The 288,315-nt window shown below is 40.2% G+C and overlaps 9 protein-coding genes and 2 long non-coding RNA genes across 23 annotated transcripts in view; 4 read left to right on the top strand and 7 right to left on the bottom strand.

Annotated features, from left to right (window-relative positions):
- Positions 1–3,451: 3,451 nt before the first annotated feature.
- ANAPC7 (anaphase promoting complex subunit 7) lies at positions 3,452–29,122 on the bottom strand. 3 transcript variants are annotated; one of them, XM_074297616.1, is made up of 11 exons: positions 28,855–29,122; positions 17,903–18,089; positions 16,413–16,532; positions 12,983–13,094; positions 12,434–12,587; positions 11,696–11,838; positions 10,072–10,189; positions 9,014–9,210; positions 5,461–5,685; positions 4,940–5,090; positions 3,452–4,365 (listed from the first exon to the last, which is right to left on the bottom strand). In XM_074297616.1, the coding sequence occupies exons 1-11, from the start codon at positions 28,953–28,955 to the stop codon at positions 4,176–4,178; spliced, it is 1,698 nt and encodes a 565-aa protein (XP_074153717.1). In that variant the 5' UTR covers positions 28,956–29,122; the 3' UTR covers positions 3,452–4,175. The 3 variants fall into 3 exon arrangements, with proteins under 3 accessions (XP_074153717.1, XP_074153705.1, XP_074153713.1); XM_074297604.1 differs by lacking the exon at positions 28,855–29,122 and adding an exon at positions 14,801–14,841; XM_074297612.1 differs by lacking the exons at positions 16,413–16,532; positions 17,903–18,089; positions 28,855–29,122 and adding an exon at positions 14,694–14,809.
- A 9,712-nt stretch (positions 29,123–38,834) lies between these two features.
- LOC141551804 (uncharacterized) lies at positions 38,835–52,195 on the bottom strand. The gene is made up of 3 exons (XR_012484967.1): positions 52,132–52,195; positions 50,875–51,055; positions 38,835–39,881 (listed from the first exon to the last, which is right to left on the bottom strand). It is a non-coding gene; the product is annotated as an uncharacterized LOC141551804 (long non-coding RNA).
- Positions 52,196–57,820: 5,625 nt separating this feature from the next.
- ARPC3 (actin related protein 2/3 complex subunit 3) lies at positions 57,821–66,530 on the bottom strand. The gene is made up of 7 exons (XM_074297595.1): positions 66,387–66,530; positions 64,335–64,434; positions 61,807–61,883; positions 60,427–60,495; positions 59,650–59,776; positions 59,197–59,291; positions 57,821–58,549 (listed from the first exon to the last, which is right to left on the bottom strand). Exons 1-7 carry the CDS (start codon positions 66,390–66,392, stop codon positions 58,487–58,489), a joined length of 537 nt encoding a protein of 178 aa, XP_074153696.1. The 5' UTR covers positions 66,393–66,530; the 3' UTR covers positions 57,821–58,486.
- A 5,241-nt stretch (positions 66,531–71,771) lies between these two features.
- On the bottom strand, positions 71,772–88,974 carry GPN3 (GPN-loop GTPase 3). The gene is made up of 8 exons (XM_074297535.1): positions 88,808–88,974; positions 83,178–83,286; positions 79,446–79,613; positions 77,403–77,527; positions 76,288–76,403; positions 75,923–76,019; positions 74,868–74,996; positions 71,772–72,541 (listed from the first exon to the last, which is right to left on the bottom strand). Exons 1-8 carry the CDS (start codon positions 88,853–88,855, stop codon positions 72,479–72,481), a joined length of 855 nt encoding a protein of 284 aa, XP_074153636.1. The 5' UTR covers positions 88,856–88,974; the 3' UTR covers positions 71,772–72,478.
- A 100-nt stretch (positions 88,975–89,074) lies between these two features.
- FAM216A (family with sequence similarity 216 member A) lies at positions 89,075–107,908 on the top strand. The gene is made up of 7 exons (XM_074297545.1): positions 89,075–89,834; positions 96,595–96,635; positions 97,835–97,953; positions 100,396–100,525; positions 100,622–100,808; positions 101,531–101,613; positions 107,354–107,908. The coding sequence occupies exons 1-7, from the start codon at positions 89,752–89,754 to the stop codon at positions 107,464–107,466; spliced, it is 756 nt and encodes a 251-aa protein (XP_074153646.1). The 5' UTR covers positions 89,075–89,751; the 3' UTR covers positions 107,467–107,908.
- Positions 107,909–108,402: 494 nt separating this feature from the next.
- VPS29 (VPS29 retromer complex component) lies at positions 108,403–119,944 on the bottom strand. 5 transcript variants are annotated; one of them, XM_074297568.1, is made up of 5 exons: positions 119,758–119,805; positions 115,979–115,990; positions 113,353–113,544; positions 110,183–110,418; positions 108,403–108,904 (listed from the first exon to the last, which is right to left on the bottom strand). In XM_074297568.1, exons 1-5 carry the CDS (start codon positions 119,758–119,760, stop codon positions 108,787–108,789), a joined length of 561 nt encoding a protein of 186 aa, XP_074153669.1. In that variant the 5' UTR covers positions 119,761–119,805; the 3' UTR covers positions 108,403–108,786. The 5 variants fall into 5 exon arrangements, with proteins under 5 accessions (XP_074153669.1, XP_074153664.1, XP_074153677.1 ...); XM_074297563.1 differs by lacking the exon at positions 115,979–115,990 and having other exon boundaries at positions 119,737–119,944; XM_074297576.1 differs by lacking the exon at positions 115,979–115,990 and having other exon boundaries at positions 119,758–119,890.
- On the top strand, positions 119,473–165,224 carry RAD9B (RAD9 checkpoint clamp component B). 2 transcript variants are annotated; one of them, XM_074297508.1, is made up of 11 exons: positions 119,473–120,123; positions 123,586–123,656; positions 125,089–125,238; positions 128,860–128,974; positions 132,183–132,282; positions 138,195–138,301; positions 143,487–143,593; positions 143,674–143,738; positions 144,653–144,769; positions 145,401–145,641; positions 164,492–165,224. In XM_074297508.1, exons 1-11 carry the CDS (start codon positions 120,090–120,092, stop codon positions 164,624–164,626), a joined length of 1,242 nt encoding a protein of 413 aa, XP_074153609.1. In that variant the 5' UTR covers positions 119,473–120,089; the 3' UTR covers positions 164,627–165,224. The 2 variants fall into 2 exon arrangements, with proteins under 2 accessions (XP_074153609.1, XP_074153617.1); XM_074297516.1 differs by lacking the exon at positions 144,653–144,769 and having other exon boundaries at positions 119,948–120,123.
- Positions 165,225–166,673: 1,449 nt separating this feature from the next.
- PPTC7 (protein phosphatase targeting COQ7) lies at positions 166,674–205,111 on the bottom strand. Its single transcript, XM_074297525.1, has 6 exons — positions 204,522–205,111; positions 182,060–182,239; positions 178,334–178,532; positions 172,959–173,082; positions 171,597–171,726; positions 166,674–170,661 (listed from the first exon to the last, which is right to left on the bottom strand). The coding sequence occupies exons 1-6, from the start codon at positions 204,751–204,753 to the stop codon at positions 170,603–170,605; spliced, it is 924 nt and encodes a 307-aa protein (XP_074153626.1). The 5' UTR covers positions 204,754–205,111; the 3' UTR covers positions 166,674–170,602.
- A 40,123-nt stretch (positions 205,112–245,234) lies between these two features.
- On the top strand, positions 245,235–274,351 carry LOC141559817 (voltage-gated hydrogen channel 1-like). Its single transcript, XM_074297494.1, has 5 exons — positions 245,235–245,534; positions 253,992–254,090; positions 259,468–259,699; positions 273,754–273,866; positions 273,959–274,351. The coding sequence occupies exons 2-5, from the start codon at positions 254,046–254,048 to the stop codon at positions 274,013–274,015; spliced, it is 447 nt and encodes a 148-aa protein (XP_074153595.1). The 5' UTR covers positions 245,235–245,534; positions 253,992–254,045; the 3' UTR covers positions 274,016–274,351.
- On the bottom strand, positions 247,889–281,173 carry LOC141559831 (uncharacterized). Its single transcript, XR_012487580.1, has 3 exons — positions 281,044–281,173; positions 248,860–251,091; positions 247,889–248,820 (listed from the first exon to the last, which is right to left on the bottom strand). It is a non-coding gene; the product is annotated as an uncharacterized LOC141559831 (long non-coding RNA).
- An 84-nt stretch (positions 281,174–281,257) lies between these two features.
- Positions 281,258–288,315, top strand: part of LOC141559773 (voltage-gated hydrogen channel 1-like) — a 28,639-nt gene continuing 21,581 nt past the window's right edge. For 3 of the 6 annotated variants that reach the window (XR_012487567.1, XM_074297489.1, XM_074297477.1), the window contains exons 1-2: positions 281,258–284,815; positions 287,615–287,802. Coding sequence is in view for 4 of the 6 variants with exons in the window: in XM_074297489.1 (XP_074153590.1) it covers positions 287,674–287,802 (129 nt within the window). In the remaining 2 variants the exon portion in view is untranslated. Of the gene's footprint in view, positions 284,816–284,972; positions 285,066–285,218; positions 285,914–287,614; positions 287,803–288,315 lie in introns of those variants that run through there. The other 3 variants (XR_012487563.1, XM_074297480.1, XM_074297485.1) reach the window with 2 other exon arrangements.

Below are 288,315 nucleotides of genomic sequence, written 5' to 3'. Positions count from 1 at the left end.
CCATTATCCAGAATGTTTATTTATGAAGGCCTCTAGAGCCGGTCCCCTCCCTGGGGCTGAACCGGGGTCAGACCCTCGGACCTCCCGGCCCTTTTGGCCACAGAAGTCGGCAGACCCTGGCAGCTGCCGAGCACACGCCATCGGCCCCAACTTGCCAGAGGCAGCTGCTGTTGGCCCTTGTTGGCTTGGGGGGCAGAAAACTCGGGGGGGGGGGGGGAAGATCCATCCATGGTAGCAGCTGGGAGCCCTCCCCAAGCCAAACTCGGAATTATTCAAGCTGGCTGAAAGAACACCCCAGTGGGAGGCAGAGCGGGGATTTGGGGCGGAGGGAGAGAGGCCTGAAGTCCCAGGCCCGCGTGTTGGCCAAATGGCCGGCTTGGACTGGGCGAGCCTTCAGTCGGGCCAGTCAGACCCGAGGGCCCCCCAGCTCCCCCCACTTCCCCTGCAGAGGCCCCGGGCTCCCACGGTTCCAGATTCTGCCGGACAGTCTGACATCAATGTTTAGCTCCCGGGAAGGCCAGAAAAATATTTATCAGTTGCTCTCTGAGTAGGCTTTGCCTACTATGGAAGTGTTTTTTCAGGCAAATTAAACTGTATAATCCCAAATCCTCACGGGGGACTCCGGCTCCCAGCCTTGCTGGCCAGCTCCGTTCCCAGGCCTCGGTGGCCCTCTGCGGTTTCCCACAAAGCCGGGTCAGTGCCCAGGAGGCCCTTCTGAATCCCCATCCCTGCTGCACGAGCAGGCTCCCAATACCCATTTCCCGGTGTTACTTTCTAATCTTGCGGCAATCCCCAGGACCTCCCCCACCCATTGGGTGCCTTCCCTCTGTCTCCCAAGCATCACCTCCCCCTTGGCATGGGTCCAGATTGGCCCCTGAGCAGAGGGAGCAGACGGAACACCAGCCTCACCCCCAGGTTTCCACGGAGAAATTGTGGGGGCCATGCTCCCGCCCCGAGGAGCCTCTCGTGGGCCTCCTCCCCAGCATGCCGGGGCCTTTGAGGGATCTCGAGCTACATCTCCTTCCCCACTCGCCCACTTCTTGTGGGCCCTTTACCAGCCCAGTGTCCCAGGGCAGCTGCTCCATCACTGCCGTTGCCTCGGGAGCCACAAATCTCCTCCCGTTATTCGAGACTTCTTAGTAAGCGGCACCACTAAGTCCCAGAGTGCTTGGTTCTCGGGCATCCTCCAGCTTCTAGTCTGAGGAAAAGAGCAAGGCGCATCCAAAGGAAGGAGAGCACCTGCCCGTGCAGCAGTCGGGGAAGGGCAGCTCAGTAGATGGAGCACCAAGGAAGGCGGGAGTTCAAATGTAGCCCCAGTCACCGTTTGCCTCAGCTTCCTCAAGTATAAAATGGGGATACCGCCACCAGGATTTTTGTAGACCAAAGATTTGCAAAGCACTTTGCTGAGTGCTTGGCACACAGTAGGTGCTATATAAGTGCCAACTATTAATACTCGAGACATTTCCTGACCTACTTTGCTACATTAGCCCCAGCAGAGTCGGGAGAATTCTCACTCACAAAAAGCAAGATAATCTTTTAAAAGTTACTTTTACTTTTTTCAATGAACAAAAATGTTTTTTCTCCCTCTCCCCTCACCCCAGTCCACCCCAGAAGAGAAACACCCAACCCCTGTAACAAATATGCAGAGTCGAGCAAAACAAACCTACCGTTGGCTGCGTCCCAGTCTCCTGCCTGTCTCGGGGGAAGGGTCCTGCTTCCCCTCAGAGGGTCTGAAATCGGGGCTGGTCACCGGTGACCCCGGCGTGTCTTCAGTCATCACAGCAAGGTGCGCTGCCTGTGCTCGCCACTGCGCACCGGCTCACCCGAGCCTCTCCCCATCTCTGCCCCAGGCTGCGTCCCCATTTTTAACAGCACGAGTCTCCCCCATGACACTCGAGATGTTTTCAAATATTGAATCTTATATTCTTGACCCTTCGGGTGCTTTCCCTCTCCCCTTGATCCGCTTGGGACACAAGCCTAGCACGGGTATGGGGGGGCGCTAGCCGCCAACTGCTTTCCAGTGTGGTGCTTTTTCCCCACAGCCCCCCCCCCCCCTCCCAATCTCCTGCCCTCCGGACTGTTCTTGCTGCCAACCCGTCTGCTTCTTGAACTCGGCTCCAAGGCCGTGCCCATGCCCCATTCGAGGCCACGGGAAGTCCCCATCTCTGGAGTCCCACCCACACCCTATTTTTACCCCTTTGTGTTCACACTGTATCTCCATAGAAAGTGAAGCCCCTTGGGGGTAGCACAGATTGGTCTTCCCAGCAGCCAGCAGAGTGCCAAGTACACAGTAGGTGCCAGTTATGTGCAGTCCTTGCCTTGCCCCACCTAGAGGGGCAGCCCAAGGCCTGTTTTTAGCAGCAACTTTAACATCTCATGTGAGGTGGGTGGGTGTTCCCTGAACGGACACAGAGGAGTTTGCGGCAAGGGGTCCCAGAGCCGGCTCCTACGTAGTCACCTGCCCCTTCCCACATGGCCTGTGATGCCCCAAGAGTTGGAAACCATGAACCACCATCATTTTGTAAATGCCAACAATCTTGGTGGTCCCTGGCTAACAAACAGGTCACTCAGACTTCCCTTTTGTGCTTGCCCACCATTCCCCAGCCGGGCAACTCCCTCGCCCCCTGGGAGCTCCTCCCCGAGCCATTCCCCAGCGGCCAGGAGAGCAGCTGGAGTTACCCAGAGACCCTCTGGGGCCCTGTCCAGGTTTCTGTGGATCCGAGCCATCTCCTTTTGTCAGCTGTGAACAGGTCAAGGCCTGCAGAGCACGGGGGTCCTGGGCACTCTGCCTTGGTGGCAGCAGCCCTCCCCAGGCAGTCTCAAGGTATAATCTTTTCCACTTTCACTGCCCAAGGCAAGAGCACAGGTAGAAGCAGAGCTGCTTCCCCTTGTCCCACCTGAGCTGGTCCTGAGGACATGCTGCCCCCTGGCATGGCACAGCTGGCTTTCCCCACTGAATGCTGGACCACCTGGAAGGGAAGAGCAGGAAGGCCTGCCCCACCAGGAGCCAAGCTCAGAGCCCTAGGCCCATGGCAAGGATGCCTGCCAGCCTCCTGGACAAGTCGGGCAGAGGCTCCCCCCCTCCTGGGGGGGGGGGCCATCACGGCCCGACCTCATGCACTTTTCACAGCTTCAGAGCCGGATGAGGGCAGAGTAAGAGAGCAGTCTCCACCATCCCTCTGAACAAGCACAGATTTGGGGGTTCCAGCCAGCTTGGTCCTGAAAAGCAGCGGGAGCCCGCTTTGGGGGTATCCTTGTACCACATGGGACAGATGAGCCTACGGGCAAGTGAATTAAGCATTCAAATTCAAACCACATCTCGGTCTCTTCTCAGGCTGGGCCAGAGGCAAAAATGGAGATTCTGGGGCCAACATTTCGGGCCCCAAAACCCGAAACGGTGAGTTAGGAAGCTACAGGCACACAATGACACCCACACACAGACGAGGCAGCATAATTTTAAAACTTTTAACAAAAAACTTTTCCTGGAGACCAGACACAACAGGAGAAAAGAAATAACAAAAACTGCAGAGTGGCTTTCACTTCAGCCAGAGGAATTCCATCTCCGTACCCCAGAAGTGGCTCTATCCTCTAATAGCAAATGAAGAGTCATGAATCCTAAGAAAAGGGACTCTCGTTCCCTGCTCGGTAAGAAGCTATAATCCGTAATCAAGATCGTGGCCTGGGCTCTAGAAGCAAATCGCTAGATCTTCGAAGAGGAAAATGTTTGCAAAACATCCAGTCTCAGTTTAAGGCATTACCAACACTGCAGAAAGAAGCAAAATCAACAGGGAGATTTGGAACAGCCTATGGGGGTTGTTAGCAAAGGGGGACTTTTGTTCAAAGGGCCCAGGCGGCCGCCCTCAGAGACTAGCCGGAGCGCAGCGGCCCTGGAGCAGGCTTCCTTTGCCGTTCCCCTGCCACATTCCCCATGAAGCCCGACTCCGGGTCGGGGACTCAGAACCAGAGTGCACGGAGACCGACTTTTGTCCCAGAGCCTCGAGCAAACGTGCATGCTTCCGAGACTCTGCTCACGCCACGAGCAGGAGGGGACAGAGATCTGGAGAGCTCGGAAGGCCCAGTTTCCAAAAATGAAGTGACAACTGAGGACACAGTGGGAAAACCCAATTCCCCATGGCGATAAGGCGGGGCTCTTCTTCCCAGATGCTGGGCCGGGGTCACTGCATGCCAAACCACTGCTCCTGGTCAGCCCACTGGGCCGCCTCGCTGTCGCTGCCCTCCAGGTCCCCTTCTTCCCCGCTCCCTTCCATGTCGTCCACATCTTCCTCCTGAGTGGCGTCAGTGGGACTCTCCTCCTTCTCCATCTTCTGCATCCCCTCTAGAGACTTCTGGTCATTGGGGTCCAAGCTAAGAGACAACAAAACAGAGGAGAGTCCTGGTCACGTCCGGCTCCCCCCCACCACAGGGGGTACTTTTCCCTAAGCCAGCCCCTGAGAGGAGGCAGCACAGAAAGCTTCCTTCTGGAGGCTTCAGTTTCCTCACCTAAAAAATTAAGGGGACCTTCCATTTCAGAGCGGACAACACTGTTGCAGGGAGAATAAGCGATTCATGGGCTCACAGAAGCCACTTGAGGGAACTAAATGACTTGTCTAAGGTCACAAGTCATAAGCAGTAACACCCTTAAACCCAGAAATGTTTGTACCACGTCACATTGGACTAGGAAAATCTCAAAGACCATTCTAGTTCTGACCTCCTCTGGATGACTGAATGACGGATAAAGTCTAATGTTCCTATTTATTTAGAAACACGCTCAGCAGGACCCACAAGACTGGCCCATCTCCGTCCCCAAATGCTGCCCCCTTAGGAGGGCCTCTCCGGCCGTGGAAAGGTGACGGAGGCACATCCCAGGTCTTCCTCACCCTGCACCTGGTAACCTGCAGCCCTGGGCGAGCCTCTCCCGTGGGGGCTGAGGAAGCCTTACCTGAGAGCGATGCTGTACTGGTCCATGGCTTCCTGATACTCATTGACGGCCACCAGGAAGTCGCCCAGTATCCGATGTAACACGCAGTCACTCTGATTGGCCAGCGCGTTCCTCAGCAAAGCGATGCCATCCTCATACTTCTGTTCTCTGCCTGAGGAGAGCAAGATTACCTCATTATCCCACGCATAGGACAGTGCAGCTCAGCCCTGCTACCTTACACAGCCGGCTGGTCACAGCTCAGTGACGACATAAGTGAGAGCTCATTCAAACTCCTGGCCTCTGGGCCAGCGCTCCACTGGGCTGAAACCACAAGTCAAAATGCAATCGAGTGTTCTGACCAAAATGATCTGCTTCCGTCTTGGTCGTCCGTGTGCCCATTCCCACAAAAACAGTCTATTAGACTGGACTGCACAAACACCATTTCTGGCCAACAGCGGCCATTCCTCCTAGTTAACCTGAATGATGATGCTTCAAAGCAGTCAGTGCTGGTTAAACAGCCTCTGGGATCTGTTCTCACTTACTAAGTAACTCTGCTTTCTTCACCACCGCCTTAATGTAGTCTGGCCTCTGGCTCAGGGCTTTGTCCAGCAAGGTCTTGGCTTTCTCCTGGGTGACCGGATCTTCGAGACACACGGTGGCTAAAAGGGTGAGAGTCTGTGCATTTGCCCCGAGGGTTTTATAGACGTTGTTGGCCATTACCATGGCCTCCCGAATACTGTTAGAGGCTAAATAACATTCAATGAGACCTAAGAGAGAAAACAAAGCGGGAGGGGAGGCAAACACATTAGTATTCCAAAGCGTGCTGCTCCACTGACCACTTGAAGGTTTGCGATCTAGAAGCCTGTCAAAAGGCAGACTGGGAAAAGAGCTTCTGGAATGAAATGAGTCAAAAAGGGCTCTTGAGAATATCAAAGAAGGTTCCCCCCCCTCAAGCAGCTAACAGAAAAATCCTCCACGTCTGCACTGTACACCTCAATTGTTGGGCGCCATCTCCATAACTGGAGCCTTAAGGAGCTTCTAAAATAATCACGAGACTCCGCTCGGGAGAGTCAAAGTGAGCAGGAGAACAAGCAGAAGGAAGAATCCTCTTCCTCCTCTCAGGCAACAAGCATCTGATTGTTGCCAGCTTCCAATTATTTTTGACCTATGTTTAAAGGCAAACCCATATTGTCCTCTGTGGTCTAAGGTCGGGCCCAATGTAGACAGTCTGGTAGAGCAGAAGACCTGGCCCAGCAACCCAAGAGAAGTGACATGTCCTGCCCTGAATGCCATGCTAGAGTTCTAGGCCACAAAAACAGTCTATTAGACTGGACAAAGTATTTAATTCCTTAAAGGCCAAAGCAGATTCCAATCATATGACTGGTTCTCCCTCTTCTATACCTTTTTCCTTTTCCTGACCAGTCTCCCAGTTGCCCAGACTGAAAAGGTGGGCTCATACCCACCCTGCCTGGTATGGGAACTCGGCCCTGGGACACTTCCCACCTGGGGCAGTGCCGAGGTCCTCCACTGCCTGGGGAGAAATATCCTGGTGCCGACTGAGTGATTTCAGTTCATCTTCTGTTCAAAGCTCTCAAACGTAACTGATCCAACATCCTTTGCCTGCCCAGCGACAGGGACTCCAGATGTGAGGCACTTACCAGCTACACAGCCTGTTCCCGATACCTTCCTATGATCATTTTAAGAGCAGCCCATCCCTTCAACCATCCTAACAAGGGGGCAATCTTTGGGAAGAACTCTGGCACATATCTCTCTGAATCATGAAGACCAGAACACATCTCAGATCTATAGTTTGCCCAGGACTCAGCAGATCCTCCAGTGTCCTCCCACCTACAACCAACCAGCAGAACAAGACCCGTGATTGATTCCTACCACACACTTACCAAAAACTAATCAAGAGTGAACAGGACGATGTTTTTATTAGCCATGGGGCAATGCTCACTCTTGCTTTTCCACTCACAACCTCTCCTGCTGGCGAGTCACCCTGCCATCTCCATGCTAGTGGAAATTGCAGAGGAGAAAATGTGAAGGAGGGTTTAAAATAAATGGAACCGAAAAGGACCCATCAATTGGAGAACTAATGACGCATGAATGTAATGAAATACAACTGTGCTATAAGAAATATGGAGATGATTTCAGAGACACCTGGGAAGACTTGTAGCAACGAATACAGAGCAAAGTGAGCAAAACCAGGAAAACATCAATAACAAGACTGGAAAGACAGACAACTCTGAAAGAATCAAAGCAAGTTGGCCAGTGATGGAAACCATCTAATAAGATGTATGATTTTGGACAAATTACATGACCTCTTACTACGAAGAATTAAATTTTGAATACATGACCCCGAGATCCCCTACAATGCTATGAAAAAAAGGCCAATAAGTATGGCCAAAGGGCTACCAAATTGGGCACATCCTTTGATCCACAGTGCAACAACTGGGCCTGTGTGCCAAGAAATCATAAAAGAGGGAAAAGGATCCATATGTACAAAAATGTTTGCAGTTCTTTTTGTGGTACAAGGAAGTGGAAATTGAGTGGATGCCCATCAATTGGGGAATGACTGAATAAGTTATGGTGTATGAAAGTAATGAACTATTATTGTTCTATAAAGAATGAGGAACTAATTTCAGGAAGATCTGGAAAGATTTACAAGAACTGATGCTGAGGGAAACAAACAGAACCAAGAAAACATTGTGCACAGCAACAAGACTGATGATCAATCATGAAAGACTTGGTTCTTCTCAGTGGTTCAGTGATCCAAGGTAATCCCAATAAACTGAATGGAAAATGCCATCTGTGTCTAGAGAGAGAACTATGGAAACTGAATGTAAATCAACACATACCATGTTCATTTTTTTTTCTCATGATATTTCCCTTTTCTGATTTTTCTGTCCCAATATGATACATATGGAAATATGTAAAAAATGAACGTAATGTATAACTAAAAAAAATGTTTTACATGTAAAGGGGGGGGAGGAGGAAGGGAGAGAAAGTAACTACAATGAAGCAAGAATAGCAGTAAATACCCTTAGAAATTCATAGGAGACAAAAATCCAAGAGAAGAGCCAATAATATAATTAGACGTGTAGACAGAAATACACAGAATGTGGTTAACAAGGTGTACCGGATAGAGATCCTACGCAAGGAAGCAAATTGGGCTTCAAAGGATCACCAAAACCTGCTGGAATGAAACCCATGACCCGAATCTGCTTCTAGAAAGAGAAGAAGGGATTAAAGACGGAGAAAGCCACGTTGGCTACCAGGAAGGCCTCTTTAAGCAATCAGGAATATGAAAGGGGGAAACATGCCGACCAACACGGTTCTCAATAACAGCAGGAAGAACAGGGAGTCTCTAGTGTTCCCCACCAAAAACAAGGCTTAGTAATAACTCAAAAGCCCTATTTTGTGGGCATTGTTTGTTTGTTTAAACAAGGAGAAAGCAGAAAGGACTGCTTAAAAACAAAAAAAATTTTTTTAAAGAATCTGTAGCTACTGAGCTCTATCACAATAGTTTTGTTTTTGGAATTTTTCTCTTCAAATCTGAACTCATTTTCTGTGAGAGTAAGCTTCTGAGTCTATTTTTACATTTTTATAAAAATCTACTTGGGAGGAAGTACATTTATAAGATCTGTTTTAATTTCTGCGAGGTGAGTCACCAAGTGGTAGTGAAACTGGCATGGCTGATCTGAACTTCTAGAGTCAAGTTCACATGAACCTGAATCCCTCAAAAGAAAGTAAAACTTAAGCCAAACCTTCCTCAGTTTGGGCTCCCAGAAAACTGCCTGGTTCCCACACCCAGCCCTGCCCGAAGTGTCAGGCACTATTCCAATATTCCTTCCATTCTAGGCATGGAGGGAAAAAGCTCTGGGCATTCCTGGCCGTCACAATACAACAACACGACAAAGTGCAAAACTGGGGGGGAAAAGCTAGCCCAAGTAAGAGGAAAGATGAATTCCTAGATATGTGACACAAAACTACTTCCCAGCATCAAGAAGCCAAGGAAACATAGAGCTCAGTAGCAATATTATGGCCTCCTCTCTAGTCCCCAGTGGCCTTCTATGGACTCATTATTCTTACCTTCGTAGCAGTCCAGCCGGCAAGGGGCAAGGCGTATGGCTTCCCGAAAGTGGATTATGGCTTCCTGAACTCTGCCCATATTTCTAAGGGCTGCTCCCTTCAGCAGCAAAGCTTGGACACTGTTACTATTGAGCTGAATAGCCTTGGCTCCTAAATACAAGGCCCGAGAATATCGTTTGCTATAAAAACTATGACATCTAAAGGAAAAAAAAAATAGACAAAGACTAATTAGCAAAAGTACTAGAAGAAATTTCACTATTCAGTCAAAATCAAAGGGAAAGCTCTAAAATCACATACAAATCAGGAAAACAAAGTTCTCTCTCTCTCTCTTTTTTTTAATCTTTATTGATTAGAGAATTCCCCCCCCCCCCCCCCCCGGACTTGCCCAGGGTCACACAGCCAGGACAGGAAGTGTTAAGTGTCTGAGACCAGAATTCAGGGCTGGTGCTCTATCCACTGCGCCACCTAGCTGCCCCCATCTCTTTTCTTTATATAAATTAGCCTCCATAATCTATATTTCTTGATTTGACCCAAGATGCTTACCAAAGAATCAGCTATTTAAAAAGTCTTTTTAAAAATGAGAGCTTTTTAAAGAAAAGAAAATTTTGTTAATTGTCTGGCCTTATGGTATTAAAAGGGTATAATTTAAAGCCATGTCAGTAAAATGTTGTTTTTAAAAGCAGCTAAGTATGCAGAAAGTCATTCTAGAGGAGGATTTGGGACACCTGGAGATAAAAGTAGCCTCACACACTTACAAGATCTGCCAGTGACCCTGAGCAACTCATCTGATCTCTGTCTGCCTTGATTCTCTCATCTGTAAAATAGGGATAATAGCACCTAACTCCCAGGGATTTTGTGAGGATTAAGTGAGGTCATATTTGTGAGGGACTTTGTAAGCGCTATAGAAATGCTAGCTGTTCTTAGCTCATATTCTTTTATACACTTCACTTAGTTGCTTTACCAGGCAATTCCCTCATTACTAAGAATTTAGCTTTATCTAAAACTAAAACTTTTTGGGGTACGGAGGGGAAGGAAAACCAAAAAGCAGGAAGGCATACCCAGACACCACCCATGGCTCGGCATGCTGATCAGAAATATTAAATAAGCGGCAGCCCAGATTCTCGACATCTTCTAAGCGTCCTTCTCGTGCTAGTAAGTATCCATAGACGTCCATTCCTAAAATAAACATTCGGAGTTGTGCAGGGGATTCTCACCTTAAATCATGAATATGAGAAAGACTTCCCTTTGTAAAGGGCCAGAGCCGAACAGCTGGCAGCCCCTGCACTCACGCCCACCCGCCAACACAAATCCAGGCAGACGCTAAGCTCCACGTCCTCCTCTGCTTGTTTGCCCTCACACCTTTTTTTTGCATCACCACAAATGGTCAGACACAATGGCCGCCTGTTACTTTCAGGAATCATTGGCTCCCCCTCCCACAGCATGAGGTGCAGCTAAATGAACCCCCAGCAAAGGCAGCAGACTCCAGAAAGCGCGCCATCCTTTTCTGGGCACGATTCAGGAAGTACACTCACGTGTTAAATATGCCAGTCACACTCAAAGAACAAAAAGTGAAGCTATTACAGGTTCTAGGAAAAGCAAGCTGCGATATAGGCAGTCACTCAAGAGCCCGTCAGCCGTCTCTGGCTCATAGGTCACAGCCAGTTTTCTCCGGTTCCCGTGGCCACGAACCCGCAGCAGCACCCCACTGCAGCTCTGCGCCAGCCTCCCCTCCACCTCTTCAGCTCATGTGTCTGACACCTTAGATTTACCAAACCACTTTGAAAACCACGTGGTGGGAGAGGCACCCCAAGAGGAGGAAAACATAGATGGCAGCACCAGGACTGCACTTGCCATGGGATCTGGGGAAGCCATCTGAGGACTGGCCTCCAAGCTGCCTCATTCTAGGGGAATTTTGGAGACGGAGACTACGACCCCTTAGTGGCAGGATGATCACAAGATGATCTTATCATCACCTAACTCTTTAGGGACCTTCTCTTTCTCATCTGTAAAAGAGGAAGACCACTTGTACTCCCTACCATACAAGACGGTTGGAGGAATTAACTTCACCATCTTAATGGGCTTGTCTTCATTATCCCCTTAAAATTCCAAAATTATGGCTCTGTGACACACCTACTCAGGAACCAGGATTCTGTGGGCTCTCAGAGCCCTCCATCACCCTGACGCACCTCGCGTCCTTCCTTCGGCCTGCGCCCTTGATCCCAGCTCAGAGAGAGTCTGCTCATTCCCCATCCCTCCTTCATCAAAGTTCTACGGGTCCAGTTCGGGCTCTTGGGTGTCCAAAGTCTGTCCTGGCTCCTCTCCCCTCAGCATGCCTCTTCTCCACCATCAGCTTTTCCTCGCGTTAATAGCTCTGCTGCTCCTGGTGTCGGCCCAGTAGCACCTAGTAGACACGCCATCCCTATCTCTGGCTGAGCACGCTTGCTGCCCTCTCCTTGGTTCACTACCTCATCACCGTTGAAAGAGATCATTTTCAACTTCAACAACATATGCGTAAATTGTTTCAATAGCGACAATACTAAAATATCATGTTACCAAAAAGAGAATTCTTACAAAGTGATTCCAGTCTAATTTACAGAAGATTTCTACACAAAATGCTAGCCGGAGTTAAACTCTTCATTTTCCTATGTCTTGATTTTTCTCCCAGAATTATATTGACTTTACCTTTTATCAGATAGGGATCCAACATCTGGGCCTGTTCAAATTTGAGAATGGAGTTTTTGTTATCTCCAGCTCGGAAGTACAGATCTGCTAAGCTCCCCAGTAGGTCCACATTATCTCTCAATAAGGACTTTTTCTCTAGAGAACTTTAAGATATTAGAGATTACATAAAACAAGCACACAGAAGTCATCAAATGTAAGTAGGTTTCCTGATTTCTAATTTAAAATGCAGCTTAAAAAAAAAAAAAAGAATAGGAATTATGTTAAATTAACTATATTGAATAACAGAAAAAATAAAATACTAGGGAAAAACATTTCAATACGTGGAATAAACTTTTGATGTGAGCACCCCATGCTCTCCAGAAGCAGCCCAGGCCAGCTACAACAACAGGTCATGGATCGTCTGAGGATCAAATCTGTTATTCTTGCACAGCTTAAGCACAACAAGCTAAGAAGATCCGCTTTGCCACAGCACAAGCTTGAGGCCTGGCCAGCCTAATTTTACATTTTAACAGATTTCCAATAAAGATGATTACACCTGGGTTCATTCCACATGGAGAGGAATTGAGTGAACTTAATGTGGAGCAGCTGACAGCACCCCAGGGACACACAACTGGCAGCAGGGAAACTGTGTTGAGAGCCCTTCAAGAATCCTCTTGCTGGCTGGGAGAACCAGGCCGGGCACCCTGCAATTCCCACCAGGGAACGGCCTGGAGAATATGAACTGTTGCTGGTTCTTACCAGATGGTATTGATGGCTCTGGTGTTGTCGCCAGTGTGCACAAAGGCATACGCTTTGATCCACACTGAAAGCCAGTCCAAGTTAGGGATGCTCTGAATCACATTCATTGTCATCGATGCCACTTCTGCCCCTTTTACAGAGAGGGACAACAAACCTAATCCAAGAGACAGACGGGAGGTGAGAGACGTCATCCATTTTAACAAATGCAATAAGCAGGTGACTATACTTTTTGCTGTGCTGAGACTACGCGTTCATTATCAAAGTGATGCAAATTCATTGGGCAGCAGAAACATGATATAAAGAGCCCTCTATGTGGAGTCAGGAGACCTGGGTTCAAATCCCACCTACTTACAAGTAGATCCTTGGTGCCTCCATTTTTCCCCTTCCCGTCCTCATCAGATTGTAAAAAGGCACTTTGTAAACCTCAAGGTCCCTCTGTCATTCCTGAGTCTACCTTCGAACTCTTCTCTTAAACAGCAATGAGACGCTTGCCTCCACAGCACCAGACTAGTGATCAGACTGCCAAGTGAGGGAGAAGGGTGCCTCTACCTAGAATGGCGTCCAGAGCCAGCGGGCACTGTCTCAGCACCTCTTTGTAGCTGGTCACCGAAGAGCGCTCCTGCCCCGCCTTCTTGTACAAGTTGGCCAACATCATGTTTATCTGCAATCAACAAGATCATCCAGAAAGAAAGAAAAAGAAAAGTCCAATGAATACCAGGCAATTCGCCACGAAGGAGTTCTAGTCCCCTTTATCAGCTAGAACCCCCGGTTTCCAGGAAAACGCCGTCTCCCTCCCCATCCCCCTGCAGTGACTCTGGCTGTCCACTGGGCCCTCTCGGCTACACTGGAAGCCCAAGGGCTCCCTGGCTGACCAGACCAAGAGCAAACAGTTTAGTCAAGTCTAATACCAAATCTCCTGCTTCTGAAAACTGGAAAATGCTACATTCAAAAAATATTAGTACCATGTCCCTAGTTTAGGCAGACTACTTCTTTCTTGCTCCCAAAACAGCAGGAAAATTCCCCAAGCGGTTTGCCTGGGTTTTTAGACTTAATATCTAATGATGATTAAGGCACAAGAAAGAACTAATGGTGTGACTAGACAAGGAGGGTCAAACCGATATCCCCAGAGAGGGAATGCTTGGCCTCCCTGTGATAATTAGCATTTAAGGGACGATCCCTGGCTACAATCTGCACTTGGGAGAAAAAGGCTGCAAAGGACAGACTTGGCACCTCCCCTCCCAGGTGACAATCACACACAGATCCTCCAGACTCTTTAATGCTAGTGAGGAGAGACTCCCACATTCTGGGCACAACACACAAGTAGGTGACTTAGTAAAGCTTTATTAAAACAAACCTTTCTAGACATGCAAGAGGGTAAAATGAATTCTGAAGAAAAAGAAAAATGTTGAAAGGAAGAGAATGCAAAGGATAGAACAGTGTTGATATTTTCAATGACTGCACTGGGATACCTAATATTAAAAAACACACCTGGACTGCAAAATTATCAAGGACCTAATTATGCAGTCCTGCTAGGGCATGACTGTGTGCATCTTGTAGCGTCCATTTACAGAATGCTTTAGACAAAGCATTTTCACATTCAGTATCCCATCAGGCCTCAAAACAGACCTATGAGAAGGTAGGCAGGGCAAAAGGGAGAGAAGAAAGGCACATCTTCCCCAATTCTCTGGGTCTAGGTTATGGCTTGCTGTGCTACTATCGTGCCATACAATTTAACACCTACAAGTTTATCCAAAAGAGTAAAGGACATCTGCTCTTCACAGAGGCCTACTGTACATGAACTCATCAAGTATGACACGTTCTCAAGCCATGCACTAATGCAAACCACCTCTGGCCTGATTTCAAATTTTCCATTTTAAACTCTTTGAAAATGTAACATTTGATAAAAAGGGAAATGCTTAAAGGAAGACTCCAGTGCTAGTGTGTCCAATAAATGAGGATAAAAGCCACCTCCTTAACTACTGGATCTTGCAAAATGTCGCCTGATAGGCCTGTCCTGGTAGAATATAACAAAATTCAACTCTGTACATTCTTAGCCTATTTCACTGTCACTGCCAATCTAATTTTTAGTATTTTCTAATGGGATGGCCAATCCTTTTTCTTTGAAACAAGCCCTTCCTTGGAAATCTCATTATAATTACAAATCGCACAGTTCCAAACCCAAGCAGTTATAATTTTCTAAGGCAAAATGAAAAACCTTTATGTGACAGGTGTATTCCTACTAAGAGAACTGAATACTTACTAAGTTATTATAACCTATCACTGGAGTTTTCCTTTAAAAGGTGAGGGAATGTGTGGCGATGTTTACCATACATTAACAGAAGTTCATTTAGATGCATTTTGACTCACTTCCTTGTCCTTTACACAGACTGAGAAGCCCAGTTAACTCCCTAACGGACAAGAAAGAAAAAGTATAAATATTATGCTTGATGAATAATCTTTTGTGTTTGCTCCTAGCTATTACAAAATCAAGGACAGGAGGTCCCAACACAATGTAAACTTATTTTACACAGAAAAAATTAAAATGTTCTAGTTTTCTGTGTGTTGCAAGTCAATCATCCCATTAAAAATAAATAAAATTAATAGGATTAGGGAGTTGAAAAGAACCTTACTGATCACCTAATCCACCTAGAATGGAAGGTTAAAAAAACCATAAAGCATTAGGAAGTCTACAAATCTCAACTATTTCACCACTTTTTTTTTCCACGAGATTCCAAGAACCCCATAAGTCATCAAGAAAGAAATGTCATATGTATTTACTGAAAAAGAAACACTATCGTTCAAAATTGGCTGTAAGGAGTCAGAAGTCTTGAATATAACAATATCTCTCAAGCAAAAATAAGAAAAAAAAGTACTATTTTATGTGAAAAAAAGAAAAAACAATCTTCGTCAAGGGTGTGGGTGGGGAATATTTCTGCCAAGTCCAAGTTAGTAGAAGGGGACAGTGATTTCTTTTCTCCTGGGCTAAGAGTATGAAAGAATTATATGCTTTTAAAGGAGGCATCAGCAGTAAATGTGGTTATTTTCTAGGCCAGATATTACGCTGGTTTTAAAAACATCAGACTAGGAATCGATCAAAATCTCTCTCAACTATTGAAATTAGTTTAAACAATTAGTGATCATATTTATCAACCATTTTTTATGCTTAGGTAATGAATAACTCACTTTGTATAAACAGCAGAGGGCAAGTGACAACTTTAAGGGTCCAGATATTATAAATCTGATCTAGACCCAGACTCAGAGGCTCTAAATGAAATATAACTGAACTCTAAAAAAGCCCCCTCTCTTAAAAAGCCAGATGTACTGTTTCTGACCCTAAGATGCAAATCCTCATTAGTGGAATAAGATGTACAAAATGAAACGTGTCTTGGATTTTTGGCGTGATGTGGGGATACTGAATATGAATATAAATTTAATGCTGAGTGCAAAAGGTCCCATTGCTCTTTTAATTACAATTTAGAAATACTCTGATTAATGATGCCTTGTACAATAAAACACATATATGTATCCCACATCTTAAGTGTGTATAAAAGGGCTCAATATTCTCAAATTCTTAGCAAAGGAGGTAACAAACCAATTATCCTGAGGCAAGAATGGATTTTCAAACAAACTACAGGTGGATAAGATGATATTTTTTAGAAATAAAATGATTGCCAAACTTCTACTGGCAATATACTATTTCCTAGGAAAAGAAACTAACCAAACTAACAAACAATCTTTGTGATTCATTCCAGCTGACTCTCCCTTAGCCAAACTTGCCGACTTGGAGAGGAACTTTTCCCCCTGTATTGCTCTAAATTGTATCCCATCAGCAGTGGAGCCAGCAAGAGGATAAATCATGTGTAAACAAGCAGAGGGGGCCCTCTTACTCATGGCATTCATAGGAAACAGGGGCTAGAGAAAGGGTAAACAGGAAAACATCCATCAGAAACAGACCTGAAAATACATCAAACCAACCTACTTTGGGAGTTCTCTGTCTCGAGGGGATCCCATCAAGGACAGCGATTGCATCTTTGTCTTGTTTTAACATTGTGTAACACTCAGCCATTCTGTATTTTACTTCAATTTCAGATGGAAGACACTATTAAAAGACAAAGATAAAAATATTCTAAGTGAGTCAATATACTATTGAAGCAGCAGCTATTTGAAGAAAAAAATTCAAACACTAATCAACTTCACTTTCATTTCAATTCAATGAACAAGTAAAAGCTGCTACAAGCCTTGCCCTCAGAGCACAGTTCAACAGGCAAAAAGACAGAAAGAGCTATTATACAAGGGAGAATTAGATAAATGCAGAAATCACTCTGTTGCAGGAAACTAAAATGAGAAGAGGAAAGGAACTGTATCTCTGGAGGGCTGGGAGGTGAAAGGGCAAAAGACAAAACAAACAATCCCTACCACGTTCTTTCTCAATAAGGACTTATCGGGGCAAATTAACACACAAACTATGAACTAAATACTATCAAAATACAAACCATTTTGGGGACCTAGGCTGTAGACTGATAACCGGGGAGGACAGGAAGGACCTCTCACTGTGGGTAGCCCCTGAGCTTGGCCCAGCGGGGCACAAGGGATTCCACGAGGAAGAAGAGCATTTGTTGCAAACCCAGCAGAACAGAGACCAAGTGAAGGGACTGGCATGCCTGGGTCTGTGTTTCAGGGATATCTATGGAAGTGGTAGGGAAGATGGCTGAGGGAAGTGAAGGGCTAGAGAAAGGGAGGCTGAGTGGGTGGCTGACAGAAGTGGGGAGGCCCCCATCTAGAGCGGCAGCCAGCAGAAAGGGGAGTGAAGACAAGATAGAATCTGCAAGCTGCTAAGAATTGGAAAGACCTCCATATGGCAGGTGAGAGGGAACAGGCTGCTGACCGGCCCAGTGGAAAAGTAAGGCTGTCCTGGATAGAAATAGGTAATTTAGGAGGTGGTTTGGCGGGCTACAAGGGTGGAGGGGAATTTCCCAAGTTTGACATTACTAGGAAACATTTAGGTTTTAAGAACATCCAGGGAAATATCAGGGTTTTGGGGACTATTAAACTGGTACAGAGAGTTGGAAGGAATCTTAGAAACTTAGCATTCAACTCTCCATTCTACCTCTCAGGATAATGAAGCCCAGCACGGGGAAAGGGAATTATCTAAGATCACAGATTCAGCACAGCTAAGAGGTCATGGCTCCTAAACTGCAATTCTGCTTCAGGATTCTATCCTCTCATTAACTTAACTTGCTTTCAGGGGATGCTTCAGGGTGTTTGGCTTTGTGTTAGCAAATATCTCTGTTGTCCAAACAGAATATATCAATAAATATTTTTAGAATTAAAAGGGGAAAAAATGAACTTGCCCACAACAGACAGTTATTTTAAAAGTGCCAGGAAAAGGAAATGACATCAGCTTCACCATTTCTATTTTCCAGGGGCCCATGTTATGCAACAAACCATCCCATCTGTGTTGCCAAATACCTGACTCTGAGGAGTTGAAGCCGCACTGCCAGTGGAAGGTCTCACTTTCGATGTTTTACTTAAGGCCTTTTTCTGCTGTAGGGCCATTGTGTACTTGCTAACGGCATTCCGATATTCTTTATCGTGAAAGAGAGAATCTGCATGGTAGACCAAAAGCTGGTACTTCTGAGATGGAGAGAATAATTCACTGGGGGAATAAAAACAACACATCCCACCAATAAGTTCTTCCTCAGAACTAAAGAAGCAACTCAACACTGCCCACAGGCCCCAGCCCCAGGCCTGTTTCATAGGAAGGAGAATGAATAAAGCACAAAACAAAGCTCCACAGCCAGAGAAATAATAACATAGCCACTAAGAGAGTAATCTTAAATTGGATAAAAGATCCTAAAACCCAACCAAAGCACCAGTCTGATCAAAATTAATTTAAAGGTAATAGAATATTCCAGATGTTCTATCTTTTAATATCTTCAGGAACCAAATGAAATAGCTAACTTAAGATTGGGATGTCTGCTAGTAGGAACTGTAAATCTTATAAATCACATGAGACAAAATGAAATGCTCTAAAACAAACACCAAAGACAGACAAAAACCAGGTCTCCTCACTGTCAACACTAGGCTGACAGCAGGAAAGTGAGCATCAAACTCAAAGATGCTCCAAAGGCACTAATGGGGATGAGGGACTCTGCAATCACTGCATTTTTAATCATTAGTAATCCTTCTGTTTGTGCACAAAATGCTTCAAAAATTGCCACAGTCCCAGAATATTAACTTCACAATGATGGGGGATTTTAAACATAACACCATTTACAGAGCTGTTGCAAATACTCAAAAATTTCATTTGAATCTGTTTAAAAATGGTGTTGATCCCATAACCCTAAAACTAAAATACTGACCAAGTGTTTCTTCTGACTTAATATCAGATGCCTATTCCCAACCCTGGAGAAAGATAATCTGAGTAAGTGCAGGGGGAAAAAACAAGAGAGCTCAACATGTTTTAACTATTATAAGTCAACAGATAAGATTTTTTTAGGGGAGGAGGGGGGAAGAGAGAAGCAAATGGGGATCATGGTAAAAGGAAAATTAAAAGAGAGAAGAGGTGTTTTCAAATTCGGATGAGGACAATCAATACAGACAACAATCCACTTCCAAGTGAAAAAAGTCCTCTCTCAAAAGCTCTCAGAACATTTTTTGATGGTGGATTAGAGGCAGCATCCCAGCTGAATTATCTCAACATTTCCCTCCAAATAACTTTAAAATAACATCTCTTCCAATTTTGGAGCAGCAGAGCTTACAAAAGGTCAGGGTGAGACATTTTTCTAGCCTAAGACAACTTAGGAGGCCGGCAGAAGAAGACTGTGACATTGGAGTAGAAGCCAGTCCAGAACATACAGAGTGCAGTCCAGCAGCAGGCCATGGAAGCAGCTGGCACAGGAACCACAGCAACAGTTTTCTAGGTAAAGACTAGTGGCCACACAAGTCCATAGAAAACACCATTTTGGAAGCATGGAAAACTTGCACACCCCCCAGCACTAACTCTGAAAACAGCACCATAAAAGTCTACTCCCCATCTCCAGGTGGGCAGAGAACAATTCTGACATAAAGTTCAAAGCCAAAAAAAATAAGCTAAAAAAATAAACAAACAAAAAAGAACTTGGATCATTAATTAAAAGCTACTACAGTGACAACATATAACAATATGAAAACAACTACAAAGAAAGTCACAAAGAAAAAAATGCTAATTAGAATACGTTCCACAAGAATTCCTGGAACAGTTAAAGAAAGAGATAAGTGTAGTAGAAGAAAAATTGGGAAAGGAAATGAGTGACCAAAAAAACAAACAAACCAAAAAAAAAAAAAAAAAAAAAAAAAAAAAAAAAAAAAAACCAGCTTGGTAAAAGAGGCAAATAACAGAAAATAACACTTTAAAAAATAGAAAGAGACACAAAAATATATTAAAGACAACAACTTAAAAAACAAAATAGGTCAAAAGGAAAAAGAGGTACAAAAGCTCACTGAAGAATATAATTTCTTAAAAATAATGATTTTATGAGAGATTTTGAGGACAAAATCAAAAGAAGGGGAAAAAAAAGAAAGAAAGAAAAACGAATTAGCTCATCAGAAAAACAAGTCACCTGGAAAATAAATCAGGGAGAAATCATGTAAGAATTATTGTACTATCTAAAAGAATTAAAGAGGGAGACAGAGAAACAGACTAGACATCGTAATTTTTTTTTTCTTTTTGGTGAGGTAATTAGGGCCAAGTAACTGGCTCAAGGTAAGTGTCAAATGTCTGAGGTCAGATATGAACTCAATTTCTCCTGATTCCAGGGCCATGCTCCATCCACTCCATCTTTCTAGCTGCTCCCAGACATCATATTTCAAGAAATTATATAGGAAAACTGGCCTAAGAGCTTAGATCCAGAGGGTAAAATAGAAATTGAAAGAATCCACTAATCACATCCTGAAAGAGATCACAAAATGAAAATTCCCAAGAATATTATAGTTAAATTCCAAAGCTCTCAAGGCAAGGAGCCAGGAAAAAAAAAATACTATGGAATCATACACAATATCAATCACACAATCATACACAAGAATTAACAGCTTCCACATTAATGGAACACAAGGCTTGTAAAATGATATTCCTGAAGGCAAAGGAGATAGGATTATAACCAAGAATCATCTAGCCAGCAAAACTGTGTATAATCCTTTAGGGGGAAAATGGGCATTTAATAAAAATAGAAGGCTTTCAAGCAATCAGAGCTGAATAGAAATTTGACATTCAAACACAAGACTTAAAAGAAACATAAAAAGGCAAATGTGAAAAAATAACCATAAAGAAGTCAATAAAGTTAAACTATTTATATTCCTACATGAGAAGATGATACATATAAGCCCTAAAAACTTTATTATTTTGGGGGCAGTTAAAAGGAGTCTTCCAATTTTGAGGTGGCACTTCAGATCTCTCAGATTGGATAAGATGACAGGAAAGAAAAATGATAAGTTAGAGGAAATGTAAAAAAAACTGGGACACTGATGCATTGTTGGGGAAGTTGTAAATTGATCTAACCATTCTGGGGTAGTTTGGAACTATGCCCAAAGTCTATCAAACTGTGCATATCCTTAGATCCAGCAGTGTCTCTACAGGGTGTGATTCCCACAGAAATCATAAAAGAGGGACGTGCAATATGTGCAGATGTGCAAAAATGTTTGTGGCAGCCTTTTTTGTGGTGGCAAGAAACTGAAAACTGAATGGAGGTCCATCAGTTGATGGATGGCTAATAAGTTATGGTATATGAATGTTATGGAATATTATTGTTCCTTAAGAAATGACCAGCAGAATGATTTCAGAAAGGCCTGGAGAGACTTACATGAATTGATGCTGAGTGAAATGAGCAGAACCAAAAAAATGTTGTATACAGCAACAACAAGATTATGAGATGCCTCTTTTCAACAGTGAGGTGGTTCATGGATATTCCAACAGACTTGCGATGGAGTGTCATTTATACCCAAAGAAAGGACCATGGAGACTTAATATGGATCACGGCATGGTATTTTCATCTTTTTTGTTATTTGTTGCCTTCCCCCCCACACTTTTGATCTATTTTTTCTTCTGCAACATGATAAATGTGGAAATGTTTAGAAGAACTGCACATGTTTAATCTATATTGGATTATTTGCTGTCTAGGAGAGGGGAGAGAAAAATTTGGCACATAAGGTTTTGTAAAGATGAATGTTATATTTAATATGTACGGGAATGCCCGCCATCTAGGGGAGAGGGTGGAGGGAAGGAGGGGAAAAATTCGGAACAGAAGGGAGTACAAGGGATAATGTTGTAAAAAATTACCTATACATATGTACTGTCAAAAAAAAAAAAAAAGTTATAATTATAAAATTAAAAACAAAAAGATGAATGTTAGAAACTATATAGGTATTCTGAAAATAAAAAGGTATTTTTTAAAAAGAGTATGCTTCAAAATGTACTCAAGACACAATCAGTTCTTTCTCTGGATATGGATAGGATTTTTCATCATAAGTTTTTCAGAGTAATGTTGGATCATTAGCAATCACAGTATTGCTGAGAATAGCAGTCATTCACAGATGACCATCCCATAGTGTTGTTAATATTCTAAGCACAGCACATCTCATCTGGCGTGAGTTTATGGAGGATTTTCCAGGTGTTTCTGAGTGCATCCTACTCATCACTTCTCATAGAACAATACTATTCCATCATAATCACATACCACAATTTATTCGACCATTCCCCAATTGAGAGATATTCCTCAATTTCCAATTCTTTGCCCTGAGAAAAGAGCTGCTATAAACTATTAATAAACTACTAATAATCACTATTGATTAGAAAAATGCAAATTAAAATAATTCTGAGGTACTTCATGCCACCTATTACAAATAACAACTGCTGGAGATGTGGGAAAACAGATACAACAGTAAACTGTTGATGGAGTTGTGAATTGATCCATTCTGGAGAACAATTTGGAACTATGCCCAAAGTAAAACTGTGTATACCTCTTGATCTAGGCAAAACCATGACTAGGAAAAAAATCTTATATGTACAAAAATATTTATAGTACTTCCTTTTGAGGTGGCAAAGAATTGAAAATTGAGGGGATGTTCATCAATTGGGAGAAAGCAAAACAAGTTGTAGAACATGATTATGATGGAATATTATTGTGCTATAAGAAACAGGGAAGGGAGAATTTAGAAAAACTTGGCAAGAATTGATTGCAAAGTAAAGTGAGGAGAATCAGGAGATCATTCTGCATAGTAACAGCAACGTAATGATGATCAACTGTGAAAGACTTGGCTCCGCTGATCAATTCAGTGATTTAAGACAATTCCAAAAGACTCATGCTGAAAAAAATGCTATCTGCCTCCAGAGAGAGTTGATGAACTTTTGAGTACAAAGTATAATTTTCTCACATCCTTTATTTTTATTTCACACTTATAATTGATATCATACTGCTTGTCATCTCAGTGGGTGGGAGAGAATTTGGAACTCAAAATTAATTTTAAAAGTTGAAAACGAATAATTTTTTTAAAGTGGAAAAAAAAAAAGACCATTTCCCACACATCTTTTCCCTTTCCCACACAATCTCACCTTCGGCAAAATTTCTTACTAACACAGCTATACTACCTGTCCCCAGGAGGACAGCAAGGTGAAGAGAGAGAGAGTAGCACAATAACTGGCTCTGTCATTTGTTATTCATAATGATAATTTAATTCAACATTTATTGTCTATTCAATATGAAAATCTAAACCAGGCACTGAGGATTTGGGGGAGGGAGAAGGCAGCAGCACAAATCTGTGAGAACAACATAAGAAGTTTCAGTAGGACAACTCCCTTGGCTAATGTATATTAGCCACTCTTCTCCCAATAACAGTCCTGAAGAGCTGCCTGGGCCACTGACGTCACTAGCCATGATCACAGAGCTAGTTTATGTCAGGACTTGAGCTCAGGATGGCCTGCCTTCAAGGCTAGCCCTCAACAGGCACTAGGGACAGACAGACTTTTTTTCTTAATGCAATCACTGTCCTCAAGGTGCTCATCACATTTTATTTGAGTAAAGTTGTGATGTGTATATGAATACATTTAATACAAGTTAGCATGTGATGCTAGGGGCAGGTAGGTGTCAGGTCTGTTCTTAGGAAGACTTAGATCAAAACTAGCTTCAGACACTAGCTGTGTGATTCTATCTGCCTCAGTTTCCTAATTTGTAAAATGAACTGGAGAAAAAAATAGCTAAACAATATCCTAGCCAAGAAAACATCAAATGGAATTACAAAGAATCAGACAAGATTGTACAACAACAACAAAGCATGTGATGAGGACAAAGGAAAGAGATTAAGAATCTATGAAAATGTAAGGAGGAAGATTACACTTTTGCCTGGAAAGCCTCACAGAAAAGGTACCTTCTGAGACAACGTCTAGAAGAGAGACAAGAACTAGGAGCAAGAAATAACCTTTCAGAAATGGGCAGTAATCTTCAAAAATATGCAGAGAGATGAGAATGAGGAACATTGAGTATTTGTCTAGACTCCAATGTACGTAAAAGGGCATCTAATACTGTAAAACCAGACAAGAGAATCACTCGGATTGTTAGAAGTTAGAAGGAAGCTTAAAAATGATGATTTCTAAAGCGCTTAATTTTTTACAAAGCACTTTCCTCACAATAGGTGCAAGAGAGTTCAGGAATAATTATTGGTTGGTGGGTTACTGTCCTTTGTTCTCAAAAAGGACCAAAATGACCTCATTGTAGTAAGAGACAAATTAGCTTGTCAGATTATGGCTGATCAGACCAATACAAACTCAGAATACTCTACCACAGGTCGGACACAAATAATCCATACAAACATTCAGGGTTGCTTCTCTAACTTTGTGCATTTCACATTTCCTTTGAGCTAATCCAATTCTGCTTTGCTCACAGAGCACAGCATTTTCTCTGAAAATGACCCTGTGTAAGTGTCTCTTATATCATATAATCGATTCTAAAATTATTAAGAGAGATCTAAAGAGTGTCCTTGTATTGCTTTTTCTGGCACCCTCTGAGGACTTCCCCTATGCAAGTTCTCCATAAAATAATCTTTTTCGCAAGCATACATTTGACATTTAAACAACATGGCCAACCCAAAGGAGTTGTGCTCTCAGCAGGAGCTGGAATACTTGGTAATTTAGTTTGGGAAAAAACTTCTGTGTCTGATATCTACCTAAAATCTTCCTAAGACAATCCAAATATAATAATTATACCCATTTTATAGATCAGGTCAGATCAAGTGACTTGCCCAAGGTCTGACAACTAGGATCAGGCCAAGAAGCCAGGACTTCTCATTCCAAGACCAAATCTTTTCACAGTGCCACGCCTGCCTTTGTGTGAGGGGCAGTGTAACCTGTCTGGCAAGGCTGTAAAGGCCTCCAAGGCCAGCTCCTTCAGCCTATTACTAGCCATAAATTATCCCTAAGAAGTGGTCCTCAAGCATCCACCTAAAGACCTCTATATTCCTTATTATTGCTCTGTAAGAAATGACCAGCAGGAGGAATACAGAGAGGCCTGGAGAGACTTACATCAACTGATGCTGAGTGAAATGAGCAGAACCAGAAGATCGCTGTACACTTCAATGCTGTATGAAGATGTATTCTGATAGAAGTGGATATCTTCAATATAAAGAAGATCCAACTCACTTCCAGTTGATCAATGATGGACAGAAACAACTACCCCCAGAGAAGGAACACTGGGAAGTGAATGTAAATTGTTAGCACTACTGTCTATCTACCCAGGTTACTTATACCTTCGGAAGCTAATACTTAACGTGCAACAAGAAAATGGTATTTACACACATTTATTGTATCTAGGTTATATTGTAACACATGTAAAATGTATGGGATTACCTGTCATCGGGGGGAGAGAGTGGAGGGAGGGGGGGGATAATTTGGAAAAATGAATACAAGGGATAATATTATTAAAAAAAAAAAAAAAAAAAAAAAAAGACCTCTATATTCCTGAGCCAATCCATTCCACTCTGAGCAACTTTAATTGCTAGGAAATTTTTTTTTAATCAAACCTAAAAAATGGTTCTTCGAAGCCTCTGCTTAATACTCCTAGTTGTGTGCTCTGGAGCCAAGCCGACAGGTCTAATTTTCAAAGACATCTGATGCCAGCTCTCACCTCTCTCTCAAGTCTTTTCTAAGGATCACTACCCTGGCACAGTGTGGCCCCATCCTGACTGCCCTCTCGTCAGGTGCTTTCCACTTCAACGATGTCATTCCTAAAGATCAATGCTGCACAAGGCTCTAGACCAGGTAGATGCGGGGCAGACTAAAGTGGGGCTCACCTCCCTAGCTCTGGGACACTGCACCTCTCTAAAGGCAGGATAAGATGGCACTGGCTGATTTGGCTGCCATATCACATCTGACTCTCAAAGCTGCATTTCATTGAAAATGCCACATCTTTTTCAAACAGACTTCAGTCTAGCCCCAGTTCCTACATCTTATACTTATGCAGTTGATATTTTTAAACAAGAAGACTTTAGATTATCACTATTAGATCTCGAATGGCCCAACTTCTAAGCTGTCAAAATCATTTCTGATTCTATCATGCATCACCTCTGCACATTAACAGGCCCTGGAGAAATGTGTATGTTGGCAGTACCATGCCCTCTGTGCCAAAATTAAATGGGAATTGTTACAATCATCTAAGGTTCCCTCCCAGCCCAAACATTCTTGATCCTACGACATGCTTCACGGTGGTTTAAGTAGGAAAGCGTTGCATCACCTTTAAAGTTCTCCTGAACATGAGCTATTTATTAATTTCAGTCTCACTTTAGTCTTTCTACCTTATATGCTCTGAACCAATCTAGAAAGAGAGCTAAGGTGGAGTCAGAAGATGGGGGTTCAGTTCCTGGCTCTCCTGTTTACTGTTCCTAAGATGCAGGGCAGGAGGCTCTCTCCCTCTGAACTCTACCGTCTGGCTCCCCAATTCACTATTTAACCAGAACTGTGCTCTTCAACAATTTCTAGTAGCCAGATCCAATGGCCTCGTCTCAGTCCTCATCCTCCTTGCCCTTTCTACAGCTTCTGACACTGCTGATGCCTTGATCTCCCAGTTACTCCCTTCTCTCAAGGTCCGCCCTTCCTATGTGATGGCTCCTTTTCTGTCTTCCTTGCTGGCCCCTCATCCAAGTCAAGCACTCTAATAGTAAGTAGGTTCTGTCCTTCTCTTCTCACCTCCTTAGATTCAATGATGATTTTCAAATCTACTTCTTCCCTACCACTCTGCTGACCTACAGTCTTTCATCTCAAACTGCCCAGTATTTCAAACTGGATATCCTGTCGCCATCTTAAACTCAGCATGTCCAAAACTAAACTCATCATCATCTTTATCCCTAGCCTTTCCCCCTCCTCCTTTTACTGTTGTGGGTAGCTCCTCCCAATTACCCAGGCTTGGAATCAAGATTTCATCCTTGAATCCTTACTCTTTCATAAGAAAGAGGGATAACCTCATATTGAATCGCTGGCTAAAGCCTACCAATTTTACCTTCATCTCATCTCTCCAAACTCCCTCCTCCTAACTAAACCAATCAGGCCTGCTGTTACTTCATCCCACATTTTTCCACCTATTCAAAGCAAGGCACCTTCTTGGAAGTTGAATTATAAAGACAAAGAAAACAAGCCTTGCCATTAGGAACCTTACATTCCACTAGAAGACGCAATGTGTACACAAATACAGGCACTAACAAATGGAGAGATAGGAAAAGCCTTGTAAGCCAATATCTGAACTGAACTTTTAAGGAAACGAAAGATTCTGAGAGCTAGAGGAGAGGAGAGAGCCATTCCACATAGAGCAGACTATGCAAGGGCAGGAAAAGGGAGAGGGAAGGCCAGATCTGGGGGAACTGTGACCTAAGACAGTTTTATTGGAACAAAAACTATGCAAAAATGAAGGCAAAAAAAACTGGCTGAGGCCAGATTATAGGGAGCTTTACTAGCTAGGGGGAAGAGTCTGGAATCTACCACTGAGACAAAAGGGAACCAACAGAAAATCCTAGGGGAGGTCATGGGGGAGACACCTTGGAAATAGTTTAGATGGCTGGTAGAGGCCAAAACAAAATGGAGAGTCTAGATTCAGGAAGAATAACTGGAAAGTTATTATAATAACAGGAGCCATAGCATTCTACAAACATCATCTCATTTGAGTCTCACAACAACTGGGATCTAGATGCTATTATTATGTCCATGTTACAGAAGCAGCAAACCAGGGCAAGTAGAATTCTGTCTGAGACACAGAAAGGTCAAGTGAATTATCCAGAATCATAAATGTGTGAGGCTGGATTTGAACTCAGATCTTGATTCCTGGGCCAAGGCTCTTTCCACTTAACCACTTGGCTGCCTCAAAATTATTAAGAAAATATCACATTCAACAACTGCAGATTAAATTGTGGTTTTTCCTTTCTTCTAATTTAGACATCTCCCTGGTAAATTTCAGGATAAGAATGCAGTTTTCAAAAACAATCATCAACTAGGTCAATGAACTTAGACTTCTGCAGGACAGAGGAACAGAAGGGAGGTCATTAGAACATTCTGCACCAGCTGGTAACAATGTTATCTAGGTCACTTCCAGAAAATGCATGAATCTGAACTTTGAGTTAAATTCAGCTTCCCCCCCCCCCCCCTAAGACCACAAAATTATTAGTCACGTAAAGGAAACGGTAGTTGGGCTTTCAGCTTTATTCTGCAGCCAGCCTTGGTGTTGTCTATTTCAGAAAAGGGCCCTGGGGGAACGGGGAGTTGCTTGGCTGAGGGAAGACCAGGAGAAAAAAGGAGGTAAGTGCAATCTACAAGACTTGGAAACCAGACAGATCGGAGAAACAAAAGGCAACATAGCTGGGCCCTGCCCGGCCGCTCTCGATGTTTTCCAGTCCAGACTCAAGCCCAGGAGTCCAAAGTCCAGCTCCTCTCCCCTCCCAAACTCCGGCCCTTACCTCAGATCCGTCCCTGCCCGGAGCCCCACCCACAGCCCCGCCCCGTATTCTGGCCCCATTTCCAGTGCTCCCCCCTTTCTCAACTACCTACGGGAACCCTAACCCCAACGAGCGCTCCAAGTCCAGACCAGCGAGTCCCGCCCCCAATTTTTCCCGCCCACACCTTAAGGCCCCGCCCCCTCCCCTTGGCCAGGTTGCTCATGGCTCCGCCCCTCTTCGACTCGGGGATTCTCTCTGCCCCCTTAATCCCGCCCCTTCAGGCCCCTCAGCCTCTCCCAATTCAGAAGTTCCCAAGTCCCCGCCCCTTCGGGAGCGCGCCTACTAAACCCCGCCCCCATCAGCTCCCCTCGCCTTTTCAGGCCCACGCACACCCCTCGAGTGCGCGCCCTGACCCCGCCTCCAGGGACCCTCCCCCTTCTTCCCCTCCCCCCACCGGACTTTTCACGCTGGGCCGCACTCACGGGTTGTTGTTGCTCATAGTGAGGAGGAGGCTACTGAGGAGCCGCACGTTAGAGTGCAGCCCAGCAGCTGCCATGTCCCGCACGTGGTCGATCACGTTCATCTTTGCTTTCCTGGAGTGGCTACGAGGACCCGGCGGCGGCCGAGGCGGGGACCGGACACCGGCGGGCTCCTGGGGGAGGGGAGGGGAAGGCAGCGGCGACGAGCGCGGCGAGCGGCACCTCAGCGAAGGCGCCAAAATGGCCGCCGGCCCAGGGTCCTCGTCAGGCCCCCTCGCTTAAGCAAGTCTAGGAGTCTTGGTAGTGCCTGCGTGGAAAAAAAAAATTCTCGGTCCTTCAGGGAGGGAGGTCGCAAGCTATTACGTATAAGGAAGAGGAAGAAGCTAGTGCTTGCTGCGGAAGCTAGCTAAGTAAGATGTGTTCGCGCAACTTTCTGCTTACTCAGAGGAACAGAAATCCATCATAAAGCCCCGGCAGCTCCAGAGCAAATTCAATCTTTTCCTCAGGCGCGTCTAAGACAACTCTAACCGTCGGGGCTAACTGCGCTTGCGCGAGTCATTATGCCACATGTGTCCCACCACCACATCCCCCGTCCAGCTCCTCTCCGGAGTCGTGGCCGCAGTTGCGCGTTCCCAGCATCCTAGACGCCGCTGTCCTCCTGACTTTCCACCTTCCCTGGGAAAGTCACTTCATCTATGTCTGCCTCAGTTTCCTCAATTGTAAAATAGGAATAATAATAGTCCCTCTTTTGTAGGGTCTTCGTGAAGATGAAATGAGATTTGTAAAGTCCATAGCACATAGTAGGGGGTTCATAAATGCGTTTCCTCTTCCTTTCAGCCCCAAGCTTTTCGCAGCGGGGTTTTCCGACTTTAAAATAACAAGTAGAGCCATAGCTAAAAAGTGGAGTGTTGTCCTCTCCTGTTCCCACCACCTCTTAATTAGCATTTATGTGCCTTTTTTGAAGGCAATTTATTCTTTATTTCTGGGTTAGAGTTTGGGGATTAGAACGTAAACCTGGACTCCAAACAATGGGAGAAAAGGGGGGAGGGAGACTCTTCGTTCAGGGTTTTTAATCTTGTGTTTTGAAGTTTTTACTGTGTGATCTTTTTACTGGCAAACACCTTGTCAGATTGATGGGGGTTGGGATCCCTTTAAGATTTCCTTTCTGATTCCCCTCCCCCCAAGGCTGACCTTTGATTTACAAATCCTGGTCCCCGGGCTTTCCCCATCCCCCACTGCCTCTGAACTAACTTGAGTTTTTCCCAACCCCCACAGTTTAAACGCATTGAATTCTATTCAAGGCTGACCCTGGCGGAAAGTCCGGAAAGTCCGCCAGGAGCCTGGGACTCCACCCACCAGGAGCCTGGGACTCCACCCACCAGGAGCCTGGGACTGCACCTACCAGGAGCCTGGGACTCCACCCACCAGGAGCCTGGGACTCCACCCACCAGGAGCCTGGGACTCCACCCACCAGGAGCCTGGGACTGCACCCATGAAGGCCTGGGACTCCACCCACCAGGAGCCTGGGACTGCACCCATGAAGGCCTGGGACTCCACCCACCAGGAGCCTGAGACTCCACCCACCAGGAGCCTGGGACTCCACCCACCAGGAGCCTGGGACTCCACCCACCAGGAGCCTGGGACTCCACCCACCAGGAGCCTGGGACTGCACCCACCAGGAGCCTGGGACTCCACCCACCAGGAGCCTGGGACTGCACCCATGAGGGCCTGGGACTCCACCCACCAGGAGCCTGGGACTGCACCCACCAGGAGCCTGGGACTGCACCCATGAGGGCCTGGGACTCCACCCACCAGGAGCCTGGGACTGCACCCACTAGGAGCCTGGGGACTGCACCCACCAGGAGCCTGGGACTGCACCCATGAGGGCCTGGGACTCCACCCACCAGGAGCCTGGGACTGCACCCACTAGGAGCCTGGGACTGCACCCACAAGCCCTTTTAGGTATAGAGCGGGAGCTCTCCGCAGGAGCCCTTCCCCCCAAACATGGCATCCTTCCAGCCATGTAAGGGTTCCTGCCCGCCCGGCAGCCACCCCTGGCCCTGGCTTCTTTCTACCTTTACCCTTACTTCCAAATCCCTACAATAAACCTTTTTATCAATCTAGGTTTTCAGGCCTGTAAATTCATTTACAGGGGGCTCTGCGCCATCACGAGGCTATGTTTGCGCCGACCCAAACGGGGTTCCCCCTTCCCTAACTCTCATCAAGATGGGAGATGCTCTTTCTCGTGAGACTGTAATAAACTCCTTTTTTTGCTTTTTCTTACTCTGAGAGTCTATTTTTGTGATGGATGCCATACTACACACATATAATTTAATCATTTGTTAAAGACAAAAGCAAATCTGCATACAAATGAAATGAATGTGCTTGTTTGTTTTTATGTGAAGATTTACATCTCGGCAGAATATTTGACATCTTTGTATGGGATAAGTTTAGTGAAGACCTTTCATGGGAAATTTGGCCCTGAGACTGCAATGATAAATTGAGTTATAGCTAAAAAGCTGCAGGTATTGGTTGTCATGGATAAACATTTCCCCTCCTGTTCTACACACACATTCACACATACACACACACACACACATACACACTCACACACACACACTCACACACACTCACACACACATACACACTGACAAACATACACACTGACACACACACACACATACACACTGACACACATACACACACATACACACATACACACACACATACATACACTGACACACACATACACACACACTGACACATACACACACTCACACACATACACACTGACACACTCACACACACATACACACACTGACACACGCTCACACACATACACACACACTGACACACATTCACACATACACACACACTCACACACATTCTCTCACACACACCTCTTAATTAGCATTTAAGTATTTCTTTTAAAGGCCATGATGGCTTTAGGAATGTAGGTAACAGAATGGTCTCACCCAATAATATCTACTTGTATAGCGGTTCTCTGGGCAATTTTAAATTGAGTTTAATATTTACAAATATTCTTTTGTTTCTGGGATAGACTTCCACGTTTAAAATGTAAACCAGGACTCCCTCAGACAATGGGAGAAAAGGTGAAGAAGGGAAAGGGGGAGGGGAGTAGAGGGGCCTTCTGGTCTATAAATCTTGTGTTTTGCAGTTTGTGCTTAGCACTTCTCTACTGACACTTCATTGGGAGTTGCCCTTTCTCCCTAGATTGTAATAAATCCCTTTTTTGCTTTTTCTTACCTCAAATATCTCTTGATAATTTTAGGGGTTGCTACTGTCTCACACAGTCTTGAGGGCTCATTCTAGGATATTTCCTGTACCAAATCCTTGGGCAGGTGCCCTCCAGAGAACTCAGGAACTCCCATCTCTATTGGGTAAATTCCCAAAGAGAGACACTCTGAGAAAGCAAAAATGGAAGTAGGCTGGCAAAGATAGAAGATTGCTTTCGCTCAAAGCTTTCTGAGAAAAGTTTGAAGTCAGTCAGGTAAGGAACAGCCCAGATAGGGCAAGCAACTAGTGGGGGGGGGGGGTGAAGGGGGGAGAAAGACCCAAAGTGGTTATGATGCAGTTCTATTGGTAAAGAATTGAGGTGTGAATATCCCCTCTGATCCGCACACAGGTCCAATGTGAAAAAAGTCTGAATGGCAAAAGAGATTTTTTTATTGGCACCAAGAAGCCAGCTTTGCTAGAAGACACACTTCTTAGTGGCAAGACGTCCTGTTAGGGAAATAACGGTTATCACTGAGAAGAGGGTATCTTCACAGCAGGCAAGAGTCCTGGCAGGCAGCTGTGCCAAGAAGAGAGGTCCCTTGGCAAAGCACAATCCTACTTTGGACTTCTGCAGCGATTTGGAGTTTTAAATTGTCTTTTTATAAGAAGTCTGAGGCTGAGGCTTCTGTTCGATACCCCCAGGCCTAGATTTCCAATTGAAAAGAGAGTTGGAATTTCAAGCCACTCAATAACTGGGAGTTTGAGCCATTAGGAGTGGTCCTGGACTAATCTCAGCTCAATAGAGGGTGCAGCTAGTCGCCACCAAGATTTCCAACAGAATGAAACCACTTAACTGCCCTGAAGGGTGGGTCTCTGTCAGAGGAGAGTTTCAGAGTTTACCCGCATTGCTTCTCCCCAAAGTCAAGGGGGACAGTTTCATCCCCATCAGTTAAATGTTTCCCTCTGCCAAGGACTGGTGAGCTGGGATTAGGACTGGGAGAATTTAGACAGCTACAGTCCATAAAAAGCTCCTATTTCCCTTTGATAATGGGGAAATTCTAAGCGGTTTGAGTCCATAAACATTTTCCTATTTTTCTTTGGTAAAATTAGGTGTTTCCTCCAAGAAGATAAAAAATTTGAACCCAGGGAAAGGAACAATCTGGCTCTCCTATCTAGTGTCCCTGGAAGAAGGCTCTTTAGAAAGAATGGGGAAGAAAAAACAAAATGCATAGGGATTAAATAATGTTTTGTTTGGGCAGGCGCCCCTTTCCCTCTGAGGAACTGTCCATCTCTCAAGAACTGAGTGTAAATTCAAAGGAGAACGGGAGCTTGAATGATTGATTTAGAAAAGCTCTCTGTGTGTGTGTGTGTGTGTGTGTGTCTATGTCTGTGTCTGTGTGTGTCTGTGTGAGACAGAGACAGAGGAAGAGAAGGAAAGAAACAGAGAAAGAGAGTGCACCTGTGTTTTGTTTTCTGTTTTTTTCTCAGCTGAATTAAAAAGGAAAGATATTGTTATTTGGGATTTTAAAAATGCTTGTTTTGTACATAATTGGATTTATGAGAGAGGAAAGATTAGTTCTGAAATGGGGAAAGTTTTTAACTGCCACACCAAAGAGAAAAAAACAAAAAAAAACCCTGACCTTTTTGTGGATTTAGAACTGGCCAATTTGGATCTGCAGAAATAAAGTTACAGACTGCAAAAACATTGTAGTAGATTCTGGGGATTTTGAAACTAAGTTTTAAGTTGGTTGGCACTGTGTGGAATTAACTGAGTAAAGACCCTCTCATGAGAATGTAGCCTTAAATTATAGCCTTAATTATGATTTGAGACTTTATAATAACAAATTAGAGCTGTAGCTAAAAGTTTCATATGTTTGTCCCTTCCAGTTTCCCACCACTTCTTAATCAGTATTTGAATACTTCTTTTAAAGGTGATGATGGATTGGAGAATGGTTGGGTAAATTATGGTATATGAAGGTTATGGAATATTATTGTTCTGTAAGAAATGACCAACAGGATGAATACAGAGAGGCTTGGAGAGACTTACATCAACTGATGCTGAGTGAAATGAGCAGAACCAGAAGATCTTCTAAGATGTATTCTGATGGAAGTGGATATCTTCAATATAAAGAAGATCCAACTCACTTCCAGTTGATCAATGATGGACAGAAACAGATACACCCAGAGAAGGAACACTGGGAATTGAATGTAAACTGTTAACACTACTGTCTATCTACCCAGATTACATGTACCTTCGGAATCTAATGCTTATTGTGCAACAAGAAAATGGTATTTACACACATATATTGTATCTAGGTTATATTGTAACTGTATCCCATAAAATGTATGGGATTGCCTGTCTTCTAGGGAAGGGAGTAGAGGGAGGGAGGGGATAATTTGGAAAAATGAATACAAGGGATAATGTTATAAAAAAATTACTCATGCATAAAAAAAATTTAAAAAAAATAAAAGTAAAGGTGATGATGGCTTTGAATCCTTTTATTTTAGAATATCTGCTTGTATAGATCTCTAGGAAAATATAAATTAAGAGTTTATCATTATTGACTTGTATTCTTTTGTTTCTGGTATAGATTTCTGGGTTTACAATATAAGTTTGAACTCCCCCACACAATGGGATAAAAGGTCAAGGGGACTTTTGTTCTATCTAATCTGGTGTTATACAGTTTATGCTTTGCACTCCTGTTGACAAACACTTTGTCAGATGGGAGATGGTGTTTTTTTCTGAGATCATAATAAACCCCTTTTTGCTTTTTCTTATTCTGAGTCTCTGATTGTTATTGTAGTTGATATTGTCCCACACAGATAAACTGAGTATTTTAAGTATGTTTAATTTAAAAGCCTTCTGAGGGCTTGAATTTGAGGTTTACAGAAAATCCTCTCTGTCTCTGGGGTTTTCCTTGAAGAGGTTTGTAGAATCTGTTCTAGGTAAGCTTCTGGGGTTTGTGCTGGTGCTCCAACATCTTCGACAAAACCCTGGCATTTCAGGCATGGAGGGTGGGCTACTTACTGGGCCACAGACCTGCAGCTAGGCCCCTTGATCCAAATTTCTCTGACCCTCTCCTCCAAGATCCTAAAGTCCACCAATTTCTTAAATCCTTGTAGACAGACCTGAAACGGCTGTGTATGTGTTTCAATTGGAATTCTGAAATTGTTTGAGATAATTACTATTAAATAGTATGTATTAAAATTGTGAACTTGTTTATTGTGGTATAAGTAAAAGCAAGAAAATTTAGCATATAGGGATATGAGTAATTACAAAACAAATCTGTATTTGAAAAGTGTGTAATATGTCTAAAGATAAATAAGAAGGTATTGAGAAGGTGTCCTACAGAGGGAGGAAGCCTGGCTCCAAAATATTCAGGTTAGGTTTTAATGAAATGATACTTACTGGTGGGGAAACAGATATAGTAGGGATGGGTGGGAGCTTTCAACTCTGAGTTCCGATGCTTTAAGAGGAATTAGTGGAATAACACTGGAACAAATTGTACCTGAGTTTGGATTGGTAGAGACAATTGATTTTGATAAAGAAACATATTCTACTTCTAAGGTTTTAGAAGAAATAATGGGGAGGGATGGCAAATTGAGTGGCAATTCCATACACCTGGGCAGCTCATCAAAGAAAGTAGAAAAAATGAATCAGAATATTAAGAAACAGATTACTAAATTGATGTTAGAGATTAAATTGCCTTAGAACAAATGTTTACTTATTGCTTTGTTAAAGAATTAGAATTGTTCCCAGAACTAATCTGGGACTTTCCCCATGTCAAATTGCTTTTGTTTTTGTTTTTTTTATAGAAGGAAAAAGGGAAAGAACCTCTTTTGAAACAAAGAATAAGTTTTTAAGAAATCATATACTGGCAGTGTCTTTATCCTTTTTAACCCTTACGAAGCAAGGATTGCTGGCTCAGACAAAACCTTCAGATTTTTCAGTTCCAGGAGTTTGGATACTTACTAAATCCTGGAAGAAGCAGAGTGGAAAGGATTTTAACCAGATGCTATTCAGGACTGAGAATGCAGTCTGAAGTCTGGAAACACCAGGTTTAAAGGACCTATGGAAGAACCTCAAAGAATAGACTGTTAAGATCAATTTAAGGACAATTTATAACCTCTAAAATTGACTTTGCAATTAGGAATGTTTTGGTGAGAAGGGGAATTAATTGTGCTTAGAGGAATTTTAAATATTGGTGTTGTACGTGTTATTTTTATTTCTAGAAAAGTTTCTCCTCGATTGGAGGAAATTGAATTAACATATTTTTTAAGATGAAGAAATTAGTAATATTAATTCTGATAGGTTCTCTAATGTGAAATTAGGACAGTATATTCTATATTCTATGTGAGTTTTAATAGGTTATGCTGAGTTATTTTAAAGTTATTTCCATTTTTTAGGGAGAATTTGAGAACAGTTTATGCCTTTGTCCCTTTGAACATAATTAATACCTGCACATGTTTTGATATAGATTGGTTATTGAGCATCTTAAAGCAAAATGATTTGTGTAATGTTGAACTTAAACCCCAAGTACTTAGATAGGAAGATAAGCTGTGAACTTTCTAGGATGAATCTCTTTCTTATTTACAGTGAATACTTATTTAGGATATGTGATCCTTATTATTGGATAATAGCTCAATTCACCTAAAACTTAGATTAATTAGATTCGCTATTTGAGAGAAAATCTCTTAGGACTGTAGCTTATATTATTTGGAGTTTTGCATTCAGATTGTCTGATGGATCATCAAACCAGTACTCTACCATCTAAAAGAAATATGCCACAAGTTACTCAGAGGAATGTAATCCTGGATTGTTACAGGTGGAGGTTAGTATCTGGGCAAGAGTTTGGAGGACAACCTTGGCCTCTCTTAAGATAGGATCCTTCTGACTTAGTTTCCCAGTAGTGTTCCTTTGAATAAGAACCCACCTGATTATTCCCGGGCCTGGCTATAGGGTGGAATTGTTATTGCATACAATTAACTGAGGATGCTTTATCCTGCCATGTATGTGCTCTCAGGCTGAGGCCTGAAAGATCAGCTTTTAATTATAATCATGTCCCTGTTTTTTCCTCTTATAGAACATTTCTATATCAGGGCAAGGGTTCAGTAGAAGCTATGAGCACAAAGTAGATAAGATCTTGTAGTTTCCCATTTGAAAATACATGATCATTATATCCTAAATAAGTGAGTATTGATTTACTTATCTGTCTGTTGCTAGATGCATATATCTGTCTGTTTCTTTTAGCATTTTTGTTTTTGCTGACTCCTAGTATGCATTTTTATTTGTGAAAGGTTATCTACTCCAATTACTAGGACACAAATGTTTGGGATGATAGATGGCCCCAGATGGCAGATGGGGGTACATAACCCCAATTTGTATGCTGAATAGGCTCATTAGACTCCAGGTCGAAATAATTTTTAACCAGAGGACAAAGACATTGGATTTTTCAGTAGACCAGACCACTCAGATTGGAGAAGCACTACTCTAGCATACATTAGTATTAGACTGCTTGTTGGCTGTGGGGAGAAGTGGGGTTGGGAGACATGGTGGAGTTGGGGGAGTACCATGTGGCATGGGGGAAGGAAAAAAGGGAACACTATGGGTATGTAGTGGGCTGATCCAGGGAAGGTAGCAACCATGGGATGACTCACAAATGGGTTTTATAGGAAAATTTAATATCAGAGATATGACCAGGATTTCCACAGAGGAAAGATTGAATTACCTGCAGGGGGAAGAGCAGTTAAGCTTGGACCTTTGTAAGTAGGACCAGGGAATCAAACTGATAAGTTATTTGGTTCCTGATAAGGATGGATCCCAGTAGAGAGAAAGGACAACTAGACCCAAAGGGATTGGAGATTAAGAACAAGATGACTGAGGAAATGTATCAAGAATGGTGTGAAAGGTTTTCAAATGTTAATAAAATAAAATAAAAATAAAAAGGAGGGATTGAATAGTATAAACTGAGTAAAGCCCTCTCATGGGAATATAGCCTTGAGACTTTGCAATAATAAGTTGCATTATAGCTAAAAAGCTACAGGGGTTGGATTTGTCTTGAATGAACATTACTCCTTTATGTTCTACATATGTTTAGCATTTAAGTACTTCTTTTAAAAGTAATGATGGCTTTGGGAATTCAAGTAACAGAATTCTTTCATCTTAGAATATCGGCTTATATAGCAGTTCTCTAGGGAAATTTAAATTCTTTTGTTTCTGGGATAGACATTCCTGTTTAGAATATAAGCCTGGATTCCCCTAGACAATAGAAAAAAAAGTCAGGAGGTAGGTATGGAGACATCTACATTCAGGGTCTATTTAATCTTGTGTTTTGTACTTTGTGATTTTAATTTGGGTAAGGGTCACTGCATCTTTTACTGTTGCCAAATTTTTCACAATCCCCACATTCAGTTATGTGACCCCATATGGGGTCTGGGACCCACCGTTTAAGAAGTTTTGATTTAATTCAACCTATGGATCAATCATCAAACCTCAGCTAGAATGAAGATGGCAACCCACTGCCTCCCAAATCAGATTCACTTCTGTATTTCTCCAGTTTTTAGTAAGTTTTTTTCTTACTCTTTAATTTATAATCTTAGAGTAGCTTGGGGTAGGGGTCTCTCAGTGACTTGTCAATGGTTACCCTGCGAGGCTTCCTTAGAGACAGAACTTGCACTCAGACACTTCAGATTCTATCCAGTCTACCATACTGCCTCTTCCCTTCCCTCCCTCCCCCTATGCCTGCACATTCTACAAAACTTATCCACCACAGGAGATCCTCCCCACCTGCTGCATTTCTGTTGATATTTTTTGAACGTTAAATGGAGTCCATGAGCTGTCACTAATCATCCTTCAAGTTTCTTCTTTGAATATTTCATCTTTCATCTCATCTTTCCCTTTGCCCACTCCCCAAACCAAACATCAATTTCTTTTGACTTTGAGCAGAAATCTGCTTTTCTGAAATTTCTACCCAATTTCCAAGTCCTGGCCTCTGAGAGTAAACAGAACAAAGCTAAACCTTCTTCCACATGACCATCCTGCAAGTATTCGAGGACAGCTCTCAGGTCCCCACTGAGAAGCGTCTCTTTTCCTTTCCTGCTTCCATCAAACAATCTTTCTATGATATAATATACAATTTTTTTCATTCTTCTCTTTTAGAATCATTCCTGATTATCAATGACCTCTCTAAAATGTGGTACCCTGTGCTTAAAATGAATTGTAGCTCAGTAAGGGCAGCTAGGTAGAACAATGGGTTCTGGACTTGGAATCAGAAAGACCTGAGTTCAAATTCCAACTCAGAACTTAAGGCAAATTAGTCTTTCTCAGAGGCTATACTTACTTCATCTGTGAAATATGGAATAATAATCCCTACTACCCAGGGTTGTTGTGAGGATAAAATGAGATTATTTTGGTAAAGCATTTTTCAAAGCTTAAACAACTATAGAAATACCAGTTATTATTATCATGCCTCTCAATGGTATCCAAATTCAGATTTTCTTTGTTGGCTTCCGTGTCCCACTGCTGACTCATACAGAGTGTGAAGTCCACTAAAAACAGCCATTTTCTTTAAATAAACTGTCATTTAGCCACGTCTCTCTCACCCTGGACTTTTGCTGTTGATTTATTAAACCCAAGATTATGAATTCACATTCATCTCTGATAAGCGCCAACAATTTATGAGATTTAGCCCACGATTCCAGCTGGTTGAGATCTCTTTGTAAACTTGTCATTCTCTTGTTTTCTCAGTCCCAGTTTTATGTTATCTGCAGGTCTGAAGAGCATAGCATCATCCCTAAAACACAAAATCAAATGCTTTCACTCAGATATCAGAACTGAATATTTGGCATTTAAAGCCCTTTCTACCTTTTCAATCTTCTTGTACCTTACACTGATTTCCCTCTCCCCCTCAGCTACTGGCTTCCTTAATCCCTGAGCAAGCTTTTCCAACTCCAAACTCTTGGCAATTTCACCAGCTGTCTCTCATGCTTGGAATCCTCTTTCTCCTCATCCCTACCTTGAAGTTAAAATCTCACCTCCTGCAAGAAGCCTTTTCCAGTCATTTTTTAACTCTAGTGTTTTTGCTCTGAGATTATCTCCTAAGCATATCCTCTCTGTGTGTAGTTATATGTTGTCTCCCCAAGGGGACTGTGAGCTCTTTGAGGATAGGTGACTTTCTGTGTATCCTTGACATTTAGTACAGTATCTGGCACACATGGTTTATGGCCCTTTCTTTTTGAAGAGGGCCAATGATATTATGGGGTAATGTCTTGACTAATAAGTGAATTGAATTTAAGTGAGCCAGGGTTATGCAAAGTCCTTGGTCTCACATTCTCCCCCAGGAGTCATCAAACACTAGTGACATTCAAGATGACTGGTGATGGTTCAGGATGCAGTGAATGACCTTGGCGTCTTTGGCATTTGACCAAGCTCTAAGCTCTCCACGATGTTACCTTCAGCCACCTTCATGGTCTTTGTTCTTATCCACCCATTCCTCTACAGGAAGTCTTCACATGCTTGGGGTAGACACCCACTAATGCACCAACATGTTTAAACCCCTTAATTAATCTCAACCTGGTTTAGCGCATCTGTCCAGTTGGTTTGCCAGAGTGTGGCTACTGTGCATGCTGCAGCTTCTTGGAGCCACAGGTGAGAGTTGGGTGGTGGATGGACCCCAAAGATGGATGAGCAGCCCTGAAAAGGATTTGGCTATCCTCACAAAGGACATGCCAGCCCTCCTTGACCCCACTTGGCATACATTTAGTGCCTAATCAATGCTTGTTGACTAACTGAGAGTCTCAAAATTACCTTTTCAGATTTCCTACTAATGTCCTTATTATTATCTGTGCAGTTCATCTTATAATTCATAATGTCTTTTGACAGCTTTCCCAAGTTGTCTACATAATGGGGATTTACCAACCACAGGATAAATCTGAATCTGATATTCACTTCCTCTATTCCTCTTTAAATTTCTAAAAAATTTGCAACATTTTTTCAAATATATGTAAAGATAGTTTCCAACATTCATTTTTGTAAGCCTTTGTGTTCCAAATTCTCCTCCTTTCCTCCCTTAACTCCCCCCTCTCCAAGAGAACAAGAATCTGATATAGGTTAAATATGTGCAAATCTTTTAAAATATTTCTATATTTATCATATGGCACAAGAAAAACCAGACCAAAAAGAAAAAAAAAAAAACACACACAAGAAAGAAAAACAAACAAAAATGTGAAAATACTATGTTTTGATCCACATTCAGTCTCCACAGCTCTTTCTCTGATGTGGATGGTGCTTTCCATCCCAAGTCTATTGGAATTGCCTTTCTTCACCTCAGAGTTGAGTAGAGCCAAGTCTGTCACAATTGAGCATCACCCAATCTTGCTGTTACTGTGTACAGTGTTCTCCTGGTTCTGCTTTTCCAGGCTTTTCTGAAATCCGCCTGCTCATCATTTCTTAGAGAACAACAACATTCCATTACATTCATAGACCATAACTTATCCGGCAATTTCCCAACTGATGGACAGCCACTCAATTTCCAATTCATTATCACTACAAAAATGGCTGCTACAAACATTTTTGCTTCTGTGAGTCCTTTTCCCCCTTTTCTGATCTCTTTTAGGATACAGACCCAGTAGTGACACAGCTGGATCAAAGCAGCATGGTTACATGGTTTGAAAGCCCTTTGGGCATAGTTCAGAACATTGCTTTTAATAAACAGTTGCTGCAACAACTATTCCTTTGGTTCTAAATGTTGTTCTCTCATGGAATCCCTTCCTGATTTTGTGGGTGTCTCATATGTTCACAACCATTGCTACTAGGACATCTCTTAGCTTTAGCATTGCTAAAAGCTTTTAGCAGTTTCTACATTTATTACTTCAGAGGCTATGCCTCAGAACCATAATAAAAAAAATAGCTAGAATTTATGCAGCCCTTTTTAAGGTTTACAAAGCACTTTACAAATATGATCTTATTTCATTCTCACAAACCCTAAGTTTATTAGGATCATTTTACAGGCTAGGAAACTGAGACTAACAGAAATTATATAATTTGCTTAGCTTTTGAGTGTCTGAGGAAGGACTGGAACTCATATTTTTTTACTTCAGTCCAAAATGTTTTCACTGTACCACCCAACTGGTTCAACCATGGCACAAAATGTTCATCTTAATTCTTGTACATACCAAATGGGTATCTTTCTCCTATCACTGGAACCAAAGGATTATTCCTTAATTTTTGACCATTTATTTTTGCTCTTCCCAGACTATCAGGTCTTCAAGGGAAGGGAACGTATCTTATACATACTTCTCTTTAGCCCCCAAAAGTGCCCAGCATAGGATCTTGGGAATGAGAGGTATTCAGCAAATTCTCACTGACCATCAATTTATTGAGGTTGGGAAGGGGACCCTAAAAGTTTGGGGTCATAGATCAATGTCATGATTAAAAGAATTTGCAGGGACAGCTAGGTAGAGCAGTGTATAGAGCACCAGCCCTGAAGTCAGGAGGACCTGAGTTCAAATCTAGCCTCAGACACTTAAAACTTCCTAGCTGGGTTACCCTGGGCAAGTCACTTAATCCCAATTCCCTCAGAAAAAAAAGAAGAATAATTTTCAGGCTTGAATCCATTTCCTAGTCAAGGGGCAAAGTTTATTGTAATTGTAACACCATTACAAGTGGCTAAGTTCCAAAAGAAAGTAGCAAGGAAACAGAAGCAAAGAGACATTTATCCAGCTTTCTATCATTGACGTGCTAATTCTATGGCCCAGAGGTAGGGCAAGGGAGCAGTCTCCAGAATTTGGTTTCCACTGACCAGATTATCAGTCAGCAATGAATTGGGGGGGGGGGTTGAATAGAACCAGATAGATTGTTGTTCTTAGATTGGGAGTGTGGGAAGTCCCTGGGGCAGACTCCAAAGCCAAAAGCTTTAGGATTACAGACTTATTGATAGAACAGAAGCTCCCTAAAATCAGTGGACCTCAAAATCATTGCTATAGTACATCAGATTCATTTCCATTCCTTCCAATGATTGCTTTGCTTCTGTTTCATTCTGTCTGTCTCTTCTTTGCTCCTATAGTCCTTAGCTCAGTGCAAAGTGGACGTTCCATAAATGTGGTTGAAGAATGAAAGAAAGATTCGACGTGGCCAGGCCCTTCTGGGCACCATGTCTTAGAAAACTCGAGCAGGTTTCGGTTTCAGAGGAAGATGATCAGAATGTCAGGTTCTCCAAAAAGAATACCCAGTTCTTCATGTCATTCCAGAGACTTATTAAGAAAAGAATCAGGACCGATTCTTAGTATAAAATAATCCAGCAAACTCAGGCCTCTCAAAATAGACCATGGATGGCATAAGGATGATGTACATTACATATAATCAATGGTATAGTATCCCTATGTATGACTTAGAAGAAATCAAGTTTCCTCCTCTGTAAAATGAACTAGAGAAGAAAATGGCAAACTGCTCCAGTATCTTTGCCAAGAAAACCCCAAATGGGGTGACGAGGAGTTAGACACGATTGAACAACAAAAAAATTATGGACAAAGTCAAAGCTAGGTACTGGGGATACAAACATGAAACAGGCCTTGTCCTCAAGAAGCTTACATTCTTCTTAGGGGATATTAATTGTACCCAGATAGTTTTATGTACATGATTATTTGAAAAAGAGAGAACATTAAAAAAGTCTAGGAAAGCTTCTTCTAGGAAATGTCAACTGAGCTGAGTCTTAAAGAACTCAGCTGTTGGGGTTCAAAGGAGAGCCCAAAAGGTTGAGGTTTCAGACTGGTGTTGCAAAAAAATTTGCAAGCTCTGACTCATCTCCAAGTCAAGGGCCATTTTATTATAATTGTAAAGCCAATTGGGCTAAATTCCAAAGGAATTGGGAAAGAGCCAGAAGCAAGAAGATAAATTTGTGGGAAAGAGAAACAAAGATCAGGCTCAAGTCACTGACATGCTAAGGAGTGGTAAGGGTGGGATTGCACCCATTACTGAATTCTATGGCTTCTTAAAGAGTATGGAATAGAGGTGGAGCAGCTTTCATCATTGAATTCTATGGCTTACTGACCAACAGATTGTTGTCTGAAAGCCAGCATTGTTTTTGGCACTCCCTAAGCTAGATAGCCTTAGGATTTCTCTGAAATTGCTGCATCCTTCCTAGGAGGTACACCCCATCACAGCAGAGTGTTCCAAAGTATGGGGGACAGCCTATGCAAAGATCTGAAGGTGAAGTGTACCCCTGATGGGGGTTGAGGTCCCTTTAAGATTCCTTTCTAATTGCCCAACCCATGGCTGACCTTGATTCACAAATCCTGGTCAAAGGCACCCTTTGAATAGCCAGGCCCAGTCCCACTATCAGCTCAGCTTCCCCAGCCCTCATCTGATCTGAGCTAACTGAAAAGTCTGCCTAGAACTAAGGGGTACCGCCCATCTCTTCTTAGGTATAAAAAAGGCCATACCGGAGCCCTGTCTTTGCAGGAGCCCTCCCGCCAACACATGGTATCCTTCCAGCTACGAAAGGGTTCCTGCCCACCCAGCAGCCACCTCTGGCTCTAGGTCTTTCTAACTTTACTTCCAAATTCCTACAATAAACCTTTTATTTATCAATCTAGGTTTTCGGGCCTGTAAATTCATTTTACAGGGGACACTGCGCCTCATGGGATTATCTTATTATCTATGTGTGGAGAAATGGGGTTCCCCCTTTCCTTTCCCTCATTACCCCCAGTTTTAGTCCCTTTAAATCTGCCTATAATTAATTTGAGATTTTTCATTTAAGGTGTTTTCCTTACTTTTGAGGGTGTGTTTTCTTTATTTTGGGGGGAGAGGCAGTCAAGGTAAGTGACTTGCCTAGTATCACACAGCTAATAGGTATCAGAGGGCAAATTTGATTTGAAGCTTTTCTGACTCCTGGGCTGGCTCCCTCCATTTAACCACCTGCCCCTTAAGGTGTGTTTTCACAATGTCTCCCAGTATTACCTTTCCAGACCAAGTAGAACAAATCTAATTTCTCTTCTACTAGAGAAGCTTTTAGATACTTGCAAGCAGCTATCATAAATATATGCTGATTTATCAATTACTATTTATAAGGCGCTGGATGGCATACTACTCTTAGAATAATCCTTTAAAAACAACCACAAAGATGAAGTTTTCCCACTGTGAGAAATGGATGGGCATTTATTTAGTTTCCAATTAAACTGGAGAAATGAAACTTAAAGTAGAAAATTGAAACCCACAGGGATATCAAAGAATAATCAAGGTGATCTTCCCCCAAAAGAATGTAAGCTCTTCAGGGACTGGGACTGGCTTTTGTGTTCAGGGATGTAGTTTTGTTCTTTGTCCTTCCCCTTCTAGTATAGAAACTCCTCAGGGACAGGGACTGGCTATGTAATGAGGGGTGAAGATTCATTTAGTATACTTTCTGTAACATCCAATTAATGAGAAATTGGAGAGGGACTTGTGTTTCAGGATAGGAAATAAAGTGCTGTCTTTGGAGTTTCAAAGGTCTACTATAAGTACTCCTTCCTGTAAGAATGTGAAATAAATCTTTTCAGTAAGTCAGTGGGAGTTTTGGGTAAGATATATTGTTTCTTACAAATGGGGGCTTGTCCAGGATCCAGTCATTATGAGTTGGGGTTGGCCCCTATCAAAACACCAGGAGATGTATTCCATTGATAGTTGATCAAATGGCCTTGTAGCTTGGCTCTGGGTCCCCACTCATAGACTGTCCAAGATCCCAGGACCATATGTTTTAGGCCACTGATGAGTCCAGGAATCAGCAACCAGGTAACTCTGTGTACAGACCAAAGGTAAGAATGCAGACTATCTAGTATTGCCTTTGGTGTCTGGGACCATCTTACGAGGTATCAGGTGGGGGATCTCAAGAGGGATGAGGTTGAAAGCCTTTATCAATTTTCCTTCATATATGAAGGTATGCAGCACCCATTTTTTCCCCTTCACAGAGAGGAAGATGGTATCAAAAAGCACAGCCTATGGAAGCTAATAGTTGGGGTGGGCAGCAGCCCATCTGGGCTCTGGGGTTTCTGTCAACTGCCCTTAATTTGTAAGCTTGACAATTTTCTTTAAACCATCAGTGTAGGAAAGTCATCAGCCCTGAGAAATGATAGGGATGAGTACTGTTCCCAAACAAGGAATGTGTTTATTAAGAATCTATATTTGATTTGGAACTATGCCCAAAAAGTTATCAAACTATGCATACCCTTTGATCCAGCAATGCTACTACTGGGTTTATATCCCAAAGAAATACTAAAGAAGGGGAAGAAACCTGTATGTGCCAAAATGTTTGTGGCAGCTCTTTTCGTAGTGGCTAGAAACTGGAAGTTGATGAAGGTTATGGAATATTATTGCTCTGTAAGAAATGACCAGCAGGAGGAATACAGAGAGGCTTGGAGAGACTTACATCAACTGATGCTGAGTGAAATGAGCAGAAACAGGAGATCGCTGTACACTTCAATGCTGTATGAAGAGGTATTCTGATGGAAGTGGAAATCTTCAACATAAAGAAGATCCAACTCACTTCCAGCTGATCAATGATGGACAGAAACAACTACACTCAGAGAAGGAACACTGGGAAGTGAATGTAAACTGTTTGTACTACTGTCTTTCTACCCAGGTTACTTATACCTTTGGAATCCAATTCTTACCATGCAACAAGAAAATTGGATTTACACACATATATTGTATCTAGGTTATACTGTAACACATGTAAAATGTATGGGATTGCCTGTCATCTAGGGGAGGGAGGGGAAAATTTGGAAAAATGAATACAAGGGATAATGTTATAAAAAAAATTACTCATGCATATGTACTGTCAAAATTTTTTTTTTATAATTATAAAATAAAAAAAAAAAAGAATCTATGTTTGTTTATTATGTAGAAATGTTTCCTAATGATTGGTCCTTCTTCCCTCAAAAGAATATAAGCTCTTTGGGGGCAGGGACTGGTTATGTAATGCAGGGTGGAGATTCATGTTGTGTGTCTTCTGGAACATCCAGTTAATGGGGAATTAGGGAAGGGACTTGTACTTGGGGATAGGAAATAAAAAGCTGCCTTTGGAGTTTCAAAGGTGTGTCTAGTAACCTAGGCACCCATTTTTGCAAGAATGTAAAATGAATATTTCCTGTATTCATCAGTGAGTCAGTGTAGTTTTTAGTAAGATATTTTGTTTCTGGGAAAGCTACTTGATGTAGCTGATAGAGCCCCAATCCTGAAGGCAGGAGGACCTGAGTTCAAATCTGGCCTCAGACACTTAACACTTCCTAACTGTGTGACCCTGGGCAAGTTATTTAACCCCAATTTCCTCTGGGAGAAAAATGATATTAAAAAATATATATATATATATATTATAATATATATAAATTATAATATATTACATATTTTATATATACTTTATATTAAATATTATGTAAAATATAATTTATAGAATATATATATGTTGTTTTTACACCCACATTAATGAAATTTCAGATAGAAATTAAAAAAAAAATCCAGAGGAAAAATATCCCTTTATCTGCAGAAAGCCACAGACAAATTCCTGCCTCATTCCTTATCTTGTTTTCATTAAGGATACCTTAAGAGTGTACATAGACCATTCCTTTATAGATATATGAGAAGGTAGTCAAATGTTCTGGTAGTTGCTAGATATCTTTTTGGTAAAAATAAAACATCTGTAATCCATGGGATAATAGTTTCCATTCAAATAGCACTTTTCAGTTTATAAATCTTTGCCATACAGTTTGCAAAGTGCTTACTTTATAAGGTAGAAAGTGTAAATGTCATCTCCCCATTTAATAGATGAAGCTGAGAGTGATCTTACCTTTAATTATAACTACTAAATGTGGAAGGCAGGATTAGAACCCAGAATTCCAGTCTGATGCTTCTTGACTTTCTTTGTATTCCTAGAACTTAGCACAATGCTTGGCACACAGTAGGTACTTAATAAATACTTCTTATCAACTTGATTTCACGCAGAACTTAGCATCCAGTGTTTGACGTTCTATGATATATGATTGCTTACTTACTAATAGCACTTTGGATATTATAGATACTTAGTTATATTCCTGTATATATATATGGAATGTATTCCAAATGGAATATATTTGGATATATTATGATCAAGTCCATTTGATGGACAGCATTTCATAGGGAGAGATCCTGCTCTTCACTCTTCCTCCCACCCTCAGCCCTTAGACTTATTACAGTATGAAAAGAAGGAAGCCTTTCCCAAGCCAGTTTTATGTTTCCCCCAGATCTGTCTTTTGTACAAAGGGGAAAACAAGCCACTTGGAAGTGAAACATTACTCACCATTGGTTAAGTGTCTCCTGGCAGTGATGTTCCTCGCTCTAAGTGGAAAAGTGACTTTAGGGCAAACAGAGTTTGTCTGGATTCCTTGGTGCATTTATTCACTTACCTTCTACAAAATGGTGCTCTCCTTTTGCTTAGGGGAGGCCAAGCCAGTCTGGTGCTGCTCCAACATGGAGCTGAACTAGCCAAAGAGGAACATTGGACAGAGTCAGTGGGGAGAGAGTGGGTGGATGAGGAAGGTGTCAGGCAGCCAAGACTAACACAAGTAATTAATAACTAAGACTTCTATATTTTAAGTCTATCATTGACTCAACTTTTTTTTTTTTTAAGCCTTGGTAAATATATTTACAAAACAGAATCAAGATTTCCCAGGAAATGAGATGTCAAGTCAATATAAAGTTAGCATAAATAACAGTTTTTTTTTGATATCCCAGCATAATTGAAGACAGTTGGCTGCAGCTCCACAACTAGGGAGAGGTGGTAAGAGCCATGTCCCAGGGTAATTAAATTTATAGGTTACTGAAAACACTTGCAGATTGAATTTAGCACCCAGTAATCATCTTAAAAACAGCATAAGGCTTGGACCTGTGATTTCATTAGTGTAATGGGGTTTTGCTCTGAACATGTCCGTGTGAGAGATGCCAGGAGCTTGTTTCTGGAAGAACACATTCTGCATATTCACCTATCATGTGGGGGGAGCTGCCTTTTCCACTGGCTGTGTCTCCTGGAACACTCTCACGCTCTTTTTTTGGGCGGCTTCCCTGTGACCATCACAAAGCACTTCCTGCCCCTTCTGCCTCCTCTTAAGCCCAGTGGTCCTGAGAAATGGGATCGGGGTTTGGTCTGGTGCAGGGCCTGGGCCTGAGCCAGGGCAACTTTAGGAGTCCAGGCTGGTTATCAACAAAGAAGCTTCCCTTTCTCCCCCACAAATGAATTAGTCTTCTATTTTGGGGGAAGCAATTGGGGGGAAGTGACTTGTCCAGGATCACACAGCTAGTACGTATCTGAGGCTGAATTGGAACTCAGGTCCTGTACTCTCTCACCACCTCGCTGCTCCCTGAACTAGCCTTTAAAAAATTGATTAGAGGGTATGTTTTCTAACCTTTGCCAAGGTAAGGAAACTACTCTGCTTTATTAGTTCCCTACACTCTTCTCCCTACATTCTTTCTCCTTGAGGTGGGAATGGTGCATCTTTGTCCCTGTTCTCTCCTTTTTAAAAAAAATTTTTAATAATTTAAAATTTTTAATTTTTAAAAAAGTTAAATAATAATTTTTGAATTTAAAAATATTATTTTGCAGGATTAAAAGACTTGTCTAGGGTCACACAGCTAGTGTTAGGTGTCTAAAGCTTTGTGAACTCAAATCCTCCTGACTTCAGGGCAGGTCCTCTATCCACAGCATCATCTAGCCATCCCTCTCCTTGTATTTCTTGAAGATTTAAAGTGGTCACAATTCAGCTCATTATTTCTGTAACACTAGACCCATCACTTTCCATATCACCAACCTTAGTGTCCGCTAAGCTTCTTAAGATTCCCTGAAGACAGAAACTGAGTGTTTTTTGTCTTTCTGTCCCATGTATATAGTAGGCACCTATTAAATGCTTATTGTTTGATGTACACAAACATTAAGTGCCTACATGTGCCAGGCACTGTAATAAGCACTTTACAAATATTTAACTTGATCTGCTAACCTTGTTGGGCCAGGTAGATAGAGCACCGGGCCTGAAGTCAAGAAGATTTTTTTTTTTTTTTATTAGCTTACAGACATTTATTAGCTGTATAATCCCAAATCGTTTTACCCTGTTTGACTTAGTTTCCTTATCTGTAAAATGAGCTGGAGAAGGAAATGGCAAAGACTCCAGTGTCTTTGCCAAGAAAACCCCAAACAGGGTCAGGAAGAGTTGGACATGACTACATGGAAATGACTACTCAGAGATATCTCAAAGTGAAGAACAATTAGAATCTCGTTTTGTTTTTTTTTTTTTGTTTGTTTTGTTTTTTTCTTTCCTGAGGCTGGGGTTAAGTGACTTGCCCAGGGTCACACAGCCAGGAAGTGTTGTGTCTGAGATCAGATTTGAACTCGGGTCCTTCTGAATTCAAGGATGGTGCTCTATCCACTGCGCCACCTAGCTGCCCCCGAACAATTAGAATCTCTTGAGAAGCATTCAATGCACTCACTAGAGTCTCAGAGAGAGGAGAGCCAATTTTTACAGATGCTGAGAGATAATTTAAATGGGTAAAGAAAAAATTACAGGAACTGTTCGCCCACCCATCTCCTGTTCATCCTTCTAAAATCATTGGCAAACTGGACCTTTATTCCTCTATTTGTCTCTGGAATATACGTGGGTTTTGGTGGCAGTAGGGTCTTGGTTAAGCAAAACCTGTTTCAAAAGAAAGAAAGAGTCTGTTCTGCTTCTCAGGTTAATAATCAAGTAAGTCAGAGGAGTTAGAGGTTTCTAAAATAACTTAATAAGACTTGGTTTTACCTCAGGCTTTTCTCAATCAACAGTTTGTAGACTTCTTGAATGTCTGAAGGCCATTAAACAGTCAGATTCTTCTCTAAGCAGTTCTCCAATGTTTTCTCTTGGAAAGTCCTTGTTCTTCCCAGAGCTTAATGATTAAACCCTTGGTGCTGAGTCTTATTCTTCCGAGAAGTCCTCGGTTTCCCTGTTTCATTCATAGTTAAAGTGTTATAAAGTGTTACAATGTTTGTTACGTTCCAGGCCGTTACAATGCTCACTCAAACCCATGTGGTTGACTTATTACCAATGTTTGCTCAAGCTTCGCTGGTCACAATACAACTATTTTAAGTTCTTTATCATGTTATTTAAACAAAGAATTTCATTTCCCAAACCCATCAATTAATTTCATACATTAAAATCTTAATGGGAAATTTAGTCTACTTTAGTTAGTGATTTTATGAGGAACCACATAATCTCTCACACGACTGAACAGCAAAAACTTTGCTGGGAACCAACGTGGCGCAGGGGATAGAGTTGGAAGTAGCATCAGGTAGAACTAGGGCTCAACTTCTACCTCTGACCCTTCTGAGCCAGTCCCTGATCCAGTCACTCAGTCTTATTTCCCTCAGCTCCAGAATAGATAATATCTATACTCTCCATAGGATTGTTATGAGGAAAGTGTTCAACAAACCTTAAAAAGCTGAACAAATGAAAATTGTTGCCAGAGGTACAGTTTTTGGAAGCTGGATGGCAATTTATGATGTGATTCACAATTCTTTACCTTTTGAGTTCACAAGCTGATGTCAATGACTTTATCCTAAAGATACCAAAAAAAGTGGAATCTCTGTACAAAATTGGCCATAGATATTATTTTTAGTAGCAACAGGTTATGTGTTCAATAATTGGAACATGGCTGAATCAGGGCCCTTTTGTTATCACCTACTTTGGGATGCATTTCCAAGATCTGGTCCTAGCCTCAGAGGACCATTACAGATATCAAGTCATCCATTATCTTCATGGATTGAGAAGGGCAGGAGACCAACTGTGAGTCAATGCCATAAGAAAAAATTGAGAACAGAAGAAAACATTCAGTTTGTCAAAGGTCCACACCCTAGAATTCATCAATTTGTAACCTCAAGCTGAGGTGCAGAGAGTAAGGTTGACTGGTTGGTTGGTCACCTGCTTGTTCTTCAAACTTCTTCCCCCACCAGGAAAGAAGCTGGACCAGAATCTACTCAGACCATGTTTGTCTCCACCCACCAGCTCATGAGAGGGCCTTACCTCCGTGCTGATTCCTCCCCAACTCGTCTGGCCGGAGAGGGAGACTTGTTGCCTCCAGGGCAATACACCTGGCTCTCTCCAGTCCCTTCCCTCTTCCTGGAGCCAGAACGGAGATTTTTTTTTCCAGCCCCACCCAGTTACAACAATCAACAGATTCACTTTTGTCCAAAAATAATGGCCCAGATTCACATAGAATCCTCTTTCTGAACTTTGGGGTGTTTAAATAATTGCTAATAGAATGTCAAATGAATTAATTTGGTTAAAGACGATTTTTTTTCTCATGTTGGTCAGAGATTAAAATTTTTGCTTTAAACTAGGAAGAAAACTTAGTCTCCTTCCATGAATCTAGAAGAGTCAAAGCTTCTGACTACAACTGAAATATGCACAAATAAATGCATATGTAAAGAGAAGACAAGAACCAAATAATAAAATAATTAATTGCAACAGAACAGGGCAGCTAGGTGCAGTGGATAGAGCACTCATCTTAATAAGTTCAAAATCAGCCTCTGATACTAGCTCTGTGACCCTAGGTAATTCACTTAACCTTCTTTGTCTCCCTTTCCCACATATAAAAGGAGTTGGAAAAGGAAATGACAAATCACACTAGTATTTTTGCCAAGAAAATTTGAGATGTGATCACAAAAAGCCAGACTCGACTGAACTGAGTTTAAAACAAAAAAACATGGAGTCCCTATTGGGCAGAGAGAAGGATAGTTTTCCCAGTTGTAAGGAAGGATCATGGGAAGCAGAAGCCACCCAGAACCTCTTTAGTACCCAGGAACTCTTGAGCTTCCTGTAGAGGAAAAGTGCTGGAAGGTGTAAATGTTCACCAAAGGCCACTGGCCAGCCCAGTGCAAGGTGATGGGTGTTGCTACTCCAAACTTAATATAACCACGAGCAGTTGGAGCCCAGTGGTGATGAGATATAACCAAATGATGAGGTCTACATAAGGGATACCTAAATAAAATTAGGGTTAATTGAGGTCTAGTGGCAGGTTTGGGGTACAGGGAGTCAAATGGAGCTCCCCTGCAACTCCTTTAGATTCGGCGCAAGGATACAGAGTTAAATGAGGTCTAGTGGCGGCGCAAGTGTCCCCTATAAATGAATTTACAGGCTCAAAAATCTAGATTGATAAAAAGAGGTTTATTGTAGGGTTTGGAAGTAAGGTTAAAGTCTGGTTAGTAAAAGGTATTAGATAGAGGAAGAAATACACCATAAATGGTAGACAGAGAGTCTGTGATGCAAAGCATGGTGCTTGCATGTTTCGATCCTCTGCAAAGAGATGATTCCATCTTGGCTCTTTTATTTGCTTGAAGGGACCTATGGGTGGAGTTGCAGGTTGATTCCTCGAGGTCCAGAACCCACCAGGTGGGGGTTGGGAAACCTGAGCAGATCATTAGAATGGGGGCTGGGTACAGCCCAAATTAGCTCAGATATGTTTCTCTCCCCTTGGAATACAAAAGGGTGGTTTTGACCAGGTCTTGTAAATCAAAGGTCAGTCCCAATGGGGGTTGAAGATCAGAAAGGAATCTTAAAGGGGCCTATATCAGTGGGGGCTGCTTAAGCAGTCATCTGTCTGGATTAATCTGCCAATTTCCCTGGCTCTATAGTGACTGGGAACTGGTGAATTTACCCTCTGTCCACTTTCTCCCCTTTTCCTGTGTCATCACTGCCTCCATAATTGGCATCTTTTACCCTAATGAATTTCCTTCTCTCTTTAGAGTTTATGTACCATATAAGGGTGACATGAAAGCAAAATGAAATACTGTCAACCTGACAGGTTCACATTCTATCAAGGCTGAGGATGGACTTGACTTTTTTCAACAAAGACGTGATTCAAGGCAATTCCAATAGACTTGGGATGGAAAGTGCCATCCACATCCAGAGAGAGAACTGAATATGGATCAAAGCATAGTATTTTCACTTTTTTTGTTGTTTGCTTTTTTTTTTTTTTCTCATGTTCTTTTCACTTTTGATCTGATTTTTCTTGTGCAGCATGACAAACATAGAAATTTGTTGAGAAGAATTGCACTTGTAAACCCATATCAGATTGCTTGCTATCTTGAGAGGAGGGATAAAAAATTTGGAACATAAGATTTTGGAAAGATGATTGTTGAAAATTATCTTTTTGTGTATTTGGAAAAATAAACTACTATTAAAACAATGAGAAGAAAAAAAAAAAGAATGCAGGCTACTTGAAAGCTAGGACTGTCTTTGTACCCCTGGAGCTTGAATAGTGCCATATCATGACATACAGTAAGTGCTAAATAAATGTTTTCATTCATGTGATAAATTGTGTAAGTAACCAGTAAGTATTTACTACAGATCTACAATGTGCCAGCACTTTGCAAAGCACTGTGGGTATGAGGAAAAAAGACAATCCCTGTTTTCAGAGTTCAATCTAATAATGGGAACCAGCATGGCAAATAACTATGTACTAACCTGCTACCTATTGGGTAAATAGGAAAGAAGCAGCAAAGGGAAGGCACTAAGGGGATTTGGGAAAGGCTTCGTGTAGGAGACAAGGTTTTACCGGGGACTTGAAGGGAGCTGGGGAAGCCAGGAGTGAGAGATGGGGAGGGTGAACCTACTTTGGAATTTGGATTTGGAAAATCACTTTGACCGTATTGATGACTGGAGACCACTGGAAAACTTATTGCAGTTGTCCAAGGGAGAGGTAAAAAGAGTCTGAATTCGAGTTGTGTCGTTGTGAAGGGAGCGTGAGGGACAGACTTGAGAGATTGTGGAAATGAAGCAAGATTTAACTCGATTGGTCATGTGGGGTGAGCCTGGGCGAAGAGAAAAGGGACTCCTAGCCTGGATGACTGGGAAGGTCCTGGCACCATGATGGTAACAGAAGGTTTGGAGGAGCCTTGTTTGGGGCAGGTGGAATCAGAAATGTCTTCAATATATTCAAGGCAATTGGTGAAATGAGGCTGGAACTAAGGAGGGAGCCTAGGGCTGGATCCAGGTAGGTCTAGCAATCATCTGAGAAGAGATGGAAATTGGGCCCAGGGAGCTGATGAAAAATTGACTAATAATGAAGAGCAGGCCTAGGACAGAGATTTGGGGGACATTTGCATTGGTAGTTTCACTCCCATACTTGGAATTAATTTCTTATCTCTGCCTTCTGGGTTCCCTGGATTCTTTCAGCTAAAATTCCACCTCTGCAAGAAGCCTTTTCCATCCCCCTAATCATTAGTGCCTTCTATCTGAGTTTATTTCCAATATAGCCCAGCTAGGATTTATTTGTACAGTTGTTGCATATTATGTGGATTTGAACTCAGATCTTCTTGATTTCAGGATTTAGAAGGAACACTAGGAATCACCACCTAATAATCCATAATCCAGTATTTTTGTATTTTCCTGTATATACATTTATTATTCGTGTATTTTTCTCAATTGGTAGGTATAAGTAGAATTATTGTCCTGATTATTGTAAACAAGGAATATATCCTAAGGTTGTATTAATTGAATTTTTCTTGCCTTTTCCCTTTGGGACCTATTGCCATATTTTACATATAATGATTCTTTTGAACAATGAGAATTAGAATAATGCAATCAAATCAAAGAAAAAAAATTTTTAATGTTAAAAAAAGGAGTCATGATCAAAACAGAGGGGCCATTAATGATCCAACTTAAATCTTATTTATTTATTTTTTTGCTGAGGCAATTGGGGTCCAGTGACTTGCCCAGGGTCACACAGCTAGGAGGAGGTGTGTCTGAGACCAAACTTGAAGTCGGGTCCTCCTGATTTCAGGGCTGGTGCTCTATTCGCTGCACCCAAAATTTTAAGAATGAGAGGACCTAGACCCAGAAAAGTGAAGAGATTTTGCTGTTGTTACATAGTTCATGAAAGGGAGAGATCAAAACTCAGACCTTCTGATGCCAAATTCAGTGTAATTTCTGCAATTCCAACTCCGTTGAGACTCATTATCAATCTGAGTTTCCTCATTTGCAGAATGAGAGACTTGAACTAGTTGAGATCTCTGAAGTCCTGCCCACTACTCTTATAGACCCAACTCTTAGAGAACGAATGCTTTTTTGGAGAATTAGGATTAGTCGAGAATAGCAGAGGAACTATGTACTTCCCGGACTCACTAAAAAGTCTACATTTGAGAACTCTATTTGTTTAATCTGCTTTTTATATAATACAAGGCATTTCTAAAATCCATCCTTGCAGTTGCTTTTGGAAAGTTCTTGCTCCCCCTGGTGGCAACAGACAGCTAGAAATTTTAATTATGGAGATTGCTCAGTTACCTTGACAGAATTCCATTTCCCCAAACCAAACTTTTTGCAGTGGGGGCAGCTGGTCAATAAGACCTAGTCCTTAGAGGGCACGAATCTGTCATTCCTGGGGGTTGTACAGAGAAGGCACAATATTCTTTCTCCGTTTCCAACCGCTTTCCAATCAGGAGGGGCTAATGGGCTCAGGCTACACTGGTGAAGTCTTTTCATTGCTCTAGCAGCTGGAATTGAGGGTGAACCACAAGCTTCAAAGGGAATATCTCAGTTTGCTTCTCTGCTGACGGGAACTAAACCAGCGGCTGTGGAACAGGCAGACTGCCCCCCTACCGTCACATGTCCTTGAACATATAGTACTTGTTTCTCTTGTTCAGTTTTCTAATATTAGGTCAGCGAGCACCAGAGATAGAAGGAGTAATTACAACCTTGTGGGCTTCAGAAGGTCAAGGTTAGTGAGCACAGGAGCCACTTGCCCTGTGCCCAAGAGTGACTTCTACAAGGAGTCAGCCCCGCTGAATGAGGGCACCTCACCCATCGTGGGACCCTCTGAAGGGAGAAAATTAGCATGGCAGGGGGGTTACCGGTTCTCCATGTGCAGATCTAAACTTGACTCCATTCTCCTCCAGGCACGCTGTGTAAGGGAAGAACTAGCCCCTAGTTTGGGAGGTGAATTTTTACTACAATTCAATCTTTATCTTTTTAGCAAATATGGCTTTGTAAAAGCAAACAAGGTCAATTAAAGAACTAACTAGCTGGGGATACAGAAGAGCTGGGATTTCTAATCCTATGTTGTTGGCATGTGCCAATGTGAGCCCAGAAGGGGTCTAATACTTCCCACTTGGAATAGGTTGCTATGGTTGGAGCCATCTCAACTCTCATGAAATCACACCCAGGAAGCCAACATTCAGATCCCACAAAGGCGATTTTGTGCTTGGTAGGTAAATGACCTGTGGGTATTCCCTCCTTTGGAGTCAACAGTAACATATGATTTTCATTCTTTATGAAGTCCTGAGGTGATGTTTTCTTTCTTTCTTTTTTTGCTGAGGCAATTAGGGTTAAATGACTTGCCCAAGGTCACAGTTAGGATGTCTGGTACTCTATCCACTGCGCCACCTAGCTGCCCACCAGGGTGATATTTTCAACAAAAGCCGACACTTTACAGGAGAAAGGCAGATTTGGGAAGTAAGAAGTTGCCTAAGATGATCACAGGATCGTAGATTTAAACTTGGAAGGGACAGGGCCTTTGAAATCATCCAAACCCGCCTATCTTTGCCCAAAGTCTCAAAACAAAGATAGCGAGCAGAAGAGCTGGGATTGGCCTCTTGGTTTTTCAGCTCCAACTCTAATGCACTTTCCACTTTCCTCTGTCCCTTAAATCATAGCAGATGAGGAGATTTACCCCTTCACTCTCGATAGAGAAATGAGGGACTAGGAGAGAAGCATATAGCATATATTCCTAGAGCAAGGTCACTTTATTGGTTACTTTTATATGTCTGTTTTTGTGAAGGTGAGGAGAGCACTCTGTCCTGGAATGACAGATATAAAAACAGAAGGTATCAATAAAGCTTAGCAGTTTCAAAAAAGATGATGCCTGACAACAGAAATCACATGGTCCTGGCTAGATATGAAATATAACTGACAAAGGGTTACAAATTGAATCAAATCGGGGGCAGCTAGGTGGCGCAGTGGATAGAGCACCAGCCCTGAAATCAGAAGGACCCGAGTTCAAACTGGTCTCAGACACTTAACACTTTCTAGCAGTGTGACCCTGGGCCTCAGGAAAACAAAACAAAACAAAACAAAACAAATTGAATTAAATCTCTGTCAAAACAAAGCAGAAGCTATCTGCCTAACAGACAGAATAAGGAAACTATATCTGACGTGGAATGTTATAAACTTTTTTTTTTTATTATAATTAAGCACCAGCTTAACATTGCAAAAAATCTCAGTGATCCTTAAACCCCAACATTTTTAATAAAGGGCTTTTCCAGTAAGGACATGTCTCCTCTTCCTTGGTATAAAATTTTATGAAACAAAGGCCAAGAACTGTGTACATCTTGCTGCCAAATGTTGGATGCTTCTGCAATGGGAATGACTGCACAAGATCCGGTCACTGCCCAGGCCCTGAAAGACTCTTGTTCATGAACTGCCTCTTCACAAAGCAAGTCCACCACTAACAAAGGCAATGGAGAAAAGGAAGGCAGAGTCAGAGCATGACAAGGCAACTCATCAATATAAACAACAATATAAATTATGACTTTATCAAAGCCTATTCTCTCCACCCCTTTTCAGTATTATCTTTAGTAAAAAGTTCTCAATCTCAGCCCCCCCATTGCTTTGGAGAACAAGTCCCTTCCCTCTCCCAGGACAGTGCTTGGCATCCCAAGACCATTTAATTTAAGATGCAGGGACCTGTGTCTTTATGCCAGGTTCCAGGCATCTGCAGTGATGGAGGGGTGGGCCTTCCCTCCCCCAATGCAGCCTGCAGGGCCTCCATAACTCAGTGTTTGGGCTACGGAACCCGTTCCCCCCTCCCCCCGACAGTCTGTTCTGAGTCTCTCCTAGCTTGGCAAGGCTAGGCCTCGTGGTCTTCTCTCTTACGCCAGGCTGACTTTGTATGCAGCCAGACCTAGAAGCACTATGTGTATGTGTATATATGTATGTACGTGACCTCTTCTTCCACTGAGCTCCTCCACCTCACCTACCACTAATGAAAAACCTAAGAAGATCCATAAGGGCCCATAAGGAGTAGAGTGTTTAAGAATTGCCACCAGACAAACCTTGAAGCTGAATTACCAACTGGGCCAGAAAATGTCTCACCTTGCTTGGTTTGTCACTCTGAGGATCAAAGACCTTCTCACAAAGCCTCAGGCCCGTCTCTTGCCGCAGCTGCTGTAAGTAGGCCCTCATCACTTCTGAAAACAAACAGGACGGAGAATACTAGATGAATGTAACTGGGACATGAGCCATGAACACTGAGACCTTGTTTTGGAGGTAACATGTGGTTATCCATTCCCACTGAGATTACAATAAACATCTGTTGGGAAAGGATTTTCACTCTGGCTCATCAAATCTGTTATGCTGAAAATTCCACCACTCTTGTTGCCAAAACTTACGTCTGACTTTTGTGCACATGATTAATAAAACAAGCTGAATACTAATGGATACATGTTCAATCTGTGTGCAAAATGTGTTTTAAGCCAGCTGGAGGATGAACCTTTCCAGCAGGAGCAAGTTCAGGCCTCCTCGGGGAAGGAGACGCCCTGTTCTTACCATCTTCTTGCTTATTTGCAGGTTTGGCATAAATGGCATTAAGAGGAAAACCCGGCTCTCCAGGGATAGGAAAATTAGTGATTCCCAATGTATACATTTCTTTCTCTCCTTGGCTTTTTGAGTTGCACTGGAAAACAAAAATCAAAAGCATGTTTTACAGGACTTATGGTAACGAGATCCACAAAAGGCTATTCAAATCTAAGTAACTAAAAGCTTACCATAAGCATTTACATCAGCAAACACTGATTTATACTCAAAGAAACAGCCTCCCACACAGGGACTTTTCCAATAACTTAAGAGAGACCCTTTCATTTTACACAAGAGCCTAAATGAATTATCTAAGAGACAGACTCCTCAGGATGTTACTTCCTCTGTGTTGTTTGTTTTGATCAGCTCTTCCAGGCTTTCTTTTAAACTCTGGCCTCTTCAAGTCAGGAGATATTTTTTATTTGTCATCTGACTTTGAAGTAGATGCAAGATCTAGCCAAAGAGTTGAGAAAATATACTTCCCTCCTCTGCAGACACGGGGGAAATGGGTATGGGAGGCTGCATATACTCTAAGGATCAGTTTATGTGCTGGTGAGTTGGGCTAAATTGTGACCTTTTTCTTTCTTCTGTTAAAAGAGATGGCTCACTGATTAGAAAATAGGGATTTAGAAAGTAAGGTGCTATAAAAAAATACAGAGAAACAAAAATCACACTTATCAAGGAACATAAAAACTCATTACAGATTCCCATTAATTTCCCCCTGATGCAAAGTCAACTGAGTGTGATTACCTTCTGGAGTTTCTTTAAGCATTCAGAAATGTAAAGAGTTATGTAGATCAATGTCCTATCAGCTTCATTCTACAAAGTAACAGAACAGTAGGTAGTCAGGCATAGACTTAAAATAGGAAAATAAATGAACTTTACTATGAAATGTTTCTAATGCCTAGCTATTAAAAATGAACCTAAAGGCAGTAATGACATCCTTAACTGTATGACAGGATGAGAAAATGAAGGAGGAAAACCTAAGTCGCCAAAATTCATATTCTTCAAATTCAGATACTTTCAAAATCCATGTTCAATTCTGCCACTTCTGGGGAGGGGCTGACAGCTTCCATTCTGAGCCTCGTAGTTTCTCCTTCCATCCCTCTCAGCCCCCTCCTCCTCATTTTAAATTGAGGTTTGTTTTCCCAAGGCTTCTGAGGAATTATGAAAGCAACTTTCATCATCCTGCAGAGGTGGGAGTGATTGCCACTTCTGAGCAACTCAGAGGTTCCCTATGTATTTGGCTAATTCTGAAAATGCCATTTTCTTCAGGAAACCTACTGAGAGCAGGAACATTTCTGATTCTCTATGGAGGAAACATTTATTTCACATGTGACTCATTCTTGAACAGCTAGTCCCACCGCTTTGCCTGACCAGAAGGAAAATGTTGAAAAAGCTAATGGATGCTGACATTGTGCAACAGAATCATTCGGCCAAGTTTTACTTTGACTTTGTTTGAAAAAACAAAGCAGTTCCCACTCCTATTCTGCCTATTTGTAACACATGGGATCTTTAATGAGATCAGGAAGAAGTTCATAATGTTTCAAAAAGTCTGTGATTATTATTAGCATAGCGACTCACTGCACTGCTGCAGTTTGCAAGCCCTCCCCAACCCAGGAGGTGCTTTTAAGTTTCTGGGGCAAAAAAAAAAAGTCAGTTGGAGATTAGTCTTCTGATGTCCATCTCCCCAGTAAGCTGGACTGGTCTTGGGATGTCTGTTCTCAAAGCCCTTCCAATTCATTAGAGCTAAGGAGCAGAGCTTTGGAGAGCCTCATGTCACCTTCACACCAAGATGAGGCATTCAAGCAGGAATTATGTAACACAGGAAGGAATATTAGAATCCATCTGGAGTATAAACATATTACTTAGAATCCGTATTAAACATCTAAAGTGGTGTGATCATATGTTTGAACAAGATTCTGCATCTAAAAATCTGAAAAATTTTAAAATTCTACTTTGCTTAAGCACAGGAAGTATAAAATTTGACTCCAGAAGCTTCTTAAGTCACTGGATGCAATAAACATTTTAATCCCACCTTCAATCTCCCTTCCTATATCATATTCAAAGGACCAGAGATGCAAGGATGTGATTGAAGTATTGCCAATAATATTAAAATCTGTAATTTACCTTAATTTCATAGTTTTTGAAGAAGACATTGGCTTTGAAATAATAGATAGCTTCATCCACAATATCTGTGTCTTTTGCTATGCAAAAAGCAAGAGAAAAAAGAAAAATTAACCAGCTATAAGACAGCATTATTATATGTATGTGTGGGTATGTTGGGAAAGAAGATATTTCAAAAACGTTTTTAAAGAGAAGAAAAGATAACATGACCATGAAAAGCCTTGAAAAACTTACATGCCGAGTGAAGCATGCAGAACAGTGTACACAGTATCAACAAAATTGTGTGATTATCGACTGTCATGCACTTAGCTCTTCTCACCAATGCAGTGATTCAAGACAGTTCCAATAGATTTGGAATGGCAAATGTCATTCACATTAAGAGAGAGAACTATGGAAACTGAATGTGGATTGAAGCATGGTGTTTTCACCTTTTTTAGTTTGTCTGCTCATTTTTAAATTTTTTCTTTCTCATGATTTTTTCCCCCTTTTAGTCTGATTTTTCTTGTACAAGATAAATATGGAAATATGTTTAAAAGAATGCATATATTTAACATATATGAGATTGTGTGCTGTCCTGAGGGAGAGAAGGAATAAAAAAAAGAAAGTCTTATGAAAAATGCAGGCTGAAAACTCTTTTTACATATATTTGGAAAACTAAGATACTACTGAGAAAATAAAACTTTTGAAAAGGATAGCATCTATTTTATGCCTCAGAAAATGAACTTCAGCTATGATCTATAACAATGATGGGATATAGAAACACAACCCTATAAAAAGCATGATTTAAAAAAAATATGTGCACACATACTCTGAAGTAGTCAGAAGTCTTGAGAAAAGCCAAAAATACCATTGCAAAAGAGAGATTTAGGTACAAAATTTCTTTGGCCATTTTGTTCTTTTTAGTTTCTCAGTGTTTTAAAAGCTCAGAATCCTGGAGCCTTGATACCAAGCAGCTGGTTTCAGCAATACCAAGAGAGTCAATCTTTAATATAGAATCTCTTATTTTGTAGAAGAAATGCAAAATGATCCTACAGTCTACATATCCTGGAAAAAAAATTAACTAATTGTATAAACTGCTGCTGGCAAATCTCCCCAATTCTTCCCCCCTTAAAATACAGGCTCCACGTTGATTTCTTCAGAGCACAAGGATGCACCTGGCAACTAAGACTCCCTGGGACTATAATTCAGCAAAGCAAATAAGTGGTCTTCCCACTCCTCATGTCATTCTCCTGTTCCCTAATTATCAAGCTAATTTGATTCTAATCCACTCCCGGGGAATGAACTGTTGGATCACTGTGATCCTGAGGGGCCTCTCCTCCAAATCCTTATTCAATTGCTTGGGCCTCCATGGTGGCAGCTGTGTAGCTGCTGGATGCTCCCAAGAATACTGGAAGGATCTGAGATGTGCTGTAGAGAGCCAGCCCTTCCACAAGCTGCCTGAGGTTGATGATCTTTCCAAGGTCAGATGGTGTGGTCAGAATTTTAATTTGCTTCTTCTTCACTCCAAGCCCAGTGCTATCCCATTCATGTGCCTCTAATTCTGCACCAGTACTGATGACTTATCTCTTATTCAATATACTAAAAAGGAATTTTAGTGGCCCAAGTTTCTCCCTCACAGAATCTGGCTTGATAAAAGTGCTTTGCAAATTTTTTATGTGTTATGTTCTTTTATGTGCTCGCTTCCATCTGTTTCCTTTTCCTGCATCTCAAAATCTATTAAGAGAAATGACTCATTGAAATACATTAAGTTTACAGAGCAGTAAACTGGTGTTGAAACTAAAATTAAACTTAAGAGGAGTTTCAAGCTAAGAAGCCTGACAGAAGAAAGGGTCAGAATAAGATGGACGATTGTAACCATAATCTTGGAAACAAGGAACGGAGTGCAAACCAGCAGACAGCAGGGCACTGCCCTCCATGTTTCATGGGAAACTCAGTGCTTCAGAGTAGGTCAGGACAGCACCGAACACAGCAGGGCCTCTGAGGCACAAAGCTACGGTTCCCAAACTAAAGAGCCAAGAAGAAAGAAAATATTTTAAAAGATGGAAAACCACCATTACAGTGGAGCTCAGCAACATTGACAGGAGGCTGAGCTGCGACGCAGATGCGTGCCTGTGCACGCACATACACACACGCTAACAACGAGGGCTGGACAAGGAAGTGGTTTTGGAGGGTAGAGACGTCCAAGCGCTAAAGGGGAAGAAAGTCTGACATAGCAGCAGTGTACAGAGCAGTCTGGATCCTAAGCTTTTTCTGGAGTCAAGCTGTTACTCTCCTTCCAACTCCCAAAGAAATTTTGAACAAGGAGGTGAAATGAGAATAAAGTCCTTAATGAGGCAGATGGAATCTAAAATCATCTTCACAGGTCTGGGGTACGGAGTCATTCTAAGCAACCAGAAGGTACAAACAGCAGCCCGGCTGAGCTAGGAAGAAGGCAGAAAGTTTCCACGTGCATGACTTTAAGATCGAATGGTTGCCGTGCTACCTCCCTCCACACAAATACCTTTCTGAAAAATGAAAGAATAGAAACTTACTTTCTCTTGGAGCTGGTCCTTTAAATTGACTCCTAATGGGCAAGAGCGCCATGTTTCCAATTAGCTTGGTGTCAGGGTCCATGAGAGAGGAGTGGTACGCCTGCAATTTCAGGGGCAGGGAGACAAACACCAGAGAATTACACTGAGAGGGAGGCTCAGGGACCATGGGGAGAGCTTGCACCTGAAGGAGAACCTCCTCAATAACCCCCCCCCCTTTGATGACGACCTCTATGGGGGAGAAGGGAACAAGCATTTACGTCCCACCTATTGTGCGTCCCACCTGTGCCAAGTGCTGTACAAAGGCCTCATCTGATCCTCAACAATCCTGCTATAATTATCCCCACTGTTGGGGCAGGAAAAGGTTAAGGGACTCGCCCAGGGTCATGCAGTCCCAAGTGCCTGAGGAAGGATTTGAACTCGGGTCTTCCTGACCCTAGGCCTCGAGCTCTGGCTCTCTAGTCAAAGGGAACCATTCAGCTTCAGGAGAGATTTAATTGTTAGGAAATTCTTCTTGACAAAAAGCCTGTCTCTTCACCCTTTCCCGTCTTTGACCAAACAGAATGAATCTCAGACCTCTTCCACAGGACCGCCCGAGGACGCACAAGGGAACCAGCCCCCTCCCCCCTCCCCAAGCTGGACGCTAATAATTCCTGCTGGTGGATCCGAATGACACACAGGTGGTGCTCCTCTGGACGCTCTCCAGGTAGGCAGTTACTGCTAAAAGGCAGCCCCCATTCTCTCGTGTGCGACACAGCCCAGCTGACCCCGACTCTCCTGGGTCAGACGCGCCATGACTCACTAACCGTAGGTAGAGACTAAAAGAACGTTAGCTTTTCGGACTGCTGAGTTACCCCGGCGATTGATAATGACCTTGTGGTTCACTAAAACCCCCAGATCTTCTTCACACAGTGGTTTAGAAGTTTTGTATACAGGCCAATGATGTACGATTGAAGCAAAGGGGACAGCCCATCCAAGGGAAAGATCTGCTGATACTTCCTGGATCAGGCCTGGGAAGAAGTGTCAGTGATCATGGAACCCAAAAGCCCCGGAAGGAGGATTACCAATCGGTCTCCCTGGTATCGGCCCAGTCCCTGGGGCCTCTGGGCACCGTCTGTAAAATAGGTTCCCCGGGATTTGGGCTAAAGGGCCGGACTCATCACCTGACTCGGGCCTGTCATGTAAGTGCACCTCTCTGGTTAGGCTTCTCCGGCCGTGTGTGACCCCAGCGGCAGCACAGGGAAACCTTCAGTCTCTACAAAACCAGGGGGTGTCGCCCCCCCCCACCCCTGAGCCTCGGAGTGAAAGGGGGCTGGGCTCCGGGAGGGGAAGGAGCAGAAGAGGAAATCTGACACAAGAGACAAGGCTCCCCGGGGAGGGGGGGGGCGCCTGGGGCCGGATCTGCACGGCTCCAGGGAAGTTATTTAGCTGCCAGGTGTGATGGTAACAGCTGGCTGAGGGTCTCCGCTCAGGGAGGGGGAAGCCCCTCCTCTGCCCCCCCCCCCCCCCGCGGTCTCCATTGCTTCCTCCAGGATGGGAGTACCCAAAATGAAACCTCTGCCTCGGTTTCCCCGAATGCCCCCAGATCTCAGGGCTCTCTAAGCCCTGCTCTGTGCGGGGGACCCCCCCCCTTTCTGCTATGGCTGGACTAGGGGTCTCCGGGCTCCAGGCCCAGCACCACCGCCCCACGCTGGGCCTCAGCTTCCCCACCTGTCAAAGGGGAGAGCGGGGACTGAGGCTTCTGGGCGTCCATTTCAACCACTGTCCTGGAAGGAAACAGTCGACCTCTACCCTCGGAGGCTTCCGTTTCCCCGAATGTTAAATAAGCTGGCCGAGCCGGCCCCGCATCCGCCACCCTAAGAGGACGGGGCCGCGGCTCCCTCTCCCAGGGCCTCCCCTCCAGACCACACCGACAGGGGTCCGGGTCCTCCGCCTCCGGCCACCTCCTCCCCCATCCGGCCGTGCCACCCCGGACTCCTCCACCGGCCCCCTCGCACTCCCCGGGTCGCTCCCCTTCCGCCCCGGGACTCTCATCGACCCTTCCCCGCGCCTCACCGGCATCTTGGCGGCCGGGCCTGGGCTACTGGCGAGCAGAAGGGACTGGCTCCTGTCAGAGACCCCGGCACTTCCGGTTTGGCGGCCGGGTGGGGTCTAACCGGAAGCAATCCGGAAGAGGCGGGGGCGGGAGGAGGTCGAGCTTCCGGTGTTGGAGCTGGGAACACTAGAGGGAGCCAGAGAGTCAGGGCCGCGATGCCGGACTCTCTTACTCTTGCGCATGCGTAGAGGACTCCACGAGAGCTGGCCGGCTGCGGTGCAGCTCTAAGGCTCAGCGCCGGTTACAGTGTCTTCTGAGGCTGCGCATTGCAAAGTCGTGGGCGTGGCAGGGCGATAGTCGCATCCTTTTTATATCAATCGGCCTTGCGGAGTGCTTGCCCTGCGAAAAGAAACTTCTGGGTTCAAATCATCCCTCTGGGGAATGACCCTGAGTAAAAGTCCCCCTGAACCTCAGTTTTTTTGGGGGTTTTTTCTGAAGCAATTGGGGCTGGGCGACTTGGCCAGGGTCACGCACCTTGGCCAGGGTCACGCACATTGGGCTCAGGCCCTCCTCCCTTCAGGGCTGGTGCTCCCCCTAGCTGTCCCACGGACCTCAGCTTTTTCTGTTGTGAAATGAAAAGAAAACCATCGTTGGAGAATCCAAGTTATTTTGTCCGTGGGGCTTCGTTTCTTAGTGGTTTAGGAAATACAATATATGAAAAATTTTGTAATAAAAATGGATTTTTAAAAAGAGGCTAAGAAAAAATAAAAAAATTTTAAAGAAGAAGGGAAAAAAAAAAAGAGGCCGGGCCACGCTTGGTGGGACTCCAGGGAGGAAGAAACGTGGGCTCCTTTAGAGTCGCCAGGCTCCCCGCCCCTGCCCGGGTCAGGCAACTTCGTCCGGCGTGTGGGCAGCGCTTGTAAGCAAGGGCTTGTGTTGGGTGCTGGGCTGAAGGACAAAAACGACCGCTATGGCTGGACGAGACCCTTAATTTTCCTGAGAATCGTGGGCTTTTTTCATCTTAAAAATGATGGGGGTTAAACTTAGTAACTTCTGAAGCCCCCGTCAGGCCTAAAACCTAGTCCCAGACGGTTGCTGTCTTCAGTCACCTGATACTTTGTGTGTATGTGCGTTCATTTTCCCAAAACTTGCGTTTTTCATCTTAAAAAGGATGGACAAATGGGTAAAGTACAAAATGGGGTGTCGGGCAAATAAGAGGTCGAGCCCAAGCGCTCTGGTAGATGGAGTTAGGCCCCGAGGGAATGAGGTTTGGAAGAGAGGGAGGGAGCCCCTCAGCCATCCCATAATTCATCCCGTCCGCGTCACTTTCCTGATGAGTCCTCAACCACAAGAGCCTGACCACCCCCTCACCCCCCCCCCCCCCCCCCGCATGCGTTTTTCACTGTTTATGTGGAAATGTGCGACGGGTATGAAACGTTTCATATTCATACATGACAAAAAAGCGTTCCATACACACTTAAAAATGAAATGTCATCATCTGTAACCTTTGAATCCAACAGACCAGGAGGTTATTAATCTGGACTCTGTAAACTTCTGTTTTAGTGTTATTGTGTATTTTATGCATTTAAAATAATTATTCTGAAGCGTTTTCATTACACTGCCGAAAGGGTCTATGACACAAACTTGACACAGACCGGCCATTATATTATCTTGGGATAAAGTCACAGAGGATTGTATTTTTTTTTAAAGCTAGTTTGACATCTACAGATTTTTGAATAAGAAAAAAAAATCTAGAACATGAGTCATCATGAAAAAAATCAGTACCTCATTGATTACATCCTTTGATGCCTACTGGGACTCATACTGAGGTTTGAACCTGCCTTGGCCACTTGCTAGCTTGTGGCCATGAGCATTGGGTTTAACCTCCTTCGGCCTCACTACTTCATCTGGAAAATGAGGAAATGGACTCACTGACCTCCAAGGTTCTGGGAAGTGCCCGGCAGGGGACCTCGAGCTCTGGCAGGTTCTTGCCATGCTGGGGTGATTCTGATTACAGTCCTGGAAACGGTCTCTCGCTGTCAGGGCTCCTACCCTGGCCAAAGCTCGACACTGGAGTGGCAGCTCAGTGGTATTTTCTTTTCCTTCTTTCTTTTTTCCCCCCAACAATTCTCAAAAGAAATTTTGAGAAATTTGAGACAAAAAGAAAAAAAAAATTCTTAATTATCAAATCACAGAATGGCTGTTTTTGACATCAGAGGAAGAAGTGCCTGAACTGGCGAGACTATAGATCATTGAAATGTATCGGATAAAATATTTTAGGTAAAATGTGCTTGGGTATTGAAAAAATCTGAGTGACACAAAACACAAGGATATCATCATGTAAGGATATGGAGCAGTGGACAGAGCACCAAACCTGAAGTAGAAAGACTTGAATTCAAATTCAGCCTCAGACACTGTTTGGGTGACCCGAGTGAATCTGGCTTCCTCATCAGTAAAATCATTTGGAGAAAAAAATGGCAAACCTTTAGGGAGTTCCCCATTCTCATTTTCTGCCTCCCCAGGTCCATGAGTGCAATTTTTTGCTTCTTTTTGAGGCTGGAGTGAAGTGACTTGCCCAGGGTCACACAGCTAGGAAGTGCTAAATGTCTGAGACCAGATTTGAACTCAGATCCTCCTGAATTCAGGGCTGGTGCCACCTAGCTGCCCCCCCATGAGTGCAATTTCAAGTGCTCTTATGTATGTTAGCCTCTTTTTAAAAATCTAGTTTTATTATAAAAATTTTGATATATTGTATTTTCTTTTTTTTAAATTAAAGCTTATTATTCACAAAGTATATGCATGGATAATTTTTCCAACATTGACCCCTGCATAACCCCCTGCCACAAATTTTCCCCTTCTTCCCCCCCATTCCCTCCCTCATCTGGCAGGCAGGATATATTGTATTTTCTATACCACTAAAAAATGAAAATCCCAAATGTAGTCACAAAGAACAAGAAACAATCGAAAAATAACACGAAAATGAAAATTATTGTCTAAAAAGAGTGGAGACCCTTTTGGCTATCTAGTGGGTATTCATTTAAAGAACAAAAGCTTTTGAAAAAAGAGAAAAATAATCTTCTGCCACGCAACGGTAACTTGGGCTCAGTTGAGAGTTGTATACCATCTTCTATTTTTCTCCTGTAAACTGCAGATGCTTCCGCTGCTCCCTAATTACACAAATCAAGGGCAAGACACCTTCTGGTTCTAAATCTAGGATCCCAGCATAATTGTAATGTAACGTGGCTGATGTTATTCAGGCATCAGATGTTGGAGTCTGGATGTGAAGAATTCACAATGGCCATTCTCTTTGGCAAAAGGCAGGTTTATTAACAGTACTATGTGATGATCAATTCTGATGGACGTGGCTCTCTTCAACGATGAGATGAACCAAATCAGCTCCAACAGAGCGGTAATGAACTGAACCAGCTGCACCCAGCGAAAGAGCTCTGGGAGACGACTCTGAACCACTACACAGAATTCCCAATACCGCTATTTTTGTCTGCCTGCGTTTCTGATTTCCTTCACAGGTTAATGATACACTATTTCAAAGTCCGATTCTTTTTGTGCAGCAAAATAACTGTTTGGCCGTGTATACATATATTGTATTTAATTTGTACTTTAACATATTTAACATGTACTGGTCAACCTGCCATCTAAGGGGGAAGAGGGGAAAAATTGGAACAAAATGTTTGGCAATTGTCAATGTTGTAAAATTACCCATGCATATATCTGGTAAATAAAAACTATTATTATTAAACAACAACAACAACAACAAAACATAGGTTTATTTAGGAGAAGTTACAGACAAAATGAAGGATACAATAGACACCAGAATTGGTAAGTATGAAATAGGATTGAGCATAGAAAGGGGCTTTAATAATTAATGATGGAAAGGGCAAGTTTCCTGATGGAACTTGTCATTTACTAGGAGAAAGGAAACATCCCACAATGTTGGAGCATGCCCTTAGTGGGCAGGCTAAATCCTAAAAGGGATTTTTTGTCCCCCTAAAAGAACTAGTTATCGATAAGAAGTGGAGCTGAGTAGCATGGTGGGATTAGGAGAGACACTATGTGGCATGGGAGGGACAAGGGGAAAGACACCAGGAGGCAGAGGGCCTAGTGGGACTGACCCAGAGGGTGCAGCCCAGATGACATGGGCCAGAAGCAGATTTATAGGAAAAATTTAGCCTCAGGGACTTGAGATGAGTTGGATTTCTGACCGGATCACCTGCACATCGGGTGAGAACACAGAACTAAACTGATCTCTATCAGGGCCTTCTTTTTCAAAGTTCCAGTTTCTCTCTGCCCAACACACCTATCATTCAGGACCTCATCACCAGGGCAAGGTCAATAGACTACTAAGTCCTGCTCCCAAAGTGAAAATTTTCTATGAAATCACTCCATTATTCTGGACCTGTTTCCTCATTAATAAAAGGAGGCTTCTTAAACTGTGGGTTACAACCCCATAGGGGACCACGTGACAATATGGGGGTTGCAAAATTATGATTTGTCCTCAGTAAATATTTGATTTGTATATTTATTGTGTATACCTGTATACCCTCCTCTGTATGTCTTCTCTTACGGGACCTTCTAACTCCAAAATCGATGTCTCGCTGAGCCTAATGGACATTATGCTGAGCTCAGAAAAAAAAGCTCCAAGGGAATTGTAGGGGGAACCCTTCCAGACTACAGCCCAGGAGAGAGCAGAGCGCCCCACAGAGTGTGGGGTGTGTGGTCAGGGGACCTGGGTGGAATCTCCCACTTGGGAGTCCGTGGGACATGTCTCTCAGGTTCCGTTCCAATGACCTCCCACTTCCATCTGTCTCTAGGTAGCAGCACACCTGAGTGTACCCGGGAGCCTGTAAGATCCTTGTGGCAGGGGTTGGTTTTGACGGTGTTTGTATTTCCAGCTCTAACAGAACACCTGATGCTGACCGGCCAGATGAAGGACATCTCAAAGAGATGAAAGCTTTCCTCTTCACTGAGCAAACAAAAGCACAGGTCAGATGTCTTGCAATGTCTGCCATGTTTTGGTTGGCTCAACCAAAGCTCATGATTCTTTACTGTTTTGGAATGACTAAGTTTCAATTCTCTTCATGCTCCAAGAATTGTACTTAGAATTTTGAGATAGGATGAGCAACGAGGGCAGAGAATTGTGTGGCCGTAAAGTCAGAAAGGCCCGAGTTCCAACACTGCCCCAGTCACTTGCTGGCTGAAAAAGTCACTTAACCAGGAAATTCATTAATATAGGTAAGTTACATACAACTGTTAATTCACATCTGGTACAGATATATTTACAGGGTATTTAAGTATCTGTATTTGGTACAGAGTATTTAAAGTCTAGACCAAAAAAGAAGGGGGGAGGGAGATTTCAAAATATAATTGGAATATAAAAAGGCTATGAATTACTGAGACAAAACATTTTATTTCTTATTACAAAACTAATTTCTGGGCAATCCATTCTGAGGGAAGGGAATGGAATAATTTTTCCACAGCAAAACCACAGGAAAGAATTTGAGTAAAGAGGCCATCTGGTCCAAATTGAATCTGTAAAAAAGGATCCTTTCCACCACATTCATGACCAGCCTTTGATCAAAGTAAGACAGATCATCTCGTCCTGAAGGGCCCCATGAGATTTGGATGTAGCTTACGTTGTCAGGTAATCTTTCTTTCTTGATAGGAAGCTGAAATCTTCTTTGCCACTTCCACACCACAATGCAAACTATCTTTTCCCCCAAAGTGAAAGTAAATTGAACCCTTCCCTACTAGAAATAGCACCAAGGGCTTGTCAGCACATAATTTTCTGTTTTTTACAAACCTAAATTGTTCTAAATGGGAATCCCGAGTTAGATCATATTTAGAGCCCAGGCAGGATATAATATATATCCTAGAGAATTTAGGACTCCATTTGGAAACATTTGTAGATTTTTCCAAATTATCCTTTTTCTTTGGGGGCTGAGGGGAAGGAGGAAGTGACGAAGTTCATACTCTTTTCTGCTATGGAAAGATGAATTCTCCATCCACTTCTCCCTGAGGCTAAAAACTAGTCTTTGTAAGATTCTGCCTGCAAAGTTCTTCATACTTTATTAAACACTGGAAAAATTAAATATATTCATTTATTCCCCAGGTCTTGAAAATATTCATCGAACATAGATGAGCTGTCTTCTTCATTTTCCTTCCGGCAAAGAAACAAAAGAAAGTTATTTTAAAAAATTGTTTTTTTCCTTAAAATGAGCCAATAGTGGCATTTATGGGTGGGTTTCGAATAATGATTAATTGCGGGTTAAATATCTGTCAAACATTCAATATTTTGGGGGTCAAAGTAACTGAGAAAGACAAAAACAGTTTCTTGTTGGGAGGGCCCAGGTACAGATCCTATAAATGCCAAATTATCTGGAAAAGCCTAATCAGTACAGGATTCTAATGTAGACATAAGAGAAAGTGAGAGGGACACAAAGCAAAGACCTTTTAAATTTTCTCTAGTTAGTTTGCTTGTAATTCACATGAAACAGGAGGAGAATAGGAGGAAGTTAAAGACAATTTTGTTTAGCTCCTTTTCCTATCTGGAGGAGTATGGTTTTGAGAACACTTGCCCCAGTCAGGTGGGATATGATAAGAATCAACAAGTGAAAAGAGTCTCTGACCCACGAGTCAGAACTGAAACAAAAGCATCAGTTGAAGCTGCTTAAAGAATAGACGGGCCAGATCCAAGCCTGGGCATTTGCTTCCTTCAGTGACTGTCCTGTCCACCAACCTTCAAGGTCACCTAATACCGTTCATCAACAACTAGGAATGTTGTGGTAGTAAGTTTCCCCAGTGCACAAAGCTCCATTAGCCAGCTCTCTTATAAAATAGTTTTTATCATTGTCTTTTGTTTTCTTTCTTTTTTTGTCGAGATAATCGAGGTTAATTAACTTGTCCTGGTTCACATAGCTAGTAAATGTCAGTGTGTAGGCCAGAGATTTGAACTCAGGTGCTCCTGCCAGGGCCGGTGCTTTATCCACACATAGCACCTCCTAGCTGCCCTGTGTTTTTTTGTTTTCTCATTGTATATGTTTCCACCTACATCGTACATCCTTCCCCTTAACTCCTGGAAGGTAATAAAGAATTTTTTTTTTAAATAATAAGAGAAAGAAATTTCAGTAAAACCAATCAACAAACTGTAAAGAATCTGACATTATAATGTTCAGTTAATGGTTATGCTCACAAAGGTGACAGATATCCAGGATAAGATCTTCACTCTTCTTTTAATTCTCCTTTTACTATCTTCTCTTATTTATGTCAGATTATGCTTCTCTTAATCCTTATCATACCTCAGTGGAGGAAAGTATTCCCAGAGCTCCAGTGAGAAAATAGCTTGTCACCTTTACCCTTCACCCCATCTGCTCTGTGCTACATACTTGACTAGATGGAGAAACCTGAAAAGACTGGTGAATTTTGTCCATTCTCCTATTCTAGCCACAACTCTCTCTGTTCTCTCTATACATCATTACCTTTTCCTTGAGTGATTTGGCAAATTAAGCTGTCATCACCTTTAGAAGGTGGGATTCTCTTCTCCATTTCTACTGACTGTTAGGCAGCTGAGCAGGCTGATACAGGTGTGCACTTCTTGTTGAACACTGCTGCTCTTAACACCCACATACAAAAGCAACAGGGTGACATTCTAGATTTCCGTTCTTTTTTTCTCTAAGTCTGGGATTATAGATACCCTAACTCAAGTATGGCTGGCTACAGGGAACTGACTTCAAAAGCTAAGAAGAAAAGCCAACATTTTCTTTTAGAACTGGAAATCAAAGCTTCAGATGATTTAGAAAGGGATTAAGGAATCATTAAAGACAAGTCCAATATTCATCTTGGGGTTGTAGTCCCAAAGAGCAGATAATGAGACAGGTTCCCTTCTTGTCAAGGAGAACATACCTACACACTGTAAGCCACAGGCCACTTGGTTTTGCTCACCTGTTTTTCTTTGGTACAATGAAGGGGCCAAATATTGAGGAACTAACAGAAAATTACTGGGATAAGGTTTTTTGTTTTTTTTTTTAATTTAGTTTTAATATAGATTGCTTTTATGAATCATGTTGGGAAAGAAAAATCAGGGCAAAAGAGAAAAATCATGGGAGAGATTAAAAAAAAAAACAACAGAAAAAAGAAGTGAACATAGCATGTATTGATTTACATTGTTTCCTTAGATCTTTTTCTGGATGGAGATGGCATTTTCTGTTCAAAGTCTATTGGGATTGTTTGGATCACTGAACTACCAAGTCTTTCACAGTTGATCATCGCACAATCTTACTGTTATTGTGTACAAGGTATCCCTGGTTCTGCTTGTTTTGCTCAACTTCAGTTCATGTAAATCTTTCCAGGTCTTTCTAAAATCAGCTTGTTCATCATTTTTTATAGAATGATAATATTCTGTTACCTTCATGTATCAGCGGTGAGGTTGGTTTATTTTTCAATCAATTGAACATTTTTGCAAAATATCACCCAAGCTCCCAAATTACCTTTGGTTCTTTAAATTCCAAGTCTTCTCCATACTGAATGGTGAAGTCAATATGCTGTAGGACAATGTTCATGCTTTCTTCATCTGACTGGTCATAGGGCAAAAACCGGACCATACTGTAGTCGTCGATCTGCAGAGCAGAGACCCATCTTTGAAAAGAACAATGGCTGACCTTTATAGGGGACTTTAGAATTACAATCTCATTTAAGTCAATGCTTACCACTGATTCTGGCATACTTATTAGGAGCTTAATAAATGCTGACTGATGGGAATCTATGGTCCCCTTTTCAGAATAATATTTTTGAATTAATAAAATGTAAATATATAGGATCACAGAGGAAATCAATTACACTAAAGTATAGTTGTCAAAATACAAAAAAAATCCAAGTTCAATGATCCCACGTTAAGAACCCCTGCCTGAGGGAGATTCCCTGGGCAGTACCTATCTGAGGTTTGCCTCTGAAGTAACCCTAAATTCATGAGTTTCAGGACCATTCAACAAGTATTTATTAAATTTGCTATCAAGCACAGTATACTGGATAGAGCACTGAGCTTGGGAGTCAAAATTGTCCAAATCTTATCTTAAAAGTTTATTATTATGTGATCCTGGTTAAGGAACTTAGGTTCCTCATGCATCAGATGAGTTAGTTAGAACTGACTTCTCCCAGATCTAACTGGAGGAACCCAAGTTCATTACAAAACTCTAGGCATAAAGGAGAAATCAATGAAATTGTAATAGTCCTGGTTCCCAAAGGGCCTCAGTCCTATTGATGGAAACAACATGTACCTAAATAGGCAAAGACAAATTTACACTAAGTAATATTACTGTAATATTGGGGGGGGTGGAGAGAAAGGGATGAGTGGAGAAGCCTCGAGCAGGAATGGCTCCTGAGCCCTAGTCACTAGGCCCTACAGGACAGCAAACAGAGCAGCAACGAAGATACCCATGATGCCTTACAAATGCAAGGAAAACTGCCTGTCTGCTTTCATTGCATTACAACATGTGTTACAAATTACATTTCCAGGTGAATGTATAAAAATAATTTGAAATCTTACCAATCCACAGATGGCATTAGTCAACTTTTGGAATTTTTTGCTTCTTAATATACCTGTAGAATCTTCTATTAAAGAATACATGTCAGGATCAAGGAACCTTAAAAAGAGGAGAGCTCCATGAATAATTCAGATATCACCTGGTTTTCCAAGGTTCATGGATTCTGAGCTGGAAAGGAATTCAGAGGGGAAACTAAGGACCATGAGGGGAAGCGATTTAGATTTGTAGATATGGAGCAGGATGATGATGTCTGGAGACCATCTGTCTAACATCTCACTTAGGAGATGAGGAAACTGCAGCCCTCACATGGGCAGATGGATTTTAGCATTCCTGACCCTGAGGACAAAAGCGTCATGGAAGAACTCACTTTTCTATTTCTTTCTTTGCATTCTTACTCAGCAGGTCCATCTTGGTCATAATGTTAATCTGTGGGATTTCCAGAGACACCATTGCGCTGAGGGCTGCCATGACCCCGGAGATAAACTGTAGGAGGAACGACAAGGAGAGGGTGAATGCGGAGCTTTCTCTGGTTGATTCAGTGGTAACTGCAGAGCACGAGGGCCTTCAGCTCCCGAATGGCTAAAGCTGAAAAGAATCACCTGGTCGGTCACTACTTGGTCACCAGGAAAGTCTGAAAGTCTATACACCTAGGTACCTGGAATTGCATAAGAATTTCTGCAGCAAAAAGGGGTTGATGGGAAAAGTTTAAGAAGCCCCACCACAATGTAAAGCTGCATTTGTATCAGCCCCATTTCCCTGCTCACTGGGTTTCCATCGGCTTTCATCACAAACCTGTCAGTCAACAAGCATTTATCAAGCACTTACTATAGTAAGTGGGTACTTCGATGGTACAATGCTTAGAGCTCTGGGCCCAGAATCAGGAAGACAGCTTCCCAAGTTTAAATCTGGCCTCAGACACTCACTGGCTGGGTGACCCTGGACAAGTCACTCACTCTGTGTGCCTCAGTTTCCTCATCTGTAAAATGACCTGGAAAAGGAAATGGACCAACCACTGCAGAATCTCGCTAAGAAAACCCCAAGATCCTGAGAATCAGATGCAATACTCACAAGTGAACAACAAAAATACACCACGCATTGTGCTGAAGGGGGATACAATGAGTGGCAAACGCCCATAGGAGTTTTGAACCATGCCGGGGGGAAGCGTGTGCATTTGTGGACTGAGAGCCTGACACGCCAGGACACCCACACCCAACATGGTGACTGAGGAGCCTATGATTTCGCCTGTTTGGCTCCTGCGACATAATGTTCCTTCCCTGGGGCGGATTTTGCCCCATCCACAAGTTACCGCCTTGGACAGTGGTCTGCTCCTCAGAGGCTGAAGGTTTGCAGCTGATTAAGGGCCACAGGTAGGATTTGGACCCAGGTGCCTCTGGCTCCAAGTCCGACATTCCACCCATCTTGCTGGCTGCCTCTGGCCTGCACCCACATTTGCAAGAAACTCCAGCCGGCCGGCCGGCCTACCTTGAACGACTCCACCATAAACTGAGAGTCCACCAGAAACACCCCACAGACGCGGAACTCCCACTGCTGCAGGCGCTCCACCAGCTGCTTCATCACGGGCAGGTGAGTGTAGAGCTCGATCTGGCCTGCATGGAGAACACGACAGACATGAGCGCCCCAGGAAGAAACCGGAGAACTGGGAAATCGGCTCAGGGCACGGCGTGTGTACGGTAGGAAGGTGACCCAGGGTGACAGGCCACAGACAGAGGCCTGCCCTCCAAGAGCTTTCCTTCTACTGGGATTAAAGGCAAAAACATTCTAGAAGGTGAGAGATGGAGAGATGTTCTAAGACGGTCCCTCTGTGCCTCCTCAACTCCTGTGTTTGGTCTTAAGATCAGACCTTTAAAAATACCGGTCTACGCACCTCTAGATTAGTCGATCAGCATTTCTAAAGTCCCTGCTAGGGACTGGCACACAAAGACAAAAAAGTAAGGTCCATTTTGCCTCAGGTTTGCAATCTAAAAAGATCAGAGGCTCTGGAGCCAGAGGGAGTAACCGTGGGTCACTTAACCCACCTGCACCTCAACTTCCTCACCAATAAGACTTGGCTAAATGACCTCCGAGGGCCTTCCAGCTTTAACTGTGACCCTATGATTTAGCCAGGGGCATATAAGAAATATCTTATATATATTTACATACGTAGGTATGTGTATGTCTGTCAATATATACACACATATATATACGTTATATCTATATTTCTCTAGCTAGCTATCTATTTGTTGTTGCTCGGTTGTTACAGTTATGGCTGACCGTGACCTCAGTTAAGGTTTTCTTGGCAAGGATACAGGGCTGGATTGCCATTTCCTTCTTCACCTTATTTTACAGATGAGGAAACTGAGGCAAAGAGGATAAAGTGATTTGTCACAAAGCTAGGAAGTATCTGAGGCCAGATTTGAATCCAGGACCTCGAGTCTCCCTGACTCCAATCTCACTGCTCTATCTACTGCAGATGTGATCCAATCCCACAAAGGCCCAAGGCCCCAGATGACTATGCCCAAATTCAAAAGTTATGAATGATGAACAAGCTCAAATAAAGGTGTTAAAATGCAGACAAATCTGACCTCAGTGGGCTTCCTGCGACTTAGCAGAATGAAAGCCATTCATGGAACGAGCACATTCTGCCATTTAATAAACAGCAAGCCACTCCTCCCCACAACCTGTAGCCCCATCCTGAGGATGTTCTCCCCTGAACTCCCCAAGACGTTGGCTGTGCTCCTACCCTAAGACTTTCCTTCCTTCAGGCCATTTTCCACTCAGCTCTCCTAAAGCACCAATCTAACCCCATCATGACCTAATCCTGAATCAACTCCATGGCTCCTGGTTACCTCTAGGATCAGGTATAAAATCCTTGGCTTGACTTTTAAAGCCCTTTCCTTCCCCTCAAATCCCACCTTTTCCCAAAAGCCTTTCCTGCCACCTCTTCCTCTTCACTCTGAGATCGCCTCCCGTTTACCATGAATTTATCTTGTCCATATGTAGCCATGTGTGCACTCTCTCTCTTGTCTGAATGGGAGAACCTTGAGAACCTTGAGAACAGAATCTGACCTTGGGTTTCCTTGTATGCCTTGGGCTCAGAGTCGGGGATGGGAATGGGCCGCCTTGGAAGGGACCCCTTAGCCAAAATGTAACCATGGTACTCTTTTGGTAAGAGTTGGACTGAGCCGCTTCTCAAATCCCCTCCAACTGAGGTTCTAGGAAAATCCAGGAGGAGGAAAAGAGTGAGCTAATGCTACATCCCAGGATGCTGGAGGACACAGAGAAAATTCTTCTTTTTTAGTGACTGGTCCCTATTTGCGCCCCCTGTTGTGGACTGACTGATAGGACATAGATCTAGTGCAGGAAGGGTAGCCTGAGGCAATAAGCACCAGAAGCACGGTCTGGGCCAGGACCTGCCGATTCCCAGGCCAGTGTCCATCCTCCATGCACCTGTGGCCCATGGCCTTCAGGCTGGCAGAGTCCAGGCCCTTTCCCGCCTCCCCAACAACTACCGAAGGATGCACTTGCCTGGACAGTCAAAGAGAATGTAGTCGTCTTCCACGTGCCCGAGACAGCTCTCCAGCCAGTCAAAGTTGTTGGCAAAGTACTCCATGCAGAAGACCAAGCCGCCGTTGGGGCCAAACCTCAGGGAGTCATCCTCCATGACGTCATCCACCTCAATCAGCTCCCGGATGTCTGAAAGGACAAAGCCCAGAGTGCTCAGGGCAAAGGCCGCCCCGCTGGAGGGAGGCCATGGCTGCTGCTGACCCGCAGGGAGCCTTCTCATCATCCACAGCAAGGTGGGCCCCTCGTCCGCAATCACGTCCGGGGCTTCCCCGGATTGGAGTCGGAGGCCCCATTTTACAAGTTATAACTGAACCCGCCACCACATCACAGAGGCATTCTCTGGCCTTGGGTCAGTCAGTCACAGACCAGAGCCACGGGACTCCTCTCTGTACTAGGGATTCTGCTCCGCTCTGGACCACAAGGGCAGAGAGACAAAGAGCAGTCCCTGCCCCCAAGCAGCTCAGGTTCTATTGAGGACTACTGGCCTGAGAGCATCCGAACAGACTCAAAAAAGCGAAGGTGTGGCAGGATGAGCAGCTGGCGGCTCCCGCAGGGATGGGCTGTGAAGAGAATCAGGGAGGCTGCGGGCATGAAAGGGGAAGGGTCTTTAATGGGCATTCCCACAGCAAAGAGGCAGGAGACAGAAACTAAAGGACAGGAAAGGGCTGCTTTGGCTCATGTACAGAGAGTGTGTGAAGTGGGGTCACGTGTGGGCCCAGAAGGGTTCTAACTGCCAGGGAGAGGATTCACGTTTGGTCCCACAGACAATAGGGAGCCAATGGAGTTTCTTGAGCTGGAGAGAGTCAAGGTCAGATTTCAGGATGGAATACTACTATCTTCCAACTAATAAAAGAAATGCTAATTCTGCTCCTCTTGTGCCCAAGAGAGACAAAGACAAAAACTTATCAATCCCTGCTCTCAAGGAGGTTATATCCTATCTGAGTATATACACAAATTGGTATTTTATGGGTGAGCTGGGAGGATGGAGATGGTCCAAACTTGGGATTCCCCTGATAAGAATCCTTCCCCCAGGAAGTTCTGCAATACATCTGTCAAGTCACATCATTCAAATTCATTAGGAATCAAGGAAAGTGGTCACATTATACAGATTCATACTCGATAGCTCCACTGGGCTGGAATTAGTGACCACTTCTACGTAACTAGCTTTGACTGGTGCAAATTTGAATGAAAGGTAATTAGGGGCTGGGGGCTATGGTCAGAGAACCGGTGGCTGCCATTCCTGGTGTGCTTGCCCCCTGGGCTGGTTCTCCAGCCATCTGCCAGACCAACTTTATACAATACAAGGACTCTGAGGATCGGATGTGGTAGCTCAGGCTCCACAAGGAGCAGCATGATGAGCTGAGAGGTAAAGAGGGGGTGGAAGAGCATCCCCATGTGAGGAACATCTCGTGCAGAGGCACGGAGGCGGGAGAAGTCATACCAAATGGTGGGCTAGACCAGTCTGGCTGGAACACTGCTTGTGAAGGGGAGCTGAGCAACTTAACATGAACTAAAGGGTTTACAGAGCAAGGGAGAAACACGGCCAGGCCGGCTGTGGGAAGGCTGCTCTGTGGAGGACCAGCGCAAGGGGGATGGGATGGGAGGGGCTGCCAACAGGGAGCCCGGGTAGGAGATGTTGGGCAGGACTGAGATGGCGACATCGTAAGTGGAGGAAGGGGATTATTTCAGAGGATACTGGGCAGGAGGAGCAGAGGAAGAATGAAAAACTGCAGGATACCTTATGGGGAGGATGAAGAGGGTCCCGAACTGCTAATTAATTTATGAAACCTGCAAATGGGGCAGGTGGGCATGGATCTTTGAGCAAAAGCCAAGAAAGACCACAATGGCAGCAGGGCGAGGCACAGAGAGTGGAGGCGACCAGACACAGAGGGGCAGAGATGAGTGGCAAGAGGGAGTAGAGAGGCAGAGGGATGAGGGAGAGGAGGGAAACGATGAGGAAGGGCAGAGGGCATTCAGGGCCCTGGGCAGCAGGGACCCGTGCAGATGGATAGGCATTCCACGCTGGAACGGAGCTTCACTTTCCCAGGGTTTGGAGGGTACAGACTAACTCTTGTTTGCACCACCATGGAGCTGGCCCAAGAGGAAATCCAGGTGATATCCAGATAGAACGGCAGCACCTGGGAGTCAGCAGCATCCAGGCCCATAGGAGGGTCTGGAGTTTGCATTTTGCAGCCCCTGAAGGCAGAGAGCCTGCCATGGCTGAGTCAGCCAGTACCCACCATACTACGGATGTGGCTTTTGGCAGATTGTAAATGCCGCTGCTTTGTGCTTTGGGACGTCTGTATGTGAGATTTCCCTCTGTGGTCTCACTTCCTGCCATTGCCCTTTCATACTGGCTACTTTTAACCTTAGCGTATGACCAGAGGCGTGGCGATGGAGGACCAGAACAAGCTACAATTTTAATATGACAGAAAGAGGGAAGTTAGAAAGAATGGTGGGTGAGAAGGTCGTGTCAGAGATAAAGGGGAAGCCACGGGGAAAAAAAAATCAGGATTGCGAGTCCCAGCAATGATAGGAGGATAAAGTCCAGCTCAGCCAGACCCTGGTGACCGGTACACTGGCCACAATTACTCCAGCTGCCTTGGGTCTGGGTTTCCTGGAAAGCTTAAAAGCTGGAGGATCCCCCGAAGGTCTGCTTGACCCTTGAGTAAAGGGAACTCCCAGAATGAGGTGGCTGGTCCACTGAGTTTTGAATCTAGGTTTTTAGCCTCTAAATCTGGGCTTCCTTCCAAAAGCCACTTTTATTGATCATATTAAAAAACAACTCTTCTATACTCAGCTTTGTTGGCTAGCATTTGTTTTAGTATAAAATATAAATAAATGGTGGACTTTGTCAATGGCCTTTCCTGCATAACGCCCTTTGCTTGGGGTGGTTTTTTTTCTTAACAGGATTAATTACATTAGTTGTTTTCTTATGGCTAAACTATCCTTACACCCCTGGTATAAATCCAACTTGGTCAAAGTAGATGCATTTTGGGGGTTCCCTTGATATACGACTCATCCCTCGATGCCCTGGCCACCTTAGGAAGCTCTTAGTATGTATGACCAGAACAGGGGGTGGTCAGAGAAGCAGCACGGACTAGGGGACCATTGTAGTCCTGACACTTTCAAAGACCCCTCCCTCCCCCAGGAGGATGATGGAAGAACAAGGTTTGACATCCCCCAGAAGAGGAAACCGTGGAAGGGCTGGGACATGTGCCCACAAATCCGAACCAGGTGCAAAGGTAATGGGAGGCAGGGCAAGAAGACCCCAGGGGCACAGACACTCATCTACACTCTGACTATCTTGTATCTACTTTTCTCCCTCTGTCTGGAGGTCAGGAACCACTCAGTTTTTGTCTTTTATCCCCAGCATCAGCAGTGGCTAGCACATAATAGGCACTTACTAAATGCCTGTCCAATTGAAGGGAACCAGTTATTATCTGCACATAGTAGGGGCCTAATAAATGGTTCCTGAAGTCCCCTGAATGTTAACTTGAAGCAGGTTTCAGACTGGGGACTGAGGGAGAAATGAGCTTGTTCCTTAGGGGTAGGACCTGCGTTCGCTTCTTCCTCCTTCCTCCACTGCACGCTTTCTCCCTTCATGGATCGTGCGCTAGCTGCGGCTGGGGTCCGGAGGGAAGGGCAGCAGGGGAGCCGGGGCAGTAGGAAGGGGGAGAGCAGGCTGCTTACCTGCCATCACAGGGTAGCTGAAGTGCTCGGCTGCAGGATCCAGGTTCACCACTTGGACGGAGCGGTTGAGGGTTTCACAGTGCTGGACCATGGTGTGACAGTACGTGCTCTGTAATGACAGGAAAGCTGCAGCTGGGGGGGTGGGGCAGATGGGACCATGAGGGCTACGAGTTCAGAGGGGATTATCCAAACCCAGTGGGACAGGGCCAGAGAGGAGGGTACAGAAGGGAAAGAGGCAGATGAAGGAAAACAGAGAACAGCACTCAGATGGGACAGGGCAGACAGACAGACAGGGCAGACAGACAGACAGGGCTGACAGATGGGAAGGAGGCAGGCGGTTAGTTGGGAGGGCTCATAGATCAGTGAGAACCTCTTTCTACTCTGTCTTTGAGTAGACTGAACAGCTTCTGATTGGTCTGCCCACTTCTAGAACAAAAGCCACAGATCTTCAGAGCTGCTCGATGGCCTCTAGGTGGATGCTTGGAGACTTTTCTCATTTGGTCTCATCCAAAGCAGGAGAGAAAAGAGCAGTGATCTGCAGTTCAAGGACCTGGATTCAAATCCCAGCTACTTGTGTGAAATTGGGCCAATTAATTGACCACCCTAGGCCACGATTTCCTATCTGTAAAGGGAAGGGGCAGCACTAGTGGAGGCAGTGCTGAGCCCAGCAGAGTCAGGAGGCCTGGGATCCTGTTCCAGTGATGATCCTGCCTGGCTGCAGGAGTGACCTTCAGCAAGTACCTCAACTCTTTGCATCTCAGTGTCCTCACCCGTACAATGGGGTCATGGGGGGTGGGGGTGGATCTATTACTTCTAAAGTCCCTTTCGGGTCTAAATCCTTAAGTTTAGAGGCTATTATTGATCGGGACTTCAGAGGTCTAACTCAAGTTTCTCATGTTACAGCTGAGCAAACTGCAGCCCAGGAAAGTCATACAGGTAAGAGGTCCTCAGCCTCCAGGATTTGAACTCTTGTCCTCAGCCACCAGAACTGGTACTGCATTCCCCTACCATTCCAAGCAGGGACTTCTATCCAATCCCTCTCCTGCTTCCTCCACAAGTTCTTCATTTCTTCTGACAGCTCTGAATTGCACAAAATTATGATTTATCAGCAAATGTTTGATTTGTGTATCAATTTAATACACTTATGTACCCAGGATCATATAAAAATTTCTTCAGTGAAAAGGGGTCACAAGCCTGCCTGAAGCCCAGAACTGTTGTGATCTCCTTCCATTTTACAAGAGGTACATGGGCTGGCTCTCTCTTTTGGCCCCATCAGAGTCTACCTGGGAAGCTCCATCCCCAAGAGGAGTGAAAGCATCCAACCCATGGGCAGGAGCTGTGTAGTTTCTCACCTTGGGACCCTTTGAGATTCAGCATATTAAATGCTTACCGAATTAAACAGAACAGAATTCTCCTTCAGAGAAGGAGAGGTTTGAGAGGTGAGGTCTACAGTGGGAAGAGATACAACTGCATGTAGTCTCCCCCATTAGATGAGTGCAAGAGCTGTCTTTTATCTTTCTTTGTATTCCCACTGCCTAGCACTGTACAGTACACAGCAGGCATTTAATAAATGCTTGCTAGCTGACTGATATAGAGTAACATAACGAGTGTTGGATTTAGAGTCAGAGGCCTTTTTTTGTTCAATCTTGTCTAACTCTTCATGACCCCATTTGAGGTTTTCTTGGCAAAGACAATGAAGTGGTATGCCATTTCTTTCTTCAGCTCATTTTACAGATGAGGAAACTGAGGCAAACCGGGTGAAGGGATTTATCTGAGGCTGGAATTAAACTCAGGTCTTCCTAACTCCAGACTATTGAGCTGCCAGAATGAGAAGATTTAGATTTAAATCCTGACTCTTCTACTTCCTCCCAAAGTGATCACAGTCAAGCAATTTAGTGGCTCTGGGTCTCAGTTTTCTCATGTCTAAACTGGAGTAATTAGCTTTGATGGCCTTTAAGGTCTCCTCCAGTCCTTACTCCACAGTCCTTCACCTCCAAAGTACACTGACCTTCCCTCACTGAGGGCAGGGATACTGGGCATGAGCTCAGCCTCAGACTCAAAGGACAGCAAAAGGATCATCGAGGCATTTTACTGGTATAGGAAACTCCTGCCGGTGAAAGCTGGCATCTCTGTAAATTATAGTCTAAGACAGAATGTGTTTAATAACTGCTTGTTGAATGATCACACCTGCACTCAGCTGCTCATATGCTATTTCCCTTATCTCCCTTGAGGACAGGGCCTGGTTCATGTTTGTCTTTGTATTTTCTAGCATTTACCAGTAGTCCCTGGCATACAGCAGATACTTAATAAATGTATGTTCATAGCATAGATTACTATTTTTGTATGTAGTGCTCAGCACACAGTAATTATTTAATAAATGTTTGTGTTTGGATTGATCAGTGTCTTTGTATCTCTGGGCACCTAGGACATAAGAAGTACTTAAATGGGGATTATCTGACTACTGCTTATCACTAGGGACACAAAAGCTGAAACAAACCTTGAATTATAGAATCCAGAGCTGAAAAAGACCTTGGAGATCATTTACCTATATCTTTGATTTTATAGCTGAACATGTGGAGGCCCAGGAAAATGAAGAGTAAAACAATCAATAAACATTTATTAAGTGTCTATTATATGCTAGGCAATGCTAGGGATACAAAAAGAGAGAAAAGACAGTCTCTCAAGTATCTTACAATTTTGGGGGGAGTCAACAAGCAACAAATATAAAGATAAGTAGGAAGTCACTAACAGAGGAAGGCACTAGAATTATGGTGGAATTTTTCTTGTAAAAGATGGGATTTTAGCTGGAATTTGAAGAAAGAAAGAAATGGAATGCCTGATTTGAGGAAAAGCCAGGGCAATATCACAGGACCTAAAAGATTGTGTTGGGGAGTAAGGTGTAAGAAGATTAGAAAGGTAAGAGGAGGCTGGGTCATGAAGGACTTTGAATACCAGAGGATTTTGTATTTTGTCCTGAAGACAAAAGGGAACCTATAAAATATATTCAGAGTGAGTATGTGTGTGTGTGTGTGTGTGTGTGTGTGTGTGTGTGTGTGTGTGTGTGTGAGATTCCATTTTAGGAAAATCACTTTAGCAGCTGAATGAATTTAAATGGAGGAAGCCTGAAGGCAAGCAGACGGACCCTTCAGCAGCTATTGCCATAGTCTAGGTGTGAGGTGATGAAGGTCCGCACTTGAGGGAAGCAATGCGAGAGAAGAGAAGAAGGTGTATTGGATGCTATAAAGGTGAAATGGACAAGTAATGCTGCAAAAGTTAAAAAGACAAAAGATGTTACAAAGGTGAAATGGACAAGAGATACTGCAAAGGTGAAATGGACAAGAAATGCTGCAAAAGTTAAATAGACAAAAAATGCTACAAAGGTGAAATGGACAAGAGATACTGCAAAGGTGAAATGGACAAGAAATGCTGCAAAAGTTAAATAGACAAAAAATGCTAAAAAAGTTAAATAGACAAAAGATGCTAAAAAGGTGAAATGGACAAGAGATACTGCAAAGGTGAAATGGACAAGAAATGCTGCAAAAGTTAAATAGACAAAAAATGCTACAAAGGTGAAATGGACAAGAGATACTGCAAAGGTGAAATGGACAAGAAATGCTGCAAAAGTTAAATAGACAAAAAATGCTAAAAAAGTTAAATAGACAAAAGATGCTAAAAAGGTGAAATGGACAAGAGATACTGCAAAGGTGAAATGGACAAGAAATGCTGCAAAAGTTAAATAGACAAAAAATGCTACAAAGGTGAAATGGACAAGAGATACTGCAAAGGTGAAATGGACAAGAGATACTGCAAAGGTGAAATGGACAAGAAATGCTGCAAAAGTTAAATAGACAAAAAATGCTACAAAGGTGAAATGGACAAGAGATACTGCAAAGGTGAAATGGACAAGAGATACTGCAAAGGTGAAATGGACAAGAAATGCTAAAAAAGTTATATAGACAAAAGATGCTACAAAGGTGAAATGGACAAGAGATACTGCAAAGGTGAAATGGACAAGAAATGCTGCAAAAGTTAGACAAAAAATGCTACAAAGGTGAAATGGACAAGAGATACTGCAAAGGTGAAATGGACAAGAAATGCTAAAAAAGTTAAATAGACAAAAGATGCTACAAAGGTGAAATGGACAAGAGATGCTACAAAGGTGAAATCAGCAAACTATGGCAATAGCTTAGATATAATGGGATGAGAGAGTCCAGGATGACTCTATGGTTGGGAGACCAACTCAAGTTTTCTGGCTTTGAATCCAAGAAGCAGCATTCATATTTACTCTATGACTCCTCTGTTTCAATAAGGCCACACTTAAAATAACCCCCTGGAGCCACTTCAGGTATTAGAAGCATTTTACAAAGTTATGAAAGACTGCAATTCTACAGCCATCGTGTTAGAGAGATAACTCTGAACTAATATGATCTTAGTTTTGGAGCTGAGAGGGAACTCAGAGGCTAACTGGTTCAACTTCTTCATGCTAGAGATCTGGGCATATGAGCTGGTAGGGTCTTTAGAGTCTGGCTTTATCATTTCTACAAAGGAAGAAACTGAGGCTCAGAAAGGGGTATATGATAAGTCCAAGATCAAACAGGCTACAATGCAGTAAAAGAGAGAACTGGATTAGAAGTCAGAAGACCCTAGGTTCGATTCCTGGCCCATGGCTTGGCCAAGACACTTAATTATCCTAGGCCTCAGTTTCCTTTTCTGTAAAATTAAAGGATTAGATTAATTCATCTCTAAGGTCACTTCCAGCCCTAAATCTATGATGCTACAAGTTTAGCATGAAAAATCTTTAGGTGATGGCAACTAGTTAGTGCCTTCAGGCACTACACAACACAAACACAATTGTGTATGTTTCCTTTCCCCTCTAAAAAACCTCCCACAAATTTCATTAAATTGAAAAGACCCCTATTACAGGGGGTCCTGATGTTTTAAGATTTGCCATTGATGGCATCACCTCATTTAAGTTATACAAAATCCCTATCTAAAATCCCTATTAAGAGTCCAATTTTACAACAAAAGAAAAGTGTGAACTACCCACAATCACACAGCTAGGAGATTATCTATAATGGGCTGATATTAGCTTCTATAACGTCAAGCCCTCCTTTGATATCTCTAGGATCTGGGGCAGTGTTAGTCATTTCTATTCCTTTTAGGTTGCATTCCTGCCGCTTAGATCAGTGCCTGTTATGTACGAGGAGCTTAATAAATGTTAATTGACTATTAAATTGGTTGGCGGTGGAGTGGAGCTGGACGTTCCCGGGGTGGTTGTGCCCTCCACCTCGGCAGATGCCAGTTTTTCTTGGTGAGAGGTGACTGGGCCAGGGCCAGTCAGCCTGTGCCTGGGAGCAGACTCGACGTCCGCTGTTCCACGCTGCTCCTATTAAGTGAATGTTATGTCAAGTCCTCTAAAGTTCATATTTGCATTCCCTGGGACGCTAAAGAGGCAGCTCCTGAACCAGTCCCTGCCCCGCGATCCCGGGCATCCCACCCGGAGTCTGGGGGCGGCTGTAGAACCCAGTCTGAGGATTGTGTACCATGGGGATACGCTCCAGCCACCCTGGGGGTCGCCGGGAGCCTTAGAGTTTCCGTCGCGTTTCCGACCCCCTCCTGCCAACACTGACCTTTCCGCTGCCGGCGGGGCCCATCACCAGCTGCGCGTATCGAGGCATTTTGATCCTCGTGGGTCCCCGCCGAGCCCGACAGAGTCAGAGAGGAAGCAGCACGCCCAGAGCGTCCCGGCAACTTCTGAGTGCGCCCCGTCCGCGACTCAACTTCCGGGAGGGGCGGGAAGGCCAATCGAAACCGAGGGCCCGCCTTCGGTCCCTGCCCCCTTCACTCATCCGCAGCCGCGCCTCCTGCTACGGGTCTGCAGGAGGGTCATGCTTCCTAAACAGAAAAGACCTGCACTGAGGTCAATTTGGGTTCGCCTAGCGGCTGGCCGGGCACGCAGGCGCAGAACGGTCGGGGACGGATCCAGGGATAACGCTTGACTCTCTGGACCATCCATCCATCCCTCCACCTGCAGGAGGGGCGGGAGCGCAGCGTTGCCCGGGGCTATCCTGGAGCCACCGCCTAACCAGGCTCCCGCAGATCTGGGCGTTGCTGTGAAGGGGGATGTTCTGAGCTTAGCTGGGCGGCTTTCAAATGTTTTAAGTTACTGTTGTAACCGTAACATTGTTGTATTTCCAGCTAAGGGCTCCCGTAAAGAGGCGTGCCCGCGGTGCTTAGGATGCACGCGGCGTCATCGCCCGCCTAGGATGTGCGAGCTCCTCCCGCTCACGGGGCATCCTCGGCCCCGAAACATGTAAACGTGCCCCCCGCCCGCGCTCCACGCCTAGCCAAGCGTCCCGCTGCCCTGCCGGAGCCCGGCCGGCGGGAGCCCCCCGAGGAGTGGGAGGGAGGGAAGGAGCCAGGCACGCGGCGGCCCGGGTCGGGGCGCAGCGCCCCGTCACCCCAACATCTCCCGGCCTAACGCACGCAGCCTGACGCCCGCACAAGGAGCGGGGAAAGCTGTCCTCCCTCCCTTCCTGCAGTGGACGTCGTCGTCGGGGACCTTTTGGAGAAGATGCCGGGCCAGATGCAGGCGTCTCCCTGGGAGGGAGAGAGCGGCCTGGCGTCGGAGCTGTGCGCTGCAGCCGGGAGCTGCGGGTGAGGCTCGGGGCCCCAGGCTTGTTCGGTGGGGGGCCAGCAGTCTGGCCGGCGGAGAGGGAAGCTGGCCGCGGATGCAGGAGCCACGGGCAGAAAGGGAGGAAGGGATTCTTGCATCCTTTGGTGCTGGGATGAGGATGGGGAGAGGGTGGTGTGACTCACGGTTCCCGGCAGCCGCGGAGGCGTTTGGTGCAATGACTCACCTGGATGGGAGCCACAGTGGGGGCTTCTAGCCCGAGGGAGGGGCTGGGCCAGCGCGCTACGTTTTCCCCCGAAGAAGAAAGGCAGGGACGGTCAGCTTCCATCCGATTGCTGGAGAAAACCCCAAGGGCTTCAGACAATAGCCTGGGAGGCTAGACGCCTGGGTTCTAGTCTCTGGGGCGGGGTGTGTGATATCAGAAGGATATTTCTTTTGCTGCCTTGAAAGTAAAGAAAATTTATTCGAGAGAGGAGATAACGCTGATTTCTTTTTGAAATAGCTTTTTCTTATTTCATTTATTATTCATTTAATAAGTTTGTTGAATGAAAGAACAAATGGATTACTTTTAGTTGACTCCTAAATTCATCCCACAGAACCTTTTCCCTTACACACTGAAGGTTTGTGTATTTTACACTTCCAGATAGCTCAGTCTAGGGATAGACAAGGCTTCTAGGATTGGGAAGGATCAAAGCTTCGTGTTCTCATCCTTAAAAATAATCAGTTAGGATTAAAAACAAAAAGCATCAGTAAAACTTTAGAAAGAAGAAAAAACGCCTGTATACAATCATGAAATATGGAATTTTAGATGTGCATTTATGCTTATGTTAAATTTATTTGCATTTGTGTTTAAAGTGGTATTCAAATTTATTCCTTTATATTCATAGGCTTACATAGTCATGAAGATTAGATTTCAGTTCCCTAGGTCCAACTCTAAGTCCAATACATGCCTAGAGAGACATAATATGCCAGTGCTTAATTAGAGCTGTTACCTCAGTGATATTAATATTACTCCTATTGTTTTAGATAACATCCCATCTAACCAATCCACCAATTCTTCTCCATGCCATACTCTTCCATAGATTTGGTTAGTAGATGTTTATTGACCCACTGAAAATCCATCCAGGATGCAAAGGGGTTTTACTCTAGGAATTAAATTTTTTTTTTAATTTGCCGACAGTCCTGCAGCTGTCCATTCCTCGCTCTTAGTAAATGCCTAGCTCATTTAATTTTTTAGATTATATTTTTACTGGTTTATATTCTTTATACAATTTCTTGTGCATAAGTCCTAATGTCATTATTATTTTGTCTTTTCCATTGTCCTTGGAGTTATCAACCACTATGATTTAGTAGAGGTTGTTGTGCTCCAAGATTCACCACTCTTTGGTTCTGAAAAAAACATTTTTTTTGTTTTTGTTTTTTTTTAAAGGTGTGTGTGTAAGAGTCACAGACTCTTGATAGAGACAGAGAAACAGACACAGGCAGAGAGACAGAGAGAGCATCTTGGGATTCTCAAGACATTGTGGAATTTCCAAAATGTAATCTAATCTAGTCACTCAAGAAACATTTAATCAGGCCCTGGAATATAAGTTTAAAAAAAAAAAAAGACAATTCCTCTTTTACAACACTGTAGCAGAAGCTTACACTCCCACTTACTCAGCTCTGGATCAGGCTCATTGTCCATTTCCACTTCCTATCTAAGCTATATTAGCCAACTAACTTGATGTCACAGTTTGGACAATAGACATTTATCATTGATTTGTTTTTGCCTGTATAGATTATTATGCTGACCTCTTTTGAGTTATCATGAATCTCTGAGGATTTTTGTTTTGTCTTTGTTTTGTTGTACTATTCTTCGTTTTGGTGTAATAAGGATAATATTGTCCACAAATTTGGTGAATCTGGTGAACTCATCATCTAAAAAAAAATGGCAACAAATCTCTCTTTCATTTGAACCCTCCATGGAACATTCTCTATGACTGCATGAGCCTATTTATGTAAAGGAATATATTTTAATATAACTTAAAGGTAAATGCAAATATTTTATAATATAGAACTCCCTTAAGAACCATGGACAGAGATGACCCTAATAAGATGTAAAAGAATGGAATACAGAGAAAATAATCTTTTAAGAGGTATGAGGGAGTCCTTCACTTTGCACCAGCTTCCATTTTCAAATGAATCCAGCCTCAGACATTCCCTAGTTGTCTGACTGTGAGCAGAGTTAACTTCTGTTTACCTCATTTTCCATGTCTGTAAAATGGGGATAACAATAGCACCTATCTCCCAGCGGTTATGAGGATCAAATGAGATCTTTCTAAAGTGTTTTGCAAACTCTAAAACCATATAGAAGTGCTAACTATTATTGTTTTGGAGAGTTGGAATATCAATAAGGGAAGCAGGAGTTGGTCAACAAGCATTTATTAATTGTCTACTGTATGCCAGGTACTGTACTAAAGAATAGGGATACAAAAGAAATCAAAAGACAGAACCTACCCTCAAGGAACTCACAATCTAATGGTGGACATAACAAGCAAACAACTACATATAGACTAGTCATGTATAAAATACTTAGGAAGTAGACACTAAAGGGAAGGCACTAGAATTAAGAAGTGTTAAAAAGACTTTCATTAGAAGAGTGGATGTTAATTGGGATTTGAAGGAAGCCAGAGAAATCAGTCTAGGGGAGGAGGGAGAAAATTCCAGAACTGCCAGGAAGGCAAACAGCCAAAGAAAGTTCCTGGAATAGAGAGGTAGAGTGTCTAGTTTGTGGAAGAATATATGGCAGGGAATAAAGTGTAAAGAGACTGGAAAAGTGGTAGGGAAAAGGTTGTGAAGGGCTTTAAATACCAAATAGAATACTTTGTATTTGATCCTGGAGGTGGCAGGGAGCCACTGGAGTTTAATAGAGGTGTGATATGATCAGAAAATCACGTTGGTGGCTGAATAGAAGATAGATCGCAGTGGGTAGAGACTTCAGGCAGGTAGACCCATGCACAGGTTATGGCAGCAAATGATGAAGGCCAGGAGAAGGGGGTCCATTTGAGGTGATGTGGCAAAGGTGAAATTGATAGGCATTGGGGCCATATTGGATATGAGGAGGGGTAAGAAGTAGGAGGAGCTCAGGCTGGCTCCTCAGTTGCAAGCTTGAGAGCCTAAGGATGGCGCTGCCTTCCATAGTAATAGGAAAGGTTGGAAGTAGGGAGGGGTCAGTTTTGGACATGTTGGGTTTCAGATGTCTATTGGAATTCACTTCAAGATGTCTGAAAGGCATTTGGAGATACAGGGTTGGAGGTCAAGAGAGAGGTGGCAGGATAAGTGGATTTGAGAAACAGCAGCAAAGAGATGGTAGTTAAATCCAGGGGAACTGATGAGATCATCAAGTGCAGTAGGATCGAGGGAGAAGAGGATGCAGTATAGAACACTGTAGGGAAACCTGTGATTAGAGGATGTGATCCACACACTGTTTATTGCGGATCCAGAGAGGGATACTGAGAAAAAAATGATTTGATAGGAAGAGAACAAGGAGAGAGAGTGATAGTCTGAAAACCAAGAGAGAAGTGTGGAGGAGAGATGATGAAAGAGTGTAGAGAATGCAGAGAGCCCAAGAAGAATGAGGATTAAGAGAAGATAATCATTAGTAATTTTGGAAAGAGCAGTTTCAGTTCCATAAGATTGGAAGTCAGATTGTGAAAGATTAAAAAGAGAATAACCAGAGGGAAAACAGAGGCTCCTATTGGATAAAGAAATTACCTTCTTAGGGAGTTTAGCCACAAAGGAGCTTGGAAGAATCAAGGGAGGATTTTTGAGAATGGGGATGACATTAGGCATATTGGTAGATAGTAAGGAAGGAGCCAGTAAAAAGAAAGAAATAAAATTATTGATAGAATGAGAATGATAAAAGGAGGTAATTTATTAGGGGAGATGGGATATGTGATGAGTGAAAAGTCTGAAAGACAATTTCTAGATGATTAATAATCAAATTAATAAAATTGAATAAAATTATGGCTAGTAGATAATTAATAAAATGATGGTCACTTGCCTTTCTCTCGTAAACCAAAGGCAATTATGTAAAGCATTGAGCTTATATGTCCTTATTAGAGTGGGTGTTCCCAACAGACAGAAATAAACTCTGGTTAACAACTAATGAGAGAATGAATATTATAATGAGAGATGGGCCTATTCTAATGAAAGGTTGGAGGATATGACTTTGATTATGTCATTCTCTTTGCAGAACACTTCTCAGCTGTCTTGACAAAGGAATTTAGCATTACCCAGATCTATTTGCAGGGAACACAATGTAAAGGAATTCATTTAAATTAGATTCTCTTTGTAAGGTTTTCTAGTTGTGTAGGATCCCCCCCAAGATTTAAAAAAAAAAAACATATTTTGGATATGGGTGATCTAATCTATCAGCAGTTCTCTTCAGAGACTGACTGAATAACCTACAGGTATTTATGTCTGAATGAGGAAATAGAGAAAAAAACCTGGATATATTCCTCCCTCTATTAATTGCTTTTTAATACAAGAGAAAAATAATTTCTTTCAGATAGAATGGAATAATATAGTTTTGACCTAGTTCACCAAGGAGTCAAGATAGGGAAAAAAGGAATAAATGTCTAGGTCAGGGGTCATGAGCTAGAAGAGAACTGAAAGGGATTGGAGGTCAAAGACAAAGAGTAGGATTTGGTAAAGGAAAGCAGAGGGAGAGGTTGAAAGCCAATATATTATGATCAGATAAGGGCACTTCAGAATTCTTGAACATGGAGATGATACATTTGTTAGTGATAGCAAGATCAAGGGTATGATTAATTCTGTTTTTTAATTATTGAAGCTTTTTATTTTCAAAACACATGCATAGATAATTTTTAATATTCATCTCTATAAAACCCCACATTCCAAATTTCTTCCCTGTCTTTCCCCCACTCCTTCAATATATACCAAACATGCAGTTCTTCTGCACATATCTCCACAATTATCATGCTGCACAAGAAAATCCAGAATATGATTAATTTTGTAGCTGAGGAGGAATAGAGGAATAGGTCATGGTAGTGAGAGAAGTGAGTGATTAAGGTATTTGAGGGAGAAGCAATGTGTATTTTTTCTTCTCATTCTTATTGTTTTGTGTCATATTCCATACCCTTATCTCTAATTATCTCTAATTCTTCTAATAAGAAAATAGCATTTATATAACACTTTAAGATTTGGCAGCTAATTGGTGTATTAGCTAGAATAGTGGATTTGGAATTATATATGCATATAACATAGCTATATAAGACAGAGATATCTCATCTATAAGAGATAATCTGTCCATGGAGATAACTAATTATCTTTCTACTGTTAATTCTCAGATTTATCTTTCCAAATGTTGTATTAAGCATTTTGAATGCTTGTAGATATATTAAACACAATTATGTCCAAAATTGAACTCACCTTTCCCCCTTTCCCACTTCAAACCTACTTATGCTTCAAACACCTCTTTTTCTGTCATGGGCCCCAGTCACCCAGGATCAAACTTCAGTATTACCCCACCACTCACCACTCCTCACTCTTATTCCACATATTAACTCAGCTGCTAAATCTTGACTTCTTTACCACAACATCTTTCACAGCTATCCTCTTCTCTCTACTCACACAGGCTCTCATCACCTTTCACCTGTATTATTCTAATTGTCTCATAAGTGATCTCTCTACTTCATGGTCTGACTATGTCACTCCATTGGTAAACTCCATTGGTTGAGTATTACTTCTATAGGATCAAATATAAACTCCTGCATTGGACATTTAAAACCCTTAAAATGGCAAATAAGTGCCTCATAGTCAATCAATCAGTTTTTAGTAAGCATCTACTATATGCTTACAGTAATCCATCTTTAGTAAGCACCCACTATGTGCTTACAGTAATCTACCTTTTGTTAAGCATCTACTATGTTCTTATAATAATCCACCTTTTGGTAAGCATCTGTTATGTGCTTATGTACCTACAGTAATCCACCTTTTAATAAATACCTACTATGTGTTTACAGCAATCCACCTTTTAGCAAGCACCTACTATGTGCTTACAGCAATCTACTTTACTAACATCATTATATATTACTCTCCTTTCTGCATTCTACATGCTACATTCTTCATGTTACAGTCTAGTCCAACTAGCCTTCATACTGTTCCTCTCACCCAGTACCCATCTCCATCGTTGCTTGACTTGTCACCTGTGTTTCTAATATAGTCCCTCAATATTTCTGTCTCCCAGAATCCCTAGTCTCCATCAGGAATCAGCTTACATTCCACCCTCTAGATGAAGAGTTTCTTGCTTCCCTTCACTGCTGGTTTTCCCACCAAAATCACCTCTGGCGTCTTTTGTGTGTCCTGAGAAATGGCCGTGTTATTTTCCCTGGATAGAAGGAATGTAAGCAAGGACTGTTCAGCATCATTTTCAGAGCGCCGGTGCTTAAGCATAGTAGCCGGCTCATTGTAGATGCTTAATAAATGCTTGTTAGTTGATAGATTAAAAAAATAAATAAAAAAAACCTTCAACCACATCACCTTGGAAGATACTATAAGAGTGTTGTCATCTGAGACAATTATTTTGCTGAGAAAATATTGAGGTGTGGATGACGGCCGAGAGAAAAGGTGCCCAAAAAAAGCAGCAAGTACAATTAGCCAAATGACCTTTCCTTTCTTTTATCTCCCTTTTCTGGCTCTACAAAACTGCTGATGATTATAAACTGCTATTTATGGTGGGATTTTGTGTTATTTATTTATTTATTTATTTATTTTTAACAGATCAGCTGGGCATCCTTATTACCAGAATCCAAAATGTCCTGGTAAGTACAGCATATGGAGTTGATAATAAGTATAATTAAGATAGTTCAAGGAGGACAATTTGCCTCTAACTACTTATACAATGGGCTGGCTTTGGGGGTAGAGATGTTTGTTTCTGTTTTTTAAACTCTGCTTTAGGATAGCTTTAGAGCTTTGGCCAAAGAACTATCCAGCAGAGTCTTTTTCCTTCTGCAGATTTTCCTTGAAGGCAATACCTTCTCCCCTTCTCCTAAGTACTATATTCCAGAAGTTTATATCTGGAACCAGAGAACTGAGTTTTTGTTAGCTGGAGCTCAAAGGCCACGTATGTTCTGTATCCTGCAGGAAAAAAGTACACAATTGAATACAATTATCCCTTCTACATTTCTAAGGTTAGGGGTGTGGCACCTCCTCATTCTGGAAAATCTCATCTCTAGTTTCCCAAGTTTTTCTTGGGAATTGGAGCAATTTTATGTTTTCTTTTATTTTGAAAGTAGCATGGGAATTTCAAAATGTTTTTTGTTTCTTGATGTCAAGTTTAATGCTAATCAACATACATTGGAAATAGCAAAGGAGTTTAACACTAAAAGTTTGCTATGTTGTTCTGGTGAGCCTGTCCTTAAAGCCTATTATGTAGGTATAATTGTTAACCATAATATTTATGACAGTAATGCAGGTTTTTTTTTTAATTTTCAAATCCTATATGATAAAGATAAAATTCACCAACCATCCCAAGTATAGAACAAAACCACTATTTCCATTGTGGTGGTCTAATCCAGTGGTTTCCAAAGTGTGGCTCAGAGAATTCTGGGGGTCTACAAATTTAAAATTAGTTTTTATTTCTAAGATGGTAAATATTTATAAATATAACTTACTTAAATGAAAACTCTTCAGACAGATACTCAATAATTTTAATAGTATAAAGATATTAAGAACAAAAGTTTGAGAGCCATCAATCTAGCCCCAAACCTCATTGTTCTTCATTGCCTAAGGCTAACACTGGAATATTGCATATTTTAAAATTCCACATTGAGGGTTCAACAGTGTACATTTTAAGTTGTTTACATTAGTGGGATCATGGGTCTGACATGTAAAAACTGCTAAGATCAGCTCTCCCAAGATCCTTAATGGCATGTCTGTGTTTGCAGGTCTTGATGATTAGGTTATTAAATTGTTTTCTTCTTCTTTGACGTTTGTATGTTACTATCCTCTTGGGTCACAGATAGAATTGAAGAAGAACAAAAACTAGAACCTCATATAGCCAGGCTGCAGGAGTTATGGACCACACCTCAACTCCAAACTGTTCACATTCCTAAATCGATGAATGCACCATCTCTAAAGGTATGCTTAATGGGAAAGGAAAATGAGAAATTAGCTGTTTTCGGTACTTCGGGTGGGCTTCTGGTTGAAGAAAACAAAGGATTTCAGGGGCAAAATGCTGAAAAAAGTGGACTATTCCCTCAAAAGGGTATTTGTGTCCAGGGCAGCAACCTGCAGCACTCAGAAGGGCAAGGGCTGGTTTATAAAAATTTGTCTTTGAATCTCCAGTGTCTCCCATAGTGCCTTGCACATAATAGGTGCCTCATAAATATTTGACGAATCAAAGCAAATCCTATATCTACAGAAGAAATCTATAAATATTTTTCAAATGAATAAATTCCTGCATCACTTTAGCTTTTTCTATGACAAGACTCTATTATAGTTTCTTCTGGGCTCTGACAGTCTTAGTTTATTTTTGGGTTTTTTTTCCTCAATGGGAAATTAGAACCAGGTCTGAAGTTGTCCTAGGAAAGTGTGAACTACTGAGGGTAATTGTTTCCAATGTAAAAGCCTAAAGTAGCTATGTGGGAGGCAGGAAGATGGAAGAAAAAGAGAAAAGGTAAGAGAGGGAGGGAAGCAGGAAAGGAGAGAGGAGGGAGAGATGAAGAAAGAGAGAAAAGGAAGAGAGAGAGAGAACTATAGCTCAGTTTTTTTGACCCTCAGAAACAGAGTAAACAGATAAAAAGCCAAGCAGCAAATAAACATTTCTAATATATTAATTCTTACCCTACATTGATCAGCAAAACTCCCAGGGTCATGTACATTCATTGCCAGGTGGTTAGGAGAGTGAAGAGGGCTATTTCTGTCTGGGGGAATCTGCCTCAACTTTTTTTTTAAAACAAGAATATGTAAGTGGATCTTGATTTCGTTGATGTGGACGTATTCTCTCCATTCCATAGAGATTTCAACCCATCCATCCCTGCCCCTAAACCATAATTTTTGTTCATGTCCTCCTAGAAGTTTGTTGTAGAAACTCCACTGAATGTGCTCTGAGACTTCCTTATTTTCTCCTGATGTTTATTTCTTATTTTTGTTTTTTTTTTCTGAGGCAATTGGGGTTAAGTGACTTGCCCAGGGTCACACAGCTAGGATGTATTAAGTGTCTGAGGCCAGATTTGAACTCAGGTCCTTCTGACTTCAGGGCTGGTGCTCTACCACCCAGTTGCCCATTCACCTGCTGTTTATGAGGATACTAGTAGAAGGCTCTGAGTGATGGCTATTTATTCCTTCTATATATCTATGTAGTGTTTGTTGCATTATCTCACTTAAAAACTTTATGTATATACATACATATATGTACATATATACATATACACATATACATAGATCTGTAAATATATACATATACAAGAGTGTATATATACCTCTACTGAGCAAAATGCACATTTCCTTCAATTTTTCTATAATTTTATCAGTGTGGCGACTCCTTTTGTCAACTGCAGTCACAATTCCTCTATGACTTAGAAGACAGATGATGTAAAAGACCACTTTAGAAGCTTCTGGGCAATGTCTAGAGTCCTGGATCTGGAGTCAGGAACATGAATCCATTGTTAGCTTCAGACACTTCCCAGCTGGGTGATGTTGAGCAATTCACTTAACCTCTGAATTAGTTTCCTCAACTATAAAATGGGGATCATAATAGCACCTACATTCTAGGATTATTGTAAGGATCAAATGAGATTATACTTGTAAAGAATATGTAACTAATAAATGCTTGTTCCCTTTCCCCTTTGAAGACTTTCTCTAGCAAAGAAATTCCTAGCAACTAATGTGGTGATGAGCATCTCTGGACTTAGTAGGCAGATCCTTGCTGACAGACAGATGTGGCCAGCCTTAATGCCTTTCCTCTTCTAGAAGATATGTTTTGCTAATAGTTTAATTTTATTTTATTATAGATTTTTATTTACCAGATATATGCATGGGTAATTTTTCAGCATTGACAGATGCAAAACCTTTTGTTCCAACTTTTCCCCTCCTTCCCCTCACCCCTTCCTCCAGATGGCAGGTTGACCAATACATGTTAAATATGTTAAAGTATATGTTAAATACAATATATGTATACATGTCCATACAGTTATTTTGCTACACTTGAAATAATGTACAATTAGCTTGTGAAGGAAATCAGAAATGCAGGTGAACAAAAATAGAGGGATTGGGAATTCCATGCAGTGGTTCATAGTCGTCTCCCAGAGTTCTTTCGCTGGGTGTAGCTGGTTCAGTTCATTACTGCTGTATTGGAGCTGATTTGGTTCATCTCGTTGTTGAACAGAGCCACGTCCACCAGAAATGATCATCATATAGTATTGTTGTTGAAGTATATAATGATCTCCTGGTCCTGCTCATTTCACTATAAAGACTCCAGTCTAGGCTACAAGAAGCACTAGAGGAAGATTTGACCATTTCCTAAGCTAAACTGCTATTTTTTTTGCTCAATAACTTGGATTGTAAATTTCTATATTGCAGCACCCAGACCTCACAACAGGTCAAAAACGGTATCTCTGCAGCATTGCCAAGATCTATAGTACAGATTCATTGAAGACGCTGATGAAGAGGCAGTATATGCACATGGTTCAGCTTGACACACAGAAGCCAGGCAAGTGCCCATAGGGTCTTTGTCCTGCTCTTAACCTGTTACCCACAATGCTTTGCCCAAAGCAATTCTAACTCCTGGCTTTAATTGCTCTTGAAGGTGTCTCTACCCATCATAGAAGTCAGATCAGTCCACGTTATTCCCAGAAGCAGCATTCTCCCTGCACCACGTGGAGACACCAACTGGAAAGACTGGACTCATTGCATTCTAGCATCATAGCTACACCATTAACTGAAACACAGGCCATTCAGCATTCCCTCTGGCAACCAGGGAGGAACAAAGAAGGGTATGCTATTACCTGCTTTGAAGGAATCAGATTCCTTGAAATATAGATAAGATTTCCAATGTCATCCAGTTGCTTTTAATTTGTTAAATTTAGAACAGAAAAAAATGTGGCACAAAGGCAGATTTTATGATGGTAAAGTGTTAGTCCACAGACTAGGACATGTCCTTTCTTCTGTCCCAAACTAGATTTGGGGACAGGGTTTACCCAATCACTTCCAGTGTTAATACTTTATCCCTGGAACTTAGTTTGTAGTTTTCTCTTTGTCTTATCCACCCAGTAGAACGTAAACTCTTTGAGAGCAGGGACCATTTCTATCCTCTAAGCTCCACCATTGTGCTTGATAACTTCTACGTAATGTTTAATAAATATATAGAGAGCTGAATGGCAAAAACTGATTGGGGGGGGGGAATCAAGCTAATCTTGCTTTCAAGCATCCAAAGAACAAATAGAAGCAACAAGTCCTGGGAGAACTCCTCTGCCAGATTACATTAGACAATTCCCTAAAGCATCTTTGTCTGGCAAAGAAAGGATAATGAGCTCAGCCTTTGTTATAACTTAAGGTTTGAGTTTTAGAATAACCAAAAAAAATTCTTATAAGACTGACTGTGATTCTTCTGTGATTGCTGCTGGAAGCTTAATGAAAGCAAGCTTGCTTTGGCTCCCATATACACTTTGTAGCTGTACTTTTTGTTGGATGACTTAAAATATTTCTCTTTTTACAGGTTAAAATGTGGCCCTCTGCCCAAAGCAAGATGTAAATCACTAAAGATTTTTCAAAGACCCAACAAAGCTTTCAGATACACAGGTAAATACTCACTTGAAAAAATTATTGGGACAAAAATTGGGGGGTGAGGCTTACATTTTTCGTCTAGCCATCTTGATAAAAATAAACATGAAATGTGGTTTTGTTTCATTTGAAAGAAAAACAGCTAGTTCAGAAGTAAGGATCAAGAATAAGATGATAACATCATTAGTCTAGAGCTGGGCTTTTCTGATGAGGTTGGGGTAGCAATTCCTAGTTCGAAATAAACATGTGACAAATTCACAATGCTCATTCTTTTTTTGCAAAAGGTAGATTTATCTACAGGAATAGATTACAGACAAAATGAAGGGATATGATAGACATCAGGAATGGTAAATATGAAATAGAATGGGAGAGCATATAGTTAGAAAGGGATTGGGAAAAATCCATTAGGCCCAAGCAAGCCATTGTTTGGCAAGTTAGATCCATAGAGAAGTTTGACAGATTAATCAGAGTTAGCTAGAGTGAGGAGAAAGATGTGAGTTGAGGGAAAACACTATAAGGAAGAAAGAGTGTAACCTCATAGTGGGCTAAAAAAAAAAAATCTTGGTAAAGATCTTCATCATGAGAAGATCTTTGTATAGGGAAAATACAGCCTTGTATTAGGGAGAGGAGAGGAAGTTCCAGGAAGCTCAAAGGTGGGGATCAGTGAGGAGCCAAATGGAATGCAGCTGGCTGAAGGGGTCCCAGATACATCTAAAATAACGCTAATCAATATCTCAAAGGTTGTTCAAAAATGCACAAAGGTTGGGGGAATAGATAATGGAGGTTAATAAAGAGTTCCACTCTCACAATCACTCTATACAAACAGGATAGTCTAGGACTTAATTCTATCTGATAATAGCCATTTGGGCTTCTTCCTCACAGGGGAAGAAATTAAGTCTACATTGCTTCAAGGCCAATGGGTCTAACTCACTTCAAAGAATTGAGGTTCAGAGAGATGAAGGATCTCATCCAAGTTTATATCCAAGGGTAGCAAGTGACAGAGAGATTACACTAATCAGTGCTGGTGCCCTCGTACCCCAATTAGTCAACAGTTAAGTGTTTTTGCTGACAGTGGTAGTCTTTATTCTAAATGATAAAGACGGTTTTGTGGCTACACCACAGATAAAGGAACACTACTGTGAGAGAATCAGAAGCTTCAAGCTTCCAGACTATTCAGGCTGTAGTTATATTTATTCCTTTCTCATTGGTCCTCTTCGAGAGTGAAGAACACATAACAACAGCAACAATAAACACTATGTTCAAGGTGTGTTAGATACAAAGATGAAGGCAGCTAACATTGGTCCTAGAATTAGGAAGACCTGAGTTCAAATTCAGTCTCAGACACCTGCTAGTTGTGTGACCCTGGGCAAATCACTTAACCTGTTTGCCTCAGTTTCCTGATCGATAAAATGAGAAAGAAATGGCAAACCACTCCAGGATATCTGTCAACTAAAGCCCAAATGGGATCGTAAAGAGTCAGACATAATTGAAATATCTGAACAACATACAAAGATAAATAATCTCTGCCCTTAGCTTAATAAGAAAAATATATTCATATATTTATAAAATGAAGTATGATTAGATGCACAAAAAATGGGATGAGAGGGAAGTGGAGCAAAATAAAAGAAAATTTCACAGAGAAAGTGATATTTGAGCTAGGTCTTTAAGGATGCAACAGGCAGAAGGTGGAGGGAGCACATTCCAGACAGAAAATCCCATGAGATAAAAGGTAGAGGTAAGGGCAAATGTGATTTGTCCGGATGGGTCTGGATGGGTGGCTAAGTGGAGGACAGTTAGAAATCCAGTTTGATTAATCAATTAAGAATTAAGTTTTTTCTATGTGCCAGGCACTGGACTAAATAATAGGAACACAAATAAAGGCAAACCCATAAAAACAATCCTTGCCTAATAGTTTACAAATAGGGAAAACTAATACTAATTACATATTAATAGGGATAACGTGGAAATAAGTATATACTTAATACATATAGAGGAGAAGAAATGATTGGGAGGATTAGGCAGATCTCTTGCAGAAAGTGACTTTTGAGCTGCATCTTGAAAGAAGCCAGGAGTGTCAAGATTTAAGAGGTTAGATGGGAAAGAATTCCAGGCATGGGGATACAACTAGTACAAAGTAGGCTGGTATCCCTGGAATGTACAGAACGTGGGAAGGAGGAAAGTGTAAGAAACCAGAAAGGTTAGGAAAGGGGCAGATAGTGAAGAGTTTTAATTGTCAGTCAGAGAACTACATTTGATCTTGGAGGTAAATGGGGGCCACTAGAATTTAGTTGGGAGAGATGTGGTCAGACCAATATTTTAAGAAAATTACTTTGGCAGCTGTGGGGAGGATGGATTGCAGACAGTTACAGAGAAACTGTAAAGTGAGGAAAGTGAACAGAAACATTATTGGATATAATTTTTTTATATATTTTCCCAAATTTTCATGTACATTTTCAACTTTTATTTTTTAAAAATGTGAGTTTCAAATTTTCTCCCTTCCTTTCTCATTGAGAAGGCAAACAATTCGATACAGATTATACATGTGCAGCCATACAATATGTATTTCCCTATTAGTTATATAAGAAAACAAAAACAAATAAAAAAAAAACCATCCTTTGATCTACATTCAGATGCCATCAATTCTTTCTCTGGGGGTGTATAGCATTTTTCATCATGAGTTCTTTGGAATTATCTTGGATGACTATTCCTGAGAATACCTAAGTTGTTCATGGTTGATCGTTGTTTGATATTGTTGTTTCAGTGTATGTCTCCTGGTTCTGCTCACTTCATTTTGCATCAATTCACTTAAGTAAAATTTTCTCCAGATTTTTTTTTTTTGGAAACCATCCTGTTCATCATTTCTTATAACCCAATGGTTTTCCATCACAATTATATATCACAATTTGTTCAGCTGTTCCCCAATTGATGAGCATTCCTTCAATTTCCAATTCTTTGCGACCACAAAAAGAGCTATTCTATTTTATTATTATATATTGTAAATATATATTTTAATTATTTATATTATATTTAATATATTGTATTTTGTATATATATATATATCCTTTCCTCCCTCAATTTTTCCATTACTTTGAAACTAAAAGTAATTAATTATAAGTAGTGACATTGCTAGGTCAAAGGGTATGCACAGTGTAACATTGTTGTAAAGACAAACAATTTTGAAACATATTAGAATTCTGATCAAAACCAGGATACTAGGGGACTCAGGATACAAATACTACCCAAATTGAGACATTTCTTTTGGACATGACAAAGGAAGAATTTGTTTTTCCTAACTATACATGTTTATAACAGGATTGGGTTTCTTTTATTCTCAAAGGTAGGAAGATGGAAAGGAGATTGAAAAAAGTTAAAAGTAAATTTAAAAAAACAAGTGGGAAGACAATTTAGATAGACTAGTTAGAGGCTATTCCAATAGGCTAGGTAAGAGGTGAGGGCTCGAATAAAGGCAGTGGCAGTGCAACTAGAAAGAAGTCTACACAATGACTACCATCAATGGTACAGTTGAGGACTCAAACCAGGGTCTTCAAGTTCCAAGTGTGGCACACTACTTCTAGCCTGTCTTGTTGTTTTTAGCCAAAGGATGTTGGAAACATTGTGAATGATCAAAAGAACCAACTCTCCTGGATAATGTGTACTTCTTATCTTAATGAGATTGATCCTTTTCTAAGAGACTGTCTAAACCTGATAGACTCTGTCAGAACTCAATATTATCCTGCTCTCATTCATTATCTAAAGGGGATAATGTTCCCTCCAGCCTATAGTTGATGGGATGTTTGGGGACACCATGGATTAAATCAATATTTGAATGCTCTTTGTGAAAATGTTGGTATTTCAAAGAAAAAAAAAATTTTCTCTCAGACTTAAAAAAAAAAAAAGTCTACCCAAGAAATATTTGTTGAACACTATGTGCTAGGCATAACAGTTCTGATAATATAGATTTAAGCAAAAATAAAGTCTCTGCCCTTAAGGAGTTTACATTCTAACTGGTGAAGAAAGCTTGTCCATAAAAGGGAGCTAGAAAGGGAAGGGAGGAAAAAGTAGACACAGTGGTTGAGTCTAGATTTATAGGGGAGAAGAGAGGCGGGTGGCTTGGGCCCTTCCTCAAAATAGAGGTTCCAGGAGGAACTCACCAATGGAAGATGAGGCCATAGGAAGGAAACTCTTTTATCATGAGAAGGCACTTGAAGCACAGAAGGAAAATCACCATTTAGGTCATCAAGAACATGAAGAGAAGGGAATATCATCAAAGCGTAATGGTATATGAGGGAGATCAGGAGATGACTGACTGATCCCAAATGCTAAATAATTTAGATTTTATTCAACAATCAATAAGAAACCATTGATGGCCTGTGAACCAAAAAAAAAAAAAAAAAAAGTCTAAAAGATCAGAACTGTGTCTTAGGAAGATTAAATCAATTGCTTTATAGGCTGTTTGAAAAAAACTAGAAGATACATATTTTTCCAAGAGTTCTAGAGTAACGAGTTCTAGGATTGGGGCAGTAGATATGTCAGAAGAGAATAGATACAAGAGGTAACAAGGAAGAACTGATAAAATTAGACCATAAATACAAGAGTGCTTGTGCTGTGCACATAAAAAGCAGTGTTTATGGAAACTGAACAGGCTAGATATGAAGAACAAAGGGAGGAGTCAAAGATTATTGCAAGATTCAAGCATGATTAAGGGAATGGCAATACCACACAAATAGGGAAGTTAGAAAAGGAACACATTTTGGAAAAAGATGAAGAATTTCCTTTAGAAGATAATGAATTTGAATTGTCAGCAGGACAAACATTTACACCTTCACTTCCTGCTTTACACAGCAGTAATGAAGCTTTTAAATGTGAAGCTTCATAAATGTGTTGTTGTATAGAGAATAAAATAAACTTGATTTAGAAATTTTGAGTATTGTCCATCAAAATGAGAAGGAATGGGGGGGGAGCATAATGCTAAAAGTTGCAAGTATAGTTAGATAATCTCTAATATGAAGAAAATTTCTGTACCCTCACAGGAAGAAGTGATGACTTAAAAAACCCAGTCAAGAATTCCAAAAGGGAAAACTTAAATTGCTATGTATATACATAAATCTCATCAAATAAAGGCCTCTAGAAGCCATGTATGGTATAGGGCTGACCTTTTCCCCATTTCCTGGACAAAAAATATTCATTCCCAGGGGACTGAGGGATCTCCGATTTCACAATATGAACCAATGGGGGAAAAATGGGACATTTTGTAGAACTCACTAAACATTATTGAGTCTGAATATAGATTGAAGCATTCTCTATTTCTCTTCATTTTTAATTTAATCTTTCTTGAGTCTTTTTAATTTTCATTAGGGTGAGAGATTTAAGTTTGCTTTCAAAATGACTTTTATGGAAATGTTTTGCATAACTTCACATGTGGTTTCTTAATTGTGGGTGAAGATAAGGAAGAGAAGCTAGAACTCAAAAATCTTAAAAACAAATGTAAAAAATGTTTTTAATATAATTGGGGAAGATATTAAATAAATAAATTTTATAAATGAAAAATAAATAAAAAATTAAAAAAAAAAAAAAAGAACTCACTAAACAACATCTGGAATCCTCTTTTGCAAAGTGTGGAGTCTTTGTAGTCTTGCAAATAAAAGTTGGTTTTGCTCTGAGTCCTTAACTAATCATTTTGAAGGTTATAATTATATTGACCTAAGACTTCAGAATAAAATGCAGCTAACTATTTTTAATTAGACATTATCTCTTTCAGATTTCACAAATGATTCTGACTCATACATGAGTGAAGAAAAAAGAGATGAAGATTTATTAAATAAATGTATGCAGTCAATGTCGATACAAGAACAAGGGGAAAATCTGATGTGAATTTGACACTCCTGTCCTGTAGTCCTGGTTTATTATTTGCCTAAATCCAAGTTGCTGATTCTACAATCATGTGCCAAAGGAGGAGTTGTGAATTCTGTTCATAACTAATTTTAGGTCAGTACTATGTTATTCACTATTGTCTTATTGACTAGTTTGGAAACATTCCAAAACTGGGCTTGTGAACATGTAACTGGTTTGATATGTAGTTCAGTGTTTCAGTGATATTTGTGTAGTAAAATTTATCTGTAATCCAAGCTCATTTATAACCCGCTATCAGCTACTTAAAACTTTTCATGTCACTTAAAAGAAAAAAAAAAGAATTCTTTTAATTTTCTTTAAAGCATTTGCAACCAAAGGCTAATAGTAAATTTTACAAAAGCATCCTGCTGTACATGATTCCTTTTCTCGATGTGCTAAATCCTCAATAAATGTTTGTTGAATTGGACTTTGATTATTACTTCCTAAGTAAGCTGAATGGATTATATAGTTATATGGTCAGTTAAAATGCAACTTTAACATGGAAATATTCATGTTGTATGTTTCAAGAAAAGTCCTCATGTAGAAAACCATTAAATAGAAAGCAATTATTTGCATTACAAAAGCATTTGTTCTGACTGCTACAATACTTTTTACAAAGCCTTAATTACTTGAAAAAGGCTCAGCTGTTGAGGATTTTTTTTTTTAAATGAATATAATTTCAGATTCAACTGACAAATCTGATTAGCACATAACTTTTCAGAAACATCTTTTGTTTGAGGAAAGTGTGATCATATCCACATGGAGAATAAAACCAGAAACCCTTGAGTCATGTCACACAGCCTTTGTTACTCAAAGAGATTATAAAAATCACCTTTTCCTAAAGTCCCTACTCATGTTTTCATTTGATCCATCATTTTTTCAAGCTTGAATATTAAAACACAAATTATCAAGGAAAAATAAGTGAAAGGTTAAGTGTTTATTACAGTATAAAGTGGAGGATAGTGTATACAATGAGGCAGTCTGGAATTCTATTCATGCACTATGTTGGTAACAAAGGCTTGTATGTTAACATTGAAGATATTTACAGAGCTAAACTTTTTTTTTTTTTTTCCATACATCCATTTATCATGTGGTACAAGTTATTCTTTAGAAATCATGTCCTAAAAACTAAATACATTCTTAGTTTACAATAAGCTTTAGCAAATTTATGTATCACCAAAAAGATTTTAGTTTTTGCATAATGCATAATACTTTTAAAAGTCACAATTTTGTGACTTCTGAATGCTTAATTACTTGATTAGAATAGGGGAATGAAAAAAAAAAATCACCAGGAGGACTGCTTTAGGATTTTTTATATTCAATTCGTTCTACTTTCACATCATCTCCAATAAGTTGATATACATAAGTGACAACTGTAGACGCCTGGATGTCCATCAATACGAATGAAGGAATGATGTTTCTACAAGAGAAAAAAAATTGTTAACTTTATATTTAAAGCAGGAATATTACTATATAAATTAACAATTTAAAAATAGTATTCAATGATAAATCTGGTTGTAGATCCTCAAATTAAAAGGTAATCAGTTCTATTAGATAATAGTAGTTAACAGATATGAAAAAGAATTCTCAAAAGAAGAAATGTAAACTAGTAACAATCACATGAAAGCAATACTCTATGTCACTAATAAATGAAATGAAAATCAAAACAATACTGAAATTTTACCTCACAACCAATAAATTTGCAAAAATGTTGGAGAGATTATTGGGAAGACAGGCACACTAATATATTGCTGGTGGAACTGTGACTCAATACAGCAATTTGGACTTATACAAATAAAGTGATTTAAACATCCAAACCTTTTGATCCATTGATTTCACTACTAGGTGAATATATATAGGTGGCCATTGATAAGAAGAAAGTCCCCATAAAAAGCAAAATATTTATAATAGCAAAGAACTGGAGGTAAAATAGATATCTATTGATTGGGAAATAGATAAACAAATTGCGGTACATAAATGTAATGGACTATTTCATGTGCTGTTAACAATGGATATGGGGGCAGCTAGGTGGCGCAGTGGATAGAGCACCAGCCTTGAATTCAAATCTGGTCTCATACACTTAACACTTCCTAGCTGTGTGACCCTGGGCAAGTCACTTAACCCCAACCTGAGAGGGGGAAAAAAAACAATGGATATGAAGAATATAGTATGAAAACTAAATGTTTGATGCAGAGTAAAGAAAACAAGAGCCAAGTAAACAACATATAAAACGAGTATAACAATATAAATGGAAAGAACAAAAAAAAAAAAGTTATAAAATTACAAAGAACAAACATGGCCTGAAAGAAGGGACATAAGAAGATATTCCTACCCTATTCCTTTTTAAAAGTAGGAGGTTCATGGATGTGGTAATGCTTTTTTAATGTATTAATTACTTTTGTTGGGTTCCCCCCCCCTTTCCTTTTTTTTTTTTCTTTAAATGTATTATTTGGCATAAGAAATAGTTTATTGGGGGAGTGGGGATGGGGATAGGAGTGACCCTGGAAGAAATTCTGGTGATACAAAGCCCCAAAACAATCAATAAACATTAAAAAAAATACAGTTTGCAAAAAAGGAAAAATAAGTTTCTAGGCAAAGAAGAATCAGTATTATGTAAATGATTACTTTTTTTCTTCTTTTGTGAGTTTAGGTTAATGCTAATAAAACACCGACAAACAAAAATAATATCACTACTCACGTTTCCAGAGCATTGTATGCTCCAGTGGCAGATCCTGGATTAATGTAGAATTTATTTTCATGTTCAAAGGCCTCAAATTTGTGTGTATGTCCTGAAATGAGAATGTCCACATCAAACTGCCTTTGCAGCAATGCTAAACTGGCCATATCGCCCCATGGAATTACTTGATGTCCATGGATCAAACCAATTTTGAACTGCCCAACAGTCACCACCTTCTGTTCTGGATAATTCAGATTCTAAGAGAAAACAAACATACAGAATGCACACACATTTTAGAAGTACTGACATTTAAAAAAAAATCATCCTTTTCCCAATAAATTAGCAGGACTCTGTCTCATATTTATATATTTATTTTAGATACACTTAGTAGACACTAAATACATTTTGTTTATTGTTAAAAATTTATTAATAAATATTTTGAATATTTATTAAATATTTTAAAGGTTTTTTAAACATTTAAAAATGTCTGTTAATTAATAGAAATTGATCTATAATGCTGGATGTCTCCAAGAAAAAACAAAAAAAGTGCAGATTAATCATTTAGAAAAGTGAACTTGAACATTATATTGTCTTTTTCTCTATCAAACTCTCTTTAAAGCAAATTTGACCTTATAGGAATCAGAAACTTAGTGGAATAGGATCTACCAGGCTATAGCTCTGATTAGGGATCATTAAAAAGAAAAAAGGAAGTCAGATAAAAAGGGGAAGTAATGTAAATGGTAAGCACTGTTTATTAAGAACTAAAGTGAAAAGAGGCAGATTAATAGGGTGAGTTCAAGAAACATCACAAGTTTGGCAGAAAAGCAAGGTACAACAGGTATGGGGAACTTCAAGTACATACATCTGTTGAGCTGCCAAAAGCACAACATTTAATATAACTTCACTACTGACCTTAATAACTTAGTTCTTCAACAGTTAAAGGAACCAATAAGAAAGAATCTTATCTTAGATCTGGTTTTTCACTAACAGGAAGGAATTGGTTGCTAGGGTGAAAATGATTGAAAACTTGGAGAAAGCAATTTTTCTAGGAGTTCATAATACAGTATGGGGAAGCTGGGCATAGTTTGATATATACTAGATTTTATGAGAGCAGATTTCAAAAGGGTATTACAGATGGTCTGCCATAAGGGTTAGGAAACTGTCCAGAATGAAATTCTGATGAGGAATAAAAATGAGTTTTCTTAAAAGGCTTATATGGATGCAAAGACAATTCACTAACTTAGATATTTTTAAAAATGTACATAATATGGAAACAAGGGAAGCTAACAAGATCATAAATAAAGTAATAAGTATAAAGTATAGCCTGGTCTTCTAAGAACGATGTCAGGTATACTAATGCTCAGAATGAAGTAAGGTTGGCAAAAAAAAGCCCAGGACAAAAAAAGAGTTCGAATAGGATGATTTTATAAGCACAGTGAGTAGATGAATTTTCATTTTGCTTCTGGGTTGTTGTTTGTTCTTTTTTTTTTTTTTTCCTGAGGCTGGGGGTTAAGTGACTTGCCCAGGGTCACACAGCTAGGAAGTGTTAAGTGAGACCACATTTGAACTGGGGTCCTCCTGAATTCAGGGCTGGTGCTCTATCCACTGTGCCACCTAGCTGCCTCTTGTTTATTCTTTTTGCCAGGGAAAGACCACAACAAAGCTAATAGAGAATTTATTGCCAATGTTAGTGAGGAAATACTACTCAGCTTGATAATGCATTCTAGTCATCAGGCCCACAGAAGCTATTTATTAGTCAGTGTGGTGGGAGCAAAATCCTAATACTCTTTCCTCTTCTTCTATGTAAATCAGCTCAATTTTTCCTTAAAAGGGACTGAAATTACCTCAAGATTTAGTTGCCTCAGGGCTCTAAAACTGGGGACGTTTAATGGAGCTTCCGGTGTTCCTGGATATAAAATAGCCTAAGGAAAAGGGATTGGTGCTACTTTCTCTAGTTTGTGACTAGAGATCAGTAGATTAGATAACATGTACTCAATGAATCAAAGATGAAGCCTAGATAAAGATCACTTCTCTATTCCAACTGTCTTTCCTCTCCTACGGCTAAGTAAACTTTCTTTTGCTAATTGCAAAATTGTTTACTAGTGACTCATTTTGTTCCAATTTCAGACCAAAACTATGCAGGGATCAAGATGAGTCAGGCCCACCCATAACACAGTAAAAGAATAGGCAGATGTGACCATTAAATGATTGTCATTAATATTTGAAAGACTGGGGAATAAAGTAGGGATAAAAAATGTTTCAAAGTTTTTTGTTTTGTTTTGTTTTAAGGGAAGAGAAAGAATTGAGAAAACTACAGTATAGGACAATAGTTTTACTGATAACTGGGAAAATGCTAGAATGTATTATCAAAGATAGTGAGTAGCTAGAAAAAAACAGCATGATTTCAAAGAATCATGTAGAAAAGAAAAAGAAATGTAGACTAGATGATAGTACAACCAGAGCTATTTGGAACTGACTGAATAATTTAGTTTCAGAGAATAATCATGAAAAATTCAATATCTGACTAGGCAATTTTCAGTGCAGTGCCTCAGAGATCTTTGCTTAGACTGATTCTGTTCAACACTTCTCTTTATCAGTAACTTAGTCAAAGAGCTAGCATGCATATGGCATGAGGTTGGGAATGATGGCTATATGGTTCATTTTCACCTGTACAGCCTTTCTTTTAACAAGAAAGAGGCATGCATCATTGCTATTCATCAACACAGTCATTAATCACTTCCAGTACTTTTTTCATGATGCAAATAAATTATATCACTCATGACACCAATTTATTTGTACAAGAAAATGTTATGTATGATTATCAGTAATTCCAGAAACCTGAAATACACACTATTCACAGCAGGGTCACAAAATTTAACTGCCAGAAGAAAACAGGAGGATTTTCTAGTACAAGCCTCTTATTTGCCAAAGGGCATACAATTACTCCGTGAAAGGGTTGGGTGAGACCCCCCAGTCTCTTAAATCTTGTTCTTTTTCTTGTATTACTAGAACATGGCTTCCTCTCTAGCTGGGCCATTTAATTTAGATACAATTGAAATGATGGTTTTGAAAATAAGTGTTAAAAAAAAAAAAAAAAGATGGTAAATTCGGAATGAAAGCAAAACCATTTTTACTCAAAATTAAGTAAAAAAAAAAAAAAATTAAATAAAAAAATAGTAAAAATACATCACCTCATCAAAGTCTCCTCTAACAATGTGAACATCTCCCGCAAGAGTCTTTAGATAGTCATAACTTTCTTTGGTACAAAGGTTTCCAGTGCAGAGAATGTGCTGAATTTTTCCAGGGACCAGCAGTTTTTTGAATTTAGCTGGCAGACTGTTGCATCGATGGGGGATGTGAAGATCTCCTAATACTAACACCAACTTATTAGGTGTCAGGGTATGAAACAATAACATATATTAAACAAGATGTTGTATGAGGGAAAACAATATTCAACAAATAGCAAAATAAAACATAACAAAAAAAGATTCAAGAAAAACTAGAAATCATTCTCACTCAATACAAAATTACCCTTAAAAGGAATTCATTGGTCCTCCTCAGCTCCAAATTAAGCAGGTTTTGTCTTTGTCACAAATCCTACACAATGCATGTTTTCCACATAGAGTGAATAAAATGAGCATTTTTGCACTGTTCCATTTGAAAACTATAATAAGCTAAAGACGAAAAGTGAAAGATAAAAAATTCCTTCTTCCTAGCTGTGGAATATGGGATTTTTTGAAAACCTGAATTATCAGAAAGCTGATAGGACACAATGTCCCATGTTTTGTACATTTCCAAAAGGACTTCAAGATGGCAAAGGAGAACATTAATGCAATTCCACAAGCTTTCCTAATTGCCTGAGCTTATTGAAAAAGATAACAAAATAAGGTTATTCATTACCTTACCTTATAACAATAATAATGCTTTGAAAAGGTATAAAAATACTGGCTACTACCAGAGATATGAAAAAACATCAATAGTAAACTGATAGTTTTACATCACATTCTTCTATATTTTTCATTTTCCTTCTCACCTGTTTTATCTGCTTATTTACCTCAGTTATAATTCCTAAATGCAAAATAATATATTTTCACAAGTTTTCAAGTATACTAGCTTCTAAAAGTTAACCACTTTATTTTGTTAAGCTAGTAATCTATAAGAGAAATTGATTATAATTAAAACATAGCTTCTATGATAAAAGTTTTGCTGTTACAATATTAAAAAGCAAGAAAATAATTACCATAATAGTAATAGTCATGAAATGTTATTTTGGTTTTCCAAAGGTTCCACACAAAAAGCATTATTTCTTTTTGTCCCTTCATGAAATATCGCCAAAGTCTTTATAAAGGTAAATTTATACATTGTCTATAAGACCATGAAATCAATTTATTCAAGTAGGTGCAAAGAAATTAGTTGTCCTATCCTTTTAAATCCTAACCGTAAAACATATATATATATATATATATATATATATATATATATATATATATATATATATATATATATGTATGTGTATATATGTTCATATACATATATACTTTTTTCCATAAGTCAGAAAAGACACTTTTTAAAAATTCATTTCTAAATTTAAAGAAAATACTAAAATTTTCAATATGGTATAAAATACACATAGGAGATCTGAGATGTGTGCAAACACTTTGGTCACCACAAAGTTTGTAAATTAGTTGTTCATGCAAATTAAAATGCTCACTGAAAGCAGCTGGATTTCATTACGCAACAAAAAAATCAAAATAGCTGAAAAGCAAAATGAACTGTTATCAGACATGGGAGTGACAGCAGAGTGACAGGGGATGACAATATTTCCATGCCATTATTTTTTGTTAAGGAAGCTTCTTTTTGAAAAAGAGAAGTACCATTATTTTAGGTGGTGTAATAATACAATGGCCTGAATCCACTGAATTGTTTCATCCAGATCTTGGGGCACAAATGCCAATAATCACTTGCATATTTTTGCCCTTTCTGAAGAGCATACGAAAATGTCTAGGGACCAAATAATCTTCTTCACTCTAAGAGGGCAGTTGATCCCCTCAGAGTAGGGTTGAAATACAGACAGTTAATGTAGGACACTGTATTTGAGAAATAACAAAAAAAAAAATAGATGGTCATATAAAAGAGATGCCTAAACTAAAAAAAAAAAAAATCACAAAAGACCATATGCTTCCATAAACACTTCAAAAATATATATTTAGGTAAGAATAGACTATTTACTTTAAACAGGTTAAATGCTATGTCTTCATGATAATTTCCTTATATATGATCTCAACAGGCTAACAGGCTATAAAATGCAGTGCATTATCCTCAAGGTATACTACACTTGAACCAGAGTAAGCGATTAAGAGTCTGGAAACAAATGTGTCATGGTTATACAAAAAGATGAACTCAAAGTAGTGGGGAAGTACACTAGAATCTTGTTATAACAGTATCTCCTAAATTCATGATATGGGATACAGTAAATGAAACAATGTTCTAACGAATATTTCTGCTACTCTGAGTAAGTACCAAGTGCCTTTGAATGAACTTAACTTATCCCTAAACTCACACTTCAGAAAGTTATGTTATAGCAAAAGTCTAGTCTATTTTAAAATAGAAGTTACAGTTAATGACAGCCTAAGAACCAATTAGTTAAAGGATCTGAATGTAATCATTTACCTCTCCCTGACAGAATAAGGGTAAGAAACCTAAGAATAATATACCAACAAGAAAAATTCAGAAATCTGTACCTCATTAAGATTCTCTAATAGCTCTGAGTCAGTCACCCACCACCAATGTTAGTAGGAGCTACAAGAAGAAACTTACTCTGTGCCCAGCCTGATTGGAATGAAGAAGTTGATTGCAGACAGGGGAATGAAAAAAAGGGTGAAACATGACCAATGTTAAACAAAAGAAAGCAAAAGAAAATAAAAATTTAAAACCTTTAGCCAAATAAATATGCAAACTGTTAATGAATTTTGAGTGTTATGAAGGAAAATGTTAAAAAAAAATCAGCTTTGCTCACACCGTGCTCAAAATGATATCAAAAGAAACCATTTTAATCTTATTAAACTAGTTTGGAAGTTATTTTTTCCCTTTAAGGCCTATGCTACAGATCCTTTCCAACATTCTTTCCTCCCCAGTGATCCCCTACATCCCCTACATGTTCCAGATTTATTATGCTTAGCTTTCAGTTCAATCTAGAATCTAAAATGGCAAAAATGGAGACATTCCTATCAATGGTCACATGAATGGAACCTGTGTTTGAAGATTCATATGGGGTTAAATAATCAATTATTCCTCTAGAAGGTACTAATTCAGCAATACCATAATCTTCAACTGATTCTAATGGTTGCCAAATTATACTGAGGCCAGATCTGGATCCCTTATCACACACACTATGATGAAAGGCAGTGTTGTGCTGTGAAATGAACACTGCTTCAAGTTCAGCACCCTGTCATGTTCTGGCAATACATATATATTCAGTGCCACAGGTTAGCAGTTCTCAAATTTTTGGGTCTCAGGACTTCTTTAAACTTGTAAAAATTATTAAAAACAAGAGCTTTTATTTCCTATTGATATCTATTATATGCTAGTTTTAGAAATTAAATTGATAATTTAAAAAGTTTAGTAATTCATTAATATCAATAATAAAACCCATTACATGTTAATATAAACACCACATTTTTATAGAAAAAAACTTTAATGAGAAGAGTGGCATTTTGTAAACCCCTTTAATGTCTGAATTAATAGAAGACAGTTGGATTATCATATTTGCTCTGCATTTCAACCTGTTACATTATGTTGTTAAGAGTATGAAGAAAATAGAGCCTCACATAAATATGTACTGGGAGAATTGAGGAGGAAGGTTTTAATATAAGAATGAAGATAATTTTGACCTTAGGGACTCTAAGGGGTGCATGAGGCACACATTGAGAACTGGGGCCATAGGCAATTCTCTTTTATTTTATGTGGTAAAGAAGGTGCCTACCTGGATTGACAGGTATTTTCTCACCTACGAGGTTCCTAAAGCATCATTGGTCTAATTTCTATTCCTTTAAAACCAGGAACAAGCAACTTAAATGCCTTTTGAATTTAATCCAATTCAATAAATATTTATTAAGTATTTGCAACTTTCAAGTAACTATAGGTATTTGGAGTTACAAAGAACAATCCTCCTTAGGTAGGATAGGGGTGGAGGAGGAAGATCATAACAAAAACAAGGAAAATATGTCTAGCTAAGTCAAATCTTCCCCACATAGAAGCTTTTTGCTCCCAGAATTTTAATATTTATACTAAATATGTATGTGATTGATTACTGAATTTCTGTGGCAAATGAGCTTCAAAGCATAAAAGTAATGGTTAAGGTTACAATTAACCTTATATTAATTCTCCCTGCAACTTCAAATAAAAAAGTGATGATCCAATTTAGTTACCTAAAAATGCTATATGCTCATTTCCTATTAATGTGACAAATCTGCTGTACTTATGGATCTAATGCTTACCTATTAGTTTCTTAGATTTATGACTTTGAAAACATGAATATGGTTTATTTCTTATTTCCTCTCCCCCATGAAGAGAGTTTGCTTACTGTTATTGTGCAATTATTTTTCCTTTTATATCAAAGGAGAAGCACACTAGAAACAATATAAATTACCACCATTAATTTAGCACCTTCATTGTACAAAGAAGAAACAACACTAAAAAAGATTTATAATGATTATAGGTTAGAATTTAGAAGCAATTCAATTTGGAGTTAACGACCCAAACCAGGACAAAGACTTTTTCAGCCAATTTGATCTTCAATATACTTAAAAAAAAAAAAAAAGCAAGGTAGATTGCATACATCTCAGGAAATTTAAAAATGCAAATTATACACGTGTTGGAAGATACAATTTAATCTCAAACTAATACAAATAAAAAAAAATTTCTAGGTTGCTCTAATAGACCCTAAAAAAACCAAACAAAACAAAAACAAGGACTTTTGTAACTTTTTAATTAAATGAGTGAAAATCTTAAAATGATATAATTGTCCATTATTATGATCATCAAATTTAAGAAAAGTCTTAACTTTTTTTATGCCAAGGATCCACCTTTTTGGAAAACCAGTAAAGCTACAGATCCCTTTGTCAAAATAATGTTTTTAAATAACTGAAGAAAATACTAAATTTGATTTAGAAGCAAGGGAAAATAAAGTGCAATTTTCTTCCCAGCCATCTTCAGGGATACTTTAAAACTGATCTATTGACCCCTGATGATCCAGGAACTGAGGTTATGAACCCCTGACTTAGGAAGACCAGAGTTTAATACTGCTTAATACGCCTTCAATAGAAAAATTTATCTAAACCCTCAATAATCAAAGGTATCTCACAAGACATCTACTTTAGGATGCTTAAAAAATTTTATTTGTAGGATTCTTTTTTAAAATTGTTATCTGCATTTCAATATAATTTGTTTCCTGTAATACTATGTTTTAACTTATTCATTAAAAACACCATTCTCAGAAGGGTTCACCGGAAAACCAAAAGGTTCATGAGAAGGTTTCAGGGAACTCCCAATTCCTTATTTTCACAGGTGAGCAAAGTGAGGGTCTGAAAGAGGGATTTGCCCAAAGTTACCCAGGCAGAAAGTAGCAGTTACCAGGAGACCCCTTCCATTCTAAGAAAGTCCCTTTCTTCAAAGAATTTGAAATGGAAACTGGAAATCAATTTCTGCTTAATACTCCGAGCAACTAGGTGGCTGGCTCCAAGGACAGTGCCGGTCCCAAAGTCAGGTGGACCTCGGTTCAAATCCAGCCACAAACTTACTCGAAAGCTGAATGGCCCAGATTAAGCCACTCATCCCCAAGGCCATAAAGAAATAAAATACTTGAATATTCGGCATAATCTCGGAGGCATATGACTTAACCTAGGGGGAGGCATATGACAGGCCTGTCGCAAAAGGCCGCTGAGACTTCCGAGAGTTTCAGACCCGGAAGGGGTTAAGAACGCTACAAGAGGGATCGGAGAGGTTCGGGGTTCGAATCTCAGCTCTGCTCCTTCTATTTCCCCCCCATTGGGGCAAATTATCTCTAAAAGCCCCCCTCCCCGTTCTGATTCGATAACCGAAAGGTTTTAGGGGTCCCGGAAGGGGGAAGGGGCTCGCCTGCGGTTACGCGGGGGAGACCAGACCTTCCCGCCGCCGAGGTTGTCACGGATAGGAGGCCAGAGGACGCCGGCCCGGCTCCTTTCCCAGCTAAGGCCCCGGGAGTGCCTCTGGCTGAGTGATCATGTGACGCGGCGGACCCCGGCGTCCGGCCTCCCCGCCAGTGACCCTCGGCCTGGGGCTGGGGGCACGGGTCTCGTGACTCGGGAGAAACTGCTGGCCGGGGAGGGCGGCGAAGCGGTGCAGGGAGCTTGTCCCGGGGCCGAGTAGGAGACACCCCTCGGGCTCCGCTCCCCAGGGCCACGCAGCTCGGGAGCCCGGGCCTGACACGGCCGGAGCCGGTGCGGGTCCTCCCTCCGCTTCCACTCCTACTCGCCGCGGCCTCCGCTTCTTCCCTTCGCCTCCACCCGCTCCCCGTCTCCCTCCTCGCTCGGGACTACTCCTCGGGCCGCCGCTCTCACCATCCTGTCACCGGCCCCGCTCCGCCACAGCAACCGCCGCCGCCGCCTCCTTCCTCAGCTTCCCTAGGAACCCGCCCACCGAGAGCTCGGCCAATGAAAACGAGCTTCAGCTCCGAGGCGGCGACGGCGGCCCGGAGAGGTCTCGATTCCCCGTTAGGCGAAGCGGCAACGCGCGAGGACACAGACTGCCGGAAGTCCGGGGATGAGGCCGACCCGGAAAGAGCGGGAAGCCCGGGGCGCTTCTGATCACGCGCTGGGCGGTGTCGCTCGCGCTGGGGAGGTCTTGTGACCGTACCCTCCGCTTGGAGACTCCTCTCCCCACCTTGGAGAAGATGAAGTGTGAGATGGACAACCAGCAAGTGAAAGGTGCCGCCGCCGACCCAGCCGCCTTCCGGGCCCAGGGGAGCTGCCTCAGTTTCCCCCTCTGTAAAATGGCGAGGGTCAAATCTGTCAGCTCTCCTACTAAACCTGACCCGGATTGGGATTCTGATCCCGCCGTGTCGTGCTGTGTGTTCTTGGGAAAGTGGCGGAACATCTCTGGGCCTCAGTGTGCCTCAAGTGTAGGCCGAATACTTTGGACATTCCGTGACTATGGATTGGGAGTCAGAGGGTCCAGATGGAACTCCTGCGACTCTACCCCACCTAAAATCTGTTTAGTCCTGGACAAGGGGCGTCCTTTCTATGAGCCTCAGTTTCCCTCTCTGTAAAATGAGGGCAAGCATTGATTCTATTTCTTTATGGCTTCTTTCACCTTTAAATCATGGTCTTGTAGCTGAATCCTTCCTCTTCCTGTATGTTTGTCCTTGAAAATATAATAGTTGTCATTTCAGTCAGCATTTATTAAGCACCTACTGTGTGCCAGACATTGTGCTAAAAGAGACAAAAGATAGTTCTTAACCTCAAATAGCTTATAATCTAATGGGGGAGACAACATGCAAACAAACATATACGAGAAAAAGAGGGAATAATTAACAGAGGAAAAGGGTGGCCGGTTGGTCCCGTGGCAGGCAGAACACCACACCTGGAAGCAGGAAGACTCATCTCACCGAGCTCAAATCTGGCTTCAGACAAGTCACTTCACCCTGTTTGCCTCAGTTTCCTCATCTGTAGGAAATAGCAAATCACTCTAGTATTTTTGCTAAGAAAACCCCAAAGGAGAGTTAGACAGGACAGAAACATAACTGAACTGAAAAGAGTAAAGGCTCTAGACCAGGGGTTCTCAAACTTTTTAAATAGGGGGCTGGTTCCCTGTCCCTCAGACTGTGGGAGACCGGACTATAGTAAAACAAAAGCTCCCACTCTATCTCCGCCCTCAGCCCATTTGCCATAACTGGCGGGCCGCATAAACGTCCTCAGTGGCGCATCTGGGCCTCGGGCTGCAGTTTGAGAACCCCTGGTCTATAATGACTTGAACTGAGTTTAAATTTTAGCCTTCTAATTCATGCTTCCTTGGAAGTTATTTTTCTTCACTGTGAAATCTGTAAAATGTACTTCGTGAGCATTAAGGTTCTTTCCAGCTCTAATGTTCTATAAACCTATAATCCGCAATACAGTGGAGTGGATAGAGGCCTGGGCCTTGGCAGCAGCAGGTGTTCAGATTCTACCTCTGATAAATAGTGTCCCTATAATCTTAGATAGTTACTTACCTGCTCAGGCTTCCAGGCAACCTCCAGGCTAGAAGTTATGAATGAGTTGCTTATCTGTTTGAATGGAAGTTGTCACTTTTGGAGTTATCACTAATGAAATCACAAAGCTTATACATTATGATAACTGGTTTCAAAACCTGGCATCTAGTAGCAGGGCTTCTTGGCCAGAAAGAGACAACCTATCTAGCAGTTTTAGAGCAGTTCCATATTTCAGGGCACTGTTGAGGGAACAGAGATCCATATTTCAGACTGATAGGAATATCAGGGAGTAACCTCTTGAGACCAAAAGCAGCTTCTAGGACTGGACATCTGGCAGCAAAGAAGAGAGTCACCTATGGTGTTAAAAGAAAGCTAGTCCTGGTAATTGAAAGACAAGCTGTGGAGAAAAAATTCTAGGAGCTCAGCTGAGCACGTGCCCAATAGAGACATTATGTCCAGGGAAGAGGGGAAAGGAGAAAGCTTTGTGAAAGAAAAGACATCAAGTCCCTCAAGTTCTGGATTTGTGAGTTGTCTTGGCCACAAATGTTTCTAATGTATCCCTTACAAGCATTCTTCCATACAATGCTGAATGTATTTGTAGAAGAGTGCATCCATTCCAGTGCATCTAGTATGGGGATATTATTAGTTTTGTAGTTGCTGTTCTTACTGAGTCATTTTAGTAAATAACTTTGCTAAGAACTAATTGTATCTGCGGGCTAAATTAAAAGGAAACACACAGGCAGGGATTGCGAGGTGTTCTTTTAGAAGTAGTCATCTACAATTCCAATAAACTTGAGATTGAAAATGTCATTCTTAACCCCAGGGAGAAATATGGAGACTGAATATTTTCACTTCTTTATTTGTTGTTTGCTTTTTCTTTCTTGTGGGTTATTTTTTTTTTTTTTGCCTTCTGTTCTGAGATTTTATTTCACAGCATGACAAATATGGAAATATATTTTAAATGATGCTATATGTATAACTTCTATGAGCTTTACCTGTAAAGGAAGAAGTAAAGGAAGTAGGGAGAAAAAATTTGGAACTCAAAATCTTATAAAAATGAGTATTTAAAATCATCTTTACATGTCAATGGAAAAATAAAATACTATTGAGGAAAAAAAAAGATGTAATTTCCTACATTTTATATCCTAGAAACTTAGTAGTCCTTCTCTGATGATTTAGGACACAGATTTGAGAGCAAGTATAGGGAGTCTCCAAAAGTAAGGCAAGTATAGGGAGTCTAAAAGTATGGCTATTGTCTCATATGAATTGCATTTCATTTGATTCTCAAAACAACCTTTTGAGGAAGGCATTATTATTATTCTGATTTTATAGATGAGGAATCTGAGGCTGAGAAAGGTTCAGACACATGTTCTAAGTCCATAGCTAGTGTCTTAGGACAAATTCAAAGCTGGCTCTTGATTTCAGATTCATTACTCTCTCCACCAAGGTGTAGTGTGAAGAGCACTGGTATTTACAGAATTTTAGAGTTGAACTGAACTTCAACGACCAATGAGTGCAACCCATACTTGTTAGGAATATCTATTCCCTAACATATCTCTTTAGACTCCTAACATCAGGAGTTAAATATTGTATTTGTTAGTTAAAACTTACCTGGGCAGTTCACTTTACCCCCTTAGTTTCATCCTCTGTAAATTGATGATGATGTGACCTGCACAATTTATTTTGGGAGCTTTAAGTGCTGTAAAATGTGCTATTATTTGACAGCAGTAGATTTGTGGGAATCATGTCTTATATAAAGGTGAGGCAAAATCATATCATTGCTGCCTACTTCTGAAGCCTCCAAGAAAGGCAGCTGAAAGATGAAATGGAGGCTCATGTTATCCAGTATCGAATAAACAAAACTATAAACAAAGAGATTTCAAAAATGAATTAATTTCTTATTTCTTCTTCATAGAGACATAGCAAAGCTACTCTGGATTAGGAAATGCAAGAGGGTTTATATAGGCCTGTGTTATCTTTGATAGGGCCCACAGAAACATATGATGGGAGTTATCCTCTACAACAATCTCTGTATCTATAATAGGAGATTGACCCTGGATCTTTGATACCGTCTATTGAATAAGATACTGCAAAATCTATTAATTTGATTAGATATAATCACCTTTTTTTGTGAAGTCTATATGCATTTTTATCATTAATGACAGGAAAAGAGTTTAAAGACCACTCTTCTTTTTCTCTATAGTGTTTGGGAGAGCAATCCATGCTTTAGCTCGAATCAGTGAGGATCTGTGGCTCTATCCAAATGAAAAAGGTGTAAGTAAAAATTAACCTAACAGATCAAATATAAAAGCAAAGGAAATCTTTTGGAGATCTTAATCCAATTTCAGTGTTCACCATAAGATGAAAAATGCAAGAGAATTACTTTCATTGTTATAACTTTTTTCCTTATCTTAAATGTTTTAAAAATATAACTTCTTTTAAAAAATAAACAATTTCTCAAATATAGCTAACTTGAGCCATTCCAGTCAGTAAAATCAACACTTATTAAATGCCTACTATGTGCTAAGCACTGGGAATACAAAATAAGGCAAAAAAATTAGTGCCTGTTCTTAAGATGCTCATAGTACAATGAGGAAGGCAACATGGAAACATATATGTACAAATTATATAGGATAAATTGGAAATGGGGAACAGGAGGGAAGCATTAGAATTAAGAAGCTTTTTGTGGAATATGGAGTTTTACTGAAAGAAGGCAGTAGATGGAAATGAGGGAAAGCATTACAGTCAGCAAAGTGTCTGGAGTCAAGTTTTGGAGTCTTATTCAAGAAAGAGCAAGGAGGCTAGTATCACTGCATTGAAGAGTATGGAGGGGGATGAAGTATAAAAAGACTGAAAAGGTGTGTAGGCAGGGGCAGAGGTGGGGAGGGGAAGTAGGTTACGAAGAACTTTGAACATCAAAGAACTTTGTAGTTTCTTTTAGAGGTGATAGTGAACCACTGGAGCATATTAGGTGTGGGGATGACAGAATGCTTTAAAAAAATCATTTTGTTGATTAAATGGATGATGGGTAGGAGAAGGGAGAGATTTGGGAGGCAGACTAACCAATAGTCCAAATTTGAGGTGATGAGGCTCTGCATCAGGATGGTAGCAGTATCAGAGGAAAGAAGATGTATTTGAGAGATATTACAAAGGTTAATTCAGTGGACTTTGATATGAGAAGGAAGGTGGGAAGGGAGATACTGAGGAATTGAGGATTACTTCTAGGTCTTATGAGCCTGAGGGACTAAGAGCATGATGTTGCCCTCTATAGTATAGAAAACTTTGGAAGGGACATAGTGTATAGGGGGGGAAGGTAATGACTTTAGTTTTGGACATGTTGCATTTAAGATGTTTAATGTAAATCCACTATAAGATGTTTGAAAAGCATTTGGACATGGGAAACTGATAGATTAAAGTTTAGGGCTGAATAAGAGATTTGACAATCCTCAACATTGAGATGATAATTAAATTCCTGGAAGGTAATGAGATCACTCAGTAACATAATGTAGTACTAGGAAGAAGGTCCAGCATCAAGCCCCCTGGAACACCTATGGTTAGTACTAGATTGTATTTTTTATATAAATAAAACTATTAGAGCATAGTGCTTATATACTACAGTTTTATATACCTAAGTTTTAAGATATTAAAATATTCATTTTCTTGGTGTTATTTAATAAAAATTCATTTGCTTTTTTTTTTCTCCCAGTTTGGACTTCGGTCCATGAATTCTTGCAGATCAGCTTATGGAAGTGTTTTATTCCCAGTTGCATTCTTTCAACTGTACCAATGGACGACTACATCTGAAATGTGTGGCAGAAACAAGTCATTGAATTTAAAATGTAAATTAGGAATGAAGGTAAATCATAGTGGACTGAGGGAAGTGAGTTTTTTACAGTGTATGTTCCAGTTTGTAGTGGGAATGTTTGGTATATAGAACAAAAACATAAATTCTTTATATTTTGGTTTAAATTAGAACATTCAATGCAACAGTTATTTATAAAAGAGTATCTGTTCCTTGTAAGCCTAGAATCCTAGAAGATATAACATTTAAGCAAGTAATTAACACAGAATGTTTTAAATTTAAAACTGCACTACGACTTTTGGAACACCTTTAATTACTAGCATACTTTTGTGGTAGCAAAGAACATCATCTGGAGATTAGTTAAATGTGCTCATAATATTACTGTGCTATAAGAAACAATGACTAAAGTGAGTACAAAAAAGCATGGGAAGACTTATATAAACTAATACAAAATGAAGTAAGCAGAACCAAGAAGTACTGTTTTCTTGACAATATTTACAACAATATAAACAGAGAAAATAAGAAGAAAAAAACTTGAAAATGAATTCTTTGACATCAAGATTGGCCCCTGAGAAAAAAATTTAATATATTAGAAGACATCTTTCCTTCCCCTTCCTTCATTTCTGCACAAGCAGGAAACCATGAGTATGGAACATTATGTATAGTGGTAGATTTTTCTATATGTTTCTTAGTTTTAGTGAATATTAATTTCTTCCTTTTTCCCTTTATTATAAAGGGTAGCTCTCTGGAAAGGAATGGGATAGGGATTCAGTTGCAAATGTAGGTGATATAAGACCAAAAGATATAATTAAAATGTATTTTATAAAAATAACTCACCCATTGGCCTATTACATTGAATTTACATTATACAGGTAGTCTTTTGCTCATTCTATTGTTATGTTTATCATTATTTTTAAAAATAATAATAGCTTCCTATTTTTCTTAATACACACAAAGATAATTTTCAGTATTCACTTTTGCAAAACCTTGTGTTCCAAATTTTTCTCCCTTCTTCTCCCTTTCTCCCCTCTCTTCTATAGCAAGTAACCAATATAGATTAAACTTGTGCAGTTCTTCTGTGTTTATCATTTTTAGGTGTAACTTTGCTATTACTTAAGGCTAAATGTGTGAATTCAGTACTCAAAATGTTGATCATTTATTCTTTGCAACTTCATTAGCTCTAATCAATATCTTGGTTATGGCAACATGATTCAAAGAGCAGGAATTCCCATTGATGAAATTAACTGAGAGAGAAAAAGTTTTCATTATTTTCTATTCATTAACCCTTTTTTATAATTATAAGGAGGGTAATTTGATAGTTCACTCATCTAGTACTTATCTATTTATGTATTTTAAATAAAAGCAGTTGCTGAGTGTTTTGAGCAACATTTGTTGATTTATATACAATGGGGCAATTACACATTTAAAAAATATATATTTAGTTGCTGTAAAGGAGAGGAGAAAAATATAGTTTGCTCTCTATCACCAACTCTTGGTGAAAAGAAAACAAAGTTGTTACTTTTCTGAGTTGTACTATTGTTACTGAGAGGTATGGGTGAATCACAGCAAAGGTAGGAGAGTTGGAGAGATTTTTTGCTAATATTGGGAAAATAACTTTTGCCTTTTCCAAAAACCATAGCACACCTTCAACTGAAGGCCACCAAACCTGAAAGCATCTATGAGCTTGAAGCTTAAAGTGATAGATATTATACCTACTATAAGGGAACAAGTTGAGCATAGGAAAAGCTTAGAAATGGAGAATCAGAGAAGCAGCCCATCAGATCAGTGAATTCAATTGATTTGCCTTGTCTAGAAAGATACTAATCCAGAATGGTGGATTAACTCAGTTTAGCAGTGGAAGCATTTGTTCATACAGAAAGAGGATTTTAAAGTTAACTGTTTATGAATTGTGAGAATCCCTGGTTACACATATTCCCTATATATATGTCTCATTACTTTGTGACTTAGAACATGCTGACTCCTTAGACATTATGTATACTGGTAGGAGATGATGATTTGGCTTTAGGGTTAGAATATTGTATGAATTTTACATTTGCTTTTCATTTTTGATTACTGTTTTAATTCATGAGTATTGGTAATTTATTTGTTAATAAGAAATACGTTGGTGGGCGCTACAGTGTTAGTAGTAGGAATAATCATTCTCTAGGGTTGACCCTTAGACTCTGAGAAGATTGATTATAAGTGCTACCCTTTGAGGAAACTCAAACTTGCTATAATACACACAAGTCAAGGGAACATAGCCAAAAAGAAAGAATGAGTTCTCCTGAGAGTAGAGGGAAGGATTAAGGAAATATTACATGATTCTGAATTGTCTGTACTTACAGGAAAACTCAAACATATTATTCTAAAGATCTAGTTGCTAAAGAAAAATGCATATAATTTGATGCCTTATTAATTCTTCATTTTTATTAATCATGCTTACTCTGATTTTATCCTTAAGCTTGAGTAGGACCCTTTTAATTCAATCTGAGTTTTTGTATTAGGATGAAAGTTTTCTCCAGTATATTCAAGGTTGATACTTCAAGCCTTAGGTCAATTTATTAGCAAAATTCCTTGCCTTTGTTCTCTCTATTCAGAAACTTGTAGTTAAATGTGTAAGGGGTGTGTGTGTGTGTGTGTGTGTGTGTGTGTGTGTGGGTGTATGTGTATGAGAGAGAGACAAAGACAGAGACAGAGAAACAGAGAGAAACAGAGAGACATAGAGATAAAGAGCGAGACAGAGACAGAGAAACAGAAAAACAGAAATAGAGACAGAGACAGAGGGAGACAAACAGAGAGACAGAGACAGAGAGACAGAGAAAGTCATATAACGAGTTGGAAGAGAAAAAACACACCCAAAGCAAAATCATTTTCTCTACCAATTTCATCCAAATTTCCTAACCCTTTCACGCTCAAATACATCATTCAGAGTGAGTATATTATCTGTTCCCTACAGGATGCAACTGGGTCACAGAAAGTCTGAAAGGGATTCAAGCTACATCTCACAATTTCTGGTACCTGTCTCTTAAATACTGTAATTTCATCAAATGAAATTGGTGGTGGTGGTGAAGTAACTCAGTCAGGAGTCCCCTGCTGACTTCCCACCATTTCCCCTCTTCCTCATCTCCCCCACAGCTAGTTAAAGAGCAGGTGTTCATTTTCCTTTTCTAACTTCTGTTCTCTCCTGTCTTTCGGCAGGTGGACTATACTGTCTTTAGTGATGACAGTGTCGTCTTTCTGTTTGCACGTTCCTAACCTTTTTCTGTTTTTCTTTCCACATGCATATGGAAAGACATTCATTACACAACATCCTGAGAAGCCTGGTTTTTAGGAAGACTCACAGTTGTCTTTTCTTTAATCAAAAAATGGGTTTTCTCAGATCCTTTACTAATTCAGAGACTTCACTCCCTTTTGTTTAATATTTTACTTGAATATCATTTGAAATTTATATTTAATTGTTATTTACCATTCCCAAAACGAAGCTCATAGGATTGGCTATAACAGGGTTAGAAATGTAAATACAAATATAGTCAGTTTGTCTGTCTGTCTGTCTGTCTGTCTCTGTCTGTCTTTATCTCTCTTTTTGTCTCTCTCAGTATCCCTCTGTCTCTTTTTATGACAGCTTCTTTATAACAAAAATTTTAATCCTTATTACATGTATTGTTGTTGTTGCAGCCAGTTCTGTCCATATTTAGATGTCTGAATACACTTGAAAGAAATGTAGAAAAGTGCAGAATTTTTACGAGTTTTGATACAGGACATGTGATTTTTCAACTTTTCTGCAAACATGGTAGGTATGGTCTTAAGCTTCTTTTCCTTCTAAGCTTATTTCATGCTTATAATATTTTCATTATGCTTTAAATATTCTTAGCATTAGAAATTACTTTGAATTTGTATAGTTTCATGATGCAAAAAGTTGTTCATTATAGATCACCTTATTAATATCAATTATAGCGCTGAAAAGTCAGTTAGTGGTAAAGAATTATTTCTACATTGAGTAAGACCTAGAGTATAGAGTCTGCACATATACAAACCAGTCTTAAATATATCCTGTTGAATTTAGTCATATATTATTGGTTGCTTGCCCAATTCCAATAGAATATGATTCAGACTAGTGTGTATGTAGAGATGCAGAAATGCCAAGAAGTGATGAAGTTAGAAGCCATAAAAACCAGACTTCTCAACAACTAGACCAAATGCTAGTATCAAAAACATTTAATTCTAACTGATTTACCTATTTAAATAATCCTATAATAGACTTTGTTACATTGATGTATCCCCAAAAATCTTCAATACAAAGTGATTCGGGATTACATTTGTTGCTATCATAGGATGTCCTTTGGAATATTATCTTGATTCTACAATTTACATTGTTTTCTCATTGTTTCATTTGTATTTATCATGGATCTCCAATTGAATTATAAATAACTGCAGACTGTATGCTCTCACACTTTTTGTGCCTCTTTGTGTATATAGTGTGATATTCAATAATTATTTGCCAATTGGTTTTAGTAGCTTCTATGGAAGATCTTATTATAAAAGTAAAATAAGTACATATTTAAATGTAACAATAATTTTACATTCCGCAGTCTGATAGAACATTGTTTCAGGCTGGAGTTAGAATGTGCCATCATTCTTATCATTGCTCTTAAAGATTCGACCAATAATGAATAAATAAGTACATTTAGAAATTTTGTATCTGATAAGCTTTTTTTGATATCTTAAGGCAACCATATTAAAGAGATAGTTAAGAAGTCAGGACATCATACCCAGTTGCAAGAATATCTTTTGTTTTAAAAGGAATTTGAGTAAAGCCTCTTTAGTCAGACAGAATGATGTGTTTCATGGTGTCCACTAGAGAGCGATAAATACATTTCAAAAAAACCCCAAACCAAAAACCCTATCTTAGTTCCTCTAGTTCCTTAGGAGGAACTAAGGTGAAATGTATCTCACTGTAGGTGAGATGAGTCTGGAAAATATTCATTAAGTATGCTTTTTCAATTTTAAAAGCTTCAGATAATGGGTTTTGTTTGTTTGTTTTGCCAAATCTCGGATTTCATTGATGTAGGAAGTACACCATTGGGAACTTCCTTCTGCCAAAGCAGATTAGCGACTTCTCTGTACTCTGTACAACTCTTACAGAGTTGGCGGCAGTAATGAGAGGTTATACATGTCTTCATTGAATATGCATGTGTATATATGTACATGCATATATACATACCCCTACAGTTTCCTAGATACTCATTTTCAAGTTTTATACTAATTTTCTAATTTTTAGTTAATAATAGATAAATATTATAAAGTAATATAAAATATCAGTTTTCCTGTATTACTAGATACTAGTTGCATCCAAATCACTTTGTATTGAAGTTTTTTGGGGATACATCAATGTAACAAAGTCTATTATAGGATTATTTAAATAGGTAAATCTCCAACAAGGAGAATGTAACAGTAACTTGTCCATAGGTATATATGTATATGTATATGTTGTTATTTGTCCTTTGTTTTTAAAGAAGACCAATGGCAACATCTATGACATCATGGGTGATATCTTGATTTGCATGTGAACCCGATCTATATGAGGTAGAGTTACACAAAGTCCTCAATCTCACTTTCTCTTCCTGAGTCATGAAAGTCCAGTAGCAGAACAAACATCAAGCTAACTGGTGATGGTCCAGGAGGCAGTGAATGACCTTGGTGTCTTTGATGGTTGATTAAGCTCCAAGCACCACACAGTGCTTATTTCAGCTGCCTTTTTAGCTGTTGAAACAGATTATTCTCAAGCATCCAATCTATCAGGGAAAGTCTTCACATTAACTTGAGGCCTACTGGTTACCCTCAACCTAGTGTAAACTATCCGCTAAGATGGTTTACTAGGATGTGACTGTTTTGTATGCTACACCTTCTTTGAGTTAAGATAATTAATTTTTTCCAATTACATGTAAAGACAATTTTTAACATTTGGGTTTTGTTTTTGTTTTTGCTGAGGCAATTGGGATTAAGTGACTTACCCAGGGCCATATTTGAACTCAGTTCCTCCTGACTCCAGGGCTGCTGCTCTATCCATTAAGCCATCTAACTACCCCTAACATTTGTTTTTATTTTTGTTTTTGCTGAGGCAATTGGAGCTAAGTGAGTTACCCAGGGTCACACAGCTAGGAAGTGTTAAGTGTCTGAGGCTAGATTTGAACTCAGGTCTTCTTGACTTCAGGGCTGGTGCTTTATGAGTTTGTTGGTGATAGCTGATGAAGGTGGATACCAAAGATGGCCTAGAGTCTAAAAGCAGAGGTGCTAGTCCTCTCTGACAGCCCGCCACTCCCACCCCCACCTATATTAGCTACATTAGAAATATTTATGTATATATGTATATAGATAGTACATATGTGTGCATCTCAGAAGCAGGAACTGACCTCAGATATTCTTGACTCTGAAGCCAGTTCTTTATTCACTATATCGTGCTGCCTCTTAAGATATATTCTATTTTGGAATTTTAAAAAATAGCCTATATTTTGAAGCCCATGGATCTGAGATTTTATCAGTCTGTGCCTATTCTTTCCCCTGGTACAGATCACAGGCCATCTGTGAGTCTTGCTCCCATATCATTTTTGCTCATATACTTTTTGTATGGCCTCATTAGAGCACTTTGACTGGAGCCCTTTCTCAGTCTTTGAATTTTTTTTAGCTCTCAGTGATATTAAGCAAAGACTGTTGGAGTGCAACACCAACTTGTCTATCTATTTAGTTTAATTTTGTTGTTTGTTCTGCCCAATGTTCTTCTGGTCACTCTGAGGATCCTAGGATTTAGAGCTAGAACGAACCCTAGAAATCATCTGCTCATAAATAAGGGTTTCATCAATATTTAATACATGCCACATATTGTACTGTGATTAGTATCCAGCCATCATTTAGTCCTTAAGCAACTCCTATAAGTTATTTATGTTGTACATATTCATTTGGAACTTCAAAATGCTAAATATTTTCTCTGTGCTCTTTTGTAGGCATTATAAAAACTCATAATCTCTATTTTCAAGAATCTGAACCTTTAGAAGCCATTTTTGCAAAGCATATGTGTCCTAATGTATTGAAAATTCAGTCAAGGTAATTAAGGCCTCTTAGTCTCTCTGTCTTGTTTTCTATTTGGTAGCCTCTGCCTTTCCGTTTTTAACTCTCATATATTCAAAAGGCCTTAGATCCCAGATTAAAAATTCATAACCTACAATTTCCAAATCTGTTATAATTTCTGAAAGTATAGTGAGTGGTTTAGAGACATCAGAGCAAGAGGATTTAAGGAATGTGCCTTGAGAATGATAATTTAAGAGCTTCCTAATTTTAGAATTACTGAACCTTTTGGTGGGAAATATTTTAAAGTTATCCCTTCTGTGTGGAAATCTAATAAAATATTCTTCTTATTTGAGGCCTTCTAATTACATAACTTTTGGGGTTTAATTAAAGTAGATTTTTAAAAATCACATTTGCCCTATGATTTTGGGAGAAATGCTTGATCTTACAGTTTCTCAGTTTTCTGTTGGTTTGAAGTGAGTGATGCAAAGTTGTTTTCAACATAGGATTATTTTTGAGGTATGGAGTTGGGACTAGATGGCTACTGAGGTTGCTCTTATTTTCAGATTATTTGAATCTACATCAAATTTTCTAGTCAAAATAATCTATCATTAAAAGTTAATTACTTGGGAAAGAATTCTGGAAAGAAGGTAGAATAAATTAGAAAATTTTTGATTCTCCAAATATCTTCCACAAAAAAAAAAAAGACTGAAAATAACCTCAGGGGGAACAAAAAGCAGCAGAAATAAACAAAAGTCAAGTAAAACTGTTGTCCTCCCAAGACCACCTGAGAAGACCCCAGGAAAGACGCAATCTCCAAAAGAGGAGGTTTGGCCAGAGTGAAGTACAAACACTTCCAGGCAAACTCAACTGAATCAACAAACTGCAAATCCTGGGGGCAGCTGAGTCAGGTGACTTCTGAGAAGGAGGCAGCCTCAGACTTAACCTCAGGCTCATCCTCAGCCTCAGGAACTTTTATGTTAGACAGTGTAGGAGAGGGCCAGGAAAAAAAAGAGAATTTAAGAATTCAAGAAAATCAAGAACTCTGAAACAAAAAGTCATTCAGTTGGAAAAAGAGATCACAAAACTTAAGGAAGAAAATAACTTCTTGAAAACTAGAATTAGGCAAGAGTTGAAACTAATGACTTATAAAACACCAAGAAATTATAAAGCAAAATCAAAAAAATAAAAAAATAGAAGAGAATGTGAAACACCTCATCAGAAAAACAACTAATCTGAAGAACGGATCAAGGAGAAACAATATAAAATTCATTAGACTACCTGGAAATTACAATAAAAAAAAAAAGAATCTTGAGACAATATTACAAGAAACTATTAAGGAAAATTGGAAATTCTAGAACAAGAGGGTAAAGTAGAAATAGAAAAAATCCATGACTCACTACCTGAAAGAGATCCCATGAAAATTATAGCCAAGTTTCAGAGCTCCCAAGCAACAAGAAAAAACAAAACAAAAAAAAAAAACTTTAATAATGCAGAGCTACAATTAGAAACACACATGACCTAGCAGCTTTTATATTAAAAAAAAAACCCTATATATCTTGTTTTTTTTTTTTTTTTTTTTTTTTTTTTTTTTTTTTTTTTTTTTTTTTCCTGAGGCTAGAGTTAAGTGACTTGCCCAGGGTCACACAGCTAGGAAGTGTTAAGTGTCTGAGACCAGATTTGAACTCTGGTCCTCCTGAATTCAAGGATGGTGCTCTATCCACTGCACCACCTGGCTGCCCCAAGACTGTATATTTTGAAACACTACATCTCAAAGATCAAAAAAGCAGGGATTGTGACCAAAAATAAATTACCCAGTAAATTGAATACAGTTATCCTTCTATATTGCACGTGTTAGAGGTACAGTACCACAGATCTGAAAAAGTTGTTTTTTTTTAATTAAAGCCTTTTAATTTTAAAATATATGCACAGATAATTTTTTAACATTGACCCTTGCATAGACTTGTGTTCCAAATTTTCCCCTCCTTCCCCTCCTTTCCCTTCTTCCCCCCATCCCCTCCTCTAAATGGTAAGCAATCCAATATATGTTATATACGTTAAATTCAATATATGTAAACATATTTATACAATTATCTTGCTGCACAAGATAAATCAGATCAAAAAGGAAAGAAAATTAATAAGAAAACAAAATTCAAGTGAACAACAACAAAAAGAGTGAGAATCCACATTCAGTACCCACAGTCCTCTTTCTGGGTGTAGATGGGTCTCTTAATCACAAGATCATTGAAACTGGTCTCAATCATCTCATTGTTGGAAAGAGTCACATCCATTAGAATTGATCGTTCTACAATATTATTGTTGCCATGTACAATGATCTCCTGATTCTGCTCATTTAACTTAGCATCAGTTCATGTAAATTTCTCCAGGTCTCTCTAAAATCATCTTGTGGATCATTTCTTATAGAACAATAATATTGGAATATTATTAACTTAATATTATTATTAATTAATAATACTGAATTTTTTTTAACTCTCCCTGAGTATAGGAAAATGAATTTTTTCTTCTTTTATGGGGGTGTTTATAGTATTTTATTGTAAAATTTGGGTCAAGTATTTGATGCTAGAAACTTACTCTTATCAGATATAGGCCAAAGAGGGAACAACACATACATCTAGAAAAGTATAAAAGTCCACTAAATTTCTAAATAAATAAGAGGGTGAGGGAACAGGATAAGGGCAGAGGTCAGTAAGGTATGTAGAATTAGGTCAGAAATAGGAGGATTGGATAAGGGAAAGACTCATAGATTCCTTAAGCTTCCTAGCTGTGTTATCTTGGGCAAGTCACTTAACCCCAATTGCCTCAGCCAAAGAAACCCTCAAAAAACCCAGTTTTTATGCAAATAAAATCAAATATAAATAATTGGAGGAAATAGTAATTGTTCGTGGATAAGCAAAGTCAATATAATAAAAAATGACAATTTAATCTAATTCATTTATTCAGTGCCATTCCAATTAAATTACCAAAATTTATTTTGCTGAATTAAAAAAAAAACCAAAAAAACAAGATTTATTTGGAAGAACAAAAGTTAAGAATTTCAATGGAACTAATGAAAATAAATGTAAAGGAGGAAGCTTTAGCAGTACCAGATTTTAAACTATTTTATAAAGTAGTACTAGCTTTATCTAGTACTGGCTAAGAAATAGATTAATAAAACCAAATAGACATATAAAATACAGCAGTAAATTATTATAGCAAGCTTATATCTAACAAATATGACAATTTAAGTTTTGGGGATAAGAATTCATTATTTGGTAAAAAAAGATACAAAGAAAACTGCAAAGCAATTTGGCAGAAAATGGGCACAGACCAATATCTTTAAAAAACATTTTTATTAAAGCTTTTTATTTTAAAAACATATACAAAGATAATTTTTCAACACTGACCCTTGCAAAACCTTGTTCCAATTTTTCCTATCTCCCATCTACCCCATTCCCTAGATGTCAACTAATCAAATATATGTGTTACATGGTAAAAATACATGTAAATCCAATATAGGTATACATATTTATACGATTATCTTGCTAAACAAGAAAAATCAGATCAAAAGGGGAAAAATGAGTAAGAAAATAAAATTTAAGCAAACAACAACAAAAGAAGTGACAATGCTATGTTGCGATCCACATTCAGTTCCCTCAGTCTTCTCTCTGGGTATATAGCTGGCTCTCATCATCATAAGATCATTGGAACTGGCCTGGATCATTTCATTGTTGAGAAGAGAGAGCCATGTCTGTCAGAATTGGTCATTATATAATCTTGCTGTTGCCGTGTACAATGATCTCCTGGTTCTTCTCATTTCACTTAGCATCAGTTCATGTAAGTCTCTCCAGGCCTCTTTGAAATCATCCTGCTGATCATTTCTTATAGAAAAATGATAGAAAAATAATATTCCACAACCTTCATATACCATAACTTATTCAACCATTCTCCAACTGATGGGCATCCACTCAATTTCCAGTTTCTTACCACTACAAAAATGGGCTACACATGTGGGTCCCTTTTCCTTCTTTAAGATCTCTGGGATATAAGCCCAGTTTTCCACATCCCCTCCAACATTCTTCACGATCTTTTCCTGTCATGTTAGCCAATCTGAGAAATGTGTAGTGATACCTCAGAATTGTCTGAATTTGCATTTTTCTGAAGAATAGTGATTTAGAGCATCTTTTATATGACTATAAATGATTTTAATTTCTTCATATGAAAATTGTTTACATCCTTTGACCATTTATTAATTGAAGAATAGCTTGAATTGTTATAAATTTGAGTCAATTCTCTGTACATTTTAGAAATGAGGCCTTTATCGGAACCCTTGAATGTAAAAATGTTTTCCCAGTTTATTGCTTCCCTTCCAATCTTGTTTGCATTAGTTTTGTTTGTACAAAACCTTTTTAACTTAATATAATCAAAATTATCTATTTTATTATTCAATAATTAGCTCTAGTTCTTCTTTAGTCATAGATTCCTTCCTTCTTCACAGATCTGAGAGGTAAACTATCCTATGTTCTTCTAATTTGCTTATAATATCATTCTTTATGTCTAAATAATGAACCCATTTCGACCTTATCTTGGTATATGGTGTTAGGTATGGTAGACCATTATCTTAAAACATTTATCAAGATAAGGTAAAAATTTACATATGATCTAGATATAAAGGAAGATATCTCAAAAAAAAATGAGAACATGGAACTATTACCTTTTAGATTTATGGATATGTTTACAATTTATATGTAAACAAGAAATAGGGAGCATTGTAGGTTGTAAAATGAATACTTTCAAATTAAATTAAAAGGTATTTGTACAAATAAAACCAATGTTGCTTAGTAAATAGTTTGAAATGAAAATTCATGGTTTTATATTAAACTGTCTATGTTGTACCATGTACATGGAAATATTCTTTTTTTTCATCTTTTTTGCATTGAAATTCAAAATGAATAAAAAATGAAAAAAAAAATCACCTTTTACCTCCTTCTTGTGCTGAGCATGTAAAGAAATAGCCAACTAATTTATTTTATAGAAAAATGGCCAGAATGTTTTCTCTTGGGTATTCTTCATCTATTCATTAATTAAGCTCATATCAAGTGCTTCTAACATACCAAGCACTGTGTTAGGTGTCAAGGACACAAAGCCAAAAAATCCTGTATTCTCCAGAAACTTACTTAATATGGTAGGAAAATACTGTGTACACAAATAAGCATCTACAAAATATGGACAAAGTCATACACAGTGATTCAGATGAGTATTGAAGACAAGATATCTAAAAACAGGGTGGATTAAAGACAAAGCTTTATGCATTTCTACTAGATAAAAATTTTAGTACTGCCAAGAATGAAATGAGAATTATGGATAAGTGATACAAAGATGGGAATGCATTTGACAAATGTATATATGCTTAATATTATTCCAAGATTTTAGGATGTTGAAAAAGGAGCATAAAGAGGTGTCCTACCTTCTTATTACAGCTGAGGAAACCAGGGTCCCAAGGGGTGAGTAGCCCTGCTTTGCCAATGATTGTAGGAGAGTTAGACTAGAACACAAGGACTACAACACAGGTTTCTAGCCCAGCTGCTGTGCTATACTAGCTCATCATCAGGAGATGGTACAAGACCAATAATTTTAAAATCCTGTTATACATGTGATTCTTTTCCTGATAGTTTATTCTGGTGTTTTATTAAGGCATTCTGTGGGTTTAAAGTATTTTAATTAATGTCTTTTTGTTGTTTATGTGGTCTTCCATGAATAATACAGTTTTTTGAAATCACAATAAAATATACTAATTTAAAGGAGATAACTCACAGAGTCATTATTTTGTTGTGTGAAAATTTTAAAATCCTGAATCATAACAACCCATGTTGTAAGGTAAAGATTGAATAAACAGTGATGTAATTTCTTTTGTTTGTTTTCCAACTAACTTTAATATGGTTCACTGTTCTTAGGTTGTTGGCTGAAATAATGGTTCATTTTCCATTGAGTCAGGAAGAAATTACTTTAGCTGTTACACCATTGAAAGTTTGCTTTAAGAGCTATTTTGAGGATGAAATAGGTAAGAAGTCCCTTTTAATATGCTTTTGTAGATAATTTTGTGGCTAAGCCAATTAAAAATTACCCAGTAGGTTCAGAATTTTAAAAGTAATTTAATTGATATGTAAAAATCAGGTGTTCATTTTTGGAAAGGAAAGGAAATTCAAATTGGAAATTAAATTGGGCACTGTTTTTAAGTTGCTGTTGGGTCACTAGAAAGGAAACAAAATCAGTAGAAATGACTTTGGCAGTAGTGGGGGAAAGATTCAGTATGTTTTCTGTAACTTTTATGGCCCAAATTTACTTTGCGGATAAACTTAAATGTTCAAATCCTCCCCCCCCCCTTTTTTTTTCTTAAAGAAAGAAATAATTTTGGTCAAATTATAAGTCAAGTTATATAAGAAACTTTCTAGATGGACTGTGTGGAAAGAAAAAAAAAATGAAAGTACGTATGGACAGCTCTCCTAAAAGGTTTGCTAATGGGATAAAGAAGGTTAATAATGGTGTAATAGAATCAGGAATATGGAGATATCAAGAAAATGAGTCACTATCTTTTCAGCACAACAGCTGGATTTAAGCTGCTTAACCAAGTCCCAACCTGGAATGATTACTTGGTTGTTGAAGAAAAGAATAAGCACAAAGGAAGAAACCATATTTGTTTTAAAATGAGAAATTAGTAGAACCAAGGCTTCAATTGGCTGGATCAGAGTCAGTGCCCTTTTTTGGGCAGTGATTGAGAAGATTGGAAAATGAACACCAAGCTGGCAAGAATACTGCTTTCATTTGCATAAAACCACTTTGGAATAGGCCCAGTGCTGCCAGTTGGGATTTGAATGCATGTCATTGCTGACAAAAACTTACCTAGTATAAAGATCAAGGGGGTTATGCCCTGTCTGCTGCCTCATTTCCTTAGCTCATATCTTGACCCAGGCATCATGGGATCACAGATGCAGAGCTGAGAGAGACGGGGCCCTTTCATTGTAGAGAAGGGGGATGAAAGGCTCAGTCTTGCTCAAAGCCTTGAAAAAGGCCTGGAACTTTAATTCTGATCCTTTGACTACAAATCTGGGACCTGTTTTCACTGCTTCTTGACTATGGAGAATAACCCAAGTTCTTATTGGTTGTGTTAATATGTGTGTGTATGTATGTACATATGTATATATGTATGTACATATATATGTGTATGTATATAAGTATGTGTGTAGGTGTATGTATGTGTTTATGTATATATATGTGTTGATATATGTATATGTATGTATGTATGTACATATACATGTATTTTTTTTGATGGCACACCTCTTTTTTTTAATTAAATTTTTTCAATTATTTTTGATTTTCCTTCTCCCTGTTGTCTTTCCATGGTAAAGAAAAAGAAAAAGGAACTAGTAATTGCAACTTGTAGCTAGTGATTATTTTCCTGCAAAACAAATTTCTATATTGACAATGTTGAAAAATGCATTTCTCATTCTTCATATTTAATCCATCATCTTTCTGTCAGGAGGGGGATAACATTCATCAACATTGAATCTCAAGAATTATGATTGATCATGGTATAGATTAAAATTTTTGAATCTTTTAAAACTTTATAATGTTGATATGATAATATAATTTTTTCTAGTTCTGCTCATTTCATCTTGTATCAGTCTGTACAAGTCTTGCCAAGTTTCTCAAAAAAACTATCTTCATTTCTTTCAGCACAATGATATTCCACTTCATTCAAATACAACCATTGTTCAGCCATTCCTGTAAGGATGGGCATCCCCTAAATTTCCAGTTCTTTGCCATTACCAAAAAAACTCACAGCTCTACTTACTATGTAGGATTCTCACTTAAGTAAAAAAAAATAATTAATTTAGAATTATAAACTGTGATTCTGACATTTTTATAGAAGAGTAAAAATGTTGCTAATTCCCATGTACATCTAACAACTGGCCATTAATGGTTAGTTAGTACAATTTCAGATCAAATAGGGATTTTAACATGTAAGTTTACATTGCTTTTGTCATAGACTCATAGGATTTTAGACCTAGAAGGGACCTCAGAGATCATCTAGTCCAATTCTCTCATTATAAACAAAGGAATTTTACCTTATTGAAATGGAATTTGTCCAGCAACACATAGGAGGAGAGTTTGGTTTTGAACTTGGGTTTCCTGAGTCTTTTGTTGTAGGCATTTGAAAATGAAACTTGATTTCTGAAAGACTCTACTTATAGGAACAAGTAAAGATCCCTTGCATTACTGTGTTGTTTAAAGGTGAGTGTGTATGGTGAGGGAAGAGGGAATTGTTTTCTTCTGCTCAAGATTACTTTGGTAATCAAAAACATAAGATAGCCTCTTATAAAATATTTGTGAGGGAAGTATAGCTTAGAATTTGAATACATACAATTGTTATTTTGACTAAATCTTCCTAACTTATCTAAGGTCTTGAAAGCATAAATTAAACATTTATCTTTACTTTAAAAATTAAAGTATTCTCTTGTAAGGACTTAGCTGTTCTTAGATCAACTTAGAAAAGAACAATTATGTTTGAAGTAACAATTTCACTTTCCTGACATGGAATTGTGCAGAATGTCTTAAAATAAATATTGCTTATGCATTTTAAATTGAATGTTTACAATGTATTGCAAAATTTACATTGATTTAGTTTCCTTTACGGTTAAAGGGCATTTGAATATATTGTATAGTTCACAAAATGAGATCCGCAGAACTAGAAAGGAACTTACAGACCATTTAAACAATATTTTGTCAATATTAGATCCTTAATGTTTATTAATAAAATATATAATTAAAATATAAATTATATAATTACAAATTATATGGATTATAATAAAAATTATAATAAATGTTAGCTCTATTCTCTCATTTTACAGAGAAGAGAAAAGGCTCAGGGAGGTTAGCTGAATTGTCTAAAGTTACATAATACATAGTAAGACTGGGTTTGAGACCCCAAATCCAGTGCTTCTTTCCACGTTTACTGTAGGTCTTTTGCCCTCCTAATAAAACTAGTCTTATGTGTTACAAATTGGCATTGACTATACCATTATATTTGATGAATTTTTATTATGCAGAAATATAAACATATATAAAGTCTGCATTTACTCTTCTCATTCACAATTCAGGTCCCCAGAACTTGGATCTTCTGGTCCTTTGGGATTCCAGAGTATCTTTCTAATGTAGTCCCTGCTAGTGATCATCTCACATAGTTGTTATTAATTAGTCAGCGAGATTTAATTATTTTTAGAAAGGTGTATTTACTAAAGTAAAATAGTTGGTATTTTTAAGATCCCTTGGTTACCCTCAACCTGGTATAACCCGTCTGCTGAAATGGTTTATCAGATGTGCCTGCTGGGCATGCTACAGCTTCTTGGAGCCAAGACGAGAGTTATATAGATCAGGTGGACACCAAAAGTAGAAACTAGTCCTGTGAAGGACTCACCCTAGAGATATTGGTCTTTTCTTACTATTAGTATCTGACCTGTGGCATTCCAGACTCACATTGGTCTGATCAGCCACAGTCAGATACACTGTAACTCCACTCTAATATGGTGATGTTTTGATCCTCTTCAAGAATGAAGGACAACAATCAGCCAACCAATAGTTAGTGTAATTGGTATAACTCTTTCCCTCCAAAGTCTGTGATTGTACCACCAGTACAGAGTTCAGGGAAAAGTGGGTTCAAGCTTGGCAAGCATAAGTGGCACAGTAGTTCCTGGAAGTTCTTTTAATAGACTTATCAAGATTTTCTCCTTGGGTATGGTGTATTTTTTCTGGAATCTGTTCCCAGTTTGCCCTTGGTTCCCTGTGCAGAATCTGACAGAGTTGACAGAGTTTGTTCTGGGATGCTACTAGAATGCTGATGAGAAGATGGAAAGTCTAAAAGTTCTGGCCTTCCAAAGCTTGCATCATCCTCCTCGGGCCAGGGTGGAAGGAGAAGAAGCAAAGACTGGAACTGCCATATTCTCGTCTTCCTTTCCATGTAGATCCTTTTCAGGAGTGGCTCTCTTTCCTCTCCACCAGCAGGCACTTTGATATCTTGAACCCTCCATTAGTTCCTCATTTTATAATCTATAAAAGGCATGAGAAATAAACAACAACAATAATAATGACTAACGTTTATCTAACATTTACCATGTGCCAGGAACTTTAAAGCTAGTGTAAAGCTAAGTGTTGAACAACAAATATATATATATATATATATATATATATATATATATATATATATATATATGTGTGTGTGTGTGTGTGTGTGTGTGTGTGTGTGTGTGTGTATACACATAAATATGTATATATACACATATATACATATATGTGTGTATATATACATATATACATATATGTGTGTGTATATACATATATACATATATGTGTGTGTGTGTATATATATATACACATATATATATATTTGCTTTTTGCTGAGGCAATTGAAGTTAAGTGACTTGCCCAGGGCTATATTAAGTGTCTGAAACCAGATTTGAACCTCCTGACTTCACAATGATGCTCTATCCACTGCGCCACCTAGCTGTCCCTGAAACAAATATTCTTATTTATTCTCCAACAACCCCGAGAAGTAGAAGCTATTATTATGTCCATTTTAATGAGAAGGAAATTGAGTTATCCAAAGGTTGGCTTGCAACAGAGTCATACAGCATGTAAGTGTCTAAGGCTGGATTAGAACTCAGGCCTTCCTGGCCCAGCTCTCTATCTACTTTGCCATTTCATGGCTCCTATGTCTCTCAGCTACTCTGAACATATATCCTGTCAAAGCAAAGGGCTTGTTCACACCTAGTGAACAATCAAGATATGTCTTCATATGATAACTGTCTCAGGTAGAACACCCCTAACTCTGTGTAGGCTGAATTGCTTTATTTAATCAAGCTCCATTCTTACAATGAAACAGATAATTAGAGAATAGATGAAAAAGGACTTACTTTAATATCCTTTGCATTAGAAACTCATGGTGCATTAAAAGTTTTCATTTTTGAAAATCTCTATTTATAAGGAACTTTCCACCTGAATTCCTTAAAGTGCATGGCATTTGTCTAATCTCATCACTTACCTGATACCAATATTGGAGAGAGAATGTCATCAATTGCATAGCTTTGTTCAAAGTAAAACTTAAAAGTGGCCAATTAAAGTTCCTGAGAATACTTCAACAATCAGAGATTATGGATCTGACTTCTTTCATCCTTTCTTTTCTTAATGTTCAGATTTTGCCAAGGCTACGTACACTGAAATGCATCTTGATCCTGAGGAATTTGACTACTTTCAAGTTGGAGTTGACTCTGAAGTAACAGTTTGTCTTAAAGAATTTAGGGTAAAAACTCATATTTTCTTCACAGTAGAGTTTATAATTATTACTTCTACTTCATAGATGTCTAACCTTTTTTCTTTTAGGGACTGGTAGCATTTTCAGAAGCTACAGCTGCTCCTGTCTCTATTTATTTTGATCTTTCTGGAAAGTAAGTCCCTTATCATATTATTGAGTAGTAATGTATTAATTTATTACAAATTATAAAATTATAATTGATATATATATAATATCATACATAAAAATCTAATCTAATCAAAATGTATTAAATAAGTAATTTATTAATTGATGTATATTGTGATCAAAGCTTCTAGAATCTCACATTGAAAATAGTTAACCTAGAAACTGCATTCTGCTGACAGAGCACTGATTATCTTATACAAGGTAATTTTGTGTAATATCATTACTAGGCACTTATAAAGTTATATTTTTATTTTAAGATAAACCTTACCAACTGATTGTGGTGGTACACTCCCATAGTCACTGATGCTGAGGAGGCGGAGACTGATAGATTGCTTGAGCTTGGGATTTCTTAATTGTAGTAGGGTTAAAACTGAAGGGATGTCAAATTAAGTCTGGCACCAGTATATTGAGCTTTTAGAAATGGAGTGTCGCCAAGCTTCTTTATGAGGAGTCAACCAACCTCTGCCAGAAGAACAGAGAAGTTAAAGCTTCAGCTGATCTGCATTGAGATGAAGCTACTCTATTTCATCTGAGTTAATAACAACATCAACAATAAAATAAAATGAACCTTAGCATATAATTTCTAAATCAAAGATAACTGCAAGTTTTCTATTGTGTATTTAAGTGAAACAATTTATAAAATGAATCCGATAATAATAAACTATATGACTCAAATACATTAACTATTAAAAAACTAAAGCATGTTATAAAGGATTTTTAACGCAAACCTTGTGTTGTATCTTTTTATCTATGAATGGAGAAAAAAGATGTTTCTGCTTCTCTATTTCTATTCCAAAATTAAGTATCTCTCACTGTATTGCTAATTTCTGTGATTTATATGAGGATACAAATGTCACTTATGCTGTGATTTTACCTTTTTAGACCTGTGGCTTTCAACATTGATGAAATTATCTTAGAAGTCACTTTTGTTTTGGCTTCAATAGCTGATGTTCAAAGTATATCTTCTCAAAGTTCACTCCTTTCACAAAACCTGAAAAGGTAAAGATATTTCCTTTCTAAATGAGTAAAAAAAACCCCAAACCACTGCAACTTTATTCTGATATCATCAGTGACCTTCAATTAGAGAATAAGGGAAATATACATTATAAAATTGGAAATCTCTTCCAAGTTGGGAAAAAAAAGCTATAACAAGAACTAGTGAGACACTAGCCATACTCATAAAAGAAATTAATTGCATCTGATTCTATTCTCTCCTTTACCAAATATTTAATTAATTTGCCTGACTGACATTTGCTAGTCATTCAAAACTCATTTTTGCTTTGTATAGTTTTTTCTCCTCAATCAAGATTAAAACTTCACAAGTAGGTTCCAAAATTCCTTGTATTAAGCTCTCCTCAGAAATATAGGGACAGTCATGTATCTCTATTGCATTATAATCCAAATTTATATAATCAGTTTGGTTTACTTAGAAAATCAGTTGGAAGAGGACTTTACTTGATTCTTGGCATTCAGCAATTGGCTATATATTATTTCTTGTATAAAATGTACTAGAAATGAATAACTACAATTATTAAATCTAATGCTATTAAATGCCATTTTGCTTTTCTTTCTCAATCCATGGGACATATTTCAAAGTAACCATTTTTTTTATTCCTTATTAATACTCTAGGCCAAATCTGATAAAGTCAAAGTTAAACATTGAAGGCAAGATGACACACACAGAGAAGGAGCCAATCATAGTCAAAGCAGCATCCAAGAGACCCTTATGCAATAAGAGACAGATTGCCACCAATGAATTAAAAAGTTTTAGTATTCCTGCGGTGAAAAGAGTGGACACACACATTGCCAAAACAGAAAACTACCTTAGTGTCATGAGAGAGATGATGCCAAAGACTCAAGTCTATAATAAGGTAAAGGGAAATTATTGGAAGCGTGTCTCAATAATTTAAAAAAAAATTTCATTGAGAAGCTCAGGAAAAAAAATTACCTGCCCAAAGTAAGGAACAAAGAAGTATTTATTAAAGCACTTATGTTCTAGGTTCTTAGCTATGGTTTCGAAAATAAACAAAAAGACAAGAGTTTATATTCTGCCCTCAAAGAGTTTATATTCTAATGAGTGAAGACAACACCTAAAAGGGAGCTGAAAAGGGGATGCTTGTGGGGATGAAGGTTTTTGGTGCTAGGGCACAGTTTTGAGTTTTAAGGGAAGTCAAAAGTAGGAGGACTTTGAATTATGAGTCAGGAGATCAGAGTTCCATTTTTTATTATTAATTTTTATCATCCTTTTTAAAATTTTGAGTTTTAAGTTCTTTCCTTTCTTTCTACCTCTCTCTCACTGAGAAAGAAAACAATATGATATCATTTATTACCTTTGAAGTCATGTAAAACATATTTCCATATTAGCTATATTGCGCAAAAAAAATAAGAAAAGCACACTTCAACTTGCATTCAGAGTACATCAGTTATCTCTCTAAAGGTAGATAGCATTTTTTCATCATGAATCCTTTGGAATTATCTTGGATTACTGTATTGGTCACAGTGTGACCAAGCCTTTTATTTTAATAATAGCTTTTGATTTTCAAAATATATGCGAAGATAGTTTTCAATATTCAGCATTTCAACATTCACCCTTGCGAGGGTGAGTCATCTGCATCCAAAAAGAGGTCTGTGGGGATTGGATGCGGATTACAACATAGTATTTTCACTCTTTTTCTCGTTTGCTTATATTTTGTTTTCTTTCTCATTTTTTTCCTTTTTAATCTGATTTTTCTTGTTCAGCATGATAAATGTGGAAATATGTATAGAAGAATTGCACACATTTAACATATATTGGATTACTTGACATCTGGGGATGTGAAGGGAGTGAAAAAATTTGGAACAAAGGTTTTTCAAGGGTGAATGTTGAAAATTATCCATGCAGGGGCAACTAGGTGGCGCAGAGGATAGAGCACCAGCCCTGAATTCAGGAGGACCCAAGTTCAAATCTGGTCTCAGACACTTCCTACCTGTGTGACCCTGGGCAAGTCACTTAACCCCAGCCTCAAAAAAAAAAAAGAAAAAAAGAAAGAAAATTATCCATGCACATGTTTTGAAAATAAAAAAAGCTTCAATTAAAAAAAAAGAAAATTTCCTTGAAGGAAAACTTTATCCCATCTTAGCCTGACCAGTGTCAGACTTCACAGTGATAAGTCCAAATTAATTAGGTTTTATATGTTGCTCATTACAATTTTAACATAACAGAATATATTAATTTTAAATACTGTAGGAGATCTGAAGGGGAAAAAAGTAGGTTAGGATATGAATCAATGAAACATTAAACATTCTTGTGTTGTTAATTGTAAAAATTTATAGCATCTTTTATTTTATATGAGGTTTCCTTTTCCTCCCCCAAAATGCAGTTAAGTCAGTTCTGTTGATTACTTGGTCAGATAATTTTATTATTGGAACCATTTCAGTAGATTTATGGTTTTATTCAATGTATGAATGAAACAAACTTTTAATAAGTGCCTATTATGTGCAAGTTTGTACTAGATATTTCCTTCTTCCCTGATACAGCATGTTATCCCGTGTAAGAAAGAGTAAATAAAAGAGTACCTCATAGAGCAATTTGGAACTATGCCCAAAGGGCTATAAAACTGTGCATACCCTTTGATCCAGCAATGCCACTGCTTTTTGTGGTGGCAAGAATTGGAAAATGAATAGATGCCCATTATATGGGAATGGCTGAATAAGTTATGGTATGTGAAAGTAATGGGAAATTATTGTTTTGTAAAAAATAATGAACTGATAATTGTGAAATAGTTATAGCAGCTTAATATATATTGGATTACTTGCTGTCTAGAGGAGGGGGATGGGGAAAGAGAGGGAGAAAAAAATTCATAAGCTCAAATGTCAAAAATGCATGTTTTGAAAATAAAAAGCTTTAAAAATGATGAACAAGCTGATTTTAGAAAGGCCTGGAAAGAGTTTTACACAAACTGATGCTGAGTGAAACAAGTAGAATCAGGAAGACATTGTATACAGTAAGAGCATGATTGTGCAATGATCAACTATGAAGGACCTGGTTCTTCTCAGTGGTTCGGTGATCTAAGACAATCCTAATAAATTTTGGATAGAAAATGCCATTTGTATCCAGAAAAAGAACTATGGAGATTGAATGTAAATCAACACATGCTATGTCAATTTTTTTTCCTGCTTTTTTTCTCCCATGGTTTTTTCCTTTTGGTCTGATTTTTCTCTCCCAACATGATTCATAAAGAAATGTGTATTTTAAAAGTTAATATACATGTATAACCAGAAAAATAAAACAAATTAAAAAGTATATCATGGTCATCAAATTGGAAAAGATGATATGAGAAAAACAACAAATATTAGAGGAGCTGTGGGAAAACTAAAGCACAAATGTACTGTTGGTAGATGTCACAGATCTATGGCACAATCATTCTGGAAAGCAATTAAATAGCAAAAGTTACTAAATCTGCATGTCCTGTGACTCAGGGATAACACCCTAGGTATATGTCAGAAAGCAAATAAAAAGGAGAAGACTATATATGTACAAATATATTTATAGCAGATCTTCCTGGAGCAGCAAAAAATGGAAATTAAGGGGATGCTCTCCTAATGAAAAATGGCTAAACAATACATGGTATATGAATGTAATGGAATGTTTGTGACATAAGAAGGGATGAAATGAAAAGTTTCAAAAGAAACTGGGAATGTATATCTGAACTAATACAGAATGAAGCTAGAAGGACCAAGAGAATAATTTAAACAATTACATTATAAAGAAAAATAATTTTAAAAGACTTTAGAATTATGATCAGTACAATGATAACCATAATCTAGAGGATCAAAGCTAAAACACATTCCCCATCTCCTACCAGAGAAGTGATGGACTCCAAAAGAAGAATAAGACACATTTTTAGATATGGCCAATGAGGGAATTTGCTTCACTACAGTTTTTTTTTTTTTTTTTTTTTTTGCTATTTTATTTTTGTTCACTAGAATTTTCTTTTTTCTAACATGAAAGTTTGAGGGATTTTTAGAGAAAAAAAACTAAACAATCCACTGAGAAACTGTAATATTTCATGCCCCAAATCCACTACTCTGAAATGAAGGGAAAAGAAATGCATTTTTTTTTAGCTCTTCCCTAGAACTAGGATTGATCATTATAATTTAGCTGCATTCAACTTGTGGTTATTTACAATGTTGTAGTTACTGTGAATAATGTTTTCCTGGTTCTATCTACTTCACTCGTATCAGTTCATACAAGTCTTTAGGTGCATCTCTGATTTTATGCTTTTTATTTCCTGTAACAAGGAATACTTCACCATATTCGGTGCTCAGGTTTGTTCATCTATTTCCCAATTTATGAGTCCCTATCTCCAGATTTTTGCTACTATAAAAGGACTGCTAATGAACATACTTATGTATATAAAACCTTCACACACACACACACACACACACACACACACACACACACACACACACACAAAATCTCCTCGGCATATATAATTCACAATGAGATCTCTGGGTCAAAAGGGATGGACATTGAAATTGAGATAAATCAAAATTTACAATTTTGATTACGTAGAGATAGAGATGTTCAATGAGTCATAGCCATATGGCATCTCCAATGTTACTCTATTGTCTATTGGTGACATCAAACTGATCCAAGCCCCTCAAAGACTATTCCAGCTAAGTACAAGCTCTAGCAGATCTCATCTTGGTGTAAAGCTGCAAACAAATCCCAGTGACAGATTGTGATTTCTTTTTGTTTGAGGGCCAGTCTTGATACATTCAGGCATGCTTACACCAGATTGGCTGCCGCATTGGCCATATCCATACCAAAGACTACCTTACAAAAGGGTTCTTTTGTACAGCCTTTACAACACTGGTATTTAAAAGATGTGTGAGGTTATGAGCAACACCATCTTACAAATAGGGAAGACTAGTGGAGGAGAAAAGGAGTGTGAGCAAAATTTGTCATGAGATTCAAGAAGCCAGTTCATCCTAAGAGCATTTGCAGATGCAGCTAAGAGAATAAACACAAGACAAAGGAGATTTGTTTGCCAGCATCCCTATCCCAATAGTAACAATCAGTCCACATTAGGCATTGAAACAGTGGCTGCTGGATAACATATCATAGCATGCTGCCAAAATGTGGCATTTACCAGATCTATGAAAAACAATCTGGCTACTAGAATGATACATTATTCTTTATAAACTACCAGGAGACAAATCTTCACATTACAGACACAAATGCTAAAATCTTGAGAATTCAACCCATAAAATATTTTAGGACTGGAGCATACTTACTCCTTACTGTTGCTCACAGCCTTCCAGACATGATACTGATCCACAAAAATTTTAGAATACGGCTTTGAGATTATAGACCTCTTAAAATCTTCAAACTCTATGGAATGGAAAGCTTTTAATATGTAAAGACTTAGTAGTAGATATTAAAACCATGTAGAAACAGGTCAAAGAACCTATGATCTCTATTTATTTATGATCCTGTTATTAGAGATGTTCCAAAATGTTTTCAGTGAATCTGCTGAAAATGAGCTTACATTGCAATACTCAGTTTTTAAAAAAAGCAATCATTTTATCTATTTGTTTAAAAGTCCACAGATTATTAGATTTAAAAGAATAATAATTGGCTAGCAGCTTCTCCTCAGACTATTTCTATCTGGCCCTTATAAAACTGAGAACAAATTAACAACATTAATATTCACAGATCATCACAGATCTCACTAATGTCAAGAAGACTATGGCTGAATTAGGCAAGAAACTTGCCAGAATCCTGAATTTGGGTTCTATAGGAATAATTAATTTAAAATAATTAGTATCTCTAAAATATCAACTTTAACATACATTTTCAGATTTGTAGAATGGGCTGTTATCATTCAGTCATTTAAGTTGTATCTGACTCTTAGTGACCCCATGGACTATACCAGCCCTTCGTACCAGCACACCAGGCCCTTCTATCTTCCACTATTTGCCAGAGTCTGTCCAAGTTCATATTCATTGCTTCCATGATACTCTATCCATCTCATTCTTTGCCATCCCCTTTTCCTTTTGCCCTCATTTCCCCCCCTCAACATCTGGGTCTTTTCCAATGTATCCTGTCTTCTCATGTAGCCAAAGTATTTAAACTTCAGCTACAGTATTTGACCTTCCAGTCTGGATTAATTTCCTTAAGTATTGACTGATTTGATCTCCTTGCTTTCCAAGGGACTCTCAAACGTCTTCTCTAACACCACAATTTGAAAGTGTCAATTCTATGGTGCTCAGCATTCCTTATAGTTTTTTTTTTTTTTTGTTTGCTGTGGCAGTTGGGGTTAAGTGACTTACCCAGGCTCATACAGCCAGGAAGTGTTAAGTGTCTGAGGCCAGATTTGAACTCAGGTCCTCATGATTCCAGGCCTGGTGCTCTATCCATTGTGGCACTTAGCTGCCCCTATAATACAACTTTTACATCCATATACATTGCTGTTGGGAAAAAACCATAGCTTTGACTATGCAGACCTTAGTTGGTAACATGATGTCTCTGCTTTTCAGTATGCTATCCAGGTTTTCTTTACCTTTTCTACCAAGAAGCAACAGTCTTAATTTCATGGCTGCAGTTACTGTCTACAGTGATCTTTGAGCTTAAGAATATGAAATATAACATTGCTTCTATTTCTTTTCTCTCTGTTTTTTAGGAATTGATGAGACCAAGATCTTAGGGGCTTTTTCATGTTAAGCTACAAGCCGGATTTTACACTCTCTTCTTTCACTCTCATAGAGAAGTTTTTTAAATTTTTTCTGCCTTTAGTGATATTGTTTACATATCTGAGACTGTTGATATTTCTGCTAGCAACCTTAATTCAGGCTTTTGATTCATGTTCTATGTTTGATTCGTGTTCTATTGAATCTAACGGCTGCTTCTTGGCCCACAAAAAGGTTCCTTAGGATACAAGTCAGATGACCTGGTACTCCCATCCCTTTGATGACTTGCCATTTTCTTGTCATAGTCAAAGACTTCAGTGTAGTCAGTAAAGCAGAAGTAGATGTTTTTATGTAACTCTCTTGCTTTCTTCATAATCCAACGAATGTTGGCAATTTAGTCTTTAGTTCCTCTGCCTCTTTAAAAACCAGCCTGGGGGCAGCTAGGTGGTACAGTGGATAGAGCACCAGCCCTGAAGTCAGGAGGACCTGAATTCAAATCTGCCCTCAGACACTTAACACTTCCTAGCTGTGTGACCTTGGACAAATCACTACAATTGCCTCAGCAAAAAAATTAATTAATTAATTAAAAAATAAAAACCAACCTGCACTTCCAATAATTCTTTTTTTAAAATTAATTTTTATAATTATAACATTTTATTTGACAGTACATATGCATAGGTAATTTTTTTTTTTTTTTACAACATTATCCCTTGTACTCCCTTCTGTTCCGAGTTTTTCCCCTCCTTCCCTCCACCCCCTCCCCTAGATGGCAGGCATTCCCATACATATTAAATATCTTATAGTATATCCTAGGTACAATATATATGTGCAGAACTGAATTTTGTTGTTGTTGTTGCAAAGGAAGAATTGTATTTGCAAGGTAAAAATAATCTGGGAAGAGAAACAAAACAAAACAAAACAAACAAACAAAAAAACCCCAATGCTCTCAGTTTACACTCCTTTCCCAGTATTCCTTTTCTGGATGTAGCTGATTCTGTCCATCATTGATCAATTGGAATTGGATTAACTCTTCTCTATGTTAAAGATATCCACTTCCATCAGAATACATCCTCATACAGTATCATTGTTGAAGTGTATAATGATCCCCTAGTTCTGCTCATTTCACTCAGCATCAGTTGATGTAAGTCTCTCCAAGTCTCTTTGTATTCCTCCAGTTGGTTATTTCTTACAGAATAATAATATTCCATAACATTCATATACCATAATTTACCCAACCATTCTCCAATTGATGGACATCCATTCATTTTCCAGTTTCTAGCCACTATGAAAAGAGCTGCCACAAACATTTTGGCACATACAGGTCCCTTTCCCTTCTTTAATATTTCTTTGGGATATAAGCTCAGTAGTAGCACTGCTGGATCAAAGGGTATGCACATTTTGATAACTTTTTGGGCATAATTCCAGATTGCTCTCCAGAATGGTTGGATTCTTTCACAACTGCACCAACAATGTATTAGTGTCCCTGTTTTCCCACATCCCCTCCAACATTCATCATTATTTGTTCCTGTCATCTTAGCCAATCTGACAGGTGTGTAATGATATCTCAGAGTTGTCTTAATTTGCATTTCTCTGATCAGTAGTGATTTGGAACACTCTTTCATATGAGGGGAAATAGTTTTAATTTCATCATCTGAAAATTGTCTCTTCATATCCTTTGACCATTTATCAATTGGAGAATGGCTTTTTTTCACTTCCGATAATTCTTGATTTACATGTTACTGAAGCCTATCTTGCACAATCTAAAACATAACTTTGCTGGCATGTAAAATGACTGCAATGGTTTGTTAATTTGAACATTCTTTGGCATTCCCCTTCTTTAGTATCAGGATATAAATTGATATTTTCCAATCTAGCAGCCACTGTTGAGTTTTCCAAATTTTCTGGCATGTTGAATACAGTACTTCCTTCTCCACCTCATTTTACAGATGAGAAACTGAGGCAAATAGGGTTAAGTGACTTGCCCAGAGTCATACAGCTAGTAAGTGTCTGAGGTCAGATCTGAACTTGAGAAGATGAGTTGACTTGTAGGCTCAGCAAGCACTCTATCCATTGAACCACCTAGCTGCCAATAAAAACTTACACAACATATTTTAAAGAATAGATCTATGTTGATATCTTCCATCTTACCTATATTTCCCTTTGTGTCTTCCCCAAATCTTGGCCCCAAATAGCTATTTCTTATAACAAAGAATACTTTTTAGAAATTTATTTATTTTGTTTTATTTTAAGTTCTGCACTGTCTTCCTGCCTCCATCTTACCCCATACTAGAGAAGGCCATCATTTGATATAAATATATGTAAAACTATATTATGCATATTTCTTTCTCTGAAGGTAGATGGCATTTTCCCTCATAGGCCCTTCATAATTGACTTGAGTATTTATAAATCTCAGAATAACTTGTTTGTTCACAATTATTCTTCGAGCAATATAGCTGTTATTGTATATAATATTCTCTTGGTTCTTCTTATTTTGTTCTTTATTATTTAATGTCTTTCCATTTCTTCCTAAAATCAGCTTATCATTTCTTATAGCACAGTAGTGTTCCATAACAATCATACAGCACAATTTGTTTAGCCATTGCCCAATTGGTAGGCATCTCCTCAATTTCTAGTTCTTTGCAACAAATTATGAGAAGAGAAAAAAGTCAGCAAGAACAATCAATATAATGAAAACAATCTGATAAGATATTGCAGTGTTTCATACCTCTTGATGATCATCTCTAAAAAAAGAGTAGGGAGGATGTATCTCCTCACTTTTCTTCTTAGGGGTCACAATTGGTTTTTATTAACCTGCTTACTTTGCAACATTAATTGTTCATTGTTTTGCCAAGTGTCCCTTTGGTTATAAGATTGGCATCTGTGAATTATCTTTACGGGTATTGTCATTTTATTATATGGCATGATCCAGCCATTAACGCTATATGTTCTGCTATACAGATAGTGCATTAAAATTATTTTGAATGGTTTGTCCTTTCTATTATTGCCTTTTGGATTTTATTATTATATTGAAATGTTATTGATTTTTGAAGTTTCATGTGGTGGTGGGCAACTTTGCTAAAGTACTGATTTTCTCAACTTAGCTCCTTTGCTGATTCTTTAGGATTTTCTAAGTAAATCAACTTGTTATTGGCAAATAGGGATAGTATTAATGCTTCTTTTCCCCATTTCATACCTTTTTTGTTTTATTAAAATTTCTAATAGTTCTAGAATTATCTCAAATAAGAGTAGGGAAAAGGAGCATCCTTACTTTGTTCTTGTTTGGAAAGTTTCTAGTGTTCCCCCATTATGTATAGTTCTTGCTTTTAGTTTTAAAGAACATAAATTCTTTTTAAAAAGGATCCCTCTATACCTATACTTTTTGGGCCTAGATAGCAAGATATTACAGTGGATAGAGTGTTCGATTTGAAATCAGAAAGATCTGAGTTCAATTTAGCCCCAGATACTTCCTAGATGTGTGATTCTGGGTCATTTAACGGCTTTTGTCTTCATTTTCCAGAACTATTATGTCTCAAATGAGATAATATTAGTAAAGTTCTTAGTGCTTACTAATATTATCTCATTTGAGACTTATAACAATGCTTAGTGCATTGCTTGGTATTTAGTTCAGTTCAGTAGTTTTGAGTTGGGTCAAACTCCATGACCTCATTTGGAATTTTCTTGGCGGAGATAATGGAGTAGCTTGTCATTTCCTTTTCCAGCTTATTTTACAGAGGAGTAAACTGAGGCAAACTGTGACATGACTTGCCCAGGGTTACACAGCAAGTAAATGTTTGAGACTAGATTTGAACTCAGGAAAATAAGCCTTCCTGATTCCAGGCCTGGTGTTCTACTTTATCATCTAGCTGCCCCTTGTGGGCAATATAAAAATAATTATTTTATTTCTTTTTCTTCTTCCCTTTTTAGTGCATAAGTGAATATTGAACTTTGTCAAAGGTTGTTTTTATTAAAATGATCATATTGTCTTGTTTGGTTTTGTTTTTAATGTGATTATGTTGTTTGCTTTTCTAATGATGAACCATCTTGGAATCAATCTGATTTAATCATAATGATGGATTTAAAAAACTTTGTTGTAATATTTTTGTCAAGATTTATTTAAAATTTTTGAATATTTGTCTCATAGATGGCATTTGATAGAATGTTTTTTTTTATTTTTGAGAATAATTTGTGTATCATTTATTGATTTTTATTTTAAAGTTTGATAGAATTGTCTAGTAGATTTCATATAGAAAGCAGGAGTTTCTTCTTCCATTACAGATCTCTATTTGGTGTTCTGTTAGCTTAGGTATTTTGTATTTTTGAAAGTCACCTTCTATTTCTATAATCTTCCATTCTCAGTTTATGTAACTTAAATGTCCAGAAACATTCTTGTCCTGCATATTTAGGTTATATAAGTGTCTCTCTGTCAGGAGGGGAGTCACTTTTTTTTCTAATTCTTCCTTTGGACTCTTGCTTTGTCATTGCAATGTTTAGAGTTCCTATGTCCTTCTAATTTGTTCATTTTTATGTTGTTGCAGCATAAATTATATTCTTGGTTCTGTTCACTTTACTGAATCAGTTCATTTAAGTCTTCCCAGGTTTCCCTGAAGTAACTCCCTTCATTTCTTATAGTGTGATAGTCTATTATATTCCAATACCATAATTTGTTTAGCCATTTACCATTTGATTCCCATTTCCCCCTTACTTGCCTGTTCTTTGCCATTAAAAAGAACTGTAATATATGAATATCTTTTCTCTTTCTTTCGTCTCTTTGGGATATATAGCTCATTATATTATTACTGAGTCAAAGGATATACACAGCTTTTTTTTTTTAATAACTCTTAAAGAATAGCTCCAAATTTCATTCCAGAATGGATATTACCAGTTCATAGCTCCATGTGCTTGTATTTCTGTAGCCCTTCCAACATTTGTCATGAAAGGAGAAATGCTTTTACATTGGAAATGACAAATAAAAATGTTTAGTAGGGAGTTGACACCTAAGAAAAGTAAAGAGAAAAAACTTCAATATCCTTGATGGATTTAAGTCCTATGGCTGGACATGCTGACATCCTGTCAAATTTCCTTGCTTCACAAGGCATTAACCCCCCAATTTTCAAAATCTTCACCTTCATTTTAACTATACAGAGGGATGGGCATCACCTTGATCTCATTATCACGGTACAAATGTTCTATTTCTTTAATCCGCAACTGAATTTTCTCTAACCACAACTTCCCAATCTTCCAATTTTTCATGTTTCATCTTTCTTAAACCTATTTTCTGACCTTGCTATAACTTTGTCATTACATTTCCATTCAAGTTCTGCCTTCAATTTCTACAATTTCTTCAATTTCTTTGATTCCCTTGCCTCTTTGTACTATGAGTAAACTATGCTTGAGGGTTTGAAAAGGATTAGTAGGACTGGTAAAACAACTCCAATTATTCACCTTTTCATTTCCTGTACTTGTGCTGCTAAATATTTCCTGGAGGACATCATATAACCATGCTAACTTGGTCCACTATAAATTTATACTCCCACTACTGTGAGCAAATCCTTTTATTTTCTTCTGCTTGATTTTCTATCACATTCTTTTCTCAAATCAGCCTTTGCTCCCTTTTCCTCTCAGTCAATGATCTCCACTCATACTTCACTGAAACAATTCAGGCCATCTCTTCCTCCTCCCTCTCCGTCCCAATCCAAAATCACCTCAATACCCTCCCATCTTGGAGAATGAGATGCCAAAACTTTTTGGTCTCTGCCAATACTAATCTCTCTATTTGTGCTCTTGATCCCATCCCTCTGTCTCTCTTTTTGGGCCTTGCCCCTTCAAATCATTTTTCTTTCTACCTAATTTTCAGTCTCTCCTCATCTACTAGTTTCTTCTCTGCTACCCACAAACATGCCTCCTTTCTTCATCTTCAAAAGATCTTTATTAACCCTAACAAACTCATAAGCTATCATCCTATAATTCTCTTCCCTTTCATGGTCAAATTAATAGGAAAAAATTTCTTTTCTGACTTTCCCACATCATAACTCTTTCAGTTTGCCTACAGTCCACACCACTTAACTGAAATGAGGTTTTTATGGCTGAACCCAAAGACCTTTTTTCAGTCCACATCCACCTTGTTCTCAAAGCAGTATTTGATTCTCTTAACCACCCCCTTGCTTATGGATTCTTTTTCTGGTTTTTTTGACATTGTTTGTCATAGGTTTCTTTCTACATAATAAGATTCTTCTTTGTCTCTTTTTAAAAAAATTAATTTTATAATTATAACATTTTTTTTGACAGTACATATGCATGGGTAATTTTTTACAACATTATCCCTTGTACTCCCTTCTGTTCTGAATTTTCCCCTCCTTCCCTTCACCACCTCCCTTAGATGGCTGGCATTCCTATACATATTAAATATGTTATAGTATATCCTAGATACAATATATGTGTGCAGAACTGAATTTTTTTTTCTTGCAAAGGAAGAATTGGATTCAGAAGGTAAAAATAACCTGGGAAGAAAAACAAAAATGCAAACAGTTTACACTCATTTCCCAGTGTTCCTCTCTGGGTATAGCTGATTCTGTCCACCATTGATCAGTTGGAACTGAATTAGATCTCTTTGTTGAAGATATCCACTTCCATCAGAATACATACTCATACAGTATTGTTGTTGAAGTGTATAATGATCTCCTGGTTCTGCTCATTTCACTCAGCATCATTTCATGTAAGTCTCTCCAAGCTTCTCCTGCTGGTCATTTCATACAGAACAATAATATTCTATAACATTCATATACCATAGTTTACTCAACCATTCTCCAATTGATGGGCATACATTCATTTTCCAGTTTCTGGCCATTACTAAAAGGGCTGCCACATTTTGGCACATACAGGTCCCTTTCCTTTCTTTTGTATTTCTTTGGGAAATAAGCCCAGTAGTAGCACTGCTGGGTCAAAGGGTATGCACAGTTTGATCACTTTTTGGGCATAATTCCAGATTGCTCTCCAGAATGGCCGGATTCTTTCACAACTCCACCAACAATGCATCAGTGTCCCAGTTTTCCCACAGTCCTTCCAACATTCATCGTTATTTGTTCCTGTCATCTTAGCCAATCTGACAGGTGTATAATGATATCTCAGAGTTGTCTTAATTTGCATTTCCCTGATCAATAGTGATTTGGAACACTCATATGAGTGGAAATTGTTTCAATTTCATCATCTGAAAATTGTCTGTTCATATCCTTTGATCATTTATCAAGTAGAGAATGGCTTGATTTCTTATAAATTAAAGTCAATTCTCTGTATATTTTGGAGATGAGGTCTTTATCAGAACCTTTAACTGTAAAAATGTTTTCCCAATTTTTTTGTTTTCCCTCCTAATCTTGTTTGCATTAGTTTTGTTTGTACGAAAGCTTTTTAATTTGATGTAATCAAAATTTTCTATTTTGTGATCAATAATGATCTCTAGTTCTCCTTTGGTCACAAATTCCTTCCTCCTCTACAAGTCTGAGAGGTAAACTATCCTTTGTTCCTCTAATTTATTTATGATCTCATTCTTTATGCCTAAATCATGGACCCATTTTGATCTTATGTGGTGTTAAGTGTGGGTCCATGCCTAGTTTCTGCCATATTAATTTCCAGTTTTCCCAGCAGTTTTTGTCAAATAATGAATTCTTATCCCAAAAGTTGGGATTTTTGGGTTTGCCAAACACTAGATTGCTATTTTTATTCACTATCTTGCCCTGTGAACCTAACCTATTTCACTGATCAACTAGTCTATTTCTTAGCCAATACCAAATGGTTTTGCTTTATAATATAGATCAGGTACAGCTAGGCCTTCATTTGATTATTTTTTTTTTCATTAATTCCCTTGAAATATAGATCAGGTATAGCTAGGCCTTCATTTGATTTTTTTTTTCATTAATTCCCTTGAAATTCTCGACCTTTTGTTCTTTCAGATGAATTTTGTTGTTATTTTTTCTAGGTCATTAAAATAGTTTCTTGGGAGTCTGATTGGTATAGCACTAAATAAATAGATTAGTTTAGGGAGTATTGTCATCTTTATTATATTCCCTCAGCCTATATTTTTCCAATTATTTAAATCTGACTTTATTTTTGTGGCAAGTGTTTTGTAATTTTGCTCATATAATTCCTGACTTTCCTTTGGTAGATAGATTCCCAAATATTTTATACTATCGACAGTTATTTTGAATGGAATTTCTCTTTGTATCTCTTGCTGTTGGATTTTGTTGGTAAAGTATAAAAATGCTGAGGATATATGCGGATTTATTTTGTATCCTGCAACTTTGCTAAAGTTATGAATTATTTCTAATAGCTTTTTAGCAGAATCTTTGGGGTTCTCTAAATATACCATTATATCATCTGTAAAGACTTCTTTGTCTCGTTCATAAGATTATGAAGTATGCTGCCTTTGTCTGGAATTAGGACTCTGTCCTGGGCTTCCTTCTCTCTTTTTAAATCAAAATTTTAATTCTGATTTTTGGTTTTGATTCTAAACATAAGAAATATAACAAGATTTCCATAACAAAGTAAAATAGGAAAAAAGAGAATTGCACCTGAAATGCAGATCTATTATATATAATTTGTAGTTCCTTTCAAATATTCAACAATTGTGAAATTTTTCCTCTTCTTTCCCCTCAGCCTCATCCTATAGATGGTTACCATTAGACACAAGCCCCTTTTAAATTAATGTAATGAAAATTATCTGTTTTATTTCTCACAATGCTCTTTCATTCACATCCATAAGTCTCGATAGCTTATATGTTCTATGTGGTTCAATTTTCTTGTAATATCTCCCTTTACATCTAGGTCATATATATCCATATATTTATCTATGTATGTCTACACACATGTATGTCTATATGTATCGGTGTATGTGTGTGTGTGTGTGTGTGTGTGTGTGTGTGTGTGTGTGTGTTTGTGAGTTATTCCTCAGGATGTAAACAGGACCTTTGTAGTTAATTTGTACATAGTTATAATAGAATAACTTGGTCGCTCAAAATTATTCTTAAACAATATTGCTGTTACTGTATACAGTGTTCCCTTGGCTCTTCTCATTTTGCTCTTCATTATTTTGTTCAAGTTTTTTCATGTTCTTTTAAAATCACAGAACTCATCATTTCTTATAGCAGAGTAATACTCCATCACAAACAATTTGTTCAGCTATTCCCCAATTGACAATTGACTGCAATTTTCAGTTCTTTGTCACTACAAAGACAGCTGTTATAAATATTTTAGAACACATAGATTCTCTTCTTTTTCCTTCTAATCATCTTGGAAAACAGATTTAATAGGTCAAAGGATATATACAGCTTTATAACTCTTTTGGTATAATTTCTGATTCTTCTCTAAAATGGTTGGATCAGCTCACAGAGCCACCAACAATGAATTAAGGTTCCCCTTTTTCCACATCCTCTCTAACATTTATCACTTTCTCCTTCTGTCATCTGATAGGTGTAAAACAATATTTAAAGGTTGTTTTAATTTTCATCTCTCTAATCAATGATGATTTAGAGCATTTTTATATGATTATAAATTATTTTGATTTTTTAATGGAAAAGTACCTGTTCATATCCTTTGACCATTTAGATTTAATATTTTTTTATCTCATTTTAAAATGTGTTTCTTGTAAGCAGCATATTGACAAATTCTAATTTTTAACTCATTCTGTAATCCATTTCCATTTTATGGGTGAGTTTATCCCATTCACATTCAAAGTTACAATTACTATTTGTGTATTTCCTTCCATTCTATTTTTCTTTATTGTTTTTTTCAGTCTTTTTGCCCTGTACCTCCCTAATCCACATTTTGTTAAAAGAATTCCTCCCTTATAATCTCTCCTTACTTTTTTATTCCTTATTCTATTCATCTTTAAGAATCTTTCCCTTTTCTTCTCCTCTTAACCTCCTAAATGTTGTACGTATTACCTACTAAACTCCCTTATCTTGTTCCCTCCCCTTTTTATTTCTTTATAAATTTAGAAATATTTTTATACCTTTCTAGATGTATATGTTGTTTCCTCTTTAACCCAGATCTGAGGAGAGTAAGGTATTTAGCACTACCAGTCCTCTAACCCTGTTTCCTCTGTATCAATTTTTCCCCTCTCACACCTTGTATGAGATAATTGCTCTTTCATTCACAAATTGTTTACCTATCCATAAGTCTCGATAGCTTATATGTTCTATGTGGTTCAATTTTCTTGTAATATCTCCCTTTACATCTAGGTCATATATATCCATATATTTATCTATGTATGTCTACCCAAGTACTGATGACAGTCTGAAGAATACTTTGATAACATTTTCATATATAAAAAATGGTTTGATTTTATTGAGTCATAATTGTTCTTTGATGTTTACTTTATGTGGATTTTATATGTTGAATTTTCCATTAAATTAAAGTCTTTTTGTGACAGATATCTAAAAGTTTTTCAGTTCATTAAATGTCTTTTTGTTGTTGTTGTTCATTTAGGATTATACCTAACTTTGCTAGGTAAGTTATTTTTGGCCACAATTCCAGTTCTTTTGCTCTTTGAAATATAGTGTTTCAAGAATGATAGTCTTTTAGTACACTTAGGTCTTCTTATGTAATGGTGATTGTGGCTCCACAGTATTTGAATTTTTTTTCTCCTTGCTTATAATATTTTTTCCTTAACCTGGAAAACTTGGCAATGATATTCCTGTAGGTTTTCATGCTGGGATCTCTTTTAGTTAGTGATTAATGGATTTTTTTTTCCTATTTCTACTTTACCCTTTTGTTTTAGAACTTCAGGGCAATTTAATTATTTCTTGTAATATTGCATCTTCTATTATTACTATAACTTTCAGGTAGTCCAATATTTCTTATATTGTCTTTTCTTGATTTATTCTCCAGATCAGTTGTTTTTCAAATGAGATGCTTCATATTGTCTTCTATTTTTTCATTTTATTGATTTTGTTTTTATTATTTCTTGGTGTCTTATAATGTCATTCACTGCCCTTTGCCCAATTCTAGTTTTCAAGGAGTCATTTTCTTAAGATTCTGGATCTTTTTTCAGTTGGTTGACTTTATTTTATTATTTTCTTGGGTTGCTCTTTTTTTTTTTTTTCCTCCTCTAATTTCTCCTCTGTCTCTCTTATTTTATTTTTGAAGTCCTTTTTAAGTTCTCCCAAGAAGTTTTTTTGAGCTTGTTACCATTTGACTTTACCTCTTTGGGATAGAAGTGGCTTTTTTTACTTGAAGATTTTCTCTATCCCAGTAGTAGGTGTCTATGGTTGGGTACTTTCTTCTTTGCTTACTCTTTTTTATTTTCGTTTCTAGCAGCTTATTATAATAAGCTCTAATCCTGGGATATGAAGAATGTGTCCTAGGCCTTAAATCCTTTTTACTCTTATTTTCTGAGCTTTATCCCAGACCCAATCTGAGGCACTTTTCTTCACTCCCAAGGCATGTTTAGGGCGCCCAGCCACACTGTGCCAGTAAACATTCTTGCTCTTTGCAAACCCTCCAGCTGCTGCAAACTTTAGGTCTTCTCCTTGACCTGGAACCAAAACCAAACTCAATTCTCCTATAAGTAAGTGCCCAGAGTCAGGAGCACCCTTCCCCCACTACTACCCACCCTCACCAGGCATGCCCTCACTTCTTGACATTGACTGTAGCTCAAGATAGTTTAGGTATCTCTAAACAGCAGAGAGCCCTTCAGTCTTCCCCTGCACAAGAGATGTCTGACCCCTCTCAATAATCCTATCAACTCCTTAGAATTCCTTAAACAGATATTTAAAGTCTACCTTTCTCTCAGCTCTTCTGAGCTCCTCTAGGATGTCTCATAGGCCTCTCAAAATCAAACTCTCTAAGAACGCATCTTTACCCTTAAACCTAGACTTTTTCCTAATATTCCTATCTTTTCAAGTGACCCAGCTTTGTTACCTCCTGCTTTTTCATTTGTCCTGAATATCCAATCAGTTGCCAAACCTTGTCAATTTCTACTTTCATAAGACTTAGGACAAATCAAGTACATTCCCTCGCTCACAACCCCATGCCTAATTCTGGCTTCCAATACTTCGGGTGAATTATTGCAATAACCAACTTGTCTTCCTCCATCCACCCTTTCTTTAAAAAAGTCATCCTCCACAAAACTGTCAAACTGATATTCCTAAAGCACAGTCTTGGACTAGGTAACAACCCTGCTCAAGGAGTTTTATATAATAGAGTAAAATGCATGCCTGGAATAGTCTCCATTATTAATTAATTAGTTTTTCTCCATTGTACGTGTTGTTACTTTTATCTCTTGGAGCCATTAGCTCCCTTAAAGGCTCAGCTCAAGTGATTAACTCCTTCGAGAGACCTTTTCTGATTTACTTATACCTCCTCTGAAATCACTTTTGTATTTTATTTATACATATATAGCTATGGCTGTGCATCTAGTTTCTATTTACTCATGTGGACATACATCCTAAGCAGAAATAAGCTTCTCGAAGGCAGGGATCTCCATTTTGTATTTTATCAATCACCAGCACAAAAGTGCCTGCTGCAGGATGTTTGTTGGTCTTGAATGCCAGTGACTGTGTTAGGATTCATGCCTGTCCCAGGCTGGCCATCAGAGGGAGGGAGGTGCCAGCAGTGCAGAGCTCCAGCCCTGGGACTTGAATCTGGAATTCACCATCTACACCTCAGATATTTATTGGTCAAATCACACCCCATGAGCTTGTTTTTTTGTATATATATAATAAGCATGATTGCACTCAAGATGGTTTTGAAGACTCAATTGAGATAATGTGTAAAGCCCTTTGCAAATCTTGAAGTGTTAAATAAACGCTGTCGTTATTAGGAGCAGAAATAGTAGCAATTAACTTTCTGAATTTCCCTGGAAGGATGTGGAAATAAAACAGGACTTGGATGTGATTGCTCATGCCTCCCGAGCCTCTAAAGCAGCAATATGAATCCTGGCCTTTAGATTACCTTCTGAAAAAAGCTGTCACGGGGGAAGAGGAAGGCTGGGTAATTTCAAAACTCACTTTGAAATAAGCCCTGTAATTCACTTGTCTCCCCTTTCCTCCCCACCAGTTTTGTTCCCTGTTTTTTGGAGCAGTTTCACCTAAGCACCGTGACTTCAACCACCCTTGGCTCCATCTGACAACAGCAAGTGACAGTGAAGATGACGATAGTCATAGTCTCTTCTCCAAGTCCTCTGATGTTTAATGATGGCTTCACAAGTTCAGCTTCCAGATAGTAAACCGGACGACCCATTACTAAAACATGCATCTGTTTAACAAGTTCTTATAAGGTTTTGTTTTAAGAGAATACCTTAAGGGGTTCATAGTACTTCATTCTGCTAGGATTGAAAATATCACTTTAACTATCATTAAATGTGTTTGGTTGTAAAATATAGGCCATTTATTGTGATCTGTGATGCCTTGGGGGAAGCCCAAGGTCGCCATTCTTCTCTGTGACCCCAGCTGAACATTCAGTTCCCTTCTCAAAGTGCAGAAATAAGTTCAGTGCCTTTTCACAATAGAATTTGGTCAGTTTAACTAAAACATCTAAACTTTATTCAATGGCTAATAACCTGTAGGAATCAGTGCCAACCCTTTAATATACGTCAACATAGCTTGCCACACACAATGTTGTTTTGCGATTGATTCATGGATAACGTTGGTAGTTGGGTGCAAAGATTCAAACTCTGAAACTGTAATGTCAGCTTTTTTCTTATTGTTGAGAAACTCTGGGTTAAGGGTTAACTCCTTAAGTCCCAGAGAGACCATCCTGAAAATAAAATCCTAATTAATCATCTGTGAAACAAGTGTCCATTTTGTTACTTGACATTTCCAGTCTCGAGTTTTGTGACATAGGGGGTAGTAATTTTGTTTAGTAAGACCGAAAATTTTCCCTAAAGGAGCAATACCTAAAATGTCTCGGCACATATACCCATAAAAAGTAGCTTTTATCACTCCCAACGAGAGTCTGCATTGGGTTAGAGGTAGGAATAGGAATGACCTTATTCTATCCCTGCCCCTCTACTGATGGTAGTTTACTTGATAAACACAGACCAAAGAAACCGAACAGCGAAAAACACTGCTTTATAATACCTTTTGGTTGGCCTTTCTTTCCCTTCCCAAACTGGATCGTGGGTTTTTAAGAATCTAACAACTGGGCTTTTGTGAATTCCTATCAAGTCTTTGAGAAACCAGTAAATATGACTGACAAGAACTTGACTGGCAGACACCGTGAGAAATCCACAAATGTGGGCAGCGGGTTAGGAATAGATTTCTTTAGGTCAGAACCAATATGACTCGATGCCTGTAAACGAGTCACAGCAGCCTGACAAGAGAGCCCTCACTGAGCTTTTTGCCCTTGTGCTTCTCAGGTATTAAATTCAGGGAGGTTGTTGTCAACCGCTTGAGCGAGCTCTGGTTTTTATATGACCTTCCTATATGAGACTTAGCACTCTCCTATCCAGGGGAACCCTCCCCGGTAACAGATCTTAGAAGAGGAAAAACATAAAAATGCTTTTAAGATGATAGTCCATACTAAATTGAGAGCATTCTTAATGGCAGATGGACACAGGACGATTTCCTATGACAATTTCACTACAATTTTGGGCTTTATGGTCCAAGGATGGCTCTGTGCCCTTGCAAGTCCTGGCCAAGCAGTACAAAAGGCTTTAGACTACTGCTATCCTTGTGCAGTCACTTTAAAATTAGATTACAGAATGGTCACAAGGGGCACTTGCGGCTCCATGATGCCAAGTTCAGAGAGCACCCAATTAGGAGGCACACAGAAAGACCTTTCCAAATGATGCGATTTTATATCTTGCCCATTTGTTTGAAGGCAGGATCTCTGAGAACGGAGTTGGGGGGAAGTCAGGGTGATATTATGACAAGGCCAGATGTACTTCCAGTTCTAAAATGCATGAGTGCTGCCTAAGGTCCTAACCCAGAATAGTGACTAAGTAGAGGCAAAGAATTTGTGCCTCACCTTAAGTCACTGAATGGGTGCAGCCTCAGTCAAACACAGACCTGTTGAAGACCTTAGCTTAGAAGAACCAAGGTCTACCACGATAACCAGAACCACCTCCAGGCCATATCTGGCCATAGGAGAAAGAAAATGAGGCAGGGGACCTTGCCCAGCCCTCCCTCACTTAAATCCAACTCACCTGCCTCCCTGATGTCATGGTCCTTTTCAAGAACAAACAACAATCTATATTACTCAGTTACTGCTTCAAATAAAAACAAACACATTCACACAGTTTAGTATAAATACTATATTTATTAAATATCTTTACAGTTTATTTAAATGTATGTACATAACTATTCCTGCATAAGTTATACTTCAGACATCCAATTCAGGTACTTGCCTCTTTAAGACAGGTAATGATAGTCTCAAAAGAAAAAAAATTCTCATTAGTACAGGTACAGATTCAATTTTGCTTTGTTATTTTAGCCAACTTTGCCATAAGCCGTTTGACACAGTTGTAATCCGAATAGAAAGAAACAGCCGATTTTCAATTCAGAGTTCTTTTCCCCCCAAATTTCCTATGATTGGAATTAAAATTTTATGTTAGTTCTTTGTTCACATGTTCACCTGTATAAATGGAATCAAGATTCTGATTTCTTATATTTAAAATTTTTTTTTCCTTAAGTGCAATGTATTTTTTTTTTCCCCAGGGAAATTGGAAGTGCTAGTTTGAACAAAAGATAGCAAGTAAGATGACAAGGAATCATTAAAATCTGAAAGCAAAGACATTTTGTAGTCAAACCCAATCTTATCTACGTATCCTTAACACTGACTTTCTCCAAAGAAATCCCCACACTCCTAGGCTTGTTACTTAGTGTGGGATGTTTACTTCAGAATAGTTCCCTTGATTGAGGAAACTTTCTCCATCAAGCAAAGCACTGAACCTAATATTTTATACAAGTACGACCCTCAAACAAACATACCTGGAATGGATTCTCTTTGTGGTTTAGTACCCATCAATCATGTCAAGCCACTACATTACCCTATTATAGGACCAAAAAAAAAAAAATTTACTGTTTGTCTCTTTATTTTTCTTCTTCCCTCTACCCTGGGTTTAAAAAAAAAAAAAAAAAAAAAAAAAAAAAGCACATGGACCCCACTGTTATCTCCATTCAGTAGATTTTTTTTTTTTTTTTTGTGCGCAGGCAGCTTAAGTTCGTAGGAAGAAATAAGGTTTTGATATGTTTAGAGTGCACATTTTCAAACAGAACAAAATAAAATTTTCAAGCATGTGATAAAAATATTAATTCTTTATAATACAGTATTGCTTTATAAATATAGATGGAAAAGCTATAAACTTTACTGGTCTTTGGTGCATCCAGTGAGGGATAAATAATTTGTAATTTGTAAATTAAAAATCCAAATTTTTCTCTTTTTGCTATAAAAGTCCATTACATGAGGCAAATGGCTTCACTTACACTGCTTGATTTAAGCTATCATTAGCACAAACATCAGGTTTAGAATCACACTTATGAAGTGGCACAGCTCAGGCAGTCATTCCCTAAGATCTAGAATTCCCCAAAGGGTCAAAAACAATCTCAAACTACTGAGGGAAAGGGAAAGAGCGGTGGCTGATCGATAACCCCCCCCAACAGTTAACAAAAGAGTGGCTATGACACCCACAGCACAGGGAAGCCGGGGAAGGGAGTGACACAGAGGGAGAAAAGGACTTTGGGTTATTCATTTATAGGTCAAGTATTAGGGCATTTCCACGGAAGGACTCTCAACATCACAAGAACAAATTGTTGATTCCATTCTCTAGCAACCATTTGTCAAGCAAGACTTTAAGCTGATTAAGTCAACTGTGTAAAATGCCACCTGGCTAGCTCTATATAGACTGTTTGGGGTTAAATCTGAGCAGAGAGTAGCCAAGTCATTACCAGCTCTCCTCTTCCCAGGAACCAAAATCGGAGGCATTGGAAAATTAATGCAAAAACATCCAGATCAAGAGGCCAAATGCCTCTGACTAGAAAAAATTTAGAACCCCAAACGAAAGAAATTAAGCCATCAGCCTTCATATGAATATATTCCTTTCCAAAAAATAAAAAATAAATCCATCTGGATGCAACCTTCTGTTTCTTAAAAACATATAGACTGCAAATAGTTTGTGCAAAATAAATACCCGCCACGTGCCACACTCACTCTTCCATGTCTTACCACAGCACTACAATTTCGCATTATTCTAATGCTCCCTCCCTTCACCCATCCCCCCCTACCAAAGAATGCTATTTTTTTTTCTTTTTTTTTTTTATCAAGTTAGGGTAGTTAAGGCATTCTGACATGTAATTAAAGGTGATTCAAAATATATATATATATCTCTAACATTATGCCAATTTAGGAATAGTAGATAAATTACTGAACGGCTTACAAATGAATAACTCATTCTCATTATAAATGAAATGCCTGTTACAAGCATGATGCTTTGAAATATAGTAATGACATGTACATGGTACATGTTAAACAATTTTTAAATAAAACCAAAGCCTGACATACAGTTTTGCAAATATACAGTACAACTTCACAAAAAAAAAAAATCTTTTAAAACCAGTTGAGGTAACCTCAAACATAACAGTTTTAATGCAATAAACCAGGCAGAACAAGATCTTCTTTAGAGGAAAACAAGACTTTTTTCTTTCCACATTCTCCTCAAGTAGATACTTACCTGGTTTAATTGCATTCTCATCTAAACACCAATGTTACCTGACTTTTTTTTTTTTAATATATATATATATGTATATATAAAACATGGCTTTAATTTAAGGATTTCTAAGTATATATCTTTCTACCACCAAGTTAATGGAACAAAGGAAAACTGACCCCAAAATATATCTTTACAGCAGTTGACTTTTAAATGAGCTTCAAAAGTAAATGTCAGCTTGCAGATAATGGAGAATTTGGATGCTGGGTAATTTAATTGGAAACAGTATATGTAAAATGGCTATTAAGAAACTGTAAACATTAAGTTTGTATCTGACATCCCTGAGTTTCTTTTAGGGAAACTTCCAATGTCAGATTTTCACAAGAATTTTTTTTTTCTGGGGTCTTTAAGTGCTCTTGCCATTACACTAAATGTTTGCTCATACCCATCAACTTAAACTTGATGCAGTGTGTGCTACAGAGTGGGTTTTAACAAGGTCTACGTAACCAGAAGCCAATACCATTCAAGGTCGTGGCCAGCCGTTTCAAGTCCCCGAACTTCGATCTCTCCTCCTTGCACAGAGACATTGGCATACCTCCCCACAACACATTCAGAAAGTCAAAGGAGGTTTTTAGCCATAATTGTACATCTCTGGACTTTAAAAAGTTTGCTTACAACCTCAGGAATAATATTTCCTCTCCCCTGACTTCCAATTAAACTTGACAAAGAATATCTCCTCTCTTAACCCTCATAGCTTTTCAAACTATCCCATAAGCCCATTTTATCTGGACTAATGAGCTACTAAAATTTTAAGTCACTGGAGCATAATTAAGCATCTTTTTTAAAAAGCACAAACAGTTGCATCCATAGAGTTTAAACTGATTTCTCTCTCAATTTTGTAACGAAAGGGCTCCTGGGCTCAATTTTTTAAGATGAATCCAGAGCTTAAAATGAATTCAGAGCAATGTTTTACAGCAGAATTCTAAGCCCCTGAAAAATAGGGGGTTATACCAGAAACACACAGACATATTCTATCATCTTACAACAACAGACTATGCATGTGAAGGTTCATGTGTAACATTTCCTTCAATGAGTAATGCATTTTTCTAGTAGATGTAGTAGCATACGATTTGTGGTGATTTTTAAAAAATACATTTTACACATTCTAGTTTGGAATTACAATCTACCAACATTACTCAGTTTCAACAATTCGACTGAATTCTGGGAAGTAGCAGCCACTGATTTGGCTCTGAAGGTCTTCCTTCCACCTCTCCCTGCGAAGGATGACTAGTGATGAAGGACAAACTTCAAGTCTTGCGTTTTCTTCAGTTGTTGCTGGCAGACATGAGCTAGTAGTATGACAGTAGTGGTTCGTAACAAGGATCTCAACTGGATTGTAAAAAGACGGGCGACAGGCGTAAATCACTGGCCATTGAGATCGGCGGCGAAGGAAAACGCGGTCCTGCCAGCAGGAACAGTCCACACACAGGAAGAGGAAAGTCAGAGGTTGACATCGAGGGGAGTTAGTCTGTGTACTCGGCTACGATGGAAAGGAGGACGGTGATGTCGTCAGGTTTTCCTCCTGAAACGAGAAAGGATTACACCATTTCACAACCGCCATGCGAGCCTCCACTGTGGCCGTTCCCTGGTGGGACACAAGCTGGTGGGATCTCCCAACAGAGAGACCGTTTCTGAGAAAGTCAGGGCAGCTCCTTCTGGAGGCAGCCAATGCTCCCCTGCCGTGAGAGGCTCCGACTGGCCCACGAGGTTTCCTCGCCTACTTTAAGGAAGGACCACTGCTTCAGCGCATGAAAGCACCAAATGGATCAAGGCCCAGAGAGGTCAAAAGGGCCAAAATTGTGCCATGATCTCCTGAGGGTGCCTTTCCCCATTAAGTGGTTAGCCATTTGTTTTTGCCAAGTAGCTATGGCATCACGAGCTTCTTGCTGTGGCACATTTAATTCAAGGCTGCGTGTGAAGGTCCTGCATCAGCCAGAAGCCTACTAGTCTCACCAATTCTGGCAGACACACACCGACATGAAGGTGGGTCGTGTGACAAAGAATTCATTCAAGCAGAAGCTCCATGAGGCAGCTACTTATCATGGTACTCAAGTCATATTTTAAAAAATGACTAACTCTCCTGTGTTCCCAAGCAGAAAGGGACAGGGTTAACATTGTCTCTTTCTGAAGCAAATATTGTGGCAGCAAGGGAGGAAGCAGAATGTCAAACATGTGAGGGACACATTGGCCAAGCTGCCTGGAATGCCTGGTCTCTTCCTGGATTTGCCCAAAAGTCTTTTGGGCTTAATCCAAGGAGTGTGGTTCTGGGACTTGGGGACTTTCAGGTGATCCCTGCTCTGGAAAGTCAACAGAGTTAGGTGCTGAAAGGTGGTCACTATCTGGTGACCTTGGTCCAAAGGCATAGGGAGAGGAAAGGCCCGTGTGTTTGTTGCTGAGGAGGTTTTCATTCCATTCCCGTGCCCTAGGACTCCAAAAGCTTCCCAAAGCTTTACTCACCTCTCACATTCAATCCGTTGTCACATGCAAACTGGGCAAAAGGTGACATATAATTTGGGTCATATGCCAGTTCATGAGCTTGCTCAGCAATGCTTCTTGCAGTCTGTTGTATACTCTCATAATTAGAATTCTGGAATGAAGGACAAATGAAATTATTTTTCAAAGGAATATCCAAGAAGGATCACAGATTTAGATAGAGAGAAACCTGATTTCTTAATCCAACATAAGCATTACTCAGAAAAAGTAGTATTTTTCAAACTCTTTATCTTTCAATCACTTTCTTAGCTCCCAGAACAGCAGCACTGCTGGCAGTCTATCCTCTATTTGGCGAGCAAAAGGGACTTCCTAAAGCACAAATCTGAACATGTTGTCCCGCATTATTTCCCAGATAGTCCTCTGGCTGCCTTCTAAAACCCTGCCTATCTTTTCACTCTTCTTAATGCTCACTCCTGTCCATGGGTTTCCTTGGCTCCCTGGCTGATCCTTCACCCAAGGCTCCATTTCCTGACTCCACACATTTCCCCCAGCTGTTTCCAATGCCTGGAACTCCTTCTCTGTCACTTCTCCTCCTGGCTGACTCTGAGCCTTAAGTTAAGAAGTTTCTCAGTCCTCCTGAATCCTTTTGCTGCCACTTTGTTTGTATAGATCGTCTGTGTGTGGTCTCCCTTCCTAGACTGGGAGTTCCCAGAAGTGGGGCCTTGTCTTTTTTATCCCCAGAGCTTTGCACAGGACTTGGCATATAGGAAGCACTTCAAAAAGGCCTGCTGCCTTGAAAGTATTCTTGCTAGTATGAGACATACTTCCCTATGTTCTCTCCTCACTCCCAGTTCAAAAGGCTTAGCATTAGAGGCAAACTTATTCTTCAGGAAACAGCTAATAATACAAACACTGGCTCATACACCCAAAATGAGGAACAAGGTAGGGACCAAAGGAGCAGAGAAAAAGCTGATAATTTCCTCCTAGGTCCCTCTAACAGACAAAATTTTTTGGTAGGCGTTCTGATGGCATTCCTGAACCTCACCCAGCTCTGGGGGCAGCCTGTGCCATTTGTTTTATAATGCCCGCCTTTTGCCAGATCCCTTTAACCAGAAGTTGAAAGGACAAAACAAGGTTAAAAATTATCCTTTGCTACTTACTCTCTTAACACTAACTTTGCCTACTTTCCCGATAGTTGGCTTGCACATGCATACATGTACACACACACACACATGCACACGCTCCATTTTTCCCAGTCTTTACATCTGCATTCACTTGAAAGATGATTCCTTTGCCCAAGTTGGCAAACTGGGGCTTAGCCAGCACTGCCCACTCTGGGCTGAGGCCCCTCTGGGAGCTTCAGCAGGTGAGCCTGTTCTCCATTACCTTTAACTTTTTCAGCTCCTGGAGGATCATGTAATCGGGCATGTTGTCAAAAAGCCCGTCTGTGGCTGTCAGGATAATGTCCCCTAACTGGACATCAAAAGAAGTGCTGTCAGCAGCATCTGGGCTGTGGAAATGACAAGGTCATGAGCAACAGAGGGAAGGGAAAGGAATCATTTACAGACATGGTACAAAGATCACAGAGTCATGGAATTTCTTTGGTTTGTATCAATGGAACCACTATCCATTGTGAAGCTTTCTTTGATCCAATTACTTTTATGTGCCTGAATCTGGACTAAGTAATTGAAAGAATTCATCCAATTAGGCTCCTTGTTCACAAGGGGACAATCACATTTCAATATGGGCTGCTTGTACCCAGAAGCCTCTTCTACTTTACAACAATTTATACAAATTAGCTTATTTTCTATTAAAATGGCTATTCTTAGTGGGACACAGAGGGACACAGAAATCAGGATGAAGCAAGTACACATTAAGAAAATATAAAAGTATTTTCAGAGGACAACAGATACCATCAATTAAAAATCAGGACTGAAATGAGGCTAAATCTCATGTGATTCAAAGAGAAATGAAGGACTTTAAGATGATTCACATGTTAACAGTCTTCAAAATTCCTGGTTAAAATGAGTCATCTTCTAGCGGGCCCAAGTCTTAATCATCACTGAGAGGGCTGGGGCTGAAAGAATATGAACTCTCATGTTAGGAAGCACAGAAATTCTGCACATGTTTTTCTGTTAAGTATCTATCTATACTATGTATTCTAGAGAAGAATTTACTGTATCTTAGTTATAATTAAATCTAGTTCTATTGATCAATTTACCTACTTATGGATTTATATATTAGGAGATGGTGTTTTTTCCTTCCATTCAACAAACATTAAGTTCTTTGCTTTTTTTCCCCTCCAAATCAAGACACTGAATTAAGCAGCAAAGCAAAGTAAGTGACAAGGAAAATTCCCCTCCATCTACAGAGGCATATGTGCTCTCTTAAGGAATCCCGAGTATCCAGAGGATACATATAGTCAAGGAAACTTGTGCTGTAATATCTCTTTGGTTTGACAGCTATAAATTAGCTAGGTGATGGACTCTCTGAAGCAAGGATTTTGAATTGCAACTTATTTTCATTTTTTCCTCTAACAGTATTTTATTTTTCCAAATACATGTAAAGATATTCACCCTTGCAAAACCTTGTGCACCAATTTTTTTTTCTTCTTCCCTTCCCTAGAAGGAAGTAATTCAATACATGTTAAACATGTGGAATTCTTCTACACATATTTCCACAATTATCATGCTGCACAAGAAAAATCAGATCAAAAAGGAAAAAAAAATCTACTTGTAAGACTTTGTGTTCCAAACTTTTCTCTCTCCTTCCTTCTACCCCCCTTATCCCAAGATAGCAAGCAATGTTAGATAGCTTAATTATGAACAATCTTTTAAAACATATATTTCCAGATCTTCATGTTGTGCAAGAAAAATCAGACTAAAAGGGAAATTATGAGAAAGAAAATGAATAACAAAAAAGGAAAATACTATGCTTTGATCCACATTCAGTCTCCATAGTTTCTTATCTGGATGTAGATGGCATTTTCCATCCCAAGTCTATTGGAATTACAATTTTAAAAAGTTCATTTCCAAGGGGTGTATGTGTATTTGTACTGATGTTTTTAAAAGTTAAGACAATTGTTTACGCAGGAAAAGAAGAAAGCAAAGACCTGGACTGGGGGAAAAAAACAAGGTGGGTGAGTGAACGGAATGGGAAAAGGTCCTTATTAGATGGGTCTGTAGGTCTTTTAGTAGGCTAGATTCAAAATTTTATAATCCAAAATGCACCAGATGTCAAAACTGTTATCAGGTTGGGCCCGACTCCTTAAACTGCCTTGAGGGAAAAAAAATCTGGAGGCTGACAAAGCAACAAGAAATGGAAAAGAGAATGAGGTGGGAAGAGAGCAAGAAGAGCAGAGCTAACTAAGCTCAAGAAGAAAAGACAAAAAGCTTTTGTCCAAGTCTGGCCTCTGCTAGGCTTCCTTCAGATGAAACGGCTTTTGTAAAGGAGTTTCCTGCCTGCCATCATCAGCACAGTGCACGCACATTGACAAGTTCTCAAGTTCACTTTTTCCTGACCTTCAGAGCAAAGAGTTCTGGCTCAGATGTCGGAGGACCAGTATTCAAATACTGCTTCTGTGTGTGTATTCTGGTGCAGTAGTTATAACTGACATTTACACAGAGCTTTGAAGTTCACTAAGTGCTTCACAAATGTTATCCCAGTGACCCTCACAACAAATTTTGGAGGGACATGCTGTTTTGCTTCCCAATGTATTGATGGGGAAACTGAGGCAGAAAGGCTGTCATCTGCTGAGGGTCCCATAAGTGTTAGTGTCAGTATCTGACTCAAGTACTACTGTCTCTAGGCCTGGCTCTCTGTCCACCCTACTACCACCTAGTGACCCACATAATCACATAACCCCCTGGATCTCAAAGTTCCTAATTATAAGATTGAGGGCAGGGGTGTAGAGATAGGTGGTTTTGGGTCCCTTGAGGTTCTAGATCTCTGACCCCAAGTACTTGCTACTAGAGGGAAGCACTGGTATTAAGTGACAGTCAAATATTTATAATGACAAAGATAGCCAGGTCACAGATTTAAAGCTATAAGGCACCAAACAGAGGCAGAAAGGCAAGTGATCCTGAGTTCCACAGGTGAAAAGAGGCAGAGCTGAGATCAGAGCCAGATTCTTAGACTTCATCCCCAGTCTCTGACCCCCAAAGATGCTCCAACACAACTACTTTTTGTGATGTGAATAAAGTAGCAGAATACGAAAAGCATCCACCTGTGCATTGAGACTGGAAACTAGAGGCTGACCAAAAGTCCAATAGCTACAATGTCTACAAGTAACAACTCCTAATTTCACTTGAAGTGGGATATTGTGAATAAACCAGAACAAATTACAAAAAGAACCTTTTTAAAGTGGCAAGGAACTGGAAACTGAATGGATGCCTACCAGTTGGAGAATGGAGAATAAGTTATAGTATATGACTATTATTGAATATTATTGTTCTGTAAGAAATGACCAACAAGATGATTTCAGAGAGGCCTGGAGAGACTTACATGAAATGATGCTAAGTGAAATGAGCAGGACCAGGAGATCATTATACATGGCAACAAGATAATATGATGATCAATTCCAATGGACATGGCTCTTTTCAACAATAAGGTAATTCAGGCCAGTTCCAATAGACTTGTGATGGAGAGAGCCATCTACACCCAGGGAGCGGAGGGACTATGGGCACTGAATGTAGATCACAGCATAGAATTTTCCCTTTTTTTTGTTTGCTTGCTTTTTTTCTTTTTTTTTTTTGATCAGATTTTTCTTGTGCAGCATGATAAATGTGGAAATATGTATAGAAGAATTGCACAGTTTAACATATATTGCATTAATTTCTGTCTACATGGAAAGGAAGGACAAAAATTTGGAACACAAGATTTTACAAGTGTGAATGTTAAAATCTATTTTTGCATGTATTTTGAAAATAAAAAGTTTTTAAAAAAATAAAAGAAAAATCCTTGAAACTAGGAATATACATTCTATATATGGCTTTTCATTTTTAAGCTTATTATAAACTCAATATATATTCTTTCAAAGCTAAAAAACAAAAAAACAAAACAAAACAAAAAGAACTTGGGACAGAAGACTCAGTAGAATTAAAAACCATCCTGAAGATGTGGAATTGAAGGAAAGCTAGCCCTGCATGTTTGCTCAGAGATTTTTATAACAAACACAATCTGGGAGGTCCAGATCAATGACCAGTGGGGCACCGAAGTCCACTTGGGGTTGTGCTCTTTTTTTTGCCTGAGTGTCCCTTTGCTGTTTGGCCTGTGAAACACTTCCTTCCATTGGCCAGCTCTGTCCTCTTCTCCCAACACTCCCATCCGTGAACTTGACCTGCTGCCAGATGCAGTCTCTGCCCATTCTGACTGAACACACTGTGCCGCTGGGAAGCTGCCCGCACTGAAACATGAGCCGCAATCACATGCTGGCCAGGCCGCCCCGGGGGCCAAGGAAAGCAACGGTCACTGGCCCACTGGCAGCCTTTGCCCCCCTGATGGTACCCAAATGACAGAGAGTGGCTGAACCCCAAAATGAAAACGGGCTACAAGTTCAATGGAAAATCAAAACCAATGGTAAAGTCTGGCACTTCAGGTCCCCAGCTCATGCCTCTGGGAAGGTTAATATGATCAGGGGTCATCATCAAAAATTGTAAACCAATTTTTACAAATAACCTTATTACATTTTTTATGTCAAAAACACAGTAGTATTCTTATTTCACAATCTAGTTCAAGTCTCCACAAAAGTTCCCAGCAAGCTCTGGGATACTTTGGGACCCAATCATTCATTCAGATTAAAATGCTGGCAGCAAGAATTTGTTTAATGCCTTAAGATCTGATTCTATCCAGAACAATAGGTAAAGGACATTCAGTAAAGCTTCTCTCTCAGGAGCAACATCTCTAATCTGACTTGGAATGACCCTGAAATGGACATCCATTTCTCAACTATATAATTTTCATATTTGTGTTAGGAAAAAAGCCATTTTAAAATCTTAACAAATTACAGTTTAACAGTAGATTCCTGGCCATTTAAAGTTTAACTCTGAAAAAGAACACCTCATAAACGCAAAAAGCAAAAGCAGATGTACAATCCTCTAATGGTCAAATGGCCCAGATGATCTTTGACTCCCTTTCTCAGGTCAAACCTAGTCAATACTTTGCCAGATTCTACATCACATGTTTGAACAGTGAAGCAAATTCAGGTTTTCTGCCTAGGGAATGGACCTGCTCTCAGGTCATGGACGTGAACATATCAGGGACAGTTTTCCATAACAACACTATCAAATATGACCCCATCCGGGGCTTTTATTGTCACAATGAAAACCTATATGGCAAACACAAAGAGAATGCTCTCACATCACTGTCCATTAGCTGCAAGAAAAATAGCTAATGAAAAACTAATGCTTTCTATCTGATCTCACTTGATCCTCATGTCTCCTCCATAAGGTAGCTGCTATTGTCCGTACCATTTGAGAGGAAACAGAGTCAAAGAGAGGTAAGGGCCTTATCTGGGGTCACGAACTCAGGTCTTTCTGACTGCCGTATGTGTCCAGGTGCAACAGGCACCATGGGCAAGGAGGAGCCATCTTTCTATGAGCTTCTGAGAGAAGCACCATCTTCAGAGATTTAGCTTCCTATTAATGGCTTCCATGGAACTGAAAATGACTATTGTCGCCTTACTAAGGACAAAAACAGGCTCAAATCCCACCAAAGCCTCCAGAGGCAGAGCGAGGCCTAAGGGGCTCCAGAAAGAAACTCACCTGTCACTTAGGACGACACCCTCTGCCTCGGGAGGTGCTATGGAAAGCTGAAACGGAGTGTTGAAGTAGTGCTGCTGCTCATCCGATCTGTGGACCACCTCCCCACCTCGAACTACCAGAAAGCCCGAGTCCCCCAGGTTGGCCGTGTGCAGGCGGTGGCTCGTCCGATCCAGAACCACGATGCAAGCTGTGCTGCTCCCTAGCAAGGAAGGAAACTGGCATCAGGCCAAAGCTTTGTCCTCCATTTGCTCTGCATATTTAATTTAATCTACACACAAGCATTTTACTAGTCACATTTCCTTTGTTCAAATATTAACTTATCTTTCCTATATTCTAATCATATGGGTATTAAGAGTAAGCTGATTAATGTCAATATGATGGAATGAATCCAGAATTTTAGAGAATATTTTTAGAAAACAGCCACAGAAGCTATGGATTTTTATCTTTTTTTTTTTTTAATTAAAAGACTTAATCTTACCCACTCCTAAGTGCCTAGTATACGCTTAAAATCTTAAAATTTTAATGTTGGAGAGAGATATATCAGAAATATATTAGACTATGATGATTTGAGTTCCTTTGGTTAGATTCTCAGAATTTCATAGCTAGAATGATCCTTCCCGATCAATTGGATAAAATTTCTCCAGATAACAAAAAATTTTTTTTTTAAAAAAAGGACCATTTTGAACCATACTATTTTAACACTGAAACAAACCCCAAATAAAAATGACTTGGTCTCAGTCTCAGTTTAAATATAATTAATATTGAAATAACCTTTCTAATGCAGCTAACTGAGGTCAATGAAGATGTTCAAAAGGTCAGAGTGTTGTGAAGACAAGATACTAATTTTAATATTTAAATACCAACACAATGTCAGCTATATCATCTGGACTTTTCTCTTGCATCACTGGCACCTGAGCCTTCTGAGAGGAGATGCATTAACATTTGAGACAGGACAGAGCTTAATCACCATTTTAAATTAGAGTTAAGAGTAACTCATTTCAATCTGCTGAGGTCATGAAGACACTTTCTCACATGCCATTCACATGGAATGGGCAAGGACCTGATGTTGGTGATTACAAGATAACCCTTTATATGTTATGGCAGCAATCTCTCACTTGAGAATTTTGTCATATATAATCAATTCATTTCTGTGGCACTTTTAACTTTTACAAAGCACTTTTTAATGCATTATCTCATTAGATCTTCAAAACAAATCTGTTGAGGTAGTCTTGGTGTTATTTCCATTTACAGATTAGGAAACTAAAGTTCCAAGGTGACATGCCTAGTAAGAGTCAGGACCTGAATCCAGACCAGCATGACTGGAAGAATAATGTACTTTTTTTTTTTTTTTTGCAATTGGAGGTCAGTGACTTGCCCAGGGTCACACAGCTAAAATTTGTAGGAGATACTTAATAAAGGTTCAATGACCTAAACCCATTAAAGTGTTAAGAATATGGTACACATGTTTATAATGTAGTATTGACTGAACCTTTAACTCTACAAAGGTATCTGGAGTTAGGAAGCCCTGGGTTCAAATCCAGTCAAAGACTGTGTGACCTTGGAAGACTCATTTAACTTGTTTGTCTCCATTTCTTTTTGTACGATGAAAATCACGACAGCATCTGCCTCCCAGGTTTGTTATAAGGATTAAATGAGAGAATGATTGTAAAGTGCTCAGCACAGTGCCTGGCACACAGCAGGGGCCACAGAAATGCTAACTATTATTATCTGCAATCTGACATTCCAAAAAAGAGAATGTTTAACTGCAATTTACATTGCTTCTTAATAATGAAGCAAGATTTACATTACAGTTCAGATCATAAATTGCAGTCAAATGGGCTACTCAGAGAAGGCAGGCAGTAGGTGGATTCTCCCTCCCTGGAAGTTTTCAAGCTGGTGCCTGATGAACGAACGCTTGCCAGGGGGAAGGAACTAGATGCTTTCAAATTCCAAAATTCTGCCAATCGATCAATTAGCTTTCATTTCAAAATAGATCTATCTGTTCATGAACTGCAGAACCCTGTGCCCCCCCTCCCCCAAGAAGGCCTTCTGAAAGACAGCATTAGAGATGTATTAATCTCTATGAAGACACAAGTTAAGAAAAATTTGTGGGGAAGACAAATCTTTAGTAATGTAATTCACTGGCAAAATCAGGACACCATTGTCTATGCCCATGGTTGTAGGCAGCTGACAGAATCATTTAAATGTCTGTTATTCTTAACTATCCAAAGCCTCAGAGAAAAATTAAGGCCTCACCCTACAAAATAAAATCTGGCTTGGAGTGGACATACCTTTCCTCAGTCCAAATCATTCCTGGAGGCTTGTGGGGTTCAGTCAACAGAGGAAATCATTTCATGACAATGAAAAGCTAGAGATATCCCACCAAACCAATCCGTGGGGTCTGCATAGAAGGAAGTCAGTGCTGTAGCTGAGGGAGCAAGCTGGCAATTGAAGAACAAATAGTGACAGAGGATGGGAAGACCACTCCCGGAGGGGCCTTGGGCTGCCCGAGCACTTGGAAGCTCCCAGAACATCCCTCCTACTCTCGAAAATGGAAATATTTGTACTGTCATGTAGACCTGTTTATAAACAACCATTAAGTCTTTAGGGCAACAAACAGAAAGACTGATGACCTTATCAGGACTGACCAGTCAGATCTTTAGGATATGTTGATTTCTGACTTCAGAAGATGTGCATTCTCCTCATAGGGGTTTCTGAGGTAAGATGAATCATTTGTCTATGAAACTAGCCTGGCCATAGTAGCTAAAAATATCTCCCCCAAACTCCTCCATACTTGTGAGTTCTTAGCCTTTCCCGGCAATCTGATGTGCTCCATGGGATTTTTTGTTTTTGTTTTTAGCAATACAGATTAGGGAAGAGGGAAGGGGACAAATAAACACATATATAACACCTACTATGTGCCAGGGATTGTGCTAAGTATTTTACAATTATGGTCTCATTTGATCTTCACAACAACTCCGGATAAGAGGTGCCATTATTATCCACTTTTTATAGATGAGAAAATAGAGGCTAAGTGATTTGCCCAGGTGACTAGGCGGCACAGGACAGAGCATTGGGCCTGGAGTCAGGAGGATCCTCAGTTCAAATCCTGTCTCAGACATTAAGTCATTTAGCCCTGTGTGCCTCAGTTTCCTCATTTGTGAATGAGCTGGAGAAGGAGGCGGCAAACTAGGCAATGTCTTTGCCAAGAAAACCCCAAATGGAGTCAGAGAGAGTTGAATATAACTTAACATGATAACAAGACCTGCCCAAGTTACACAACTAATGAACGTTCAAAGAATGTTCAGAACGTTTGTTCAGAACGAAGTCTGATTTGAACTTGGACCTTCCTAACTCCAGATCTAGCACTCTATTCACTGAGCCACTAGCTGCTTTTGCACAGCACAATACAACTTTACTATCATGACTGAAGAACATTTTGGGTGGAAACTGTGTTCACCTATGAGATCTGCCAAATGATCTAAAAGCTGAGTTATGCTAATGTGCAGAGTTTGGGCACATATGAATTCAGGTGATAGTGGGGGGCAGGGAGAAGGAAGGGGGCATCAGCAATGCAAAGCAAAGGATTCTTAAAAAATGTAATTTAGCAGAAACATGTCCTAATATTTTTATGCTTAAAGTTCTTTTAAAATTAATGAAAAAAAAAGTTAAAGTCCTTCTTATAACAGGAAAAAATGGAAGGTGCTTAAGAATTTCTCTACTTACCAAGCAAAGGTATTTTATTTTGCAGCAGCTCACAGTAACTCGTGGTGAGAATCCCCACAGGATTACTTGGGATGAACCGGCCTTCTTTTACTAAGCGTTCACACGTTCGCATTAAAGTCCCTGAGAACTGAGATGGATCAACTCCATAGTCTCTCCAGCCTCCTACACCATCTGCTACCCCTAAAAGGGAAAAAAATTAGGAAAAAAGATGAATAACTCACATTTCAAAGCTTACTTCTATTCCACAGAAGGGGAAACTGAGACCTAAAAGAGAATGATAGGTTCAAAGATACACAGTAATGTCAGAGATAGAATCTGAACCTCCAAGTTCAGTCAACTTCTACAAATATAATCACAGACAGTATTTTTAAATATTACAGGTAAAGCTGTAGCAAGCTAAAGATGCATAACCACATAACCACTGCTTATTCCTATATCAATTTCTCCAAATATACAGATATGTTTTTAATAAGTAAAAGAACCTGGATGGAACTGTTTGCCTACTCTGATGATAAAACTAGTCAAGAGCTAGAGGCAGATGTAAGAAATAGTAAACATTTATTAAATGCCTTACTATGTGCCAAGCACTATGCTAAGAAAAAGAAAAGATTTTTTTTAATTATAGTTTTTTATTTACAAGATATATACATGGGTAATTTTTTAGCATTGACAATTGCACAACTTTTTGTTCCAACTTTTCCCCTCCTTCCTCCCCACCCCTTCCCCCAGATGGCAGGTTGACAAATACATGTTAAATATGTTAAGAGTATAAGTTAAATACAATATATGTATATATGTTTTGCTGACCAAAAAGAATCGGACTTTGAAATAGCATAAAATTAGCCTGTGAAGGAAATCCAAAATGCAGGCGGACAAAAATAGAGGGATTGGGAATTTTTGGTAGTGATTCATAGTCATCTCCCAGAGTTCTTTTGATGGGTGTAGCTGGTTCAGTTCATTACTGCTCTGTTGGAACTGATTTGGTTCATTTCATTGTTGAAGAGAGCCACGTCCATCAGAATTGATCATCATATAATATTGTTGTTGAAGTATATAATGATCTCCTGGTTCTGCTCATTTCACTCAGCATCAGTTCATGTTAGTCTCTCCAGGCCTTTCTGAAATCATCCTGCTGGTCATTTCTTACAGAACAATAATATTCCATAATATTCATATACCACAATTTATTCAGCCATTCTCCAAGTGATGGGCATCCACTCTGTTTCCAGTTTCTGGAAGGGCTGCCACAAACATTCTTGCACATGCAGGTCCTTTTCCCTTCTTTAAAAATCTCTTTGGGATATAAGCCCAGTATAATGCTGCTGGATCAAAGGCTATGCACGGTTTGATAACTTTTTGAGCATAGTTCCAAATCATTCTCCAGAATTCTAGCCCCATCTTTCAAGGGGCTAATAAGGAAAGGGCCAGGAAAAAAAAAAAAAAAAAAAAAAGCAAGATGGCTCTTGCCCGCAAGAACTTAAGAGTCTAATAGGAAAAAAAAAAAGGCAAATGATGTTGTCAAAACAGGCTACATAAATGGAGAAACAAAACCAAAGACAATTATAGCTAAACAGTGAGGTGGATCAACAGGGACAAGGAGGTAGCATATAATAAACAGGGTTCTGTGGGAGCAGCCTCCTAGCACAACCAATCTCAAGCTCATTCTATGGCAAACACACCTGTAGAATTTCACCCTTAGGGAATCTTAAACTTTGAAAATCTATAGCATCTCTGTCTATAGCAACTATTGCATCCAAGAGCTGTCCCATATCTCTTTCCTGAACTCCAGGGCTGCATTACCTGGCTAGTCATCTCCCCTTTAAAGTCTGCCATCAGCATCTCACACTCAACATACCCCAAACAGAAATTAGTTGTGTTCCCTATTTACCCTCCTGTTTCTAGCAAGAGCAATCTCACACTCCCAGTGTTGCTCAGCTTCTAAATATTGAGATCGCCTTGATGCCTTCCTCCATGCCATCAAGGCACCTGGCCCGCACAGAGCTGCTCAGAGTCTTCGAAGGGTACCAATCTGGACCTACCACCACCTTGTGAAAAACTTCCAGGGCTCTCTCCAGTTTCCAAGGCCAGTCCTGTCATGGTGTGGCTCCTGTATTTCTTTCTGGCCTCACTTCATATTCCTTTATTTTATACTACGTTCTAACCCAACTATACTCTCCAATTCCATTTCTTGTATTCGTATATTCGTAGAAATTGTACTTTTTTTTCCAGTCCTCATTCCCCTTCATCTTTTTATAGCCTTTGACACTTCTCATCACCCTAATTCTCCTTGAGTTTCTTCTCTAGGTTTTGGGGATGCTCCTCTCTCCTCCTACCTGACTGACAACACCTTTTCAGTCTCCTTTGCCATATCTTCTATCTAGAGCAAACCTGAAGACTTAGTATCCTGCAGGGGTCTATCCTGGGCCCTCAACTTCCTGAGTTAAAGTATTTTACTTAATGATCTTATCAGCTACGGAGCATTCAATTAACTCTCTACTAATTATTCTCAAATTTATCCTTAACCTATTTCTCCAACTTCATATAAAATTCTTAAGATGTCCTCTTAAGCTCAACATGTCCAAAATGGAACTTATCTTTCCTCCCAAATTCTAGTCTTTTTCAAACCAAATAACAAATATACTACTTTCCTCCCAGTCCTTCAGGCTTAGGTATCATACATTCTCAACCCCCTATTATTATCCCACCTCCCAAATATTTTACCTCTGTGCCATTTATCTCCCCTTTTAAGGATACTGCTACCAACTCCACACAAGCCCTCATCTCTTCATGCCGGGATTATTGCAATAGTCTGCTGGTAGATCTGCCTACCTCAGAGAGTCTTTCTTCACCACATTCTATCCTCCAATTTAGCCACTAAAGTGATTTTCCTAAAGAGCAGGTCTGACTGTGTCATTCAATCCTCCTTCTACTCCCATAAACTCCAGGGGCTCCCTGTCCCCTCCAGAATCAAGTATAAAAACCCTCTGTTTGGCATTCAAAGTCCTTTATAATTTGGTCCCACATTTCCAGTCTTATATATTCTACCCATCCTAGAGGACCCACTCTTTTACCCAGTGACATCAGTTCCCTTGCTGTTCCTTTCAATAAGACAGTCTTGGCTTCTGACGTTTTCTCTGGCCTTCCCCATGTCTGTAATGTTCTTCCATCCTCATCTCCACTTCTGGGGTTTCCTGGCTTTCTTCAAAACCTAAGATTTCACCTCTCATCGGAAGCCTTTCCCAATTCCTCTTAATTCTACTGCTTTATTTCCTATTTTTCTGGATCTGGGTTGTTTGTACATAGTTGTTTACATGCTGTCTCCCACATTAGCTTGTGAGTTCCTCATGAACAGAAGCCATCTTTTCCTTTTCTTTTGTATTCTCAGTTCTTAGTACATTGTCTCAAATATAGAGGGAGCTTAGTCCTTTTTACTGATGGGCTGTCTTCATGTTTGACATATAATCCCTCTTCCTTATTTGCCTTCAAGATGGCCATATTCCAGGCCTTCCATAATCCCCTCAGGTGTTAATTTTCTTCTGCCTCAAATTACCTTCTAATTATATATTAGTGAACTTGTATATTTTCCAGTAGAATGTGAGCCCCACATCTTCTCCCTTGTTTGCACTGGTAAAAACTATGAATGTGGAACAGTACACACTTTTTAGTATGGTAGATAATTTTTGGAATTCGTTTTTCTCTCCTTTTTATATTTTGTAAGAGGGAAAGGATACAGGATGGAGATGTAGATGATGTAAAAAAAAAAAAAAAAAAAAAAAAAAAACCAAACCTAAAGATATCAATAGAAATGAATATTTTTTAAAAATGTAAGACTGTCATAAGGGAAGGCCCATTTCTTTTTTGTCTTCTAACATACAGTGCCTTTCAGGTCTTTATCACAGAATTTTAGAGTGGACAAAGCTCTTTAGAGGCTGTGTAGTCCCCCTGGACAATATCCCAACTTATACTAGAAGACCCCCTCCCCCCAAGAGGAGTGTCATGGGAATCAAGCACCTATGAAAGGAGCTCATTTCATTTCTGGATACCTAATTGTTAGTAAGTTTGTCTTAAAACAAGGAAAATGCCTTTTTTCAAATTCTATCTTTTGCTTCAAGTTAAACTCTTTGGGGCTGCTCTCCCAGACAGCTAACATCTCACATACAATTACCCCAATCCAATGAAGTGTTCTCTTCTGCAGGCTAAACATCTGCTAACCAGCCTTATTTGTAATCTCACTTCTTTGAAAACTGGGACATCTGCCCTTCTATTGTCAGTCATCTTCCAAAGATCTCAGCCAGTGGGCTGGAGCATAACCTGCCCTTTCAGTACTTTTGGATATAGGTCATCTGAAACAGGGGACTTGAAGTCATCTGTGGTGGGAGGAATTCTGAATCTCTTATTAGCTGCTTATTAGCTTAGGTAGGCCTTTCTTGTTAATTCACTGGCAGGGAGAAAAATTAAGGAGTTTGGTTTTTTTTATGAGCATCTTGTCTATTCTAACTTGTAGTTTTTCTTCAATCCTCATTTTCACAAATATGATTTCAATATCATTCACTCTATCCTTATTGTACTTACATTCATCCTCTTACCTGTTCTTGCTTATATTTTCTGTATAGTTTTTTTTGAAATCTAAATTGGAGTTTTCGATGCATCCACATTAGTTTACATTTATCTCTATAGATGATAGCTTTCTTTGTTTCAATGGATTATTTCTCTCTCTCTCTCTCTCTTTTTTTTTTTTTTTTTTTTTAAGGATATTAGTCTTATAAGATCTTCTGGTATGACTTTTCTTACATAATTTTAGTCCATGGAATCGGACCTTTCCTTTGTCTGAACCCTTCAAAATCTGCTCTTCCAAAATCTAGGGTGGGCTTCTCTGAGACAGAGACAGACAAAGAGAATATGCAGGTTCTTAAACTTTTCACTCTAACAACCAAACAGGTTCTTTTTTCCTCCTTTTAAAAAATTATTTTATTTTTACTTTCCCAATTACATGTAAAACACTTTTTTAAAATTTGTTTTTAAAACTTTGAGTTCCAGTTTCTCTCCCTTCCTCCCCCCCAATCCCCATTAAGAAAGTACATGAAGTTTTGCAAAATATTTCCATAAAAGTCACATTGTGAAAGAAAACAAATCTCCCCACTACAACATACACACCCACCCACACTCCTCCATAAAAAACAAAAAAATCCAAAACCCCTCAACAAAATAAAGTTTTTATTTTTAAAGTATGTTTCAATCATTGTTGAAGAGGGCCACATCCATCAGAATTGATCATCATATAATATTATTGTTGAAGTATATAATGATCTCCTGGTTCTGCTCATTTCACTCAGCATCAGTTCATGTCAGTCTCTCCAGGCCTTTCTGAAATCACCGTGTTGGTCATTTCTTACAGAACAATAATATTCCATAATATTCATATACCACAATTTATTCAGCCATTCTCCAATTGATGGGCATCCACTCTGTTTCCAGTTTCTGGCCACTACAAAAAGGGCTGCCACAAACATTCTTGCACATGCAGGTCCTTTTCCCTTCTTTAAAAATCTCTTTGGGATATAAGCCCAGTATAACGCTGCTGGATCAAAGGCTATACATGGTTTGATAACTTTTTGAACATAGTTCCAAATCATTCTCCAGAATTCTAGCCCTATCTTTCAAGGGGCTAATAAGGAAAAGGCCAGGAAAAAAAAGCAAGATGGCTCTTGCCCGCAAGAACTTAAAGAGTCTAATAGACAGACAGTTCTTTTCCTGAGTATGGATAGCATTTTTCATAATTTTTAAGTCCTTCAGAGTAGCCCTGGATCCTTGTATTGTTGAAAATAGCAAAGTCATTCACAGCTGATCATCTCCCAACAGTGCTATCCCTTTGTATACTGTACATTTCACTTTGCTTGAGTTCCTGGAGGATTTTTAGGGTTTTTCTGAGAACATTCTGCTTATCATTTCCTACAGAATAATATTTCATCATTCCATAATTTTCCCATACCACAATTTATTCAGCTGTTCCCAAATTGACTGGCATCCCCCTCAATTTCCAATTCTTTGCACCCTGAGAAGAGAGCTGCTATATTTTTGTACATTTAGGTCATTTTCCTTTTTTAAATCTCTTTTTGGATTCATGCCTAATAGTGGTATTGTAAGGTCAAAGGACACGCATTATTTTATAACTCTCTGGGTATAGTTCTTATCTTTTGTTCATTTATTAATAGGGGAATGGGGATTGACTTTTTTTTTTTTTTAATAAATTTGATTCAGTTCCCTATACATTTGAGAAATGAGACCTTCATTAGAGAAACTTGCTTCAAAACTGTTTTCCCAATTGCTACTCTAATTGTATTTCCTCCATTTATTCTATTTTCTCTCTCCTTTTACCCTTGCTCTCCCCACCTTAAGTGTTTTACTACTGACCATCCCCTGCCCCAATATGCACTCTCTTTTATCACCCTTCCTCTTCCTATTTCCCCTTCCCCTCTTACTTTCCTGCAGGCCAAACAGGTTCTTAATAAATGCTTCTTGAGCTCTAACAATCCAGATATTTTGGTGGCACTATATTAACATAAATAAGGACATGGTGAACTGTACTGCCACCTTTTTAAGCAGTGAAGTCAATTTTCTGAACTCTTGTTGAGGTTTTCCTGTTTTGTTATAGTGAAAATACTTGTTTCCATCATAAAGAGACATAATTTGAATACAGCAATTTGTAGAAAACAGATTCTAAGCCCAGGACTTGAGAATGCCATCTGAATCACTGTTTTCAATTTGTTCATGGAAAAATTATCTTAACTTCCAATCAAGAGAGAGTAAAAATTGCTTTTACTATTAAATGCAAATTGGTTCCATCTCCAAATGTCCTTCACATATAAAACATGTGAAACTGATATAAGATTCACAGGTGACCTTGACATGAACTGTGTAATCTGACAGCAGGTTACAATCCTGACTTGATAAATTTAGCACATCAACATTAATCAGATTTCTCCCAGAATAGTGCACAACCTTTCAGACACCTGTTTGCTTCTCTCTCTGTCTGTTTTCTGCATGCCAGAAAGGTCCCATTAGCAGAATCTCTTTAAGGAGAAAGAGGGTCAAAGCACATAGTAACTAGATTAGCAAATGAAAAAAAATCATGAAAATCCATATACTTTTTTATTTCCTTATGAAGGACAAGTTATATAATAGAACTTGTCTTGAGGATTGGAGTGCAGATAAACTAAGATCAATGGTATTAAATATACATTTGAAAGATGATGCCATTTTTATTAGCCATGATTGTTTGAGAAAATTGAAAGTATCCTGTATCAGTAACACAAAGCTTTGCGGCAAACTAGGACAGCTAATTGGGTTTTATTTAGACCAGAATGGGAATACCATTCAGAATATATTTCAATGTCAGGGGAAAAACGATTAAATACTCCTGGCAAAGCATGAAACTGACAATAAAGGATTTAGGTCTCCCCAAGAAAGTACAAAAAACTGGTTTTCATAAATTAGGGCTAAACTTCTCCCCTTTCCCCAAAACATTAGAATCTATGCAATGCCTACCACAAAGCATGAGTTGGCAGTCAGGTTCCTTCCTACCATCTCTTGAAGTTCTCTGTTCAAGTATTTAAAAGGAAATAAAGAGGACCACTACCAAGGTCCCCAACGGATCTTTCTGTCTGCATATCCAGTATCACCCTTATAGCAGTAATTGTATAAAGCTAAGTATATCCGTTCACTCGTCTTGTCCCACGACTATTGTTAACTGCCTAAATGGACTTCCAACTTCCAACCTCTTCTCTTTCCATATTAGTTCTTCATAAAGCAGCCAAATTGATTTTACTTTTAAAACTCTTATCTGACCATGTAACTCAAGAAACCAAAATGGCAGCTTCTTTTGGCCTCTAAGATAAAGCATTAACACTTCAGGTTGACATTTAAAGGCTTTCATACCTCTCTAGGATTAGAATCAGTCTATTTGCTTGACTATTTACAGGTTATATCCCCCCCCCACCCCAATATAAGCTGTTTCTTATTCTGCTTTGCATTCTTGGGGCCTAGCACAATGCTTTTTGCACACAGTGGGCACTTAATTCTTGTTAGAATGAAATGGAATAGTACATTCTTTGAGGAACAATGTCCTGCCTGCTCATTCATTGTTTTCATCCTTTCCCACCATGAACTAAAGGCCCAATGTGACAATGTCAAGTTCATGAGAAGACATGTAGTCGAATCCTGCCTTTTTATGTAACTTGGGACAAACCACAAACTCCAGGCAATAGTTTCCTCTTTTGTGAGGTTAAGTTGGTTGAACAATACAACCTATAAACCCCTTTCATGCTAAATCCTGGGGCACAGCAGCTCAGGAACTAGAGCACAGAAGAAAATCAAGCATCAACACCTCAGTCTTCTGTTTGTTTGCTGAAAGAGGTCTGACGTTCATTCCAAACGGAAAGGGATGCCCTGCTGGGTAACGGACAACAGGGGAATTTGTGTTCAAAGGCTCCAGCACTACCAGCCCAGAGTAAACATTTAAGTTCATTCAGATAACTAAATGCACACATGGCAGTAAAACTTGGAAAATTAGGAGGGGTCCTATTAACTAAAAGCTTCCATTTTGGCTCAGATACCAGGTTTGCTCCTTCTTTAACAAAAATGTAATACAATAAAAAATAAACCAATATCTATTTTGTTCTTTTAAATGTCTCTTTTTTGTGTATTTAAAAAAAGTCATAATTCTGGCTAAAAATATAATCTTAAGCCAACTGGGTTTTAATTCACCCTAAGTTTTCACCCTTTAAAGAACTGTCTTTTTTATAGTGATGAAAATTTTCTGCCAAATAAATGATTGGTGAAGTCCATCTCATTCATGGAATTCATACATTCAATTGTAATCTTAGCTATGAAATCCTTAACCTGAAACATTCATGACATGTTACAATAGTAACAGAAACCTGCTTATCTTTATCCTTTCACATTATTTTTCATTTTTATTTTCAGTTACAAAGTCCCTCCTCCCATTCAGCCCCTGTCTCACATTAAGAATGCCAGCAATATAATTACAATACCCATTATACATGTAAAGTCACATAAAACATATTTTCACATTAGCTACACTTTGGCGGGGATGGGGTGGGGGGAAGCTTCAATTCTCTCTCTGGAGATAAACAGAATTTCTCATCATGATGTCTTTGGAATTGTCATGGATTATTATGTTGATCAGAGCAGCTAAGTTTTTCATAGTTGATTAACATTACAATAGTTCTATTATTTGTGTACAATTTCTGATTCACTTTACTTCATGTCATTTTACATAAGTAGTCCCCAGATCTTTTGAAACCATCCCTTCGGTCATTTCTTATAGCACAATGATATTCTATCACAATCAAAAACAACTTTTTTGGCCATTCCCCAATTAATGAGCATAATGGGCATTCCCTCAGTTTCCAATTCTTTACTATCACAAAAGGAGTTGCTCTAAATATGGATCCTTTTCATTTAAAAAAATATATACATTTAGGATACAGAACTAGCAGTGATATTTCTGGGCCAAAGGGTATGCAGTTTTATAGCCCCTCGTATATAATTCTGATTTGTCCCCCAGAATAGTTAAACCACTTCACAACTCTAACAAGTTAGTTTTCCTGCTTTCCAACATTTCCTCCAGCATTTTGTCATTTTCTTTTTCTGTCATGTTATCCAATGTGTTAGGTGTAGAGTGGTATTTCATAGTTGTTTTAATTTGTATTTCTCTAATCAACAGTGATTTATAGCATTTTTTTACATGGCTGATAGCTTTGGTTTCTTTTGACAACTACCTGTCTACACCCTTCAACTGGAGGATGGCTCTTATATTTACAAATTTATCTCAATTCTTTCTATTTTTGAGAAATGAGAGCTTTATCAGAAATACTTACTATAAAAATCTCCCTCCCTCCCGTTTTCTGTTTTCCTTCTAATTTTGACTGCATTTTCACATTCATTTCTGATCCAGAATTTCAGTATCATAACAAAAACATTGTTTAGTCAATACCTTTGATAATAATAAGAATACAGCACTGGCAGCCTAAAAGTTGTTTATAATAAAAACAAATTCTCTCCAGGAATGGTACATAATTTCTCATGCTTAAGTTTTCCATAAACCCATGTCAGTTTAAAGAAACAGAATCCAATAATCTTACATCTTCATTAATAACCTCCCATCAGCAATCTTTAGCTGAAGACTTTTCATTAAAACCCTCAAATCTAATTATTCATATACTGAAATAATAATCCCACACTTGAAATACAGTAAATTGATGGTAAGGTAAGATAGAACATTCCATTTTTATTTAATATTATTTCAATTGGGATATTAGTTTTATGAGATCAACATTGGGACTTGTCAACTATATTCTGAAGCCCTTCTATAACCTGATTCATGACACTAAACTCTGGGTCCAGTGTTTGTAGAAAATATGGCAACTCAAAAAGACAAGTTCAAGGGAACCCTTAACAGTCCTTAACATATCTTATAGTACTGTTCAAAAAGAACAGAATTTCTTTTCACAACCAATTTTTAAACCAAAGGACAAAATTTCATTTCCAAAAGATATTTAAATATGTATTTAAATGGAAAGGCTTTGCTCCTGACAAATTCCTATAATTTGTATTCTTAATTTTAGGATTACTGGACTTAAAGAAAAAAAATTCAGCTTCTCCAGCTGTTAATAGTTAATGAAATGCTAATTTTTTTTTTTTTTAAAGCTTCTGGGCAAAATGTAGTATAATTGCTTCTAGAGAAAAAGACTTGAGTTGAAATTTATTCAAAACAAAACTTGATTTCATGTTAAAATGAGGCCTTCCAACTACACATTACACAAGCCCACCTACAAAAGTAAAGGTTTATCTCAAACTTTAGCCAAATAGAAAGACTAGAGAACTAGCAATAGCTTCAATTTTCCATCCTATCATTGCCAGGTTCCTAAGGAAGAATAATACATAATACTGATTTTAAAAATCCAACTCATCTTCATATTGATGAAAGAAAAGAACAAAGCAAATATCTTTCCTAAGAGAAAATAGCTTCTGATGAACAAAGGTTATTGAAACTTTTAATGTTTTCTGCTTTTTATATAAATTTAAAATAAAACCTCAGAGTTTCAGTCATCCTTACTTAAACAATACATGTTTATTCCTAACCATCTACAACCTGAAAGCACTTCACAGTTTTTACAGAGGTTGCTTACTTAAACAATACATGTTTATTCCTAACCATCTACAACCTGAATGCACAGAGGTTGACTTTCTCATCAGAATACATGGTACAGGGGCAGCAAGGTGGCGCAGTGGATAGAGTACCAGCCCTGAAGTCAGGAGGTCCCAAATTCAAATCTGATCCCAGACACTTAATGCTTCCTAACTGTATGACCCTGGGCAAATCACTTAACCCCAATTAGAATACATAGTATAAAAACAAAACTTTAAGAGGAAAAATTGGGTAAACCAAAACAATTAGACTGCTAAGAATTTGACTAGTTCATAATGCTAGAAAGTTCCAAGTGACTTAAGTGGTATAAGGAGGAAGGATTCTATATGGTTTTACATACTGGACTGAATTGAAACAGCAAGTGTTTTCCTAGCAAGGGAACAAACTTAAGCAATACCCTCAAATCCTTTTAAAGATTTTTAATATTTACATAGGCCACAGCTATCTGCCTAGTGGAGATCATGACATCAGAGTCACAGAATAACTGAGATCAGAAGAACTCGACTTCCCTAAGTGCTAAAAATATACTAATATTCCTTTATAAGATTTAATATGATTAAAATGAGAGAAAGGACAGGAAATGCCATATCTACAAGTACTTCCACGAAAGAGAATAAAAGATAAAAAGCTGTACTTTGGTTAGCAGTCGAGTTTTCCTGCAGGGAAATACAGAGATTATAATCTTGCTGCTTTAAAAAAGCAAGAGAAGTTGTTATTCCCTGGGCAAAAACTTTCCCCACAGTGCCAACCTACAGGCAAACTACTCTGGGCATTAATCACAGTTTAGCAAACTGTTTCTAATCCCTCTGCATCTACGTCAGGAACACAGGGAAGTCTCTAAGCTGGGCATAGCTGAAGAGCTAGAGCAGTGAACTTGTGAGACTTTAGAGAAAAGCTGCATAAAAAAAGGACTTTTTCTTGGTTTGCCTTTGTAGATCCTAAACTTAACAAGTGCCTTCCACAGAGAGGCCCTGATGAAATTTTGCTAGATTGAACTGACCCAATGGAGAAGAAGTCCAAGCCACTTAGAAGGTTTTCTCACTGAAGCCTACTGGCAAATTGTAATTCTACTAAAGAAATAATTTGAAGTGTCAAAAGTAAAAGAAAGGACGCATTTAAAGATTCTAAACAGTCAAATTTATTATTTCAGCCAAAATCAATTATTCCTTGCAAGTACCCTGCTTTAAATATACCCTAATAATTCTAATCCTTAAAGAACTGGAAAACTAGTAAATATATATCTATATCTATATAGATATATAGTTACTATATATATAGATATATATATGGAGCTTTCCTATTAAACAAAATTAAATTTTATGGATAGCAAGCTAGCCTTAAAGTCAGGAAGGTCAGAGTTCAAATCAGGTCTCAGACTGTATGACTCTGGAAAAGACATTTAACCTTTTTGTGCCTCAGTTTCCTCATCGGAAAATAAGCCTACCTCACAAAGTGTCTGTGAGGGCAGAGTGATAGCTATAAAATGTACACAACACTCTAAATGCTAGCCATCACTAATCTTCCATTCCTAATACTTCTGGCTACTTTGAGCTAAGTTCAAGTTCTTTCTCTGAGATTCAGTAGCAGTGATTCAGGCTAACTTTAAGGAACTGCCTTACATTGAGGAAGTTATAGGTCAGACAGACTTTCTTTCCTCCAAAATTTGTTTGTTACAAACAAATGTACAATTCTACTTACAAATAAGTATTCAGACCAAAGAAATCCCAAGTTTTTTTTTTTTGTTTGTTTGTTTTTTTGCTGAGGCAGTAGGTTAAATGACTTGCCCAGGGTCACACAGCTAGAAAGTGTTAAATGTTTGAGGCCAGATTTGAATTCAGGTCCTCCTGACTTTAGGGTTATTGCTCTATTCACTATGTCACTAGCTGCCTCCTCTAATTTAAGAATTAAACAGCAACTAGTATTATTACTTGAAAATAATGAATACTGAATTAAAGAATTTCAAATATTTACAGAGTGAGATTCTGACTATTCAAGAAGAATGTGAAACAAAAAACATTAAAAGCATTATTTTGTGATTAATTCAAGAAGAAAGATGTTTTACAAAATAAATTTTATTACTTAGTAGGTCAAAGAATTTAGAAATGGAAGGGACCTTAAAATATCACTTAAAGATGATGTGGATGAAATGGAGTAGTAGAGATTGGCTCCTGAGCAGCAGAGTTTACAGGTCTTTAGAATCTGAATTCTGTCCTCATTTTATCAAACCACCACTATCAGAATTCAAGGAGCAACTATGGTCATCAATTATTTTCCCAACAAATTCTACAGTTTTAGTAATAACATAATGAGAACACTAAAAAAACAAACAAACAAAAAAAAAACCCAAACAACCCCCCCCACACACAACAAAAAGTCTGACTAAAAGATTAAAAGAAAACAAAACCACCTTTAATTTCTGAAATACAAATCTCTTTGACATTTAAGGACTCTTATTACAGCTGCAAGAGCTTACCAGATCTTCTTCCCAACCCCCCAAATCTAGTGGTAGCTAAGTAATGTACTGGATGTTACTACTGGGCCTGGAGTTAGGAACACCTAATTTCAAAATTAACCTCAGAAACGGTAGGATCCTGGACAAAGCATTTACCTCTGGTTTGCCTCAGTTTTCTCACCTGAAAATGGGAGTGTAAACATCCACTTCCAAGGGTAATTGTGAAGGTCATATAAGATAATATTTGTGAAGAGTTTACTTAGTACAGTGCCTGGTACATACATATTAAGTACTATATAAATGCTAGTTATTATTATTAATATTATTATTATTAAGCCTTAAGAGAAGTTTCAAATGTATCCTCTTGACTACTTTTACCTAGTGAAAGGGATCCATGGCTATGTATTTTGTGAAAGTCCAATCTTTTCTCTCCTAGATGACAATACAAACATAAGTGAGAAGACCCAGCTCCTGCTACCTCCCTCTTTATTTCATGATTAAAATGTTGCATTTTTCTGTAAGTAACACTAAAAAGTCAAGCCAACCTTTCAATGCTGATACCCATACCTTGATTAAAAATGAAAGTAGATATATTGAATTTAAAGGTTCCAAAATAATGCAAAATTGACATTGGGACAGTAGGACAGCAAAGCATCCACAAACACTTCTTGTTACTGAAGCCACTGACACAAGACCAAAACACAAACTGAAGTTAGTGATTCAGGATGTGTGAAAAGGACAGATTATTGCCTAAGCCATCAGAGTTCCTCCATTTTCAATAGTAGAACACAATTGAGATAATCATGTTTAAACTTCATTTCCCAGAAGCACTGAGAGTCATTATAACTAACCAATCTGCAAAGATGACCTACTAAGAAAACAAGTTTTGTTTGCTTCAATATTGCTAACCCTTAATACTACCTTAAATCAGAGTCACAAAGGGATTCTGAGATGTCAAATATTAGATTCAGACAAAGCTGAAGGATCACAATAGCTGCAATCAAAAAGTGAAAGAACTAACTTTTCTCTTCAAAACAGCCCAATGCCTGAGAAGGCACCTATCCTCCAATTTGGGAGGTCAGCCCTTCTTTCTCAGTAAGCCAAGGCTGGCCTAGCTGTGCATAGAAAATCTGGGGCTTTCTCAGCCACTGGCCAGGGATGGTCAAGATTGTCGTTTAGCCCCATGTTAATCAGATGCAAACTTAGCTATGTTGAGGGAAATGAAAAAGAAAATCCTCCTAAATGAGAGAAGACGCTTAGAAGAAGAATGGTTCTCAGTCCTGGTCCCAGCAGCTTCCCTTTTACCCACCTGCAGGGCAACAGGCAGGGAAAGCCTGCTTAGGCAAGCTCTTTTGCCCCTTATCTTATTGGTACCTTTGACCAAGTAAAAACCAAAAATACATTTATTGAACTTAAACTATTTCATTTACTGATTAGCCTCACTGAAGAAGCAGACCTGCATGTATATGGGGGCAGATGTGGTAATTCTAGCTGAGGTTTTGGAGACCATTAAAAGCAAACCAATTTTCCATTCAAACATTCATGTGTGTTGAGGGTGCACACAAAGGCACCCAAAACACAGCCTCACTCTTCTGGTAAATTTATTTCACAAATACTATTATTATTAGTTTCATACCCTGCCCCTCACACCCTCACTGAGAAGGTACATGTGAAACTATGCAAAACATTTCCATAAAATGGAAATTTTATACTGTAAAAGAAAACATATCTCCCCCTAAAAAAAGACCCTCAAGAAAAATAAAGTTAAAAAAAAAGTATGCTTTAATCTATATGCAGATATAATCACTTCTCAGAGAACAGTTAGCATTTTTCATTTTAAGTTGGATAAAATTAAAATAATTATTTTAAACAAGATACCATGTAAAGCTTAGAGCTTTCCTATAGTACATTGAACACATATAAAATGATCCAATCTTCAATTAGATTTAGCTTGAACTGGACAAAGTTTTATTTGTTACATTAAAAGGCAAATTTTTTTGGCCTAATACTATTGCTTCTTGAGTCACACAGGGGAACAAACTCCATGTAGACATTTTTGCAACTATAGAAGGTAAGTCTTTCTGATATTTCATAAAACTCTACTAAAGTTCAGATGATATAAAAAGCCAAGTAAGATCTGCAGGGACCTTTTGCTATAAATCAAACTATGGGTGGATACTTTTACAAACCAGGCTATTATGATACCTTTACTATCCTAGCTATTATAGTTCTAACCATTAAATAAAGACCAGTTACTTTACACAAAGATTCATCTCTGTTCTGTAAATAGCCACTGTCCGAGGACCTTTGTACTAGTTTACAGATTAACTACATGAAAGAGGCTGGTAATCAGGGAAAGAAAACTAAGACCTCTGATGAACAAAAAATAGAAAGTACCTCTAAAATTAAAGTGTAAAATCTGTGGGAAGTAAAAATGTTCCTCACTGTAAAAAATTCAAATTCAATAATATAAAAACTATATTCTGTATGAGGAAAATATAAATTTTTTTTGTAAAAAATTAAGATTTTAGTGCCAGTAGTATAATCTCAAGAAGTCATAGCACAATTAAGAGAATTCAGGAAATGTCATCCCACAATGACGAGTCAGCTAAAATGCTTTGCAAGCCAGAGAATACTATATTCTCTACTGAGCCACAGATTCAACACTTCCTTGATCATTCTGGTTTCGAGTGCTTATTTTTTCTCTTAACCTCATCTAGTGAAATGAGGAACTAACATTCCAAACTTAGTACTTTTAAGGAGTGATTGGGGGAAAAAAACAAAACAAAACAAAACACAATAACTAAGAAAGGGATTATAGAACACAAGACCAAAATATATATATATATATATATATATATTCTGATGAGTATCAGCCTATTCAAAGTACAAGTCACATACTTATTTCCTGTAACAGGCCTGCCCAAATTCTCAAAACATTTTACAAATTCTTCTAATTGTAACAGACAGGAGATGTGCCCAAATCTCTTGAATCTCTTGGTCCTTAATGGCTACTCTCTCCCAAACCTTGCTGACACTCCTCCTGGGTTCCACCCATTTATGGGCGGTAGCACTAGAAGCCTTCTCCCTGAGGCTTCCAAACCTGAACCTTATTGCCCTGACTGTTCATCACTGTTCCCTCAGATGAGAATTGCTTTAAATTATGGATCGGCCTGGGAAGGACAGTGGAAACTCCCTATTAAAATCTAAACACAGTTAAATGGCTAGAGGGCCCATGGAGACCTTCTCCATCACCTTCACAAATCATTTATTCCCCTCCTCTGAACATTCCCTCCTCCCTCTTGCAGACAGCACATTGGGAATGTTGGAATTTTTACAAAGAATGACCTTAAGATCTCCAGTACTTACTTTATAACATCTTCAACAACAACAAACTTTTGCCATGAATGTCAATCTGATTCTCAGACACAGGCACAAGTGAGCAAGGGTTGGTAAGGTAGGTGATCCAGCTGGATAGTATCATTTAAAAAATTGTCTTTAAGGAGGAGATGCCTATAAAAATAATGAGATTGAACTGGTATAAAATAAACTAGTTCTAAAGACAAAATAACCTATGAAATGTTTACTAAATACAATGTGTCAAATGCTACAAGAAATATAAAGAGGACTTAAGAGGAATAAGACAAGGTCCCTGAGCTTCTGAAACTTATTGTGGGGTGGGAGAAAGAGAAGGAGAATGATTTAGAGAATGCCCAGGGCAAGATATACAAAATAGCCATAAGGCAAAATATCTATTGATCTAGATTTATTAAGTGCCTATTATATATGCTGGGCACTGTGCTAAGGTCTGGGGATATAAAAAGAGGCAAAAGACAGTCCCTGCCCTCAAGAAACTTGCGCTCTAATCGAGATGACAATATGCAAACATATATACAAAATGAGTATATACAGGATAAAGAGTAAATAATTAAAGAGGAAAAAGCACTGAAATTAAGAGGGTTGTTAGGAAGAGCTTCCTGTAGAAGGTGAAATTTTAGCTTCGACTTGAAGTCAGGAAGGCCAGCTGGTCCAGATGAGGAGGGAAAGACAGCCAGAGAAAATGCCCAGAGCTGAGAGATGGAGAGTGGTATTTGTGGAACTGGCAGGAGATGGGTGTGACTGGATCAAAAAGAATGTAAGGTCCCAGAAACCTGGGAGGGCAGGAGGAATCAGGGATGTGAGGCTCTATGAATGTTTTGGATTCGCTCCTGGAGGTAAGGGAGCTGAGCTGGGACTTTTTCAACAAATCCTTCTCAGCTTGGGGTGGAAGGGACAATGGTAACTAACAACAAAGAGAAGGTAGAGCTTTCTCATTTTGCTTCTGTTTTCTTTCAGGGAAAATTATCTTTGGTCTGGAAAGACCAGGACTAGAATTGCCCAAGAGGAAACAGATACTCAGATACTTACCTAGCTAAGTGAGAAGATGCAAGGAAAGCCCCTAGCAGCCCTCAATGAATTCAAATCATCTGGTCCAGGAGAATTACATCCTGGGGTAGCTGAAGGGTGGAGCATTGTCAAGGACATCTGAAAGACTGGAGAGACAAAGTAAGGTGCTACACAAGTGCAGGGCAAAATGACAAAGGTCTTGATTTTCAGATAAGTAAAGAGAACAGAGTCTGCAAACTAGAGGCCACTGAGCTTGACTCTGATTCCTGCAGAATTCTGGAAAAGGTCATAAAGAACATTAAGTGAACATCTAGAAAAGGAAATGGAGATGACAAAAAGGCAGTACTAAGAGCAGGCTCAGAAGGACTAATATGACTTCCTTTGTAGACAGGGTTACTAAATTAGGAGATCAGGGCTGCCAGAGACACAGTTGACCTAGATTTTAGTCAAGTGTTTGACTGATACTATTCTTTTGAAAAAGATGAGGCCACATGGACTAAATAATAATATAGTTAAATGGATTCGGAATTGACTGAATTGCTCAAACTCAAAGACTCCTCAGTAAGGGTTCAAGATTTATTTTAAAACAGGGATCTATGCTTCATCTCGTGCTGTTTAACAGTTTTATTAATGATATGGTTAGAGACAATCATCAAATATGAAAATGTCTCATAACTAGGAGGGGTAGTTAATGTACTAAATCACAGAGTCAGGATCTTGAAAGCTCTTGACAGGCTAGAGCTGAATTGAGTAAGATGAGATTCAGTAGACAAGGATGAATGTAAAATCTAAACTTGGGTTAAAACAATTTCACTTCACAAGTAACAGCTGAGAGGTACAGTTAGAACACAAGTCTGAAAAAGTTTCAGGGGATTTCAGGTTCCCTAGGTGGTTATTAGTTTAGAGTTAGAGGAAAGTACCTTATCAGCTACTTTAACTTCCATATTTCATACATGAGGAAGTTGAGGCTTGCGAGTCAGAGAGATTAAGTCACAGAGGTAAAAATCCTAAGTGACAAAACCCGGACATGAACTCAGGTGCTCTGGCCACAAACCTAGCACCCCTTCCTTGTTTCCTCTACATCTCCATCCATTCTATTCAGTTTGACTACAGCACACTGCTTCTGCCCTTACCAAACTTTACATTTTTAGGTTATTCACCATCCCGAGTCACAACTACTTTGAAACCTAGCACAATGTCAATATAAATGAGACAGTAAAATGTTCCCTGTCACTATTCAAATTATGCCCAAAAGCTGACATAACTGATCTCTCTAGTGGGTTCAATCAAGTTTAAATGATACAATTTAGAGTTATGAAAATCTTAAAAGATATTTTAAGATAAGATCTTACACAGGGGGGCAGCTAGGTAGCACAGTGGATAGAGCACCAGCCTTGAGTTCAGAAGGACCCCAGTTCAAATCTGACCTCAGACACCTAACACTTCCTAGCTGTGTGACCTTGGGACTTAACCCCAGCCTTAAAAAAAAAAAAAAAAAAAAAAAAAAGATGTTACACAGTATGTTGTGCTGATCCTTTTGGAAAAAAAAATTGTATTTAAATGTTCTGGTGTTGTGTACTGAGGGATTTCTGTTGCATTTCAGTTATGAGTCATATAGTCATATAGTAGAAAGACAGAGAAAAGAGAAGGCACAAAGCAGGCACTAGACCAAAAAGATTTCAAATTCATATGTACTTTTTTTTTTTAATTTGGCAGAATTATAGAAGTGAAATTTGCCCTATGGTGTGGGTGTGTATGTTACGGACAAGCCAAGTGATTATATACTGTGTCAAGACAAAAAAAGGTTAAATGATTCTCATATTGTGATGTCCTTAAGAAGCTCTTGACTGGAGTATAAGAGAAGCCAGAGTTAGTTATAGGTCGGAAGGACAAAAGGGGACAAAGTCCTGTGGGTACTGGCTCAGCTCGGTTTAAACCAAGAGTAAGTGTGGCCTATGCCAATGTTCTAGGAGCAGGGAGTGGTTCTTATGTCTCACCACACCCACCTCTAAACCACAGTGCTTGGCTTTTCCCAAAAGAAATTCAGTGAGGACTCCCAGCAGAAGAATGTCAAACACCAAGTTCTCTGGCACACTTTACACTGCATGACTAACAGGCCAAATCACTTCTGAATAGAAGAAACAAAACAGTTATCTCTTTTTCAGGAATGAAAAGAAACACTTTCCCTACCAATAGCTTTTGCTCCAGAATGCAGAAGTCCCTGCTGCCCAAACTGAAGAATTGTTGGTTATCATACAAGCAAGAAATACTTTCATCCTCAAGAACGTGGTTTCTGGAAATCGAAGGTTGAGGGGTCTCAGTGTGCACAAATGCTAATGACCTGCCACTCCAGTCCAGCTCTAGAGGAGGAGGAGAACCAACACTCACTGCCTACATTCACGAACTCCACTGTCTCCAGTCTCAGTTCAGTTTCTCCTGGGCTTGGGGTGCACACAGCAGCAGAGCATGATCACTTCCTAGGAAACTGGCAGTGGGGGGAGGGGGAAATTTCTTTTCAAAAAAAAGCTAATTCAGCTCTCCAGACAAGCTGGCCTAGCCTTGAATTTCTGCCCTTTCTTACTGCCTTGTCTTTGCCCATACTGTCCCCTAGGCCTCATCAGGCTCATTCTCCCGCTTCCTCTGGTGAATTCCTCTGCACAAATTGAAGTCCAATTCAAGTATTACCAAGGACCTAAAACCTTCCTCAACCTCCTAGTCTGCTATATTTGCAGATCTCACTCTGCACTGTTTTTATAACTCCAAGGCTTCTGTTAGGAAATACTGTGGATGCATTAGCATTCTGATTGAAATTCTACCCCTCTGAGAATATAGCTTATCCAACCATCCTCAAAAAAGTGTTCCCTTCCTAGATTTCCTTCCATCCATAACAGCTCTTACATGGACCTACTTACACTGTGCCTGGCCCTAATGAGTGCTTAACAAATAAAGCTAGGTGGTAAAATGTATCAGCACTAGGCTCTCTCATTGCAGTGCTTACCTGGCCGAGTCCCTGGCTCTCTAGAGGGCTCAATTTCCCCATCAATAGATAGGAATGACAGTGATAGCACCCCCCTCTCGATTGTTCTGAGGACCATGCACCTGCCTGGTTCTGGACTGAGGAGCCCCACCCCCACCCCGCCTTTACCTTTCTTCTCTTAATTCTGAGTAAATGATGATGCGGGGGAAGGACCCCATCCTCCTGAGCCACGAGGGCCCAGGGTGTCTAGAACTTCCTACCGTCAAAATGGACAAATGCTTTAGTCTCTCCCAAACAGGATGAGCACGTTGACAGCCCCAAGTCACAGGGTCAATGTGAAGCTGACAGAGATGGTGCATGCAAAATGCTTGGGAAACTTGAAAGGGAACATAAACGCCAGCTGTGTAACCACTGCTTGGAGCCTCAGTTTCCCCCTTCTGTAAAAGGGGGCTCAAAACTATAGTCTGCGCTTCCCCTTAGCTCTTGCGAGGGCTGAGCGACATGACGCACGGAAAGCTCCGGGTACTCTCCAGCATAACTTTACAGAGCATCAGCCCCACGCAACTTTTCCCAATACTCAGGGGGAAGTTTCTTCCGGACCCCAGGCCAAGTGCGTAGCTTCGGAAGACCTGCATTAAGTCGTCGCCCTCCGGACCACAAGGGGGGGGGAGGCGGAGGGAGCTGAGCAGGGAAGGCAGAGCACGCTTCCAAGAGCGCTGGAAAAGGGAACCTTGTGGCAGCCCTGCTGGAAAGGAGACCCCGTAACCCCGGAGCCCGTTTTGGTCTCTCCCACGCCAGTGGACCGTCTGAAGGTCTCTGGTCACTCGGGGGTGGCGCTGAGACCCTAACGGAATCAGCTGACAGCGGCTGCTCGGGCTCCAGGGGCCAAGAGCAGAAGAGCGTAAAAGAAAACACGGAAAAGGGAAAAGTTGTAGCGATATCCCCCCCAGTCTAAACTTTCCTGCCGCCTCTGGAACCCACGGGGCTCCCCAACTCTGCTCCCCCCCCCTCTGGGCGGTTGCCCGGCTGACTGACACCTGAACCCCAGTTCAAAGTCACCGCGTCCTTCACTTGACAAGGAAGCGCTTCAGCTTTCGGAGGCGCTTCTAAGGAGTCCATGCCGGCCGGACCCCGCGTGCAAAGCTCCAAGGCGCCCCCAGACCCGGCGCCCTGTCCGGCCCTCGAAGACACCGTGGCCCGGGGGCCTAGGCCCGAGGCACCTGTGGCCCGACAGCCGGCCAAGGCCTCTGGCCATCCAGCCCCGGGGCCTTGTTCGGGGACAGGGCCGGACTGTACGCACGGGCCGGGGGTCGTGTCCCCGGATGACCTTGCGGGGCCCAGCGCGCACGTGCCCGGGGGAGGCCGGCGCGGAGGATGGAGATGGCGCGGGCCGATTCCGGCCGGGGCTCCGACTCACCCAGCACGTCGGCAGAGCGATGGCGGGCCACGAAGCAGGCGTCGTCCCCATAGCAGACGCCCTTCTTGAGCAGGCCCTTGCGGAAGTCCTTGCCGAAGCCGCAGCCGGCCGTCACCAGCCCGTAGTCCCCGCCGCCGGCTCCCCCGCCGCCTCCCGCCCGAGGGTCGGTCTGTGAGAGGCCGCCCAGCACGGCCCGGGCCACTAGGCGGCCGTACGACAGCACCGAGAACATCGCCGCCGCGGCCGCGGCCACCGCCGCCCCGAGGCGGGGGCCCCGCAGGGGAAGCCCCGCGCCGGTTGCTCGCTGCTGCTGCTGTTGCCGCCGCCGCCGCTGCTGCTGTTGCTGCTGCCGCAGCTCCTCGGCCGGAGCCGCCACCGCCGCCGGGACGCCCGCCCGCTCCTCCTCCGGGGAGCGCCGAGTCCCAGCCAAGAGCGCCCGCGGAGCCAGAGCCGGAGTCGGAGCCGGAGCCGGAGCCAGAGCCGGATTGGGGTCAGAGCCCGGGCTGCCTCCACCTCTGCTCGACCTCAGCTCCAGCGGCCTCCGCCGCGGCCGCCGCCATCTTCCGCTCCACTAAGCGTGTTCCGGGGCCAGCCGGCAGCGCCGCCTACACCCCGGCCGCGGCCCCGGCCCCGCCCCCTGCCGCCGCCAACCGCCGGCGGCCAACCGCCAACGGCCGCGGCCTAGGCCTCGCCCCTGCCTCGCGCCCGCGCACCGCCCCCACCGGTCAGGGAGTAGGCTCCGCCCCCACCCGCCCTTTCGCCTCAATCTAAACTCCGCCCCTTTCCTCCTTTCCTTTCCTTCTACTCACCAGTCTCTTCTACTCTCCCCCTCTCGGTTAGTCCTAGGTAAGATAAGCCCCGCCCCATCAAGAGTTCCCTCCCCTTCCCAAGTCTAAAGAATAGTAAGCCCCGCCCCCTCTTTCCTTCTTTCCTCCCTCTTTCAGTAAGCCCTGCCCCTGCTATATACTTTTCTTTCACTCTCTCCACCCCTGGAGTAGGAAATTCCGCCCCACGGTTAGGGACCAACCTCCACCACCCATCCCTCTTCTTAGCTAAACACATAGGCCTCGCCCTCTCCTCACAGCTTCCCCCTATTACAGTCACTTCATCGGCTTCTTCCAGCTTCTGCCAAGGCGCAGGCCCCGCCCCCACGACCATTTCTCGGTTTTTACTTCTCTCTCCATGACTCTGGCCCTTCAGCATCACTTGATGCGCAGGCTCCGCCCCTTTTCTTTTTATTCCCTTCCTCCTTTCCTACTCCACAGGACGCTGGCCCCGCCCCCTGCCCCCTCTACCCTCCCCTCTTCCCTCCCCTCTTTTTCCGACACATCCCAACCCCTACGCGGGCCCCCGCCCCCTCCCGCTTCATTTTCGCTGTTCTCTTTCTACCCCAGGCCCAAACCCCGCGCGGGCCCCGCCCCCATCCGGGTCTGACTAGCTTACACTGGGTCTCTACTTTAGTGGGCTAAAAACACTAGCTCTGACTCCTGACCAGGAAGCCCTGCGGGACGCGCTGCACCCTGGGATTTGTAGTCTTCTGGTGCCCCCATCCTTCCCCCAAGCTCTAGTTCAGACCTCCCGAACTTCATTCTCATTGACTCTGCGCTGGCTTAGAGCCTCGGTCCTGGGGAACTCTGGGCTCTGTAGACCCTGTCCCCCGAGAAGTGAAGTGAAGTGAAGTGGCCACCGGAGTGTCCGAGGAGGGATCGGCCTTTGGGCTCCTTGACCACAGCCTTTCTGTGCTTCATCTGTAAAATGGGGCTAAATGGCCGACTGCTCCCGCAGCACCGACGGCACCGGCTGCGGTGGGGTCCGAGGCCAGGACGTGTGCAAGGTGCTAGCGGCCTAAACGTCAGTTACTATCGCTCTCTCTCCACCGGCCCCAAAGCAGAGTTAAGTCAGTGAGCGTTAGGAAGCGCCTCTAAAGCTTTGGCAGATGTTCTCTCCTTTGATCCTCACGACAGCCCAGCCAGGTAGGAGTTACCGTCTCCATTTTACAGATGAGGACACTGAGGCAGAGACACGGGGCTGGCGAGTGCCCGAGGCTAAACCTGAACTCCGGCCGTGGACTCCAGGGGCAGCGCTCTCCACTGCCCCGACTCCGTGGCCGGCAGGGCCGGGGTGCCGGGACGGGGCAGAGAGGGGGGCCCCGGAGACGGCCCGCATGCAGTGGTCTCAGCCCCGGTGAGGAGGGCTGGGTAAGAAGCGAGGCAGACAATGATGACACTCTATATCCATCGGGAGGGGACGATCCAAACCAAAATCCAGCTCGGGTACGGCGGATTCCACACCATCGCCGCTCCCGCCCATGGGAAAAGTGTCAGTTTCTCCTCAGATACTCCGGGGCCCCTCCTCCCGGCTCCCTCTGTGCACATCCCTTTTCCTCCCAGCAGACGGGATGCCCCCTGAGGGCCGGGACCTGGTGAAGACTGGGAAATTAAGGTTTGCCAAGTTGAATTTTATCCCTAGTTCTATCCGTAGAGATATCTCTAAATGGGTCAACGTGGGGAATACTCTGTCCTAGAACCTCAGGCAACCGAGAGCGGGTCATCTGGTACTTAAAAAATGTCCGGCCATTTCGGAGGCTGAGTTTTCCCAGAAAGGGCAGGCCTACATTGAACCCGACGTCCTTTCCACGCACGCCATCCACCTCTGTCCCAGGAGAGCCTCAGGCAGAAGACCCAGCAGACTAAACCTGGAGCCGCCGAAAGTTGCCTTTAATTCCCATCTCCAGGACCAGTGGCGGGAGCACGGCCAAGTTATCTAACTCGCTTGGAGCTAGTTTTCTCATCTGAAAAATGGGGATAAAAGACTTCTTTTTTCAGCTCACTTCTTGCTGGAATTATGGTCTCTAAGGAGTCTCACCTCTGTGTCCTCGGCTCGCAGGAGACGGAGCTCATCTAGCACCTTTGAAGCTTTCAGGCACCGGACAAAGTCAGCACCACCAAAGCAACAGAACAGGGCTTTCCCCAAAGGGTCTTTGCTGTTCAGACTCACTCATCCAGAATACCAAAGAAATGGAAAGCCCCTGCCCTTTCCCTATCACCACAAAACTGCAGGCTACTCCTGCCTGACCGGGCAGGCTTGGGCAAGACTTTTCAGTTTTATTCCTTTTTTCATTTCTGTAACTACTACAGAATGGGTGCGCGGAGCGTTGGACATGAATGAACAACAGCACAATAGTTTGTCATTGGAAATGTCTTGTCATCAGTCATGGACTTAAATTGGCTTGATCCAGTTAATGAGAGAATTCATAACTCAACGTGTGCGGGTGACTCACTTAACCGTTTGGGTAAAATGCTTTAGGGTTTGTCTCTGCAGCCCCAGCACCTGCCGTGTTGATGGTCAGTTGTATCTGACTCTTCATGACCCCCTTTGGGGTTTTGTTGGCAGAAATACTGGAGTGATTTGCCATTTCCGTCTCCATTTTATTTGACAGAGGAGGAAACTGAGGTAAACATGGTGAAGAGATTTCTTCATGAGCCATTTGGGGTGTTTTTGGCAAAGATTCTAAATTGGTGGTATGACATTATTTGATCCTCATGACAGCCCCAGGTAGGAGTTACCGTCTCCATTTTACAGATGAGGACACTGAGGCAGAGACACGGGGCTGGCGAGTGCCCGAGGCTAACCTGAACTCCGGCCGTGGACTCCAGGGGCAGCGCTCTCCACTGCCCCGACTCCGTGGCCGGCAGAGCCGGGGTGCCAGGACAGGGTTTGAGCCTTCCTTTCCCATCCGGGGGAAATTGGTTTTCCATTTCCTTCTCCAGCTCATTTATCATTTGACAATTGAGGAAACTGAGGCACAGAGAAGTGATGTCATTCTGCTAATAAATGTCTAAGGTGCTCCTGGCTCCAGGTCCAGGAGTATATCCCCTGAGCCACCTGGTTGCCCAATTTGTACTTATTTGACCTTTAATAAATGCTTATTAGATTGGATTATATTATAACCCCTTTCTACTCTTCCCCTTTTTTTATTTGTTTGATGGAAGCAATGTGGTTTAGTGTAAAGAATGCTGCCTTTGGGATCAGCTCACTTGAATCCATGACCTGTATAACATTGGGTCAATTGCTTCCTTTCTTTCTGTACCTCCTGAAAAATGTGGGGGTAACATTCTCTTGTCTTTGTCTCAGAAGCACTAGCAGGCTTAAAATAGTCCTTTGGGGACTTGCCATAAGATAAAACCCCCAGATGCCAACAAACTAATTGCCCTCCGGACCCAAGGACATCACAGAACAGTGCCATTCTGCAGATGCAGAGGATTGTCGGGAGTCCACCATTGAGGAACTGGTCATTGAGACTTAATCAAAAACTTAAGACCTGCACTCTGTAAAGGTGCAATGGATGGGAAAGAGATACTTTCAGAGCCTCCACATCTGGTCATCCAGAAGCTACCAGCTGCCCCATCTAGTAATTCTGACAGCCATGGTTTGGGTGAGAAAATCTCCATCTTGAGTGTGACACTCCAAGTTACAGCTGGGGAGTTTTCCAGGTACTGACTGTGAAACTGGAGATATCAATTGAAGAGAGACTTCCCCCACCACCACCCTGGAGTCTTGGGAAGGTGTATGTGTGGGGGCCCTTCTGAGATCAGGAAAAGATGAAAACAAGGTTGGTTGTTTCTTCCCTAGCTCCCACCTTACCCTCTCCCAGCCCCTGAGCCTTTGTGTACACTTTTTCCCCCTGGGTTATTCATTCTCCAGGATGATCCATGGTGCTTTGGGATATGGAACTGGTATCCTCACACAAAAGGGGATATTGATAAGGGACCACGATGGAGGGTGGGATTTTTTAGGTAAGATGATGGCATGAATTGAAATGGAGAGGGCATCCCAGAGAGGATGGCCGAGGGAGAGGAGTCGAGACTGATTTGATTAAGGGAGGGCTAAAGAAGCCTCTTGTGGACCTCTATGTAACCATCCTGCCAGATCTCTTTCTTTCCTCTTCATCCTTCTTCCCCCTTCCCTCCTTTTTTTGTCCATAAGACCTTTCCAGCCAGGACTCATAAAGTAGAAAGGATAGTTTTTGGGGTGGGGAGCACTTAGGGAGGGTGTGATTCTGAGAATGAGGGTGTTGGGTGCTTTGGGCATTTAGGACTATGTCTCAATGGAAAGGAAAAGAGAATTGTACTAGATTACTTTTAGGTCCCTTTCAGTTGTAAATCTAAGGAGAAAATGCCTTTACTTTTTAAAGAGTTGTTAATCCAAATAAGGTAGTGCCCTTTGGATGAATTATTTTTTCCCCTGCACTGCCCAGGAGGGGAGCCAAAAGAGGAGTTGCAGTCCTAATGATTCCCCTTGGACATCATTCCTCTCTCTGCCAGGTGTGTGAAAGTTCACTCCTTCAAATTAGGGAACACAGACACACACACACCCCTTCCCTGCCCTCCCTGCAAGGCTTAGGCAAGCTGTCAGGCTTATGCTGCTCCAAGGACACATTGCTTTTAACAAGTATCACGAACTCTGCTGTTGGCCACCTCAAAATTTTCCATGTGTTTTTTTTTTTTTCATCTTCAGAACATGTTTTAGCTATATTCGCCCTTGCCGAGGAAAATCCGGATCCTGACGTGAGCCAGGCCCACAGAAGTGACAAATGGGCACCCTCTATCCCTCTCCCAGCCTTGAACGGAGATCTGTAGCACTTCCCAGTGGAACCGGAACCAGAATAAAATGTAACTGGGAAGTATTTAATAATACAATTAAAAATACAGTAGAAGGCAGATATCATTAACATGTGATTTCTAAGTCATTGTGTGACCTGTAGCATTTCATTTCTATTCTGAGTTTGATACCCTTGAACCAGGGTGACATTGGTCTAGAGGACTCTAGGTCCTTTCTCAGTCTTAATCTATGACCCCAGGAAAATGGAAAGCTTTAAATCTCTGCTGAGCTTCATTGATGTTTCCATCAGTCAAATAATAGTGGCCAGCATTTATATAGCACTTAAAAGTTTACAAAGCTCTTACGTGATCCTCACAATGACAAGACAGATAACTTCGATGATAGGCAGATGGAGAGTTAAGTGACTTGTCTAAAGTCATACAGCTAATCTGAGGCCGTATTTGAATTTGGATCTTCCTGACTTCAGGACCAAATTTCAATCCACTGTGGCATTCGGTTATCTCTATGGGGCTTTGTCATAATAACAGGTATTTTCATAGTGCCTTAAAAGTTTACAAAGCATGTTATTGGGTTTATATCCCAAAGAATACTAAAGAGCGGAAAGGGACCTGTATGTACCAAAATGTTTGTGGCAGCTCTTTTTGTAGTAGTTAGAAACTGGAAGATGAATGGATGTCCATCAGTTGGAGAATGGTTGGGTAAATTGTGGTATATGAAGGTTATGGAATATTATTGCTCTGTAAGAAATGACCAGCAGGAGGAATATAGAGAGGCTTGGAGAAACTTACAGGAATTGATGCTGAGTGAAATGAATAGAACCAGAAGATCGCTGTACACTTCAATGTTGTATGAGGATGTATTCTGATGGAAGTGGATATCTTCAACATAAAGAAGATCCAACTCACTTCCAGTTGATCAATGATGGACAGAAATAACTACCCCCAGAGAAGGAACACTGGGAAGTGAATGTAAATTGTTAGCACTACTGTCTATCTACCCAGGTTACTTACACCTTCGGAATCTAATGCTTAATGTGCAACAAGAAAATGGTATTTACACACATATATTGTATCTAGGTTATATTGTAACATATGTAAAATGTATGGGATTGCCTGTCATCGGGGGGAGGGAGTGGAGGGAGGGGTGATTAATTTGGAAAAATGAATACAAGGGATAATGTTATAAAAAAATTACTCATGCATATATACTGTCAAAAAAATTCTAAATAAAAAAAAAATTACAAAGCATTATCTCATTTGCTCCTTACAACAACCTTATGAGGAAGACAGAATTACATTCATTTTATAGAGGAAATTGATACTTTTTTTTCCTGAGGAAAATGGGGTTAAGTGACTTTCCCAGGGTCACACAAAAAACTGATACTTTCACAATAGTGGCATGGTATTATAAAGGGGCTCTTAAACTGGGGTATACAGACTACCAGGGGGTCCATAGATAAACTGCATAGAATCCATGACCTTGGATGGGAAAACAAACCAGAAAACCCCAACTTTCACTAAACTCTAACTGAAATTTGGTAATTCTTCCAACTAGTTTAAAAGAAGCCTTTGTCAATGTAGTTTAATTCTAGTGTCCTCTTACTTTTCATTATTTCTTATTAACAGAATTTTACTGTCTAGCCTAGAGGCAGGTTTTAGAGATTAAGTAGCTGTTTGTTTAATCACTTTCAGAGTGTGCAAACTGGAAGTTCTCCTGGGCAGCTGACCTCCACCTGTCAAAGGAAAGGTAGAGATTTTATACACAAATTATAAATGGGAAGGGAGGGGAAAGATGTATTATAATATAAAAATTTCCAGAGCCTGAGTCCAGGAATGGGAACAGTTCTTAAATGATTGTTTTATATCACCGGGGTTTGGGGGGGGCAGGACCATAGTTCTGTGACAGGAACAGATTCTACAATCTTTCACTTCATGTAACATATACAGGAGACAAAGGTCAAGAATTGATTGATCATTTCAAGCTGCAGTGTAAGACTCTGCCAAGCCAGAAGAAACAGCTCTGAGAAATTTAAATTCTTAATGTATTCATTACACATATTAGCTTGATCATTATGAAAACTATAGTTATTTTTCCACACTATTGCTCTTTCATAGAGCTTGTTTGTATATGTTTGTTTACATTTCTCCCCCATTAGATTTCAAGCTGCTCCAAGGCAGGAACTGTCTTTTTTATGTCTATCCCTAGCACTTAGCATAATGCCTGGTACACAATAGTAGCTTAATAAAAGCTTATTTACTGATTTGAGTGAATTGTCAAAGAGATCCCTTACACAAAAAAGATTGAGAAGCGCTAGGTGAATTTGTATTCCAACAAATGCTGTCTCTGCTTCTTTCTACCTGGGTGTCCAGGGCCAAGGTAGCACAGTGAGCCAGGCTTAAAAGTCAGGAAGACATGGATTCAAATCCAGTCTGCAGGGATTCTGGGAAGTCATATAAGCTCTGTTTGCCTCATTTTGCTCAACCATAAAATGGGGATAATACTAATACCCATCTCTTAAGGTTTTTGATTTGGGTATATTTGTAAAGCACTCAGCACATTGTCTGATACACAGCACAATATAAATGCTATTATTACATAACCTTTTTAGGTCTCAGTTTTCCCCATCAATAAAAAGGAACTGGACAAAATAAGCGCTAAGAAGACTTCCAGTTCTAAATCTATTTTTGTTCAGTTAGTTTTCAATCATAACCCTATTTGGGGTTATGGCCATTTCCTTCTGTAGCTTATTTTACAGATGAGAAAACTGAGGCAGACAGGGCTAAGTGACTTAAGCAAGGTCACTCAGCTAGAAAGTATCTGAGATCAGATTTGAACTCAGGAAGATGAGTCTGACTTCAGGCCTGGTGCTCTGTGCACTGTGGTACCGTCAAGCTGCCCCGCTCTACATCTCTAATGCTACATAAATACAAAGCTCTAAATCTGCATTGTATTTGGTTTCTTTTTTCATCAGTCACATGGCAAGGAGGCCTTATAATAACTGACATTTACATGGTGAATAATGCATTAAAGTCTGCAAAAGTCCTTTGCATGTATGATTTCCTCTGAGCCTAAGAACAATCCTGAGAAGTAGGTGTTACAGGTATTGTTATCTTTATTTGACAGATTCAGAAAATGAGGTTCAGAGAAATGAATGGCCTTTCCAAGGTCACACAAGCTATTGTCAAGAGGTGGGATTCATTCCCAGGTCTTTTTGACTCTCGAAACTGTTCCCCTAATTCTTTTTAAACAAAAGTTCTTAGCTTTTTATGTATCCCCAGTCCCCTTTTTCAGACTGGGGAAACTTATGCGCCCCTTCTCCAAATTCATGAACATAAAATATGTCAGGTTAAAAAGAAAACCAATTATATTGACCTACAGCTTAAAAAAAATTTTTTTTAAAGCAAATACACAGAGACCCAGGTTAAAAGTCCCTGCTTAGTCATTGATTTCAAAGCATGTAGATTTAGAGGCATAAAATACCTGATTATTTAATATTTTATTTTCCCCCAGTTCCATATAAAACCATTTTTAACAGTAGTTTTTAAAACTTTGAGTTCCAGATTCTCTCCCTTCTTCCATTGAGAAGACACAGGTGAAATGTGAGAAGTCATTTTCCCATCTTTTTGGCAGATGCAGAAAGATTAAATGCTTGCTCAAAGAATGGATCTTGGTGGTCTCCACTCTCAGGATAAAGGTAGCCTGTCAGAGCAAAGGACAGGATCTTAAGTAACAGATCCCTGCCCTCTCAGGAGATCTGGTTTTGACATTTTGCAGGATACTCCAGAGGCCATGTTTTTTCTCTCATCCTCCTGTTACATTCCAAGCAGTTCAGGGATTCCAGGGAGGTCAGCTGTCACTCTCTGAGCAGAACAAGTGGGGAAAATGCTATCATGACCTGGCGACCTGTTATTTTCATTGCCTATATTCCTGAAGGCCTCCCAATGCTGTTCAGTCAGATCACCCCTCTCTCTCTGGGCTCTGTGGGGACACAAAGTTAATTGGTTTTTATAGTAAGTGCTGTGACCTGAATATCTCAGGCTCACCCGGGAACTCTGGCGTGCCAGTCCCAGCTTGGATCTGGGATTCCCTCCAACTTCATGCTTCACTTAAGAGTCACAGGATTTTTCAGCTGAAGGGGACCTTGGAAATCACCAACTTCCACCTGTTCAGTCCAGCACACTCTCCAATCTTACAAACTGGGAAACTCATACCCTAAGGGATTAGGTGATTTATCCAAGGTCACACAGAGAACTAATGGAAGATGGGAATCTAGGTCATGGCTCTCCCTGAGTGGTGATCTCGGCCTACAATACCACAGACCATCTTTCTAAAGTATCTGGTACATGAGGGCAGGGCAGTTCGGTTTTTAACAAGCTGACTGCACCTTTGGAAAAATGCTCCTCCACAGCAAATACTGGGGCAGGGCAGCACAGTGGAAATCTGTCCTGATGCTGAATTAGATGTCTGAGATCTGAGGACTAAAATATAAGAAAAGGTACAACCATAAAAACTAAACTTTTTCATAATTAAAAAACTCTGCAAAACATTTATAGAGGTCAGGCTCTGGGCCAAGCACTTTATCTCATTGGATCTTACAACTCTGGGAGATAAATGCTATAATCTTGCATCATTCCCCATTCCCCCCCTCCCCAGTACCTTATATTACCTCAGATTTTCTATAGTGGTTATGTGAGAATCAGTGAAAATAGCTAATATTAAGCTGCTCCTGTATTAAGCCCAAGGAATACAAAGAAAAAACAGTTTCATGGAAATTATATTTTAATGGAGCAGGGATTAACATGTCTCTGTGGACATAGGTATAGGTGCAATTATACAAAAAAGATAAAAGTAACCTAAGGGCAATTGGGATCCTGGGGAAAGACTCCTGCTGAAGTGGTAAAGGGTTTAAAACCCTTAGTCTGACATAAGGACTTCATAAATACTTTTTGACTTGTTAACTGACAGCTGCTTGAGTTGAAAAAGGAAGAAAAGCTTTTAATTTTTCTAATTATCCAGATTGGAAGTGCAGGGGGCTGGCTCTTCCTGCTTTGTGAGATGCTCAAATGCAGAGAATCCATCTCAAATGAACTTGTTTGTGCTTGCCTGTGGCAGAGTATTCTGAGCTCTGATTGGTCTGATCAGCCAGGGTGGGGCACGATGGAACTTGCTCTAACATAGTGATACCATTTTGGTCCTCTTCAAAACTGGACAGCAACTTACCAACACAGGGACCTACCATATTGGTGTAAAACTTAATGCAGACTTCCCATTGTTATTGTTCAGCCATGTCTGATTCTCTGTGACCCCATTTGGGGTTTGCTTGGAAAAGATATTGAAAAGGTTTGCTATTTCCTTCTTTACAGATGGGGACATTGAGGCAAACGGGATAAAGTGACTTGCCTCGGGTCACTGAACTCAGATCTTTCCAACTCCAGACCTGCTCTATCCACTGTATCACTTAGCTGATACTGGCTTAGCTCCCTGCAGCTCAGAATTCCCCAAGCTCCAGGGTAACCCCTCATCCCAGTTCAGGAGGATTCAGGTCTTCATCCTTAAGCCCAGCAAAGTGTCATGAGGCATAGAGGATGAAACAGACATGATATACTTAGAACACTTTACCAGCCTCCAAGCTCCCCAATATGTAGACTGTTATGAATCCCCTGAATTTGAAACCCAGCACATTGTTTTATCCCCTGTTGTTCTGGGACACATGTCAATAAATAGGACAATAAAATAATACATTAAGGACACAAGTAAATTCTTATACTTGGGTTAAAAAAATGGCTTTATAAAAACAAATGGTTTGGTTAAAGATCTCAGGGCTTAAGGGACTGCAGTATGAGTCAACATTATGCTAAAAAAAAAAAAGGCCACATATTCATAGATTTTTGTTCTCATAGATTTAGAAATCCCTTTCAGTGATGTAGATTTCAATCCATCTCTGCCAGCCACTGTGGGCCTGGACACATGGTCTGCCAAAAGCTTGCCACAGGGGATCTATCCAATATCCCAGAGGTGGTCTTCACTTTTTCCTGACCTTGAGAAGGCACCAGAGGAACGCTTTGACTGTCTACCTTCCATCACTCCTGCTTGCTGTGGAAAGCTTTTTCTAACAGATACTAGAAATAGCCTCTAGGCCATCGTCTCATGGTTGAAATCCTGCTCCATGCTTTTACCAACAGTGAACGACTGTGGGTTTACATGGATCCACCTTTGGAGAAGTCTGACCACTTGGTACAGAAAGGGGGCTTCTTCTCCATTGTCAGAATCCTGAATAATACCAGGGAGAAAATGTTATTCATTTAATGAATGGGGGGCTAGATAGCTAAAGGATCCAAACAAAACAAAACACAAAACACAAAATAAAAGCGAATCGGGTATGGAACAGGTCATTCATTCCTGTGTAGAAAGGAAATATTAAGCATCAGAGAATATTTTAAAGGATGATTACAACAAAATTTAGTAATATAGTATTATTGTAATCTAGTTTGAAAGAAGAGAAGGCATAAGGCAATCATTTTGCTTCTTAACTGATCTCACACAGCAGACCAAGAACTTTTCTCTCTTGTCCTCTCTCCTGATTGGGACAGACCTATCTGATGTTGGTGCTTCTGTAATGTCTGTTTCCCTGAAGTGTAATACTTTAGTTTCCCTGAATTATTATGCTATACCTTGAATAAAATTATGGCTACTCCTTCCCTCACCCCCTTAAGCTCTGGTTACTCTCACATGCCAGTGAGTCATAAAAGTCCAGATAGCTTATCTTAAATACTTGGGTGTTGCTCACTATCTCCTGTCTCAGACTCCCGTCTCCTGTTCTCAACCTCCTTCTTGCCCCCCCCCCCAAACTGGTTAGAACTAAATGATCCTTTCCTGAAATTATGACTCATTCACCCACCCAGTGTTCTGTTCCTCCCCTTGCCTTTGTTTCCCTGATAACTGGAGCCCTATAAAAATCTCTGGAATTAATTGCTCACTGCTGGATGCTTTGAGACAAGAGTCCTATTCAGCCCGGTAGTTTTGGCTAGTCCAAATTCTCCACTATTAAAATGATTAAAAACCTAATCTCGGTCTTGCCTCAGTTTTTCCAGACTTTTGTTCACAATGGAAGGCAAATGAACTAGTATTTATTAAGCGCCTACTGTGTACCAGGTACAAATATGTCATTTGATCTTAACCTTTTCTAATCCCCATTTTACATTTGTTCAAACTTAGGGAATGAGAGGCTAGTTAATGACTTTTTCAGAGTCACACAGCTAATCTCTTAGGCGAAATTTGAATCTGGGTCTTCCTGACTCCTGGCCAAGAGCTCTTATCAGTTATGCAATCTAGTTGCTTCTTGAGGTTGCTACTAAAGGAAATGGAAGAGAAGTAAAGGGAGCTAGGAACCCAAGTGTAGACCCAACTAGTAGAGTTTCCCTTCCATATGTGAAACCATTTAATTGGGATGGGGAAGGGCATATTCCATCTCTTGCTGAGGTCACATTTTGTCAGATGAAGGATTTTATTCATGAGGAATCTAGCCAGAAGCCACCTCTTCTTCCACCAGGGGTCGTCCCCTGTGTCATTTGCTTCTTTGGTTTAATAGTCAAAAAGCAAGCTCTTTTCAGATGAATCATACATGGCTGGAAGTTGGCTGCCCAAGCTCCCTCCCACATGATCTATGAGAAGCAGAGAATTATCTGTTCGTATTCTGTAAGGGGAGGTTGAGGAATGCCCTCATTATATTCTCTTTCTCTCATATAATTCCTTAACCATGGTCATTATTACTGTTCTAAAGAACTCCTCTTTGATTGCATCTTGTATCCAGCCCACACCATTACACCTTTCTCCATTGTCTTATGTCATGCTCATTTTTAAAAATAGCATTTTTTCCTCAATTTTTTAATTCTTTAGAGGTAGTAGTGTTCCATATCTTGCTGCTATACAGGAATACCAATAAACTTGTTAATAGTGGGGAAAAAAGTCTTTCCTTTCTTGGCAAACTTTTAATTAATTGCTTAATTAAAATTAATAAGTTAACTTTAATAATTATAATAATGATTAATAAGTTAAGAGTTAATAGGAAGAATCTTATAATCTCCTGAAAGTAATCTGGCCCAAAGCGAAGGTACTTCAGGGATATACTGGATAGTGCTGGGGTTGAAGGCAGGAATATCTACCTCAGATGCTTTAGCATTTGACTGTGAGCAAATCACTTACTCTCTTTCGGCCTCAATTTCCCCATCTGTAATAACAGAGGTTTTGTTTCAATAACCTCAAACATCCCTCACAGCTCTGAATCTATGATCTTATATTCTTCCTTTCACTCAACTCTACACCCAACAGATTTTTCATCCATATAAATGTTGAGATCTGGGCAACAGGCAATCTTTAACTATTTTATTTTTCTCATATGAATGTGAAAGCCAAATTCCTTTAAGTGAATCTAGATCTCTTTTGGGAGTCTTTGCAAACCTCTGACAGGCTTTGACTTGGATTCAGAGCTGGTTCTCTATCACAATTGGAGAATACCTTTGGCAGTACCCAACTCCCTGTTTTGTGCCTCACTTGATGTTGATTATCAGAGAAAGTGATCAATGAGTAGGATTATTGAAAAAAAAATATTCTCTAATACTTAGCATAGTTCTTGGCACATAGTAGGTACTTAATAAACATTTATAGAATGATTGATTGATTAATGCAGCCAAAAAAAACTAATGGCACATGAAGGCCACATGAAGTGAGACCTAACTTTCAGAAATAAGGAGGCAAAATGAGCTTTTTATGGGGCTCTGAATTTAGAAAAGAGCAGGGTATATCTCAGACTCAGACCAGGCCATGTCTAACAAATCGTGTACAGTTTTGGGCACCACAATTTAGGAAGGACTAAAGAAAGGGAGGGATATGGACCTAAAGAAGGACAATGAGAATGGCCAAATTATTCAAGTCATTAGAAAGAAGATTTGGCAGGATTGGCAAGGAACACAGTAATACTTGAAAAGAGAAGACAGATCACACTTGTTCTGCTTTTGTCTAAAGGACAAAGGTAAGAACAATGAGTAGAAACTGCAAAGAAATGAAATGAAGCTTGATGTGAAGAGAAAACTTCCTAATCTCTACAACTATCCCAAAGGGGAATGGCTTCCCTTGGCTTCTTTCAAATGGAGATCTTCTAGCAAAGGCCATTTATATTGTACGCATTCCCTTCCAGGGATCAGGTGGCCACTAAGAGCCAAAATCAGTGAATCCCACATTTGGAAGGGACCTAAGAAGCCAAGGCCAATCCACTTCTGTGATTTTTAAGTCCTTTGGGATTTATCCCACTATTTTCCAAACTGAATAAGATTTAAGAAAGGGTGTTTGATTTAGTGATCAGGGTGAAATTGGGAATGCAGATTATTTTTTATTGTGATTTTGCCTAATTCACAGGGCCTCAGATTACTGTTCCTTAAAATGAATGCAATGTAGCAAAAAGATTGCAAGAATCTGGTCAAGATTGGGTGGGGTGGAAAAATGAGGGCCATTCAAAGGTTACCTCATATCTGAGGCCTTAATCTCAGGAAAGCTAGAGTTTTTCCCCAAATTATCTTCCATTTACTCTTGTTTGCATGTACTAATAAGAATAATAGCTGGTATTTAATATAGCACTTTAGGCTTTGCAAAGAACTTTATATATATTTTTTCAAGTCCATTACTTTTTCTTTGTTCATTCACCACATGCCTACAGTAATAGCCTCTTTTTTTTTTTTCCCTTAAGGACTTTTTTTTTTAAAAATAGCTTTTTATTTACAACATATACGCATGGGTAATTTTTCACCATTGATAATTGCAAAACATTTTGTTTCAATTTTTCCCCTCCTTCCCCCCATCCCCTCCCCCAGATGGCAGATTGACCAATGCATGTAAAATATGTTAAAGTATAAGTTAAATACAATATATGTATACATGTCCATACAGTTATTTTGCTGTACAAAAAGAATCAGACTTTGAAATAGTGTACAATTAGCCTGTGAAGGAAATTAAAAATGCAGGGGGACAAAAAATAGAGGGATTGAGAATTCTATGTAGTTTTTCATAGTCATCTCCCAGAGTTCTTTTGATGGATGTAGCCGGTTCAGTTCATTACTGATCTATTGGAGCTGATTTGGTTCATCTCATTGTTGAAGAGGCCACGCCCATCAGAATTGATCATCATATAGTATTGTTGTTGAAGTATATAATGATCTCTTGGTCTTGCTCATTTCACTCAGCATCAGTTCATGTAAGTCTCTTCAGGCCTTTTTGAAATCTTCCTATTGGTCATTTCTTAAAGAACAATAATATTCCATTAACATTCATATACCACAATTTATTCACCCATTCTCCAATTGATGGGCATCCACTCAGTTTCTGGCCACTACAAAGAGGGCTGCCACAAACATTCTTGCACATACAGGTCCCTTTCCTTTCTTTAAGATCTCTTTGGGATATAAGCCCAGTAGTAACACTGCTGGATCAAAGGGTATGCACAGCTTGACAACTTCCTGAGCATAGTTACAAACTGCTCTCCAGAATGGCTGGATTCTTTCACAACTCCACCAACAATGTATCAGTGTCCCAGTTTTCCCACATCCCCTCCAACATTCATCATCATTTGTTCCTGTCATCTTAGCCAATCTGACAGGTATATAGTGATATCTCAGAGTTGTCTTAATTTGCATTTCTCTGATCAATAATGACTTGGAGCACCTTTTCATATGGCTAGAAATAATTTCAATTTCTTCATCTGAGAATTGTCTGTTCATATTCTTTGACCATTTATCAATTGGAGAATGGCTTGATTTCTTATAAATTTGAGTCAATTCTCTATATATTTTGGAAATGAGAGATCAATGATGGACAGAAACAACTACACCCAGAGAAGGAACACTGGGAAATGAATATAAATTGTTAGCACTACTGTCCTTCTACCCAGGTTACTTACACCTTCGGAATCCAATTTTTTAAAATTTTTTTTTTTGAGGCTAGGGTTAAGTGACTTGCCCAGGGTCACAACAGTTAGGAAGTGTTAAGTGTGTGAGACCAGATTTGAACTTGGATCCTCCTGAATTCAGCCACCTAGCTGCCTCTGAAATCCAATTCTTAATGTGCAACAAGAAAATTGGATTTACACACATATATTATATCTAGGTTATACTGTAACACATGTAAAATGTATGGGATTGCCTGTCATCTAGGGGAGGAAGTAGAGGGAGGGAGGGGAAAATTTGGAAAAATGAATACAAGGGATAATGTTATTAAAAAATTACTCATGCATATATACTGTCATAAAAAATTTATAATTATAAAATTTTAAAAAATTAAAAAAAAAAAGGAAATGAGGCCCTTATCAGAACCTTTGACTGTAAAAATGTTTTCCCAGTTTTTTGCTTCCCTTCTAATCTTGTCTGCATTAGTTTTGTTTCTACAAAAACTTTTCAATTTGATATAATCAAAAATTTCTATTTTGTGATCAATAATGATCTCTAGTTCCTCTTTGGTCATAAATTCCTTCCTCTTCCACAGGTCTGAGAGGTAAACTATCCTATGTTCTTCTAATTTATTTATAACCTCATTCTTTATGCTTAGGTCATGAACCCATTTTGACCTTATCTTGGTGTACGGTGTTAAGTATGGATCAATGCCTAGTTTCTGCCATACTAATTTCCAGTTTTCCCAGCAGTTTTTGTCAAACAGTAAAGAACTTTATAAGTTTTTATACATTTTCTCATCTCCACAATCTTATGAGGTGGTTATTGTTATTATCCCCCATTTTGCACATGAGGAAATGAAAACATGAAAGATTAAGTAAGTTGCTCAGGATCACACTAACACAGGCAAGATTTTAACTCAGGTGTTCCTGATTTGAAAGCTATCTTTCATTATATAATACTGTCTAGGTGTACCTAGATATAACATTTACATAAGCTAATATATTGTTTCTCCTGCTAGATGTCTACATATCCATAGTGTTTACCAGTACCTGGCATATAGCAGACACTTAAAAATCTTGATGATTTGAGCTGATGCTAAGTAAAATGAGTAGTACCAAGAGAACATTGTCCGAAGTAACAAGATTATTTGATCAACTCTGATGGACTTGGCTCTTTTCAAGCATGAGGTGATTCAAGGCAATTCCAATAGATTTGGGATGAAAGAGCCATCTACATTCAGAGAGAGGACTATGGGTACTGAATGTGGATCACAACATAGTACTTATCTTTTTGTTTTATTTTGTTTTCTTTCTCATTTTTTCCCTTTTTGATCTGATTTTTCTTGTGCAGCATGATAAATATGGAAATATGTTTAGAAGAATTGCACATGTTTAACATATATTAGATTGCTTGCTGTCTAGGGGAGGGGTTGGGGGGAAGGGAGGGAGAAAAATTTGAGACATAAGGTTTTGCAAGGATGAATGTTGAAAACTATCTTTGCTTGTATTTTGAAAATAAAAAAGTTATTATTTAAAGAAAAAATAAAATGTACTTTATAAAGAATCTTGAATGAGCTTGGAGATCAACATTTGGACAAACGACCTTGACCTGTGAAGAATGTTGTTTCTTTTTTTTTGCTAATTCCATGGCCTCTCATTCTTAATTTTTGAATCTTTCAAATGACCAGCAGGATGAGTACAGAGAGGCTTGGAGAGACTTATATGAACTGATGCTGAGTGAAATGAGCAGGACCAGGAGATTATTATAAACTTCAACAACAATACTGTATGATGATCAGTTCTGATGGACATGGCTCTGTTCAACATGAGAGGATCCAAATCAGTTCCAATTGATCTGTAATGAACAGAACCAGCTACACCCAGAGAAAGAACCCTGGGAAATGAGTATGGACCACAACATAACATTTCCACTCTTTCTGTTATTGTTTGCTTGCATTTTTGTTTTTTCTTCTCAGGTATTTTTACCTTCCTTCTAATTCTGATCTTCCTTGTGCAATAAGATAACAGTATAAATATGTATACATATTTTTTAACATATACTTTAACATGTTTAACATGTATGGGACTGCCTGCCAGCTAGGGGAGGGGATGGAGGGAAGGAGGGGAAAAGTTGGAACAGAAGTTTTTGCAAGGGTCAATGTTGAAAAATTACCCATGCATATGTTTTGTATATTAAAAGCTATTTAAAAACCCAACAAATAGATGGACAGTCAAAAGAAAATTTTGGGTTTTTCTATCTAGAGTTTGACCTATCACAAGTCAGAAACCAAGTTGTGTATATATATTGAAATAAGAAACTTTGATTCCTTTTCTCTGCTTTTATATTGACTGAGTTAGGTCAGAAAGGATCTTACAATCTAGCTCAGTCTTTTTATTTTGCAGGTGAAGAAACTGAGGCCCTTCTTGAATAAGGGTCTTGCTCAAGGTCACCCAGATGGTGAAGTGGAGAGCTGGGCCTCTAAACATAATATTTTTTCCTCTGCACCCCATTGCCTTCCTATTTTCTTTTAAACCTCAAAATGAGTTCCTGCAAAGAAAAATACAAAGGAACTATTATTGAAGGAGGTGTTATTCTACCTAATTCATCCTTTTTGGAATATAAACAAATAAAATGCTTCTTGACCCCTAGTGGGAATGATTCTCATAAACGTTCCAATTTAATTTTTGTGTTTGGGCCTTATCTGCCAATTATACAAACAGTCAAGGAAGAAAGAAATATTTACTGGGATATAAAAACAAGACTTAAGAATGAACAGCAGAGAAAAATTACCCATGAATATACCTTGTAAATAAAAAGCTATAAAAAATAAAAAGAGTGAACAACAGAGCGGTCTTAAAGTACCTGAAGGTCTGTAGAGGATGAGAATTTATTGCTTTGGTCCTCAGGGCCAGAACTAGAAGTCTGGATACAAGTCAGCAGAAAGGCAAGTTTAGGCTTGATGTTTGGGGAAACCCCTGTCTGAAACAGGTTCTCCTGTAGACAGCAGACACCCTCCACCCCCAGCTTCTTTTGTTTGTTTGTTTGTTTGTTTTCTGGATCCTTTGAGTTGGCAGAAAAAAACAGAAAACTCAAGGCTGGCTGACTTTGGACAATGCAACATGAAATGCAATGATGCGGTCATTCTAATGTCTCATTGTGAAGGGGACATTAAAAAAGAAAGTCAACATTCTTTACCAGAAAGACAAGCCAAAGCTCCTTTGGGGAAAAATGCCCAGATGACACATGACCATGGGCCTCCTGGTGACCCACTCATGAGATACCCAATAATAGCAGCTTAGTCTTGCTACTGCATAGTTAAGGACCTACAGCAGGTTAAGGACCTAGGGACACAGACTGCCCAGGGATTATGGATTTCAGGAGACCTTGAATTAAAAAAAATTTTTGACAACTTTTTCACCATAATTGATTTTTTTTTTTTGGTAATCCTATGTATTTTATTTGATGCATTTATAGACATTTCTATTACAGAAGGTTTCGTCAGACTCTGAAAGTAGTCCACGATGACCACTGAGTTGGATGTTAGGACATGGAGAATTCATGAAGGGATGCCATAGCAGCCGTTTCTTAGAGGAGGAGTCTTTGTAGGGAGACTACACAGAACCAGGAAGGGAAATCGCAGGCTGTGCCACGTGCGGCACTTAGAGCCTTTTCCTAGGTTTTTTTTTTTTTTTTCCCCCTGAGGCAGTTGGGGTTAAGTGACTAGCCCAGGGTCACACAGCTAGAAACCGTTAAGTGACTGAATCACATTTGAACTCAGGTCCTCCTGACTCCAGGGCTGGTGCTCCCTCCAATGAGCCCCCTAGCGGCCCCTCCCTAGTTCATCAATAAACATTTATTAAGCTCCTCCTGTGTTCTGACACTGTGCAAAGAGCACAAGTACATTTGCCAGGTGAGCAAATAAAATGCCTGAGTCATCATTTCACAGCCTTGCAAAGTTGGTTCAAGATATTAAAATCCCTGCAGCCGTTTGAAAAGCTATGCACTGTTATCGCAAACATTCATATGCTGGACCAAGGGTTCCCAATTTTTTTGGTATCATTGGCAGAATTATGTTTTTAATTCTATTAAAATAAAACAGCCTTAGAGAGAAAACCCCCCATATTAAGATAATTATCAAAATAGTAAATAGCAATTTATTAATTCCACGTTAAAGATCTCTCGCCCTTGACAGGAACTTCGAAACGGCACCTGATTGGGGTGGGGGAGGGGTGAAGGGAGGGAAGAGATGGGGTTTGAGCATGCGCAGTTGGTAGTGAGGAAATTGCTCAACTCTGGAACCGAGAAGCGGCTCCCGGGTATGCGGGGAAAGCCGGCTGGGGCGGTTTGAACTTGGGGCCCCACCTAGTGACGCACACAGAGAGTGCACCCTGCGTGCACTTTGAGCTCCATCCTCTAGGTGGCGCGCGGAGCAACCAATGCGGGGTGGGCGCAACTGCTCAATGGCCCTTCCATCGAGACCCTTTTCCGGATGTGTCCCGTGGGGAGGAGGTGGGCTCCCCCTCTCCGGAGGCTGGAACGTGGTTTGTGTTAGAAGAAGTTATTGTCAGGAGCCCGCCCCACTTTGACATTCTTTGCCGTTTACACTTCCATTTTTCTTATGATGAAACTGGGATCATTTCAATAAAAAAAAAATTTAAAAATAACTATCATTTAGTAAAGATTTAGCTCAATAATTAAACCTAAATCATACAAAATTAAACCTAATCCGGAACATAGATCTGAGCAGGTCGCCTTGTTGCTAAGGCTCCGGGGTCTCATTGGCTTTGGTGGAAATGATTACGTATAATCCGTGATTTGGGGGGATTGGCATTTCCCCCTTTTTTTTTTATCCGCATTTCACGACCTCAGTCTCTGAAGGTGGGCTAACCTTCTCTTCTATCCAGACCCCACCAGGAGGGGGAGCTGTTGTGCTCTGCTCAGGTTCGGGTGGCAATAAGGTCTTTGGAGAGAGGGCCCAAAGTTCAGACTAACTTCCCAATGAATGACTTCATCAGGGTTCAGATCCACCCCTTCATTGTAATATTCATGTTCTCATTAATTGTTAGCCAATCAGAGTTGATTGCACCCCTCAAACATTCCTCTTCCCAAAGGGCATTTAAGCCAGGAGCCCGCTGCCAGGATTGTCCTTGGCTTAAGACAGATACATAACTATCATTGTATTAAAATGCTGGCATTATTAATAATTAATAATTATTTAATTAATACCAACCAATAATTAATTAAATTAATAATAATTAATCATTTTGTTAAAATAAAATTAATTAATATTTAATAAAATGATTAAATTACCCAGAAACTATGTCTCTAGAACCTTTTAAAACATCACAGCCTTAAGGATAAAATGCAAACTCTCTGGCTTTGTAGACCCTTCACAATCTAGCTGCAGCCTATGTTTCCTGGCCTATTTTATACATTTATTTTCATTCAGAGAGTCTACATTCTAGCCAGACTGGCCCGCTTTGTATTCTCTTCATGAACGTAGTGCAATTCCTTCTCAATGACGTATTTCGTTGAAGTTTACCTCAAATCCTGCTTCCCATTGTTACTAACCTCCCAGTAAATTACATTATATTTGTATTTTATACTTCATTTTCTACATACATATTTTCACCCAATAGAATGTAAGCTCCTTAAGGACAGGAGCATATTTCATTCTTTTTATTGTTTGTTTGTTTGTTTGTTTTATATCCCCTGTGCTTAGCATAATGCCTGAATCATAGTAAATGTTTAATAAACTTATTTTTTTATTTTTTATAATTATAATTTTTTGATAGTACATAAGCATGGGTATTTTTTAAATATTTTTTTATTTTATATATATATATATATTTTATAATATTATCCCTTGTATTCATTTTTCCAAATTACCCCCCCTCCCTCTATTCCCTCCCCCCGACGACAGGCAATACCATACATTTTACATGTGTTACAATATAGTCTAAGTACAATACATGTGTGCGAATATCATTTTCTTGTTGCACAATAAACATTAGAATCCGAAGGTACATGTAACCTGGGCAGACAGATTGTAGTGCTAACAATTTACATTCCCCTCCCAGTGTTTCTTCTCTGGGTGTATCTACCTCTGTCCATCATTGATCAACTGGAAGTGAGTTGGATCTTCTTTATGTTGAAGATTTCCACTTCCATCAGAATACATCCTCATACAGTATTGTTGTTGAAGTGTACAGTGATCTTCTGGTTCTGCTCATTTCACTCAGCATCAGTTGATTTAAGTCTCTCCAACCCTCTCTGTATTCCTCCTGCTGGTCATTTCTTACAGAGCAATAATATTCCATAACCTTCATATACCACAATTTACCCAACCATTCTCCAACTGATGGACATCCATTCATCTTCCAGTTTCTAGCTACAACAAAAAGAGCTGCCACAAACATTTTGGCACATATATGTCTCTTTCCGCTCTTTAGTATTTCTTTGGGATATAATCCCAGTAGTAGCGCTGCTGGGTCAAAGGGTATGCACAGTTTGATAACTTTTTGGGCATAATTCCAGATTGCTCTCCAGAATGGCTGGATTCTTTCGCAACTCCACCAGCAATGTATTAGTGTCCCAATTTCCCCACATCCCCTCCAACATTTGTCATTATTTGTTCCTGTCATCTTAGCCAATCTGACAGGTGTGTAGTGGTATCTCAGAGTGGTCTTAATTTGCATTTCTCTGATCAGTAGTGATTTGGAACACTCTTTCATGTGAGTGGATATAGTTTCAATTTCTTCCTCTGAGAATTGTCTGTTCATATCCTTTGACCATTTATCAATTGGAGAATGGTTCGGTTTCTTATAAATTATGGTCAGTTCTCTATATATTTTGGAAATGAGACCTTTGTCAGAACCTTTGTTTTTAAAAATATTTTCCCAATTTGTTACTTCCCTTCTAATCTTGTTTGCATTAGTATTATTTGTACAGAAACTTTTTAGTTTGATGTAATCAAAATCTTCTATTTTGTGATCAATAATGATCTCTAGTTCTCCTCTGGTCATAAATTCCTTCCTCCTCCACAAGTCTGAGAGGTAGATTATCCTCTGTTCCTCTAATCTATTTATTATCTCCCTCTTTTTGCCTAAATCATGGACCCATTTTGATCTTATCTTGGTATATGGTGTTAAGTGTGGATCCATATCTAATTTCTGCCATACTAATTTCCAGTTTTCCCAACAGTTTTTTCCGAATAATGAATTTTTATCCCTAATGTTGGAATCTTTGGGTTTGTCAAAGATTAGATTGCTATAGATGTACCCTTTTTTGTCCTTTGTATCTAATCTGTTCCACTGATCTACCGGTCTATTTCTTAGCCAATACCAAATGGTTTTGGTGACTGCTGCTATATAATATAGCTTTAGATCAGGTACACTTAGACCACCTTCCTCTGAGTTTTTTTTTCATTAGTTCCCTTGCAATTCTTGACCTTTTATTCTTCCATATGAATTTTGTTGTTATTTTTTCTAGGTCATTAAAATAGTTTCTTGGGAGTCTGATTGGTATAGCACTAAATAAATAGATTAGTTTGGGGAGTATTGTCATCTTTATTATATTCGCTCGGCCTATCCAAGAGCACTGAATGTCTTTCCAATTATTTAAATCTGATTTTATTTTTGTGGCAAGTGTTTTGTAATTTTTCTCATATAATTCCTGACTTTTCTTTGGTAGATGGATTCCCAAATATTTTATACTCTCAACATTTGTTTGGAATGGAATTTCTCTTTGTATTTCTTGCTGTTGCATTTTGTTAGTGATATATAAAAATGCCGAGGATTTATGTGGATTTATTTTGTATCCTGCCACTTTGCTGAAATTTTGAATTATTTCTAGTAGCTTTTTAGCAGAGTCTTTGGGGTTCTCTAAGTATACCATCATGTCATCTGCAAAAAGTGATAGTTTAATTTCCTCATTTCCTACTCTAATTCCTTGAATCTCTTTCTCGGCTCTCTTTTATTTTTTATAATTATAATTTTTTGATAGTACATAAGCATGGGTATTTTTTTTAAACTACATTATCCCTTGTACTTCCTTCTGTTCCAAACTTTCCCCTCCTTCCCTCCACTCCCTCCTCTAGATGGCAGGCAGTCCCATGCATGTTAAATGTGTTATAGTTTTAATAAACTTATTAAATTGAACTGAATTAAGCTTCTAAGAAGTGTCACTGAGGACAAAATCATTCCAAGAATGGGGGATAATGTGTGCAAATAGGTGGAACAGAGGAGAAGGAATGTTGAATTGGGGGACAGTTAAGGGCCTAAAGCGTGTTAGGGTGGACAAAAGACGAAGAAGTGGTTAGGCGCTTGCCTGTGGAACCCTTTAAATTTAAGGCTAAGACTTTTTGTAGTAACAAAGAAGTAGGCATGAAGTTGATTCTCATCAATGTGAGAGTAGCTAAAGTAATTGTAATACATGAAGGGAACAAAATGATTATTATGCTCTAAGAACAGTGTTCCTGAAGAATTCAGAGAAGCTCAGGAAGACTTGTATGAACTGATGCAGAGGGAAGTAAGCAGAGCCGGGAATACAATACAAATGACAATAATAGTGTAAATCAAAAGGATGTCCATAAAACAAACTTGTCATTCTAGAAACCAAGCTTGGTCCTCAAAGAGAAAATGCAATTTTCCTCTCTTCTCTGAAGAAGATGGAGACTGTGGATGTATAATATTCTATTCAATGACAGACTTTGTTAATGTTTCAGTTAGTTTTTATCGAATATTTTCCCTTTTTAAAAAATTCTTTGTTATAAGAGTTATTTCTCTGGGAGTAGCAGGAGGGGAAGAAAAGGTGATGTGAAAACCAAAAGATAGCAATTGAAATTTTTTTTAACGAGGAGTTTGTATTTTATTCTAGACACAAGAAGAAACCACAGAATGAATGAATTGGACAGATTTATCTTCTGTATATATTTATTAATTTAGAGTACATTTTTTGAGCAGTGAAGGACTGTGTCTTAATTTCTTTTGCAGCCAAATGAATGAAATTTGGTTAGATTTAACAAGAATTAATTATTGATATCCCTGGCATGAGATAAACAGACCAAAATGAAATAATGCCCTTCCCCCAAGGGGGAAGATCATGTTCTCCAGAGGGGATGCTATAGGTACTAAGTAAACAAGAACAGTATAATTTGAAGAAAAAAAGAGTATTAAATGGGGAGAAGAAAGAGGGAATCAGGAACAACCTTGTAGGAGTTACCTCTGAGCCATACTTCAAGCTAAGGATTCCAAGAGGTCATGATGGGAGTAGGGAGGGATGGTAAGAAGTATGTATCTGGAGGATAGCGAGTGCAAAATCAGAGAATGGAATGCAGTCTTCTAGGAGGGGTCAGTTGTTCAACCAGGTGCTGAAATGGATAGAGTTGGGCTCCAGTCAGGAATAGCTGAATTCAAGTCCTAATCTGTAAAATGGGACTAATTATAGTACCAAATTCCTCCCGAGGTGGCTATGAGGATTAAATGTTAGCTTTTATTTCTCATTTGCAAGCTTTTCTACATCTGGAAAATAGGATAATAATAGCATCTACTTTTCAGGATTACTGTGAAACTAAACACAATATTTGTAAAAGGCAATGCAAACCTTAATATGCTTTTAATTGTAAATAGAATCAATTAAAAGACACTAGTCAACTTGATTATTTCAGTAAGTGACAGAGAGCTTCAACCTGAGTCTTTGAATCCCAAGTCTATCCAATATATCAGTGTTTATTAAGGGCTGACTACATACAAAGTGCAGCACTAAGTCTTAGGGAAATAATAGCAAAATTTTTAAAAAATTGATTCCATTGCTTTCTCCATTGCATCATACTGCAAGCTCCAAGATAGTAAGAGAAATATGGTTGAATGTAAGATGATGACAGAGTCAGAAAAACATGGGAAAAGACTTTCCACCTTACCTCCTTTCCAGACAAGACTAATCAAATGCTATTTCAAAAAGAATCATCTCTCTGAAGAATGGAATAATGGTAAATGAAACTAATGAAACACTTTTCTTAAGTCCACAATACATGGCAGTTTCCTTATACTAATCCCTATACCAATAGAATCACAGCTCACAGGATCGTAGTCCTAGAGCTAGAAAGGACTTTAGAGACTACCTGGCCCAACCTCCTTATTTTCCAGATGAGGAAACTGGGCCCAGACAACTAAATTGTCCATGGCCAACAAGTCTCAGGCAGGTTGTGACCCTAGGTCTTCCTCTCCTTCCATTGAGCACTCTATCCTCCGTATCACACATTATTTCGTTTGTTCTTCCCAGATATTACAGGGATGTGTCTCCACTTTTAAAAAACAGAATTCAGGTACAGGGAAAGAGCAATGAGTTAAAATTCTACCCCTGTGTTTATTTCCTCCATGTGCGGCTTTGGGCAAGAACCTTAATTTAATTTTCCTCATCTGGAGAGATGAACTCTCACTGGCTTCTGAAGGGTCAGGATCAGAAGGGCCCAATTCTGGATCTGTGATTTCATGGACGGGTGACTCCTTCGGCCAGTGTGTATCAACACCTGCTTTACAACTCAGAGTTTAAGAGAGTTAGCTGGGGACACCGAGACTCATCCAGCATCTCAGATACCTCTCCCCAGACACTCCCGTGGCTTGTTTGTGGTTGAAGTGGGATTCCAATTCATATTTTCCTGACTCTGAATCCACAATCCAAACCAATGATGTCAAATTCAACTAGAAAGGATCCTGTAGGGCTACATATTACCTTAGAAAACCACAAATTAACATCTTACTGCATTTTTATTTTGTTAAACTTTTCCCAATGAGATTTTAATTGGATTCTGGCCACACTGGGGTTTTGTGGGTTATGAGTTTAATATGTTCTTTGCTGTGCTCTCTATCTTATTTCGTAGATGAGAAAGGTCTTTGGGAAGTTCTGGGAGTTGGTGCTTATTTATGGTCACAAAGGCAAGAGTCCTCGAGGCAGGATGAGAACTCCAGCTTCTTTATCTAAGGCTCCAACTTTTTTTTCTCTACCAATGAAAGCATTGTCCCCGGAGTCAGGGGGCAGCCTGGCCTCTGGGTGAGTCTCCATTTCCTGCCTCCTGGGCTGGGGAGGACAATTTGCCATGAAGGCAGCAGAAGCAGGAGCTGTGAGCCCAAAGACACCAAGGCCATCCTCTGCATCCTGAGCCTCTGCTTGGCAAGGAACTCTGGGGATGGTGAGAAATGGAGGCTGAGGAGACGGAGGCTGCCTCCCTTACATCCAAATCACTACCAAGGCAAGATATCACCTTGTCTCTTGGGAAAAGGAAGGATAAACATTATGCTGAAAGTGTAAGAAAAGACAAAGAAGAGCAACTTACATGTACATGTATACACACACACACACATACAAATATACAAGATGGAATCCAAATGTGCACATATATACCCATATATGAATAAAACCCCTGAGATGGACGTGCATGTGTACCCTGACACACACTTGTGGTTTATTCACATTGCCCTGAGGGAGAGCATTCTGAGCTTCTACCAGCCCCAGATGGGCACACTATACCTTGACCCCTACAGAATGATGTCATTTTGGTCCTCTTCCAACACAATCACCATGCATACACGTATGTGTATATAAGTACTGGGATAAACGATATGCCCTCAGATGCTTCTAGGGAAACTATGAAGTACCAGGACACAGGGAAGCTCTCCCTTTTCTTCTCTTCCTCCTTCTTCCCTCCTCTCTCTCTCTTTCCCTCCCTCATTCTCTCTTCCTCTCCCTCACTCTCTCTTCCTCCTTCTCTTCCTCTCCTTTCCTTCCTCCCTTCCTCCCTCTTTCCCTCCATTTCTCTCTCTGTCTCTGTCTCTCTGTCTCTATCTCTTTCTCTGTCTCTGTCTATCTGTCTCTCTCCCTCTCTCTTTCCCTCCATCTCTTTCTATCTCTCTTCTTTTCTCTTTCACTCTTTCTCTCAGAGCCTCAATAGAAAGAGAAAGAGACACAGAGACAGAAACAATGTGTCATGGTGGATAAAGAGATGGCTTCAAAGAAAGGAAGATAGGAATTCAAGTTCATCCTCTGATATATATTGGCTCTGTGATTTTGGGTAAGTCCTCAAATAGTCCAAATACATACAAAAATAAATTTCAATATACATTTTTGTAAGACTGCATTCCAAATTTTTCTCCCTTTCTCTTCCCTTTCCCCTCCCCAAGATATCAAATAATCTGATATAGGTTAAATATGATCAGTCCTTCCAAACATATTTCCATATCCTAGAAAATTCCCTTAACCTCTCAATGCTCTAGGCAATTGAAAGTTTTTCCTATGAGCAATTGAACCCAAGTCTTTTTGACTCTTATTATGTCACATTGACTCTCCATGGGTGAAATAAATTAAGATTAAGAATGGAGGCCAATAAGGTGACGGGAACAAATAATGAATATTGGAGGGGCTGTGGGAAAACTGGGACACTGATGCATTGTTGGTGGAGTTGTGAAAGAATCCAACCATTCTGGAGAGCAATTTGGAACTATGCCCAAAAAGTGATCAAACTGTGCATACCCTTTGACCCAGCAGTGCTACTACTGGGCTTATATCCCAAAGAAATACTAAAGAAGGGAAAGGGACCTGTATGTGCCAAAATGTTTGTGGCAGCCCTTTTTGTAATGGCTAGAAATTGGAAAATGAATGGATGTCCATCAATTGGAGAATGGTTGGGTAAATTATGGTATATGAATGTTATGGAATATTATTGTTCTGTAAAAAATGACCAGCAGGAGGAATACAGAGGCTTGGAGAGACTTATATCAACTGATGCTGAGTGAAATGAGCAGAACTAGGAGATCATTATACACTTCAACAATGATACTGTATGAGGATGTATTCTGATGGAAGTGGATATCTTCAACATAGAGAAGAGCTAATCCAATTCCAATGGATCAATGATGGACAGAATCAGCTACATCCAGAAAAGGAACACTGGGAAATGAGTGTAAACTGTTAGCATTTTTTGTTTTTTTCCCCAGATTATTTTTACCTTCCGAATCCAATTCTTCCTTTGCAACAACAACAACAACAACAAAAATTCGATTCTGCACATATATATTGTACCTAGGTTATACTATAACATATTTAATATGTATGGGAAAGCCTGCCATCTAGGGGAGGGGGTAGAGGGAAGGAGGAGAAAATTCAGAACAGAAGGGAGTTGTAAAAAATTACCTATGCATATGTACTGTCAAAAAATGTTATAATTATAAAATTAATTTAAAAAATTAAAAAAAATAAATTCAATAAGAGTCCAAGGCAAAAAAAAAAAATGGAGTCCAATTCAGTTCAATGCAACAAACATTTAAGTATTTAAGGTGTGCTAGGTTTTGTGCTAAGACCTGAGAATACAAAAACCAAAAATGACACAGTCTTTGCCCTCTGGGAATCTTCCTTCTACTGGTGAAAACAAATCCCTGACTGTGAGGGTTGAAGATATGAAAAATCCAAATACATAAAAAATGTAAGGGATCCCTGCTACCTTAGTCAGATGTTAAAGAAATCCTTGAGATTTAATTAGATCTTTTTGGTGTGAGCATCTTTTATAAATATTTTTAAACATTTTGTATTTATTTTAACATTATTTTAATAATGTTTAATATTAAATAATATGTACTCCTAAATAATAAAATAAAAATAAAAGTAAAAAATAATTTAAAAAAATTATTTCACTAAATATTTCCCAATTACATGTAATAATTTGTTAATAATTTAAAATCTTTAAGTTCCAAATTCTCTCCCTCCAGTCACTATGCCACCCACTGAGAAGATAAACAATATATAAATTATACATGTGAAATCATGCAAAACATATTTTCATATTGACCAAGTTGCCCAAAAAAAGGCACAAGAAATAAAGTGAAAAGCAATGATGTGGTTACTGGAGTGTAGAGAATTGTAAGAACTGGGGTGGGGATTCCCTCTGGTTGGTGCAGGTCCAACGTGAAAGAATTCGAAAACCCGAAAAGCCTGAATGGCAAAAGGGATTTTTATTGGCACTGAGAAGCCAGCTTTGCCAGGAAGACAGACTCCTCAGTGGCAAGGTCCTGTCAGAGAAATAACAAAGGTTATCACTGAGAAGAGGGTATCTTCACAGCAGGCAAGAGTCCTGGCAGGCAGCTGTGTCAAGAAGAGAGGTCCCTTAGCAAAGCATAATCCTACTTCGGGCTTCTGCAGAGATTTGGGGTTCAAGTTGTCTTTTTATTAGAAGTCTAGGGCTAGGGCTTTGATTGAATGAGTTGAATGAGATTCCTTCAAAGTTGTCAATGCTCCCAAGCCTAGATTTCTAGTTGAAAAGACAGTACTTATCTTGCAGTTTCAAGCCACTCAATAGAGATATCAGGCCCACATCTCCAACTGAATAAAATCATTTTGAAGGTTTTTTTCCCAGAGTCTTAGGAATTTCCTGAAGGGGATAAGGGCCACCCCCAAAAGATCAATGGAGGGCAATTTGATCAAGAACTCCAATTGAATGACACCGCTTAACTTGTCTGGGAAGATATGCTTTCCCAGAGGAGGGCCTGAGACTCCCAATCTCCCTTTTTTTATAGATTAAAGGGGACACAGTTTCAGAGTTCACCTCCATCAGCACTTTGCTTCAGTCTGCATTCTGAGCTCTCTTTCTGGAGGTCCTTTGGAATTGTTTAGGATCACTGTCTTGATCAGAGTAGCTAAATCTTACAATTGATCATGATTTTCTTTGCTCTTAAAAGAAATCCTTACAGGGTAAATTGTGGAGTATTTACATGAGCGAGTGATCCATTCTCTTAGCCTGGATGCACCGCCTCAGGAAGGCCACAAGGTGGAGCTGTAGCCGCTATTTTTATCAGTTGGCCTAATGGGAACTGGGAGTAGAGATGCTTTGGGATACAGAATGGGGGGACAAGGATGGATCTAGAACGGAGCGTGAGGGAATGAGTCTTTGCTGTCCTAGTAAGTGTTCTAAAACTTGAGCTCTTGTTCCTTCCAAAGGCAGATCCTGTGAAACAGCCCAATGAGAGGAATGTAAGAACGTTAGGATTGAAAAGTAAAGAGTTTTGATGTTATGAAAGCCTGGGGGCTCAGTGGATTAAGTGCTGGATTTAGGATAGGAAGTTGTTGAGTTTTGTGTGACTCTCTATGACCCCATTTGGAGTTTTCTTGGAAAGGTGTTTGCCATTTCCTTCTCCAGTTCATTTTACAGATGAGGAAACTGAGGGAGACGCTGAGGTGACTTGCCCAGGGTTACAGGATTTGAGCTCCCTCCACTGCACTGCCAGTTACCTAGCCCTGTATTCGTTCAGTCATTTCAGAAAAGTTTTTTCTAATCTCTAAAATGGGGGACAGAACTCTGATCACGGGGCTGTTGCTGCAAAGGGCTAAAGAGCTGTGACAGATTCTGAAAACCATTCTCTTCTCTGGGATTCATCTGCCTCATCACTGACCTGATGATTTCTCGGGTCCTTTCATGAATCTATTCATAACATTATCCCTGAAAGTTCCCAGATTTATAACAGCTAAGGTAGCTCTGTTCAGTCTTAGAACTGGAAGAGAGAATGAGGTTGAGGACTTAAATTCAACGTGGGCAACAGACACGCCCCCTCGCCGGAAGCGCGCCAACAGCGGTGGCTGATGGGCACATCTGGGAGAGAGGCGGGCCGAAGAAAGGATGCTCTCGGGCTCTAAACCCAAGGAAGGGGCGGGGATTAACTAAAGGGAGGCGGGGCCCGAGCCGGGCTCAAAATCTGGCGGGGTGGGGGAGGGAGAATGACGTCAAGAGAAGTGAGTGCCTTCTGAAGACACCGGGAGATTGTACTCGGGGACGTAGAGCGAGGGTCCCCTAAGGAGGAGGAGGGCGGCAGGGGAGCCGAGCTACGTTTACAAAGGGGAGGACATTGACGTCAGAGGAGGCAAATAAATCTAGGCAAGGAGTTGACGTCAATACAGCGGAAGAAGGTTAGGGAACTGGAAGAGGATGACGTCAGGGCCTTAGACCTCGTGCACCCACATAGCCCAGGAAAGGAAAGCGATCAGTAATATCAGGGGCACAGAGAACGTCAACAGAAGTGTAGGGGATGATGTCAGAATAAAGTCTGAACAATGACGTCAAGGGCGTAGAGACCACTCCCCCAACCCTGGCTCAAATTTTCCCTCCTAGAGATTATCGTCAGGATCAGGGAGAATATCTAAGGAACTGAACGGGCATGACGTCAGGGGCTCGGGGCCTCCGAGGGATAGGGGAGACTGACGTCACCAGTTCAGAAGGGGGCGGATGGTGCTGATGACGTCAGTGACAAAGACCAAAGGGAATTGACAAGAGACTGAAGACAGAGGGAACCTAGGGAAGGATAAGGGACTTAATGTCAGGGACATAAAGCAAGTCCAGGAAATTGGAAAGGGATGACTTACAAGGGCTCAGAAGTTAGGGAAAGAAAAGCATGACAACATGGGTACAGAGCAAGTCTGCAGCTGTGAGAGTGTTTACATATTATTTTATTCCTTATTTTGTTTATTAATTTTTATTATATCCTTTTATTTACCAGATATATGGATGGGTAATTTTTCAGCATTGACAATTGCAAAACCTTCTGTTCCAACTTTTTCCCTCCTTCCCCCCACCGCCTCCCCCAGATGGCAGGTTGACCAATACATGTTAAATATGTTAAAGTACCTTATTTTATTTTTGAAAATTTTTCTATATTATAGGAATTTTACTATTTTCCACATTTTATTGATAATATTCTTTTGCATGCATTTTTTATGATATGTTGAGCAAAGATTTTTTTAGATTTTTAAAAAAATATTTATTTACTTAATAATAGATTTTTGTTTTCAAAATATATGAAAAAATAGTTTTTAGCATTCACCCTTGCAAAATCTTGTGTTCCAGATTTTTCTCCCTCCTTTCCCTGCTTCCCTTCTCCTAGATAGCAAATTAATCCAACATATGTTAAACATGCAAGCAAAGGTTTTTATCCTTATTTCATAGATGAGAAAACTGAACCTTAAGGAAGTGTTATTCTTTAGTTTATATGTTTATTTGATTCTTTGCTTAATTGCCAGGATGCTGTTCATCAATATCTGAGCCTATTCAGTGTGAAGGCAGGATGTTGTTGGTCACTCTGGGGTTATTATCCCTTAACACAACTCCTTTATGTGGTGACAGCATTCAAGTTGTTAATATAGGAGCAGGATGTGTATAGATTTATCCAGATGGACTCTTTTGACTCATGCTCTGACCCACTAGTAAAATCCCTTTCTATATCCTTATTCTCTTCTTCATTTCAATAATATTCTGTCATCTTCAACAATGAGAGGAACCAAAACTTTAACATATTTAACACGTATTGGTCAACCTCCCATCTTGGGGGGAGGAGAAGGAGGGGAAAAATTAGAACAAAAGGTTTGGCAATTGTCAATGCTGTAAAATTGCCCATGCATATATCAAGTAAATAAAAACTATTAAAAATAATATTTTGTTAGTGCAAGCTTGTGTAGTGATATTCTAGACTTGTTCTCTTTAGGAATCAAGAATGATTCTCTAATTAGCTCAAGCCTCCATTTACTTTATTCAACTCAGTGTTAACCATCATTGATCAGCAGCCCAATTTCATTTAATCAATATTGACTATTAAATCAATTAATTATTAAATGGAATACCTTACTCAATTAACAATAGCTATTACACAGGGGCATTTCCTATAGCAAAAAGAAATTTATAACACTTTTGCTCAATACCCAGGTGCCTACCTGGAGGCCCACATCTATTGTTCCTTAAGCAAGATGCTCCATCTTTGCTCTGGTATTAGCTCTGGTTGTTGCCCAATCCTGGAACATTCTCTCTTCACATTTCTTCCTTTCAGCTTCCCCAACTTTCTTCAGTCTCCAACTAATATCCCAACTTCTGTAGAAAGCCTTTGCTGATCTCCCTTCTTTCCTATCTTCTCTTAATTAATTCCAGTTTAGTCTGTCTCTGTCTTGTTTGTACTTAGTTGTCAAAGTATCGTCTCCCCAATAAACCACTATGGGCAGGAGCTATCTTTTATTTGTCTTTGTATCCTTAGAGTTTATCAAATTTCCCAACACATAGTAGGTGCTTATTAATGTTTATCAACTAGATCTAGTTTAAAAAATGTGCTGGATTTGGAGTCAGTGTCCCTGTGCTCAAATCCCAGCTCTTTCAGTTACTATTCCATTTACTATCTGTGGGTCAAAAGTCAATCACAATCTCTCTGGGTCTCAGTTGTGGACTCCATTTTGGGTTTTCTTGGCAAAGATACCGGAGTGGTTTGCTATTACCTTCTCCAGCTTTAAACTCAAGAAGATTAATTTTCCTGACTTCTGACTCAACACTCTATCCATTACACCACCTAGCTGTCTCAGTTTACTTATCTATAACATCAGGAAGTTAAATTGGATAATCTCCATTGTACATAGCAACAGCAATATTATAAGATAATCAATTCTGATGGATGTGGCTCTCTTCAACAATGAGATGATTCAGACCAGTTCCAATGGTCTTGTAATCAAAAGAGCCCAGAGAGAGGACTGGTAACTGAGTGTGGATCACAACATGGCATTGTCACTCCTTTTGTTGTTGTTTGCTTGCATTTTATTTTCTTCAGCATTTTCTTTTCTGGTTTGATTTGATTTTTCTTGTGTGGCAAGATAATTGTATAAATATGTATGCATATATTGGATTTAACATATATTGGACTACTTGACATCTAGGCGAGGAGGATGAGAGAAGGGGGGGGGATTGGAACCCAAGGTTTTACAAGAGCTAATGTTGCAGAATTATCTATGCAAGCTTTAATTAAAAAAAATTGAATGATCTCTAAATTTCTTTCCAGTCTAAGAACTATGAGCACAACTCTGTCATATTCATATACAAATCTTGATTTATAACCATAAAAATTAAATCTGTGAAACACAGCCCCAAGACCATCTCTACGGCTTCCTTAAATTCAAAGGCACAGTTTGGAGCCTTGTAATCAAAACTTTATCTCAATCACTCCTACATGGCAAGCAATTCTGCAAGGCTATTTTACAGCCAAATTCTGGAGAATCAGTATCTGATCATCTGAGGCACTTGAAATGTCAGACATTTTAGTCATCAATCTATTTCTGGCAGCCACCTCTGACCCTACTTTCTGACTGCTTTCAGCAATAGCTGGCTTATCGGGCTTAATCAAATGGGGTCCTGATTTCTTTAGGCTTACAGAACTTTATTAAGCCTGGAATAGCAAAGTCAATCTCCAGAACTGGCCAAGGTAGGAAGGAAAATATACCAACCTTCTCTCCATCTTTCTCCTGAATAAACCTACAAAAGAGCTGCATCTTGAGTCCCTTAAGTATATAAGCCTGTCTACCTTCAGAAGCAAGACCCCCTCATTCTTATTTTTCTTGAGGATTACTTCAATATTTCAACGAAGATAATTTATATAGCAATAATTTATATAGATTAAAGTTTAGAAAGGGATTTTTAAAATAGTTTTTATTTACCAGATATTTGCGTGGGTAATTTTACAACATTGACAATTGCCAAACCATTTGTTACAATTTTTCCCCTCCTTCCCTCCCCCCTCCCAAGATGGCAGGTTGACCAATACATGTTAAATATGTTAAAGTATAAATTAAATACCATATATGTATACGTGACCAAACAGTTGTTTTGCTGAGCAAAAAGAATCGGACTTTGAAATCGCATACATTTAGCCTGTGAAGGAAATCCAAAATGTAGGCGGACAAAAGTAGAGGGATTGGTTATTCTATGTAGTGGTTCATAGTCATCTCCCAGAGTTCTTTCCCTGGGTATAGCTGGTTCAGTTCATTACTGCTCTATTGGAACTGATTTGGTTCATTTCATTGTTGAAGAGAGTCACGTCCATCAGAATTGATCATCATACAGTATTGTTGTTGAAGTGTATAATGATCTCCTGGTTCTGCTCATTTCACTCAGCATTAGTTCGTGTAAGTTTCACCAGGCCTCTCTGAAATCATCTTGTTGGTCATTTCTTCAGAACAATAATATTCCACATTATCCATATACCACAATTTATTCAGCCATTCTCCAATTGATGGGCATCCACATACTTTCCAGTTTCTGGCCACCACAAAGAGGACTGCCACAAACATTCTTGCACATACAGGTCCCTAGAAAGGGATTCCTTTACATAAACTATCTCATTTGACCTTTTCTACCTCATTTTAATCTCTCTCTCTCTCTCTCTCTCTCTCTCTCTCTCTCTCTCTCTCTCTCTCTCTCTCTCTCTAGATGAGAGACCAAGAGATCAAAAGACGATAAATGACTGTTTTGCCCAGGATCATATAGCAAATAAAAGTCTGAAGTAGGATCTGAATTCAAGTCTTGGTGACATTGCCTCTGCTTAACCTAGATGTAGAATGTGGCAACCATATGATTTCATAAATAGTCTGTGAGAGTCACTTACTAAAATAATTTTCTCATCCTGCCGCCAAGGTAATACTGAGCATCTCTACCCTCAGGTAGCCTGGTTTTAAGGCAGCAGAAATGTACTCCCTGGCCAGTCCCATCCTCAGAACCCTTCCAGGGACCCTTCAGAATCCTTTCAAGAACCCTGACTGACTTCCATGGGAACCTTGATGAAGCCAGCAGGAGAACTTAGAATGGGGTTTCATTAAGTTACCTTCCTAGTTGTTTCTGAATTATTCAATGAAAAGGATCCATAATTACTATGAGCAAAGAAACACAAAACATGCTTCCATACAACCTTCAAGAAAGTGTCATGGAAGAAAACTGAAAGGGGGAAGAGGAAATAGATAATTCAGCTGAAAAACCTTCCTCATGGCAAGCTATAATAAAATTCACATTGTCCACAGAAGACAGAAAAATCTCATTTCCACCTTGGGCAATTGATTCTCTAGGCAAAAGATTCATTCTTCTGGGCCATCAGTAAGTGTCATTGACTTTGTTGAATTAGTCCTATATACATCAATCTAAGGGACTGTCTTAATGGGCAAAGCATTTAATCTCCTGCTCAGTTTTCTCATCTGTAAAATGGGGATAATAATTGCAACTACCTTCCAGGATTATTTGAGGATCAAAATGAAATGTTGTTGGTCATAATTGTTTTATAAACCATAAAGGGCTTATATAAATGATGGTATTATAACAACTATTGCAACTTTTCTGATAGCAGCTTTTAGTAGGACCTACACCATTGAAGAGAAGGGGGGAAAGGTGGGGGGAGAAGTCAGGTCATGCAGCTGAGCTGCTCTCTGCAGCCACATCCAGAGCTTCTGCTGCTGCTCTCAGCTGGGTTTCTCTCTTTGCTGCTATGGCTATTGTCTCCTATAAGATGCTTATCCTCCATTATTATTGGACCTCTTCTCAGGAAGTGGAGGGGCCTGCCAAGTCTTGAGCTGCATTAGCCCTTGGGTGATCACAGGCGGCCGGGAGCCTAGGTTTAGAGCTGGAAGGCTCCTCTGAGGCCTTTTAGTCTGACCCTTTCATTTTAGAGCTGAAAAAATGAGGCCCAGGGAGAAATTACTTATTCAAAGTCATTTAGGTAGGAAATAAGCAGCAGAGCCTAGATTTGAACTCAGGCCTGTGACCTCTAGTTCCATGTTCTTTCACTTGCACCACATCTCCAGCATGCTAGTGAGAGAGAGGTGATTTTTATATAAGGACATGCTAAACAGGAACAAAATGAATATAAGATAGGAAATAGAGAAATCAAGAGAGGTTACAGGGAGAAGGTAGCAGAAATTACATTATTTTGGATGGTTATAATACACAAGCAAGGAAAGTTAGAGCATACACAAGGGAATACAATGGGCTTTCTTTTTTTTTTTCATTTTCAGTTTTTTTTTAAATAGCTTTGCAAATTTTTCATCTTTTCTTTTTCTATCACCTTCATTTTCAAAAATATTCCACCCCCTTCCTGCCTAGGGAACCATCCCCTATCTTGTACCAAATAAAGAAGAAAGAAGAGAGAAAAATGCTTCAGCAAACTAATCAATACATCAATTGAGCCTCATAGTTTTGAAATATTCCACACTGGTAATACTGTGTAAAGAATAGAGAAAGCCTTTCCCCCCCCTTGTGATCTGATCTTTCTTGTGCAGCATAATAATTGTGGAAATATATATAGAAGAATTGCACGTGTTCAACATATTGGATTACTTGCCATCTAGGGGAGGAGGGAGAAAAAAATTTGGAATACAAGATTTTGCAAGGGTGAATGTTGAATATTATCTATGCATATGTTTTGAAAATTTTCTCATCTCTCTTTAAGGATGGACTAGGTAACAATTACACAGCCACTCTAGTTCCTTCCCTTACCTCGTCCCCCCCCCCCCTTAGGTTTGGGGACTAGTCCTTTAACCTTCCCGGATGACTTTCTCTTTTTACTGTAACCCATGAATACTTAAGGCCCTGCCTGTATTGGGGGCGCTTTGAATGTGGTGTAAGTTCTAACATACAAGTTTTTTCCCCTTTCCTTGTAATAAAAAAGGTCCTACTGGTGTCTTACTGAATAGTGACTTTTGGCACTATATTTGTACCTACAGCACACACATATATGAGTGCAACGCATGCCTGTGTGTACCTACTTACACAGTCTATATCTACGTTTCAGACAGAGGGGAGAGGCTCTTCTCTTGCTCCCGGAGTTTCTTTTCTCACGTGTCCAATGTATACAACAGGCACATGACGGTCCTTACACACATCCCCACGCTTTCTGCAGGCAGCGGTAAGGCGAACAGGAAAGATGAGAGGAGGCAGGGGTTCGCCGGATAGGGGGCGCGGCGGACAGAGCGCTGTACCTGGAGTCAGCGAGCACAGCCTCCACACTCCGCAGCTATGTGATGTCGGCAAATCATTTCTCTGCCTCAGTGTCCTCATCGGTAAAATGGGGAGAATATCCGGGAGGATGTCGTGAAGATGAATGAGATGACATTTGCAAAGGGTTTAGCCTAAGTAGGTGCTTCATAAACGTTTACTGACTTGGGTTTGCTTTTGGGGCCAGTTGAGAGTGAGTGATAGTGACAGACATTTAGATCGCTGGCACCTTGCACTCGTCATGGCCTCGGAACCACACCGCAGCCGGGAACGTCGGTACTGCGGGGAGCAGTTGGCCATTCACCCCCATTTTACAGATGAAGCCCAGAAAGATTGTGGTCAAGGAGCCCAAAGGGCCGATCCTGCCTCGAACACTCCGGTGGCCACGACACTTTCCTTCTCCGGGCCTGGACTCCGGTCAAATGGGAGCGGGATCTGCAGAGCCCCGAGTTCCCCACAGCGGCGGCCCTAAATCCCCTGGCATTTGGCGAGTTAACGAAAATGAAGTTTGGGAGCGCTGCACGACAGCCTGGGGAGGGGCGGGAGGAGAAATGGATAGGAGCACTAGAGGACTACAAATCCTAGGGTGCAGCGCGTCCCACAGGGATTAAGGGCTGGGTGTCAGTTTAGTGCTTCTAGACGCTAGAATCTAGACCCGAGGTGGCGAAACTGGGCCGGGAGGGGTTCGGACCCGCGCAGGGGCTGGGGCGTGGGGGAGGGAGGACCGAAAGAATGAAGCGAGAGGAGGCGGGGCCTGAACCTCAAGAGACGGCAGACAGACGAAGGGCCCGAGTCAGGGAAAGGTAAAAACCGAGAAATAGTCGTGGGGATGGAACCTGTGCCTTGACAGAAGGTGGGAAGAGCGAATGAAGAGATTTGTAATTGATGGAAGCTGAGAGAGGGTGGGGCTTGTGTTTGGCAAAGACGGGGCATAGGAGGCGGGGCTTATTCCTGGACCAGAGAGGACAAAAGAGAAAATACTGTGGGGCGGGATTTTCTTCTCGAGGGGTGGAGAGTAAAAAGAAGGATTGAAGGGAAGCATAGCGGGGGCAGGGTTTACTAAAGATCGAGAATGGAGAGGAGGCGAGCGTTATTCTTTCTTTATTAAGAATTGACTGATTGTGGAAATGGGACTTACTCGGGACAAACCGGAAAAGAGGGAAAGAGGACTAGAGTGCAAAGAAGGGGGGGAAAGGGCGGAGCTTAGTCTGAGACTCCCCGAAGGAAGGGTGGACGGGGGCGGGGCCTATTCCCTGTCAGATAATCGGAGTGGGAGTGGTGCGCAAGCACGAGGAGGGGGCGGGGCCTTGGAGGTGGCCGTTGGCAGTTGATGGTGTCGGGGGGCGGGCCCGAGTGTGGGCGGTGCTGCCAGTTTGGGGAAACACGCTTAGTGGGGAAAGATGTGGCTGTGCCCGCGGCGGCGGCGATGTTCTCGGTGTTGGCGTGCGGCTGCCTGGTGGCCCGGGCCCTGCTGGGTGGCCTCTTGCAGACCGACCCCTGGGCGGGCGGCGGCGGGGATTACGGGCTGGTGACGGCCGGCTGCGGCTTCGGCGAGGACTTCCGCCAGGGCCTGCTCAAAAAGGGCGTCGGCTATGGGAACGACGCCTGCTTCGTGGCCCGCCATCGCTCGGCCGACGTCCTGGGGTGAGTCGGGACCTAATCGGTTCGCGCCATCTCCATCTTCCGCCCCGGGCCTTCCCCTGGCACGTGCGCGCCGGGCCCGCAAGGTCATCGGGGACGCGACCCCTGGCGCCCGGCCGGAGCTTAAAGCCGCCCTGCCCACCAGCAAGGCCTCGAGACGGGAGGCCGGAGACCTTGGTCGTCTGTGGGAGACTTTGTCCATCTGTCGGGCCACAGGCGCCTCGGGCCTAGGCCGCCTGCTCTCGGACCGTGTCCGGGCTGGGGCTCATGAGATGGGGTCCTTCCCCTGCATCATCATATACCCAAAGTAAAGAGAAGAACGATAAAGGCTGGGTGGGGGTGGGGCTCCTCAGTCCAGAAACACAGGCAGGTGCGAGGTCCTCGGGACAGTCTTGTGAGGGAGGCGCGGTCACTGTCTTTCCTATCTATGGGAAAATTGAGCCCTGTAGAGAGCCAGGGACGTGGTGTTTGACATTCTTCTGCCGGGAGTCCTCACTGAATTTCTTTTGGGAAAAGCCAGGCACTGTGGGTTAGAGGTGGGCGTGGTGAGACACGAGAACTCGGGCGAAGGCCACGAGGACAGATCTGAGCCAGCTCCATGGGGCTTTGTCCTCTTTTGTCGCCCTTCCCACCTGTAACAAAGGCTGGCAAGAGTTTGTTAAGAATATCACAATATGAGAATCCTTTACCTTCTTTTGGTTTGTTTGTTTATTCAATAGTTTTCTTACTTTTAATTTTATTAATCTTTTTTCCTCAGAATTTCAGATTTGGTATTGAATTGAGAGTTTTAAATTTGTTCTTTTTCTAGTTTTTTTAGTTGCATGCATGTAAGAGTTTATCATCTGTTTCTCTATTTTATTCATGTAAGCATCTAGACTGGAAATGGTCCTCACACTTTTTACATAGGGGCCGTTCCCTGTCCCTCAGACTGGGGGAGGCCGGACTATAGTAAAAAGAAAAGCTCACACTGTCTCCGCCCCTCAGCCCATTTGCCACAACCAGCCGGCGCCATAAATGTCCTCAACCGAAGACGTAGTTTGAGAACCCCTGATAGAGATAGAAACATTTTCCTAAGAACTACTTTGACTGTGACTGCATTCCACAAGTGTGGGCATGTTGGCTCATTAGTGTCAGGTTCTTGGATGAAATTATCGATTGTTTCTATGGTTTGTTATTTCAGCCACTCATTCTTTAAAATTACATTAGTCAGTTTCCAGTTAATTTTTGGGCTACTTTTCCACAGCCTTTTATTACATGCAATTTTTATTGTAGCATGATCTGAAAAAGATGTATTTACTCTTTCTCCTTTCTGCATTTTGTTGCAAGATTTTTATGCCCCATCACATGTTCAGTTTTTGGGTAGGTTCCAAGTATTGCTGAGAAAAAGTATATTCATTTTTTGTCCCCATTCAATTTTCTCCAAAGGTTTATTTATCATCCCTAACTTTTCTAAAATTCTATTTACTTCCTTAACTTCTTTCCTGTTTATTTTGTGGTTCTATTTATCTGTTTTTTATAGAGCAAGGTTGAGATCCCCCACTAGTATCGGTTTATTGTCTATTTCTTCTTGCAACTTTCTTTTGACTTCTCGAAGAATTTGGATGCTGTGTTACCATTTACTTTCTTCCGTCTTGACCTTGTATATAATCCATGATAACCACAATAATATGGCTTGTCCACATTGCAGGATAAAATTCAATTCTATACTTCTGCCAAGTTAAAAAAAATGTACATATGTGTAGAGGGCTGGAACTCTGGAGAAACAAGGCTACTTACAACAAGGTGTTCACTCAGTGTGATTGATGAGATAATGGTTCTCTAGTTTGTATATTCTTAGTACTTAGTATGGTGATGTAATGCTTCTACAGTTGACACAAGAACGGTGTGCTGTAGTGATATAATTGTACTAAGCTATAGAAGGGCCTAGAGGACTTGAAATAAGTAGACTTGAGAAAGACTCAGGTGAAGTGCTGGATCCCAGACCCAGACCCAGAGACCCAGAAGACGGAAACAGAAACAGAGATCCTTGTGGTGGCTCTCCTGCCTTCATCACTTCTTCAAGGCCCATCCAGAGATCCTCCAGAAAGCTAGTCTGGACATTACACATATGAATTAGAAATCCTTTTTGATTTGGTGCCTTGCTTGTGCCTTCTGTTTCTCTCTTCCTCCTCCCTCTCTCCTTTACTCCCTCTCTCCCTTCTTCTCTCCCTCCCTTCATCCTTCTCGTCTCCCCTCTTAAATAGTCTCTTCTCTACTATACTCATAATTGAGATGCAACAGAAATCCATCAGCACACAGCATCAGAACATCAAAATAAATATTTTCTTCCAAAATGACTGACATAACATACTCTGTAATATCTTAAAATAATTTTTTTATCAAACTCTAAATTATATCATTTAAACTTGGTTGAATCCACTAGAAAGAACAACTTCAATAATAGTTCTGTCAGCTTTTGTGCATAATTTGGATAGTGACAGGGAACTTTTCACTGTCTCACTTATATTGGCATCGTGCTAGGTTTCAAAGAAGTTGTGACTCAGGATGGTGAATAACCTAAAAATGTAAAGTTTGGTAAGGGCAGAGGTAGTGTGCTTTAGTCAAACTGAATGGAATGGATGGGGATGTACAGGAGACAAGGAAGGGGCAGCTAAATTTGTTTCCAGGACACCTGAGTTCACGTATAAGTTTGTCATTTTGGATTTTTACCTCTGTGACTTAATCTCTATGACATGCAGAGCCTGAATTTTCTCATGTATGAAATATGGAAGTTAAACTAGCTGACTTGTAAAGTACTTTCCAGGTAAATTTACTGTAATACCGTAATGGGACAATGAGGTTGAGGAGGATAAGCAACTGCAGATGTCAGAAGCTCCAGGGCTAGCATCCGTGGCTCCTGTTAGAGAGAGAAGTACTGCCAGTGTTCCAGGAGAAGTTGGCAACCCTCCAAAGGTCTCCCCAGACATCAGGACTGTGTTGAGAAAGCGATTCAAGTCGAAAAAGTTTCAGGTAGGTGCCACCAAGAGCCAGAGCAACAAGATGGAGGGAAAGAATGTAGATCTGAGAGTCAGGTCTTGGCTGTTATCAGTCACATGCCTTGTGACTAAAGCTCAGGTTTTAGTGGCTATACAATAGAGATAATAAAACCTATTTTCCCTTATTTTGCAAGGCTATTGAAATTGGAAAATCAGATGAGAGCTGTAAATTTTTTTGAAAATTTAGAGTATGGGGCAGCTAGGTAGGATAGAACACCACCCTGAAGTCAGGAGGACCTTAGTTCAAAAGTGACCTCAGATACTTATCAGGAGGACCTTAGTTCAAAAGTGACCTCAGATACTTAACACTTCCTAGCTGTCTGACCCTGGGCAAGTCATTTAACTCCAATTGCTTCAGCATAAAAAGCAAAAAAAAAGTTCAGAGCATTCAAAGGTCATCACAAGTATCTACTAGTGTCACAATAATTATTTTTAAAAAAGAGATAATAAGAAAATAGATTATCAAATCTGGGAATAGTCTTAGTACTGGGAATGTTAGAGGAGAGAGGAGCCTTAGAACAGGGGATGTCAGGGCTGGGGTGGGGGAGGGCTTAGAACCTAAAATGTTCCAGTCTGAATGAACACCAGGAGACCGAGTATTGGAGCTGGGAGGCCCCTAGAATGAGGAAAGCTGAGACACTTAAGAGGAGAATAAGGGGCCTTAGATGTGGGCTGGGAAGTTAATACCCATTCAGTTGCTTCACCAGCAGCCATCTCTTGTCTTCTCTGAGCCTTCCTTTTCCTCCTTATGTTTGGTCCTGCCTGTGTGTAGCAGTGAGACAGGGAGCATGTCCCTGGAGCCTCTCGGAATCCCTTTTGGACACTGAATGCTCTGGGAGGCTGAAGAACCATGAAGGAGCTGTCAGGATTGATTGCTGAACAGTTATTTTTGTGACTCTGTTCACAGGGCCCTGGGCCTGCACACTGCTGGAAATAGAAATGAACCCAGTTCCCCAGATTGGGCAGATGTCATTGCCTCTGTACCTGGGAGTGGGAGCAGCCTCTTTCCTGTCACTGTCATTGTTCATGTTTTCTTCCTCCTGGGGCCCACCAAGAATCCCTTTCTGTCAGGGATGGGCCCCTCCTTCTCGTGCCTGTGACAAGCATAGAATCCCAGCATTAGCTTGGGAGGAGTAGCCCAGGCAGGGCTGTCTCCCTCACCTCAAGTCCCAGGCTCAGTGAACCGGGGCCCCTGCACCTGGCCAAGGGGGCTCACCCTTCCCCAGGGGGCTTCATTCCTCAAGCCTGACCAAATCCTGGCCTGTCTGCCCTGTCAGAGGTGACACTGAGGGGCCTTGGAGAGCAGGACTGAGGGAGACGAGGTAATTATGCAAGTGTGTAATGAGACTGGAGGTCTGCAAGCTCTTTCCATCCAGGCTCTCGCTCAGTCACTGTATCCGGCTAGTGCTGGGGTGGGCACTCTGGGGAAAGAGAAGAGGAGGAGAAAGGAGAATTGGGCTATTTGGGAAAAGACTTTGATCTGTAGGCGGAGAACCCAAGTTCAGATCCCACTCCTGATGCTTATTCACTGAATGACATTAGTGACATTACCAAATCTTCCTGAAATCAATTACTGATTTGTAAAATGAGGGGTTGAATTCAGTGGTCTGGTAAGAGAGACACACAAAGAGACAGAGAGAGAGGGAAGGAAGGAGGGAGAGAGACAAAAAAGGGGGGGGGAAGGTGGAGAGAATCAGAAAGGGAAGGAGAAAGAAAGCAGGAGACAGACACAGAAACAGGCAGAGAGAGCAATCAAGTGAGAGAGCACAGTTAGTGTTTACTATTTGACAGGCACTGTGTTATGTGTTAGGGAAACAAATAGAAGCAAAAAAGACAGTGGCTGCCCTCAAAAAGTTTTCCTTCTAATGAGGGAATAATGGGAAGTTGGAAAGGAGACAAGGAAGACTTGAGGGAGAAGAAGTAGAGGGGTTCTCTGATTGAGCTCTAAATCCCAATCGACCATCCATAACCTATTTCTATGTTGCTTTAAAGTTTTCAAAGCACTTCACAGGCATCCTGTGAGCTAGGTAGGGATCCTTATGCTCACCTTACAGATGAGGAAACTGAGGCACAAAGACGCAAAAGGTCTCAAAGCTAGCACCTGTGAAGGGCAGGATTTGAGTACAGGCCTTTTATGATCCCAAGTCCACCACACTTTGCTCTCCCCATGCTGCCTCAGTTTCCTGATCAGACCCACTCCAGAATCTTAGAGGTAGAAGAGACCCCAGCTGCCATCTAGTCCCCGCTGTGCCTCCCTAGCCCACCCAGCAGATGGCTCTCTAGCCTTAGCTTGAAGCTCTCTTGTGGGAGAGAACCCCCTGCCTCCTGAGGCATGTTTGGGTAGGACCCGCAGTTAGGGAGTTCTCTCTGCCATCCAGGCAGGAATCCTTGCACTGAGGAGAATGCTCCCTGGGGCTGCTTTCTGGGCCAAGGAGGAGAAAGAAAAAGCCAAATGCCTCTTCCAGAGGACAGTCTTGAGGTCCTTGAATCAAATCCATCATTCTGGGCCTTCTCTGTGGTTTGGCCTGGGGAGGCAAAGAAAAGGGAGTTAGGTTTGCCCTGAAGGGCGGCTCCTTCAGCCCAGCCTCAAGTGGCATTTCCCCATCTGTTGCCTTGCAGCCTCCATTCTTCTGTCCCCTGTGCCTGCTTGTAAGGTGTAGAGGCAGGGGAAGGCGGGGAACTGGAGGCAGCAAGGACAGATGACATTATAGGGATATATGGGGAAAGGGGTACAGAGAGAGGGTAGCTGGCTGACAATGTGCTGGACCTGGAGTGAGGAAGCCCTGAGTTCAAATCCAGCCTCAGACATTTTCTAGTTTTGTGAATCTGAGCACTTCCCTACTTCTGCCTCAGTTTACTCGTCTGTGAGAAGGGGAGAATAGCACCTCCCTGCAAGGGTGGTAGTGAGAAGATATTTGTCAAGTGTTTGGCACATTGCTGGCACATACAGGAAGGATAGAAATCCTTATTTCCTTCCCCCCCAGGTAGGGATAATCAAGCAGGATTGTGGGAAGACTTTCTGAGGAATGAGCAGATGTGGGCAGACAGAGAAGAGAGCCAGTGGAGAGGGAGGGATTGAAGAGCTTAGAAAGAGAAGGGATCTTGGAGGGTGATTGGGGAAAATGAGAGGGAGGAGCTCAGAGCAGATTGGGATCAGGTTGCACCAGAGGAAGCCCAGAAAGCTTTCCTGGAAGGAGGAGGACTTGGGTTTCAGTCACAGAGGCTGGAGGTGGCCCAGTCTGCCAACTCTCTCCCTGACAGTAGAAGTGCGGCTCCTTTCTCTGTAGGCCCTAGAGGGAGTGCCCAGGTGGTATCAGCCAGACATTATGCCAACTCAGGAGCTCTCCTGCCCCAACCTCTTGTTTTGTGACTTAGGCTTTTTAAAATAAAAAAATCTAAAATGATTTAATTCAGTGCCCATTAAATAGATAAAGCCCAAATGACCCACGCTGTAAACTGAGATTATTTGAAAATCCCCTATAAAAGGAGGGTTATTCACATAAAATAACTTCTAGAAAATTTTGTTTATATCTCTGTTCTCTTCTGATTTCTTTTTCTCCTGTGTAATTCTCTTCCCCCACTTTGGACTGAGTTTTGCTTTTCATCTTTTTGTCTCCAGTAAGCCCTGAAATGTTTGTTGATTGACTGTCAATTAAAAAACAGATTAGTGGGTTCTGATTCTACTTTCTATTTTCTGTCATTTCCTTTTGTTCTAAAAAACATTTTGTTGGGAGGAACTGTGATTTCCTTGGCTTAGTGAAATTCCCAGGTGAGAAAGCTCTCTTCACTAATGCAGCAATGTACCTGCAATTTAGACTTATTTACCTGGGATAGTAAGTGAGTCAACTGATTTATAGTCTTTCTGTTTTCCTCTGTATTCTTCCAATATTTCATTTTACAACCTGTATTTCATTATCATAATACATATAATTTATTTATTTACATGGTATGTATTTTATTTGTGTTATATTTCTTAAATAATATGAAATTAATAATTAATTGATTTCAGCTACACGGTAACCTAATGCTATGACATAGGTTCTATAAGTTTAATAAATCCCTTTTTTCAGAGCAGGAAACTGATACTCTCGAAGTTTGTGACTTGCCCATAGTTGCTATTGAAGATGGGCTTAGAAGCCCAATGGCCTCTGTTAACCAAAAAAAAAAAAAAATCACCAGTCCATGCATTGCATAGCAACTGGATTTATTGCAAGAGAAATGAAGACGCATGTAGAGCTCATTTGCAGATGCAAGGAATTCCTAATCTAAATAGAAGAATATTTGCATGTTTATGAAATTGCAACAAAGGGGGAGGAATGGCATGAAAGACCTCGCAAATGGGAATGGCATAAAAGGAGGAAAAGATAAGATTATTCTTCCTGAAGGGGAGAAGGAAGGTAAAAGAAATGGAGTGAGAGTGTGAGAAAATAGGACCCCCAAGCAAAAGCCACCTTCTGTCTTTCCCCTTGGAAACTACTAGAATATGAAGATAGACTGCTTTGCTTGTCTATAGGAGTCCCAGCTTCAGTTTCTCAGTCTGGTGCAGACTGACCGGCACCTGTCCCAAGGACACACAGGGATCTAGGTTGAGGTGCAAATAACAAACAATATAAGCCTAACATGGGACTTCATCCTTAACAGGTTCAGGTCCTCTTGTATACTCCTTGTCCAGTGAGTCTGGAAAATGGTGAATTCAGGAGGTTCCTGAAAACTTCTAATTCTTAAAAGATCACAAAGCAGCTATAAATAACTGGATAAGTCTGTTTTTTCTTCTTTTTTATGATACCTTTACGATATAATCCTAGGAGCAGGTTTATTGATCAATTTAGTAAATCTGATGTGTTGTTTTTTTTCTTCTAAACCAAGTTTGTACCAGTTCATGTTTCCCATCAGTGGTATATTGTGCCTGTTTCCCCACAGTCCTGACAACATTGAATTTTATTCTTTGTTTAACTGGTTTGTCCATGTGATATTTGTGAGTGTGCCTCAAAGTTGCTTTAACTCACATTCTCTCACCGTGGAAGAGTTTGAGCCTTTTTTCAGGTATTTAGGAACAATTTGTGGGGGTTTTCCTTTTTAGAATACCCTGGTAATATCTTTTTTAAGGGCAGGTAGGTGGCAGAGTAGATATATCTGGCCTGATATATGAAGACCTGAATTAAAATCTGGTCTCAGATACTTCCTAGTGACCTTGGGTAAGTCACTTCACTCTGTTTACGTCAGTTTCCTCATCTGTAAAATGAACTGGAGCAGGAAATGGCAAACTACTTCAGTAAATTGGCCAAGAAATAGGTTCCTGAAGAGTTGGAAACAAATGAACAACCAATCTTTTAATCCTAAGATCTTATATATGGAAGAAAGCATTATCACTTGACATTTTCAGTGTAAAGAGTTTAAAACAATTTTCCTCCTCTTCTTTCCATAGATTGTCATCATTTGCCTGGTTATTGTGGATGCCTTATTGGTGGCCTTTCACTTGATGTTTGATTTGAAAGTCATCCATCTTGACAGCCATCTTTTCAAGGTAGAGCACAATCAGTTTATTTGTCTTTCCATAGCTCTAGCCCCCTCTCTATTATCTCACTTTGTGTCTCACCTCCAATAGTATGGCCCCTAGGCTTTCCAATGCATTTTGGTGCTTGGCTAGGGCTTTCTTATAAAGGGCAAGCCTTGGAAGACCCAAGTTCAAGTCCCATTTTTGATGCTTATTAGCTGTGTGACAGTGGAAAATCACCTAAGGTGCCTCAATATCAGTTTCCTCATCTGTACTGAAATTGGACTGGATGGGGTGTGAGGCCCTTTTAGTTGTAAGGGTGTAACTCAACTTCTCAATGCGCCCAGGCAACTATCTAGTGCTGTGGAGTGAGGGGCTTGGGTAGAGGGGTTTCTGACTCAGGACTTGTCCCATACTGATGATGTCCCATTATCCTGCTTCTCCTACCCCCACTCCATACAGCTCATCACCTGGATAAATCCTAAGGCTCCATTGTGAAGTCTGATTCAGGAGAGGAAGGTTGGGGGGAGAAACATGCCTACCTTGCCAGACCAGATTAAGGAATTTCAGAGTTCGTGGACATGGAAGTGAAAGATTTGGGCATGATGGCAAGACAAAGGAGTGAGCCTCTCTCTGAGTAGCTGAGGAGGAGTGGAGGAGGTGCTCATGGGAACTGAGTAAATTCAGGAATGAGGAAGATAGGTCTTTAGTCATGAGCACTTACCCTTTCCTGTGATGGTAGGAGATTGGAAAGAGAAAAAAAAATTTGAGCCAGGTTCTTGAATGCCTTGAGCTGGAGTGGGGAGAGGGTGTCTATAGCTAACAATCGCCAGGATTTTCTATTGAGTGATAAATTTGGCTAGCATGAATCTCAAGGTCAGGTTCAAAGGAGAATTTGAAAGTAGTAAAAGGAGTATTCTGACTTCCCCAACACAAACAGGTTGTGGGAGAGGAGAGGATATAAAGAAAATGTATCCAGTAATAGAAAGTGCCTGCCTCAGTTTCCTCATCTGTAAAATGAGGAAAAGAACAGCACCCACCTTTCAGAGTAAACTCACAGGATAAACTGAGATCTTTTTATATTGCAAGCTATTAGCAATCATGGATTGGCGGGTCAGCCAATTTCTTTAATTCAACAATTTTTTTTTAATTATAGCTTTTTATTCACAAGATATATGCATGGGTAATTTTTTGGCCTCGACAATTGCCAAACCTTTTGTTCCAACTTTTCCCCTCCTTTCCCCCAGCCCTTCCCCCAGATGGCAAGTAGACCAATACATGTTAAATATATTAAAGTATAAATTAAATACAATATATGTATACATGTCCATACAGTTATTTTTCTGTACAAAGAGAATTGGACTTTGAAATAGTGTACAATTAGCCTGTGAAGGAAATCCAAAAATGCAGGCAGACAAAATTAGAGGGATTGGGAATTCTATGTAGCAGTTCATAGTCATCTCCCAGAGTTCTTTCATTGGGTGTAGCTGGTTCAGTTCATTACTACTCTATTGGAACTGATTTGGTTCATCTCAATGTTGAAGAAGGCCTTGTCCATCAGAATTGATCATCATATACTATTGTTGTCAACAAAGATTTTTAAAGCATCTACTGTGTATGTAACAAATGTAGTAGAGATAGAAGAACCATCCTCAAATTCAGGAAGAATGAGTTCAAGTCCCACTCTTGACACGTCCTGGCTGTGTGACCATGGCCAAGTCCATTAACTTCTCAATTCCTGGGATATTTTCCAAGTTTTTAATTTACAAAAAAAGATGCCAGCCTGCATTGGTAAGGGGAATTTCTCCATCTGAGAGTTCCTTGTAAGAGTGATATCACAAGTCCAGATTTGCTCCCTTTCTTCTATGTGCAGGGACTGGGGACAAAAGGCAGAAATAAAACAATCACTGACCTCAAGCAGCTCCTTCTCTGTTCTTTATTCACGTTCTCCTCATTTCTCAGAGAGTGCCTGCCCTCAGTGGATCATGAAACTAGAGCCAGAAGAAACCCATCCAATAAACCCAGCATTTCTAGGAAGGGTCTGTCTGCTGTGTGCCTGCGGAACACAGAGAGGCAAATGTGGTTCCTGCTTTCCAAGGTCCAGTGGGGGGAACTCATTTGCGTGCATCTTTACAACTCATCTAGTCCAACCCATTTTACAGATTAGGAGGTGGAAGTTCAGGCAGGGGACAGTGCTTTGCTCAAGATCACACAACTCACAAGCATCAGAGGCTGGATTTAAATCGAGGCTCTCTGATGATTACCGAACCACCACTATCCCTTCTATGTCTATTACTGTTACTACTCCTACTCCTGTTATTGTTGCTACCATGGCTACTGTTACTGCTCAAGTTACAAGCACTCCAGTTACAATGACTGTTTTGGGACTGTATCACTACTGCTGCTATTACTGTTTCTATGTTACTAGTACCACCACCACCACCACCATCACTACTACTATTATTATTATTACTATCATCAGTACTATTATACTACCACTACTAATATTATAATTACTATTACTACTACTATTATTATTACTATCATCAATACTATTAGTACTATTATTATACTATTGCTGCTAATGCTATAACTACTATTACTACTACTATTACTGACATAAGTACTATTAGTACTACTATTATACTACTACTGAAATTATAACTACTATTATTACTACTATCATCAATAGTATTAGTATTACTATTATACTACCATTACTAATATTATAGCTAATATCACTATGAGTACTACTACTATTACTACCATGTCCACTGGTATTATTGCTACTACTACTACTACTACTAATACAGTTCCATACTGACCATTTTATTTACTACTATTACTACTACTACTATTACTACTATTTTTATTACTATCATCAGTACTATGTACTATTATTATACTATCACTACTAATATTATAGTTATTATCACTATGAGTACTATTAATACTATTACCATCTCCACTGGTATTATTGCTACTGCTACTACTACTAATACAATTCCATACTGTTTTGAATAGAAAGGAACATTTTATTTACAGTGGGCAACACAACCAGCATGGGCAGAAGCCCAAGAATTAATAGCCTTGCAGGCTAAAACTGAGAATTCTGAACTTGTCATCTAAGTAGCTAAGAAGTTGCTGATTGAGAGATTAATATAGGCAAAGTTGGAGGAGGGTCTTTCCTAGAGGAAGTAGCTATTGCACCAAGTCTTAAGGGAGGTGATAAATGTTGAAAGAAGGTGGGACTTGCCCTTAGAGGAAGCCTTAAAATAACGTTGGGCATTCCTTTGAACCTTGAAGTGAGAATCTCTCTGGAGATGCACAGAACATAAGAGTTTTATCAACAGAAAGAAGCAGATAAAGAACTTTCCCAATGGTCATGCAGGTTGTTGAGTAGAGTCCTTGTAGTTAAGGAGCATTAACAGAAAATCCATCATTAATTAAGGGCTGGATCATGTTTTAGAACAAGAGGAGAATCGTCCCTAGTGTTCCTCCTCTCATGCCTGAGAGTAGGTGGACTCTGACCTAAGGCTTTTGAAAACAGATCTGTCTGCTGAGACCAGCCTAACTGACTTCTTTTAAAAAATTCTTTAATATCTTTTTTACAGTACCTTTATTTCCAAACATATCACTTCTCAGTCAGCTAACTATCACTTTCAAGAAAAATTTTAAAAGAAAAGGGGTGAGGTGCAGCTAGGTGGCAAAGTGAGTAGAGCACCAGCCCTTAAGTCAGGAAGACCTGAGTTCAAATTTGGTCTCAGACACCTAACACTTCCTGGCTGTGTAACCCTGGGAAAGTCACTTAACCTTAATTACCTCAGCAAAAAGAAAAAAAGAAAAAGGTGGAAACCAGTTCAACAAAACTAACCAATACGTGAATCATATATGATAGTTCATGCACCCCCATCAAATAAAATAGTTTATGTATCACACTCATAATCTCCCATCTCTGCAAAGAAGAGAGATCAGTTTTTTTCTCCTCTCCAGGGACTAAGCTTGATCATTATAATTAAAGGGGGATCAATCTCGAAGTTGTTAATTTTTTCAATTTTCCATATTTTTTGGCCTTTCTTTACACCACTCATGTTCAGCACAGTGTCTGGCACATAGTAGTGTTTAATTAATGTTTGTTGACAGATTCCAATGTTTTAGTCATTGTTTGTGCTGCTTTCCTGGTTCTGTTTCTTTAAATTCTTCATGTTCATCATTTTTTTAGGCATGGTAAGATCCCGTTACATTTATATAGGGAAATTTGGTTGACCATTCCCCCAACAATGAGTATCTCAGTCTAGCTAGTTTCAGAGAGGCTTATCACCAGTCGGACCACAGGATGATGAAATTTTCCACACAGCAACTTAAAGGCCATGTGCTAAATTATTTTGAATAATAATAGTTAATAACAGTAACACTTATTTGACAGTTTAAAGTTGACCAATCATATGAATATTATGGAATATTATTGTTCTGTAAGAAATGACCAACAAGATGATTTCAGAAAGGCCTGGAGAGACTTACATGAACTGATGCTGAGTGAAATGAGCAGGACTAGGAGATCATTATACACTTCAACAACAGTACTATATGCGGATGTATTCTGATGGATGTGGCCATTTTCAACAATGAGATGAACTAAATCGGTTCCAATAGAGCAGTAATGAACTGAACCAGATACACCCAGCAAAAGGACTCTGGGAGATGACTATGAACCACTACATGGAATTCCCAATCCCTCTGTTTTTGTCCACCTGCATTTTGGATTTCCTTCACAGGCTAATTGTACACTGTTTCAAAGTCTTAATTCTTTTTGTACAGCAAAACAACTGTTTGGACATGTATACATATATTGTATTTAATTTATACTTTTAACATATTTAACATGTATTGGTCAACCTGCCATCGGGGGGGGGGGGGGAGAAGAAAGGGAAAAATTAGAACAAAAGGTTTGGCAATTGTCAATGTTGTAAAATTACCCATGCATATATTTGGTAAATAAAAACTATTTTAAAAAAAAAGTTGATCAATCATATTACATATGGCATCTTATTGAATTGTCATAACTCTGTAAGGTAGTTAGTCAATCAAGATTTGCTAAATGGCTACTCTGTGCGGGCACTGTGCTAAATTCTAGGGATTAAAAATAAAAAGCAAAAAAAATGCCTCCCCTTCAGGAGCCTACAATTAATTTAATGGGAAATGATGACTAGCAAACAGGTATGCAAAAACAAGTACTGTACTTGATAAATGGGAAATCATGAAAAGAAGGAAGACACTGGAATTAAAAGTTAGAAACGACTTGGGACTTGAAGCGGTCATAGGAGATGAGGAGGGAGACCAGTGATGATGATGATGTGACGCTTAGAGTATGTGGAATTTAACTATTGGCTCCCTGCCTTTCTTCTAGGTGTTCCACTATCTCAGCATTGCCATCCCAGTCTTCTTCCTAGTGGAAATTGTATTAAAATTATATGCCTTCCGAATGGAATTCTTCTATCGTAAGCTTGAGATTCTGGATGCTGCTATTGTGATTATCTCCTTCGTCATGGACTTTTCCCTTCTGTTGCAAAAGCATAAGTTAGAAGGCTTCAGCTTCTTGATCCTTCTCCGACTTTGGCGGGTGGCCAGCATTATCAGTGGTAAGTCCCAGTAGTGGCAGGTCCTCTATGAATTGTTGATTGAGTAAGCTGTCTGAAAACTGGACAGAGGTGGTACTTTAGGCTACACCTTGCTTGGTGGTAGGAGGACAAAGACTAAACAACAAGAAGTGTTTACCTGCAAGAAGCTAGTCTTTCTTTAAAAAAAAAATCAATTTATTGATGCTTTTTATTCTTACAATACAATCATTTTAAGTTTGATAGTGTAATATTTAGAATGTTAAATGTGGAGTTAGAAAAATTTGAGTTCAAATGCTATCTTACATGTTAACTCTGTGAACTTGGGCAAGTCACTGATTTTTGCCTCCCTGAGTTTGTAAAGTGGAGGTAGTATTAGCATCTACTTCCCTGAGTTGTTGTGAGGATAAAGAGTGATAATATTTGTAAAGTATTTTGCAAATCTTAATGCAAAATATTATTTTTAATGGCCAGTAATTATTTTTATCATCATTATTATTTATTTTATGGATAAATATTCTTATATATGTACAAGCTATAAATGAAATCACCACCCCCTTATGACACTGAGATGAACCAAATCGGTTCCAATAGAGCAGTAATGAACTGAACCAGATACACCCAGCAAAAGGACTCTTTTATTTATTTATTTATTTGTTTGTTTGTTTGTTTATTTATTTATTTATTTATATACCATTTATTATGCGTGTTCTTTCCCTAGGCTTCCTTATTTCATTGTTGAGAAGATATATTTCATTTTTTATTTTCCAGAACCAAGATCGTTTATTATTATTAATCACAATTCTACTTCCTTTTGCATTCTTTACATTACCCTCTTTTAGTCATAGTATCTGTTCAGCTTATTTCACTCTGCATCAGTTCACTAAAGTCTTCTGGGGCTTCTCTGAACTCCTCAGGGTAGGGATAAAGTATGTGTTCATTCTCCCTCCTCCTCCCCTCCAGTATTTCTTCCATTGTGGTCTCTTCTGTTCCCAAGGAATTGAGCATCCAAATGAGGTGGCAAGCTTGAGTGCACTTTGGTAAGAAATATGACTTCCCTTTATACTTAGAAGACAGGAAGTTCTAATGATTACTTCTAAAGCTAATGTTTTTGTACTTTGGTGTTTACACGATCTCATTAATGTAGCACTCATTCTCCTGGTGCAGATTGTAGTCCTTCCATGCCTTCTGGGTAATCCTTATTGATGTCATTCCACCAAACTGGTCTATTTACTTTTCCCTGGCATACATGTCATGCAACATTTCTGTGCTTTTACAAAGACTGTCCTATAGTTCTAGAAATCATTCTCCCACCTCTTAAAACTCTTAGAATTCAAAGTTTCCTTCAAGGTTCAAGTTAAATGCCACCTCTCCAGGGAGGCTTTCCTATAGACCCTACTTATCACTCCTTTCTCCCTCAGTCAGCCAATCAAGCAGCATTTACTGAGCACCAGATATGTGAAAGGAACGCTGCTAAGTGCTGAGGATACAAAAAGATGAGAGGAATAATGGCTAACCTCAGGGAGCTTACATTTTATAGGGAGACATAACGTGAACACATTTAAACAAATAAAAATTAGATACAAGCAAGATATATAGAGAAATCAACCTCTTCAAACTATCTTGTTTTATCTATTTAAATGTTCTCTTCTCTCCATCCCACTCTCCATCTCCCAAGCAGAATATATGCTCTTTGAAGATAGGGATTGTTTTTTGGTTTTGTTTTTTAATCTCCAACACTTATCACATAGTAGGCATTTAATACCAATTGCCTTGATTTGAATTAATGAAAAATTTTCTTTGTATTTTTCAATATAACAACGATGATTACATTTATATAATACCTTAAGATATGGAAACCCTTTTCACATATTATCTCATTTTATCCTCACAACAATCAGATGGGTTGTTACTATTCCTGTTTAACAGATAAAGAAACTGAGACAGGGAGAAATTAAGTAACCAAGGTGACCCAGCTAGCAGATGTCTTGAGGTCACATTTGACTTAGATCTTCCTGACTCCAGGCGAAAAATGTAGTACTTTAGTGAGCTGTTATCACTCCTTCTGGTTATATGACTGACTAGTTTAATGATTACTCTTTTTATTCATATGGGTCCTTGAGTATGTCTTTCACATCACTTCTTGCACATGAATCTTTTCTGGTGACATACTGCAGCCTGTGCATACCCATGGTTTATTTGTCCATCTTTTCCAGGATTTTATCCATAATTTTTATACTTCAGAGAATATGGTCTTTCAGGATTCCTAAAGCATCACTTGAATATTGGTGTTAAATATGTAATTGCCTAGGTAAATGAGAACAGATACTTAGCATTTTCTCTTCTACCTGATCTAATAGCTTACTCTTTGACCTGGTCAGGTTTTACCTCTTTCAGGATTCCATTGGACAAGGAGGGTTTTTTCTGGAAGAATTCCTTTTCTCTATTGGTTTGATGAATTCATGGTTTAGCTAAAGCACTTTTATTATTTGTGTCCACAAGGGAAAAACTAGACCTTGGACACCTGCCAAAGTGTCACAGCCATGTTCTCTGACCATGTGGAATATGGTTTCCCTATTTATGTTCTTACACTGGGCTAGGAAGACACTTTATAGTGGGGATGGTACAGAGTGAAAACAGGAATGGGAGGGTAGTAGTCCAATACTGGGAGAAGGAAATATAGAGGAGATTGAACCAAGCATGGTTATTGGAATATTCTCAGAACACATCAGAGGTGCTTTCCATCATTCGGTCTTGAAAAGCACACTTTCCCACAGACACACATTTCCCCAAAGTTTCTTCATATTGATGATGCCTCCTACACTCATGGGCTTTGCAGTGATACTGTGCTTTTTGGGAGAAAGACAAATAAGAGGGGCTACAGCCTTAATTCCACTCTTTGTAGCTCTCACCCCTTGCTCTGGGTTCTACCCGTGAGGGCCAAGCAGAACAGGCCAATTCAAATTTCTTTTTGAAGCCAACAGTCCTTCAACTGCTAGAAGATTATTTCTGTCTTTCTGTCTCTTTACATCATCTTTTCTGCAGGCTAAAGAGCTACAGTTCCCCCATCTAGCATGATCAGAAGCCTCTGCTTTCCTCCCCCTGCTCCCGCCTTTGTTAGCCATCCCTCATAGTCTGGTGTCCTCTGAAGATTCTATGGGCATGCCATCCAACAGCAAATTCCCAGGAACTGTTAAAAACCTGGAGCAGCACAGGGCCAAGCATGGATCCCTGGGGAGTTGCCCTAGAAACCACCTTCCAAGTGCAGGTCAAACTTTCATCATCTGCTGCCTATTCAGAAATCCATGCCTGCTAGGTTTGTCGGGCATGACCTGCTCTTGACAAAGTTGGCCTTTTGTATTCTGTCTTCCACAGCAATCTCTTCAATAATGAATCCTGAACCAATGTCAGCAAGGTCAAAATCAAGCTTATTGGACTATAGATTTCAGAATTCTTTTCCATCCCCCCTTTTTTTTCTTTCTGAAAATAGGGACATTTACCCTTCCTTGGTCTTAAAAATACCTCTAGATGTCTTTTCTGATTTTTTACAATCACTGTCAAGGGGTTCCAAAATCACACCTGCCTTTCCTTTGACTCTCCTATGATGTAGTTCATCTGGGCTTGATCAGTTGAACACATCAGGGTACCAAGTGATCCTAAATATCTTTCTGATTGCCCTTGTTGGTCACTAGGTGGCAGAGCAAACAGTGCTCGGTCTGGAATTAGACTCATTTTCTGGAGTTCAAATCCAATCTCAGCCATTTACTAACTGCAACCCTGGCAAGTTGCTTCCCCCTTTTTGCTTCAGCTTCCTTATATGTAAAATGAGCTGGAGAAGGAAATGGCCAATCACTCCAGTATCTTTGTGAAGATGTGAAGACCCAAATGGGGTCACCAAGTGTTGGGCATGACTGAAATGGCTGGATAGCTACAACAAATGACTGGGTCAGAAGGAGCCCCCAAAAGTTTGGGATTGCAGACCGGTGTTTTGAGGTGTCTCAAAAGAATTTGCAAGCTTGAACCCATCTCCAAGTTAAGAGGCAAAGTTTTTTGTAATTATAATGCTAATTGAAGTGGGCTAAATTCCAAAAGTATTTAGTAAAGAATGAGGAGAAAGAAAGTAAATTTATAGGACAAAATTAGATCTTTGTGTTACTTCTTTGTTAATTTTATGGTTTACTGGTAGGTTTGAGAGGTGGTCTATTCACTATTGTTTCAGGAAGTTGATTATCACAAATTAGCTGATTATCAGTCAGTCAGAAATGTTTGGAGGACTATCCTAAGGCCAGAAGACTTTAGAATCATTGATAGACAGATTGTTAGAATACTTAGGATTGCTGCTACATTTCTCTTAGAAGTTGTACCCTCTTCATTCCCCTCTCAAGCAGTTTGAAACTCCAAATTAATTTGGGACAAAAGGATGAAAGTCTATGGAAAATTCTCTTTGCCCTACACCAAGCTACTCTCAAATCCCTTGTGAAACCTATTTCCACTGGTCACAAGCTAGGAGAAACAAAACAAGTCTGCAGGCCTGCCCAGTTTGTGCCTAAGTAAATACTGAAAGGGCTTTTAAACATTCCTGAAGCCCCTCAGGAGGAGGAATACATACTTAGTGGAGAACTGGCAGCTTTTACACATCTGCCCCCTCACTTTACTAATTGGGTAAAAGCCTTCCATTGTAAGTCTGAAAAGGCTCAGAGTTTTAGCTAAAGGAGATCATATCCACTTAAGATTTATTATCCTTTCATGTCATCCTCTCTTCCCAATGCTTAATGCCTTTTAAACATTAAAGCACTCCTTTTACTGTGTATAATGCCAATATTCCACCCATTGCCCCTACTCTTTTGAGCAAAAAAAAGCAGGGATTTGGAGAAAATGTTTGATATTTATCCTAGGAAAAGTTGTCTGGAGGTAAAACATTTATGATAGCCTCATCTACCCTGACAAGTCTTTCTTTGATTGGGGTTCCTGATTACTGTCTCTAGTAACCCCTATACCAACTCCACTTTTAATTTTTTTTTGGCTCATATTTAGCCCCTGTATTTCTATTCTACTTGTGAGAATTGTTTCTTCCAGACTCTAAGCCATGAAATTCTAATTACTTGGTCAACCTGAATATCACTCAATATATGATTCTGACCCTCGGCAGCCCTTGGATAATGCCTCTGGGATTAGAAGTTGGTCTGAAGGTGTTTGAATCCATGCAGGAGAAAGTGTGTATCCCTTTCTTTAGCAAGGGCTTATTCCAAGTTGCTATATGAGAGAGTGTAGGAGTTGGAGAATTAAAGGTGCCATGGTCAGGGAAAACGGGCAGCTGAATCTGCAAGCCTGTTTCCCTTGGCCAGAAATGAATCTCATTTCTGTTGTCCTCTACAGAACATAACAGAAATCTCTCTAGGTACATAGGCAGCTTGCAGTAATTGCTCCCCTCCATATTTAATGAGGGACTGTTTAGCTGTCAAAAATCCCCATTTTTACATATAGCCCCATGAGCCTGCCAAACATGACAGGCATATTTAGAGTCAGTATAGATGTTCACTCTCATCCTTTCTCCAATTTGAAAGCTCTGATGAGAACAAAAATGCTCTGAACCTGGTAGGAAGTTAGAACCTCCAGTGGTTGGCCTAGGGTGAGCTTAGAGGTTTCCTCATTTAGAAAGGCTGTGGCAGCCACTGCTATAAGGAGGGTCACCCCAAAGATAGCAAGTTTCTTTGAGAATTCTACTAAATCTAACCATGCCCAGAAAGTATGTAGCTGTTTCTTGGAGGCAGGTTCAGGGAGTGATGAAGATTGTCTACTTCCTCTTTGCTGTGAAGGAAGGGAGGTGGGAGTTAATTCATGGCCTAAATAATCAACAGATTGGCAATGGGCCTTTAGACAACGAAACTTCATAGCCCTGGCGGGCTGGGAAGTTAAGGATTTTTATGTCTGCAGCCTCTTGGGTTGAGCTGCAGATCCAGATTAACTACTTACTGTGGATAGCCAATGTCTGTCCAAATATGTAGGGGCTGTCACAGAAGCCTTACGCTACCTCCATGTTATGAACATGACAATGTTAATTGGTGAGGGTTACATTCCCCTAGATTTGCCCCATTCAAAAGCAAAAAGAAATTGAGTCTTTACACAATGATGTACAAGAGAAAGCATCTTTAAGATCTAAAGTAGGAAACCATTTCGTCCCCTGGGAGATTTGTATTGTGCTCATGGGCTTCTACTGATCACTTGCTCCGATTATAGAAATTTGCTATAAGAGGAAAAAGCAGGGACATGATTATAATAGTGTTGACAACTAATCATGCAGAGACAATTCCACCTCATAGCCAGAGTCAGGAATAATCAGGTGGGAAACAAAAGAAACAGAACTGGGAAACTGAGTCAGAAGGATATGACCTTGAGCAGAGACTAAAGATGTCCTTCCAGCTCTTACCCAGGTAAGACATCCCATCTGTGACAGTTCAGGAAGGCATCCCTCCGAGTAACTTATGTCATTTCTCTCCAATAGTGGGTTACTGACTCGATCCATCAGGCAATCGTACCAAAATTCAAAGCTCAAAAAAGAATATCAGTTACACTCCCAAGTTACTAATCATAGCTTAAGGCTAGATAAAAAAAAAATTTACCAGGACTTACACACATAGTAGATATTGTTTAAACTCATCCTGGTTCAAGGATCAAATTTTTTATAAGCTTATAGATTCTTTGTTTTGGAACTAAACATTCTAAACAGGCTGATATCTCAGGACTTATCCTGATGGTTTCAAGAAAACTGGCAAGTTTACAAATTAAGGGGAGTTGACAGAGACCCCAGGGAAGGGGCTGAGTTTGTTGTTACCTTCCCCCAACTGTTTTTGTGAGCTGTGCTGTTTAATACTCCTTCTACTCTGTGAAGGGGGAAAAAGTACTTCACACCCTCATTCTTGAAGAGAGACTGATAAGGGTTTCACCTCATTCCTCAGTAATTTTAGGTTTTAATTAAAAACCTAATTTTAGGTGTAACACGGACAATAACTTCAATTTTAGAATTTTCCTAGGTAATAACCAAACAATCTTAGCTGTAATTTCCTTTTAATTTTCTAGCAAAGGTGAATAAATTACATTTGCAAGGCTAAATAACTTTCCACCTTCTTTCAGTTATTCCATTTATTCTGTCCCCAAGCTGTTGTAGCTTTGGTCGGGGAGGATTTCTGTTCCCTTAAATAAGTTTCCCCTTTTTTTTTTTTTTAAAGAGGAATATAAATATTATTTAATGTTTCACATTATCAAGTTTTTTTCTTCCAAAATGATCATAAACAACAAAAAAATTAGTTTGATAAGGGGTTGATAAGGTTGATAATTGGGAAGACACCAAGTGAGACCAATTCTTCAGATCAGATTCCTTTTTTTACTAGGAATCTAAATACAAAATGTTTTTGTTTTTGCTGAATAGGAACATGATTAAATTCAAAACACAATGATCTCCATTTTGCCCATCTCCCTCCCTTTTGTTTTAGGGGAGAAAACAAGACAATTCTTAAAATTGAGCTAGAACAAATTTAAAAATTGACTTAACCTTAGTTCATGAGATTTTCTAAATTCTTATTAAATGTTCCAGACACACTGAATTTCCCATGTGGCTATTTTCCAACTCACACAAACTCTTTTGTGAGCCAGAAAAGGGTTAAGATCCCAGTTTTCACTGACAGGATTCTGACTCTTGATAACTCCAAAGCTGGATGGCTGTTGCCCGAGTTTTTAAAGTAGCAGTGAACTGCTTTTCTATTTTCCTAAAGTTCCCAAACTCTTAAATCTTCTGTCAGTGCAAATAGGTTACAATTTACACATCCCTTTAGGGGACTTTGATTAGAGTTCCTTTAAAACTGCTTTTACTATCATATCTCAAAAAACCAAATTTCACTGAACTATATTTTCTTTCTCTTCCTCCCACCCCTTCTTCCATGTATCCCTGGTACAGTCAGGGAAGAGGGAAGAAAGAGAAAAAGCCTCTCTTTCCTCTATACACTATCCTCCTACTCCTGGGGAGTCCTTAATTTAGTTGAATTCGCTTCCAAATTACTTTCTATACACACAACATCATGTATCTCAACATAGGCATTGTATATTGGTCACATCTTTAAAAAACCCCATATAAAATTATCATATATGAAGCAATTATATCCAGCAAAGCAGGTAACCATCATTTAGCATTTATTTATGCTAAATATCTTTGCAGTCATATTGTGTTCACAACAACAATCATTATTTCTCTTTACAAATCAGAAAACTGAGTAGAGATAATTTGTGAAACAGTGAATGATGGGCTTACCAAATGCAAAGGCTGACTAGATTTCTCACTTCACACTGCCATGCTGGATGCTGCCATTGGCACTCAGATTCTTCCCACACAGTTGCTGGACAGAACTTGCCAAAGCTAGGGGGATTGGTGCCAAGATCTCCCTTAGGTAGTAGTTTCGGGTGCCAGAGCTCAGAGAATGCTGACCATGGAGCCTGACTCCCACTCCATCCCCATTCTCTTATGCTGAGTTGGGAGGGGTGTTTGGGTAAGGTTTGTGTGGGGTCTCCATGGCTGTTGCTGGTTCCTCCAGTTCTACAGGTGAGGCAGAATTCAAGTTTTTCTACATTTCTTTAGCATTCTCTTAAATTGATCTGAGATGAGGATTAGTAAACAAATGGACTTGGGCTATATTGATCTTATTAACAATCCCCACAACTGAGATGCACTAAGGATTCTGGAGAGTAGAGCACGCTAAGTGATCAGGGTTGTGGAGAAGGTCCCTTAATACTTTTTGGGTTGCTTTTCCAATGGAGAAACAAGATGGGAGTCAAGAAAGGGTTAGCAAAAAGATGCTATTTACCTAGTTTGTTTTTTTCTTTCTTTTTTTTTCTCTTTCAAAATGGGGTAAATTCTTGGAATTATCCCCAGTGTTTCAGGAATTTTTCTTGCAATCTTAAAATGATTAACTGCCAAACTTCTCAAAATGTTGAGAATCCATTATTTTAGCAGTTTTTTCTTGCTGATTGTGTTTTAAAAATTTCCAGGTACCAAAATCTAGCTCATAGAACAAACATGACAGAGACATTCTGCACAGAGACACAGAGACAGACAAAAATGACATGAAATAGGACTGTCCCATCTTTGCCAAAAGCCATAAAATACCTTTGCAAAAAGATATTTTTCTCCTCTCTAATATCCTGGAGAAGTTGAAAAGGTGGCAAAGGTTTCCTAGGAACTTTGCTGAAAATTGCAAGAATTTCCAAGTCTGGGTGTCCCCAGTCAAAAAAAAAATTTGCTGAGCGTGAAGCTCCAGAGGACCCAGACAAGCCTTTTCCCAGTTGCTTGGGTTATTACTGACCAGTAGATTATCTGACAGTCAGAAGTCTCCAGGGCTGACTTTCCCTATAGAAGGTGGGATCCTACTTATTATTCTTTTTCTAAACAATGTAGAATCTGCTCTCACAAAATCTAGGCTGCATGTGGGACTATTTCTGGCTTTCCTTCTCTCTGTTACACACATTTTTTGAATAATAGACTTAATTTTCAAAATATATGCAAAGACAGTTTTCAACATTGATCTTTGCAAAACCTTGTTTCAGATTTTTTCTTCCCCTTCCCCTAGACAGCATAAGTAATCGACTATATGTTAGGCATGTGTCACACACTCTTAACATGGAGTAGGCATTTCCTCCAAAGCTCCTTTTCATGTTAACCTAGCAATCAGTTCCTGTGTTCTCCAACTGCACTCATTCTGAGCTCCTTTGACTTTTCCACCATGCCCCTGTGCCAGGTACCTCCCCTCTCACCCACACTTTTAGCTTTCTTTTATGTGTTGTTTTACCGTATTTTACTGTAAGCTCCTTGAGGAAAGGCACTATATTTTTTTTAGTATTTGTTCTCCCTAGCACTTAGCATAATGCCTGCCATATAGTAGGTATTCAATATTTATTGCCTATTAACTATTTGTTTTGTTGGTGAAAATCAATTGCAGACCAGAAATCCTCTCTATTTCTTTCATTTTTTTTAAAGACTGAAATGATCACCTGTTCAAGGAAAGAAACTAACTGCTGTTCTTTGGATAGAGGGAACAAACCAGCAGGGATAGTTAAAGTAATAAAGTCTCCTATCAGTATTATACTGTTAGTAGGAGCCACCTGCTAGTGACTTGGGCAGTCCCTGTGCTGTGGGAAGGTCTATTTGGCAGCTTTGGAGGCTGGACTGCAAATGGGAGAGAATGGCTAGAGGGAGGCCAGTTGGGTGGCTATTGTCCAGATAAGAGGTGATAAAGGCCTGGGTGAGCATAGCTGTATTGTGGAATGAAGGGCATTGATCAAAAGATGCAGAAGAAATAGCATCAAGATGGAAAAAGTTTGGCTGTGGGGATGGCAAAAGTGAAAGACAAAATTAGACTGGTTCATTGTGTCTGGGTGACCAGGACAGTGGTGCCTCTGATACAAAAAGAGCCTGGAGAAGGGGGGGTGGGCTTAGGGGAAAAGAGAATGAGTTTTGTTTCAGCCATTTTGACTTTGAGATGCCCAAGTGAAGATCATACCATCAGATTCAGACCTGGAAGTGATTTTAGAGACCACTGGATTTATAAAAGCTGACTCACCACAAGGCACTTCAATAAGCAATTATTAAGCATAGTGCCAAGCACTGTGCTTTTTAGCATAGGGGTTACATAGTAAGTGTGGGGCAAGATGTAGACTTAAGTCTTCACCAAGCTCAACACGGTATTATAGGACATTTAATAGACGAAGAAATAAAGCTTAGGGGACGAGAGCTGAATATGTAGATTTTGAAGTCATCTTCAGAGAGTTGATAGTTGAAACTGAGCTGAGATTACCAAGAGAGGTACAGTAGAAAAGAAGAAAGAGTCTTAAGATGAAGCCCTTGAATATACCCATATGACCTGAGTTGGACATAATTGATGTTCCTGCAAAGGAAATTGAGAATTGGTCAGAGAAATAGAATGAAATATGACACCAAACTGAGGGAGAAGAGATTTTCTAGGAGGAAGGAATGACCAAGAATTTCAAAACAGGCCTCAGCCTATTAAATAATATAATTAGGCATTTTTTAAGGAATAAATTTAAGCTATCAATTGCTAAGGAAAAAAAAATCACTAAAACTTAGGGAAAAAAATATAGCATTGCTGAGGTTCTATTTTACACCCATAAGATCAGAAAATTTAACCAAAAAGGAAAAATGACAAAAGCTGACAAGAATATGAAAACAGTACATTAATGCATTATTATTGGAATTGTGAACTGATCCATTCTAGAAAGCAACAATAATGATGGTCCTCCTGCCCACAATTACTTTAATATTGTGTATACCTCCAAAGAGATCAAAGGTGAAAATGTCCTATATGTACAAGATTATTTGTATTTTTTTTTCACAGGGTAGGCAAGAAATATGGGGTAGGGAGGCAGGGGGTTGTCCATTATTTGGGGAATACATGAAACAATTATGGTATATGATTGTAATGAAATATATTGTAAGAAATGGTGAAGGGAATGGTTCAGAGAAACTTGGGAAGACTTGTCTGAACTGATTCAAACTGAAGTGAGAAGAACAGGTGCACAATTTAACATTATCATTATAAACATAAAACTTCGAATGACTTGAGTTTGATCAATGAAATGACCAGCTGTATTTAGCTAACCAAAATTTGCATACTTCCAGAAGATCCAGGATAAATCGTGATACAGGTTGAGACAAAATTTTTGGACATGCCCAATGTAGACATTTGTTTTAGCCGACATATCTATTACAAGGCTTTTGATTTTCTTTTTTGGGGAAGGTAGGAGGACAGAAAACAGATTTTTTCCATAAAAAATGAAAATTAATTTAAAAAACTTAATCTTGACTTCGAGAAGTGAAGGATGAAGACCAAGAAAAGGTTATTTGATTTAACATATAACTGATAATTGATGACCTTGGAGAAGGCAGTTTTAGGTGAATGGTGAGGATAGAATCCCAAAATACAAGAGGGTGAATGATAAATGAAGGTGAAAAAATAAAGCCTCTTTTGGCAAGGAGTTTAGATGTAAAATGTAGGCAAGACATAGGATGATAGTTTCAGGGGACAGTGGATTTTTTTTTAAGATGGACATATGGGCATGTTTATAGACATCAGGGAAGGAGCCAGTTTATAAGAGATTGAAAATTAGGGAGAGGCAATGATAGAAGGGGCAGGCTCCTAGAGACTGGAAGGGAAAATCAGGGACACAAATAGAGGCATTGGTATTGCAAAGATCACTTTCCTCTTTGAGACAGGAGGAAAGGAAGGGAGGAGGGAATGATGTTGAGGTGCCTTACAGAGTGGAAAAATGAAAGAGAAGCAGCTTGTGGCAGCCTCAGGTTTTCAGTGAAGCTGCTGAGGAAGGAGCAGAGAATCAGCATGAGTAGCTTGAGGAACAGGTGCTATGGGGAATACAACAATGGTCAATTGTGAAAAGTAGAATTGATCAATGCAACATTGAGGTCCCATCTGAAATCAGATTACAACTTAAAATGTACCCAATTAGCACACATATGGCTTTCTCCAATGGATTTTTGCAACTTAAAACCAGGAGTCTTAAGATGAAGCCCTTGAATATACCCATATGATCTGAGTGATTAGGAAACTAGGAAGTGATTAAAGCCAGGATGTACATTCAGACCTCCCATGTCCTGCACACTATTTACTACACAGCCAGCTATCTTTTTTTTGTTGTTGAAGGTCCATTCTTTCTTTCTTTCTTTTTCTTTTCTGAGGCTGGGGTTAAGTGACTTGCCCAGGGTCACACAGCTAGTAGGAAGTGTCAAGTGTCTGAGACCAGATTTGAACTTGGGTCCTCCTGAATTCAGGGCTGGTGCTCTATCCACTGCACCACCTAGCTGCCCTGGTCCATTCTTTCTTAAAAAATATCTGTCCTGTGGTTTAATCAGGTGTGAATTTATAACTTTGCAAGTTCTTTTCTAGAATCACTGGGCCATTTCAGTGCCACTAATAGTATATTATTTATGTCCATCCTCTCATAGCTATTTCTCTATTATCATCTTTTGTCAGTTTGATGGATCAGAATGATAATTTGATTGTTTTAACATTTCTCTTATTAATGATATGGCCAATTTTCTCCACATATGAGGTGTTACTTTTAATTTTTTGAAAGCTTCTTGGTCATATCCTTTGACCACCATCTCTTGTGAAATATATTTTCTTATGTTGCTGTTGATTTCCTGTATATCTTGGATATAGTCTGTTATCAGAGATGTTCAATGCAAAGATATTCCCAACTAACTGGCATCTTCTCTTATCCAGATTTACATTGATATAATTTGTGCAAGAACTTCTAAGAGTCTTTAGAAGACTTGTCTATTTTGTTTTTGTTGACCTGTCTTACCACTTCAGTTTTGTCTTGAATCCTCTCAGTAACCATTCAGTTCTCTAGTTTTGTTACCATTTGTGCTTTTATGTTTAAATCATTCATTTGGAGTTTGCTGTGGCATACAATGTAACCCAAAAAAACCCCTTATTTCCTGCCAACCAGTACTCCAGATTTCCAGCAATTGTTGGGGGAAAAGTAATACTTTCCCTCATTGGCTTTACAATATTACTTACTAGGCCTTACTTGCCAGATACATCAATATAATTTCACACCCTCTCATACTCTTCAAGGATACAAGAATACAAGAAGTCAAAGTGGATGCTAAACATATTCTTGGAGAAGTTTCATCTAGTCGCTCTAAAGCTCAACTTGAACATTCAATTCCTCTAAATTTAATGACTGGCAAAAATGAAACTCTCAAAGACATTACATGGTAGACTTCAGTTACTTCTATGTGTATGGTAGAATTGTGGTGAGGTTGCAGGAATTTCAGATCACCTGGTTTTAAATCTTAGCTCCATGAGTTATGCCCTACATCGCAAAGAGCATGTGTCTTGAATTCTCAGAATCAGGATTCATTTTTTAACTGCCTTATCTCTCTGGACTGATGAAATAATATATGGAAAGTACTTTATAAATCAGAAATCTATATAATGAACTCATTATGTTAATACCCAAGGTCACCATCTGGCCCTCTGAATTATTTCTAGGTATATTATTATCAGTCAAGATAAGATATGAAAAACAAGTCTTGAAGATGGAAAGGATTAATCTTGAACTGTCCAGGAAAATTCAGCAACTTGAATCTAGCTACTCTGAAAAGGTAAGACAGATGGCTGATAGCTTCAACAGTAACTAGACTTATGTGCTTTAGAGATGTTCAGAATGTAAAGTTGATCTTTGTTTTTGAAACAGGAACAAGAAATTGAAAGACTTGAAAAACTCTTGAGACGTAATGGAGTTCTTGAGTAGCTGAATCATGCAATATTTGCCTAACCATGTGGAGAGGAAACTTCTTTTTTGACAGAATGGCCTTTTATGTGTCAGTGGAACACCCTAGTTATCTCCAGGATAATTTCTGGAAATGACCTGAAGCCTTCACTTGTTCTCGGATCTGATTATGTCCAGATGTAACATAATTCCTTCTAAGAGCTATCTTTTTTCTTTGATGTGATAAGAGACTTCTCTTGGTAGCAAATGTTTTACAAGCTACATTTTCTCATTTTCTGAACTCTAACCTTGCTTGAAATTGAATACTATAATTCAATGAGTTTGTGTAAAAATTAAAAAAATTTTGTAGTTTATTTTTAATACACATTGTTTTATGAATTATGTTGGGAGAGAAAAATCAGAGCAAATGGGAAAAATGATGGGAGAGATTAAAAAAAAAACAGAAAAAAGAATTGAACATAGCATGTATTGGTTTACATCAGTCTCCTTAGTTCTTTCTCTACTTGCAGATGGCATTTTCTGTCCAAAGTCTATTGGGCTTCCTTTGGATCACTGAACTCTACAGAGAAGAATCAAGACTTACATAGTTGATCATTGCACTTTCTTGCTTTATTGTGTACAATGTATTCATGGTTCTTTTTGTTTTACTCAGCATCGGTTCATGTAAATCTTTCTAAGCTTTTCTATAATTAACTGGTCCATCAATTTTTATTGAATAATATTCCCTTGCCTTCTTGTACTACAATTTGTTCAGCCATTACCCAATTGATGACATCCACTCCTTTTCCAATTCTTTGCTACCACAAAAAGAGCTGCTACAAACATTTTTGAACATGTTGGGTCTTTTTCCTTCCTTTATGATTTCCTTGGGATGCAGACCCAGTAATAGGACTGCTAGGTCAAAGGGTATGCATAATTTTATAGCCATTTGGGCATAGTTTCATATTGCTCTCCACAATGGTTGGATCATTTCACAACTTCACCAATAATGCATTAGTGTCGTAGTTCTCCCATTCATTTATCATTATCCTTTCCTATCATCTTAGCCAATCTGAGAGGTATGGAATCACACATGGCTCCTGGAAAAGTAAAATGCCAATCTTACATTATTCTATAGAACCATTTTTCCACATCCAATGAAGTCCAAACATTTTTTTTCTTTTGGAGAGAAATGTCATCTTTTAGATAGTGTTTGAGCAATAGGAATTTCCTAAAAAGTTTGGATAAAATGGTCTAAAAGGTGCTATTTCTGCTTTCATGTATTCCTTGAACCAAAAATACCTTAAAAATTAGGGCATTAATTTTTAGATTCTTTACAATCTAAATACTAAACTTTTCCCCCTTGTTTTTTGCTTCATGCATTAATTGGATTTAAGTGAGGCAGAGCTCCATGAAATAGTCAGTCTCCCTCTCTTTTTCAGAGTCAACCTATTTCAGTCATAGGATGGAGTCAAGACCACTAATGATGGGTTGCCACGTCCTTGGTGTCTCAATAATTGTGCAATTTAAGGCAGCATACTTAGTTTTTCTATAGCTGAGTTGCTCTGGCTTAGAAATGGGGAAAATCTCTGCCTTGTGCTGACCAGCAGGGACAGTAATCTCAGGAGGAGAGGGTGAGGGTCATGCTGCTGGTATCAACAGAAAGGCTCCTGCACAGACATGTGACATGTGAAATGCCCTGCACACATTTCCAGAGTGCTCTTGGATCATGGGAGGCATATCTTTCCCTCGCAGAGTTGGTAAGAGCTTTTCCATGGAGCTTCAGGAATTATTGCCATCAGCTCAGAGGGGAAGAAAGGGACAAAGAAAAGGGCTGGCAAAGGGCCTGTAGTGACTGAAAGCATTTCAGCCCCTGCCCCATCTTCAGTGTTCAGCTTCAGGGACTTGGAGGTGACTTCTGGGGTTTCACTTGCTTCCTAAGAAGCTCAGCATGCTGATAAGCTAGCAAGAGGGGGGCCTGCAGCTGAGGGAGGAAAAGTCCCCACATTCAGCTCCTTGGAAGGAAAGCAGCCAACTCTTGAGCTTGCAAGATCATCAGAAGCTAGCAAAATGGCAGGAAAACCAGGGCTGGAGCGGGGGGGGGGGGGGGGAGGTAGGGGAGGTGGAGAGGGAGAGGGGAATAAGAACTATGGGCAGTTCTCTCACTAATCAGCAGCCTAAGTAACCAAAGTTTTCAAGCAGAGTCAGGACTGAGCCACTTGTTTCTCAGTAGAGTGACCTGAGCAAACCCCACCTCCAAGGGGGATGCTGAGAACTCCAGTGTGAGCTGGCAAACACTGTTCTAGCAACGTTCTCTCTGTTACAGACTGAATTGTGAAAGACAATTGTAGGATAGAAGTCACATAGCAAGACTGGACTCTTAGGCAGAGATGGAGAACTTGCCTCCAGGGATAAATGCAGAGCTAGAAGAGGTATAGATCCCATGAAGCTCATGGGCAGTTCTGGATCAAAAGTGCTCAGTTGGGGGTGACATCTCTAGCCTAACGATGTCAGCTGCTTGCCTGCTGGCAGCATGGAACACTGGATTGTGGAATCTGGGGATTCCAGGCTCAGTCAGTCCCAGACACAGAGGGTTTTTACTCTGTCCCAGAATGGGCAAGGAGCTAGAGATAGAAAAGGAAGGCCATTGGTTTTGTATGTGACTGGGTTCAGTCCACTTCTAAGTCTTTTGGCCCTGGAACAGTCAGGCGATCCCAGAAGCCTCTGAGTCCCATTGAGTTTTAAGAATTTTGGGTTTTGGGACGATAGCTAAAGAGGCAAGAACGTGACAGATCATATGTTTGGAGGCTTCCCCTGTTTGCAGAGATGCAAAAATGAAGCCACTAAAGGTGTCTATGGAAACATGAATGTATTTTAATTTACCAAAAGATGGGTAATGGGTGATATCCATTTGACATAATTCACCAGGGACCACCCCACAGGGGTTTATTCCCAAATGAGGTTCGGGCAGGAGGGTTAAACAGCCCCTGCATTGCCGGACAATCTGTCGTGCCTGTTCGTGAGTGATGGAATATCATAGTCTGAGAGTATGGGCATTAAGATGATGTAAGGCATGGGCCTGCTGCGCGGCAGTAAGTGGAGTGACTGAGAGGGCGGCAGCCACAAGTTGAGTGACCTGATGCACCTTGTCATTACCCTCTGCCAGTGGCCCAGGGAGGGCAGAATGGGCACGAACATGGCCGACAAAAAAAGGTTCAGTGCGGGCAAGGATTAAGCACTGAAGTTCAGCAAACAAGGGGGAAGCATTGGTTGAAGGGCGAATATAAGGTACTGTCTCCAGAAGGGGGACAGAGTGTGCCACATAGGCACTGTCAGTATATAAATTGAAAGGATCATCTAACAATTCAAAAACTCTGATGGCAGCGAGCTCGACTAGCTGTGCGGAGGTAAAGTTTGTTTTGAAGCGGGAAACTTGACCATTGACACTGAATGCCGCAATGCCTGAGGATGACCTTTGATTGGGACAGATGTCAAAGAGAGGTTTTAATTCCCCTGTTGTGAGTTTTAAGTAAGTTCTGAGCCAATTGATATCACCGAGAAGTTTCTGAAAGTCATTAAGAGTGTGCAAACAGTCTGTCTGCAATTGGAGTTTTTGGGAAAGGACTTTATTGGAAAATAGCTCAAAACCTAAGAACAGTTGCTGGGATTGGGTTTGAACCTTTTCGGGAGAGATTAAGAGACCCCGAGTCTGGAGGGCAGAGACCAGGAGCTGGCAGATCTGAGAGAGGTGTGGCTCGTTAGGCCCTGCTAGAAGAATGTCATCCCGGTAGTGGATGATATACATATCCCTGAATGGATCCATAGTCTGGGCCATGTATTTTTGACAGAGGGTTGGTCTATTAGCCATACCCTGAGGGAGGACCCTCCATTGAAAGCGTGGGGAGGGGACCACACAATTAACTACAGGAAGGCTAAAAGCTAAATGTTTACAATCATGGGATGGAGAGGGATGGAAAAAAAACAGTCTTTGAGGTGGACAATTCTAAAAAATGCCCTAGGGATAGCCACGGGGGAGAGGAGCCCAGCCTGGAGTGCCCCCATGGGGACCATGGTTTTATTCACAGCCCTGACGTCTTGTAACAGGCGCCATTTACCTGAGCGCTTCTGAATAACAAAAATGGGTGTATTCCAGGGGGACGTGGATGTTTCGATATGGCCAGTGGCCAGTTGTTCCTGCACTAACTCGATGGCTGCAGACAGCTTTTTTGTGGGTATCACTGATCAATCCAGACAGGGAGGTCATCCTTCCAGGTAATCTTATCTGCCTGGTGTGCAGGAGGATCAGTGGCCCTTATGAAAAATGGTCACGGAAGCCTAAGCCTGTACGGTCTGTCTTAGGGGTGGTCGTTATGGGTATCAAGCTTCCCTGTCCAGGAAGGAATCCTTGGGAAAGCATTTGCTGGGCAACGACCGCATTGGGGCTACACATAAGGATTCCCATTTGGGATAAAATATCTCTCCCCCACAAGTTAACAGGCAGGCCGGGAACGACAAATGGCCGCACAGTGCCTGAATTCCTTCCCCATCCTTCCAGACCAATAGTTGGGAGCTTTGCAGGGTGTTTTTGGACTGTCCGATGCCCTGCAAATGAGCCATGGAAGCCTGTAGGGGCCAGCTAGGGGGCCAGGCATCCTGTGAAAGGACAGTGGAATCGGCCCCAGAGTCTAAAATGCCTTCAAGGACCTTTCCTTGTATAGTAAGTTTAAGAGTGGGACGCTCCTGAGTGATACTCTGAACCCCATAGAGATCTGATGAACCGGGCTGAGACGCCCTGCGTTTGGCAGAAACAGCAGGGTAGTCAGTATTTAAAGGAAGGGGTAATGCTTGAGCTAAGCGCTGTCCCTGTGTGATGGAAACTGGGCCATAGGGGGCAGTAACTAACACTTTGATCTCACTGGTATAGTCATTATCAACCAGAGAGGGGTGGATAGACAGACCAGTAAGGGTAGAGGAGGCGTGACCCAAAATCAAAAGATAAGTAGCGGGCGGAGGGGGGCCAAAGACTGCACTCCATCCTCGGTCTTAATATTGTTGAGGAGGAGGCACATAAGTCCACCCCTGCACTGCTTGGGGTTGCTTGGAGGAGGGAGAGTGGGTTTGTGGGCTGCTCCCCAAGGCCCAGACAAACAGTATGGGCTGAGAGGCCCGGGGCTGGCCCCTCTGGCCGTTTCCCTGAAGGGTGGGCAGCGGCTGACCGTTAATGTCCGTGGGGGAGCGGCAGGTGTTAGCCCAATGTCTCCCCTTCCTGCAATGGGGGCAGACTGTAGAGGGTTGGGTTGGCCGGGCCACAGGACTCACAGATGGCGGGGCATTGCCGGGGCACTGGTGGGCAAAGTGCCCAGGCTGGCCACATTGAAAACAAGCTTTAGGCATGGGCGGGCCACTTATTTGGCTTGTTTGGAGAGCTGCCCCAACTGCAAGATGCACAGCCTGTGACATTTTGGTGGAGAGAGGGTCTATGTCGCAGCACATGCAAATCATCTCATCAAGGGTCTTATCTCTAAATTTGCCGCGTAGCACAGTCCTACAGGCAGCATTGGCATTCTTGTATGCTAAGCGCTTAACAAGTTGGTCATTAGCTGCCTCATGCCCTAAAGTCCTTTCGGCAGCCTCAGAAAAATCTTCCTGGCTACCCTGAAAGATTTTGTTTAGGGGAGCAAAGGGCGAGCCTGTACTAGGCAGGGCTCTCCATGCGGCAAGGGCAGCATTAGCAGTTTGGGCTAAAAGGCCAGCAGGGAAACGTTGCTGTTGGGCCTCTGTCGCATATTTCCCTTGTCCGCTGAGTTTCTCAGACATCCAGTTTGCGGAGGGCGAGCGTGGAGATTTTAAGTTAGCAGTGGCCGCGGACTGGCAGTGATCAAAAAAGTCTGCCTTCCAAGTCAGGAATTGGCCACGTGACAGAACTGCTTGAACTACACGAACCCATTCAGAAGGGAGCATGTAGCGGCCGGGAGACATGGCCTCAAGGGCCAAAAGGGTAAAAGGGGCGTTAGGTCTGTAGGCTTTGACTGCAGCATTTAAGTCCTTTAAGGTCTTAAAATGGAGCTTACGGAACTCCCTCGGAGGGGCACCCTGCACTGTCTGATCATCTTCCTCATTTTCATTTTCATTTTCAGTCTCCTCTTCACTCTCTGAATCGCCCTGAGAGTCTGTGCCCAAAGGCAGCGAAGAGGAGCGGCCGCTGGGCTTGAAGCCGGGAGGAGGATGGTCTTTTTAAGTGAACTTTGCAAGGAAGAAAGTTCAGTAGAAAGCTGAACAAATTGCCTTTGGAGGTCGAGGACCTCCTTGAGATCATTAACTTGAATCGAGAGTTGATTTTTGATTTCAATAAGAGTGGCAGGGGATAGGGCAGGGGCAGGGGCAGAGAGAGCGGGCACGCAAGTCTGGACTACGTAAGATGGGGGATGTTGCAAAGAGCCTGCCATGAAAGGGGACCAGTCAGGGTTGTTGTAACGGGCCGCCTCTTCCTCCAGCACGGCCGTGTCCCCGGGCTCAAGGGCTTCATCGTCAGAATTTTTAGTAAATATGGGGAAATTTAATAAATCACCTGACGGTGGGGTCTCTTTAGGCAAAGGGGGATAAAGGAGCTCTTTTGGAATGACAGATATGTCAATGATGACAGACGGGGGCCTGGAAGGGCTCTTATTGGCCGGGGGAATAGAGGCCATAGAGGTCGTCCGAGACAAAGGGCGGAGGCAATATTCCACAACTGACAAGAGCTGTTGTTTGTCAGTAGAAGCCGATTCCACCATATCACGAATCAAGCCCCAATAAGAAAAGACAGTTCTGGGGACAGCATCCGGCCCCTCTTTCAGTAATTTATTATTTAGGTCTCTGCCTACTTTCTGCCATTTCTGGGGGATGGATTTCCGGCCTGTTCACAAGAAACCAAGGACAGGCTTCATCCACAAAAAGAAAGAACCTAACTAAATATTTTTTCCATACTCTAACTCCTCTTTCTCTGAGGGAGGCTTTAAGGTCCTTTATAAAGACTTGTTCCTTAGATAACTTATGGCCCATTTCAATGAGACAGACTGGTTAAGACTTACCAAGGACTGGAACTCTCATGAGCAGCAAAATTGGTCCTTCCAATGGGGGTCGCAACGACTTCTCTGGGAGGGGGTCTGTCTGGTGAGGGTCCGTGCCTCGAGCCCCACGTTGGGCGCCACCTGTCCCGTCCAGCCGGACTCAATTATTCAGGGGGTTGAGGGGAACCCAGCCTGAAAGAGAAACGAGTGAGAAAGAAAGAGCGAGACCAAGCAAAGTCTTGTCAAGGTCTGTTTTACTGTTCTCAGGGCGTGGCTTATATAGCCAGAAGCATGAGGAAGAGAAACAGGGTTAGGCCTGGGAAAGGGACAGGGGCGATGGCTGGTTCAACGGACAGGAACGTCTTGTAGTTAAGGAATACAATGTTGGAACATTCTGTGGTCGGCCGATTCCCAGAACTATTTGCTTAAGGGTGAGGCCCTCTTACAGGGGGGAGAGACACCTGGGCCAAAACCGTTGGCTCCCAACATTTCAGAAAGAAAATAAGATATTAATCTGCTGACAATTATGGTCAATAGACTATCTTTTAATGCTGAAGTTCCTAACTCTATACGTCAGGTTGAAGTCAGTTCTTGCTAAATTTCCAATTGAAGAGGAGGCTTTGAATACCTCTAGTGTGGCAAAGCTGCTGATTTTATGCTAGCTGAGATTTACAAGGCAAGGAGTCTGCAGCTCATATAAAAGGTGATGGGAATTTCCCAGGTTGTATGGCAAGAGCAGGTTTTCCCTCAGGATTTCAAGGAAATGCATTCTCCATCTATATAAAACCGTGTTGTCCTGTGACATCAAAGTAGGTTTGGTCTCTTATTGTCAGAATCCTCCTTAATAGGCTGATCCTTCACCTGGGAGATGGTCCTATACCCAAGAGCCAATGTAGCTTCAGAAAGGGCTGAGGAATGGTTGTTTGATGTTTGTTGCTCAACAACTCCAGCAGAAGAAATGCCAGGAGCAGAACAGAAGTTCATATACAAGTTTATCAATCTGACCAAAGTGTTTAATAATACTCTCACTTTCAAAGACTTGTAGAACATTATGGTAAGATTTAGTTGTCCAGAAGAAACACATCAGAATTATACATCATTCATTTTCATGACAGCAAACATTTGCACAGGTTCCAGGTGATGGACAAAACTCTTGCACATTGCCAATCACCAATGGGGAAGTGGGATTGTTGATTTGCTCCCATGCTTTTTAGCATGATGTTTTTAGCGATGTTGGCAGTTTCAATGAAGACTAAAATGACATCAGGGTCAGCTACTACACTGACAATTATTGAACTTGAAAAGGCTACAATCCAAGACTAAAGTGGAGGGAAAATTGGTATATAACTTTTTGTGTTCTTAATGCAGCCTTGGGGGCTAAGGTGCAACAAAATATGCTAGTATTAATCTTGGCCTGAGAATGAACACAAAACATTCTCCACCAGGATAGCATCACACCATTCATCCATGAAAGCATTGGTTATAACAAATGGTGACATTCGGAATGTAGTGGATAATTTCAGTTACTTTGGCAATATACTTTCCAGGGATGTACATATAATATATAAATAAAGTTGATTGACATAGGCATTGCCAGAACTAGCTCAGGATTAGGGAGAAGTGTGGAATAGAGGAGGTATTAGTCTGCATACAAAGCTGAAGGTCTACAGAGTCATGCTGACTTTGTCATAATATGTTTGTAGAACCTGGACAATCTGCCATCACAGTGCCAAGAAACTGAGTCACTTCCATTTAAATTGTCTCAGAGGAGCAGCTAGGTGGTGCAGTGGATAGAGCCCCAGCCCTGAAGTCAGGAGGACCTAAGTTCAAATTTGGCCTCAGATACAACACTTCCTGGGTAAGTCACTTAACCCCAACTGCCTCAGTAAAAAAATAAAAATAGTCCTTAGAAAGAATCTGAAAGTCACCTGACAAGAAACTGGACACTAAAGTCTTTTGTCAAGCTGAACTGCCAAGCATTCAAACTCTGCTGGGGAGAGTGCAACTTCTGTGGGCTGGCCATACTCTTCGAATGTCAAAAGTTCCTTTGCTTAAAAGAGAACTTACACAAGGCAAAATGCTCCCACTTAGGAGGTTAGAAGAAACAATACAAGGACATTCTCAGGTTTTCTCTGAAGAACTTTGAAATCATGAGACCACTCAACAATGGTGTGTTTGCATCAAAGAAGGCACTGTATTCCATGGGTAGAGTTAGAATAACTAAAAAAAAAAATGCACAAATTAAACTCCAAACGTTTATAAAGACTATTTGTGCCAACCTGTGATAGAGCCTTTTGAGCTATTTTTCTGATATGCTGCAGTCAGACACACTGTATCTTGACCCCAACATAATGATATTATTTTGGTCCTCTTAGAGAACAAAGGACAAAAGTAAGGCAATTGGGGTTAAGTGACTTGCCCAGGGTCCCACAGCCAGGTCAAAGGTCAAAGACTAGAAGACTCATCCAGGATGAGTGAGCAAAACAAAAGGTGAACTTGAATACAAAGAACAACTGTGGCAACAAGATAGCTCAAGACACAAACCCAGAAAAAGAACATACTTGAGCTATCTACAAGCAAAGTCTCAGAGAAAAATGAGGATCAAACAAAAGCTTAATTCATAGAAGAGGTAAATGGTTATTTCTTTTTAAAGTTTTAAAAAACGAAATCAGTACTTTGAAAGAAAATTGACAGATTGGTTAAAAAAAAAATAGAAAATCTTACTTTCCAAAATTATTTGGGGCAGCTAGATGGCGCAGTAGCTAGAGCACGGGCCCTGCAGTCGGGAGGATCTGAGTTCAAATGCGGCAGGTCATTTCCCTGTTCACCGCCTCAGTGCCTTCATCCATAAAATGGAGATAATAGCCCCGACCTCCCAGGGTTGTCATGAGGAGCAAATGAGATATTTGCAAAGGGTTTAGCCTGAAGAGGGCAAAATGATGAGGTTCTAAGGCCGAGATGGGTCAAAGCTTCCCTTCTGGCTGATTATCTTTCTCCTCCCTCCAAAAGTACCAAGGCCCGGTGCCTTAGCGAATGAATTTGCTACTCAAGGCTGTGTTAAAACAAAATCTTTATTGATTAGGAAAGGGATAGGCAGGCAGTTGGCCTTCAGGAAGAAAGGTCAAATTGCCTGAAAGGGGACACCGCAGCAAAGTCGAGGGCACAAGGCGGAGAAAAACCTCGTGCAAGGAATAGAATTTTGGAAATTCATTTTATACATGAAACAGGATCATAAAACAGAGTTTGTATTTGCAAAGGACTTTTCTGCTTCCTTCGGACATAGAGATGCTTGTATATCAAAAAGGTTCCTGAGGAAGCTTGTAAATCCTTTTGAAGTTTGCATAAGACAGGAATTTCTCTTAAGGATGTTAAATTCTGTTAATCATTTGTGTATCTCCTTTGATCTCCTCTAAGACAGGAACTTCTCTGTTAATCACTTGTATCTTGGGCTGTCTCCTTTTAACCTCTTCAAGCCTAAGTAGGTTCATAAATGTTTACTGACTTGGGTCTGCTTTGGGGCCGGTTGAGAGTGAGGGATAGTGACATTTAGATCGCCGGCACCTTGCACACGTCATGGCCTCGGAACCCCACCGCAGCCGGGTGACGTCATGCTGCGGGGAGCAGTTGGCCATTCACCCCCATTTTACACATGGACAGAGACTGTGATTAAGGAGCCCAAAGGCCCGCTCCCGCCTTGGACACTCCTGTGGCAACACTTCCCTTCTCCAGGTCTAATGGAACAGGGTCTGCAGAGCTCCGAGCTCCCCAAAGCGGCGGCCTTGGCCGTTGGCAAGTCAGTGAGAAGTTCGGGGGCTCTGATTGACAGTCTAGGTTTGGGAGGGGTAACGGTACCAGAGTATTACAAATCCCAGGGGATAGCGCGTCCTGCCCGCCTTCTAGGCGTGGCGAAGCTGGACCCTGATGGGGGCGAGGCCCGCGCAGGGGCTGAGTGTGGGGGAGGGAGGACCGAGAATGAAGCGAGAGGAGGCGGGGCCTGAGCCTCTAGTGAGGGCTGACGGACGAAGGGCCCGAGGCAGGCAAAGGTAAAAACCGAGAAATAGTCGCGGGGGCGGGGCCTGTGCCTTGACCGGGCGAGGGGGGGAGGGAAGCGGATGAAGGGACTTGTAATTGGTGGAAGCTGTGAAAGGGAGGGGCCTATGTATTTTTTTGTAGGGGCGGGGCTTATTCCTGGACCTGCGAAGAAAAGAGAAAATGCTGTGGGGCGGGATTTCCTTCTTGAGGGATGGAGAGTGAAAAGGATTGAAGGGAAGCATGGAGGGGGCAGGGTTTACTAAAGATCGAGGATGAAGAGGAGGCGAGCGTTATTCTTTATTAGAATATTGACTGATTGAGGAAATGGGGACTTATTTCGAACAAATCGGAAAAGAGGGAAAGGGGTCTAGAGCGTAAAGAAAGGGGAAAGGGGCGGAGCTTAGCCTAAGACTCCCGGGAGAAAAGCTTTGCGGGGCGGGGTCTACTCCCGGTCCGGTAATCGGTTGGGGAGTAATGCACAAGCACGAGGTGGGGCGGGGCCTTGGCGGTGGCCGTTGGCGATTGGCGGCGTCGGGGGGCGGGCCCGAGTGTGGGCGGTGCTGCCCGTTTGAAGAAACGCGCTTTGTGGAGAAAGATGTGGCTGTGGTTTTGGCTTTGGAGGTTGCCATGTTCTCGATGCTACGGTACGGACTCCCGGTGGCCCGGGTCCTACTGGACGGCCCTTCGCAGACCGACCCACCGGCGGGAGGCGGCGGGGGAGCCGGCGACGGGGACTACGGGCTGGTGACGGCCGGCTGCGGCTTCGGCAAGGACTTTTGCCAGGGCCTGCTCAAGAAGGGCGTCTGCTATGGGGACGACGCCTGCTTCGGGGCCCGCCATCGCTCCGCCGACGTGCTGGGTGAGTGGGAGCCCCGGCCGGAGTCGGCCCGCGCCATCTCCATCCTCCGCGCCGGGAGGTCTTCGGGGGTGCGACGTCCGGCGTCCAGCCCGTGCGGACGGAGAGAGGCCGGAGACCTTAGCCGGCTGTTGGGCCGTAGGTGCCTTGGGCCTGGGCCGCCTGCCCTTGGACCGTGTCCGACCCGGGGCAGCCGCCGAGTGGTGGCGAGGGGCGAATCGGGCTCCGGACCGGGCGCTCCTCGGAGGCTTTTCTCGGCGGGGCCCGGCCGGCGCGGGCTCCTTAGAAGCGCCTCGGAAAGCTGAAGCATTTCTTTTGTCTAGTGAAGAACGCGGTGACTGACTCGGGGCTGCTGCCCCGAGGGGGAGCCCCGGGGTCTCCGAGGCGGTAGAGAAGTTTGGACTGGGGGGAATATCGCTGCCACTCCCCCCTTAAGTCTTTACTTAAGATTTTACATTCAAAATTTCAAATGTGGCATTTAAGTTAGGGGCTTTCAATTCTTTTTCTAGGTTTTTTAGCTGCGCCCGCTTCGTTGATCTTTTTATCTGTTTTATTCACGTAAGCTTCTAGAGATAGAAAGGTTGCCTTGAGAACTCCTCTGGCCGAATCCCATAAATTCTGGCATGTTGTCTCTTGGTCATGCCCTTGGATGACATTATTGATTGTTTCCATGGGTTTGTCGTTTCACCCACTCGTTCTTTAGGATTGCTTTATTTAGTTTCCAGTTAATTTGGGGGTTTACTTTTCCAGGGCCTTTTTATTGCAAGTCATTTGTATTGCATCGTGCTCAGAAAAGGCTGTATTTTCTGCTTCTGCCATTCTGCGCTTGGTTGTGAGCGTTTTATGCCTTAATACTCGGCAGTTTGTGTAGGTTCTATGCACTACTGAGAGAAAAATATTTTTGTTTTTGCTCCCACTCAATTTTCTCCAAAGCTCCACCATCCCTAACGGTTCTATTTGCCTCCTTAACTTCTTTCTTGTTTATTTTGTGGTTCCGTTTATGTTTCTGGTGGAGGTTGAGATTTCTCCACTAGTATAGTTTTGCTATCTAAGTCTTCTTGCAGCTCTCTTAACTTCTCTGCGAATTTGGATGCCATGTTGCCATTTACTTTTTTCTGTCTTAACCCAGTGTATGATCATAATAACCATGATAACAAGGCTTGTCCATCACATACACATGCACACCACAGAGGAAATTTCCTTTCTATGATTCTGTCAAGTCAAAAAAAATGTACATAGGAACTAGAGCTCGGTTTTGGTCTGGTGCCTCGCTTTGTGCTTTCTCTCCTCTCTGTCTCTGAGTCTCTTTCTCTCACTCTCCCCCTCCCCCCCCCCCCCTTAAATTGAAAGATCAGCCTCAGTAGGCCAGCCTATTGTGCGTAATCTGGACAGTGACTTTTCAGTGTCTTGTTTACATTGGCATTGTGCTAGTTTTCAAAGCAGTTGTGACTCAGGATGGTGAACATCTTAAAATCTAAATTAAGCTTGTAGGAGCTGAAGTAAAACAATACAGTGGATGGGAATGTGCTGCAGACAAGGAGGGGGAACTAGATTTGTGTCCAGAACCCCGGTCAGGTTCACGCCCAGGCTTTGCCACTTTGGATTTTTACCTCTGTGACTTAATCTCTATGACCTGCAGAGCCTGAGTTTTCTCATGTATGAAATGTGGAAGTTCAACTAGCTGACTTGTAAAGTACTTTCCAGGTAAATCTCCTGTAACAACATAATGGGACAATGAGGTTGAGCAGGATAAGCAGCTGCAGATGTCAGAAGCTCCAGAGCCAGCATCCGTGGCTCCTGTCGCCGAGAGAAGCGTTGCCAGTGTTCCAAGAGAAGTCCCTCCAAACATCAGGACTGTGCTGAGAAAGCGCTTCAAGTCGAAAAAGTTTCAGGTACGTGCCCACAAGAGCCAGAGCAACAAGATGGAGGGAAAGAATGTAGATCTGAGAGTCAGGTCTTGGCTGTTATCAGTCACATCCCTTGTCTGAGCTTTAAGGGCTATAAAGTAGGAATAATAAACCTATTTTCTCTTATCTTGCAACACTATTGAAATTGGAAAATCAGATGAGAGCTGTAAATTTTTTAAAAGCTCTGAGAATTCAAAGGTATTTTTATTGCTAGTATCACCAAGATGATATTGTAGAAAAAAGAGAAAATAAGAAAATAAACAAATTACCAGATCTGGAAGGTTACAGGAAGGAGGGGCTTTAGAATAGGAGTTGTTAGACTGGGAGGGGCCTTAGAACGTAAAATGTTCCAGTCTGAAAGAACATGACACTGAATATTGGAGCTGGGAGGCCCCTAGGATGAGGAAAGCTGAGACACTTAAGAGAAATGGAAAATAAAGGGCCTTAGATGTGGGCTGGGAAGTTAATACCCACAGAATGCTCTGGGAGGCTGAAGAA

The sequence above is a fragment of the Sminthopsis crassicaudata genome, chromosome 1 (assembly GCF_048593235.1).
Source record: "Sminthopsis crassicaudata isolate SCR6 chromosome 1, ASM4859323v1, whole genome shotgun sequence".
Lineage (NCBI taxonomy): Eukaryota > Metazoa > Chordata > Mammalia > Dasyuromorphia > Dasyuridae > Sminthopsis > Sminthopsis crassicaudata.
Note: the sequence above shows the minus strand (reverse complement) of the source record. Positions and strands in the feature narration are given on the sequence as shown.

Coding starts and splice junctions, on each gene's coding strand:
- RAD9B (XM_074297508.1), top strand. CDS start 120,090: ATGAAGTGTGAGATGGACAACCAGCAAGTGAAAG. Junction 120,124..123,585: donor GGACAACCAGCAAGTGAAAG/GTGCCGCCGCCG, acceptor TTTTCTCTATAG/TGTTTGGGAGAGCAATCCAT. Junction 145,642..164,491: donor AGACTCAAGTCTATAATAAG/GTAAAGGGAAAT, acceptor CCTCCCCACCAG/TTTTGTTCCCTGTTTTTTGG.
- ARPC3 (XM_074297595.1), bottom strand. Junction 61,884..64,334: donor AGGACCAGCTCCAAGAGAAA/GTAAGTTTCTAT, acceptor CTTTTTGCATAG/CAAAAGACACAGATATTGTG. Junction 60,496..61,806: donor TCAAAAACTATGAAATTAAG/GTAAATTACAGA, acceptor GTTACTTTGTAG/AATGAAGCTGATAGGACATT.
- GPN3 (XM_074297535.1), bottom strand. CDS start 88,855: ATGCCTCGATACGCGCAGCTGGTGATGGGCCCCGCCGGCAGCGGAAAG. Junction 76,020..76,287: donor GCAAAGAAAGAAATAGAAAA/GTGAGTTCTTCC, acceptor CCTCTTTTTAAG/GTTCCTTGATCCTGACATGT. Junction 74,997..75,922: donor CTAATGCCATCTGTGGATTG/GTAAGATTTCAA, acceptor TCTGCTCTGCAG/ATCGACGACTACAGTATGGT.
- FAM216A (XM_074297545.1), top strand. CDS start 89,752: ATGCCGGGCCAGATGCAGGCGTCTCCCTGGGAGGGAGAGAGCGGCCTG. Junction 96,636..97,834: donor CCAGAATCCAAAATGTCCTG/GTAAGTACAGCA, acceptor CTTGGGTCACAG/ATAGAATTGAAGAAGAACAA. Junction 100,809..101,530: donor CCAGGGAGGAACAAAGAAGG/GTATGCTATTAC, acceptor CTCTTTTTACAG/GTTAAAATGTGGCCCTCTGC.
- ANAPC7 (XM_074297616.1), bottom strand. CDS start 28,955: ATGAACGTGATCGACCACGTGCGGGACATGGCAGCTGCTGGGCTGCAC. Junction 12,588..12,982: donor GGCTCTGGACGCCATTCTAG/GTAGAGGCACCC, acceptor CTCTTGGATTAG/GTTTGTTGTCCCTCTCTGTA. Junction 10,190..11,695: donor GGATCCCTATCTGATAAAAG/GTAAAGTCAATA, acceptor TGTTTATTTTAG/GAATGGACGTCTATGGATAC.
- PPTC7 (XM_074297525.1), bottom strand. CDS start 204,753: ATGTTCTCGGTGCTGTCGTACGGCCGCCTAGTGGCCCGGGCCGTGCTG. Junction 178,533..182,059: donor AAATAAAATACCTTTGCTTG/GTAAGTAGAGAA, acceptor CTTCCTTGCTAG/GGAGCAGCACAGCTTGCATC. Junction 171,727..172,958: donor AGGAGCTGAAAAAGTTAAAG/GTAATGGAGAAC, acceptor CCTTCATTCCAG/AATTCTAATTATGAGAGTAT.
- VPS29 (XM_074297555.1), bottom strand. CDS start 116,047: ATGTTTCACCCTTTTTTTCATTCCCCTGTCTGCAATCAACTTCTTCAT. Junction 110,419..113,352: donor TTAGAGGAGACTTTGATGAG/GTGATGTATTTT, acceptor GTTTTCTCTTAG/AATCTGAATTATCCAGAACA. Junction 108,905..110,182: donor GCATACAATGCTCTGGAAAC/GTGAGTAGTGAT, acceptor TTTCTCTTGTAG/AAACATCATTCCTTCATTCG.
- LOC141559817 (XM_074297494.1), top strand. CDS start 254,046: ATGTTTGATTTGAAAGTCATCCATCTTGACAGCCATCTTTTCAAG. Junction 259,700..273,753: donor GGTGGCCAGCATTATCAGTG/GTAAGTCCCAGT, acceptor AATTATTTCTAG/GTATATTATTATCAGTCAAG. Junction 273,867..273,958: donor AATCTAGCTACTCTGAAAAG/GTAAGACAGATG, acceptor TTTTTGAAACAG/GAACAAGAAATTGAAAGACT.